Source organism: Aquarana catesbeiana, linkage group LG09 (genome assembly GCF_042186555.1).
Source record: "Aquarana catesbeiana isolate 2022-GZ linkage group LG09, ASM4218655v1, whole genome shotgun sequence".
In the NCBI taxonomy this organism is placed as follows: domain Eukaryota; kingdom Metazoa; phylum Chordata; class Amphibia; order Anura; family Ranidae; genus Aquarana; species Aquarana catesbeiana.
The window spans coordinates 42,004,090-42,225,505 of NC_133332.1; the positions used below are offsets into that span (position 1 = coordinate 42,004,090).

Below are 221,416 nucleotides of genomic sequence, written 5' to 3' on the forward strand. Positions count from 1 at the left end.
TTATTGTTGAGCCTCTGCATAAACCGTTCAAGACCAGATTTTTCACCATTCTAAATCATTATGAGATCGTCAATATATCTTTGGTAGCAGACAAGTTCCGGGGGTCTATTTTTAAAAATAGCTTCTTCCTCCCAGTATGCCATAAATAAATTGGCAACACTAGGAGCAAAGCGTGCCCCCATCGCTACACCCCTTGTTTAGAGATATAATTGTTTGTTATACCAAAAGTAATTCTTGGATAAACAAAACCTCAAACAGTCAAGCAAGAAATTTTTATGTCTTCTAGTAAGATCAGATGTAGTAAAAGCCCACTGTACTGAGGTGAGGGCATCTTCATCACTAATTATGGTGTACAGAGCGCTCACGTCAGCCGTGATCAGAAAACAAGAAGGTGTAATAGTTAGAGTTTCAAGGATCTGAATGATGTGTTTTGTATCCTTGAGAAAAGATTTGGTCTCAGTGACAATGGGTTGAAGGAAGAAATCAATATATAGACCCAGTCTTGATGAGACTGAGTTGATCCCATTGACTATTGGCCTTCCTGGTGGATTAGTACTATACTTATGGATTTTTAAAAGAAAATATATTATTGGTGTTCTACAATACAGTGGATCTAAATATAATGCTTCCTTTTTATTTAGGGCCCTTATGTGTTTTCCTCTTTCAATTAGGAAATGTAATTCTTCCTTAAACTGGAACATAGGGTCTTTGGTTAGCACCATATATGTATTTCCATCACTGAGTATATTCTCTATTTCGTTTTTATAATATGCTTTACCTAGTACTACAAGACCACCTCCCTTGTCCGCTGGTCATATCACAAGGTCTTTCCTCTTCATGAGTGATTCAATACCCTTCTTGATATGTGCAGGATCATTCACCTTATGTATCTTAAGTGATTATAGATCTTTAACAAACATATTTTTAAAGACATCAAGATACTTGGTGTCTAAATTTGGAGGGTTAAAAACCGACTTGTTACGGAGATTTGAATGATGATTAGACGGTCCCACTAAAATAGGTTCTGTCCATATGGTAGTATTGGAAAGATGGTATTTTTTAATATTTAAATTTCTAATATATTTTTGCAGACTGATGTAAGTTTGAAATTTATTCAGATTACAGGTAGGGGCATATTTTAAACCTTTGTCCAACACCCTGATTTCCTCTTCATTCAGGGATGTTCCACTAAGGTTATAGATTCCGGCTCCTATTGGGGTTTTACCCTTTTGTATTTGTCTGCCTCCTCTACATCCTCTCTGCTTTTTCTTTTCCTTACTTGTACTATTGGAAGGCCAATAGTCAATGGGATCGACCCAGTCTCATCAAGACTGGGTCAATATATTGATTTCTTCCTTCAACCCATTGTCACTGAGACCAAATCTTTTCTCAAGGATACAAAACACATAATTCAGATCCTTGAAACTCTAACTATTACGCCGTCTTGTTTTCTGATCACGGCTGACGTGAGCTCTCTGTACACCATAATTAGTGATGAGGATGCCCTCACCTCAGTACAGTGGGCTTTTACTACATCTGATCTTACTAGAAGACATAAAAATTTCTTGCTTGACTGTTTGTGGTTTTGTTTATCCAAGAATTACTTTTGGTATAGCAGACAAATCTATCTCCAAACAAGGGGTGTAGCAATGGGGGCACGCTTTGCTCCTAGTGTTGCCAATTTATTTATGGTACACTGGGAGGAAGAAGCTATTTTTAAAAATAGACCCCCAGAACTTGTCTGCTACCAAAGGTATATTGACGATCATAATGATTTGGAATGGTGAAAAATCTGGTCTTGAACAGTTTATGCAGAGGCTCAACAATAATAATCATAGGCGTGCGCACAGTGGTTGTGCAACATTCCCAGGGGACAATTTGTTCGCATAGGACGCAACTGCACACATGAAAAAGATTATCTCTCTCAATCCCAGGTCCTGTCTACCCGCTTTTTACAAAAGGGGTATGATAGGTCTTTGATAGAAAGAGAAATAGAGACAGTTCGCAAACTGGATAGAAATACATTGGTGTCTGATGTCCGTAAGGAGAAACCGAATCAGTCTATAAATATTAGAATTATCTTGGACTATAATGTCCAAAAAGTTTGAAAAGATTGTTCGTAAATACTGGCCTATTCTTAAACAGGATAGAGTTCTAGGTCCGGTACTTTCCGAACATCCCCCATTTGTATATAGGAGGGCCTCTTCTTTGAGAGACAAATTGGCCCCAGGAGTGATTGACCCTCCTGTTATGTCTGAAAACAGAATATTCAATTTCCTAACAGGGTTCTATGCCTGTGGCCGTTGCCCTCCATGTAGACAAGCTAGGGGTAATGTTAAGAAAAGAAAGGAGTTTGTTGCCACCGCCACCAAGAAATCATATCCAATCAAAGATTTGATAACATGCACCACCTCAGTAGTAGTGTACATTCTAGAATGTGAATGCGGTCTTCGGTACATGGGGTGAACATCCAGACCCCTACATGTACGAATTGGAGAACATGTGAGTAACATTAAAAAGGGCCTGGTTACTCACAATCAATATGATATTCCAGTCGCACACATTCCCGGACAAATGGCAATAGAACATTAATGGGTGCTGTAACGATTACCAGTTGGGTTCTGGAAGCATCAAACAGAAGTACATCTTCACCAGCACACCATGGATCAGCAAAAACGGTATACATTTCGGGGCCGCGCAGGACCCCTTCGTCAGACATCACTTGCCTGACGAAGGGGTCCTGCGCGGCCCCGAAACGTTGCACCTCCCTTGTGATGTGACCGTTTTCGATTAAAAAACCTTTTTTGGACAATCTTGTTTGCTGATCCATGGTGTGCTGGCGAAGATGTACTCCTGGTTACTCACAATGTCCCCAAACATTTTAGATTGTTCCACAATCGTGACCCTGCCAAATTAAAATTTTGGGGGGTGGAGAAAGTGATCCAACATTGGAGGGGGGGCAACTTCATATGACAACTGAGTCGTCGTGAGTCGTTCTGGATCTATGAAACAAAAGTGGGGGTACCCATGGGGCTCAATGTCGAATTCGACTTACATTGTTTTATTTCAGATAGTTAAGTAGGATTTCTTTTATATGGTAGATTTACATTTAGGCAAATTTAGTGTTGAAGGCATAAAGTGGTAATTTTTATCAATCATTTGTTTTCTTTTTGCTGTTGTGATGGGTGGTGGGCTAATGAGGCCATTGAGGTTTTTGTCTTTTGTTTTGTTACTAATCCATTATGAGAAGTAACTATATTTTTGCTGTTATGTCAAGGGTGGCTGCGATGACGTTACGTTTTTTTATTTTTTTGCATATTATATATATTTATATATATATATATATATATATATATATATATATATATATATATATGTGTGTTTTTTAATATTAATAAAATATTTTTTTACTATTTACAAGTCGGATATTCATACAAGCTGCCTGCCTTTACAGTTGCCCAGCCTTTGAGTGCTGACTGTCCATAGTTCTTATACGCTGTCCGGCGCTGGTGTCCCCTGCCGTTTAAGCCGGATGCGCACTTATTCTGTGTATGGCTGTGGCGTCCCGTTCTCTTGGCAACGCTCTATACGAGTGGGTGGGTTCTGTGTGATGGAGCACATCCCGTTGCATCCTGGCTGGTGGTTTCAAGTCATGTGCCTATAGTCACGTGACTGGGCGTCATGCCGTCATTGATGTCTTTGTTACCACGGCAACAGACGGAAGCAACAGGAAGCGAGACATTCAAACTTAATTGGGCGGTGTACGCACCAGTGGGCGTTCCGTTTTGGTACAAACAATTAGGTGGCTTAATATATATAAGAAACAGGCGTATGAGCCTCCGTTAACGCTGAGGAAGTCCTGTCAAGGGATGATACTCGTGCGAGAGGACCTTGTCACATCACCGCAGCCACCTATCTACTGTTTTGACGATAATATGGATGTTTGAAAAATGATCTTATCTCATTTCTCTGTTATTCATCCTAGCACTGGGACATTAGTTCTAGTTTTGTGAGTACCTATCTTTTAATAAAGCTTATGCATTTTAGCCATACAGTGTGCACTATATTTATTTATTTTATTTATTTCAGGTACTTATATAGCGCCGTCAATTTACGCAGCGCTTTACATTGTACATTCACATCAGTCCCTACCCTCAAGGGGCTTACAATCTAAGGTCCCTAACTCACATTCATATATACATACTAGGGCCAATTTAGACAGGATCCAATTAACCTACCAGCATGTCTTTGGAGTGTGGGAGGAAACCGGAGTACCCGGAGGAAACCCACGCAGGCACAGGGAGAACATGCAAACTCCAAGCAGGTAGTGTCGTGGTTGGGATTCGAACCAGTGACCCTTCTTACTGCTAGGCGAGAGTGCTACCACTACACCACTGTGCCATTATATATTTTTATTGATTTTTTTAGGGTATAACGGTCTGGCTTATCGGATTTAAAAATGACAATGTGCGGTTGTTTGAAGTGGTCGGCCATAGTATTCCAATCACCTGGTGATTCAAGTGTCATCTGTGATCACCCTAGTGGTGAATGCCTGTTAGACCTTTCTGTTAATTCAGGGGTCCAGAGATTGAGGTGAGCGGTTTGACTAACTGGTTAAGGAGGCACTGACGACGCACTTTTTGAATGCTTATGTACACCCTTATCACCACCGAGGATTATAACACCTGTCAGTTTTGCTTGATGCTAGTACACCCTCTCTATTTGCCCTATTTACCATAATCATGGAAAGTAAGAGATAAACCAAATAATGTCTTCCAATGGGGATACTAGTTCTGAGGACCCTGGTGGCACACCAAGATTCCCTCACTTCGGAGGGATTTCCTTCCACTTCCTGTTTTGGGACACAAATGGCAAAAACAGGGTTATAAGCCTCCCTTTCTCTATCCAAAAAAAAAAGAAAAAAAGTTATCCATGGAGTTGAAGACTTGGGCCATAACAGGAGACAAAAGGGCTAAAAAAGCTTTAAAAAAAACGGGAGTGTAAAACCATCAGGGCTGGAAAATTTCCCAGACTTTAGGCCTTACTCGTAAAGATAAAGTCCAAAGCCTCCAAAGAAAAAGAAAGTCGAGGATCTATAGTTGGTAGTGCCGTGTCATAAATATATAAGTGAAGGGAGCCCACTGAATACTGCCAACCAGCAAGGCCAGAAGGTGAGGGTAACTTATAGAGAGAGAAAGAAGCCTTGCGGCTTCACTTCTTGGTTCCCTACTGCGCATGCGCGAGTCACGCTGCGCAATCCGAATGGTCCCTGCTGTCTCTGGGACCCGTGTGTGTCCCAGAAGACAGCACGGTGGGACAGGAAGAGGCGTAGACTCCCACAGGAATCTATTCCAGGAAGTGGGTGCAAATACCTTTCTCAGACAGGTATCTGCACCCCTCTCCCCCCTGAAAGGTGCCAAATGTGACATCGGAGGGGGGGAGGGTTCCATAAAGCGGAAGTTCCATTTTTGTGTGGAACTCCACTTTAACCACTTGCCTACCAGGCACTTACACCCCCTCCTGCTCAAGCCATTTTTCAGCTTTCAGCGCTGTCGCACTTTGAATGACAATTATGTGGTCCTGCTACACTGTACCCAAACTAATTTTTTATCATTCTTTTGGTGGTATTTAATCACTGGTGGGTTCATTTTTTACAAAAAAAAGACCAAAAATTAAAAAAAAAATGTTTTCACTTTTTTTCTATCAGTAAATTTTGTAACTAAGTAATTTTTCACCTTCACTGATGTGCGCTGATGAGGCAGCACTGATGGGCACTGATAGGCTGAACTGGTGGGCATTGATGAGGTGGCACTTATGGGCACTGATTAGGTGGCACTGATGAGGAGGCACTAATATGCCGCACTTATGGGCACTGATAGGTGGCACTGATATGTGGCACTGATGAGCACTGTTAGGTGGCACTGATGGGCACTGTTAGGCGGCACTGGGGGGCACTGATAGGCAGCACTGGTGGGCACTAATAAGCGGCACTAGTGGGCTCTGATAGGCGGCATGGATAGACGGTACTGATGGGCACTGATGGGCATTGATGGGTGGCACTGATGCCCGACACTAATGGGCATTGATTGACAGCAGTGATGGGCATTGATGGGCAGCACTGATAGGCGGAACTGATTGCCAGCACTGACTGGCATCGCTACTGGGCACTGATTGGTGGCACTTGTGGGCAGTGGTGGGCACTGATTGCTGCCACTGGCGGGCAGTGATCGCTGGCATTGGTGGGCAATGGTGGGCACTGTATGGTGACCCTATTTTTCACTACTGATCGTCAGTGCCCTGATTACATTCCTAAATGTCCCCCTGCGTGGAGATGCCGCTGATCGGCTCTCCTCGCCACACACTCTGTCAGTGTGAGGCGAGGAGAGCCGATTACCGGCACTTCCTTGTTTACATGTGACACAGCCAATCACATGTTTAAAGAGCCGCGTACGCGCCTCTTTCCACAGATCGGGGTCGCTCCATGTCCTAGCAACATGGCACGGCTGCGATCGACCGCACTGCGTGCCCCCGCTGGCAGGGTAGGACTTAGTGTGGTGGAGGCCCCTGGGTTTGAGTCACTACCCTTCTATACATATGCACAGCTCTATAAAACAGAAATAGAAAAGGACAAGGTACGCCAGACTCAGTGCAGTATTAAAGGACTTCTGTTTAATTGGACAAGACAAAACAGCCAAATGGCTACTCACAAAAGTACATAATATATAAGCGTATAAGTGGGGGATACTGTACTGGTATTCGTCCTGGGTCCACGATTAATAAAAGCAATAAGAATGGATAAAATGATAATTACCGTATTAATCGGCGTATAACACGCACCCCAAGTTTAGGAGGGAATTTTAAGGAAAAAAACTTTTAGGAGGGAAGTTTAAGGAAAAAAACTTACATTTAAATGCCCATCAATGCAGCCTCATCAGTGTTCATCTGCAGCCTTGTCAGTGTCATTGCAGCCTTGTCAGTGTCAGTGTAGCCTTGCCCCAGTGTCATTTGCAGACTTGTCAGTGTAGCCTTGCTCCAGTGTAATTGCTGCCTTGTCATTGCAGCCTTTCAGTTTAAAAATGGTGCCACCGAGATACAGAGTCGGATGTCCTGTGTATCTCGGCGGCTTTCGGCTGCTCACGGTGGCTTTCGGCGGCTTTCGGCCGCTCATGGCGGCTTTTGAAATGGCAGGGGCCGGTGGGGCCCGCAGAGCCCCTGTTGGCCGGGGCCCATGGGCTTGAGCCCAGTCAAGCCCAATAGTAAGTCCGGCCCTGCCCGCGAGAGCGACCGTTCTGGGATGCCGTCATATGATGGCATCCCAGAACAAGAGCCGCACCGCAGCCGCACAGCAGAATGTCAGTCTGTGGGGAGGGGAGTGTTTAGGGTTGCCACCTTTTCTTCAAGTCAAACTCGAACACTTTTGCGGTGCACAGCAATCTTTTTTTATAGTATGAACTATACATATATTTTGCAATTAAATAACATTTCTAATCAAATTACGTTAATAACAAGTGTTTCCCTTTACATCAGTCCACAGAGTTCCCCTTTTACTTCTGAACTCGCAGTGTTCCCTTACACTGTAGGGGGGGACTCTGCAGACTCTGATGTAAGGGAGAGCCATGGGGAGTCTAACTTAAGGGATTCTCTGGGAAACCTGATCTAAGGGGGAACACTGAGAACTCTGATGTACGGAGAGGGCTCTGATGTAAGGGGGTACACTGTGGCCTCTGGTGTAAAGGGGAACTCTGATGTAAGGGGTGCTCTGAGAACCCTGATTTGCCTTAATGTACTTACTCAGAGGCAGGAGAGAGAAGGGGGGAGACTTCAGTTACAGACAGGGATGGATGGTGAGCTCACTCACACCTTGGCAGTCAGCACCTCTTATCCAGATGTAGCTGAGGCTGCTGGATTGTGGGCAGACACAGTTGTAGGGGCGGGAGGAAGAGGAGCAGATCAAACCCTTTCTCCTCTCCTGTCTGTGTGGGGGGGAGGTGTAATTATTAGTGCTGGCTTTGGGCAGTGTGAGAGTGTAACAGACACTCTCAGCTTACAAAATTGCAGCCAGCAACCCTGCTGGAAAGCCATAGTCCAGTCTGAATAATGTGTCTGGGAAACCTGAACACTTGCTTCCAAACCTGAACTGTCCGGGTGAATCCCGGACAGGTGGCAACCCTAGGAGTGTTAGATGGACTAGCAGATTTAGATACATTAACAAATTGAAGCCAAACTCCAGCTCACATTTTATAAGCAGGTACAGCAACAGTTTTTTCTCCATTTGGGATAAATAATTTACATAAACAAATAAAAGTTAATCATTGTAAACACCCCTGCCAGTGTTAAATGGTTTGTCTCATCTCTGTAAACTGATACATCTGCAAGAGAGCTTTTTTTTTTTTTTAAAGAACACCCTGCAAACAGACATGGTATAAAGTAAATGCCATAATTTTACAGTTTGACATTGGTAAGAAAAAGACATGCACTTATCAGGGTATCGTCTGTATCTGAAAGGCTGAGAATGGGACATAGAGTCTGTGACGGACCACCTGTCACCCAGTCTGGGTGCCTCTGGCAAGATACAGCTTTCTCCACTCTGGAACCAGGAACCAGGTATTATACAGTATCTCACAAAAGTGAGTACACCCCTCACATTTTTGTAAATATTTTATTATCATTTTCATGTGACAACACTGAAGAAATGACACTTTGCTACTATGTAAAGTAGTGAGTGTACAGCTTGTATAACAGTGTACATTTGTTGTCCCCTCAAAATAACTCAACACACAGCCATTAATGTCTAAACTGCTGCCAAGAAAAGTGAGTACACCCCTAAGTGAAAATGTCCAAATTGGGCCCAACATGGGATGACAGCCATGAAGACCAATTTATTGCAGTGTGTGGTGTATGGTCTGAGCACTGACAGGCTGACCCCCCACCCCTTCAACCTCTGCAGCAATGCTGGCAGCACTCATACGTCTATTTCCCAAAGACAACCTCTGGATATGACGTTGATCATGTGAGCTCAACTTCTTTGGTCGACCAGGGCGAGGCCTGTCCTGAGTGGAACCTGTCCTGTTAAACCGCTGTATGGTCTTGGCCACCATGCTGCAGCTCAGTTTTAGGGTCTTGGCAATCTTCTTATAGCCTAGGCCATCTTTATGTAGAGCAACAATTCTTTTTTTTCAGATCCTCAGAGAGTTCTTTGCCATGAGGTGCCATGTTGAACTTCCAGTGACCAGTATGAGAGAGTGAGAGCGATTAACACCAAATTTAACACACCTGCTCCCCATTCACACCTGAGACCTTGTAACACTAACAAGTCACATGACACCGGGGAGGGAAAATGGCTAACTGGGCCCAATTTGGACATTTTCATTTAGGGGGGTGTACTCACTTTTGTTGCCAGCGGTTTAGACATTAATGGCTTTAGACTAATGGCTGTGTAAGTTATTTTGAGGGGGCAGCAAATTTACACTGTTATACAAGCTGTACACTCACTACTTTACATTGTAGCAAAGTGTCATTTCTTCAGTGTTGTCACATGAAAAGATATAATAAAATACTTACAAAAATGTGAGGGGTGTACTCACTTTTGTGAGATACTGTAGCCGACTATTGCACCCAAGAACTAGATGACAATAGCTCAGGTGCAAACTGGAACTGATTGTATTGTAAATTCACACAGAATATATATCACACAAGATCAGGTAAGAGCTTGATCACATTATCCTAAACAATGTAAACTGTAAACAGTAACATCACATCTAAGGAACAGCCAACATAACCATAAAAAGTAATCTAATTAAACAGTAAGCTAATTAACAACTACCAATGTTCCTGTAACGTCCTGTCTACATCCTTTGGCACTTTGGCAATTTACTGTGGCAATAAATTAAATATTCTACAGAAGTTCTTCCTTGCATGGTGTGCGACCAATTTTCCTTTTCTTCAATAGTCACCTAGTCAAGCCTAGGTGATTCAGGTCAGTGCCCACCCAGACAGTTCGGCATCAGTACTCAAGAAGACCCAAGGATGTCCAAATCAAATTAACCAGCTTTCTTTTCACATACACCTTCTTGCTGAGTTTCAAGTAGGCAGAGACCGGGGGGCGTGGCCGGGATGTGATCGAGGCAGGTCGTGTGTGCTCTGAGCTCCTGCATATCTCCGGCATTTTATCCTGATTGCAGCCGATTTTGTGGACTATAACCCTGCTGACGGTGCCCCAAGGTGAGCGGAGACGTCTGGGTCAATTACTATGCCGTCCTCGGCATCAAAACATCAGAGAACGTCCCGTTCTCAGCCGCCGAAAACACAGCAAAATCTCCGTTCTAGGAGCAGCATGGCGACTAGCCCCGCCCACTCCTCCTCAGATGCAGCTCATGTGAAATCAGCACAGCGCGCCACGACAGGCAAGGTAAAGATGGCGCAGCAAGATGTATCCTCTGCACCGCACTCCGAGGATAATCCTCTCACATCGGCAGAGATTGAGCCGGACACGGCAGCCATAACTGGCCCAATCATAGAGGCTATAGCGGCCTCTAAATCTGAGCTAATGGGGCGCATTGACCTACTGGCCTCGGAATGTAATCTTATCCGCCATGATTTAGATAAGATTAGGGGCAGACTAACCACCGCGGAAGACCGTATTTCTGAAGTGGAGGATACTTTTCACAGTCATGGATCGCAACTGCGGGAGCTGAAGGAGATGGTGGCGGCCCTACAACGCCGTGCAGATGATTCAGAAGACCGCCAAAGACGAAACAACGTACGTGTGGTCGGCCTACCGGAAGGAGCTGAGGGCACAGACACGACAGCGTTCACTGAGCGATTTTTCAAAATATTGCTGTCTCTGGGTGATCTTCCCCCCACTTATGTGGCTGAAAGGGCCCACAGAGTCCTCACGGGAGCCAGACCCTCAGGTGCCCCACCCAGGCCATTTCTGGTACGGTTCCTTAATTATAGGGACCGCGACATGCTGCTAGCGGAGGCCAGGAAGCACAAGGAGCTAAAATTTGAGAATGCCCGTATTATGCTATTCCCAGACTTCTCGGCAGAAACCCAGAAAAGACGTTGCTCATTTACAGATGTCAAGAGGCGGCTCAGGGAGAGAGAGTTAAAATACAGCATGCTATACCCCAGTCGTCTCCGGGTACAACATAAAGGTACTGTGAAATTTTTTGAAACCCTGCAAGATGCTAACGATTGGTTGGATCAAAATCTGTGACGATGTTTTACATTGAAGGCTTTATTTTTGTTCATTTTGTTTTCCTTCAACATATAATTCCTGGTTCTATGCTCTGGCCTGCTCCATTTTTTTTTTTTTTTTTTTCCTTTTTCCCTTATGTTATACAGCAAGACTTTCCATCTGCTTGCCCTGGTCATTTAAAGAAGGAGGTCCCCTGGAGGGTGTAGAGGAGTAAATGATAACACAGGCCTGCAAATGCTTTAGGGAGTCATCCTCCTGTTGTATAACTCTCAGCCTGTGAGGCCTCATCCGCCACACGGTAATCACTAGTTGGAGCAGAGAGGCCTACATGAAGATGCTTGTGTAACACCAATATGATTTCCATCAATTTTGCACCATCCACGGCAAAGTCAGATGTAATCGGCTGTACTTCTACATGGAACTAACAAGGAGTCTTCAGAAGCACAAGAAAGAAAAGATTTTTTCTAGTCTTTTTTATGCCGAACTATCGACACTTTTGGTTGAGCTCTTTTGGAGCTTTTTGTTACAGGGTAAAAGCTGCATACCGGACTTTTTTGGGTTTTTTTTAGTTTTTGTTTTGTTCTAAGGTTACTAGTTTCTGGTATAACAGCAGGGGGGGGAAGGTTAAACAACAGTCATATAAGTAGCATAACGATTGCATCAGTGGTCCCTTACTTAATTACATTCCCAGATGTATTTTGCTTAGCTATCACTGTGTTATTGTGGGGGAACTGGGGTACATTGGATATGTTTTTTAATATTGATGGAGAATAAGATAAAAATCATCTCATGGAATGTTAGGGGTCTGAACAACAAATTTAAACGAGCGGCTGTGTTTCAATATCTTAAACAAGTGAAGCCGCATGTCGTTCTCCTCCTGGAGACACATTTGGATGGTAATAAATCGCTTGCACTGCACAGACCCTGGATACAGAGGTCCTTTCACTCCTCATACTCAACATACGCTAGAGGCACATCCATTTTGATCAGTAAAGCGGTTGCGTGCAACATCCATCAGGTGTTTACTGATCCGGGAGGGCGATATGTGGCATTGGTGTTAGATCTGGCATATCAAAAAATACTGCTTGTGAATGTTTACATACCTCCGCCATTTAAAGTACAGTTGTTATATGATATGTTAACTATGCTAGCTCCGTACTTACATCTACCTACGTTATTTATGGGTGACTTTAATAGTATAATGGATTCTACACTAGATACCTCTAATGTTGCTAGGACAGCCTCGGCAGATCTCTGCACGTGGGCTTCGGTGGCGGGTTTGACAGAGGTATGGAGGTGGAAAAACCCGGGGGTCGTGTCGTATTCACATTTGTCTACCACTCACAAATCATCAGCTAGAATAGACTTAGCATTTGGGAATGCCCAACTCTTGCATAATATATGTGCATCTGATTGCTTAGCTGGAAGGACCTCAGATCATAATCCCCTGTTGGTCACATTGACTTATCCCACCAGAGGTCACAAGGGGGGTTGGAGATTGGCACCGGGTTGGTTGCAGGAGGAGCTAGTAACTACGCCTATTCAGGTTGCCATGGAAACTTTTTGGGTGACAAATGTGGATACGGCTGACCCACCTATTGTATGGGATGCTTTGAAAGCGGTCACAAGGGGTGAATTTATATCAGCAATTAAAGCAGCTAGGATTGAACATAATCAGGTAAAGGAAACACTTATAGCTAGGGAGAGGGAATGTGCACAACTTCAGACGAACTCCCCTTCGGAGGCTAACTATGCCTCCATGCTGCATAGTAGAAGGGCAATAGAAGTTCATTTCACAGAATTGGCTCATACTGAGGCAAGGAGAAGGGCCGAAAATATTTTTGCTGAGGGGGACAAAAATGGCAAGTTGCTGGCAAATCTGGTGGCGGACAAAAAAATTCCTGTCAGTATACCGGTAATAAAAAATAGTGCAGGGACCTTGTTGTCGGATCCGGGGGAAATTTTGGAAGAATTTGTAAGATTTTACAAGGCCCTATACTCCCCAATTCAGTCATATGATGTGGCAGAGCTGGAAGACCTTCTTCAGAGCCTTTCCATGCCTAAATTAACTGATACTGATGCCACTCAGTTGGAGGCAGATATCTCTGTGCTGGAGGTTGAAGCAGCCATACTTTCCTTCCCCCCAAATAAAGCCCTGGGCCCAGATGGCTTTCCCGCGGACTTCTACAAGGCACACATGTCGCAACTGGCCTCCAGATTAACTCTACTGTTCAAGTACTGTTGGGAAAAGGGTTCCTTGCCGGCCTCAATGATGGAGGCCTATATGATACTTCTTCTGAAGCCAGGCAGGGACCCGCAGTTGTGCTCGTCTTATCGCCCAATAGCTTTACTCAACGCGGATATAAAAATCCTTGCTAAAATTTTAGCCACAAGGCTGGCCACGGTCATTTCGACCCTGGTTGACATTGGTCAAACAGGTTTTATACCTGGTATGTCTACAGATACAAATTTAAGAAGGCTATTTACACATACTCAATTAGATAATGCTGAATACCCGGCAAAGGTGGTTGTCTCCATAGACATCGAAAAAGCTTTCGATTCTGTGGATTGGCAATATATGCACAAAGTTTTGGAGGGCATGGGATTCGGTCCTGGCTTTCGTCGCTGGGTCGGCTTACTTTACAGTGCGCCGAGGACGGCGGTGAGGCTGGGTTCCATGGTTTCTGACTTTTTTTGTATAGGTAGGGGCACTAGGCAAGGTTGCCCGCTCTCTCCTTTCCTTTTTGCCTTGATGATGGAGCCCTTAGCTAGAGCCCTCCGGCGGTCAGATGGGGTGCGGGCAATTCGGGTGGGATCAATAAGCGAGTGTATTGCATTATATGCTGATGATTTGCTTCTTTTTCTTAGAGACCCAGGTCCGTCCCTCAGAGTGGCGCTGCAGATTTTGGATAGATTCGCAACTTTTTCGGGGTTACGTGTAAATTGGAGTAAGTCATCAATATTACCATTGGGGAAAGAGGCAAAAAAATTGGCTGACGATTCACTGCCGTTGCAGTGGGTCTCCTCAATCACGTACTTGGGGGTTAAAGTCACAGCCAATGTCCACGATTATTTGTCCCTGAATCTCCTGCCCTTGATTAATAGACTTAAACAAAAAACGGCGGTATGGAAGACCCTTCCCCTTTCCTTGATTGGGCGGGTCAGCCTAATAAAAATGAAATTTCTGTCAGTGATCCTATATTTTCTACGGCACTTCCCGGTGTGGATTCCCAAGGGATATTTTAAAACATTAAATAGTATCATTGGATCGTTTATATGGTCCCCAAACTCCCCACGTATAAGTATCAAAGTATTACAGGAACCATGGGGTCAGGGGGGGTTGGCTCTGCCTGATTGGCAAAAATATTTTCTTGCCGGACAGATGGTATTCGCTAGGAGATGGTTGACGGCGGACTCTGGTGACTCTGCCACAGTAGTGGGGGCTGCACATCTGGGGTCGTATGAAAGTTTAAAGCTGGCGTTGTATAGAGGCCCAAAATCCTGTCTTCCCCTGACAGAGTCTATGAAAACGACAATTAAGGCCTGGGAAGTAGCCACTACATTAATGTCTCCCAGTTACATAGGAATTACGCCCTCCGCCCCACTATGGATGAACCCGAGGCTTCCACACTTTTTCTCCCTTCCTGACCCTATGATTTGGGCATGCAAAGGCATAAAGACTGTGCAGGACATTACCTGTGAGGGGGAACTTTGCACGTTCGATCAGTTAAAGGCCAGGCATGATCTTCCGAACTCCTTCTTTTTTCGTTATCTACAACTGAGGCATGCCTTTAGGGAACAAACTAGAGAGCAAAGGGTCGAATATCTACCTTCATCAATGGAGTCCATGTTAACAGAGGAGGACCTGGCCAAACCGTTATCCTCGGTATACAAATCCCTTTTTAATAAAACTCCTCCAGGAATTACTAAATGTAGGGAGAGATGGGAAGGAGAGATTACAGATATCCAGGGGGAAGACTGGGATGACATGTGGGACCATCCATTCAAACACCTAGTTTCAGCCAGGGATCGTTTAATTCATTTCAAATTCCTGCACAGGATATACCTCACCCCGGCTAGGTTGTCCCGTATTTATCCATCAGTGAGTAGTCAATGCTGGCGATGTTCGCATGCCCCAGCGGACGCAGAACACGTCTTCTGGGGCTGTGCACACGTTCAAAGATTCTGGACAGAAGTAACAGAGTGTCTGGCAGAGGTGTTGAGTATACCGATTCCATTAACACCTAGAGTATGTTTGATAGGACTGGTAGAGGAAGTGGTCCCTTCTCGAGCGCATCGCACCCTACTTAATATTGGGTTATTTTATGGTAGGAAAGCTATATTACTGAACTGGAAAAAATCTAATGCCCCTACTGTATTATTTTGGAAAAAATTGATAAATTCGGTTATCCCCTTATACAGGGCAGCCTATCACGCCAGAGGTTGTCCTAAGAAATTCTCAAAGGTATGGCAGGCGTGGCTGGACTCTACAGCTACAGTGAGTTAGAGGGGTATGTGTTGTAAGAAGTGGTAAGAAGTGATATAAATAAAGTTCCATGCTGATTGTTGGTCGCTAATATGTATAAGAACTATCTAGTGTCTTCTGTCCTATAATGCACAATAATAATATGTACGGGGAGCTAAGAGAGGATGTTCTGATTGATCTAAAACTCATGATGCACAATTTTCTTTTTATTATATGCTACTATATGGCTGTTGTCAGGGTGGAAATGGGAGGGGGGAGGGGTAAGGGGAGGGGGGAGAGTTTAAGTCTGGTTAGTTGTTCCTATCGGCCCTGCGTGGTCGGTTCGATTGGTATGTTGCCAATCAAAGTATGTCTGTGACTGTATGTTTGTCTATAAAATTAATAAAAAGAATTTAAAAAAAAAAAAAAGTAGGCAGAGACCATCATGGCTTCCTTGACTGTTAAATGTAGTAGTGTCATCTTGCACTATAAAACAGGACATCTTCCTGCATGTTTATACCTCCATCAAATGGCAGGGCCCATAGTCAGTAGATAAGAGGCTACCCTACAGTCCCCTACAAAAGCCCCAGTGCCTGGTTGGGTCTGTCTAGCTGCAATGTAGGACTATTGGTGAGCTACAAATGAAAATAAATAAAAAAAACTCAAATTCCAACAACAGGTAAGTCAGACAAAAGCAACAGAATTTGTAAAACCTGTTAAGCCAAAAGTAAAATAGCAAGAGTGGTTCCTGAGAACATGAAGAGGTAAGTTAATTGAGGATTTTTGAGAAGCATTTGGGGCCTCTTTATTTTAGACTGATATTGCCACCATGTGGTGAAGGGTAGACCTGGTGTGGGAGGCTTCAAGGGCAAATCCAGGAGAGTAATATTTGGTAGTTCAAAGGTACCCAAAAAATGTAGACAAGTCCCCCAAATTGTGAAAAACACAGTGGATTTCCCTTTTTGTGAAACTCTGAGCTGAAAAGGAAATCCCTTTCTATCAAAAGACTCAAACCAATATAAGACTGCACCACGTGAACCACTAAATGACTGTAGTTGCAACCACTAAAAAAACATAATCCTATAGAATATAAATAATTGTAATTGCGCTCCCAAATAAAATAAATCAAATAAATAAGTGAATTAATAAAATTAATAAATTAAATCAGTCACAACGTGCAAACGTGCAATATACAAAAGAATCACTCATTTACTAAATATTGTGTGAAAATAAATCAAAACCTTATTAAATATATAAAAAACGTTCATAGCAAAGTTCATAAACCATAAAAAAAGTGTCCGTATAAATAAGTCCAAGGTATTCAATCCACCACTTCAAAGTGCAAAAAGTGATGTGCAAAATATAATATATATAATGTTCTTTGCTGTGACCTTGACGAAACTGATTTCTCACCCTCAGTGATGGCTGGTACTCAAAAATTTGGGGGGACGCAGACAAACTGAAAAATTAAACTGTTAGTAATGAAGGCCAGTAAATAGCCATTTATCAGGTGATTATGTATCATTACTGCTAGATAAAATTTAGAAAATGTTAATGTTTAAGTCAACTGTTAAGGAATGCAATAAATGTACCATGAATCAGGGATTTTTTTTTTAAAACAGTAAACAAACTTTATTGTACAACAAATAACAAAAAAACTCTGAATCAGAGTAAAGGTGACTGAATACAAATGAACACCACATTCACATTTGTGCCAGTAGTACTATTTGAAATGAAATTTTGCTCTACTTTCTTTCTGGTTTGCAAATTTCTCAATGACCTTATGGTTGAAGTCAGTCATCTCAGTCACCACTCTCTTTTCCATTGACATCATGGCAAATGCATTCAGCCTCTCCTGGGTCATGCTATTTCTCAGAAAAGTCTTAAAGCTTTTTAAGGTTGAGAAGCACCTCTCAGCTTCTGCTGTGGTCATGGGTGTGGTGATGAGGATCTTTAGCAGAGTGACAGTCTCTCTAAATACTTTATCAAGATTGTTCTCCATAAACATCTGGAATAGGTCCACAGCATCACAACAGTTTCTAAACTCTTCTTTGCGGTAGATGAGACTAAAGCCTCATACACACGATCGTTTTTTCCGCAGACAAAACCTCAGACTTTTGTCCAAAGAGCGTTGGCCAGGAACTTGTCTTGCATACAAACGGCAAGGAATTGTCGGCCAACAAACATGAACGCAGTGTCGTAATATGTGTTTTTTCAACACACAACTTTAGCGCCACCCTTTGGGCTCCTTCTGGTAATTTCGTGTTAGTAGAAGTTTGGTGAGTGTTGATTCGCACTTTTCATTTTGTGCTTTTTATTTTGCGCTTTTCAGTTTGCGCTTTTCAGTTCGTTCCCGAACGGCCGTTCGTCAACCAGACATGTTGCGGAATCGGAGGAGTTAACGTGTTATTTATTATTGGCCTTGGAGTTATTACTTTGGCCCAAGTCCAGTCCAGAAACAGGAGGAGGAGGATTTCTTGGACCAAAAATTGGTTGCTATTAATCGTGACCAGTTATGTCATATGCCTTTGCTGCAGGAGCTCCAGGAGAATAATGGCTTTTATTTTATATTTTGGTTGAATAATGATTTGATTTGGTATATCTTCTATATTTTTGGATGCATAGAATGCACTTTTTGGTTAAGTTCTATTGGCAGATAGCATGTCTAATTTTATTTGTTTTCTTTTTGTAATGCACAATAAAAAAAATGTGTAGAATAATACTTGGCTATGTGTTTTACTTCAAATGACAGTTTGGGAGTAGCCAGTTACATTTAAAAAAATACAATGTAACATTAACAAGGGACACCAACATAGTTGTATCTTTGATGTTAAAAACAATGGGATAATGGTGTTGTGGTAACTTGCATCAAAAAAAAAAAAAAAAAAAATAACAAGCATAATAATATTTTTTTTATATCACTAGAAAAAAAAAGCCTTTGAAAATGTGTTTGCAATAACTCCATCAGTATCACCAGCAAAGCAGCTTCATTATTATCACAATTAAAAAGAGAATTTGCATTTTGAGATTTCATAATTTGCAGCGTCACAAATGTTAATTCTCCATTACGAATGCTAGTTTACAGGACCAACCGCTTCTGGCTCGTCCTTGCTTCCGAGCATGCGTGTTTGTACTTTAGAATTTTGTCCGACGGACTTGTGTACACACGTTCGGAAAATCCAACAACAGACATTTGTCAGCGGAAAGTTTTAAAGCCTGCCATCCAACATTTGTCTGTGGAAAATCGACAAAAATTGTCCGATGGAGCGTACAAACGGTCGGATTTTTCACCAACAGCCTGTCATCACACATTTCCCGTTGGAAAATCCGATCGTGTGTACGAGGCTTAACCTCTGTCTTCAACTTACTCTTATTGAACAGTGGATAAGCCTTCAAAGTCTTACTCAGTGCATTCTAAGGAAACACCATTTCATACTGTTCAAACCTGTATGCTTGAAGCAAGGTGGTACTAACAAGGTGGTTTGTGAAGGAGAAAAGTTGCATGGTGTGTAATAGGGATGGGCCGAACACCCCCGGTTCGGTTCGCATCAGAATATGCGAACAGGCAAAAAATTAGTTCTAATGCGCAAACACATTTAAAGTCTATGGGACACGAACATGAATAATCAAAAGTGCTAATTTTAAAGGCTTATATGCAAGTTATTGTCATAAAAAGTATTTGGGGACCTGGGTCCTGCCCCAGGGGACATGTATCAATGCAAAAAGAAGTTTTAAAAACGGACGTTTTTTCGGGAGCAGTGATTTTAATAACGCTTAAAGTGAAACAATAAAAGTGTAATATTCCTTTAACCACTTGCTTACTGGGCACTTAAACCCCCCTCCTCTCCAGACCAATTTTCAGCTTTCAGCGCTGACGCATTTTGAATTACAATTGCGCGGTCATACAACACCGTACCCAAATGAAATTTTTATCATTTTTTTCCCCACAAATAGAGCTTTCTTTTGGTGGTATTTGATCACCTCTGAAGTTTTTATTTTTTGTTAAAACTGAATTTAAAAAAAAATTTTTATATTTTGTTATAAAAAATTTAAAACAGGTAATTTTTCTCCTTCATTAATATACGCTGATGAGGCGGCACTGATGGGCACCGATAGGCGGCAGTGATGGGCACTGATGGGTGGCAGTGATGGGCACTGATGGGTGGCAATAATGGGCACTATCACCACACTGTAAAAGTGAAAAACTCCTGCGCTGTCGGGGGGGGGGGGGGAGCCTACGTTAAAGGACACTGCTGCAACACCTAAGTACTGATCCAAAGCAGGACAAATGAAACAAAAGTAAGGGAGGATGGTAGTTGCGCTGTGATAAGGGGGGAGGGAGGGGGAGAGCTGCAATGCTGACTAAAAGTGGCGAAGTGAGCTATAAAACGAAAATAAAGAAGGATCCTCCATGCTACAAAGACATGGTAAGGATAAAGTGCAGTGCAAAATAGCTGATCAGCGTAACTGATAAGTTACGAGCAGACAAAGCCTGATGTATGAATGGTATATGTGAAACAGTGACTGCTTAAATAAAACAAAGCAAAAATACATATACAAATAAATATAAAGTGGTGACACAGTGCAAGCATATATACTGCCAAAATGTATATGATGAGTCCAAAAAATTCATGTGGGCTAGTGCCCCATCAGTGAAAAAAAACGTGCCAAATCCTGGTGGACTACAAGTGACAAATCCCCAGGGAAAACAGTTCTATCATCCAGTCCAAAACACATGATAAAAAATATACAAAACGATTCCAATAGTGGGGGGAAAGGGGATCTTCAGTGAGGACACCTCTGTGTTTTCAAGCCGCTTACCTTACAGCTGTAAGGTATACAGCCTGTGTTGCAAATGACCCGCAGGTGTAGACGTTCCATGTATACAGGTAGTAGTAATGATGAACATACCAAGCAAAATATATGAAATATAGAAAAAATATACAGCATGTAAAATAACTCTGCGACGACCACAGTGGAGGGGAGGATGTAAAACACACAGGGAGGGGAAGGTTGCACTCACTTTCATAAAGTGAGCGTAGGCATATATCCACGAGCGCCGAGCTCGTATACCTCCTGGGGTAACATCAATCTGGCATCTGTCCTCGTGCCTGGAAACTGGAGTATGTCCCCGTGCCTCTCTCCTATTTAAAAGCGTCCTGCAGTATGTAGTAACCACGAGCTCCGAGCTCGTCTCCTGTTGACTGTCTGTGGCAGCGTCCCGTGCTCCAATCCTAATGCGTATTGTCACGTGACTTCTTCAGAGGAGGAAGTCACGTGACGTGAGGATATGCGTTAGGATTGGAGCACGGGACACTGCCACAGTTAATTTCGTACCTGGGGGGTGTCTATAGTATGCATGTAAAAGGGCGCATGTTTCCCGTATTTAGAACAGTCTGACAGCAAAATGACATTTCAAAGGAAAAAAAGTCATTTAAAACTACTCGCGGCTACAATGAATTGTCGGTCCGACAATACACATAAAAGTTCATTGATAAAAACGGCATAGGATTTCCCCACAGGGGAACCATGAACCAAAATTTAAAAAAATGCGTGGGGGTCCCCCTAAATTCCATACCAGGCCCTTCAGGCCCTGCCTCCTCACAAACAAACTGGGCTTTTTGAAGGAAAACACACATAGGCAAGTCTAATTGAAACCAAAAAACCTCTATTAAGGGCTCACAACCAAACAAAGAAGGAGGCAACGCTGGAGAAACAGCAGAAATTGGTGAAGCCTTTGACCCCCAGGGCACACATCAATTATTTTACTGCAAAACTGGTGGCCTGAGGAGTCCATATCTAAGGGAGTGCAGTCTGGTTCAGAAGTCCCAGAGATCATGAAAGCAGCAGATGACATGTATGTCCCCAGGTTGTGGTACTACAAGAGACTGCATCTTTTGCCAGACCAGACTGAACCCAGGTCATCACTCTCTGGTCTTCCTTCCACGCTTCCTTCCACGCTGTGGCTCTGGTGGTGGAGTTGTGGCAGGAGGAGGAGGAGGATGTTCCAACTCAATCACGTGGGTATTGGGTGTGATTTCGTCCCTCACCCCCTTAGTTAAGACTTTATAAATAAGGTCCTCACACAGGAGGGGTTGGCCCTCCTGCATGCCCTGCAGTTTGGTGGCAGCCATGCAGGCAAAGGCCTCTTCAGGAGTGGGGGTGGCGCTGAGGGACGCAGAAGCCTCCTGAATGAGCCTGAGAGCTGAATCCTGCACATGACTCCCCTTCCTGGGTCTTTTGTTTGGAAGGCGGAGGGGAGGAACCTGTGATTCGGTCAGGCTCCTACTGGTCCCAGGCTTCTCCTGGCTGCCACTTAGCCCCGCCTCCTCCTGGCTGCCACATTCCACAGCCTCCTCCTGTGTGCCACATTACAGAGCCTCGTCCTAGCTGAGGTCTTCCTGTGTATGAAAAAGGGACATAGTTTTAGTTTTTACTTCATCAATCACACACAATTTTCATCTCATGACTGTTGAAAATTGAATGTTAACAAATATAAAAGACTATCATTCTAAGCCCAGCATTTTTCATTCTTGTCCCAAATATTTTTGCCCACTACTGTCTATTGATATGTAAAACACTTTATTAAATCAGCAATTAGTGATCAATAATAACATCTAGTAAAGATCATTTCTTTATTGACCAGAAATCTGTAGAAGAATTCTATACCTGGCTCAAGCTGGGCTCCTCCACTTCTTCCTGGCTGGAAGTCCCAGGTTGGACATCGGAAGCCTCAGCTGGAGTGGAAGGAAGAGTGGAAGGTAGGGTTGAGAGGGATTCCCTGACTTCAGTCTAGTCTGACAGAAATCGCAGTCTCTCATAGTACCACAGCCTGGGGACATAAACGTCATCTGCTGCAGCTCCGGATCTCTGGGAATCCGTGACCTTCTTGCGCTCCCTACGATAAGTGCTCCTCAGGCCACCAATTTTGGCTTTTAAATAAGGGATGGTTGCTGTGGGGACCACCGGCTTCACCAACTCCAGCAGTTTCTCCAGCGCTGTCTGCCTCTTTTGTTTATGATTATAATGTGGATGTTTCACCTGCCACAGACAGGGCAGCTCCCTGTACTTGTCTATAAACAGGGGAGGAAGTTGTGGTCATTGAAGCCATCCATTTTCTCTGCAAGACACAACACAAGACAAACCCTAATGTCAGGCAAAACTCTCCTAATCTTGTTACAATATAGGCCTCAATCTAGAAGCAGTATAGGCCCAGGTTTAGATCTTACCTTCGTTATCACAATCGGCGCCTCCAATAATCCTTCCTCCACTCACAGATCGTACATACTACGCGCGCGTGTTACGCTTTATACACACTGCGCATGCGTGAAACTCTGCCTGCCCCTGATGTTCTTTCTATTCTATTCCCCTCCCCTTCTCGTTGGGCACAGTGGGGGAAGAGCACATGGCGGAGACACAGCAGGTGCGTGCTAATTACAGCAACGAGGAGGAGGGGGAGGAGGAGGAGGAAAGCCTGGAGCCAGAAACATCCCGATCCAGAAGGAGACGATTTAAGGCCTCAAATATGTCCTTTGGGGAGATGTTGGAGATGGTCGACATCCTGAAGAAGGCCCACTATGATGGGAAGTATGGACCTTACCCCAACCCCAATGTCAGAAAGGCCAAGATCATGGCGAAAGTGGTCAAGAGTCAAGACCCGGAATTTCGAGGTACGACGATCAAAAAATCAGCTCAGGAAGCGGTGGTCGGACCTAAAAATTAAGAGAGCACGAGCAGTACAGAAAGATCCTGAGAGTGCTGCAAAAAAGTACGTAATTGTCCTGTGTTCCTATTCTTTATGTTTATTACGTTTTTGCTGCTCCATGTGCTTTTCTTAACTGTTATCCAGTTTAAAATGGCAACTTTCATGTTCATGGGCACATTATTCGTTCATATAAAACATTGTTCGTTCGGCCTAGAACACACCATTGTTTTGGCCATATGCATTTGCCCACATTTTTTATGGCCCACTTGTCTGCAAATAATTTGGTTGGGTAGATGGGTTTGTAACTAGAATGAAATGCAAACTAGATTCTGTGTAAGGAGAGGACACTCAGCAGCAGTTTTCACATCTGGACACTGGAGCACTAGTGTGGGACACATGAACACCCTTTTTATTAGGGGGCCCATGCAGGTGCTCCAGTGTATACTATAGGGGTGTCTCCATCTGTGAAGCTTGTACAAAACAGGTAAAGTATTCAAGCTTGACAAAGGACACTAAAAATTCTACATCTTGGAACTCTGCCAAAATAGACAATTGTACCCCACTTCCAAGCAATGTTTCATATTCCTATTTCTGCCATCTAATATCTGTGTGCTAAGTATACTTTTTTTTTTTTTATATAGGGGATAAAAGACTCGGACGACACCCCTCATCCGAGGAGACCACAGACCCCCCACCTCTGGAAGAAGGTGAAATCCACCCAAGCCAAGCAGAGCAGGAGGAGGAAGACGTGGTGGAAATTGGCACCACAACAGGTGAGTGTCTGCGACCACAGGCTCAGGTACGAGATGGATGCCGGCATATTTATAATACACGGTGTGTTTTTGTTTCTATCTTTTTAGGTGATCGTGATGTTGTGGATCCAGATCCTTTCACCTTGGAAAGTGCACAGATCCTGATCGGGGAGATCATGGGGTGTAATAGGGACTTGGAAAACATCCTTAAAAACATCAATGATGTTCAACAAAAAATGAAGAACATCATTGATGTTTTAGGGAGAGTTTAAAACGCCTCAAAATCCCTTTTTTTTGCATTTTTTGTGAGCTAAAAATTTTTAGCATTTTTTGACATATTTACGAAAAGCCAAATTTTGAAGAGGCACACAGTGTGTCAACATGTGCTATCTGCCATCACGGGAGATCAATGGACGTGTTTTGGGGGTGCAACCCCTTCCTCAATAATAAAGTAGCTGTGAGGAAGGGGTTGCACCCCAAAAACACGTCCCTTGATCCCCCATGATGGCACCTAGCGCATGTTGACATTCGGCAATTGGTGTTCATCTTCAAAATTTGGCTTTTCTAGGGGTGACTTCACCCCATCTGAACGCAATATCAGACACAGTTTGTAAATACTCACGTCTGATATTGCCTTCAAGTTCTACCAAATGTGAACTTTGTAAGTTCAAGATTTATGTCTTTCTTGTTGGTTTTAAACATGCCTGTTTTATCTTAAATGGACATTTCTACTTTTTCTAATGTGACCCCAAAAATTGTTATACAACAAACATGTTGGTTTGTTTTAAAAACCTTTGATAAATGCACATGTGATTGTGCTGGTATTCAAAAGATTGTTAATCAAGAATGTGTGGATTATTGTTTCAAAGCTCCAACACTTTTGTTGTGTTCTAATTGGTGTTTTCAGTGACAATGGGGGTTATTTCCTAAGGGAAAATCCACTTTGCACTCCAAGTGCAGTTTCAAGTGCACTTGGAGTTCAAAGTGTCTTTGCCTTTAATAAATAACACCCAACAATGCTTTGTAATGTTACACAATCACACCATTTTCAGGACTCACCACATTTCTGTCAGGGTCAGCTAAAAGAAACACAAGCAGTAAATGTCACCAAAGATTTTAGTAGGTAATTTTTTTTTATTTGCAAAAGGTTTCAGACATTGTCTGACATATTGATAGACCCCCTACCCGCAAAGTATTCAAGGTATCTTAGACGGACATCACGGGCACTTGGGGGGGCAAGCCAGGACGGCCACTTTCAAGCGCCGTCAGGGTTGGTTCATTTTGAATTCCAGCCTCAGGCCCAATTGAGCCAGCATAGTTGGCAGAATGTTGCCGTAAAAAGTTGTGGAGAACACAGCACGCCAGGATGATATGATTCAGTTTATACTCCTCCATGTGTATGGGTGTAAGAAATAGGCAGAACCGGCTGACCATGATTCCATGATTCCAATGATTCCACCACTCTTCTGGCTCTGGCCAGCTGGTGACTAAAAACCCTCTGGTCCGGGGTGAGGGTCCTCATCGGGAATGGCCGCATAAGATGGTCCCCCAGCGCAAACGCTTCATCTGCAACGAAGACTAATGGGGGTCCTTCCACATTGTCTTCTGGAGGTGGCAAGTCCAAGCTGCCATTCTGGAGACGCCTGTAGAACTCCGTCTGGGCGATGACTCCACCATCAGACATCCGGCCATTCTTCCCCATGTCCACATACAGGAACTCGTAAGTAGCCGACACCACCGCCAACATCACAATACTATTGAACCCCTTATAGTTGAAATAGTATGACCCCAAGTTGGGTGGTGGGACGATGTGAACGTGTTTCCCATCAATTGCCCCTCCGCAGTTAGGAAAGCCCCACCGCTGGGCAAAGTGGGAGGCCACAGTCTGCCATTCCTGTGGCGTGGAAGGAAACTGTGGAGTCAAACAAGAAAAAAAAAATAGTCTTTTTGCACATAAACAGGGAAAGCAGATTAGACACAAACATTCTTGGCCAAAATCAAGATAACATTTATTTGAGGGTGTTTTTAAAGACCAAAGTATAAGGTACACCTATCAGATTCCCCCACCCCCTCTCATGGGCCATTTCTAACATTATGGGGGGGGGGAACTCTAGGACAGGTAACCCTCTCCACTTCATTGAGAGATGAATGCCTAAACAATGGGTATTACTTTGGCCAGCCCCTCCTTAGGTACACTATTGGCAGCCCACTGGACAGGTAAGAAGTGTCATAATACAAAGATATAAATATACATTGTACACATTTGAGCACATTTGTACATTCTGCTATTACCTATCAAGATAATACAGAAACTTTTAACAGTACCATTTGAAAGTATACAGGCAGGCCCTTGCACTACATGCTTTGGGGAATTCATCCATAAATCTGACCACAAAAGAGATGGGTATAGTGTGTATGGGTTTGGCAAAGTCAGCAGATAGATGATTGAGGATAGATAGAGAATTGGTATCAGCTGACTTAGCAGTTGGGGGGAGGGAGGGTTCCAAATGATTTGGGGACCCCCAAAAAGAAGCCTCTGGCACTCTGCCTGAATTTAAAGCACAAATCACATTTAAAAACATTTTAGGGGGTGTTTGGGGTAAAGCACTACTATGGAGCTGATAAAAAACATTGTTAAGTGACTACATGAGGTGAATATAGGGCCAGGAGACCATGCTGGGGAGGTTTGTGAAGGCAAATATGTATGAAGGACAAAAAAATTAAATAAAAATCCAGAATGCATGAGGACAAAGGGGACATTCACAGTATATTACAATCATGGTAATTAGGGAATGAGGAAAGAAATACAATACATTAGCAAACATTATATACAATAAAATGTGATATTAAAGGATAAAAATCTTACCTTAATATACTCCTTCTGCAGGACCTGGATGATGGCAGAACAGGTCTCTGGGATGATGATACCCAGAGCCTGGGGGGAGATGCCTGTTGAGAACTTGAGGTCCTGCAGGCTTTTCCCCGTCGCCAAGTACCGCAGGGTACCGCAGGTGATGGCTTGCCTCATGCAGGTATCCTGCCTGCTAATATAAGGGGTCAGCAAAGCCAACAAACGGCGAAATACGGGGTCCGTCATCCGGAGAAAGTTTCTGAAATCATCAGGATTATTCTCACGGATCTCACGGAGCAAAGGCATATGACAAAACTGGTCACACTGAAGCAACCAATTCTTGGTCCATGAACTCCTCCCCACCCTGTTCATAGACTGGACTTGTGTCAAGGTCAGGACCCCAACACCAAGCCCCCGCACAGCACGAACTCTACGAGGAGTACGTATACACAACATAGCTAGAAAACGGTCGGCTGCTCAGAACGGAGTAACAGAACGCACTGAAGAACAGCAAGGCCTGTGAAGAGCGACCTGAAAAACAGCAACGAATGAACAAGAACAGAATGACAAGAGTCACGCGTCACTCGCTGCACGCACTGAAGAGCAGATACAAACCCACAAGCACAAACTGAACAGCAGAAAACGATCTGAAAACCACAAGTCTGAAAAAGCGCGAATCATCTCTCACCAAACTTTTACTAATGAGATTAGCAAAAGGAGCCCAAAGGGTGCCGCGCTTGGTTCTGAACTGGCCTTTTCTAGTCTCGTCGTACGTGGTGTACGTCACCACGTTCTTGGCGATCGGAAATTCCGACAACTTTGTGCGACCGTGTGTACGCAAAACAAGTTTGAGCCAACATCCATCGGAAAAAATCCATGGATTTTGTTGTCGGTCAATGTCCGATCGTGTGTACAGGGCATATAAGTATTTTATCGCCAAGCAAAAGTAGCACATTTAAGTTTAGAAGTGTCAAACCCAACACTAAGGATGACAATGCATAATCACTACCCACCCCTGACCATTCTGAGTACTCCCCATTTATCACCACCCTCTGAACTCGCCCTTGTAGCCAGTTTTCAATCCATGTACTCACCCTATGGTCCATGCCAACGGACCTTATTTTGTACAGTAAACGTTTATGGGGAACTGTGTCAAATGCTTTTGCAAAATCCAGATACACCACGTCTACGGGCCTTCCTTTATCTAAATGGCAACTCACCTCCTCATAGAAGGTTAATAGATTGGTTTGGCAAGAACGATTCTTCATGAATCCATGCTGATTACTGCTAATGATACCGTTCTTATTACTAAAATCTTGTATATAGTCCCTTATCATCCCCTCCAAGAGTTTACATACTATTGATGTTAGGCTAACTGGTCTGTAATTCCCAGGGATGTATTTTGGGCCCTTTTTAAATATTGGTGCTACATTGGCTTTTCTCCAATTAGCTGGTACCATTCCAGTCAGTAGACTATCTGTAAAAATTAGGAACAACGGTCTGGCAATCACTTGACTGAGTTCCCCAAGTACCCTCGGATGCAAGCCATCTGGTCCTGGTGATTTATTAATCTTAAGTTTCTCAAGTCATATTATAAACAAGCTCTGTCGGTTCCAGCTGAAAACTGGCGGACAGGCCCTCTACATAAAGTTTGGCACGAGAGGTCAGACAGGAGTTTCATTGAAAAGTAAGGTATTCTCAGTTCTCGCAGCTTGCAAAATCTCCTCCTTAAAGTCTCTCCTACCCACATCATAAAAAAATATTCATAAATGGTGTATTACATGCTATTCATACTCACTCAGTCACTATGAGATTAGTTTTCTGTATCCTGCAAAAAACCTGGTTGATCCTGCTGCTCTCTATTTCCACCTTCTGTCCATGACCCCAGTTCAGTTAGAGATTTTTCAGCTGTGGTGGCAACTGTGCACATGCTTAGTTTTCACTGAGATTCTTAGCTGAGCATTTCCTCCCTATCACATCTGAGCAGCCCATGTAACCATAGAGTCACACATGTGGGCTTATACACAGTGGTGAATGACAGCCCACTCCCTCCTTCCTCCTCCATGCCCACTAACCAGCTAAACACAATGGGGGCGGGATATTACATGTAGAAACATGGTGGCTTCACCTCCTTCTTAGTCTAATGCCGTGTACACACGACCAGACTTTGACAGCAAAGGTCCGACGGAACAAATCCGCTGGACAATCCGATCGTATGTGGTCTTCATCAGACCTTTGCTGTCAAAAAAATCAGACGGACTTTAGATTTGGAACATGTTTCAAATCTTTCCGACGGACTCGAATCTGGTCAAAAAATCCATTCGTCTGTATGCTAGTCTGACAGACTAAAACCGACGCTAGGGCAGCTATTGGCTACTGGCTATGAACTTCCTTATTTTAGTCCAGTCGTACGTCATCACGTTTGAAACGATCGGACTGTGGTGTGATCGTGTGTAGGCAAGTCCGTTGCGTCGGAACTCCGTCAGAACTCCGTCGAAAGTCCGTCAAAAAGTCCTTTGGAGTTCAGTCCGTCGAAAGTCTGCTCGTGTGTATACGGCATATGTCACTGGCTGGAGTGGCATGACGCAGCCTGTGACTGGCAGAAATTTACCCACACCAAGTTAGTCATCATTCATTTCTTAAATGTCTTACAGGGAAACTTCATGTCCCAATTGGTGGATTCCCCGACTAGAAAGAATGCATAAAGTATTTTAGTGGGAGGGCTGATAGGGTTAGGGGACTTCCCCCCCCAGGGGGGTTAGCAGACGCACATTGTATTTTTGTTATACTGTTTATGTCCAGTAAAAATAATCTGCATTTAGTAGCCTTTGAGGTGCTCTATCCTTGTGATGTTTTGTTTTTGTGTAATGGTATTTTTGGACGCACCTCCCGTCTAGTTGGGTTTAGCACTTTGCAGAGTTACCGCTCCCATGATTCCTTTTTTGGTGGGATTTTTTTGCAGAACTCTACCTGTCTAAATGCAATCTATGCAATCTATGTAATTTTTTTGTTTTTTTTAGATAAACCTTAGGGCATGTGGGGTCTTTTGCATGTTCCTGAGAGAAATAGTAACCAGCCAGTAGGTTGCTCACAGTTTAACCGCAAGAGCTTGTACCCCCACAGTACAGTCATAAGAAGAATCATTATTCTACTGCTGAACACAAATGCACAAGTCTATTTCCTCTTTACCACAATATTTTAGTCAATCTCTTTTTTCATAGCAGTTTTAAAGAAGCAAGATGAAGGCTCTTATCTCTTCCTTTATTGTATCCCTTCTCATACTTCTGAGCATTACAGCTGCAGGTAAGTGTTTTTTTTCACGTTTTTGGGGTTGTATTCGATATGTGCAAAGAGAGATCACACAGATACTTAAAATTTAATATTTATTAAAAGTAATGACAGATACAGATAATATTAGAAAATCTAATAAGAATACTTAACTAAAGATGCTGTTTCCACTATGGGTCCTGTTTGCTGTTTTTACGCAACATGTCCGACCAGTTTAGGACGATTGCATGTTACATGAAGCTTTGGATACGACAAACCTATTCCAGTTTGGGCAGTGGTAGATACAGGCTGGTATGTGAGTAAATGATCAAACAAAGTTGTTTGGACAGTGATATTACCTTTTAAGGGGGATAGTGGGCCTGACCATCCTGCACTCCTCAAGCTTTACATCAGTAAGGAGAAACAATACTTATGACCCTTTATGGCTCCTTGACCAAGATTATTAGAGGTTTTATTAGATATTTGTGAGGCCAACCTTAATAAATGAATTTCAAATATGCAATTTCCCTATCAGTAAGAAATTAACATGGATCTGTTTTAGATTATATTAATGTACATTAATTTCATTATGGAATAGACTTCGTGTTTCCACTACTGCCCATCAAAATACAAGTAAAAAAATAAACAGTAGAGGGCCTTACACAATTGCATATGTTACTTATAGGGAACACAAACGTAATTTGCAGAAAATGCAATTTTTACATTTTAGTTAATAAGAATTTAAAAATGAGACAATACTATAGCTAAAAGAAAACTCAACTTAATGATCAAATATTTCACTGTGGCTTTACTATGCTTTTTATTTTTATTTATTAATAATTTTTTTTTGTAACTGTTTGACCCAGCCATCTCCTCTTCATATTATGCCAAATTAAAGGTGTACTGAAGGAAATTTGTTTATACTTTTTCTTGTTGTTATATTTAAGGCTGAACTTCACTGCATCTTAGCATCACAAACAAAAAATGCAGTTTCATTTATTTTTAATATTCAAAGCAAACTCACCCATCCATCCATGTTTACTTTATTTTGTTCTCCCTTTTTTTCTTCTTGCTCTCTCCTTCCACTAATCCCCCCCCACTTTCTTTTTCTTTTTGTGTTCCGTGTTCAGTTTGGTTTTGTTTACCCTATGTTAGTGGACAGGTCCGCTCCCTTTACCCACCTTAACCCCAGGCTCAGGTATTCAACGTTGCCCCTGGCCTTGGTCGGAGGGTCATTGTTAGATCATAGTTTACACTCTATGGCACATTCTGCTTCTGTGTTCTTGCGTGAAATCCTTCATTGTGTCTAAAGTTCACTTCCCCCTGCATGGGAAATTTGCATCTGTTCTCTCTCTGAATTTCAGTAAAATCATTGTACCAGAAAAATAGCGTTGAGAGGGTGATGTTCCACTTTAAAGACTTTTGATAATTTAACCACTTGCACTCCAGATTTCCCCCCCCCTACGTGACCAGGCCATTTTTGTGTTACAGCACTGCATTATTTTAACTGACAATTGCGCGGTCGTGCGATGCTGCACCCAAATAAAATTGATGTCCTTTTTTTCCCCACAAATAGAGCTTTCTTTTGGTGGTTTTTGATCACCTCTGCGGTTTTTATTTTTTGCGCTATAAACAAACAAAAACGAGAATTGTGAAAAAAAAAAAAACAATATTTTTTACTTTCTGCTATAAAACATATCCAATTAAAAAAATGGAAAAAAAAATCTAATTTCTTAATCAATTTAGGTCAATACGTATTTTGCTACATGTTTTTGGAAAAAAAAATCCCAATAAGCGTATATTAATTGGTTTGAGCAAAAGTTATAGCGTCTACAAACTATGAGATATATTTATGCAATTTTTATTTCTTTCATTTTTTTTTTACTAGTAATGATAGTGATCAGCGACTTATAGCAGGACTGGGACATTGTGGCAGACAAATCGAACACTAAGTGACACTTTTTGGGGACTTGGACTTTTTGTCACTGTACTAATGACACTGGCAGGGAAGGAAAATGTGTTTTTAAGGAGTCCTTACTAACTGTGTGGGGGAGGTGATTGTACTGTGGGAAGACAGAGATACGTGTTCCTGCTTAGCAAAAAACACAGGATCACTACCTCCCCTTCTCACAGAACGGCGATCTGCCTTGTTTGCATAGGCAAACCGCTATTTTGTCTCTCTCGGGAATGATCGTCAGGTCCCGGCGGACATTGCATCTGCAGGACCCACTGATTGGCTCCCGCTGTGTCTAATCAAAGCAAGAGCTGGTCGCTAGTGCACCCCAGACCCGGAAGTGCAGGATCTTGTACAGGTAAGTGATCCTGCGCAGAGAAGCCACTTTGCCGCCGTATATATACTGTATAGGGTTGGCAAGTGGTTAAACAAATTTAGGCTTGGATTTTGATTTACATTGTAGAAAAATGTAAAAAGAAAAATGTAGAAAAATACAATATATGTAAACCCTAACAATTTAAGTATTTTATTTGCTTCCTTTTTGATCAGTTAAATCGTATAGTAATTAAAAGCCACATATAGGAAGTAAAATTAAATTTCAGTTCCCCTTTAGTTCCAATCTTATGTAAAAACTGCGGTTTTAAAACAATACTATACATGTAAAAATGGTGGAAGTGGGCTGAGTGAGATGCTTTGGAAGCAAAGGATTTGAAAAATTAGCCTCCAAAGTTAAAGAGGCCCTGTTACTTGACCTTAAGTATTCTACACACCAGGAAGAATATTTGTAACAGCTGGGCAGCAGCGATGCGGCTCACTTTCAATGTGTTAGCATATAAACCAATCGTGGATCTCGATCGATCGATCACAGCGCGATCCTCTCACACTAAAGCCACCCCCGTGGCTCTAAAATCGATCACAGCAGCGATCCTCTTGCACTAAAGCCACCCCCCTCCCCACACAATCAGTGGCCTTACCTTAAACTGCAGTAGAGGTGCGGGGAGGAGTACGAGGTGGCGGTGCACTGCTAAACCTGGGGTAGGCTGCTGCCAAGGTCGATGCTTCTTCTCCCGGGCAAACAGGAGCAGGGTCCTGAGACCCATCCTAAGACTCCCAGACAATCGGATCTCAGGAGCTGCTTCCTGATTGGCCGGGAGGAGAGCAATCAGTGCTCTGCACCCCAAGCCCACTCTTTTTTAAGCCAATTAGAGCCTCAGGCTCTAATCACGAGCTTAAAAAAACCCCCAAAAAACCCACATTTAAATCCATGCATCCGGCGCCCTGCATGTAGATTAGGTGCTGGGCGCATGGATTGGGGGGGACGCCCCTAACGGACGAGCCACCACTGATATAAACTCTTCTTTTGTAGATGCCTTGTTTTGTAAAATTGGTCCTGTGTTGTCACCTTGAGGAAAATTCATTAACTAGCTTAAAACAGATTTTTACAATACGGTACTGTGAATGAGTATGCCCAACTTGATTTTTCCATCACAACGTTGGCCTTTTCTTTAAAAGGAAGATGGTTGTAGCTTGGATTTGTATGTAGGCAGCAGGCATGAGTTGTTTAGAAAATGGCAGCAAGACTCACTTTTCTATAGAGCTGAAACCACACCACCTTGTCTGGTCTTTAGCCACTAGCTGCACGGGGCAATTTTGACATTTTTCACATACATGATAAAGTGGTTGTAAACCCTTACAGACCACTTTTACCTACAGGTAAGCCTAGATTAAGGCTTGCCTGTAGGTGCAAGAAATATCTCCTAAATGTACATGGTTTAGGAGATATTTGCAAAAGACAGGCACGCATGCACGGGAGTGACGTCATCACGGCTCCGGCCAATCACAGCGCTGTAGCTGTGATACCTGGAAGGAAGATGGACGCTTTGTGGAAGAGGGGACAGCGGTGATATCGCAGGCTCCTGTGTCAGGTAAGTGACACATAATGGGCTACTATGCGATGCATAGTAGCCCATTATGCTTTACCTTTGCAGGGAAACAAAGGGGAAGTAAAACCCATCAGGGTTTACTTCCTCTTTAACCGGTTCCCGACCGGCTCTTGTACTTATACATCGGCAGAATGGCACGGTTGCGCAAAGTAACGTACCCGTACGTTACTTAGAATTTGCCGCCGTGTGCACGCGCGCGCCTGCCGCAATCTCTGTGAGTCGGGTCCCGCGGACTCAATCGCTGCGGGCATTCCCGCGATCGCCTCACGGAGAGGACAAATGGGGAGATGCCGTTGTAAACAGCATCTCCCCGTTCTGCCTAGTGACAAGTGTCACTCGATCTCTGCTCCCTGTCATCGGAGCAGAGATCAGTGACGTCACACACAGAGCCCATCCCCCTACAGTTAGAAATCACTCCCCTAGGACATACTTAACCCCTCCCCGCCCCCTAGTGGTTAACCCCTTCACTGCCAGTGTGCATTTTTATAGCACTGATTGCTGTATAAATGACAATGGTCCCAAAAATTTGTAAAAAATGTCCGCCATAACGTCGCAGTCACAATAAAAATCGCTGATCGCCGCCATTACTAGTAAAAAAAAATGATTAATAAAAATGCCATAAAACTAACCCCTATTTTGTAAACGCTATAACTTTTGCACAAACAAATCAATAAACGCTTATTGCAATTTTTTTTTACCAAAAATATGTAGAAGAATATGTATCGGCCTAAACTGAGGAAAAAACATGTTTTTTTATATATTTTTGGGGGATAATTATTATAGCAAAATGTAAAAAATAATGCGTTTTTTTCAAAATTGTCGCTCTTATTTTGTTTATGGCGCAAAAAAAAATCGCAGAGATGATCAAATACCACCAAAAGAAAGCTCTATTTGTGAGAAAAAAAGGACGTCATATTTGTTTCGGAGCCACGTCGCAAGACCGCGCAATTGTCAATTAAAACGACGCAGTGCCGAATCACAAAAAAAGTTCTGGTCAGGAAGGGGGTAAATCCTTCCGGGGCTGAAGTGGTTAAAATCAGCTTTTTTTTTTGCTAGAAAAACCCCCAAATATTAAATATTTTCTGAAAACAAAGGCCCTGTGAAATAAAATGGCTGTTGTTGCAATTTTTATGTCACACGATATTTTCACACACGGTGCCTCTCCTCTGCTACCACTTCCAGCAATGTCTCCTCTCAACCAAAGGGTTGGGAGGAAGTAGAGAGGAGACATTGCTGGAAGTGGTAGCAGAGGAGAGGCTAGTCACAAGGAGATCACTTATACCGTAAACACAGAAGCAAACAGCTGATTTAGGACAACAGGCTTTTTTCCAGTATGCTACCCAGTGGCTCATATTTTAAAGGTGAAATACCTCCTTGTGGGGTGAATAATAGCGGTGAGTGCGTTTCTTATGGGGCATCTTTTAAAGAAGCACTGAATAACAGTTTTGAAGAGCACTTTGTCACTTTATTATCTGTATGATATTTGGACTTTTTAGTGCACCAGCATGGTTTAACCCCCCCGGCGGTTTTCCCGAGTGTGGCTCGGGGTTAAATTTCAGTCCCATTAGCGGTAACCCAGAGCAACACTCGGGATTACATTGCAGGATCCTGGTGCGGTGTTACTTACCTTGTCCCCAGGATCCTGTGATGTCCCCCTGCTGTGTTCGCGGGCTCTGTCCTCCGCCTGAAACCTCTCTGTGCCGGGCTCCGTTCCCTGCGAGCGTCACGGGGGCAGAGCCCGGCAGCAAATTAAAAAAATTGAAAAATCATAATACATACAGTACACTGTAATCTTAAAGATTACATTACTGTATGAAATTATTTCACATCCCTTTTATCCCCAGTGCTTTGTCCAGTGCCCTGCATGTAGTTTTATATGATATATACTGTTCTTTCTGCCTGGAAACTGGAGATTGTCCATAGCAACCAAAAAGTGTCCCTTTACGTCAAAAGTGGTTTTAGACCAGCTAGAAAACAGCGATAGCAAATTAGAACACTTGCCGAATTGAGCGATAGTGAATCGTGGGGAAATTCATTTTATTATTATTATATTATTATTTTTTATAATTATTTATATTTATTTATGATATTATAATTTATGATTTTGTGTTTCAAACTTTTATCATACCCGGGATATCTACTAGACTCTTGTTTGGACAGATTTAAGTGTGTTATTGCTAAGAATTTCAGGCCTACAATATAAAACGCCAAATTTCTATGCAAAATAATTGTACCGCTTTGAGACGCAAAAATCTGACATAATCAGGGAGGCTATGGACTTTACATACATGCTGAGCCTAGTGCAATATAATATTGGTTTCACTTGCGATTATTGCACAGGAACATATCTACCTATTTTTTAGTGCACTATTATGGTTTTTTGATTTATGTTTTTCATGTTATTGGACAATTTAATTCAGATTGTGGTCCTCTGTTTAGGAGGCTCACATCATTGCACGGGCACTAATTTGCTGCAAAGGATCAGCACATGAGAGTGTGGGCATTTTATATTGCTGTTTTTTTTGCATTCTTGTTTATTTTTCAGTTACCACAGTAATAGCATATGAGGCTGTCATATTATTTAGACATTTGCCCTATTAGCCCTTTTTGCATATTTGCACTTGTTACGCACTTGTTGCACCTTGTTACAGCTTTTATTTGCACAGGATTTATACTAGAAATCTGCCACATTAATAGAGGGTTCAGAGAACCCCAAATCCAGAACAGCACCATTTCTATACTTTTTTCCCTTTACTCTTTCTATTTTCACCTGAGGGTGGATTTATTAATAGAGGCTGCAGTTCTCTTCATTTATCTCACACAATAAGCACTGGAGTCCATATATTTTTTTGAAACACAATATAATACCCAATTTTTGGTAAAATATACAAGATGATGTTGCATTGAGTAAATAGATATCAAACACATGGAGATTTAAAATTGCACTCGCCTGTGAAATGGCGACAAACTACAGTACCTAAAATTATCCATAGGCGAAAAAAAGCCTTTATAATTTACCAGTTTAGAGTTAAACATGAGCTCTGGTACTAAAATGATTGCTTTCACTCTGGCATTTGCGGCAATAACTCACATGTGCGGTTCAATCATTGTGTTCATATGTGGGTGGGACACACATGCGTGTTTGCATTTGCACGTGAGCACAGGGGAGTGGGGGTGCTTTTTTTTTTATTTACATTTTTTATTCAAATTTATTACTATCACAAGAGGTGAACACCACCCCTTGTGATGGCTTTGGCAGTGACCATCTCTTTATTTAGAGATAGGGAGTCTCTAAGGCAGCTGATCAAATGGGGATCTGTTTGATCAGCTGTTTGACTGGCCATAGCAGCCAGGGATACACCCAGCTGAAACTGGAAGTGATGAAATCCTAAATGTTTCCAGCTTCATTTGTCACAGAGGAGAGGGAGGAATGGATGTTCCTCCTTTTCCTCTGTGCACAGCCGACCTGAGCGCTTACAGTGGTCCTGGGCTCCCTGGTAGAATTGGAGAGCCCTGAAAAGGCAACGGGCATCCATGCACCTTTACTCCTACCGCCCAGCCTATAGCAAAATGACGGCCGGGCGCAGGTTCCATTATCCTGACGTCCAGCAGGATAAGCCACTCGCACGCGCCCCCAGGGGTCTGCAGCATGGCGATCGTTGATGCGGTGTGTCGATCTGACCAATCATAGCTGATCACATCGTAACCAGGAAGTGCCGGCTTTTGGTTTTCCACTATTAGTGCTCGACAGGGTGTGAGGACAGGAGTACTGCAAAACAAGTACCCTTGGGATAATGGCTTTCACCCCTACTGGAAGGCTGCCCTGAATGTGGACTTTACACATTACTCCTGCCCCCTCCATTTACAGTGTCACATCATGGACTCATTCTTTTGTCAATGATATATATTGTTAATACTCATCCTTGTACAGTACTGTTAATTTGGATACAGCTGTCAATATTTGCGCCGATTACTTGTTACATGTGAGGACAGGAGAGCTGATAAGGCTCTCCTGACGGGGGGGCATTGATTTTCAGTGCAAGCCTTTCAGGGATGCCTGCCAGTGATGCCCAGCAGTGCCTGACTGTAATGCCAATCAGTGCCCACCAGATATGCCAATCAGTGTCCACCAGATATGCCAATCAGTGCCCATCAGGGATGCCAATCAGTGCCCAGTGATGCATGTCAGTGCCTAATCATTAGTGCTGCCTATTAGTGCCATCTTTCAGTGCCGCCTATCAATGCCCATCAGCACTACCTATCAAATCCCATCAGTGCTATCAGTGCCAGTGCCATCTTAAGAGCATTATAGGCCCCCGGGCAATACAGTGCACTTGGGCCCTGTCTACACAATCACGCATGATTACCCTGCAAATGCAGCTTTACTGTGTCTGTGAATGCAGCCTCACTGTGCCCATGAATGCAGCCTCACCGTGCCCATCAAATGCAGCCTCACTGTGCCCGTGAATGCAGCCTCACTGTGCCCACCATTGCAGCCTTACTGTGCCCGTGAATGCAGCCTCACTATACCCACTATTGCAGCCTCACTGTGCCCATGAATGCAGCCTCACTGTGCCCACCATTGCAGCCTCACTGTGCCCACCATTGCAGCCTCACTGTGCCCATGAATGCAGCCTCACTGTGCCCACCATTGCAGCCTCACTGCACTCGTGAATGCAGCCTCACTGTGCCTGTGAATGCAGCCTCACTGTGCCCATGAATGCAGCTTCACGGTGCCCACCATTGCAGCCTCACTGTGCCCATGAATGCAGCCTCACTGTGCCCACCATTGCAGCTTCACTGTACCCACCATTGCAGCCTCACTGTGCCCATTGTGCCCATTAATGCAGCCTCACTGTGCCCACCATTGCAGCCTCAATGTGCACGTGAATGCAGTCTCACTGTGCACACCATTGCAACCTCACTGTGCCCACCATTGCACCTTCACTGTGCACACCATTGCACCCTCACTGTGCCCATGAATGCAGCCTCACTGTGGCCACCACAGCAGCTTGGAGCCCCGCTCCTTTCGCCCCCCGCCCCGCTGCCTTCTGGGACATGTGTGTGTCCCAGAAGGCAAGGTGGCCATTCATAAAGCGCCGAGCGACTTGCACATGTGTAGTAGGAAAGCGGCTGTGGTTTCTCTTAGTTGCAATTGCAGCGCCTGAACCCGAGTAGGAATGAATCAGCTTGGGGGGGGCGACATCATGGGCTCCCTGGACAGGTATGTGTCCTTATTAAACGTCAGCAGCTACAGTATTTGTAGCTGCTGACTTTTAGAAAAAACTTTTGAGACTTGAACTCCGCTTTAAGGACTAATTTACAAAAATCAAATGTGTGACTGCTCTCTAATAGCTGCACCATATATCACATCTATATCATCATGTGCAAAATACATAGATAACTAAAACCATCAGAAATTCATCTGTAAATCACCATATGCAAATACCTCAATAAATAAATGAATAATATAAGAAATTTATGTACAGCACACTTACATTTTCAGAGTATCAGCCCGACATTAGCATTGTTGGAATGACTCCGCCTCTGAAGACGGTAATATGCCGAATTACATAGAGTGGGGCTTCCTTGAGTGGTCCCGTATAGCCTGTCTGCTCGCGGTTTGGTCTGACAGCTGGAGCCAACATTTTGTCCTCGAGACATGTGCAGTTTGTTTTGGACTGAATTGAAACTTGGACACATTTTTCATTATTCGGAAATTTGGATGTATGTAACAGCAACGAATTTCAACTAATCCAAATGAAATATTAATGAAAGTCTGTGACATGCCATTGCGTCCTTACCAACCATGACTCAACTGCTTCAACTGCTGTCAGCGGAATTCCTGCTGTCAGCAGAATATAAATAAAATAGGGACGACTTTTAAGAATAAAAAAAGGGCTTCAGGTAGCCATATTGAGGAGGACAGCAATCCTGTTGGATATAAAAATCCCACGAGATTCAGGCAACCATCTTGAGCGCTGAATAGCGCTCGCATGATGACCTGCAATCAATTAAATAAAAAGGTATTCATGGTGCATTTTTTTTCTCTTTAGTAAAACATACATCCCTATTGCTCGTTGTATAATGATATATTATGATGTTTTTAAAGAAAGACTCCACATACACTGCCTGCATACAAATGTATGAAGGACTCACTCATCAATGTAGATATTTTTGTGGAGGATATCATATGGGGGTAGCTTCAGGAATGGCACAGAGAATGGTCATTAACATGCAAAAAAAATTATTTTATAGCCTGCCCTGGACATTACTGAAGAATATAGGCTTCCACTAAAATGAATAGACATATAAGGAATTGGGATAACTGGAAATTAACTGTGGGGTATACACTAATTTGGTGAAAAAAACTCATACACGTATTCAGTGAAAACCTGCTGAAGCAGACAGTAGCCACAAAGAATTTAAAAGTGACTATGAGACACTAGTATGGGCCATAGCTCTTTGTGGGTGATGTTATAACACCCTGCTACTCAGTGACAGCTGCTCCATTAGGGGCACAGGGTGTTACAACCCCAATTCATGCGCCCAGCCCCTAATCTACATGCAGGGCGCTGGACGCATGGCTTTCAATGGTTTTTTTTTTTAAGCACATGATTAGAGCCTGAGGCTCTTTTTGGCTTCAAAAAAGGGTGGGCTCGGGGCGCAGTGCTCTGAGCCCACCCAGTTGTGTGACATTAGTGAATTAGCATTCATTAATTGTGACAGACTCACCCGGGACAGAGGCTATTGAAGGGGACTGAACGCAAGCCTCTTGCCCACCGATAATGGGCCCTGGCATTTGGGGGAATGGTGCTCTCTGTGAGCTGTATGCCTGGGGACCCTGGGGTTGGTGTTACTTTGGATTCAGCTCCATGTCCCCCCAAAACACACAGACTCTGGGAACTCTTTATATGCCATATTAGAATGGAGACTGATTCATACCGTTGGGACTCGTACTGTTAAATGCTAATGTCATCAATTCCAGCTACCTGTCTGTTGTCTGCTATAATGTGTTTATTGTAAATAAGTCTAGTGTGGCTCTAAGAGTCTTTTCACCCATTGTTGTTTGTGTTAATTAACTCTGCTATTGTGATAATGTTGATTGGGTTTTCTGAGCTACAAGACGGCCAGTCTGGCCTAAAGGTCATGTCTGAGTCACCTAGGCTGTATAAAGGATTAGATAATTAGCTCATGTTAATTAGGTTACAGTTGTATTGCTAGAGGAGGTTCCAACGACATATAAAGTCTTGTCATTTTGATTCTAAATAAAATATAGTCCATGTTAGCAGTGAAGCAAGTCTCGCCTTGTTTTATGCTTGAGAGCGGTTGGAATATCTGATATCTGAGTTCAGACTACAAGGAAGTGGTATACTGACGGAAGCACTCAAGTGGAGTGAGGGACATTCCGTAACATTGGGGGCAAGCAGCGGGAAGCTTCCTGCAATCTGGGAAATCTAAACCTCCACCTTGATCCAAGATCAGCATAGCAGACTTCAGTCACCCCAGCGGAGATATGGACCTGGCATCAGAGTTCCCAGGGCTGCTGCGGATCATCCTTTCAACATACACCAGGACTGTGTCTGAGGATGAATACCTGGAGCTCAGGCAGCAAATTCGGGTGGAGCTTTGGATTGGAGCCCTCCAGCTCGCTGGTAAATACAGGGCAAGTGCTATCCAATCCAAGAGCAACGGCCAGTGACCAACGGGCATTGCGGATGGCATTCCTGGGAGAGCGGCCCCAGGAGCAATGGGTGACTGAGTTGGACAGGCTGGTCCAGCAGGAGATAGAGCTGGACAATCATTATTGGGCTCTGCAATGGCACGCAGAGGAGGGATATTTAGGGGAGACAACAGAATGCTCTCCGGAGGGATATGACTTTGGAGGCCCTGGATTGCTGTGGGAGAGCCTTACAGATCATTTTGTGTTTGGCGATGAAGGGGAACCTGCCCTTGAGGACCTGCGAGAATATAGAGAGGCTATGCTCGGTCTTGCAGGGGTCTCAGAGCTCAAACCTGATCTGGACCATTTGCTAAGGAAGGAACAGCATCTGGAAAGGGCATACAGGAAACTGCTAGAACACGTTCAGCAGCATGCCAGAGAATCGGCAGTGGAAAATCTGAAGATTGCCGTCCCCAAACCTGAAGTGCTGACCACAGGGCAGAGCTCTGATAACCTCTGCCCAGCACTGATAACATATTCTGGGTTCCATGGACAGGAGATGGTGAACCTCTATCCCCAGACACCAATTATAGAGGTAGGGGATTTAATAGACTTTTCTGCTGAGGAAGAACAACCTGATGAGCCTCCAGCTGAAGATCTGGTAACTGAACAGAGGGTCCAAGACCTCTGCTCCACACTTTTAGCAATTCCAGAGACTGGGGATTTAATAGACGTTTCTGTAGAGGAGGAACCACCTAGCAAACCCCCAGCAGAAGTGCTGGCAACGGGACAGAGGGTCCAAGACCTCTGCCCCACACCTGTGGCAGTTTCGGAGGCTCAGGGTGAGAAGGTGGCAATCACTTCCCAGCAGCAGATACAGGGGGAGAAGGGAGAGGAGGTGTTTGTTGTCCCTCCCCAACAGTTGGCCAGGGTGGAGGAAGCGGCCTTTCCTCCCCAGCAAAGATCCGTGCACCTGGGAGACAGTACCATAGACATGTTGTCCCAGCAGCCAGATGAGGGAATGGAAAAGGAAGCAGCCGGCTCCCCTTTCCAATGGCAGCTACAGTTTGGGAGTGGAGGAAGCCAGCCTCCTGCCCCAACGGTTAGAAGTGGAAAGTGAAGTCAGAAGTGCTGGCAACAGAGCAGAGTGCTACCAACCTCTGCCCAGCACTGGCAACAACCGTGGAGTTCCAGGGAGCCGGGGAAGTTGGCCCCTTTCTCCGACAACAAGCTGATGTAGTGGAGCTGCTACTCCCAACTGAATAGCTGGCAACAGGGCAGAGCACCGCTGGCCTCTGCCTAGCACCTAGTGTCTCTCTAAAGCTTCAGGAAGCAGGGGTCCCTCTGCCCAGCAGCAGACCGAGCCCAGGAATGTTAAAAACAATCCAGCTGAAGCCCTGGCAGCCAGACTGTGTTGCGTTTGTTACAATATGATTTTTTTTATTAATCAGACTTGATACATGGGACATAACATTACACAATAGTGGTTGGTCATAGAGATATTGTCAGTTTTTGGTTTGAGTAGATTTCTCAAACAAATGCTGTTTTATACAATGGGGGTAGATATCATTGTTGTATTTAATTGACAGTTCAATTAACAGGCTATTGTCTTTATAGCTACAGTACACAAGAAAGAGATCTACTCGTTTGAGGGTTTTTTCAGCTCTCAAACTGAAAGAATGACTGTTAGATTACTGTCAGGTGTTGGCCTGATTAGACAATAGGTATGTAGATGCAGTTATCAACAGTCCATTGTTTCTACAGCTACAGTAAACAGGCATGTTTTCTGTTTGGTAACTATGGCAAACAGCCTAACACATAAAAGGGGGTGAGTAGGGACACACACACACACACCATCATGCTTTGAAGATCAGAAGCCACCACTCATGATACAAGAACACTGCCTGATGCTCCAGGAGATTTGTTGCCAATGGAGATCACGAACATACAGTAACAGAAGATAAGTAACCTTTAAGTGTATTTGTACTATTATAGACCATAGGCTGCTTAGTTTGCTTGGCATTTTGCTTGTTATTGATATCTGTCAGTCTTGTATTGTATTCCTAATATTGTTATAGTTTTGTATGTACAGCATCTTTGTATAGTAAAAGCACATTTACACATTGCAGAAATCTCAGCATCCTTGCTTATACCACAGAGTAACCTTGCTAGATAGACGCAAGCAAAACATTTGGGGGCTCGTCCGGGATCTGTGCTATAGTTCAATTGAAGCAGACCTGTTTTTTCTGTAGTGTGATGTGTAGCTTGTGCTAGGTAAAATGCTGCATAAGCTGTTTAGGAAAAGCAAGGCTGCAGAGGGTTCTGGTGACCAGAAGGAAGTGTGCAGCTTACCTATCTGGGCCAGAGACAATGAGTGGGAGCCTCTTGCCAAAGAATTTGTGAAGTATGCTTCTCCCTTGAACCTGACTTGGGGTGATAAAGTCTCAGATCATTTTGTAGATTTTAGCCTTAAGGGGTTGGATTTAAGTAAAAAAGAGAAGCGGACAGTGTCCACAGTGGGCTTGTATTTCCTTAATGCTATTTACACTGAATCACAGAGAAGGGAGAAGGCAGAGGCAGAAGTTAAGGTATTAAAAGACCAGCTAGCAGTTGCTTCAGAGTGTGTGCGTTCAACTGCTTTTGTCTATCTAGCAAGGTTACTCTGTGGTATAAGCAAGGAAGCTGAGATTTCTGCAGTGTGTAAATTGTGCTTTTACTATACAAAGATGCTATACATACAAAACTATTACAATCTTAGGAATACAATACAAGACTGACAGATCTCTATAACAAGCAAATGAACAGCCTATAGTCTATATCAGTACAAATACACTTAAAAGTTACTTATCTTCTGTTACTGTATGTTCGTAATCTCCATTGGCAACGATTTTTTTGGGAGCATCAGGCACTGTTCTTCTATCATGGGTGGCTTGCTTCTGATGTTACAGCATGATGGTGTGTGTGTGTGTGTGTGTCTAGCTTATGCCTGAATCCCCCTTTTATGTGCCAGGCTGTTTACCATAGTTATCAAACAACAGAAAACATAAGTGTTTGCTGTAGCTGTGTAGACAATGGACTTTTGAAAACTGCAGCTACGTACCCATTGTCTAATCAGGCCAACACCTGACAGTAATCTAACAGTCATTCTTCAGTTTGAAAACCTCAAACAACTAAATCTCTTTCTTGTGTACTGTAGCAATAGAGACAATAGCCTGTTAATTGAACTGTCAATTAAATACAACAATGATATTTACCCCCATTGTATAAAACCCACATTTGTTTGAGAAATCTACTCAAGCCAAAAAACTGACAATATCTCTATGACCAACCACTATTGTAATGTTATGTCCCATGTATCTTCTGTCTGATTAATAAAAAAAAATCATATTGTAACAAACGCAACACACAACAGAGAGTAAATGACCTCTGCCCCACACCTACTGAGGTCAACTATTCCTTGCAGCCAAGAAAGGAGATCATGCGGGAAGACTATGTGAGTTCATTCTGCCTGACTAATGCATGTCCAGACCAAGTTGAGGTTTGGGACTTTGTTAGTCAACCTTTGATGGGGGAGAAATGTGACAGACTCACCCAGGACAGAGGCTATTGGAGGGGACTGAACGCAAGCCTCTTGCCCACCGATTATGGGCCCTGGCATTTGGGGGAATGGTGCTCTCTGTGAGCTGTATGCCTGGGAACCCTGGGGTTGGTGTTACTTTGGATTCAGCTCCATGTCCCCCCAAAACACACAGACTCTGGGAACCCTTTATATGCCATATTAGAATGGTGACTGATTCATACCGTTGGGACTCCTACTGTTAAATGCTAATGTCATCAATTCCAGCTACCTATCTGTTGTCTGCTATAATGTGTTTATTGTAAATAAGTCTAGTGTGGCTCTAAGAGTCTTTTCACCCATTGTTGTTTGTGTTAATTAACTCTGCTATTGTGATAATGTTAATTGGGTTTTCTGAGCTACAAGACGGCCAGTCTGGCCTAAAGGTCATGTCTGAGTCACCTAGGCTGTATAAATGATTAGATAATTAGCTCATGTTAATTAGGTTACAGTTGTATTGTTAGAGGAGGTTCCAACGACATATAAAGTCTTGTAATTTTGATTCTAAATAAAATATAGTCCATGTTAGCAGTGAAGCAAGTCTCGCCTTGTTTTATGCTTGAGAGAGGTTGGAATATCTAATATCTGAGTCCAGACTACAAGGAAGTGGTATACTGACGGAAGCACTCAAGTGGAGTGAGGGACGTTCCATGACACTAATGTCTTCCTGACACTCCTCCCGGCCAATCAGGAAGCGTCTTAGGACTTCCTTCCAATTGGGTCTCAGGACCCACTTCCTGTTTGGCTGGGAGGAGAAGCAACGACCCCAGCTCTTCCCTTAGCAAGCTGGAGTGAGGAGCAGCAGGTGGAGGGGCGGAGGGGCAGCAACAGCCGCTTCCAGCATCCAGGAGCCCTACCCCAGCACCACCTCATCATCGGCCTCCTAAGGTAAGGCCACAGATCGCCACCTTCCCATCTGACCCGCCGGGGGGGTAGTGCAAGTGAGGGGGCCAGGTTTGTTTGCTGCCCCCCAAAATATTTAGCACCAGCCGCCACAGCTTCTACTGTGCTGCTGGTGCTTGCCACTTCACCACGATGTACTGCACTACTGGTGCTTTGCTGCTGCAATTCAATAGGATGTTCAGCGCTTGGTGACATAGTACAACTAATGCTTTAAACAGGGCTGGCCATCAATGAACTGCTACTTTCCATAGGTTCATATTTTGAATCTGAATGTGAGGTCTCCCTGCTGGTCTAATCAGCCATACTCAGAATTTGAATGAAATTAGAGATGTTCTGGCACATGGAGGGTTAATGCCCAGCAAGCATTCAATTACAGCATCACAAAAGTGAGTACACCCCTCACATTTTTGGAAATATTTTATTATATCTTTTCATTTGACAACACTAAAGAAATGACACTTTGCTACAATGTAAAGTAGTGAGTGTACAGCTTGTATAACAGTGTAAATTTGCTGTCTCCACAAAATAACTCAACACACAGCCATTAATGTCTAAACCGCTGGCAACAAAAGCGAGTACACCCCTAAGAGAAAATGTCCTATTTGGGCCCAAAGTGTCAATATTTTGTGTGGCCACCATAATTTTCCAGCACTGCCTTAACCCTCTTGGGCATGTAGTTCACCAGAGCTTCACAGGTTGCCACTGGAGTCCTCTTTCACTCCTTAATGACAACATCATGGAGCTGGTGGATGTTAGAGACCTTGCGCTCCTCCACCTTCCGTTTGAGGATGCCCCACAAATGCTCAATAGGGTTTAGGTCTGGAGACATGCTTGGCCAGTCCATCACCTTTACCCTCAGCTTCTTTAGCAAGGCAGTGGTTGTCTTGGATTTGTGTTTGGGGTTGTTATCATGTTGGAATACTGCCCTGCAGCCAAGTTACATAGTTACATAGTAGGTGAGGTTGAAAAAAGACACAAGTCCATCAAGTCCAACCTATGTGTGTGATTATGTGTCAGTATTACATTACATATCCCTGTATATTGCGGTCATTCAGGTGATTATCTAATAGTTTCTTGAAGCTATCAATGCTCCCCGCTGAGACCACCGCCTGTGGAAGGGAATTCCACATCCTTGCCGCTCTTACAGTAAAGAACCCTCTACGTAGTTTAAGGTTAAACCTCTTTTCTTCTAATTGTAATGAGTGGCCACGAGTCTTATTAAACTCTCTTCTGCGAAAAAGTTTTATCCCTATTGTGGGGTCACCAGTACAGCATTTGTAAATTGAAATCATATCCCCTCTCAAGCGTCTCTTCTCCAGAGAGAATAAGTTCAGTGCTCGCAACCTTTCCTCATAACTAAGATCCTCCAGACCCTTTATTAGCTTTGTTGCCCTTCTTTGTACTCGCTCCATTTCCAGTACGTCCCTCCTGAGGACTGGTGCCCAGAACTGGACAGCATACTCCAGGTGCGGGCGGACCAGAGTCTTGTAGAGCGGGAGAATTATCGTTTTATCTCTGCAGTTGATCCCCCTTTTAATGCATGCCAATATTCTGTTTGCTTTATTAGCAGCAGCTTGGCATTGCATGCCATTGCTGAGCCTATCATCCACTAGGACCCCCAGGTCCTTTTCCATCCTAGATTCCCCCAGAGGTTCTCCCCCCAGTGTATAGATTGCATTCATATTTTTGCCACCCAAATGCATTATTTTACATTTTTCTACATTGAACCTCATTTGCCATGTAGTCGCCCACCCCATTAATTTGTTCAGGTCTTTTTGCAAGATTTCCACATCCTGCGGAGAAGTTATTGCCCCGCTTAGCTTAGTATCGTCTGCAAATACAGAGATTGAACTGTTTATCCCATCCTCCAGGTCGTTTATGAACAAATTAAATAGGATTGGTCCCAGCACAGAACCCTGGGGAACCCCACTACCCACCCCTGACCATTCTCAGTACTCCCCATTTATCACCACCCTCTGAACACGCCCTTGTAGCCAGTTTTCAATCCATGTACTCACCCTATGGTCCATGCCAACGCACCTTATTTTGTACAGTAAACGTTTATGGGGAACTGTGTCAAATGCTTTTGCAAAATCCAGATACACCACGTCTACGGGCCTTCCTTTATCTAGATGGCAACTCCCCTCCTCATAGAAGGTTAATAGATTGGTTTGGCAAGAACGATTCTTCATGAATCCATGCTGATTACTGCTAATGATATCATTCTTATTACTAAAATCTTGTATATAGTCCCTTATCATCCCCTCCAAGAGTTTACATACTATTGATGTTAGGCTAACTGGTCTGTAATTCCCAGGGATGTTTTTTGGGCCCTTTTTAAATATTGGTGCTACATTGGCTTTTCTCCAATCAGCTGGTACCATTCCAGTCAATAGACTGTCTGTAAAAATTAGGAACAATGGTCTGGCAATCACCTGACTGAGTTCCCTAAGTACCCTCGGATGCAAGCCATCTGGTCCCGGTGATTTATTAATGTTAAGTTTCTCAAGTCTAATTTTAATTCCGTCCTCTGTTAACCATGTAGGTGCTTCCTGTGTTGTGTCATGAGGATAAACACTGCAGTTTTGGTTATTGAAGCCCCCCGATTCACTCGTGAAGACTGAGGAGAAGAATAAATTCAATACCTTTGCCATCTCCCCATCCTTTGTAACCAGATGTCCTTGCTCATTCTTTATGGGGCCAATATGGTCTGTCCTCCCTTTTTTACTGTTTACATACTTAAAGAATTTCTTGGGATTTTTTTTGCTCTCCTCCGCTATGTGTCTTTCATGTTCTATCTTAGCCATCCTAATTGCACCCTTACATTTCTTATTGCATTCTTTATAAATTCTGAATGCTGTGGATGATCCCTCAACCCTGTATTTTTTGAAGGCCTTCTCCTTTGCTTTTATATGCATTTTTACATTGGAGTTAAGCCATCCAGGATGTTTGTTTGCTCTTTTAAATTTATTCCCCAATGGGATACATTGGCTAATGCCCTTATTTAATATGCTCTTAAAGCAAACCCATCTCGCCTCCGTATTCTTTGTTCCTAATATTTTATCCCAATTTATGCCTTTTAGCAAGGTTTGTCCTGCAAGACACTAAGGAACTGGTGAGCCTTAAATGAATGCGCGGTTCCCTCTGCCCAGTCTATGTCTGGATAATTAAAATCCCCCATTATGATAACACTTCCCATCCTTGCTGCTAATCCAATTTGTGATAGGAGATCCGTCTCCACTTCCTCCCTCAGGTTAGGGGGCCTATAGCATACTCCCAGTATTATTTTCCCCTTAGCTTCATCCCTTTGGAGCTCTACCCATAAAGATTCCACCTCCTCCCTAGCCCCCTCAGTGATGTCATCTCTCACATTCACTTGTACATTATTCTTGATATATAGGCATACCCCTCCCCCTTTTTTACCCTCTCTGTCCTTGTGGTATAGGGTATACCCTTGAATGTTTGCCAGCCAATCATGAGAGCTGTTGAACCAGGTCTCTGAAATTCCCACAAAATCCAAATCCTCCTTGTACAACAGTATCTCTAGTTCACCCATCTTGTCCGCCAGGCTCCTGGCATTGGTGAACATGCCACATAGTTTAGACCGGTCGCATATTGTCCTCGTATTGGGTGTTTCAAGATTGCAACTTGGACTTGTTACTATACTCACCTTGTGTTTTTGTGCTTTGGTTAACCTACCACTAATGCCCCCAATACTACCCTCTGGAATATCTTCCGCGCTGGCTATCACTGTCTCTGGACCCTCCCCCCCATCGCCTAGTTTAAAAACCCCTCTAACTTTTTGGCCATCTTCATTCCCAGCAGATCTGCACCCTCCTCATTTAGGTGCAGTCCGTCCCTTCTATAGTACCGGTTACCGACTGAGAAGTCGGCCCAGTCCTCCAGGAACCCAAACCCCTCCTTACTACACCAGCTCTTCAGCCACTTGTTTACTTCCCTAATCTCCCTCTGCCTCTCTGGTGTGGCTCGATGTACTGGTAGTATTCCTGAGAACACTACCTTGGAGGTCCTTTTCCTCAGTTTAGCTCCTAAGTCCCTAAAATCGTTCTTTAGGACACTCCATCTGCCTCTGACTTTGTCATTGGTGCCAACGTGCACCATGACAGCCGGGTCTTCCCCAGCCCCTCCCAGTAATCTGTCCACAAGATCCGTGATGTGCCGAACCCGAGCGCCCGGTAGACAACATACTGTTCGGCGCTTCAGGTCTTGGTTACAGATTGCCCTCTCTGTCCTTCTAAGAATTGAGTCCCCTACCACCAGAATCTGTCTTTCCTTTCCCTTTGCTGCCCCCCCACTCTCACTGGAGGAGTTCTTCCCCTGGCAGCTAGGAGAGTCCCTCATCTCCAGCAGTGCTGGTCCCTGACTGGTTACACCAATGTCACTCAATGGAGCGTACTTATTGGGATGCTCCAGTCCTGGATCGGCCTCCCTGGCACTTCCCCCTCTACCCCTCCTGACTGTCACCCATCTACTCTTTGCTAGTGCCTGCACCTCTTTGTCTCCACCCGCCTCTGTGCTGGCCCCTGCCGGCACCTGCCGTGTACGTTCCTGGCTCACCTTTAGTATGGAGGGACTTCTCAGTGCTGACAGTTGCTTCCCCAGATTCAGAACCTGGGCTTCCAGGGAAACAATGTGCTTACATTTTGCACAGCAGTATTCGCCCTCGATCGGATGATCAAGGAACGCATACATGCGGCAAGATGTACAAAGAGTCGCCTCTCCACACCCGCCGGGCATCGTACCTATTAAATTTGGTGAGGATTTGGGGATTTTACCCTGTCCAAATTACCTAACAACTAGCTTCCTGGCACTAATACTCAAGACAATACACAGGTACACGACAAGACAATACACAAGTACTAACGATCCACACACACTACTCAGACAACACTCAGATACTCACACTACACAGGTACTATGACCCCTGTTATAACCTCCTGTTTTAAACTCTTGTTTTTAACTCCCACTTAATCCAGCTCCACTTACACCAAGCTCCACAGCTTCAAACTGAGCACGCTCAGACTGAGTCCTACAACAAGTTAAATAGGCACCTGCGAGCAATTAACCACACCCCTTAATTGATAGACTGATAAAACAAGAAAAAAAAAAAAAAAAAAAAAAAAAGCTATTTAAAAAGTGACAGCAAAAGGCAAATTAAAAACTAAAAGGAAAAGTCCCCAAAATGCAACCCAGCAAACACCAACAGACAGCAAACACACACCAACAGACAGCAACACACACCAACAGACAGCAACACACACCAACAGATAGCAAGACTTGTATACTCTAACACTTGTTTTTAACTCCCACTTAATCCAGCTCCACTTACACCAAGCTCCACAGCTTCAAACTGAGCACGCCAAGTCACTGAAGGGAGGGGATGATGCTCTGCTTCAGTATGTCACAGTACAGGAATACCCCACTTTAAATACACAATGGGGTTTATTTACTAAAGCTGGAAAGTGCAAAATCAGGCACACTTCTGCATAGAGACCAATGAGTTTCTATCCCCAGTTTGTTCAATTAAGTTTTGGTAATACACCCTGGAAGCTCATTGGTTTCTATGCAGAAGTGAGCCTGATTTTGCACTTTACAGCTTTAGTAAATAAACCCCATTGTGTACTTAAAAGTGGGGTATGCCTGTACATGTTGGCATTCATGGTTCCCTCAGTGACCTGTAGCCCCCAGTGCCGACAGCACTCATGCAGCCCCAGACCACGACACTCCCACCACCATGCTTGACTGTAGGCAAGACACACTTGTCTTTGTACTCCTCACCTGGTTTCCGCCACACACGCTTGACACCATCTGAACCAAATACGTTTATCTTGGTTTCATCAGACCACAGGACATGGTTCCAGTAACCTAAGTCCTTAGTCTGCTTGTCTTCAGCAAACTGTTTGCAGACTTTATTGTTCATCTTCTTTAGAAGAGGCTTCCTTCTGGGATGACAGCCATGAAGACCAATTTGATGCAGTGTGCGGCATATGGACTGAGCACTGACAGGCTGACCCCCCACCCCTTCTACCTCTGCAGCAATGCTGGCAGCACTCATACGTCTATTTCCCAAAGACAACCTCTGTATATGACGCTGAGTATGTGCACTCAAATTCTTCCATGGTCATCCATGGCAAGGCCTGTTCTGAGTGGAACCTGTTCTGTTAAACTGCTGTATGGTCTTGGCCACCATGCTGCAGCTCAGTTTCAGGGTCTTCTTGGCAATCTCCTTATAGCCTAGGCCATCTTTATGTAGAGCAACAATTATTTTTTTCGGATCCTCAGAGAGTTCTTTGCCATGAGGTCCCATGTTGAACTTCCAGTGACCAGTACTGTATGAGAGAGTGAGAGTGATAACACCAAATTTAACACACCTGCTCCCCATTCGCACCTGAGACCTTGTAACACTAATGAGTCACATGAAACTGAGGAGGGAAAATGGCTAATTTGGCCCAACTTGGACATTTTTACTTAGGGGTAGGGATGAGCTTCGAGTTCGAGTCGAACTCATGTTCGACTCGAACATTAGCTGTTCGCAAGTTCGCCGAACACCGAACAATTTGGGGTGTTCGCGGCAAATTCGAATGCCGCGGAACACCCTTTAAAAGTCTATGGGAGAAATCAAAAGTGCTAATTTTAAAGGCTTATATGCAAGTTATTGTCATAAAAAGTGTTTGGGGACCCGGGTCCTGCCCCAGGGGACATGTATCAATGCAAAAAAAAGTTTTAAAAACGGACGTTTTTTCAGGAGCAGTGATTTTAATAATGCTTAAAGTCAAACAATAAAAGTGTAATATCCCTTTAAATTTCGTACCTGGGGGGTGTCTATAGTATGCCTGTAAGAGGGGGGGCATGTTTCCCGTGTTTAGAACAGTCTGACAGCAAAATGACATTTGGAAGGAAAAAACACATTTAAAACTACCCGCGGCTATTGCATTGCCGACAATACACATAGAAGTTCATTGATAAAAACGGCATGGGAATTCCCCCCAGGGAAACCCCGAACCAAAATTAAAAAAAAAAAAAATGACGTGGGGGGGTCCCCCTAAATTCCATACCAGGCCCTTCAGGTCTGGTATGGATATTAAGGGGAACCCCGGCCAAAATTAAAAAAAAAAAATGACGTGGGGTTCCCCCTAAATTCCATACCAGACCCTTCAGGTCTGGTATGGATTTTAAGGGGAACCCCGCGCCCAAAAAAAAAAAAAAAACGGCGTGGGGTTCCCCCAAAAATCCATACCAGACCCTTATCCGAGCACGCAACCTGGCAGGCCGCAGGAAAAGAGGGGGGGACGAGAGTGCGGCCCCCCCCTCCTGAACCATACCAGGCCACATGCCCTCAACATTGGGAGGGTGCTTTGGGGTAGCCCCCCAAAACACCTTGTCCCCATGTTGATGAGGACAAGGGCCTCATCCCCACAACCGTGGCCGGTGGTTGTGGGGGTCTGCGGGCGGGGGGCTTATCGGAATCTGGAAGCCCCCTTTAACAAGGGGACCCCCAGATCCCGGCCCCCCCCCTGTGTGAAATGGTAAGGGGGTACTTACCCCTACCATTTCACTAAAAAACTGTCAAAATAGTTAAAAATGACAAGAGACAGTTTTTGACAATTCCTTTATTTAAATGCTTCTTCTATCTTCCTTCATCTTCTTCTGGTTCTTCTGGCTCTTCTGGTTCTTCCTCCGGCGTTCTCGTCCAGCATCTTCTCCGCGGCGTCTTCTATCTTCTTCTCCTCGGGCCGCTCCGCACCCATGGCATGAGGGGAGGCTCCCGCTCTTCTCTTCATCTTCTTCTTCATCCTCTTCTCTTCTTCATCTTCTTCATCTTCATCTTCTCTTCTTTTCTTCTGCGGGCCGCTCCGCATCCATGCATGGAGGGAGGCTCCCGCTGTGTGACGGCGTCTCCTCGTCTGACGGTTCTTAAATAACGGGGGGCGGGGCCACCCGGTGACCCCGCCCCCCTCTGACGCACGGGACATGACGGGACTTCCCTGTGGCATTCCCCGTGACGTCACAGGGAAGTCCCGTCAAGTCACCGTGCGTCAGAGCCCCCCGTTATTTAAGAACCGTCAGACGAGGAGACGCCGTCACACAGCGGGAGCCTCCCTCCATGCATGGATGCGGAGCGGCCCGCAGAAGAAAAGAAGAGAAGATGAAGATGAAGAAGATGAAGAAGAGAAGAGGATGAAGAAGAAGATGAAGAGAAGAGCGGGAGCCTCCCCTCATGCCATGGGTGCGGAGCGGCCCGAGGAGAAGAAGATAGAAGACGCCGCGGAGAAGATGCTGGACGAGAACGCCGGAGGAAGAACCAGAAGAGTCAGAAGAACCAGAAGAAGAAGAAGATGAAGGAAGAAGCATTTAAATAAAGGAATTGTCAAAAACTGTCTCTTGTCATTTTTAACTATTTTGACAGTTTTTTAGTGAAATGGTAGGGGTAAGTACCCCCTTACCATTTCACACAGGGGGGGGGCCGGGATCTGGGGGTCCCCTTGTTAAAGGGGGCTTCCAGATTCCGATAAGCCCCCCGCCCGCAGACCCCCACAACCACCGGCCACGGTTGTGGGGATGAGGCCCTTGTCCTCATCAACATGGGGACAAGGTGTTTTGGGGGGCTACCCCAAAGCACCCTCCCAATGTTGAGGGCATGTGGCCTGGTACGGTTCAGGAGGGGGGGGGCCGCACTCTCGTCCCCCCCTCTTTTCCTGCGGCCTGCCAGGTTGCGTGCTCGGATAAGGGTCTGGTATGGATTTTTGGGGGAACCCCACGCCGTTTTTTTTTTTTTTTTTGGCGCGGGGTTCCCCTTAAAATCCATACCAGACCTGAAGGGTCTGGTATGGAATTTAGGGGGAACCCCACATCATTTTTTTTTTAAATTTTGGCCGGAGTTCCCCTTAATATCCATACCAGACCTGAAGGGCCTGGTATGGAATTTAGGGGGACCCCCCCACGTCATTTTTTTTTTTTTTAATTTTGGTTCGGGGTTTCCCTGGGGGGAATTCCCATGCCGTTTTTATCAATGAACTTCTATGTGTATTGTCGGCAATGCAATAGCCGCGGGTAGTTTTAAATGTGTTTTTTCCTTCCAAATGTCATTTTGCTGTCAGACTGTTCTAAACACAGGAAACATGCGCCCCTTTACAGGCATACTATAGACACCCCCCAGGTACGAAATTTAAAGGGATATTACACTTTTATTGTTTGACTTTAAGCATTATTAAAATCACTGCTCCTGAAAAAACGGCCGTTTTTAAAACTTTTTTTTGCATTGATCCATGTCCCCTGGGGCAGGACTCAAGGTCCCCAAACACTTTTTATGACAATAACTTGCATATAAGCCTTTAAAATTAGCACTTTTGATTATTCATGTTCGTGTCCCATAGACTTTAACGGTGTTCGCGTGTTCGAGCAAACTTTTTTCCTGTTCGCATGTTCTGGTGCGAACCGAACAGGGGGGTGTTCGGCTCATCCCTACTTAGGGGTGTACTCACTTTTGTTGCCAGCGGTTTAGACATTAATGGCTATGTGTTGAGTTATTTTGAGGGGACAGCAAATTTACACTGTTATACAAGCTGTACACTCACTACTTTACATTGTAGCAAAGTGTCATTTCTTCAGTGTTGTCACATGAAAAGATATAATAAAATATTTACAAAAATGTGAGGGGTGTACAGCCATACCCCACTTTTAAGTACACAATGGGGTTTATTTACTAAAGCTGGAAAGTGCAAAATCAGGCTCACTTCTGCATAGAAACCAATCAGCTTCCAGTTTTCAGAGATTAAGCCAGCTCTGTAAAGAAACCAAGGAAAAAACAGGGGGGAAGCTCCACCTAAGTGAAGTATTGTAAAAGGCTCAATTAATACATAAGGTTGAAAACACTCACTCATCACAGCTTGTCATTTGCTCAGTCCTCCTACTCTTCTGGTGATGTCACTTTCACCCTTGAGTTCCACGCTGGTTGGCATGGACTCCCTGGTCTTCTCTTGGCTTTACAGCTCAGCCTACACATCTATAGCTGCCGGGACTTCCATTGGCAGTACCTACGAGACAGAGAGGAGGAATCTGCACCATACTAACTACAGATGAGCGTATTTTTATTCACTATCTTGTGAGTGTTTTTAATCCTATGTAATAAATCAGCCTCTTACAATACTACACTTAGGTGGCGCTTTCACCCTGTTTTTTCCTCAGAATTTGAAAGGCCTACTCACTAAAGTACATTTTTTGAACATCTTTGACAATAGTTTTACTGGTACTGGTACTGGTGCTGGTTTAGTTTTGTCTAACAAGGGTGCTAGATGACATTGTACTGGTGTGGTCAAGTTACTAGTGATGCCTTACGCTGGCACTATTGACATTGACACTGGGGTGGCTAGCAATCAGAACACTGTTGCTTTTTTCACTGGCATTGGTATGGCTAGTGATCAAGACACTGTTGCTGGCTTACACTAACACTGGTGACACTGGCACTGGTATGGCTAGCAATCAGGACACTGTCGCTGGCTGCACTGGATGTGGTTACACTGGCACTGATGTGGCTAGCAATCAAAAACACTGTTGCTGGCTGCTTTGATCTGGTGACACTGGCACTGGTGTAGCAGCAATCAGGAACCCTGTTGTTGGCTACACTGGTCCAGTGACGCTGTGACTGGTGTGGCAGCAATCTGGAACACTGTTGCTGGCTGCAGTGGTCTGACAACCATGGCAGTTTTTAAGGCAGGGAAAAAGGGGCAGCTGCTCAGGGCCCTGTCATTGTTGTGGGGCCCAAAGAAGTTGCCTCATACTTGGCAACTATCCCAGTTTAAATTCCCTTGTCCCTTGAGGTTTTAGTCCCGTTCTGTGTCCTGATAACTCAGTATGAAGTTCTGTTACTTATGCTGCCCAGCTTGCCCTATTGTTGTGCACAGATGACTCACCTGTAGACCCTGTGCTTATATGTAAATACTGACATTGATATGTAAATAGTGACAGCATTCATATGTAAATAGAGGCAGGCTGGCAGGATTCATATGTAAATGGAGGCTGTATTCATATGTATATCATGCCCCCCTGAGGTCATATCCACCATCACCTATACTGAATGCTGCTCACTGGGGAGGTAAAGGGGCATGCTTGAAAGTCCTCCCTACAACTGTGGTCATTAAGTCTATCATCAGCCTGTTTTGCAAAGGTAAGCAAATTAGTAGGGGGAAGGTAGTGTGGGGTGTGCAGAGGTAGGCAGAGAAGGAATTACAGTTTGCGGTGAACAGGTGAGCAAGGAGGGGATGTATGGAGGTAAGTAAGGTGGGTGCAAAGATGAGCAGATGAGGCAGGTAGAGTTAAAGGGGAGTGGAGAGGATGGGGAGGTTTGGGGTGCAGAGGTTACCATGGGTTTAATGATGCAAAGGTGTACTGACAGGGTGGATAAAGATGTAGGCCATGTGTAGGGCAGCCCATTCATTTCAATGGGCTGCTCTATGCGCTACAAATGTGGAAGAAACTCCCAAACCCTTTTCCAAAATCACATGGTGCCAAGACACATGTCAGCAGATGCCTGAGGGTGTCATTAACAATTAATTGCACTGCTGTGTATCTACTAAAGGCCAGTAGTTTCTGTGGTGTCAGGAAAGCGATTTTGCATGCTTTCCCAACGCACACAAATGTGAACACAGGCTAAATGTCTCAGTTACATTAGCGGTCAGTGTAAATCTTCTCATTACATTGGTGCTTGTGTAGAATCCTTTCATTCTCACTAGTGGCCAGTGTAAATGTCGCCCTTACATTGGTGGTCAGTGTAAATCCCTCCTTTCATTGGTGGTTACTGTGAATGCTTCTATTACATTAGTGGTCAATGTAAACCCCTATTACATTGGTGGCCAGTGTTGAAACTCCCCTTTATATTGGTAGTTAGTATAAAAAAAAATCAGCATTGCCATTGGTCACACCCTTCCCTCTCCCCCAGCACTGCCACTGAGCCCAGGAGTCCTAGGATCCCTAGGAGTTTTCTGTCTTGTAATGGGCCCCCTCACCACTCCAGTCCATAGTGTGCAGGCAGTGAGGAGATCATGTGCTATAACCTCTAGCAACCAGTCAGTAAGCAGTAATGATGTGCAGTAACCTATAGCAACCAATCAGTGGGCAGTATTGATGTACAGTAATCTTTAGCAACCAATCAACAAGCAGAAATTATGTGCTATAACCTCTAGCAACCAGTCAGTGAGTGGCAACGATACACTGTAACCTCTGGTAACCAATCGCAATCGCTGTCTGATCTGATTCAGTAAACTGATTTTGACTCTAGCTGCTTTTTATTGTATGTCTCAAAGCAGGTGGAGAGCGAAACTGCATGGGGGGGCAAACATTTTTTTTGCCCAGGGTCTAATCAATATTAACCGCTTGCCGACTGCCTCACGCAGATATACTGCGGCAGAAAGGCTCGTACAGGCAAAACCACGTACCTGTACGTTGCCCTTTAAGAGGCGTCCAGCGGGCACGCGCGCCCGTGGCAAGCTCTGTGAGTCGGGTCGCGGGTCCCACGGACTCGATCCCCACAGGGATACCCACGATCGCCTCCCGGGGGGAAGAACGGGAGATGTTGATGTAAACAGCATCTCCCCGTTCTGCCTAGTGACAGTGTCACTCCATCTCTGCTCCCTGTCATTGGAGCAGAGATCAGTAATATCACACACACAGCCCATCCCCCTGACAGTTAGAAACACGCACCTAGGACACACTTAACTCCTACACTGCCACCTAGTGGTTAAACCCTTCACTGCCAGTGTCATTTACACAGGAATCAGTGCATTTTTATAGCACTGATTGCTGTATAAATGACAATGGTCCCAAAAATGTGTCAAAAATGTCCGATGTGTCTGCCATAATGTCACAGTCATGATAAAAATCGCTGATCACCGCCATTTAAAAAAAAAAAATATTAATAAAAATGCCATAAAACTATCCCCTATTTTGTAAATGCTATAACTTTTACGCAAACCGATCAATAATCGCTTATTGCAATTTTTTTTACCAAAAATATGTAGAAGAATACGTATCGGCCTAAAGTGAGGAACAAAATAGTTTTTTAATATATTTTTGGAGGATATTTATTATATCAAAAAGTAAAAAATAATGCTTTTTTTTTCAAAATTGTCGCTCTATTTATGTTTATAGCGCAAAAAATTAAAACCGCATAGGCGATCAAATACCACCAAAAAATAAGCTCTATTTGTGGGAAAAAAAGGACGTCAACTTTGTTTGGGAGCCACGTCGCACGACCGCGCAATTGTCAGTTAAAGCAACGCAGTGCCGAATCGCAAAAAGTGCTCTGGTCAGAAAGGGGCTAAATTCTTCCGGGGCTGAAGTGGTTAAGAACGGCCCTGCTGAAAACACTTGGACTTGTGTGGAGCATGGTTGCTGACTTACACTGGTCTTGTGACATTGGGACTGGTGTGGCAGTAATTGTAAATGTTGCTGTCTACACTGGTCTGGGGACACTGGCACTAGGGTGGCAGTGATCAGGAACACTGTTGCTGGCTTACAATGGTCTGATTTGGTATCTGGACCAGATGGCTTACACCCAAATGAACTTAAGGAGTTGAGCGTTTTTATTTCAAAGCCATTGTTTCTAATTTGTAGAGACTCTATAATAACTGGCCTGCAAAAAAAAGTTTTAAAAACGGCCGTTTTTTCAGGAGCAGTGATTTTAATAATGCTTAAAGTCAAACAATAAAAGTGTAATATCCCTATAAATTTCGTACCTGGGGGGTGTCTATAGTATGCCTGTAAAGGGGCGCATGTTTCCCGTGTTTAAAACAGTCTGACAGCAAAATGACATTTCGAAGGAAAAACCCATTTAAAACTACCCGCGGCTATTGCATTGCCGACAATACACATAGAAGTTCATTGATAAAAATGGCATGGGAATTCCCCACAGGGGAACCCCGAACCAAAATTGAAAAAAAAAAATGACGTGGGAGTCCCCCTAAATTCCATACCAGGCCCTTCAGGTCTGGTATGGATATTAAGGGGAACCCCAGCCAAAATTTAAAAAAAAAATGACGTGGGGTTCCCACTAAATTCCATACCAGACCCTTCAGGTGTGGTATGGATTTTAAGGGGAACCCCGCACCAAAAAAAAAAAAAAAACGGCGTGGGGTCCCCCCAAATATCCATACCAGACCCTTATCCGAGCACGCAACCTGACAGGCCGCAGGAAAAGAGGGGGGGACGAGAGTGCGGCCCCCCCTCCTGAACCGTACCAGGCCACATGCCCTCAACATTGGGAGGGTGCTTTAGGGTAGCCCCCCAAAACACCTTGTCCCCATGTTGATGAGGACAAGGGCCTCATCCCCACAACCCTGGCCGGTGGTTGTGGGGGTCTGCGGGCGGGGGGCTTATCGGAATCTGGAAGCCCCCTTTAACAAGGGGACCCCCAGATCCCGGCCCCCCCTGTGTGAAATTGTAAGGGGGTACTTACCAGAGACAGTTTTTGACAATTCCTTTATTTAAATGCTTCTTGGTGCGGGGTTCCCCTTAAAATCCATACCACACCTGAAGGGTCTGGTATGGAATTTAGTGGGAACCCAACGTCATTTTTTTTTTAAAATTTTGGCTGGGGTTCCCCTTAATATCCATACCAGACCTGAAGGGCCTGGTATGGAATTTAGGGGGACTCCCACGTCATTTTTTTTTTCAATTTTGGTTCGGGGTTCCCTTGTCGGAAATTCCCATGCCGTTTTTATCAATGAACTTCATGTGTATTGTCGGCAATGCAATAGCCGCGGGTAGTTTTAAATGGGTTTTTTCCTTCTAAATGTCATTTTGCTGTCAGACTGTTTTAAACACGGGAAACATGCGCCCCTTTACAGGCATACTATAGACACCCCCCAGGTACGAAATTTACAGGGATATTACACTTTTATTGTTTGACTTTAAGCATTATTAAAATCACTGCTCCTGAAAAAACAGACATTTTTAAAACTTTTTTTTGCATTGATCCATGTCCCCTGGGGCAGGACCCAGGTCCCCAAACACTTTTTATGACAATAACTTCCCTATAAGCCTTTAAAATTAGCACTTTTTATTAATCATGTTCGTGTCCCATAGACTTTAACGGTGTTTGCGCGTTCGAACGAACTTTTTTCCTGTTCGCATGTTCTGGTGCGAACCGAACAGGGGGGTGTTCAGCTCATCCCTATTCTCCACACGGCTAATGTATAAGTTAAAGTCTATAGGCTTAGAACGTTTTGTTTGTAAAGGGATAGAAAACTGGCTATAAAAACATATACAGGGCAATGATTTCTACACTGAATGGTCCAAAGTTATTGTTGGTGTACCCAAGGTTTAGTGTTGGGAACCTTACTTTTTAAAATATTTACTAATGTTGCACTACCCCTGCAGGAGCCACTTGGTACATTGGGCTCTCTGCTCTTCTTGACTCTGAGAACAACCTCAACCCCACTGACACACCAGGTTAAGCAAATGGATACTGCTACTGGGAGCACTAATGTATATACCCTGCATGCACCTAAGGTTCAGCATCAAAAAGAAAACATCAGACTGGGGCTGCAGTAAATATTAGTATGCACATAAAAGAGTAAGTAAAGGATTAGGTCAATCACAGTTCACTAGACAATATGTTCACTAGGCTATAGCAGTATAGAATGGAGTTCTATGCAGCAAAATTAGAGTGAACCTGGTAATCCACAAAATCAGCAATAAGTATTGACATTAGAAAATGGTAAGAGCAATGATAATCAATACTGCGATAGCTCCTCTGTTAACAGCAGGCTATATTTACTTTGGAGTGCACCCTTTATGAAAGATAGTAGTGGAATTTAAAACACCCCACAAAGAGGTACCTCTTACTATGGACAACAAAGTACTTGTTAAGAAGCTATCTGAGCGAGCAGTCTTTAGCCCTGGTTCTTCAGTCGGCTAGTATTGGGGCCCAGTCTTTACAGTGGGGCACATGAGTACAGTCCCAGTAAAGTCTGCATTTTGTAAATAATGCTGCTAGTTAGATGGCCAGTCCCTATGTGCTCATTCTCTGCTAGCAGCAAGAGGTTAATGGCAGCTGTGCCCTCTCACCAGTCCTAGTGATACAGCAACAGGGGTCTCACTGTTACATGTCAACTCACTTCTGGATCTGCCTGGAGCGACTCCAGTGCTCAGCACACAGCCACAGGCTTGTGACAGGTTGATGTGCACACAGGAGCAGCGATGTACACACCTCAGTCTCCTCCCAGCAAAGAGGACATTTCTTGGTATTCAGCCTGTGAACATACAGGCCTCTTTGTCTTTATACCTGGCTCAGATTAGGAATTGTAGTTCTACTGTATAGTCCATTGACTCCCATAGCATGATCCTTCCTCTGCACTACATCTCCCATGATTCAGTGCTGCCCACCATCAAGTCTCTTGAGCTTCTTCTGCTTGTCATCTCCCCCTGATGGATAAAGGCGAGGTAGTGTTAACCCATTTATCTGAAGTCCATTGGGAGCATAGAGTACTGCAACACAGTGTCCTAAATCACTCTCTGTTTCTAGCAAGGCACCTGGCTACATAAATGATATAAAGTTTTGGATTAAAAGTACCATTTCAGAGAAGCCCGGAGTGGGACGCAGGCTTAATGCAGGGCTTACATGACATGGGAGCTGAGGAAACCGGCAAGGATATGGGTTAATAGAATGGGAGGGGATAGACTAGAGGAAAGGGGGGTGGTTAGGTTTAGTGTTCCCGGAGGGGGTAGGAGGAGCTAAGGGCCTTTGCTCAGTCTCTTGCCACCGGATGAGGAAGCAGCTCCCACCCTCCTGCCCTTTCTTTAAGTTTTTTGTGTTTTGGTGGGTTGTTCTTTTATATTTGCAATATGTGTGTGTGGTGGTTGGGGATCTTTGGAGGCATTGGAAATTAAGAATAAAGTGATGGAAGTGGGGAACCATTATCGGTATGGTATCCTTTGTTGATGCCAGTTAGCTAAGGTTTAGCTGCCATTGGGAGATGGGTATCAGCGTAGGTTTGAGTAATGTCATTTGAGTCGGAGCGGCCGTGTTTGGACACACTGATACGGTGATATGTGGTCGGTGCCTCCAGGGATCCCTGACAATGGTTTAAAATGTTTCTGATGGTATATGGTGTTTTTTACCTAAGAAAAGTTATGGTTAAAAAAAAAAATATTTAATAAAGTAGCCAAGTGTGGCCAATTTACTCCAAAATGGGTGGTCTGGTTATTTTAGAGGTTAAGTATGGTATTGGGTATTTAGAAGTTTAAGATAGGTTTGGTATAGGCCATACCATAGTTAAGTGTTTGCAGATGGCACTAAGCTATGCAGTGGAGTAAATTCCTTACAGGATGTCTCCAACTTACAAGCCGACCTCAATGCACTGTTTCATTGGGCAAATACAGTATGTGGCAAATGAGGTTTATCTACTTCAGCTCTGGAAGGTTTTACCCTCTTAATGACCAGGCCATTTTTTGCGATATGGCACTGCAATCTTTAACTGACAATTGCGCAGCCGTGCGACGCTGTATAAAATGTATGTTTTTTTATCCTCAAATAGAGCTTTCTTTTGGTGGTATTTGATCACCTCTGCGTTTTTTTGTGGGGTTTTTTTTTTTGTGCTATAAACAAAAAAAGAGCGGCAATTTAAAAAATATATAGATATTTTTTACTTACTGCTATAAAACATATCCAATAAAAAAATTTAAAAAATATAATTTCTTCATCAGTTTAGGCCAATATGTATTCAGCTACATATTTTTGGTAAAAAAATCCCAATACGTGTATATTGATTATGTGACGGGGTAGGGGTTGACCTCTGCACCTCGACGTCATGCTCGCACACCCTCTCGCACGGCCCTCTTTTGCGTGCCGATCGAGGGGTGTGTATGCTTGTCTTCTCACGCTGCGGCGACCACGGAGCGTATCTCTCCTCCTCGCCGCTCAGCGTGCACGCATGACGTTGGCGGGGTCCCGCCCTTCTTGGCGGGTATTTCAGCCGGGAGGGAGCTTTGCGCCATTCACATATCATTACCACCTGGTTGTGACAATTATATTCATCTCCATTTTGACCCAGGTATGTAAGGGCTTCTCCAGGACTTGACACTTACTCCTTTTTGTATATATATTTATTTAATACATGAAATTACATCTACTTAGCCCCCTTTTTTGTATGCATTATAGGACTCCTATGGACACTCCATTCCTGGATATGCCCATTATATAGTCAGTATATCTGATCCTGGGCCCCTTATTTCCCTATGTATGGTCTATCCTCCTATCCTTGGCTGGCTGGTCCCTCCACCCCCCACCTAGCCTGCTTGTCCATCTGGGCGCCAGGATGGAGGGAGTGTACTGGACTGAATTTCCCCGCCTCAACCCCGGGGGAGACAAACATATCTAGGCTATGTTCATCCTAATTTAGTAGCAATGGGTATATACCCATTGGATACCCTACAGGTTAGTACTATCATTACCTTTGTTTATTCTAACTAGAGAGCCTAATACATTATATAGGTATCTGACGTAGGTAAAATTACTTAATTATTTTCCATTTTTACTTATTTTTTAGCATCCTACTCCTGATGATTGGCTTTAAACGCCATGAAACGCGTTGAGTCTATACTCAAGGGTGCCAGGTTTACAGCGTGTTTCAACATTATGAATTAATTATATCATGTTGTTTATAATTATTTATTATTACCAATTTTGTACATTATTCTTCATTATTGTTGTCTGTACCAATCATGTCCTTCTATGTATAAATATTAAATATGTGACTATTGTGCATTGAATATGTCTATATCGTGCCTATATTGTACACAAGAAATATTTGGTTTTGTTCATTATAGGGACTACCCTTAGGGGATTGGTTACTACCAATAAGTTGACATTCCATATTTGCAGAGACATACACCTCATTTAAAGTCCCATAAATTGTTTCTTTTAATGCTTTTATAATGTCCCAGGGATGGAGGTGAGTCTCTGTTCTTCTATGTTTGGGTGTATGTGGGTCACATTCCAGTTTCTTTTATTTAATTCTTTTCGTGTATATTGATTGGTTTTCACAAAAGTTATAGCGTATACAAACTATGGAATATTTTTATGGAATTTTTTTTTTGATTACTAATAATGGCTGCGATTTTTAGTGGGACTGCAACATTGTGACAGAGAAATTTAACACCTAACTGACACTTTTGACACTTTTTTGGGGACCAGTGACACAAATACAGTGATCAGTGCAGCCCTGCAAAATTTGGCTGCTCACCTACCAGGACATTTTTTGTGATTCGGCACTGCATCGATTTAACTGACAATTGCGCTGTTGTGCGACGTTGTACCCAAACAAAATTGACATTTTTTTTCCCACAAATAGAGCTTTCTTTTGGAGGTATTTGATCGCCTCTGCGGAAGAGCAACAATTTTGAAAAAAACACAATGGGGGTTATGTACGAAAGACAAATCCACTTTGCACTGCAAGTGCACTTGGAAGTGCAGTCGCTCTAAATCTAAGGAGTAGATCTGAAATGAGTGGAAGCTCTGCTGATTTTATCATCCAATTGTGTGCAAGCTAAAATGCTGTTTTTTATTTTCCTTGCATGTCCCCCTCGGATCTACAGCGACTGCACTTTCAAGTGCACTTGCAGTGCAAAGTGGATTTTCCTTTAGTAAATAGCCCCCAGTATCTTTAAGGGCTCCTTCACACAGACGTGTCCGTGTATGGAGCCTGCTCTGCTCAGCGGGGGATCGCTCCGTTGATCCCCGCTGAGCAGGCAGATGACAGGTCCGTGGCTTAACACTGTGCAGCAACGGACCTGTCTGAGCGCCGCTCTCCTCTATGGGGGATCGGATGATGACAGACCGTAGAGTCCGTCATCACCCGATCCAATCCACAGACGGATGGAAAAGTAGGTTTTTCCTCCGTCACACTTTTTCGGATCAGAGCGGTTCGGATGTCAGCGGACATGTCACCACTGACATCCGACGCTCCATAGAGGTCTATGGAGCTTCCATTCAGGTCCACCTAAAAAACTGACAGGCGGACCTGAACGGATTGGCCGTGTGAAAGAGGCCTTACTTTTTGCTTTAATAAATATCCCACGTATCCCCAATATGTATTCTTCTATTCTTCTTCTTCTAAAAATCGCAATAAGCGTATATTGTTTGGTTTGCGTAAAAGTTATAGCGTCTACAAAATAGGGGATAGCTTTATGGCATTTTTATTATTATTATTATTTTTTTTTACTAAAAATGGCGGCAATCTGTGATTTTTATCAGGACTGTGACATTATGGCGGACACATCGGACACTTTTGACACATTTTTGAAACCATTGACATTTATACAGTGATCAGTGCTATAAAAATGCACTGATTACTGTGGAAATGTCACTGGCAGGAAAGGGGTTAACACTAGGGGGCGATCAAGGAGTTAACTGTGTTCCCTAGGTGTGTTTCTAACTGTGGGGGGATGGGACTGTCTAGGAGGAGAGAGAGATCGGTGTTCATACATAGTATGAACACATGATCTGTCTCCTCTCCCCGGAAAGGAGCGGGATCTGTGTGTTTACACACACAGATCCTGGTTCATGCTCTGTCACAAGTGATCGTAGGAACCCAGTGGTCATCGCGCCCGCCGGGCACTCGCATCGGGGTTGGGCACGCGCTGCAGTCGCGTGCCCCTAGTGGCCAAAAGGCAAAGCGACATAACATAACGTCGTTTTGCCCAGCCATGCCATTCTGCCACAGTAAAATTGCGGCGGCTAGTCGGCAAGTGGTTAATGACACTGGCAAGGAAGAGCTTAACACCAGGGGCGAACAAAGGGTTAAGTGTGTCCCTAGGGGGTGCTTGCTAACAGTGTGGGGTTGCTCTGACTGGGTGAAGACAGAGATCGGTGTTCCTGCTTAGCAGGAATACAAGATGTCCATCTTCTCCCCTGTCAGAACGGTGATCTGCCTTTTTTACATAGGCAGATCGCCATTCTGCCTCTCCTGGGAACGATCGCGGGTGGCAGAGGACATTGGGTCCGCCGGACCCGCTGATTGGCATCCCGCAGTGGCTATTGCACAAAATGACGTACAGGTACGTGATTTCGCACAATAGAGCCGACCTGCCACAGTAAATATGTGATAGGCGGTCGGCAAGTGGTTAAAGGCTAAGTTCACCTTTGGGAACATGTTACATGCTCCACTCATTTTTGGGGTGGAAAAGGTAACACGATCCCAATGCTGCAGCCGGTGCCCAAACCCTGAACTCCCTGTGACAGTAGTACAGGGAGAAGCTCCCCATACTAGCTGTCAGTTTTTGAAATTAGTGTGGCCGCGTGGGGCTCCGCCCACATAGCCGCATCATTCATTCACAGAGTTCTGTGAATGAATGAACTACAAGTATCGACATTTTTTGCGGATGTCGGCTTGTAGTTCTCAGTATGCTACCATGGCACTGTGGAACAGTGTGGTAGTTCATTGATTTCTCCTGTCAGTGTATCTGCTTACCCGTACTGGATGTACAGCTACACAGATACACTGATAGGTCTGCAGGAGACCTGCATGGGCACGGCACCAGCAATCTGTTGATCACTGGTGCAATGCCTCACAGGCTCCAAAAACAAATGTGAATTCATTTTTTTTTTTATAAGTGAACTTGTCCTTTAATATTGATAAATGTAAAATGATGCACTTGGTGGCTTAAACATGCATGCATCATACATACTAGGAAGAGTACAACTGGTACAACTGGTCAATGGTGGAGAAGGATCTGGGTGTTCTGGTAGATCACAGACTTAATAAAAGCATTCAATGCCAAGTTGCAGTTTTTAAAGCACGCAAATACTTTCTTGCATTTAAACAGGTATAGACTCCAGAGAGAGAGATATCATTATGCCCCTGTACAAATCATTAGTAAGACCTCATCTGGAATATGCAGTTCAGTTTTGGGCACCGGTTCTCAAAAAGGGATATCGGAGAATTGGAGAAAGTGCAGAGAAGGGCAACCAAACTGATAAGAGGCATGGAGGAGCTCAGCTACAGTATAAGGAATGAATAGCTGAATGAAAAATGTTTTGTCTCGAGAAGAGGCAATTAGGCTTGATTCACATGTATGCATTTTTAATGCTTTTTGCATTTTGCAGATTTTCACTACAGTCCATTTACCATTGTTTCCTATGGAACACATTCTGTAGTGCAAACCTGCAAAATGCAAAGAGCACTAAAAATGCATAAGTGTGAATCAGGGCTTAAGGGGGTATGATCACTATATATATATATATATATATATATATATATATATATATATACACACAGTGGGGACGGAAAGAATTCAGACCCTCTTAAATTTTTCACTCTGTTATATTGCATCCATTGGCTGAAATCATTTAAGTTAATTTTTTTCCTCATTCCACACAGCACCCCATATCGACAGAAAAACACAGAATTGTTGACATTTTTGTAGATTTATTAAAAAAGAAAAACTGAAATATCACATGGTCCTAAGTATTCAGACCCTTTGCTGTGACACTCATATATTTAACTCAGGTGCTGTCCATTTCTTCTGATCATCCTTCGGATGGTTCTATGCCTTCATTTGAGTCCAGCTGTGTTTGATTATACTGATTGGACTTGATTAGGAAAGCCACACCCCTGTCTATATAAGACCTTACAGCTCACAGTGCATGTCAGAGCAAAATGAGAATCATGAGGTCAAAGGAACTGCCTGAAGAGCTCAGAGACAGAATTGTGGCAAGGCACAGATCTGGCCAAGGTTATAAAAAAGTTTCTACTGCACTTAAAGCGGGGGTCCACCTATCTATCGTTTTTTTTTTTTTTAGTTCATTCACAAACTTTTCTTCTCAGCATTACATGCTCACATATTGTGTGTAATATGTCCGCCTGTGTCAGATTTAGTTGGAAAGAATAACTTATATTATTCACTGCAGGCGGTTTCCATCTTCATTGTGGGCATTTGAAGCCCACAAGCATTTATTTCCTGGATGCGGTGAATGCTGTGCTCCCAGCATTCACCGCTCGTTCCTGCACATGCTCAGTGGCATCCTGGGAAGCCTGAGACTAGCTCCCAGGAGTCTGGGAGAGGCTAGAAACACACCTACTCCCACGGGAGGAGAACCAGGAAGTGCAAAGAAGAATAGAAAAATAAAAGGTAATTACGGGGATTTAAATTTTTTTAAACGGCATGTCAGCATCTAGGCAAGGAAGAGAATACATACAGATATTGTTCAAAATTTGGGTGAAACCCCGCTTTAATGTTCCTAAGAGCACAGTGGCCTCTATATATATATATATATATATATATATATATATATATATATATATATATATATATATTGTAACCTGGGGGACAGGTAGCAGGTACAAAATCTTCCTGGGACAAGCAGGCTTTCAGGCACAGATACCAGAACAAGTGAAGTGGTGACAAAGTGAAGTGTTTAATGGTGATATTTACAAGTCTTCAGAGGTGCTGTACAGTGTTAAAAAAAAACAAACAGAACAAAATAGCCAAACAAAAACCTAGCCGTGTCTCGGCTCTAACTATACATTATGCAGGTCCTAACTACTAGGCTGAGCAAATCTACCACTTGTCAGTTTCCACATAAACTGCATAACAGTTTTTAGCCAACCTTTTTGCTCTCACAGACCAGCATTGTCTGTGTTTCCCAGGCAGAGAACAATGGCTGTCTGCTCAGGTGAGCTTAAATTAGCCTGGGGAAGAGGACCAAGACCTGAACTGGATCATGGATCAGAGATTCCTGAATGTGTAGGAGAGGAGCCTGGGAGATGTATAAACCCCAAACAGGACTTTTCCTGGCTCTCTGGGACGCTCTGCTACATATCCCCCCCTTGTTTCAACCCCAGGGTTGGAACAACTGTGGCCCAACTGGAGTGAATACGGGACAGGGCATCTACATTCCCCATCTCAACACCTGGCTTGTGTTTTACAGTGAAGGTGTAATCCTGTAGAGCCAAAAACCACCGTTTCACCCGTCTATTAGTCTCCTTCTTTTGGGCCATCCATTTCAGGGGAGCATGGTCAGTTATTAACTCAAACTGGCGTCCTAACAAATAGTACCTGAGCGTGTCCACGGCCCACTTTATGGCTAAACATCCCTTTTCAATGACTGCATACTTTTTTTCATGGTCATTGAGCTTTCTGCTTAGGTACACCACAGGGTGTTCTTCCCCACTGTGTACCTGTGATAGTACTGCCCTGATACCAAAATCAGACGCATCCATCTGAACCAAAAAATCTTTGGAGAAATTGGGGGAGTAAAGTACTGGCTGTGCACAAAGAGCCTTCTTCAGGACTTGGAAAGATTCCTCTGCTACTGAGGACCATTTCACCATTACAGAGTCTTTCCCTTTTCGTGAGGTCTGTCAGTGGGGCAGCTATAGTTGCAAAATTTGGGATAAATCTTCTATAACACCCCCCAATGCCAAGAAAGGCCCTGACCTGCTTCTTGCTTGCAGGACGTGGCCACTCCTGGATGGTTTCTATTTTACTCACTTGAGGTTTTATGACACCACGGCCAATAGTGTAGCCCAAATACTTGGCTTCCTCTAGACCAATGGCACATTTTTTTGGATTTGCCGTAAAACCTTCTTTGAAGAGGGAATCAAGGACAGCCTGGACACGGGGCAAGTGAGACTCCCAGTCAGTGCTATGTCCCACTATGTCATCTAGATAAATGGACAAACACGCAGCGCTCAATGGGGGCCAGTAATAAGAGATTGTTATAAGGAGTGTAAACAATCAAGGTAATTTATTGGACGCATATGAAAGTAAAAAGTCTGACATTGTAGACAAACATTAAAATTAAAATCAACCTTGGTTAAAAGTCAATGTACACAATCAAAATCAGGAATGAAGTACTCTGAAATGGTAGTAACAGCGATCCACCATGACTCCAGTAAGCAAGGGGTTAATGTCAGCAAGTAGCTGTGTTTGCCTCAAACCTCAACGGCAGACTCTGTGGCTATGATGCAAGTGAATGATGGAATAAGAGGGTGACAGTTTGCTCGAATGCAATGGAGGGGGCAGCTAGGACTGCCAGACTCACTGTGACCAGAGGTGTAGTGTGGGCTGCGTTGAAAGATGACGCTTGTCACGCTGGCTGGCTAAACACACTGGCCAGCCAGGACCTGGCTTGTAAACAGCGCTTGAGCTCACATGCTTGTATCCAAGGACCGGGAAAGCCCGAGTAAAGCCCACCAGAGCCGATGATTGCCGGAATGGAGGGGAAACTAGACATGTGCACACTGAAATATTTTGTTTCGGAATTTCGTTTTCGTCCGAAAAATAAATTTTTTTAGTTACTCCCGAAATTCATTTTTATATATTTAGTTTTTTGTTAAAAATTGCATTAGTCCGAAAATCCAAATTAATTAAGGTCAAATCTGTCATTGAAGGCTTATGGTGTCTGTCGAATGTTCAAAGAAGATTCGACGGAGCAGCTAAACTGTACGTGTACATTTCCGGTCGAATTTTCCGCCTACAAGCTAGCTGTAGTAGAATTCTAATGTTGTATGACTAGTAATAATTATATTTTTTAATTATTTTACTAGTCAACCAACATTAGAATTTTTCTATAGCCTATGGGCAGATGCATTTGACCGGAAATGTACGATTGCAGCACCGTACAGTTTAGCTGCTCCGTCAAATCTTCTTAGAACTTTCAACAGATACCATAAGCCAAAGATTTGACGTTTGTATGTTTTTCGTTGCTTTGTCGAATCTTCGTCGTTCATGTTGAATGGTCTACTCTACCCCAACAGTCAGCCAACTTTCACATTTGTTTCTCAATCTCCAAGTGCAATGGCGGGCGCGGCATCCGACTTTGTGTCAGATATTGATATGGCATTATAATATAGAATCTATAATAATAAATCCCCCCCACAACACGGGCAGCCTCTGAGGCTATCACAACACTAGCAACACTAGAATCACTATCAAGTTCACAACACTAACACAATAGCTAAGTTAAGTTGAACTGTAGCTTGCTTCACTATTGTTCTGCTGCTGTGCTTATGCTTAATTGATAAATAATTCAGGTTCTCTGACAAACGGACCAGCTAAGATTGACTGCCTTCTGAAATGATTCAGTGTGTGTGTGTCTCTCTCTGCTAGCAAATCGTAAGTGAAAGTAAGTTGGCTGTACGTTTGTACTTAGTTCTAGCTATTTTACTGCCACTCCTCTTTGGTTACAATCGGCCAATAACATTCATCATCATCATTATTATTTTTATTTTACTTCCCCCACCCAATTCCAGCAGCGATCTTTTCTCTCTATGTCAAATCTTTTCTCTCTATGTAGAATAATCTTGGACTAATAGAGTTAAGGTTAGGCACATTTGACCACAGGTTCGATAGACACAGATTGTTATTGTCAGCGTCATGTCGAATCTCCTATCTATATCGAACTGTTGTTGCAACGAAAATGAAAATAAAGCATTTGTTTATGTCGGATCTTTCGGTTTTCGTATTCTGCACTTTCGTTATCGTTTGTTAAAACGACAACGTAAATACCTGAAATTTGGACGAAAACAAATGCACATGTCTAGGGGAAACCAATACTGTATGGAGACGAGTACTGGGCGGATCACAAGCTCCATTAGGTTACCATAACGACCGGGACTGACATGTTTTGTGCACCTGCGCTTTGTCAAAGTCTCGGGCGCGGTCGGCAAAGTGAGATCCCACTCTGAGATCTCACCTTGTGGATCGCTGTCACTACCATTTCAGAGTACTTCATTCTTGATTTTGATTGTGTACATTGACTTTTAACCAAGGTTGATTTTAATTTTAATGTTTGTCTACAATGTCAGACTTTTTACTTTCATATACATCCAATAAATTAACTTGATTGTTTACACTCCTTATAACAATCTTTTATTACTGGCCCCCATTGAGCGCTGCGTGTTTGTCCATTTGCTTTACACTTCCCTCCAGGAGTTGGCAGCTGCACTGGGAACCAGCCTTATGATGAACTATAGCAAGACAAGACAATGGTTTTACAATGATACCAGTTTTTAGTGCTTAAGGATCCATACTGTTGTTTTTTTTATGTCATCTAGGCTGCTGCATATCATCGGTGGGGTCTTAGGGTCCTGTCCATGGCCCTCTGAAATGTTGCGGGGGCATTTTGCAACCCAAAAGGCATTTTTTTTATATTGAAAAGAACCCTCCGGAGTCACAAATGCAGTCTTCTCTTTGGCGCTACCAGTCAGGGGTATTTGCCAATAACCTTTTGTCAAGTTCAAAGTGGTCAGATAGCGAGCCTTGCCAAGATGGTCTATAAGTTTGGCTACTCTGAGCATTGAGTACATGTCAAACTTTGTCACTGCATTAAGCTTCCTGAAGTCGTTACAGAACCTCCAAGTGCAATCTGATTTTGGGACTAACATGATGGGGCTAGACCAGTCACTATTGGATTCCTCAATGACATCTAGCTCCAACATTCTTTTAACTTCATCGCTGATGTCCTTTCTCCTTGCTTCAGGAATTCAGTGCGGTTTGAGCTTGACACGGACCCCAGGTTCAGTAACAACATCATGCTGAACTGCTGAAGGCATGCCAGGTAACTCTGAAAGTTTCTCTCTATTCCCTATCAGGAACTCTATAGCTTCCTGTTATTGGGAATATGACAGGGTGTCTGGAATCGTGACCTCAGGGATCAGAGGGGACTCAGTACCCTTAGGTGTTACCGGGAGGGACCTCGCAGTTAACGCCAGTCTATCCCTCCAGGGCTTTAACAGGTTTATGTGGTAAATCTGTTCGGGCTTCCGTTTTCCTGGTTGATATACCTTGTAATTGACCTCCTAACTCTTTCAATTACTTCAAAGGGACCCTGTCACTTAGCCAGGAACTTGCTCTCAGCAGTGGGAACTAACACCAGGTGAGAAAACACGGAGTTGGGCCCCCCTGTTGTATATCCTCTGTTAGGCTGCTTGGGCCTGTAGTAAATGTTCTTTTACCATTAGCATGACTGCTGCAATCCTCTCCTGCATTTGAGCGATATGCTCAATGACACTTTTATGGGGTGTCTGCTCCCCCTCCCAAGTTTCTTTGGCTATGTCTAAGAGTCCCCGAGGGTGTCTCCCATAAAGCAACTCAAATGGAGAGTACCCCAGACTGGGGAACCTCCCTGATGGCAAACATCAAGTATGGTATCAGGAAGTCCCAGTTTTTTCCATCCTTGTCAACAACCTTTTTTAACATGCTCTTTAATGTCTTATTGAAGCGTTCCACCAAGCCATCCGTTTGAGGATGGTACAACGAGGTTCGCAACTGCGTCACCTTAAATAACTTGCACGGCTCCCTAGTTATTTGTGACATAAATGGGGTGCCCTGGTCCGTAAGGACTTCTTTAGGGATGCCAACACGACTGAACACCATAAACAGCTCTTTGGCAATGTTTTTAGCAGATGCTGTGCATAAGGGAACTGCCTCGGGGTACCGGGTAGCATAATCCATGATTACAAGGATATGCTGATGACCCCGGGCAGACTTGAGGAGTGGACCTACAAGGTCCATGGCAATCCTCTCAAAGGGCACTTCAATAATGGTCAAGGGCATTAAAGGACTTCAGAAGTGGGGTAGTGGGGCTGACATCAGACACACAGGACAGGATTGACAATAATTCTCAATATCTTTCTGTATCCCGGCCCAGTAAAACCTGCACAACACCCTTTCGGAAGTCTTCTCAACCCCTAAATGGCCTCCTAGCAAGTGCCCATGGGCAAGTTCCAACACCACCCGTCTGTATGGCTTAGGGACCACCAACTGTTCAACCACTTCATCATTCTTTTTACATACACGATACAGTAAATCCTCATTGCTGCTGAAATAAGGAAAACAGGGCCTGTCCCCTGGTTCGACAGGTACATTATTAATCGCTATTACATTTTCCCAGGCCCTGACAAGGGTATGGTCTTTTCTCTGCTCGGTACAAAAATTTTCCATGTGCGCATTAAGGTCAGCAAACTCCAACATAGGCTCAGATTTAGCAGACGGCTGTCCAGCTCTAGTGATTGTAGGGACATCCTCAGGCTCCTCCAGCTCTCCTGCCATAACTGAGAAAGGACAACCCAGTTTCCAAAACTTAGGGAAGTCCCTACCAACGATGGCCTAGTGCACCAAGTAGGGCACAAGTCCAACCGGATGGGTCACCGTACCTAAGCCAGTTTTAAACTGAACAGTGGCTATAGGATACTCCCGTGTATCCCCATGTACACAGATCACAGCAACTTTTTTAGCATAAAAATTCACAGTTTCAACTATCTCAGCGGTAGGGATGAGCTTCGAGTTTGAGTCGAACTCATGTTCGACTCAAACATTGGCTGTTCGCAAGTTCGCCGAACAGCGAACAATCTGGGGTGTTTGCAGCAAATTCAAATGCCGCGGAACACCCTTTAAAAGTCTATGGGAGAAATGAAAAGTGCTAATTTTAAAGGCTTATATGAAAGTTATTGTCATAAAAAGTGTTTGGGGACCTGGGTCCTGCCCCGGGGGACAAGGATCAATGCAAAAAAAAGTTTTAAAAACGGCCGTTTTTTCAGGAGCAGTGATTTTAATAATGCTTAAAGTCAAACAATAAAAGTGTAATATCCCTTTAAATTTCGTAGCTGGGGGGTGTCTATAGTATGCCTGTAAAGGGGCGCATGTTTCCCGTGTTTAGAACAGTCTGACAGCAAAATGACATTTCGAAGGAAAAAACCCATTTAAAACTACCCGCGGCTATTGCATTTCCGACAATACACATAGAAGTTCATTGATAAAAACGGCATGGGAATTCCCCACAGGGCAACCCCGAACCAAAATTTAAAAAAAAAATGACGTGGGAGTCCCCCTAAATTCCATACAAGGCCCTTCAGGTCTGATATGGATATTAAGGGGAACCCCGGCCAAAATGAAAAAAAAAAATGACGTGGGGTTCCCCCTAAATTCCATACCAGACCCTTCAGGTCTGGTATGGATTTTAAGGGGAAACCCGTGCCAAAAAAAACCAAACCGGCGTGGGGTCCCCCCAAAAATCCATACCAGACCTTTATCCGAGCACGCAACCTGGCAGGCCGCAGGAAAATAGGGGGGACGAGAGTGCGGCCCCCCCCTCCTGAACCGTACCAGGCCACATGCCCTCAACATTGGGAGGATGCTTTGGGGTAGCCCCCAAAACACCTTGTCCCCATGTTGATGAGGACAAGGGCCTCATCCCCACAACCCTGGCCGGTGGTTGTGGGGGTCTGCGGGCGGGGGGCTTATCAGAATCTGGAAGTCCCCTTTAACAAGGGGACCCCCAGATCCCGGCCCCCCCTCTGTGTGAAATGGTAAGGGGGTACTTACCCCTACCATTTCACTAAAAAACTGTAAAAAATGTTAAAAATAACAAGAGACAGTTTTTGACAATTCCTTTATTTAAATGCTTCTTCTTCCTTCATCTTCTGGTTCTTCTGGTTCTTCCTCTGGCATTCTCATCCAGCATCTCCTCCGTGGCGTCTTCTATCTTCTTCTACTCGGGCCGCTCCGCACCCATGGCATGGGGGGAGGCTCCCGGTCTTCTCTTCATCTTCTTCTTCTTCTCTTCTTCCTTCTTCTCTTCTTCATTTTCTTCTCCGGGCCGCTCCGCACCCATGCTGGCATGGAGGGAGGCTCCTGCTGTGTGACGGCGTCTCCTCGTCTGACGGTTCTTAAATAATGGGGGGCGGGGCCACCCGGTGACCCCACCCCCCTCTGACGCACGGACATGACGGGACTTCCCTGTGGCATTCCCCTGTGACGTCACAGGGAAGTCCCGTCAAGTCACCGTGCGTCAGAGGAGGGCGGCGTCACCGGGTGGCCCCGCCCCCCATTATTTAAGAACCGTCAGACGAAGAGATGCCGTCACACAGCGGGAGCCTCCCTCCATGCCAGCATGGGTGCGGAGCGGCCCGGAGAAGAAAATGAAGAAGAGAAGAAGGAAGAAGAGAAGAGGATGAAGAAGAAGATGAAGAGAAGAGCGGGAGCCTCCCCCCATGCCATGGGAGCGGAGCGGCCCGAGGAGAAGAAGATAGAAGACGCCGCGGAGGAGATGCTGGACGAGAACGCCGGAGGAAGAACCAGAAGAGCCAGAAGAACCAGAAGAAGAAGATGAAGGAAGATAGAAGAAAGAAGAAGCATTTAAATAAAGGAATTGTCAAAAACTGTCTCTTGTCATTTTTAACATTCTTGACAGTTTTTTAGTGAAATGGTAGGGGTAAGTTCCCCCTTACCATTTCACACAGGGGGGGGCAGGATCTGGGGGTCCCCTTGTTAAAGGGGGCTTCCAGATTCCGATAAGCCCCCCACCCGCAGACCCCCACAACCACCGGCCAGGGTTGTGGGGATGAGGCCCTTGTCCTCATCAACATGGGGACAAGGTGTTTTGGGGGGCTACCCCAAAGCCCCTCCCAATGTTGAGGGCATGTGGCCTGATATGGTTCAGGAGGGGGGGCTGCACTCTCGTAACCACCCTCTTTTCCTGCGGCCTGCCAGGTTGCGTGCTCGGATAAGCCTCTGGTATGGATTTTTGGGGGGACCCCACGTTTTTTTTTTTTTTTTTTGGCGCGGGGTTCCCCTTAAAATCCATACCAGACCTGAAGGGTCTGGTATGGAATTTAAGGGGAACCCCACGTGATTTTTTAAAAAATTTTGGCCGGGGTTCCCCTTAATATCCATACCAGACCTAAAGGGCCTGGTATGAAATTTAGGGGGACTCCCACATCATTTTTTTTTTTAAATTTTGGTTTGGGGTTTCCCTGTGGGGAATTCCCATGCCGCTTTTATCAATGAACTTCTATGTGTATTGTCGGCAATGCAATAGCCGCGAGTAGTTTTAAATGGGTTTTTTCCTTCGAAATGTCATTTTGCTATCAGACGGTTCTAAACACGGGAAACATGCGCCCCTTTACAGGCATACTATAGACACCCCCCAGCTACGAAATTTAAAGGGATATTACACTTTTATTGTTTGACTTTAAGCATTATTAAAATCACTGCTCCTGAAAAAACGTCCGTTTTTAAAACTTTTTTTGCATTGATCCATGTCCCCTGGGGCAGGACCCAGGTCCCCAAACACTTTTTATGACAATAACTTGCATATAAGCCTTTAAAATTAGCACTTTTGATTATTCATGTTCGTGTCCCATAGACTTTAACAGTGTTCGCGTGTTCGAACAAACTTTTTTCCTGTTTGCATGTTCTGGTGCGAACCGAACAGGGGGGTGTTCGGCTCATCCCTACTCAGCGGTAACCAAAGTCACTAGACTTCCAGAGTCCAGCTAGGCTTATTATTAACAGTCATTTGGCACATGTGTTTTCCCATATTTGGCACTGCAGCACATGAAACAGCCGCAAACATAGACTGCCTTCTAATAGATAGATCACACTGCATTGGTTCATCTGTCAATGGACAGTTTGCTGCAACATGTCCCAGTTCTTGGCAACGAAAACACCTGATGTTTCCCCAGTTTGGTTTGAAGACAAGCACTGTCTTCCCTTGTTTGGGACGCCAAACTTCAGTCCTGGCACCAAAATCCTCCCCCCTATTTCCTTACCATGCTTACCACCCACTTCCACGGAATAGTCTTACCGGTTGCCTGGGGAGACCGTGGCTTTGGGTGGAAAGTCCATGCGGCTGTAAGGGTGGTGACCAGGCTCTCTGCAGCAAAGTATCTCTCCACAAGCTCCACCAGGTTGTTTGCCGACTTGGGGTCTCCTTGACTCACCCACTTCTGCAGGGGAACTGGTAGTGACCTCAGAATTTGGTCCATGACCACACGTGCCACTATTTGTGGCCCAGACATTAGCCATTTCCGCACCAGGTGGATTAGGTCAAACATCTGCGACCTTGGGGGCTTCTCGTCTCGGAAGAACCGGCTGTGGATCCGCTATGCTCAAACTGCCAAGGTGACACTGAGTCGCGCCAAGATTTCCTGCTTGACCTTTTCATAGTCTCCTGCTTCTGCTGACTCCAGATCATAGTAGGCCTTTTGCGATTCTCCAGAAAGCAAGGGGGCGATCAGTCCTGCCCACTGGGTTTTAGGCCAACCTTCCCTCTCAGCGGTGCGTTCAAACGTTAGCAGGCCTCTGGATCATCATCTGCAGTCATTTTGGAAAGAAATCGACCCACATGGATGATTGAGGGCTTGTCTCCAACATCATTAATTTTAGCAGGTGACCACTGTGTCATAGTTGCCAACAGTCCCAATTTTCCCAGGACAATCCCGATTTTGGGACCCTCGTCTCGATCGAAGGCCGCCCCGATTCGGGATTTTGCCTTTTTTCCCAGGGAAATCGGGAATGTTTGCTTTTGCACTTTTGCAGCAGCTGGCTTCAACAAAATGGCCGCCGTTGCCGCCGCTAGATCATTCCCCTTGTGTTCAGTGGAGAGAGGAAGGGGGCTCGATCCGTGCAGCCAATGAATCGGCTTCTCTCTTCACACTAATGCCGGGGTTAGCTGCACGGATCGGCCTCTCCCCTCTCCACTGAACACACGGCGCTGGCCGCTCATGTTCCTTCTGCTCTTGTCCCTGTCTCTCAGTGTAAAGCCCAGGCAGCAATTTAACTTTAATGTACAGGAGGAGGGTTAACTATATACAGGGGGGTTAACTATATACAGGAGGGGGTTAACTATACACAGGAGGGGGGCTTAACTATATACAGGAGGGGGGTTAACTATTTACAGGAGGGGGGTTAACTATATACAGGAAGGGGGTTAACTATATACAGGAGGGGGGCTTAACTATATACAGGAGGGGGGTAACTATTTACAGGAGGGGGAGTTAACTATATACAGGAGAGGGATAACTATATACAGGGGGGTAACTATTTACAGGAGGGGGAGTTAACTATATACAGGAGGGGGGTTAACTATATACAGTAGGGGAGAGTTAACTATATACAGGAGGGGGGAGTTAACTATTTACTGTGAGGGGGGTTAACTATATACAGGAGGGGGGTTATATATACAGGAGGGGGGAGTTAACTATATACAGGAGGGGGTTAACCATATACAGGAGGGGGGGTTAACTATTTACAGGGGGGTTAACTATATACAGGAGGGGGTGTTAACTATTTACAGGAGGGGGGGTTAACTATATACAGGAGGGGGGTTAACTATATACAGGTGGGGGGAGTTAACTATATACAGGAGGGGGGTTAACTATATACAGGAGGGGGGTTAACTATGTACAGGAGGGGGGTTAACTATGTACAGGAGGGGGGTTAACTATGTACAGGAGGGGGGTTAACTATGTACAGGTGGGGGGTTAACTATGTACAGGGAGGGTAACTATGCACAGGGGGGTAACTATGTACAGGGGGTAACTAGGGGGAGAGGGGTAACTATGTACAGGGGGAGGGTGTAGGGGGGGTAACTATGGCTTTGCCTGGGACACTGATGTAAGGACTGAGGCTGGGAACACTGGTGTAAGGACTGATTCTGCTGGGGGTACTTGATGCAAGGACGGACTCTGTTGGGGGCTCCTGATGCAAGGACGGACTCTGCTGGTGGCAGGCGACGTGGCAGGTGACACGCTCAGGGATCCCACTGATTCAGCATTATGGTGAGTTGAAGGATTTCATTTTATATTACAATGTAATAATAGAAATAACGCACTTCAATCATCCTGACACCATAACAACCATGGTGACGGGATGATTAAAGCGCTAACACCAGGTGTTTGGAGTATCTGTTCTATTTGTTTTTCCCTATGCCACGCCTGCAAACACATGCCGCGCCCCCTAATTATAATACAACTCTGCCTACAGTCATAAAAGTGTCCCAGAAATTTTTATTACAATGTTGGTAACTATGCTGTGCTAGCGTCTCCGCAACCTTAGTCAAGGTTTTCCTATCCGCTTTTGCCTCAGTGGCTAGCTGTTCAAACAGCCTCTGCGATTGCTCCTGTATAATAGCATTAGTTGGCTGTTGTGCAGCGTTGGATAACACCATTTGTTTGAGGATTTCCTCCATGTTTAGTCACTTTAGGTACTGGCCTTTTAAATAGTAACTTACTACTGCTGGGTGCAGCCTCCACCATATGTAACCTGGGGGACAGGTAGCAGGTACAAAAGCTTCCTGGGATAAGCAGGTTTTCAGGCACAGATACCAGAACAGGTGAAGTAGTGACAAACAGTGAAGTGGTTAATGGTGATATTTACAAGTCTTCAGAGGTGCTGTACAGTGTTAAAAAAACAAACAAACAGAACAAAATAGCCAAACAAAAACCAGCCGTGTCTCGGCTCTAACTATACTGTGGTGTCCTTTTATGAAAGTGCGGTAAAATACCGCTTTTCAGTTCTCAGGCATTCTCAGAGGAGATCGCTCTCCTCTGAGTGCCTGTTTATGAAAGTGTGTAGATCGCTTCTCATGTTGAGTTGAGGAGCGATCTACAAACGCCGGGAACTCCTGAGAATGGCTCCTCTCACTATAATCTCGTGTGATATAGCGGGATTACAGTATGAGGAACCATAAAATACAAAGTGTAACACAAATCAGCACACATTATTCCCCAACATATTAATAAAATAATAAAGATAAATTCCCCCTACACAATATACATTAACCTAATTATAAAAAAAACATTGTTTTTATCAATATTTAAAGATCATACATGTTCCTATTTAAATGTGAATGGTGTATAGTAAATGAATGTAATGCACATATGTAATGCAGCTATACACCATTCATATAAATGCAAAATACATTTATAATCATTAAAAAAATAATTTTAATAAAGTATACAAGTATAAATATTTATTAATACATTAAAATAAAATATATTTCATTATAGATAAACATAAAAATTGATAAACTGGTGCGATGCGAGAACACTGCGAATCCACTGCGGGTTCCCGCATCGCACCGACTCGCATGTCAGTTCACACTTCCATATGCGAATCGCTGGGGAGTGTCAATACATTGTTAAGGACACCCCCAGATCAGCTTGCATATCGCACTGCGAACTGACAGTTCGGACATGAATCGGATCGCATCTGTGTGAACACACATGCGATCCGATTCTGGTCCGAACAGAAAAAAGGGTCCTGTGCGTGTTTGCACCGAATGCGGTGCGATATCAGCCATACTATCTGTACAGCTGATATCGCACCGCACAGACATCGCATGTAATGTGAATGGCAGTGTGCTGCGAATGACAAGCGATGCCTGTGCGATGTCCGGCATCGCACAAGTGTGAACTGGGCCTAAAAGTTAACACCCCCAAATCAGTTCGCATATCGCAGTGCGATCTGCAAACTCGGACAGTAATCGAATCGCATGGGTGTGAACACCCATGCAATCCGATTCTGCTGTGGACCAAAAAAAGGGTCCTGTAAGAGTTTGGTCTGAGGGCAATGCAAATTTAGCAATACTATCTGTATGGCTGAAATCGCATCGCACAGAGATCGGATGTGATTTTGCACTGCGGTGCGAATCACATCCGATCTCGGACACCGCAGCAGTGGGAACTGGCCCTAAATCATATTGCATTTGCACCAAAATGGTACAGGACCCTTTATTTGGTCCGCACTGGAATCGGATCGCATGGGTGTGAACACCCATGCGATCCGATTCCTGCACCATTACATAGTTCGCACTGCGATCTGTGAAATGATCTGGGGGTGTCATTAACTTTACATTGACACCCGCAGTGGTGCGCAGATGTCAATGTAGGTGCGATGTGAAAACCCGCACAGGAATCACGCTGGTTCACGCATCGCACAAGTGTGAACCCAGCCAGAGACGTGAACATCTAAAAAAAAATATATATATATATATATATGTATCTATATATAGATACATATATATATATATATATATATATATATATATATGTATCTATCTATATATATATATATATATACATATATATATATATATATATATATATATATATATATATATATATATATATATATATATATATATATATATATATATATATGTATATTTATATATATATATATATATATATATATATATATATATACATATATATACATATATATATATATATATATATATATATATATATATATATACACTATAAATTCCTATCCTGCTGGTTTTGGGGTGTGTAATGGTGGGGAAGGTGTGCTCTGACTGTTTGGTGAAAGAAAGAAGTCAAAAGACTTCTTTCTTTCTCCAGAATATCAGCCAGTTTCAGGCTTCTCACTCTGATTCTCCACTTCTGAAATGGTGAATCAGAAAGTGAGAATTCTGTCACAGATCGCCAGTGAGGTGTGGAGATCGCACCTTCATAAACTGGCCGTTTCTGTGAATTCTCACTGTGCTGCGATGATCATTGGAGAACATGTTCTCCGCTGATTATCTCAGTTTCATAAACTGGTAAAGCGCTGAGATCAGCGGTGAGACTCGGGATCGCCGCTGATCTCAGTTTCATAAAAGGACACCATTATGCAGGTCCTAACTACTAGGCTGAGCAAATCTACCACTTGTCAGTTTCCGCATAAACTGCTTAACAGCTTTTCACAACCTTTTTACTCTCACAGACCAGCGTTGTCTGTGTTTCCCAGGCAGAGAACAAAGGCTGTCAGCTCAGGTGAGCTTAAATTAGCCTGGGGAAGAGGACCAAGACCTGAACTGGATCATGGATCAGAGATTCCTGAATGTGTACGAAAGGAGCCTGGGAGACGTATAATACCCTGAACAGGACTTTTCCTGGCTCTCTCTGGGACATTCTGCTACAATATATATATATATATATATATATATATATATATATATATATACAGTATCTCACAAAAGTGAGTACACCCTTTCCATTTTTGTAAATATTTTATTATATTTTTTCATGTGACAACACAGAAGAAAGGACACTTTGCTACAATGTAAAGTAGTGTACAGCTTGTATAACAGTGTAAATTTACTGTCCCCTCAAAATAACTCAACACACAGCCATTATTGTCTAAACCGCTGGCAACAAAAGTGAAAGTGAAAATGTCCAAATTGGGCCTAGAGTGTCAATATTTTGTGTGGCCACCATTATTTTCCAACACGGTCTTAACCCTTTTGGGCATGGAGTTCCCCAGAGCTTCACAGGTCGTCACTGGAGTCCTCTTCCACTACTCCGTGACAACATCACGGAGCTGGTGGATGTTAGAGACCTTGCACTCCTCCACCTTCTGTTTCAGGATGCCCCATAGATGCTCAATAGGGTTTAGGTCTGGAGACATGCTTGGCCAGTCCATCACTTTTACCCTCAGCTTCTTTAGCAAGGCAGTGGTCCCCTTGGAGGTGTGTTTGGGGTCGTTATGTTGGAATACTGCCCTGCGGCCCAGTCTCCGAAGGGAGGGGATCATGCTCTGCTTCAGTATGTCACAGTACATGTTGGCATTCATGGTTCCCTCAATGAACTGTAGCTCCCCAGTGCTGGCAGCACTCATGCAGCCCCAGACCATGACACTTCCACCAATATGCTTGACTGTAGGCAAGACACACTTGTCTCTGTACTCCTCAACTGGTTGGCGCCACACACGCTTGACACCATCTGAACCAAATACGTTTATCTTGGTCTCATCAGATCACAGGATATGGTTCCAGTAATGCATGCCCTAAGTCTGCTTGTCTTCAGCAAACTGTTTGCCCATGCTTTCTTGTGCATCATCTTTAGAAGAGGCTTCCTTCTGGGAGACAGACATGCAGACCAATTTGATGCAGTGTGCGGCGTATGGTCTGAGCACTGACAGGCTGATCTCCCACCCCTTCAACCTCTGCAGCAATACTGGCAGCACTCATACATCTAAAGACAACCTCTGGATAGGACGCTTTTGTTGCCAGCGGTTTAGACATTAATGGCTGTGTGTTGAGCTATTTTGAAGGGACAGCAAATTTACACTGTAATGCCCTGTACACACGATAGGATTTTCCAAAAATTTTTTTTCCGACGGATGTTGGCTCAAACTTGTCTTGCACGCACATGGTCACACAAATCTTGTTGGAAATTCTGAACGTCAAGAACGCGGTGACGTACAACATGTACAACGAGCTGAGAAAAATGAAGTTCAATAGCCAGTGCGGCTCTTCTGCTTGATTCCGAGCATGCGTGGAACTTTGTGCATCGGAATTGTGTACACACGATCGGAATTTACGAGAATGGATTTTGTTGTCGGAAAATTTGAAATCCAGATCTAAAATTTTGTGTGTCGGAAATTCCGATGGAAAATGTCTGATGGAGCCTACACATGGTCGGAATTTCCGACAACAAGCTCCCATCGAACATTTTCCGTTGGAAAATCCTATTGTGCGTACGGGGCATTATACAAGCTGTACACTCACTACTTTACATTCTAGCAAAGTGTAATTTCTTCAGTGTTGTCACATGAAAAGATAGAATAAAATATTTACAAAAATGTGAGGGGTGTTCTCACTTTTGTGAGATACTGTATATATAGATGGTCCATATACTTGGTGAAAAGTTATTTATTTTCAGGCCATAACAGAGGACAAGGGGGTCGCACTATACGTTTGGAGGAAGAAAGATGTAACCTTTACATACAGAAAGGTCTTCTTATACCACATACACACGATCGGAAATTCGGCCAGCAAAAGACCGATGAGAGCTTTTGGTCAGAAAATGCGACCGTGTGTATGCTCCATCGGACTTTTGCTGGCCGAATTCCAGCCAGCAAAAGATTGAGAGCATGTTCTCAATTTTTCAGTCGGAAAAAGTTCCTATCCGAAAATGCGATTGTCTGTAGCAATTCCGCCGTGCAAAATTCCTACGCGTGCTCGGAAACAATTCGACGCATGTTCAGAAGCATTGAACTTCATTTTATCGGCTGATCGTAGTGTTGTACGTCACAGCGTTCTTGACGGTCGAAAGTTCAGTGAACTTTTGTGTGACCGTGTGTATGCAAGGCAAGCTTGAGTGGAATCCCGTCGGAAAAGCCATCATATCTTTTTCCGACCAAAATTCCGATCGTGTGTACGTGGAATAAGAGTAAAAGCTGTGAAAATGTGGAGGACTCCCTAAAAACTAGTTTTGGCCAGCTCAGTAGATTGTTTTAAAAAAGAGCTGAATACATTCTTTATCACCTCAATATTGGGCACTTTCACCCCCTTCCTGCCCAGGCCAATTTTTTTCATGCAACGCTGTACCCAGATTAAATTTTGATCATTTTTTCACAAATATTTTTGATAAATTTCACAAAATTTATTTTGGTGGTATTTAATCACCGCTGTTTTTTTAATTGTTTGCTAAAAAAACAAAAAAAGACCAAAAAAAAAAAAAGTTTTTCATAGTTACTGTCAGAAAATGTTGTAAATAAATTATTTTTCTCCTTCACTGATATGCACTGATGAGGCGGCACTGATAGGTTGCACTGATGGGCACTGAAGAGGCGGCACTGATGAGGCAGCACTGAAGGACACTGATTAGGTGGCACTGAGGAGTCACTAATATGCCACACTGATAGGTGGCACTGATATGCAGTGCTGGGACAAGGTCATCCAGCGCCCAAGGCAAGGATGCCAAACTGTGCCCCACCTTTCAAGATGTGCAAGCTTTGGGGATCCTACACCCAGCAGTCAATCACTTGTTAAAATCACTGCCTCTGTCCCCATTGCCCCCATCCCTACAGTAAACCATTGCGCCCAGGGAAACCATCCCTCCTGCCCTGCTGATATGCGGCACTGATGAGCACTGATAGGTGGCACTAATGGGCACTGATAGATGGCACTGATGGGCACTGAAATGCAACACTGATTGGCGTCACTGATGGGCACTGATTGGTGTCTCTCCTGGGAACTGCTGGGACTGCACTGATCATCAGGGCACTGATTATCCATACAGGTCTCCCCTGCGAGGAGATACCACTGATCGGCTCTCCTCACCTAACACTCTGTCAGGGTTCCTCTCTCTCTCCCTCTCTCTCCCCCCCCTCTCAATTCAATTCAATTCAATTAAGCTTTATTGGCAGGACCACATACATGTTAGCATTGCCAAAGCAGTTGAGTTTCTGTAAGAAAAAGAAGGGGGGTGTAATATAGAGGGGAATGGGCATAAGTCTATGTAAAGGATTTTTCCTTGTCAAAAGAAGTTTATTGAGTATACAATGTTATAAAGATACATAAAGTAAGTTTACAAGGATCTATAAAGTAAGCTCATTGTTTTACAGTAGGGTTTATATAGGTAAATATCATGAAATTTCAAATATTAAACATTGGGTTCACGTAAACCTAAATTAAAGATATATATCATTTCCTTAGTTACTTTTGTAGGTATTTAAATGATTTATACCTACTATACATATTGTTTACAAGTAGAGTGTATATAGGTCAAATAAATTCTGATAATGAGCTTTAATCGTAAGGTGGAGAAAAGGAAAGAGAAAGAAGAAAAAGGGTTGAAAGGTAGAGGTATGGTCCACAAGGTTGTCCCGCTCGTCAGTTTATTATTCTTTTTAGTTCTCTTTGAAGCCTTAGAATGGGTTTCTCTGTAAGTCATTTAATCTGTTACCATGGCAACAGGACAGAGTCATTGAAGTTTGACAGGAACTGTTGTTTTATTCAAGGATGCCAAAGTTTTTCAAATTTTGGAATTTGATTTTGATTGATGGCTACCATCTTAGCATGGGACATTGTATTATTCATTCTATGAATTGTTTCTGCTAGTTCCAATGTAGGAGATTTCCATGCCTTGGTCACTGTTTGTTTTGCAGCCGTTATTAGTTGGATCATAAGTTTGAATTGAGAGAGTGTTAACCATTCCGGTTTTAGATTAAGTAAAGTTAAATATGGATCTGGTTGTATTATTTTTTTAAATATTTTAGATGCAATCACGAAGACTTCCTTCCAGAAGGTTTGGATTACTGGGCACGTCCACCATATGTGTAAATATGTGCCTATTTCTGGGCATCCTCGAAAACAAAGAGCTGAGGTATTAGGTGAATATTTTGCCACTCTAGCGGGTACAAGGTACCAGCGAGTTAGGACTTTATAATTTGTCTCCAGTGCTAAGATGTTGGGTGAAGATGACTTAGATGTGAGCCATATGTTAGACCAGTCCGTGTCTTCTAAAGTTCGTCCCAGGTCCTCCTCCCACCTCTGAATGTAAGAGGGTCTATTAAGATTTGCTACTCCATATAATTGATTATAAAGTGATGAAATTGTACCTTTAGCAAATGGATCTTTTGTACAGATTGATTCGAAAATGGATAATTGGGATAATGGTGTATCCCCCTTTAGGAATGGTGTATAGAAATTTTTGATTTGGAGATATCTAAATATCTCAGAGTTTGGTAGATCATATTTTTCTCTAAGCGATGGGAATGAAAGGAATGATTTAGATGCTATGAAGTCATTTAGTGTCTGAATGCCTGATGTTGTCCAAGCTTTAAAAGAATTTGGGTAGATCCATGCCGGATAAAAGGCCGGATTTCTGATAAAAGAAAGGAGAGGATTGTGTGGAGATTGTAACTGATATTTGGTTTTTAGTTTATCCCAGAGAGATAAGAAGTGTTTAGTTATGGGATTATGAATTTTAAAGCGGTCTTTAGGATCAAGCCATAATAAATTTGATATTGATAGAGGGTCATTTTCTGAAGCCTCTATAAATACCCATAATGGGATTTCCTGTTTTGCATGGTATTTGGACAGACTGGCCAAATGTGCTGCTCTGTAGTAGTTAGTAAAATTAGGGTATCCCAGGCCTCCTTTATTTTTGGGAAGATGTAGTGTGTGTATAGGTATACGTGGTTTAGAAGAGCCCCATATAAACGAAGTTGCTCTTTTTTGTACTATTCTCAAAAAATAGGAAGGAATTGGAATAGGGAGGACTCTGAATAGATAAAGCAATTTGGGTAGAATAGTCATTTTGATTGCATTAATCTTCCCTATCCAGGATAAAGGAAGTTGCGACCATTGTTTTATTAGATTTGTGATCTGTCTTAATACAGGAGGATAATTGGTTGAGAATAAGTCAGAATGAGATGCTGTTAAATGAATTCCAAGATATGGGATTGATTTTTCTGCCCATGTGAATGGGAGTGCAGCCCTAGCCGGGATCAATTCCATGTTTGTGAGTGAAATATTAAGCACTAGGCATTTCTTAGGATTAATCATAAGGCCGGATAGGGCTGCAAACCCATCAAGAGCTGGTATTAAGTTAGGACCAGAGACCTGTGGTGATGATAGAAAAAGTAATATATCGTCTGCAAATATACATAATTTGTGTGTAATACCTCCTACTTCAATGCCAGTTATAGTTTGGTTTGTTCTGATGTATTGGGCCATGGGTTCGAGTATAAGGGCAAATAATAAGGGAGATAATGGGCAACCCTGTCGGGTACCTCTTTCGATATTAAAGGCTTCAGATTTGTATCCAGCATATTTTATATAGGCTTTGGGTTTATTATATAATGCTTTGATCCATGTTAAAAAGTGGGGTCCAAAACCCCATTTTTGTAATGAATATTGCATATATTGCCAGGATACTGTGTCAAATGCCCTCTTAATATCGAGAGATAGAAAACATAAAGGGATTTTCCGTTTTTTAGCAATATGTGCCAATAACACTGCCCTGCGTATATTATCGCCTGCCTGTCTATTTGGCATGAAGCCTACTTGATCTCTATGTATTAATTTTCCTATAATGCTATTGAGGCGTTTTGCTATTATTTTTGCTAATAATTTAATATCGAGGTTTAACAGAGAGATAGGCCGATAATTCACACAGGAAGTATCATCAGAAAGGGGTTTTGGGATCATACAAACAATTGCCATTAGTGTTTCTTGCCGAAAAGAATGTCCATCTAGAAGTTTGTTAAAAGTTTCAGTGAGAATGGGAGAGAGTATTTCTGAGAAGGTTTTATAGTATAAAGCCGAGTAGCCGTCTGGGCCTGGTCTTTTGTTAAGTTTTAGGTCTTTTATGGCGTTAGCAACTTCATCTATAGTTATAGGCTCATCCAAACTGCTTTTTTGATTCTGAGATAACTCAGGTAAGGTTATTTTTGAGAAGAAGGATTCAGCCTCTGTAGGATTAAATTCATTGTTTGTCTTGTATAAAGTTGCGAGATGTGAGTGAAATTTATGGACTATTTTAACTGGATTACAAGTGTAAACATTTTTTGATAATTTCAAACGTATTGGTTTGAAAGATTTGTTAGTTGAATTTAATGCCCGAGCCAAATATGTACCTGGTTTGTTTGTATTCATGTAGAAATTGTGTTTGGAGCGTTTGAGGGATTTATCAACTGACTCAGTGAGAAATAGATCGTATTCCAATCTAGATTTTTCCAGATGAGATTTTGTACTCTGAGATGGATTATCTTGAAATGATATGTAGGCTGCATTAAAATTGAGTTCTAGTTTTTTTGCTAGATTTTTGCGTTCCCGTTTAAATAGTGCCATTTGTCTTTGTATTGTACCACGCAAGACAGGCTTATGAGCTTCCCACAGTGTTATTGGGGAGATGTCTGTTGTATTATTAATTGATATATATTCCTTTAAAGCTTGTTCAATGGCCATCTGATGTAGTGGGTGTTTGAGCATTATGTCCGGTAAGTACCACGTTGGGTCATGCGCTTTTGGTATGGCTGAGGCTATAGTAGTGTATACTGCATTATGGTCAGACCACGGAATCGGAATTATATCTGATGCAATAATTTCTGGTATCATTCCTATTGTTAGAAAAATATGATCTATTCTGGTGAAGGTTTGATGAGGGTGCGAGAAATAAGTGAATTTCTTTTTCATTGGGTTACTTTCTCTCCATGAATCTACCAGATTGTATTTGGAAAGAAGTTGAGAAAAAGGTAATCTAGAGTTTATTTTGGATGGTGTAAAAGGTGATTTATCTAGAAATGGGAGGAGGACCTGGTTCGAATCCCCACACATTATCACTGTTCCTATTTTGTGTGTATTAATCACTTGTAATATATGTGAGAGGAATGGTGTAGGTTGTTTGTTAGGAGCGTAGTAGGAAATCACCGTGATTGCTGTATCCATTATATGACCCATGAGTATCAGGTATCTACCTTCTGGGTCTTTAATTTCTGATGATAAGGTGAATGGTGTGGATCGGTGAAATGCAATTAGAGTTCCCCTTTGCTTGGTACAGGCAGAAGCCGTGTAAATTTGTTGATAAAAAGGAGAAATATATTTTGGAGTAGAATCTTTGGTGAAGTGTTTTTCTTGGAGGCATACTATGTGAGCCTTCTTGTTATGGAAAGTACGGAAGGCTTTGGTCCTTTTTTGAGGGATATTTATTCCCTGAACATTCAGGGAAAGTATATTCAGTGGTGCCATGGCAATAGATCAAATAGTTTTGACTTACTTTTTGTTATGCAGAGCTGACTGCGCAGATCAACCTGTGTGGACTGAAGAGATGAATAGATAGAAAAGAAACCAGTGAATTCTGGAGTAAAGAGTAAACAAAAAACATATGAGATTAGATGATACATTGTATAAATTATTTTTTGCAAGTAATCACAATTTACCCGTGAAAGAGAATAAATATCTCTCTCAGGGGAATAAGTGCCTTCGTCACACTCCCACATAATATGGTTGGGAGAATGAGGAGGGCGAATGGGGGTACACGGATCTTCCGCTTACAGGAGAGAAGTGCTATGTCAAAAGACATCAAAATGATGTTTCATTAATTGGAGTGCAGAATATAGTTTTTGTTGAAATTATTTATTCCAGGGTGGTTGTATATGGTTAGTCTTGCCCTAGGCTAAATAATTCAGTTAGAAAGGTACTGTTAATAACTTTGGTATTGATGAAGATAGTTTGAATTATTTTGGGATTTTAACCCTTTTAGAGTAAACAATAACATATTTTATTCATACGTAACTGTTTAGATATGTTAACTCATAAAATTGAGGTTGTATTGCTTCAGATTAGAATAAACAAAAACATAATTCTAGGAACTAGTTAGGTAATAATATATTTGTTTTAAGAAAAGAAAGAAAAAGCTTCCATTACTTCTGGATTATTGAACATATTTGTCCTAAAAAGTAATACATCTATTGTTATTACCTGATAATATATAACTGAACAAGAATTTCTTTATTTCACTTATATATTCTAAGGCTATATGAATCAGAAGTAATAAGAAATATAACTGGAATGTAACATGATCCCACACAGTGTGTGACTATCAGAATGCAGTTACATTCAGTTATAAATACAGGTTTTTTATAGAGAACCATCTCTTAGTATAATAAATGAAGAGATATCAGGAATTAGGATGTCAGTCCATTGAATCTTCTTGGTCCATGGATGATGTGGCATAACGGCCTCTTTTGTGAGAATGATGATTCCCATTTTGTTCTGAAATTTTCTGGGTGCTGCCTGAAGGTGAAGATGATGCCATTCTTCTGCATGTGGGAGTGTTGCTGCTTGTGGGTTCTGTCAGATTTAATTTTAAAAGGGTTTGTTGTAGTTCATCTGCTGATCTGCTTCTGTAAATTGTACCTTGGTAATAGAAAGTTGGGATAGGTCAGCAAAAATTTGATAATTGTGTCCTTGAAAATTAAGTTCCTTTTTTTCTCTTGCAGCAATTAGTATTTGTTCTTTCGTTCTGTAATAATGAAATTTTGTGATTATATCACGTGGGGGTCCATCTTTCTTTTTGGCTGTGAGGGCTCTGTGTACTCTGTCCAGTTCTAAACATTCAATAGGGATATCTGGCTTTAGTTCTTGTAATAGAGCAGTAATAGTAGATTGCAGGTCTGTCACAGTTTCAGGTATTCCCCTTATGCGTAAGTTTGAACGTCTGGCTCTATTTTCGTAATCTTCGAGCTTAGTTTGAAGTATTAAATTCTCTTTTTTTAATTGTTCCAATTCTGTTATATTTTCTTGGGTTGTAATTTCAATTTCATCCATTTTTATTTCTAAGGCTGCGGTGCGGTTTCCCAGCTCTCTTATTTCTTTGGTTAGGCTTTTTGTTATTTGGTCTGAGGTTTGTTTTAAAGCCTTATGAAGCATCTTTTCAAATTGTAATAATATTACTGGGGATGCTGAGGAGGCTTGTGGAGAAGTTTGTGAGAGGATTTGTTCTGTATCTGACTCAAATGGAGAGTCTTGCTGTGACATTTTCTGTCTGTGAGAGCGCCCTGATGCTGTATCTTGTGAGGTGACTGGAGCTGCTTCAGCTGCAGTGAGTGCCTGTGAGCTCTTTGTGAGGTGATTTTTATTTCTGCCACGGTTTCCTCCCAGTACCATATTTCCTGCCCAAACTTTCACAGTTTGTTCCCTGGGGCAAAAAGGTTCAAATGGATACCTTTTGAGCCTGCAGGCTCCGCTTTGTCCTTCTCTTCTCTCCTCAGCAGTGTGGAACTCTAACAATGCATGTCTGCTCCGCTAGGCTCCGCCTCCTGCCCCTCCTATGTAAAGGATTTTTAAGTCTTCAGTCTTTCATGTCCCTCTCAGTCGGTGACACGCTGTCACATATTGGGCAGCAATTTTTACCGTTGGCTCCTCTTCTCCCAGTAGATATTGGAGTTTCTCTTCTCTTCTATAGAATTGAAGTCTGGGATGAGAGTGGAGAATCTCTGGAAGTGAGTGTCCCTCACTGATGAGTACTTTAGGCAGTGTAGCAAGAAGTGGTCCTCATCCTCCAGGACCCCCTGGTCACATTGCTGGCACAGTCTACTCTCCCTGGGCTTGTAGGTCAGTTAGTTTTTTGGAGTTTGTTGGCTCATTTCTCCATTCTCCAACATGTTTTTCTTTGGAGTCATTGATTATGTTTTTTATTTGAGATTTTGTCAGGCCGCATTGTTGAGAGTTTGGGATAGACAAGGTGTTAAGGAAATGTTGCAGGCCACACGGCTTGGACTGGTCTTTACTGTTCAGTAAGGCTTTATGGTGGTATGAGTTGGGACTGCTGTTTTGTAGGTGGTCCCAGTATGATAGCGCCCTCTTCTGTACTGCGAGAAGTAAGGGAAATCTGCCCAACTCAGACCGGCAAGCACTGTTGGAGGTGCTCCGATGGACTTGGAGGAGGTGCTTGCAGAATTCCAGATGGAATATTTCTGTTGGGCTCTCTCTCTCTTTCACTTCTCTCTTCCTTCTCTCTCTCTCTCCCTCACCCCTCTCTCTCCTCTCCCCCTCTCTCTCTCACTCTCTCTCCTCTCTCTCTCCCTCCTCTCTCTCTCCTCCCTCCCTCACTTCTCCCTCTCCTCTCTCTCTCTCACCCCCTCTCTCTTTCCATATCTTCTCTCTCTCTCTCTCTCTCCCCCCTCTCTCTCACTTCTCTCCCTCTCCCCTCTCTTTCTTGCCCCCGCTCTCTCTCCATCTCCCCCCTCTCTCTCTCTTTCCCTCTCTCCCCCCCCCTCTCTCTCTCTCTCTCTCTCTCTCCCCCCCTCCTTCTTGTATTATCAAGTACACTCAAACGTCAAAATCCAAGGTAAGTTTGTTCTGAGTGATTCTTGTTAGATATTTTATAGTACTGGCATTTTTTATGTTAAGTTTTCTTCATATGAGATATACTGTACATCATGAGAGCTTCTTTTTCTTTTCCCAGGCTCTGTCAGAATGACATGCATGCAGAACATCTATTTCTCAAATGAACAAATACGGAATGCCTGGGCCTCCCTGGAAATGGAAGACATTGAGATAGGGGCAATGTACAATGATACACAAATATTTGAATTCAAGCAAAGCTGGGCAAAAGCAAACTTGACTTTTTTTGACCAGAAGTTTCTTGAAATATTCATAAGACGTTATATGGATAATGCCCAAATACTCTTCAGAAAATTTGATAAGGAGCTTGGAATTAAAGGTGAGTGATTGTAATAGGGAGCTTAAGGCTGGGTTCACACTATTGCGAATCGTCCGCATTCATTTTGCATTTCAGGAGATTGTGACTGGCTCTCTATGGAGCAGGTTCACACATCTCCGATGCGAACAGCACAGAAGTCCTGTAAGTCTTGTGGTCCGTTTTAGGTCTGAATTCAGCCAAAAACTCAGGCTGAAATTGCACCTGAAAAGGTGAATGGAGACACACCGGACTCCTGCTGTGAGCCGCTCTGTGCTGTGATGTGAACCCAGCCTTAATCTTCCACTTCAGCAGAAGTCACATGATTAAAGTTACATTGTCATTTGCTGGACAGAGTGACAGTACCCCCTGATAGACCCCCCCAGCAAGACACAACCATCTTTCAGTGCTCACTCACTCTATCCTAGTTAATCCAGGCCCTCACTCTCCTGCTGTAATGGAGCAGGGATTCCAGGTATGGGGGAGCATGTGACCTCCCTCACGTGACCGTACACTACCCTGCAGAGGGGACAGAGAGTTTATCCACCTAGATAAGATCCAAAATCAGAGCTGACCCAGCAAGTAAGTGCTAGATATGTGAGTATATCTTGCTGATGCAGGGAGGTGACAGAATTGCTTAGGAATCAGTAGAGTAGCTTTAAATTATGGTTTAGAATGGTGCTGATCTCACTCAAGGGGATGACACATTTTATTTGATCACATAACATCTCAGAGCCACAAAGGAAGTTAGTGCTGGAAAACTAACTACAGACATAGTGGTTGCAGGTCGGAATGGGGAGCAGATAGATATATTACTATATTACTAAAAGTATTGGGACGCCAGCCTTTACACACACATGAACTTTTATGGTATCCCAGTCTTAGTCCGTAGGGTTCAATATTGAGTTGGCCCACCCTTTGCATCTATAACAGCTTCAATTCTTCTGGGAAGGCTGTTCACAAGGTTTAGGAGGGTGTCTATGGGAATGTTTGACCATTCTTCCAGAAGCGCATTTGTGAGGTCAGGCACTGATTTTGGACAAGAAGGGCTGGTTCGCAGTCTGTGCTCTATTTCATCTCAAAGGTGTTCTGTCTGGTTGAGGTCAGGACTCTGTGCAGGCCAGTCAAGTTTTTACACTCCAAACTCACTCATCCATGTTTTTATGGACCTTGCTTTGTGCACTGGTCCAAATCATTTGGTGGAGGGGAGATTATGGTGTGGGGTTGTTTTTCAGGGGTTGGGCTTGGCCCCTTCATAGCAGTGAAAGGAACTCATAAGACATCAGCATACCAAGACACGTTGGACAATTTCAAGCTTCCACCTTTGTGGGAAAAGTTTGTGGTTGGCCCTTTCTGTTCCAACATGATTGTGCACCAGTGCACAAGCAAGGTCCATAAAGAAATGGAAGAGCGAGTTTGGGGTGGAGGAACTTGACTGGCCTGCACAGAGTCCTGACCTCAACCCGATAGAACACCTTTGGGATGAATTAGAGTAGAGGCTGTGGGCCAGGCCTTCTCTCCAACATCAGTGCCTGACCTCACAAATACACTTCTGGCAGGATGGTCAAGCATTCCCATAGACACACTCCTAAACCTTGTGGACAGCCTTCCCAGAAGAGTTGAAGCTGTTATAGCTGCAAAGGGTGGGCCAACTCAATATTGAACCCTATGGACTAAGACTGGGATGCCATTAAAATTTATGTGCGTGTAAATGCATTTGGTAATATAGTGTATACTGCACAGTGGCAAGAAGAAGCACACCCGGTTTTCTGCAGAAATTTGCCATAAAATGTGATCTATTCCTCATCTAAGTCACAACAATAGACAAATACGATGTGGTTAATCTGATAACAAACAATTTTAATTTTTCATGTTTTTATTGAAGACATTCACAGTGCGGAAGGAAAATAAGTGAATCCTTAGACTAATTACTTCAGTGAAAAGCTGGTGGAGTAAGTAGTTTGTCCAGGTAATGAAATTATTTTGGAGGTGTGGTTTAGAGCTACTTTGATTGATAAAAGACACTCAATCATTTTAAGGTTGCTGTTCAAGGGCAAAGGAGGCAGAGCCTCTGAAAGGCGTTGGGTACCCGCCCACTTCTGATATCACCCTTCGTATCTGACATCTCAGCTGCCTCTGTGGTCTGCCCCCCTTCTGGCTCATCTTGGCGGTATCCCACTCCATTGTTAACCACTTAAAGACCAGGCCTCTTTTTCAGGCTCGGTGTTTACAAGTTAAAAACAAGTTTGTTTGCTAGAAATTTACTTAGAACCCCCAAACATTATACATTTTTTTCCTAACACCCTAGAGAATAAAATGGTGGTCGTTGCAATACTTTTTGTCACACCGTATTTGCGCAGCGGTCTTACAAGCGCACTTTTTTTGGAAAAAAAATTCACTTTTTTGAATAAAAAAATAAGACAACAGTAAAGTTAGCCAAATTTTTTTTATATATTGTGAAAGATAATGTTATGCTGAATAAATTAATACCCAACATGTCACGCTTCAAAATTGCGCCCGCTCTTGGAGTGGCGTGAAACTTTTACCCTTAAAAATCTCCATAAAAAAATTAAAAATAAAAATTCTACCGGTTACATGTTTTGAGTTACAAAGGAGGTCTAGGGCTAGAATTATTGCTCTCACTCTAACGATTGCCGTGATACCTCACATGTGTGGTTTGACCACCATTTTCATATGCGGGCGCTACTCACATATGTGTTCGCTTCTGCGCGCGAGCTCGTCGGGACGGGGCACTTTAAATAATTTTTTTTATTATTATTTATTTTACTTGATTTTATTTATTTTTTCACTGTTTTTTTAAAAAAAAAAATGGGTCACTTTTATTCCTATTACAAGGAATGTAAACATCCCTTGTAATAGAAAAAAAAGCATGACAGGTCCTCTTAAATATGAGATCTGGGGTCAAAAAGTCTTCAGATCTCATATTTTGACTTAAATTAAAAAAAAAAAAATTGTCATTTAAAAAAATGACAACAGAAAAATGTGCCTTTAAGACGTATGGGTGGAAGTGACGATTTGACGTGGCTTCCGCCCTGCTATAGTATGGAGATGGGTGGGGGCCATCTTCCTCTCACTCTTCTCCATACCCGGCCACGGACAGGTCCCGATCGCCTTCGCCGCTGCCGACGGCTCCGATAAGCGGCAGAGGGCGCGGGAGAGCGGCGGGGGTGGCACTTCTCCCGCCGCTGATAACGGTGATCTCGCAGTGAATCTAAAGATGGATACCTCGGTTATGGCAGCAGCTGCTGCTGTTACCGAGATACCCATCTTCAAACTGCCGACGTATATGTACAGGAGGGGGTCGGCAAGTGGTTAATGCATGATTGTTCATGGTACATTGCATCCACACTGCATGATGTATCTTTCCTGTTGCATCTCAGTCTGGACACAGTGATTTTAAGATGTAAGTGTGCTATTTTGAATAAATAGCAATTGTTGTTATTCTACTGTACTATTCTACTGCATTTGCTTTCTTTGATAACTTGTGAGTGCATCCATCTCAGATCTGCAATGGGGGCTGCAGGAGTTTCTGAATCCTCTGCCCTCCACTTTTCTCACTGGAATTGCCATTTATTGACTTATGGACATTTATCACAATATGAGTACTGTGTAAGCAGTGCACATTGTATGTTCATATTCTGGTATATTGCAAACCACAATACTAGTGGGAAAATGTTTTGTGGACTGGTGAAACAAAAGTTGAATTGTTTGAGAAGAATACTCAGCACTATGTATGATGCAAACAGGACACTGCTTACCAACATCACAACATCATCCCAATGGGGAAGTATGATGGATGGAACATCATGATTTGTACTCAGGGCCTGGACCACTTGCCATCAAGGGGAAAATTAATTCCCAAGGTTACCAAAATATCCCACAGGATCATGTCAGGTTGGCTGTCGACTAACTGAAGCATAGTAGAAGTTGGGTGATGCAGCGGGACAATGACCCTAAGCATTGAAGTAAATCCACCAGAGACTGGCTTTGGAAATAAGGAAAATACACCTTTTGGAGTTGCCCAGTCAGAGCCCAGATCTTAACTCCATAGAGATTCTGTGGAATGACCTCAAGAGAGCCGATCACACCAGACATCTTACAAATGTGTCTGAACTGAAACAGTTTTGTAACGAGGAATGGTCACAAATTCCTCCTGTACGTTGGCAGGCCTGATCCAGAGCTACCAAAAGTGCTTGCTTGAAGTCATTGCTGCCAAAGGAGGTGCGACCAGCTATTAACTCAAAGGGTTCACTCACTTTTACCTCCAACACTGTGAATGTGTTAAAGGGTGTGCTCAATAAAGACATGAGAAATTAGAATGGCTTGTGTCATCAGCCTAAGCACATTGGGGCTGATTTACTAAGAACAGTGCGTTGCGCCGGTTCATACCTTAATTGTTGCGCCGGATAAATCATTGATTGAGCATGCGAACCGACGCACGCGATAATAAATATGAAAATGCCAACTTTCATTGATAATAGCGTACGCCCATCGCATTGGTGTGTCTTGTTAGGCAATTAGTAGGTGTTCTCACTTAATTAACCCTTTTGATGCTAATCGCATTCCTATTACTTCTAATATATCTTTGAAATGTTTTTTTTTTCTATTTTAACACAAATATTTCAATACATTACAAAAAACAGAGAAGAACAAAGAACAAATATTTCAATACATTACAAAGAACAGAGAAGTGTTTCTAAACCCCAAAAATTTATATTTTCAGATCTTGATCTTTAACCACTTCAATACTGGGCACTTTCGCCCCTTCCTGCCCAGGACAATTTTCAGCTTTCAGCGCTGTCACACTTTGAATGACAATTGCGCGGTCATGTAACACTGTTTTATCATTTTCTTCCCACGTATAGAGCTTTCTTTTGGTGGTATTTGATCACCTCTGCGGTTTTGATTTTTTGATAAACTAACTAAAAAAGACCAACATTTTTGAAAAAAAAAAGTTTTCCTTAGTTTTTGTCATAAAATTTTGTTTTCCCCTTCACTGACGGGCACTAATGAGGCGGCACTGATGGGCACTGATGAGGTGGCACTGATGGGCACTGATGAGACAGCATTGATAAGGTGGCACTGTTGGACACTGATGAGGAGGCACTGATATGTAGAATTGATGGGCACTGATAGGCAGCACTGATATGCAGCACTGATGGGCACCAATAGGTGGCACTGATATGCAGCACTGATGGACACTGATAGGTGGCACTGATAGGCGGCTGTGATGGGCTCTGACAGGCTGTACTGATTGGCACTGACAGGTGGCACTGATGGGCAGCACTGATGACGAGGTACTGATGTGTTACTGACAGGTGTTACTGCTGGGCACTGATTGGCACTGTGGTGGGCACTAATTGGCACTGTGGTGGGCACTTGAAGGGTTTTTTATTGGAGGAATGCTGACACTGATTGGTAGTGTTTTTTGCACATCTAAGGGGGTTGTGCTGATAATCAATGTGCTGATTATCAGCACAGACCCCCCCTCTGACAGGGAGAGCCACCGATCGTCTCCAATTGGCTCTCCCTGTCAGCGTGAACCGAGGAATGCCGTTTACCGGCTCTTCCTAGTTCACGCTGTGATCAGCTGTGATTGGTCACAGCTGATCTCGTGGTAAGAAGCCTCCGACAGAGGCTTTTTATCACGATGGGAGATGCGGGGTGTCAGACTGACACACCGCACTCGCGATTGCCAATTTGCGCGCCCCCGCGGGCGTGCACCAGCATATTATCCTGCTGGACATCATATGACGCCCAGTTAGGATAATAGAACCACTTCCCTGCCATCAATCTGCTATAGTCGGGACGGGAAGTGGTTAAAGGTGACCATACACTGCAATCTTAGAAAAATTAGATTAGGCAAGAGCCTGTTTGATTTCCAAAAATTTGAATTAATTGTTCAAGTGCGTATTCCTATTACTTATTTTGCAGAAATATCGAGTTGTACAGAGATTAAACAATAAGATTGCATAGTGCATGACCATCTTAAGTCCCAAATTTGGAATGTAGATGTGCCATGACCCACTTGTATTTTCACAAGTGGACACAAGAACCTACATCTATAGTTACATATTTGTGTAGCACAGTGGTGTAGTGGTTAGCACTTTCACCTAGCAGCAAAAAGAGTCGCTGGTTTGAATCCCGCTCGTGATACTATCTGTCTGGAGTTTGCGTGTTCTCCCTGTGCCTGCGTGGGTTTCCTCCAGGTACTCTGGTTTCCTCCCACAGTCTAAAAATATGCTGTAAATTGGATCCTGTCTAAATTGGCCCTAAAATGTATGAATGTGTGATAGGCACCCACACAAACACCACCCCATGTTAAAAAAAAAACATTTTCTTAATTTGCAAATAAGGATCATTTCTTTCTCAGAGAACTTAGCAGCAGTACAAGCAACTTCCTGGAGGGGCGTGATGTCATTCTGGCCACCGCTTTCAGAACCACATATGTGCATACCTGTGCGCACATAGCAATTGCTCATCTAGCTGCAGAAACCCAAATTTTATGGAAATTAATAGTAAAGCAAATGCAGATTTCCAGGACTGGAAATGTTTCTAGTGAAAGGCAACTGATGTTTTCTATTAAACAAAGTCTAAATGGGCAATTGACATGCATTACAATGGTACTTAGGAATGTGTCTTTGCAAAGTTAAACTAAATGAAACTCTCTAATTTTTGCTTGGAGATAGAGTGCAGAGACATTAGAAATCTTGTCAGTTTTTGGGGGTGTCTGCACCCCTGATAGAGTGAAGACACCTCCCAAATGTTGCTACTTTCTCCTTCAAATTTATTCACTTCGTGCCACATAGCCAAACAGGAAGTGAAGGTAAAACCCTACCAATGTCTTTCCTTGGGGACACACAAGTCAATATAAATAGTTTCCCCGTTAGGTAAATTGGACTCTAGCATTACGCTCTGTACACCCCAAATTATTAAGTATCTTGGACTTTGGGGTTTATTTACTAAAGGCAAATCCACTTTGCACTACAAGTGCAGTTGGTGGAGATCCGAGGGGGACATGCAAGGAAAATAAAAACCACCATCTTTGCTTCTACATGATTGGATGTTAAAATCACCAGTGCTTCCCCTCAGATTTTCAGCAACTACGCTTCTATTGCAGAGTGGATTTGCCTTTAATAAACCCAAAAATACCTAAGAATTTGGGGTGTACACAACAAAATGCTAGAGTGCAATTTGCCTAATGGGAACACTAGTTAGATTGACCTGTGTGTCCCCAAGGAAAGGCATTGGTAGGGTTTTACCCTCACTTCCCGTTTGGCTATGTGACAGGAAGTAATGCCAATTTTAAGAAAAGGGACACAAAGCCCAACCTAAAAAAGTCAAGCAGGGGTTCTAACACTCGGTTTCCCTCAAATGCCCACAAATAGAATAGGATTGTCTTGAGCTAGATTTTAGCTCTGTGCTCTAAATCAGTGCTTCTCAACCCTGTCCTCAAGTACCCCCAACAGGCCATGTTTGCAGGTTTTCCTTCATCTTGCACAGGTGCATTAAATCATTCAATGGCTTGGTATTTTGGACAGCTATTTTAGCTAAGATAAAATTCCCAAAACATGTCCTGTCTGGGTCACTTGAGAACTGAGGCTGAGAACCACTGCACTAAAATGGATAAATGAATACTACTCTGTAATTTCTTTCCTGGTGCCTATCCATGGCAGCATATACACAATCCATGCATATGCTACCATGAAGGCACCAGCAAAGTAACTTAGACAAATCACACATTTTTGGGATTTGCCATGCCAGTCAGCCTAGTTAACCACTTGCCTACCCGCCTATGGTCAAATGATGTCCACAGATGGGATCTCCCATCCTAGGTGGATGTCATATGACGGCCTCGGGTTCCCTGGTTCGGGACCCGGTGCGTGTGCCCGTTAACCGGGCCAGACCGTGGATCTGTGTGTGTAAACACACAGATCCACGTCCTGTCAGTTCAGAGGAGAGCTATCTGTGTTCCCAGAACAGCGGAACACTGATCGGTCTCCTCCCCTTGTGCGTCCCCTCCCCCTACAGTTAGAAGCATTCCCTAGGAAACACATTTAACCCCTCCCCGCCCCCTAGTGGTTAACCCCTTCATTGCCTGTCACATTTACACAGTAATCAATGCAATTTTATAGCATTGATCGCTGTATAAATGTGAATGGTCCCAAAAATGTGTCAAAAGTGTCCGATGTGTCCGCCATAATGTTGCAGGCACAAAAAAAAAATCACTGATCGCCGCTATTACTAGTAAAAAAATTAATAAATATTTTTTTTTTTTAAATGCCATAAATCTATCCCGTATTTTATAGACGCTATAACTTTTGCGCAAACCAATCAATATACGCTTATTGCGATTTTTTTTTACCAAAAATATGTAGAAGAATACATATCGGCCGAAACTGAGGAACAACATTTTTTTTTTTTTTTTTTTTAAATTGGGATATTTATTATAGCAAAAAGTAAAAAAATATTGTGTTTTTTTTCAAAATTGTTGCTCTTCTTTTGTTTATAGCGCAAAAAATAAAAACCGCAGAGGTGATCAAATACCACCAAAAGAAAGCTCTATCTGTGGGGAAAAAAAGGACATCAATTTTTTTTGGGTACAACGTCGCACGACCGCGCAATTGTTGTTTAAAGTGCGACAGCGCAGAAAACTAAAAATTGGTCTGGGAAGGAAGGGGGTGAAAATGCCCTGTATTGAACCGGTTAAGCTGCAGCTGGGAAATGTGTTGCATGAAAAGTAACAAAAAACACATAAAACATAAAAATTTGCTACAAGTTTTATTGGTCAACAAAACAGGACTTGGAAAAGAGCAAGAAAAGCAAAAAAAAACACATGTATGTTAATTTGAGACACTAACAGAATATGGTTAACATGAGTTAAACTTGCTCAAAAACACATCTGTTTTGCAAAGACATAACAAACAAAATACAAAGAGAAAATACATGTGTTACAAACTCAACAAGGACACCCAAATGTACTCTCTCTTTTTTTATTCCACTTCAGAAAACTCTCGAGAGACTATTCAGCTCGACGCTCATTCACTATCTCCAACAAGGTCTTACATTATCGTGGTAGAGATTTAATTTTTAATCAACATCCGCCATTTTTTAACCACTTGCTGCCCGCCCTATTACCAAATGACGGCGGCAAAGTGATTTGATATTCCTGACCGGACGTCATATGACGTGATCAGGATATCGAGCTGCTGCGCCCCCGGGGGCGCGCATCGCGGCGATCGTTGTTGCGGGGTGTCAGTCTGACACCCTGAAACACCGATCTAGGTAAAGAGTCTCTGATGGAGACTCTTTACCACTTGATCAGCCGTTTCCAATCACGGCTGATCAAGATGTAAATAGGAAGAGCAGGTGATCGGCTTTTCCTCACTCGCGTCGGACAGACGCCAGTAGAGGAGAGCTGATCGGCTGCTCTCCTGACAGGGGGGGTTTGTGCTGATTGTTTATCAGCACAGCCCCCCTTGGATCCTGCCCAGGACCACCAGGGAAGCTGCCCAGGACCACCAGGGAAGCCATCCACACTGGACCACCAGGTATGCCCCTAGACCCCCAGGGAAATACCACTATGTGCCCAGGCAGCTGCCAATCTGTGCCCAGGCAGCTGCCAATCAGTGCCCACTCCAATGCCTACCACTGCCACCAGGGATGCCTATCAGTGCCTCATATCAGTGCCACGTATCAGTGCCCATCAGTGCCGCCTATCAGTGCCCATCAGTGTCCATCAGTGCCGCCTATCAGTGCCACCCTATCAGTGCCCACCAGTGCCCAGCAGTGCCACCTTTCAGTGCCCATCAGTGTCACCTATAAGTGCCCATCAGTGCCAACCAGTGCCACCCATGAGTGCCCATCAGTGCCGCCTATCAATGTCCATCAGTGCTGCATATTAGTGCCACCCATCAGTGCCGCCTACCAGTGCCCATCAGTGCCGCATATCAGTGCCCATCGTCAGTGCCCGCTCATTGGTGCCACCTCATCGGTGCCGCCATATCAGTGCCTGTCAGTGCCCATCAGTGAAAGAGAAAACGTATTTATTTTCAAATTTTTTTAACAGAAACAAAAGCAAAACTTTTATTTTTTTCAAAATTTTCGGTCCTTTTTTATTTGTTTAGCAAAAAATAAAAACCGCAGAGGTGATCAAATACCACCAAAAGAAAGCTCTATTTGTGGCAACGAAATTATAAAAATTTAGTTTGGGTACAGTGTAGCATGACCGCTGAATTGTCATTCAAACTGCGACAGAGCTGAAAGCTGAAAATTGGTCTGGGCAGGAAGGTGTCTATGTGCCCTGTATTGAAGTGGTTAAACTTCCAGATGCCTTTGGAATCCACACACTTCTTTTTATCTAACACAAAAAAAAGTATAGCTTGCTTAGCCATAATCCTATACATTGTTTACTGTCTAACAAAACATTTTTATATACATACAAGTTGAATGCATCCCACAACACTTCCTTTAATGCACATAACACTAACCACAATACTCTCTGTTTATCTTTTTCCAGTTTCCCCAAGCCATACAACATCATTTTCCACTCACTCACCTTCACTCCTGCGTATAACACGCACCCCAAGTTTAGGAGGGAATTTTAAGGAAAATAACTTAAAGGAGGGAAGTTTAAGGAAAAAAACTTACATTTAAATGCCCATCAATGCAGCCTTATCAGTGTCCATCTGCAGCCTTCCCCAGTGTCTTTGCAGCCTTGTGTCATTATTGCAGCCTTCCCAGTGTCTTTGCAGCTTTCCCTGTGTCAAAGCAGTCTGTCTTTGCAGCCTTCCCTGTGTCAAAGCAGTCTGTGCCTTTGCAGCCTTGCGTCTTTTTTTAAAATTGGCGCCGATTGGAGGAGAGAAACGAGCGCTGCACAAAGCCGTGTGTACTTCGGCTAGACTCGGCTCTGCTCAGAGTCAGGGGCGGACTGCGAGAGGAGCCGAGTCCAGCCGAAGTACACTCGGCTTTGTGTATGTCGGCGCTCGCTTCTCTCCTCTCGCAGTCCCGCCCCTGACTGTGAGCAGAGCCGAGTCTAGCCGAAGTACACTCAGCTTTGTGTATTTCGGCGCTCGCTTCTCTCCTCTCGCAATCAGTGGAGATGAGCGGGACTGCGAGAGGAGCCGAGTCCAGCCGAAGTACAGTCGGCTTTGTGCATGTCAGCTCTGTTCGCTCCTCTCCTCACAATCAGCGGAGATCGGCGGGGATCGGCGTATAACACGCACCCATGATTTTCCCCTGATTTTAAGGGGAAAAAAGTGCGTGTTATACGCTGATAAATACGGTATTCATTTTCTTCCATACTTCCCCATCCACAGATGCATTAACTCCCCTAAGGTTACACACATACTCCTTCTCTATCAACCACTTTTTCACCTTCACTTTATTCCTCTCCCCTTCTCCTAAATCTGCCAACTTAAACTCTATCCTAAACTTTTCCAATACCCAGTAGTCGTGTGCCACCAGGTAAGCCACCGTTATCCTTGAATCCCTTCCCAACCACCCCCATCTCCTAAACAACCACTCACACGAAAAAGCTATCATCCTAGCACACACTCCACCATTCCTCAAAACTTTCACCACGCAAAACCAATAATGCATTAACAAAAACACTCTCACATTCGGAAAACCCAACCCACCATTATATTCACGTCTACACACATATTCTCTCTTGACTCTTTCCATTTTCAACCCCCATAAAAAGGTAAACAATAAATTATTAATTTTCCTCAATCTTATTTCCCCAGGAGGGAAGATATTACTTGCATACAAAATTAAAGGTAAGATTACTGCCTTGACTACTAAAACTTTCCCATAAATCAACAGTTTTTTTAGACACCAAAACCTCAACTTCTTGGCTATCTTTTCTCCCACTTCATTCCAGCACACTTCCCCTTTCATTCCATAGTCAAACACAATACCCAAAATCCTCACTCCATCCTCAACCTTCCCAATCTGATCATCCACACATTCCACTTGTCTTCCATACACACCCAAACTACACTTATTCCAATTCACACTCATTCCCGCACATACACAAAAAATAGACAAGTAAGAAGGCTGGCCGTAGGCTAGCCTGCATTTGTGGGAGGAGTCTGAGGGGTACATTTACATCTGAAGGGTACATTTACCTCCTCCTCTGCCTGATTCAAGTCGGCTTGTGTTCAGGGTTCCAAGGTTACGGCAAGCATCATTTCTGGTGCGCCAGCTGATGGCACGTCCGCATTGGAATCGTCAGTCGGGCAGCATCTCTTCTCCCTGCACTTATCGCAGTGCTCCAGGTTTTGGTCGAGGGGGTCTATGGGCGGGGGGGCTCGTGGACATGCATGCTGTTATTGGCGTTGCCATGTGGGGGGGATGTCATGCTGCAGGGGGAGTCCTGTGGGGGAGGGGGAGTCTTCTGCTGGGCTGATCGCTCCTCAGTGCTGGTGGAAGGACAGCTGCTGTCAGGCCAGTGAGCGGGGTGGCTGTGGGTCCCAACAGGTTAATTATTCGAAGCAGAGGGTTCTCTATTCATCTGCTGGTTGTATGTGTGGGTGGGGGGGAGGACTTGATATCTTGCAGCCATTGTTGTCAGGTGTCCTGGTTAGGCTGCTGGTGCTTCAGTCCTCAGGGTGGTCAGGACCTCGGCTCAGGTGGTTACCCTGCTTGTTTACATATGGCTCTGTCTGTTTCCATTTTGTGTCCCTGCTCCTGCACAGGCTGCCGAGCCTCGCTCCTGCTGGTCGGGTTTCATCTGACACTAGGGCGCATACTTGTCTGTGCTTTTCTTTCTAGTGACAGGATAGCTATCGAGCTCTCCACATGATGTCACTTGTTGTCCATCAAGACACTAGGCTACACTGGTAGGTGTTTCCTTTCATCATTGTAGGGTGCAAGTTTCATCAGCAGTTTTCATTTTGGGGTTTGGCTAGTGCTCAGTGTTCATGCAGGAGCTTCCTTCACTCAGGATGGGTTTGGCAGGGACTTGTAGTTTCACAGCATTTTCAGTTTCTGTCAGACCATGTTTAGCCACAGTGGTTCAGTTTTAGCTTCTCAGTCTCAGTATTTGAGTCGCAGCGGTTCTCATAGCGTTCAGTCACAGCGGTTCTCATAGCATTCAGTCACAGCATTTTCAGTCACAGTGGTTCTGTCACAGCGTTGTCAGTTTCAGCGTTTTTCAGTCATAGCGGTTCTGTCACAGCGTTGTTAGGTTCAGCGTTTTTCATTCATAGCGGTTCTGTCATAGCGTTGTCAGGTTCAGCGTTTTTCAGTCATAGTGGTTCTGTCACAGCGTTGTCAGGTTCAGCGTTTTTCAGTCATAGCGGTTCTGTCACAGCGTTGTCAGGTTTAGCGTTTTTCAGTCATAGCAGTTCTGTCACAGCATTTTCAGTCACAGCGTTTTTCAGTCATAGCATTTTCAGTCACAGCGGTTCTATCATAGCATTTTCAGTCACAGCGGTTCTGTAATTGCGTTGTCAGTTTCAGCATTTTTCAGTCATAGCATTTTCAGTTACAGCATTTTTCAGTCATAGTGGTTCTGTCACAGCGTTGTCAGTGTTAGTGTTTTCGGTCATAGCGGTTCTCTCGAACATTCATCCATAGTGTTTTAGTTTAGCGGTTCAATCATAGCATTTTAGTCATAGTGTTGCAGTCATAATGGTTCTGTCACAAGGTTTCAGCCACAGCAGTTCTGTCATAGGGTGTGCAGTTGCAACGTCCAGTCACTACATTTCAGTCGCAACATTTCCAGTCGCAGCGGATGCTGTCATGTGTTCAGCCATAGCATTCCAGTCTAGCAGGTTTAGTCATAGCGGGTGCTGTCCTAGCATGGTCGGTCAGCATGTTCAGCCTCAGCCTCTTGGTCACATGTGTTCACTCACAGCATTCCTGTCCAGCGTGTTCTGTCTGAAGGGAGCTGTCACAGCGGGTCAGTCACATCAGGCACTGTCATAGTAGGCTCTGTCATCAGGCGTTCAGTCATGGTGTTCCAGTCACAGCGGTTCCTGTCTCAGTGGTTCTATTATCTCATGTTGCTGGCATAGCAGATCGGTCACAGTATTTCTTTTCAGTGTGGTCTGCGTTCTGTCATAGCGATTCTGTCATAGCCGTCATGTCCTGCATGTTCTGTCGTTTGCTGGTGCCATACAGCTACAGCATACACCAATATCGGTTTCATTTTTGTTTCCATGTCTCATCGTACCTTCGTTCTGTGTTCTTCGCATACCTGGGTTTAGTTAGCAGCGCTCACATCTCAGGATCTGTCATGTCTACAGATCCATATGGGCTGAGGTTTTGTTTTTTAAAAGTGATTGATGACCACAATCTTCTCGCCCATATAACATACGTCATACGAAGCACATTCATTTCATTACACCTGTACGACTACCCACCACAGTCTGTGGGTACACTAGCCCTGGGTGTTTCAGTTTAACTGCCAGTCTCTGCACTGCAGGTTACTCAGGCTCACTTACCACATACACTGGGGGGGGAACCATCATCAGGTTCATTCATGCGCTGTGGTCTTGCCATTCTGGTCACGTCATCATACTTAGGTAGGCATAGAGGGGTGGTGTTCTCATGTCTGGTTGTCTGTTGCCACTTCCATAGTTTGTTTTCCTTGGGTTGGTCATGCTGCATTTTTTCGGAAGCAACTATTCATGTTCATCCCTTCAACCTCACGTGGACGTTTGGAGCATGGTAGCACTCTGTCATCAAGGAGTTGGTCCATACACATGCACAGGGGAGCTTTGTCACAGGGGTTTTTCCTTTCCAAGCCACAGCCGGGAAGGTGGTTCACTTTAGATTGTTTCTAATGCCATCCCAGCACTCCCATCCACCAGCATGGTACAGGTTCTGGGCATTATTCTTTAATGCAGGTTCATGTGGGCTAATATGCTCTTCACGGTCTGTTTCGGTTCCATGACAGGATGGAGGTGTTCAAAGCTTGCTTGGCCAGGAACAGGTCGTCAGCTCTCCCCCAGCTTCTGCTCTTCCTAGTTCCCCTCAGTTCACCAGGTTTGTTATGCCTTCTAGTTTAGGATGTTCCTTGTCAGGAGCAGTGTTGGGATCTCCCATTCCCGGTCTTCAGACAGGCCTTCCGTAAGTATTGCCAGGCCTGCGCGTGGGCCTCATCACCATATTGTCAGATTCTGTTGTCATAGTATCTTGGCTTCAGCAGACAGTCAAGTGAAATATGGATCCACCAAACCCAGAACAGTATGAGCATCATTGAGGTGCAAGTCCTGAATTACCCCATTCAGCATAGTGCTACCTACATCTAACTTAGTCTCCGCTACTCCTATCCGATCTTTCACAAATCGGATCATATTAAAATCACCCATGATCACACTAGGTCTCCTTCCCACTGCATGTAACTTCAAAACTTCAAAAAACTCAAGACGTTTCTGGCTATTCACAGGAGCATAGAAATGAAAAAGCCTAAACTTCTGGTTAAACAAAACTAAATCTGCCATAATTAATCTTCCTGGCACTAACACAACATGAGACATAATGCGGATATTTCTATTTGTAATGATAATGCCTACCCCAGCATTCATATTTTCCCCAACTGCCGACTATATGTAATCCACCACCCACTCCGGAGGCTTGGGCGGTCGATTAAAAAAAACACAAAAAAAACAAAACAGACACCTCTTAGTAAGACTGTATAGATTTAATGACAAGTTGCATTAAAACACTCACATTTAAGAAACCGTTGTCAGGTGCAGGGGAATTCAGTAGAGCCACATGCGATCTCAGCAGTCCGGATTGAATGGAGCTTTGTATCTCCCTATGCAGCCGGCGTCCTGGTCCACAAGTTACTTCCGGGATTAGAATCCACGAGGCCTGGAACACGGCCGGACAGTCAGAAGGAGGGCTGAAGTGCAGAGTATAATGTGGTGGCTGTACTGCCATAAAGTGACGCGTTTCCGAGCATGCGCAGTAAGCACGCTCCTTTATCAAGCTATGGGTCATTGGCTGTATGTGGTCTATTTATATGCTGCAGTAGCACTGCCACCTAGTGGTGAAATTTTATATCACAGGCTGTGTGATCACAGGAGTGATATTATGTTAGCAAATCATTATGACAATGGGATAATGTGTGCATACATACATATACTTCACAACGGCGTTCTCTTTATGTAATAACGTTATATAGGTAATTGGTGCAATGATACAAATACAGAATATATACTGATTTAACATATAATATAAAAATAGAAATAAAAACATACTACTTTAATTATTATAAAAATCCATTGTTAAAAACAAGTAAAATATTGATTGGAGAAAAAGAGGGGAAGAGATTTGGAATTTTTTAAATATATTATATTGATGGCATTATTCTATATCTACACATATATCATAATTTTCACCATAACAGATATGTAGAATTACCGGGATATAATATATATATATATATATATATATATATAGATACATATATAGATGATTAATAAATTGGAATATATTCAGATGTATTGATATATATTATTTTAAAGGTATTTTGAATGAGTTGATGATTAATGTTTTATTGGCATTATATCTGGAGTTTCGGAGGGGAAAGGGAATTGGAAAGAGTAAATAATGGAGAGGAGGCGGGAAAAGGGGGAAAAGGAAAGTGTGTGGGGGGGGTTTGGGAAAAAAAGAAGAGGGGAGGAGAGGGGGGGGGAGGGGGGAAAGGGTTTTTGAGGGGAGAAGGGGAAGGGAAAGTAGATGTGATTACTTACAAACTCCCGGAGGGCCACCCACCCCAAGGATTCTTAAAGCAAGAATGTATTGCTTTTTAAAGAAAAAGGGAAGCAACATGTAACATCACCTAGAGTGAAACAAAGCAAAATTTAAAAAATATGTTCAATAATATAGAATCAATATCTTACAGAATTGTGGAAATTTCTAGCTCCTCATTAATTCCACCAGGATTTAAAGTATCTAAGGAATAAATCCAATAGGTTTCTCGTTCACATAATTTATAACATCTCTCAGCCTGAGAAAGGTTTTTTGGCATTTGTTCTAAGATCAATACTTCGAGGCCTTCAGTGGATTTATTGTGGTGTTCTGCAAAGTGACGTGGAACGCTATGCTCATCCTTGCCCCCCTCTATTTTTCTACAATGTTCACCATATCTTTCTCTCAGTGGGTGTATAGTACGTCCCACGTACATTAAATTGCAGGGACAGATCAAACCATAGACAACGAAGTCAGAGCTACAATTGTAGAAGTCTCCTAGAACATATGTTTTTCCTTTTGTTGAGAATTGTTTCTTGCCATGTTTGACATAACTGCAAGTTTTGCACAATGGCTTTTTGCAATGGAACATGCCTCTTAAAGGAATCAAGCAGACATGTGCCTGTGTGATGCTCATATGTGACTTTAATTTGCTAGGCGCAATTTTATTTTTTATGTTGGGGCTTTCCTATAGGTGATTCTCGGGTGATCAGGTAAAACGGGTCTGAGGTGTGGGTCTTCAAGAAGAATTGGCCAGTGCTTTTTGAAGATTGTCTCCATTTTGGAAAAGTCATTGTGGAATGACGTAATAAAACGGCCTGATTGATCAAAACTTTTTTTTGTGTATGACTGGGGGAGTGTGTTGTAGATAATATCTTTGGGCCTGATCTACCAATGATGTAGGATAGCCTTTAGCCTTGAGTTTCTTTCTTAGAAGGCAACTTTGCTCAATGTATTCTGATGTTTCAGTACAATTTCTGCGTAATCTGCAAAATTGCCCTTTCGGTATGTTATCTTTCCATTTTCGGTAATGACAGCTCTTATAGTGCAGCAGTGAATTTCCTGCTGTCGGCTTAAAATAATTCTTGGCATGTATTTTGTTGTTTTTGTGATAAAGATCAAGATCTAGAAATGCCAGTTTATCTCGATCCGTAACACTGGTAAAACTAAGGCCATATGGATTGTCATTACAATGGGAAACAAAATCATCGATGACATCACCAGCACCATCCCAGATGATGATGATGTCATCAATAAATCGTCCATAAAAAATAAGGTGTTTGAGGTAGGGGTTGTTTTGCCAAATGTGTCTATGTTCCCACAGTCTCATAGCTAGATTAGCGTAGGAGCGTAGGAGGGTGCAAAATTGGCTGTTCCTTGGACTTGCAAGTAGTACTGGTCATCAAAACTAAAGTAGTAGTGTGTTAGACAGTACCTTGCACAGTCTAGGATAAAGGCAGCTTGTCCATTGCTCATATATGGATTTTCAGACAAAAAATTATTTAATGCTATTAGTCCGAAGGTATGAGGGATAGATGTATACAAAGAAATGATATCTAGAGATATCCAAGTATATCCATCTTCCATCTTCCCACTCATATGATTTCAACAAATCCAACAGGTGGGTTCCATCCCGGATATACGACTGTAATCCTTGTGCCAACGGTTGCAAGTGATGATCTATGTATTTGGATAGTCCAGAAGTGATACTGTCCATAGCAGCAATGATGTGTCTCCCTGGAGGGTTTGTTTGGTTCTTGTGAATTTTTGGAATATGATAAAAATACGGAGTTCGATAGAAGTCTCGCCGTAGAAAAGAGACTTAATTTTTATTGATAATGTTTTGTTGGATGGCGGTTTCTTTTTGTGCTACACACCTTGAAATTTTGAAAGCTGAGTCCAAAATTTTCCCCCAATCCAACAATGAGATTGGTCTATTTAGTATTCTAGACCATTTTGTCATGTAATTATGTGTGGAGTTAGTTAGGGGGATACTGCATGGAGTATTTTATATATAGATGACTTGATGATGATTTGTTTTGTTTCATATGGGCCATTTGCACACAGTATTTCAAAGTCTGTAGGTTTTTCTAAGGATAACGAAGGGGAGTTGGATTGGAAAAAATGTTTAATTTGTAAATAAAAGTATTCTATAGGGGTTGGTAAATCATGTTTTTTGGAGGTCTGAAAATGATAGAAATTTACGTGTAACCGGATGAACCAGGTGTTGCAGCTGAAATATACCTGCATGAGTCCATGAGAGTGTTCACAGATAAGATAGTCCATCTGGGATGTCTGGATTAAAAAGGACATTCTGGAGAGGGGAGCATGGTGAGGAAAGAGAAAATTTATCTTTACATCTCTTCCAAATGGATAAAAGCATCGGGGACAGACATAGAGACCTCAATTGAGGCATGAATTTCCTTGAGGATGGCCATAACATGTAGCAAGGATGTACTGGAGCAGTAATCCCCAATTCGATTTCAGCCCATCTAATTGTGGCTTTCCTCGAGGTCCAGGTGGTCAGCACCCTAAGATGGGAAGCGTAATTATACTTAATGAGATCAGGGGCAGCCAATCCACCTTTAGCTCTAGGGGAGAAGACTACTGATTGAGCAATTCTATGAGATGCATTGTTCCAAATAAAATTAAGGCACTTTCTCTGGAGGTTTTTCAACTGCGACAGTGGGACTGAGATTGGTAATGTTTCAACTAAATACAATAATTTGGGTAGTACCGACATTTTGAGGACCTTAATTCTGCCAAAGAGAGAGAGTGGGATGGAAGACCAGAGTTGCGGGAGTCTAGAGATTTCTGAGAACAAAGGAGGGAAGTTGGCTTGGAAAAGTGAGTGATATGAGGGGGTAAGATGAATTCCTAAATACTTCAGTGAGTTCTGGCACCATCTATATTTGAATCTGTTTTGTAAAGAGCTAAGCATGTCTGAGGGTATATTGATGGGGAGGGCTTCTGTTTTGGTCTGGTTAATTCGAAAACCTGATAAGGTTCCAAAAATGGATAGAATATTGTGTAAAAAGGGTAGGGAGGTGTCGGGATGGGTGATGGTTAATAAGATGTCGTCTGCGAATAGGGAGGGTTTGTAGTCTTGTTGTCGCAATGGGACTCCCCTGATATTAGGATGAGATCTGATGGCTGCTGCTAAAGGTTCAAGACTTAGTATGAATAATAAGGGTGACAAAGGACACCCTTGTCTGGTGCCATTACTAAGGGTAAACTGTTGTGACAAGTAGGAAGACATCTGGACTTGAGATGTGGGGAGGTTGTATAGGGTTCGTAGAGCCTGTATAAAGGGACCTGAGAATCCGAATTTGGCTAAGACTGAAAAACATGAAAAGCCAGCTTAAACGATCAAATGCTTTTTGAGCATCTAAGCTCAAAACTATGGTGGGACATTTGGTTCTGGTTATTAGGTCAATCAGATCTATGGTTCGTCTTGTGTTGTCTCCGAGGGTACTTAGGGAACTCAGTCAAGTGATTGCCAGACCATTGTTCCTAATTTTTACAGACAGTCTACTGACTGGAATGGTACCAGCTGATTGGAGAAAAGCCAATGTAGCACCAATATTTAAAAAGGGCCCAAAATACATCCCTGGGAATTACAGACCAGTTAGCCTAACATCAATAGTATGCAAACTCTTGGAGGGGATGATAAGGGACTATATACAAGATTTTAGTAATAAGAACGGTATCATTAGCAGTAATCAGCATGGATTCATGAAGAATCGTTCTTGCCAAACCAATCTATTAACCTTCTATGAGGAGGTGAGTTGCCATCTAGATAAAGGAAGGCCCGTAGACGTGGTGTATCTGGATTTTGCAAAAGCATTTGACACAGTTCCCCATAAATGTTTACTGTACAAAATAAGGTCAGTTGGCATGGACCATAGGGTGAGTACATGGATTGAAAACTGGCTGCAAGGGCGAGTTCAGAGGGTGGTGATAAATGGGAAGTATTCGGAATAGTCAGGAGTGGGTAGTGGGGTTCCCCAGGGTTCTGTGCTGGGACCAATCCTATTTAATTTGTTCATAAACAACCTGGAGGATGGGCTAAACAGTTCAATCTCTGTATTTGCAGACGATACTAAGCTAAGCAGGGCAATAACTTCTCCGCAGGATGTGGAAACCTTGCAAAAAGATCTGAACAAATTAATGGGGTGGGCAAATGAGGTTCAATGTAGAAAAATGTAAAATAATGCATTTGGGTGGCAAAAATATGAATACAATCTATACACTAGGGGGAGAACCTCTGGGAGAATCTAGGATGGAAAAGGACCTGGGGGTCCTAGTAGATGATAGGCTCAGCAATGGCATGCAATGCCAAGCTGCTGCTAACAAAGAAAACAGAATATTGGCATGCATTAAAAAGGGGATCAATTCCAGGGATAAAACGATTATTCTCCCACTCTACAAGACTCTGGCCGCACCTGGAGTATGCTGTCCAGTTCTGGGCACCGGTCCTCAGGAAGGATGTACTGGAAATGGAGCGAGTACAAAGAAGGGCAACAAAGCTAATAAAGGGTCTGGAGGATGTTAGTTATGAGGAAAGGTTGCGAGCACTGAACTTATTTTCTGTGGAGAAGAGACGCTTGAGAGGGGATATGATTTCAATATACAAATACCATACTGGTGACCCTACAATAGAAATAAAACTTTTTCGCAGAAGAGAGTTTAACAAGACTCGCGGCCACTCATTAAAATTAGAAGAAAAGAGGTTTAACCTTAAACTACGTAGAGGGTTCTTTACTGCAAGAGCAGCAAGGATGTGGAATTCCCTTCCACAGGCTGTGGTCTCAGCGGGGAGCATTGATAGCTTCCAGAAACTATTAGATAAGCACCTGAATGACCGCAACATACAGGGATATATAATGTAATACTGACACATAATCACACACATAGGTTGGACTTGATAAACTTGTGTCTTTTTTTCAACCTCACCTACTATGTAACTATGTCTCCAGCATGTCTCATGGGGACGAATCATACTCTATCCCTATGAATCAAGATGGGTAATAGGGGGGATAATCTATTGGCTAATATCTTGGTAAAAATTTTATAATCTGAATTTAATAAAGCAATAGGGCGGTAATTGTCAGGTAATGCGGGATCTTTACCCGGTTTGGGAATTACTGTTATGTTAGCATGTAGGAACTGTGAATGCGGGATGGATCCTCCGAAGAGAGAGGACTATAGGGATCATAGATAGGGGATTAAAGTCTGTGAAAAAGTTTTATAATAGATGTAAGGGAGACCGTCAGGACCTGGGGATTTGTGGGCTGGTAGATTTTTAATCACTTCTCCTATTTCCTCTACAGTGATCGGGGAATTGAGAGAGGATATATGGTCAGCGGAAAGTTTTGGTAGGGGTAGGGAAGCTATGAATTCATCAAACTTAGGTTGTGAGAATTGACGGTGTGAATCAGGGCTTAAGCAGTTATATAACCGACTATAAAAATCTCCAAAGACTTTTGACATAGCTTTAGGGCAATATGTGGGGGTACCATCAGATTGCATCAAATGATCAGGGATAGATAAAAAGGGCCGTGGTTTTAATTTGTTAACCAGCATTCTGTGTGGTTTGTTTGCAAAATTGTAAAATTTTTGCTTGGCCCATAACATAGATTTATAACTTTTGTTCAAGTCAAAAGATTTTATCTGATCCCGGATTGAGGTGACAATTCTCAATTTTTCCACCGTGCGGGAGGCTAGCAAGTGCTTCAGCTGTCCTTCAGTGTCTGCAGTTGAGTAATTAGGTCATTTTTGAGTTGTACAGAATCCTTTTTTAGGCGAGAGCCTGCAGATATACATTCACTTCTAAAAAAGGCCTTGTGGGCCTCCCACAGGGTAGAAATCTCCGAAAACCAAACCATCGTTAATCTGGAAAAATTCAGTTAGTTTCTGTTGTAATTGGGTTTGAGAGAATGGGTTTTTAAGCAACGATTCATTAAGACGCCAGTGGCAGGTTTTAGTAAAAGACTTTGTCAACAGGATATTGAGTTCAATAGGTGCGTGGTCCGACCAGGTAATAGGATTTATCTCAGAAGAAACTACATAGGGGAGTAAAGGGCCAGTAACAAGAAAATAATCTAATCTAGAATATGACTTGTGATGGTGAGAATAGAGTGTGTAATTTTTTTGGATTGGGTGTTTTATTCTCCAAGTGTCAAAAAGATTATGGGATCTAATTAATTTATGAAAAGAGGTAGATATTTTCTTGGAGGCATATTGTGGAGCAGTTTGGAATAAGGTTTTACTATCTTTGGTCGGAGACATGCATACATTGAAGTCGCCTCCTATAATCATAAAAGGCTGCGAAAAGGGTTGTAATTTTTCAAAAACCTTTGTAAGAAAACCAATTTGTCCTACATTTGGAGCATATATATTTCCAGAGAAAAATGAGTATTTAGGTGACTACATTTCAGGAATATGAACCGACCTTGGGGGTCTAAGTAGGAGGAGAGTATCCTAATTGGGCATGAGCATTTAATAAGAATTACCACCCCTGCTTTTCCAGAAGGGTCAGAGGCCGTATAAGCTTCGGGAAAGTATCTGGAAGCGAATTTAAAGGAACCCCCAGATTTAAAATGAGTTTCCTGAATCATAATCACCTCTGCTCTGGATGATCTAAATTCTTTCAAAGCCTGCCATCGTTTACCGATGGAATTCAATCCTTTAACATTACATGAATAAACCTTAAGAGCCATATTTGGTCAGAGAGAGGAACGCTAGTGTTGTATATATACTGTAAACATAAATGAGCATCCTTAGAATAGAACATATGAAGACATACATATATTGAAGTTGGTACAATATTGTAGATATAGCATTGAAAAATCATATAGAGGTCAAAAAGGAAAAAAAAGACCTGCAAATTGAAACATCAAAAGAAACCAAAAAAAAAAAAACAAGGAAAAACTGAGTGAAAAAAAAAATAACAAAAAAAAAAAAAAAAAAGAGGAAAAAATATTTTTGAAAAGCCTGAGAAAAAAATTTCAGGCTGCCCAGGCAGAAGCCTAGGGTCATAGTGGGGGGCATGTTAGCCTGCAGGAACTTGCGGAGGGGGGGAGGTCCCCGTCTCTGCTTTAAAAAAAAAAAAAAACAGACAGACAGGAGGAAAATGATACTTGGTAGATTATAACAAACAAGGAGAATAAAAAATTCTTAGAAAAGCGAATAAAAAAAGGGGATGAAAATGACTTCCAAAATGGCAACAAGTGGAGCCAATATTAAGAGGTGTGCCTCTCTGTACGAGAGAGAGTGACTTAGTTACAGTGAGGTCACTGAGGTAACCATGACATGTATTATCTGGTCATGGGAAAAAAAGGAAAAAAGACAAAAATTGAAAGGGAATAGGTCACTTCAGGATGGAAATCTGTAGGTCCCTTTTATCCTTTCACCTCAAGGCCAGCACTTCGTTGCATCTCAATGATGCTCTTCCCCCCCTTCGCAGTTTTTGCAATGTATAAGTGTTTGAAAAGGGGCAGGCTGGTGTAGAAATTGTCAAGATATATGTGATATCCTTTGTTCAGAAGTGGGTATGCCGGGTCCCATACAATCTTTCCAGTTTTGCCCATGTAGACCGGGCATTCAGGGGGCTGGAGCTGGGAATCTCTTCCTTCATATATGCGGAACGCATACAGATGTCCCGTGGCTCTCACAGAGCTTGTATAATTTTACTCCGTATCTGGCCCTTTTGCTAGGAATATATTGCTTTATTCCTAGCTGGCCTGAAAAGGGTACCAGGGACTCATCGACACATATATTCTGATCGGGGACATAGAGTTCTGCAAATTGTTGGGAAAAGAAATTTATCAGTGGGCGAATCTTATATAACTTGTCGTAATTTGGATGATTGTGGGGAGGGCACTGGGTGTTGTCGCTGAAGTGAAGAAAGCGCATTATCATCTTGTACCTGGACATTACGGCAGAATAAATGGGCATGTTGTGGATAGGGTTGGTGGACCAATAGGCATGTCCTTAATTTTTTTGTAATCCCCATGTTTAGGGTTAGGCCCATAAACAATTTGAACTCCTCCAAATTTAGATCTCTCCACTCAAATGGACGGGCATAGGATGATTGGGGGTTGTTAGCAATATACTGCTGGGCATATAAATTTGTCTGGTCCACAATAAATTGCAGCATAGTGTCGGGCAAAAACATATGAAAGAAATCAAGGGGGAATAATTGGTGATGCCGAGTTGGAAGGCAACCATGTTGGGTTGGCAAGACCATCTGGCATGTATGTAGAGGCCCTGGCTCTTGGGGGATGTGACACTCTAGTTGGATTGGAATCTCCTGTGCTGGTACTCAGGCATGATGTGGCAGAACTGGTACTGGGTCTGGGCATTTGTTCTTGGGGCCTATCGCCGGCGGAAGCGCTGGTACTGGGCATTTGTTCCCGGGGCCTAACGCCGGTACTGGGCCTGGGAATTTGTTCTTGGGGCCTATTGCTGGTGGCAGCGCTGGTACTGGGCCTGGGAATATAATCCTGGTTTTCAGAGTGCCATGCCCTTTTAGGAGGGGCCCATTCTTCCTCCAAATCATTTGTCGATTCACTATTCGGTTCAAATGCCGAATTTGATTCGGAATCAGAATTGGAATCTGATGAGAACTTCCCATTGCTCTCATCAGTCATGGAGAGGATCTGGAATGCCTCCTCACTGGTGTATACTCTTTTGGACATGACGCTGATGGCTGTGTGACAGGTGGCAGGTGACGGTCACTCATGGGCTGTGCGATGGGTGGCAGGTGGCGTTCACTGATAGGTGATGACGGTGTGACAGGCAAAGGTCACTGATGGGTGTTGGTCACTGATGGGTGATAGTCACAGACGGGTGACAGGCCACGGTCACTGATGGGTGACGGGTGATGGCTGGCGGTCACTGATGGGTGACAGGTGATGGCAGATGGGTGATGGCTGACAGTCACTGATGGGTGACGGGTGATGGCTGGCGGTCACTGATGGGTGATGGGTAATGGCTGATGGTCACTGCTGGGTGACGGGTGATGGCTGGTGGTCACTGCTGGGTGATGGCTGGTGGTCACTGATGGGTGACGGGTGATGGCTGGCAGTCATTAATGGGTGACGGCTGGTGGTCACTGATGGGTGACAGGTGATGGCTGGCGGTCACTGATGGGTGAAAGGTGATGGCTGGCGGTCACTGATGGGTGAAAGGTGATGGCTGGCGGTCACTGATGGGTGACGGGTGATGGCTCGCGGTCACTGATGGGTGATAGTCACTGATGGGTGACGGGTGATGGCTGACAATCACTGATGGGTGACGGGTGATGGCTAACGGTCACTGATGGGTGACGGGTGACAGGTGCACCGCTGACGGTCACTGATGGCAGTCTTATGTGACAGGTGCACTTTATTGGGTGACTGTGATGACTGTTGGGTGACGGATGACAATTGGGGGGGGGCGATGGGACAGGTGTGGTGTTGGTGCAGACACTACAGAACACAGATCGGTAACTCACTGATTCTGGCTCTTCTCTCCTCACACTGGAAGTGGTGTGTGAGGAGAGAAGAGCTGGTAACAGCAAGTTACCACTCTGTGTTTACATTTAGTGATCGTCAGTGACGAGCAGTGTTCCCGGGAACACGCCGCCACCGATGTGTACACGCAGCGCGCTTGCAATCGCGCGCATGTGCTGTGCACATTGGGGTGGAACCATCTGTGATCGGCCATGACTTCATCACGGCCGATCACATGGTAAACAGCCATGTCCAATGGCTGTTCACCCCCCTCGGTGGCGAGCAGTGTATCCGTAACACGCCGCCACCAAAGAAACAGTGATGCAAGCGCACGATTGTGTGCATTCCCTGTTTAAATGGGAGGCCGTCATATGACGCCCTCCCGCAACAAGAGCCGTGCCTGGCCTTCATATGACAGCCGGCGGTCGGCAAGCAGTTAAAGTCACAAAAGAGCATCACACGGGCACATGTCTGCTTGATTCCTTTAAGAGGCATGGTCCAGTGCAAAAAGCCATTGTGCAAAACTTGCAGTTATGTCAAACATGCAAGAAACAATTCTCAACAAAAGGAAAAACATATGTTCTAGGAGACTTCTACAATTGTAGCTCTGATTTCGTTGTCTATGGTTTGATCTGTCCCTGCAATTTAATGTACGTGGGACGTACTATACGCCCATTGAGAGAAAGATTCAGTGAGCATCGTAGAAAAATAGAGGCGGGCAAGGATAAGCATAGCGTTCCACGTCACTTTGCAGAACACCACAATAAATCCACTGAAGGCCTCGAAGTATTGATCTTAGAACAAATGCCAAAAAACCTTTCTCAGGCTGAGAGATGTTATAAATTATGTGAACGAGAAACCTATTGGATTTATTCCTTAGATGCTTTAAATCCTGGTGGAATTAATGAGGAGTTAGAAATTTCCACAATTCTGTAAGATATTGATTCTATATTATTGAACATATTTTTTAAATTTTGCTTTGTTTCACTCTAGGTAATGTTACACGTTGCTTCCCTTTTTCTTTAAAAAGCAATATATTCTTGGTTTAAGAATCCTTGGAGTGGGTGGCCCCCCTGGCAGTTTGTAAGTAATCACATCTACTTTCCTTTCCCCTTCTCCCTTCTTCCCTCAAAAACCCTTTCCCCCCTCCCCCCACTTCTCCTCCCCTCTTCTTTTTTCCCACCCCCCCACTCCCCCCCCCCCCTTCCCCTCCATTATTTACTCTTTCCCATTCCCTTTGCCCTCCGAAACTCCTGATATAATGCCAATAAACAATCATCAAAAAAAAATCATCAATTCATTCAAAATACCTTTAAAATAATATATATCAATCCATCTGAATATATTCCAATTTATTAATCATGTGTATATATATATATATATATATATATATATATATATATATATATATATATATAAATATATATATATAGTGTGAAGTATATGTATGTATGCACACATTATCCCATTGTCATAATGATTTGCTAACATAATATTACTCCTGTGATCACACAGCCTGTGATATAAAATTTGACCACTAGGTGGCAGTGCTATTGCAGCATATAAATAGACCACATACAGCCAATGACCCATAGCTTGATAAAGGAGCGTGCTTACTGCGCATGCTTGGAAACGCGTCGCTTTACGGCAGTACAGCCACCACATTATACTCTGCACTCCAGCCCTCCTTCTGACTGTCCGGCCATGTTCCAGGCCTCGTTGTGGATTCTAATCCCGGAAGTAACCTGTGGACCAGGACGCCGGCTGCATAGGGAGATACAAGGCTCCATTTAATCCGGACTGCTGAGATCGCATGTGGCTCTACTGAATTTCCCTGCACCTGACAACGTTTTTTTAAATGTGAGTGTTTTAATGCAACTTGTCATTAAATCTATACAGTCTTACTAAGAGGCGCCTGTTTTGTTTTTCTGTCTTCCATATCTGGAGTGGCTTCAACTCCCCACACAAGGCTGCCCTATCAAAAAGACTGTAAAACTTCACAAAGAGCTGTTTTTGCTCAAAGGACTCTTTTATGAACTTGAAGATGTGCATCATTTACCTCCAGTCCTATCACTTAAGCCAGAAATCTGACATACATTTCTCAGGGCCATAACACTTTCATCATCCAAAAACTCCAGACTAGGCGATGATGTGGCAGGCTGAAAAAATTCTGGAATCCCCGGACTTAGTGCTGGCGATTCTACCTCCACTCTAACATCCCCCAGGACCTCAAAGGGGTTACTTGTTTCAATTCCAGCTGTCTCTACTTTCAATTTCTTATCCCTTCTCTTCTTAGGGCTCTCCACAGCATCCACCTTGGTCTTGGCACCCAGTGTCTCCATCTTTTCCATCTCCTGCATCTCCTTCCTGCACCTCCGGCTCCCACTGTAAGGCTGCTGCCAAGTCCTACATAGCTTCTTCCACTGCCCTCTCCACCTCTGCTCCACTCTCCGCTGTTAATGGCTCCACACTGGTGGGTGGCACTTCTACTCTTTCCTTCACTCTCTCCTCCACACCCTGGTGCCCACTTTCTTCCTCTTCCACCACCTTCTTCCTGTCTTTCAGGAGAGTCAGACAGCACTTGTATGGACACTGGTCGTCCACTCTCAGCGGTGCGCCTGACAGCTTCAGCATAAGAGACATAGGCCCTTCTTACTTTTGGACAATTCTTCACTGTATGATCACGCTGTTCACATATATCACAGGCCTGCTTAATCAAGCAAGCCCTTCAGCTTGACTAAAAACTTTAATTTGCCATTAAACATCCCCAGACAATTAGTCAGCCTGAAGCCTCCCTTCACTGCAGAGCAGTATCTCTTTAAAAAGGCCACTACCAAGGCAATGTCCATGAAGGGGTTAAACAGGTGAACAACCAATGGTTTCTCCTCCATAGCATACAAGGGTTCCTCTATGAAAGGCCTTATAGACTCATGGTTAGCTTTCTACCTTTCCTTACACTTCTCAATAACTCCAATGCAAAAATTGCTTTGCACAAAAGAAACATCATAGTACCTTGGTGCTGCATGGTCCTGGATACAATAGATGTGACGTGGTTCCACTCCAAACGATTTCTCCAGCAAATCCTGAACAAGGAACTCCAAACTCACTTTATGCAAATGACCAGGCATAACCTGAAACCACAGGGTGTTCTGAATCCCCTTTTGCTCCATTGAGCTCAGCAAAGAAAAATTCAGCCCATCACACAATCTTGGCTCTTTTCAGGGCAAGGTAAAGAATGCTATCTGCAAGTTTTATATAACATAGGTTTGTGTGCTAATGAGGCAATTGAAAACACATGCACAGTCCATGAAACACACAAAATTAAGGTCACCCAATGTAGAGACAGAACTTCAAAGTGGGTACACCTGTTAAGGATGTACTTAAATTACTAACCAAAAAAACACACTCTCTGAGCATGCCCAGAATCATCCAAGTGCTGTTCACACAAAAATCACAAAAAAACTAAAGTCCCTGAGCATGTCCAGACCAACCCAAATGCATTTCACACACCAAAAGGCACAGGAAAAAAGCAAAGTACCTGAGAATGCCCAGAACAACCCAAATGCAGCTAGCACAAAAATAAGCCACCACCCCCCCCCCCGTCCAAAATTAAACACATCATCCAGCATGTCCTTAATTACAGTTAAGAAAAAAGAAGGTGGAAAAAAGTACTGGACTGCATCAAAAACGCACCAATAATGTATCATAAATGCACTGGATCGCATTAAAAATGCCCATGCAGAAAAGTATCTGGAATGCACCTGGACTGTGTTTCTATGGAGTGAACTAGCCCTAAAGCTAGTAAATTGGGGGGGGGGGGGGGGTTACTCTGCCTGTAAAGTGGTGCATCTGTAGCATGTATTCAAAATGCTGATGTACAGCTTTAGAGAAAACGTACAAATCTACATTGCAGCTGCAAGATTTTAACACAAAACCAAAAATAGCCCCCCCCCCAAATACATATAAGGCCATTTGGGGCTATAAAGGCTTAAAATGAGAACCCCCACATAAAAAATACCACCCCAAAATCTAAAAATATTGTGCCCCTCCCACACACTAACAAACCCCTAGCCAAATACACAGAAAGCCAGCCCATGAAAGGGGGTGGATGCTTGGGAGGAGAAGGGGCTCAGGCACCCCAAAAGTCAACCACCTTGTTCCCATATTAGGGGGACAAGGGCCTCTTCCACACAAACCTAGACTGGGATTGTTGGGGGCTGAAGACAGGGAGGCTTTACAGTAGGAAGCCCCTTTAAACTTGTGTGTACAAGGTGCTTTGTGGTTGGTATTGGGCTAAGTCCAACATGCCCCAAAGGCAGCCAGCTATGTTGAGTGCATGTGGCCTTGAATGGTTCGGGAGGGAGTTGGGCGATCGCTCTTCTCATCCCTTTCCTAGCTGGCCCTGTTGTTTGCTCTGAAAAAGGATGTGGTTTGGATTGGTGAAGGCAGCTCACAGCCTTTGGAGATTGGAGAATGGAGTGTGGAGTTCCCCTTTAAAAGCAAAAGCTAGCCCCAAAGAATTATATGCATTAGAAGGGGGAGACCAGAGCATTGGAATGCAGAGTTCCCCTTTAAAAGCAAAAACTAGCCCAAATGAAACATATGCATTAGAAGGGGAAGACAAGAGCATTGGAGAATGGAGTGTAGAGTTCCCCTTTAAAAGAAAAAACTAGCCCAAGGAAATCGTATTAATTAGAGGGGGAAGGTTAAATGCCCTTTTAGGAGGAGCTAGAGTAGCGACATTCTTTTTACATAATTTTAACAAGGTACATGTCACATGTTGGCAACGTAACATGCTAACATGACCTGTGTGCAAATATCCAATATAAAAAAGTGAAGTTTAGAGGTGCGCCCGTTCAACCCACGCAAATGCATTTACGTTGCTTGACCTTTACTAAGATTTTACCAGCGCAGTGAACCAACTCATTTGAATGTGCGCAAATGCCGCTTGCACATGCGCAGTGCATAAACTGACCTCACGCACTTGCAGGCTAAACTAAACGTACTTGCAGGCACAGCAGGCTTTTTCAGAAAAAGTTACTTTCTCATTCTATTTTGGGCATATTTGTTACTTGGGCAGTTATTACTATACTTCCTCACATCACCCCACATCACCCCCATAATATTCGCACTTCAAGCTTCTTTTAATTTTGAGTTGAAGATGCCGTGCACCATGTCCATAGTGGCACACTGATCGCCTCCTCCCATGCGCCGAGATTACTATAGTAAATGGGGAATAGTGCTGTGTTACCGCCGCAAACGTTTCGTAAATACCAAAACGTACGTTGCGCCTCGGCGTGCGCCTCAACTCATGGCGCTAATGGTTCATAAATCAGCCCCATTGTGTCTGTCTATTGTTGTGATTTAGATGAGGAATAGAACACATTTTATGACAAATTACTGCAGAAAACCAATTAATGCCAGTTAATGTTCACATACTTTTTCTTGCAACTGTATAGCCTCAAACTAAAATGCAGCGCAAACACATCTGTGCTCACAATAACATGAGTTAACCAATCTGTGCAAACAATAATAATAATAATAATATACCTCACACAGAAATATATGTATCTTAAAGCATGATATTTTCAGGTGCATGTCATAAAATTAGAATATCATCAAAAAGTTAATTTATTTCAGTAATTCAATTCAAAAAGTAAAACTCACATATTATATAGATGCGTTACACAAAGAGTGATATATTTCAGGCATTTCTTTCTTTTAATTTTGATGACTATGGCTTACAGCTAGTGAAAACCCAAAATTCAGTATTTTAGAAGATTAGAATATTACATAAGATCAATAAAAAAAGGATTTTAATATAGAAATTTGGCTTATTGAAAAGTATGTCCATATACAGTATAGTAAGCACTCAGTACTTGGTCGGGGCTCCTTTTGCTTGAATTACTGCATCAATGTGGCGTGGCATGGAGGCGATCAGCCTGTGGAACTGCTGAGATGTTATGGAAGCTCAGGTTGCTTTGATAGCGGCCTTCAGCTCGTCTGCATTGTTGGGTCTGGTGTCTCTCATCTTCCTTTTCCTTTCCTTTTGACAATACCCTACAGATTCTCTATGGCCGGTGTCGGCAACCCATCGATCCTGGGCTGCCTGACGACCACGAGTAGGTGACAGGTACACTGGAAACGGGTCTGCTTCGCTGACCCCACTACTGCTAGCTGCCAGTCCTTCTCTTTCTGCCCTCAGGCTCCTCCACCGTGACTTTAGTTCTTCTCTCTCCCTCCTCTCCAGCCTACTCCGGTGCTGTGACCAGCAGAAGGCAAGAGGCAGCACAGCCCAGGAGCCCAGGATGGAGGGCAGGGGAGGAACTGGCCAAGTTAACTTTTTTGCTAGGTCCCAAGCAACCAACCACCAGCTTGTTAAAAAGTTACTCTGTCAGCTCCCGAACCCTGTACCGAACTGTGCTGCTTCTCGGTCAGGTAGGATGCTATGGGAGGGAAGGGGGGAAGAGGACACTACTGTGTGTGTGTGTGTGTGTGTGTGTGTGAGGGGGGGGTGATGTGAAGGGGGCAGTGGACACAGCTATGGGCAGGGCCACCCCCATAGCAGTGTCCTCTACCACCCTTCATATCACCCCCACCCCCAACCCACAATCCCTGCATTCTGAGCATAATGCAGTCCTGATCCCTGCATTCTGAGTGTAACACAATCCTGATCCCTGCATTCTGAGTGCAGCGCATTCCTGATCCCTGCATTCTTAGCGCAGAGCACTCCTGAACCCTGCATTCTATGCATAATGCAATCCTGATTCCTCCATTCTTAGCGCGTGCACTCCTGAACCCTGCATTCTGAGCATAATTCACTCCTGACCCCTTCATTCTGAACATAATTCACTCCTGATCCCTGCATTCTGAGCGCAACACACTCCTGATCCCTGATCCTGGATTCTGAGCGCAACACACTTCTGATCCCTGCATTCTGAACATAATGCAATCCTGATCCCTTCATTCAGAGTGCAACGCAATCCTGATCCCTCAATTCTGAGTGTAATGCACTCCTAATCCCTGCATTCTGAGCGTAATGCACTCTTGAACCCTGCATTCTGAGCGCAACGCACTCCTGATCCCTGCATTCTGAGAGCAACCCACTCCTGGGCCCTACATTCTTAGCGCAACGCACTCCTGAACTCTGCACTCTTTTTGAGTCCACTGTATTTGAGATTTATTTTGGGGTTAATAATGTATAATCACCCGCAGTAGATCACAAAGGCAGTGCGTTTTGAACACTATGCAGAAAACACATATGGAACATGCCTTTCTGGCATCACATTCTGGTGTGAACCTGCCCTAACAACAGTTCACTGTGCCGGTGATCTTTGACTTCAACATTGTTGTTCAAGTAGATCTCCATCTCTCAATAACAGTCTCGCCCGGGAGCCAAGGAGGCAGAGCCAGACAGAACCCAACCAGGAGACAACTGGAGGGCAGACATGGCGAGGATGAAGGATGTGTATCCCTTATGCCGCGTACACACGGTCGGACTTTTCGTCTACAAAAGTCCAACGGACGCCGACGGACTAAAGCTGGCTGGTAATCCGATCGTGTGTGGGCTTCTCCGGACTTTCAGCAGACTTTTTCAGCCTCAAATCCGACGGACTTTAGATTTGAAACATGCTTCAAATCTTTACGTCGTAACTACGACGGACCCCGAAATCCGCTCGTCTGTGTGCTAGTCCGACGGACAAAAACCCATGCTAGGGCAGCTATTGGCTACTGGCTATGAACTTCCTTATTTTAGTCCGGTGTACGTCATCACGTACGAATCCGTCGGACTTTTGTGTGGTCGTGTGTAGGCAAGTCCGTTCGTTAGAAAGTCTGCTGCAAGTCCGCCGAAAGTCCGCCGGAAGTCTGTCGGACAGGCTGTCGGACTTTTGTAGACGAAAAGTCCGACCGTGTGTACGCGGCATAAGAGTTTCACTGTGTCCATTGTGAATAACAGCTGTAAATATAAATATGTGTGTCAGGGGTTGCTGTAGTGGTATCCTTATAACCATTGGACTAGGCTGTTTCATCTACTTATATATATGTATATCAACACACAAACTATAATACTTTGCCACTACAGCAACCCCTGACTAGGGATGAGCTTTATGTTCGGGTTGAACATGAGTTCGACTTGAACATTGGGTGTTCGATCGTTTGTCGGAATACGAACATTTTGGGAATTTGTGCCAAATTCGAGCGGCGAGTCATGCCCCATAATGCACTGCGACATCGCAATGCATTGCTGTCTGATGATTGGCCAAGCATGCACTATGACCCGCATGCTTTGGCCAAGCACAGCGCCATCAGCAAAGAGAGCCATAATTGGCCAAAGGCACGGTGCTTTTGGCCAATTATGGCTCAGGGGTTTAAGTCCACGCCCCACACTATATAAGGCCGCCTGCACATCGGCCCTGTGTAGTGTGTTGCTGGCGTTGACCGAGAGTGTCATTTCATTAAGATTGAGCAGACAGGCGATTCAGTTAGCTGCAGTGTATTTAGCATATATATACACTGTATCCAGTTTAGCTAGATCTGACTGCAGGCCATTCCTGGTGTACTGTTTCTAATATACTTCAGGCAGGCAGGTGATTCAGTGAGCTGCAGTGTATTTAGTATATATATACATCCCGGCTTGTATATTTATATATATATATATATACACACTGTGTCCAGTGTAGTGAGATCTGACTGCAGGCTGTACCTGGTGTACTGTTTCTAATTTACTTCAGGCAGGCAGGCAGGTGATTCAGCTAGCTGCAGTGCATTATATACTGTATATATATACAGTCTCGTATATATATACACATCCACTGTATCCAGTGTAGCTAGATCTGACTGCAGGCTGTTCCTGGTGTACTTTATTTAATATACGGTACGGTTCAGGAGGGGGGGCGCTCTCTGGTGTACTTTATCTAATATACGGTACGGTTCAGGAGGGTGGGGTCCCCCCTTTTCCTGCGGCCTGCCAGGTTGCGTGCTCGGATAAGGGTCTGGTATGGATTTTTGGGGGGACCCCACGCCGTTTTTTTTATTTTATTTTGGCGCGGGTTCCCCTTAAAATCCATACCAGACCTGAAGGGTCTGGTATGGAATTTAGGGGGACCCCCACGTCATTTTTTTTTTAAATTTTGGCCGGGGTTCCACTTAATATCCATACCAGACCTGAAGGGCCTGGTATTAAATTTAGGGGGACCCCCACGTCATTTTTTTTTTTTAAATTTTGGTTCGGGGTTCCCCTGTGCAGAATTTCCATGCCGCTTTTATCAATGAACTTTTATGTGTATTGTCGGACCGGCAATGCAATAGCCGCGAGTAGTTTTAAATTACTTTTTTCCTTTGAAATGTCATTTTGCTGTCAGACTGTTCTAAACATGGGAAACATGCGCCCCTTTACAGACATACTATAGACACCCCCCAGCTACGAAATTTAAAGGGATATTACACTTTTATTGTTTGACTTTAAGCATTATTAAAATCACTGCTTCTGAAAAAACGGCCGTTTTTAAAACTTTTTTTTGCATTGATCCATGTCCCCTGGGGCAGGACCCAGGTCCCCAAACACTTTTTATGACAATAACTTGCATATAAGCCTTTAAAATTAGCACTTTTGATTATTCATGTTCGTGTCCCATAGACTTTAATGGTGTTCGCGTGTTCGAACAAACTTTTTTCCTGTTCGCATGTTCTGCTTCGAACCGAACAGGGGGGTGTTCGGCTCATTCCTAACCAGAAATGTATGATGGCAGCATCGTACAGTTTAGCTGCTCCGTCGAATCTTCTTAGAACTTTCGACAGACACCATAAGCCAAAGATTTGACGTTTGTATGTTTTTCGTTGCTTTGTCGAATCTGCGTCGTTTATGTTGAATGGTCTACTCTACCCCAACAGTCAGCCAACTTTCACATTCATTTCTCAATCTCCAAGTGCAATGGTGGGCGCAGCATCCGACGTTGTGTCAGATATTGATATGGCATTGTAATATAGAATCTATAATAATAAATCCCCCCCCCACAACACAGGCAGCCTCTGAGGCTATGACAACACTAGCAACACTAGTATCACTATCAAGTTCACAACACTAACACAATAGCAGCAGATTATTATGAAAAAGTTAAGTTGAACTGTAGCTTGCTTCACTATTGTTCTGCTGCTGGGCTTATGCTTAATTGCTAAATAATTCAGGTTCTCTGACAAATGGACCAGCTAAGATTGACTGTCTCCTGAAATGATTCAGTGTGTGTGCTCTCTCTACTAACAAATCGTAAGTGAAAGTAAGTTGGCTGTACGTGTGTACTTAGTTCTAGCTATTTTACTGCCCCTCCTCTTTGGTTACAATCGGCCAATAACATTCATCATCATCATTATTTTTATTTCACTTCCCCCATCCAATTCCAGCAGCGATCTTTTCTCTCTATGTCGAATCTTTTATCTCTACGTTGAATCTTTTCTCTCTATGTCGAATAATCTTGGATTCGACCACAGGTTCGATAGACACAGATTGTTACTGTCAGCGTCATGTTGAATCTCCTATCTATATCGAACTGTTGTCACAACGAAAACTAAAATAAAGCATTTGTTTATGTCAGATCTTTTTGGTTTTCGTATTCTGCACTTAAACGATAACGAAAATACCTGAAATTTGGACGAAAATGCATTCGGACGAAAACGAATGCACATGTCTAATCTGCAGCATATTAAATATATATACAGTCGCCTACATATATATATCCACTGCATTCTAGTCTAGCCAAGCCTATATTTGACTGCAGGCCATTCCTGGTGTACTTTTTCTAGTAAACTTCAGGAGGTGTTTTGCTAATAAAATTTTACAGGATGTCTGGAAGGCCGCCAAGGAGAGGCAGACGCTCACAGGCCACTAAAAGAGGGCAAGCAGGATCTGTGTCTACAGCCAACAGTGCTGGTCGTGGACACGGTGCATCCTCAGCACATGGCTGTGGGGCACGCTTGTCCTTTTTTTCGGCAGCTGGCCGCGTTGATCCACAACATGCAGAAGTTGGTAGAGTGGATAACTAAGCCGTCCTCATCCTCCTCATCCACTGTCACCCAGGCTCAGAGTAGTTTGCCTGCCAATGCAGCTGCCAAAGCAGCCTATTCTATCGGCTCAATGTCATCAGTCACTCCTTCCCTAGCCACACCATCATGCATGGAGGAGTCCCCCGAACTGTTCGACCACAGTGTCAGGTACATGCTGCAGGAGGATGTGCAGCGTTTTGAAGCCTCCGATGATGGTACCCAGGTTGAGGAAGGCAGTAACATGAACCCAGAGAGAGGGGGTGCCCAAGAAGGACAAGAAACTGGCAGTCATGTTCCCCCAGCTGCAGCATACTGCCAGGTTTGCTCCAGTGATGAGGAGGGGATGATGAGGTCACTGACTCTACGTGGGTGCCTGATAGAAGGAGGAGGAGGCACATCTCCAAAGAGGCAGTATGCCCTCCAGGGGCCAGTTTAAGGGCAGCCACCCGACTGCATCACACCGCAGAGCTCCGCATGTGCAGGGCACTGCTAACCCCCCCTCGTATTTTGAAAAGTTCTTTGGTGTGGGGCTTTTGTTGATATGTGTGCAGCAGATCACACTTTTGCTGTTTGCAACATATGTCTGAAGCGTATTAAGCGTGGCCAAAACAGCAGCCACTTGGGCACCACATGCTTGACCAGACATATGTCCAGCTCCCATGCAGTCCGTTGGCAACAGTACTTAAAACACCCACACCAAAGAATAAGGTGGATCTCTCCTTGTTCCTCATCAGCTGGGATCTCCAACTGATACCACTGATACCACTACACCTTCAGTCCTCTCAGAAATTCTGAGAGGAATGAAGGTGTAGAATTAGGTGTGCCAAGTACTTGCAGGCAATCTGCTATCGCTACACCAACATCCGATTGTAGCAGACACATTTCCCTACCCCAGTTGCTAAACCATCGAAAGAAATTCAGTCCTAGCCATCCACATGCTCAGCAGCTGAATGCTAGCTGGGCTAAATTGCTAGCACTCCAACTGCTGCCTTTTCAGCTGGTAGACTCTGTCCCCTTTCATGAATTTGTGGAATGTGCGATACCTCAGTGGCAGGTTCCCAAATGCCATTTCTTTTCACGGAAAAGGCATGGACAGGGACTTTACCTTTCTTTCACGGTGCACTGGGTAACTCTGCTGGCAGCTGGGAAGGATGCAGGACAGGGTGCAGTATTGTTGGAGCTTGTTCCACCACCACGCCTCCAAAATTTGGATTTGCCCTCGGAACCAGCGGTGGTATTCAAGGGGCTACGCAAGCAAAAAGATGCCATGTGGTGCTTGAATTGGTCTGCTTAGGGGACAGGAGTCACACTGGGGCAGAGATTCTGTCAGCTTTGCAGGGGCAGACTCAGAGGTGGTTGACGCCACACCAGCTTCAGCTAGGAATGGTGGTTTGCGACAATGGCACCAACCTCCTCTACGCACATTCAGTGCTGCTGGAGGCTTTGTAACCAATCACAGAGTGTGCCTGTCCACAGACTCAGTTGATCGGCTCACCTTCATAAAAATGAATCAGTCTTGGATCACCAGCTACCAAGCACCTGATGCTGATGTAGCCGATTAATTTTTCTATGAATGTGAGATCCCTTGAAGATTGCCTATGCTGAGTGACTATCCTGTTATGCTGAGTGACTATCCTATTCCTCCTCAATGTTCATGTTGATAGAGCTTCTAAGAACATTTTTGTTTGTGGGCACCACCACCAGTGGCTAAGGTCCAATTTTTCTGCCCCTGTTTAACAGGGGCATATAATTATAGTTTTTGCTGTAATATTTTGCAGCAGGGCTCGTTCTTGCGCTCAACCAGAGTATCTGTGAGGAGTTGCAGTGTTGCGGCACCACCACCAGTGCCTAAGGCCCAATTTTATTGCCCCTGTATAACAGGGGCGTATAATTATAATTTCTGCTGTAATAATTCCCAGCAGGGTTCGTTCCTGCGCTCAACTAAAGTATCTGTGAGGGGTTGCAGTGTTGTGGCACCACCACCAATGCCTAAGGCCCAATTTTTCTGCCCCTGTTTAACAGGGGCATGTAATTACAATATTTGCTCTAATATTTCACAGCAGGGCCCGTTCCTGTGCTCAACAAGAGTATCTGTTAGGCTTTGTGCCACCACCACCACCACCGTACAAGGCCCAATTTTCTGCCCCTGTTTAACAGGGGCATGTAATTACAATATTTGCTCTAATATTTCACAGCTGGGCTCATTTCTGTGCTCAACAACAGAATCTGTGTGGGGTTACAGTGTTGTGGCACCACCACCACTGCCTAAGACCCAATTTTTCTGCATCTGTTTAACAGGGGCGTGCAATTACAATTTTTGATCTAATATTCACTGCAGGGCCCATTCCAGCGCCCAACAAGAGTAACTGTGAGGGCTTACAGTGTTCTGGTACCACCAACACCTAAGGCCCAATTTTCTGCAGAGTATATAGGGCAGGCAAGATAGTATAGACAGGCGGTCCCCTACTTTCAAACATCCGACTTACAAACAGCTCCTACTTACAAACAGAGGGAGACAACAGGAAGTGACAGGAAATCTACCCCTAGGAAGGGAAATTCTCTCCTGTAAGTGTTAATATGGGAAAAGGGTGTCTCTACTGATGCTTTATCACCAATCCTTGTTTCCCTAATAACCCCAAATTTTCAAAATCCAATTGTCATTGGGACAGAAAGTAAGGTGAAATCTTCTAAACAGGGGCACAGACAGCAAAACAGATGTTGCAGGGGTGATGACCCTTACCTATGTTGTCCAAAAAGCTTAAAAATAGATTTTTTGGCTGAAGCTACACTTACAAAATGTACCTGTTCCAAATTACAAACAGATTCAACTTAAGAACAAACCTACAGTCCCTGTCTTGTTTGGACCACTGCAAGCAGTTTTAAATGACTTTTATTCCTTTAGAAATGTCATTTTGTGCAGGGACTGTTCTAAACACGGGAAACATGCGCCACTTTACAGGCATACTATAGTCACCCCCCAGGTATGATATTTAAAGGAATATTTCACTTTTATTTTTTCACTTTAAGCATTATTAAAATCACTGCTCTGAAAAAAACGCCTGTTTTTAAAACTTTTTTCCATTAATACATGTCCCCTGGGGCAGGACCCGGGTCCCCAAACACTTTTTAGGACAATAACTTGCATATTAGCCTTTAATATTTGCACTTTTGATTTTTCACGTTCGGGTCCCATAGGCTTTAATGGTGTTCAAATGTTCGCGCAAACTTTCGGTCTGTTCGCATGTTCTGCCGCGAACCGGGGTGTTCGGCTCATCCCTACCCTCACACACATATTTATATTTAAAGCTTTACAGCTGTTATTCACAATGGACACAGTGAGACTCTTAGGGATACACATCTTTCATCCTCACCATGTCTGCCCTCTGGTTGTCTCCTGGTGGGGCTCTGACTGGCTCCGCCTTCTCGGCTCCTGGGCGAGACTGTTATTGCTGCCGCCTTCTGGGAATTGTGCATCCAGCATTCTGGTTTTGCCGCATGGTGAGTATGGAGTCCCTTATTTCAAGGCCCCTTTACCTTGTGTTAATACAACTGATATTGTGTTATACATTCTTTCTGTTCTTTTTTTAGATACATCACACACGCATTCACCCCTGAGAAAGCGAGCTGTGCCTCGCAAAACATGTCGGATTTACTTAATGCTTGTTCTTTGAATACATTTCAGATTGTACTTACCTCTGTCATGTTTATTGGCTAAATTGTGCTCACCTCACTCAAAGTCCCAGGGCGAATTTCTGTTGTTTTTACACAAAGGTAAGGTCTAAAATCGCCAGTCTCAATACTGGGTATATATCCACAGATGTCTTCAGCCCCACTAGTATGGTATGTACAATCTCTTTAAATGGCAAGACTCCCATCAACACATATACATGAAAAGAATGGGTAGAGCATCATGGTGCAGTACCAAAAGTATCATAATTTATTTTAAAAAAGGTTATAATACACATATAGTGCACTAGTGACATCCAGTACACTAGAGGGTAAACATACAGAAGCAATGTTAAATCCTGCCCTGGATAAATGCTAGCGTTAGCTGACATGCAGACAAACAGGTGCAATGGCGTCACATGGTCCCGCCTGCTGACGCATTTTGTCACGTGACTTAATCATAAGTAAGAAAGCCTAGTTTTTCCCATTCTTTCCATGTATATGTGCTGATGGCAGTCTTACCATTTAAAGAGATTGTACATATCAGTGGGGCTGATTACATCTGTGGATATATACCCAATATTGGGACTGGCGATTTTAGACCCTACCTTTGTGTTGGCCTAAGTGTGAGAAACACACAAGGAACTAGAGTGTGAGGTGGTGATACACTGTGGTGCAAGACATTAGGTGTAGCACTTTCTTCAAGCAAGATTGCTTTAAAGTTTTTGAAACACTACTGTATGCAAGATTTTTCTCCCCATTTATCACTTTGAAGATTACTGCACTTTTTATATTTATTTACATATATCATTACATTATCATTTACATTACATATAATTTGTTTTTGATTTTTGTTTTCAGTATTTCTAAACCGCTGGCAACAAAAGGGAGTACACCCCTAAGTGAACATGTCCAAATTGGGCCCAATTAGCCATTTTCCCTCCCCGGTGTCATGTGACTCATTAGTGACACATCAAGGCCTCAGGTGTGAACGGGGAGCAGGTGTGTTAAATTTGGTGTTATCGCTCTCACTCTTTCATACTGGTCACTGGAAGTATAACATGGCACCTCATGGCAAAGAACTCTCTGAGGATCTGAAAAAAAGAATTGTTGCTCTACATAAAGATGGCCTAGGCTATAAGAAGATTGCCAAGACCCTGAAACTGAGATGCAGCACAGTGGCCAAGACCATACAGTGGTTTAATAGGTCAGGTTACATTCAGAGCAGGCCTCGCCATGGTCATCCAAAGAAGTTGAGTGCACGTGCTAAGCATCATATCCAGAAGTTGTCTTTGGGAAATAGACGTATGAGTGCTGCCAGCATTGCTGCAGAGGTTGAAGGGGTGGGGGATCAGCCTGTCAGTGCTCAGAGCATACGCCGCACACTGCATCAAATTGGTCTGCATGGCTGTCGTCCCAGAAGGAAGCCTCTTCTAAAGATGATGCACAAGAAAGTCCATAAACAGTTTTCTGAAGACTAGGGATGAGCCGAACAACCCCCCGGTTCGGTTCGCAGCAGAACATGCGAACAGGCAAAAAATTTGTTCGAACACGCGAACACCATTAAAGTCTATGGGACACAAACATGCATAATCAAAAGTGCTCATTTTAAAGTCTTATATGCAAGTTATTATCATAAAAAGTGTTTGAGGACCTGGGTCCTGCCCCAGGAGACATGTATCAATGCAAAAAAAGTTTTAAAAACTGCAGTTTTTTTTGGGAGCAGTGATTTTAATAATGCTTAAAGTGAAACAATAAAAGTAAAATATTCCTTTAAATTTCGTACCTGGGGGGGTGTCTATAGTATGCCTGTAAAGTGGCGCAGTTTTCCCGTGTTTAGAACAGTCCCTGCACAAAATGACATTTCTAAAGGAAAAAAAGTCAAACTACTTGCGGCTATAATAAATTGTCTGTCCCGGCAATACAGATAAAATAAGTCATTGAAAAAAACGGCATGGGATCCCTCCAGTCCATTACCAGTCCCTTTGGGTCTGGTATGAATATTATAGGGAACCCCGAACCAAAAAAAAAAAATTGCGTGGGGGTCCCCCATATTCCATACCAGGCCCTTCAGGTCTGGTATGGATATTAAGGGGAACCCCGCGCCAAAATTTAAAAAATATGGCGTGGGGGTCCCCCTCAAAATCCATACCAGACCCTTCATGTCTGGTATGGATTTTAAGGGGAATTCCACGCCAAAATTAAAAACAAAAAAAAGGCATGGGGGTCCCCCCAAAAATCCATACCAGACCTATATCCGAGCACGCAACCTGACAGGCTGCGGGAAAAGAAAGGGGGATGAGAGAGCGCCCCCCCTCCTGAACCGTACCAGGCCACATGCACTCAACATGGGGAGGGTGCTTTGGAGTAGCCCCCCCAAAATGTTTTTTTGCATCGATTCATGTCCCCTGGGGCAGGACCCAGGTCCCCACACACTTTTTATGACAATACCATGCATATAAACCTTTAACATTTGCACTTTTCATTTCTCCCATAGACTTTTAAAAGGTGTTTCGAATTTGCAGCGAACACCCCAAATTTTTCGCTATTCGGCGAACAGGCGAACACCCGATGTTCGAGTCGAACATCGGGCTCATCCCTACTAAGGACATGGATTACTGGAACCATGTCCTGTGGTCTGATGAGACCAAGATAAACGTATTTGGTTCAGATGGTGTCAAGCATGTGTGGCGGCAAACAGGTGAGGAGTAAAAAGACAAGTGTGTCTTGCGTACAGTCAAGCATGGTGGTGGGAGTGTCATGGTCTGGGGCTGCATGAGTGCTGCCGAAGTTCTATTGGATAGTGCCCACCGTTGAAAAGTGCCCATGCGTGCGCAGTATGGAAGGGAACTCCAGCTGATTTCCTGATCATCGTAGGAGGTATCTCTTGATGGGAGATACCATTTCATGGGCACAATTGAAAGCTATGCAAACAATGGAGGGAGACCGTAGTTGTCAGATTGTGCCTTGCTATTGCGGGGTGGCTTTACAGTGTTCTGAAGGTCCAGTTTTGTGTGTGTTGTAGGGCAGGTTTAGTGTGTTGAAGGGCGGGTTTTGCCTGTGTCAAAGTGCGGGTTGCAACACAGACAAAATCCGCCCTTCAACACACCCACAACCCGCCCTGCAACAGCGAGGCACAATCTGACAACTACGGTCTCCCTCTGCTGTTTGCATAGGTTTCAATTGTGCCCCTGAAATGGTATCTCCCATCGAAAAATGCTTCCTACGATGTGTGCATGCGCCATGGTGAAGTCACGCCAGCTGGTCGGGAAATCAGCTGGAGTGCCCTTCCATACTGCGCATGCGTGGGCACTTTTCAACGGCGGGCACTATCCAATAGAACGTCGGCACTGGGGGGACCATGAATGCCAACAAGCACTGTGACATATTGAAGCAGAGCATTATCCCCTCCCTTCGGAGACTGGGCCACAGGGCAGTATTCCAACATAACGACCCCAAACACACTTCCAAGATGACCACTGCCTTGCTAAAGAAGCTGAGGGTAAAGGTGATGGACTGGCCAAGCATGTCTCCAGACCTAAGCCCTATTGAGCATCTGTGGGGCATCCTCAAACAGAAGGTGGAGGTGCACAAGGTCTCTAACATCCACCAGCTCTGTGATGTCATTATGGAGGAGTGGAAGAGGACTGCAGTGGCAAACTATGAAGGTCTGGTGAACTCCATGCCCAAGAGGGTTAAGGCAGTGCTGGAAAATAATGGTGGCCACACAAAATAATGACACTTTGGGCCCAATTTGGACATTTTCACTTAGGGGTGTACTCACATTTGTTGCCAGCGGTTTAGACATTGATGGCTGTGTGTTGAGTTATTTTGAGGGGACAGCAAATTTACACTGTTATACAAGCTGTACACTCACTACTTTACATTGTAGCAAAGTGTCATTTCTTCAGTGTTGTCACATAAAAAGATATAAGATATAAGATATAATATAAAATATTTACAAAAATGTGAGGGGTGTACTCAATTTTGTGAGATACTATATACATATATATATACATATATATATATATATATATATATATATATATATATATATATATATATATATATATATATATATATATATATATATATATATATATATATGTTAAAACATACTGAGAACATAAATCAAAAGCAAATGTGATATATGTAAATAAATATAAAAGTGAGTGCTTATGTGCAGAAATCTTCAAAGTGATAAATGAGTTTAAAAATCTTGCATACAGTAGTGTTCCAAAAACTTCAAAGCAATCTTGCTTGAAAAAAGTGCTATACCTAATGTCTTGCACCACAGTGTATCACCACCTCACACTCTGGTTCCTTGCCTCACACGTAGGCCTACACAAAGGTAAGGTCTAAAATCGCCAGTCCCAATATTGGGTATATATCTACAGATGTCTTCGGCCCCACTGATATGTACAATCTCTTTAAATGGTGAGACTCCTATCAGCACATATACATGGAAAGAATGGGAAAAACTAGGCTTTCTTTCCTATGATTAAGTTACGTGACAAAACGCGCCAGTATGCGGGACCATGTGACGTCATTGCGCCTGTTTGTCTGCATGTCGGCCAACTCTAGCATTTATCCAGGATAGAGTTTAACATTGCTGCTGTATGTTTACCCTCTAGTGTACTGGATGTCACTAGTGCACTATATTTGTGAATATTCCAACCTTTTTTTAAATAAATTATGATACTTTTGGTACTGCACCATGATGCTCTATTCATTCTTTTCATGTATATGTGTTGATGGGAGTCTTGCCATTTAAAGAGATTGTACATACCATACTAGTGGGGCTAGAGACATCTGTGGATATATGCCCAATATTGGGACTGGCGATTTTAGACCTTACCTTTGTGTAGGTCTAAGAGTGAGGTAAGGGGCCAAAGTGTGAGGTGGTGATACACTGTGGTGCAAGACTAAGAGGCAGGGTTGATGTTAGAAATTGTGGGGCCCCTACAGCCTACCTTATGGGGCCCCTCTTCCACCCCGCCCCTGGCCCCTCCATGAAGCAAATTGCATTGTCCACCTAGCAGCGCTTATGGGCATTAAAGCCCAGCTTTTTGCTGTCAAACATTTGGGTTTTTGAAAGCGGGGTTAAAGGAGAGTGGTTGGGGGCAGTAAAAACACTGCTCAGCTGCACGCTTTACTGCCTCACCAAACACAAGTGTAACATAGCATCTCACTGTGCTGCTCTAAACAGATACTAGTGCCACTCATATTGCAGCCACGCCACCCACCGCCACTGCCAGGATTACACTTGCTGCTCCCTGTCAGTCTCAGCACCTCTCTGAAGGAAAGGAACATGTTTACTGAGATCCCCCGCCAGGACAGGCAGTGGGCAGCCTACAATTGAGCAGTGCAACTTGCAGCGCTGTATTGTGTACCTCCGCCCTGAAAAAGAAGAAAAAGTCCCTCCTTTGCTCTCACCTCTTGGGCCCCTCTGACAACCTCATGGGGCCCATGAGAATGTAATTATACACCCCCCAAAACAAGTAGGAAGAGGGGTGTAGTTTAGTAAGCACAATTTTTTAAATGGCAGGACTGAACTATAAAGCTGTCCGGGCCCGCCTGTTGAGCTGATGGGGTCAGAGCCTAGTACACCAGGGGTAGTTGTACTGCCTTATCAGTGGCCCTGATATTAGGTGTAGCACCATTGGTGTGTGCAGCCTATTGCACCAGGGTGTGCACCCCAGGACACATGCATGTATATCATCAGAGCAGTGGATGATGTCTCACTTTTGAGACAGAGAGACTGAGGACAGAGCTTCCCTAGTCCTTTTCTCTGCAGCATCAGCTGCACTGGACAGTGAAGGAATAGGATGTGCTCTGTGCTGCGCGGCTTCCTGTTCATTCACAAACTGAAACATAGTAAACATACAATGCTTCAGTTAAGAATGAACACAGGAGTGATCGGTACAAAACACTCCCTGTATTCATTCAGAAAAGGAAGGGGGGGTGGTAAATTAAATATTTTAAATAGGAAAGCTGGCAGCACTGCAGTGGGGAGACAGGGGGTACGAGGAAGCAGGGGAAATCGGCCCCACACGTGGTGATTAGTGTGTGCCCAGGCACACCCGGCACATCCTGTGCACACGTCTATATGTAGCACTTTCTTCACGCAAGATAACTTTGAAGTCTTTGAACACTATTGTATGCAAGATTTTTCTCCTTATATATTACGTTGAAGGATTCTGCACATAATGACACTTATTGTGGATTTCAGATTTACTTCTAGATTTATTTACATATATCATATTTGTTTTTTTTTTGTGTTCTCAGTTTTAACGTATATACTGTATATATCATGCTCTAGGGCCTTTCACACTGGTGCAATACCAGACATCGCATGTAATTCGCACCGCATTGCTGTGCAGATCTCATGCCCCGAAAAAGGCCAATAGTGATGAAACTGGTCGGGCATGGAAACACTAACCTGTCACCATGATTTTTTAGCTTTTCAACCTTTTTAAACTTTTGTTTTTGCTACAGCTGTTTTATATTTGTGATGCACCTTTAGTGACTTCTTGTCTTAAGTGCATTTACTTCAAATAAATACCTAAGAAGGTTTTACACTATTGGAGGCCCCTTGTTTATTTTTTGGGTACTGCTGGGTTGCCATGACAGTTCAGTCTTTGGCTACTTTCACACTGAGGCGCTTTACAGGAGCTACAGCACAAAAAATAGCGCCTGCATAGCGCCTGTAAAGAGCCTCACCCGTCTCTCCAGTGTGAAAGCCCAAGGGCTTTCACACTGGAGCGGTGCGCTTGCAGGATGGTCAAAAAAGTCCTGCAAGCCACATCTTTGCAGCGCTATAGGAGCGGTGTATACACCGCTCCTAAAGCGCCCCTGCCATTGAAAAAAATGGGGCAGCGCAGCCAAACCGCCGGCAAAGCTCTGCTTTGCGGTGCTTTGCGGTGGGTTTAACCCTTTTTCGGCTGCTAGCGGGGGTAAAAACCGCCCCGCTAGTGGCCAAATAGCGCCGCTAAAACGACGGTAAAGCGCCGATTTACCGCCCACGCCTGCCCGCCCCAGTGTGAAAGTAGCCTTAGTGTGGGAGTAGGGTTCAATACTGAGTTGGCCCACCCTTTGCAGCTATAACAGCTTCAACTCTTCTGGGCAGGCTGTCCACAAGGTTTAGGAGTGTGTCTATGGGGAGGATTGATCTTTCCTCCAGAAGCGCATTTGAGAGGTCAGGCACTGATGTGGATGAGAAGGCCTGTCTCGCAGTCTCCACTCTAATTCATCCCAAAGGTGTTCTATCGGGTTGAGGTCAGGACTCTGTGCTGGCAAGTCAAATTCCTCCACCCCAAACTCACTCATCCATGTCTATATGGAGCTTGCTTTGTGCACTGGTATGCAGTCATGTCTGAACAGGAAGGGGCCATCCCCAAACTGTTCCCACAAAGATGGGAGAATGAAATTGTCCAAAATGTCTTGGTATGCTGATGCCTCAGGAGTTCCCTTCACTGGAACAAAGGGGCCAAGCCCAACCCCTGAAAAACAACCCCACACCATAATCCCCCCTCCAAATGATTTGTACCAGTGCACAAAGCAAGGTCCATAAAGGCATGGATGAGCGAGTTTAGGGTGGAGGAACTTGACTGGCCTGCATAGAGTCCTGACCTCAATATGATAGAACACCTTTGGGATGAATTAGAGCGGAGACTGTAAGCCAGGTCTTCTCATCCAAAATCAGAGCCTGACCTCACAAATGTGCTTCTGGAAGAATGGTCAAGCATTCCCATAGACACACTCCTAAACCTTGTGGACAGCCTTCCCAGAAGAGTTGAATCTGCTATAGCTGCAAAGGGTGGGCCAACTCAATATTGGACCCTACGGACTTAGGCTCTATTCACACTAATGCATTTTTTGATGCATTTTGCATTTTGCAGAAATGCATGGGAATTTGTTAACCACTTGCCGACCGCCTCATGCCTATATACGTGTGGCACAATGGCACGGGCAGGCAAAATCACCTACCTGGTATGTGATTGAGATCCCGCGGGTGGGGGGTCCGATCGGACCCCCCCTGGTGCCAGTGGCGGTCGCCATTTGTCTGGGAGCGTTGAGAGGCGAGGGTGAGGCCATCTGATCGTGGCCCCCCCCCTCGCGATCGCTCCCAGCCAATGAGAAACATCCCCTGCCTCTGTATAGTACACAGAGGCAGAGGATGTGATGTCATCTCTCCTCGGCTCGGCAGTTTCCGTTCCGGCGCCGAGGAGAGAAGACATCTGAGTAAGTGTAAAACACAACACAGTAGAACATGCCAGGCACACATTACACCCCCGATCGCCCCCCGATCCCCCCCCAATCACCCCTCCCACACTGACACCAAGCAGGTTTTTTTTTTTTTTTACCTGATTACTGCATGGTGTCAGTTTGTGACAGTTAGAAGTGGTAGGGCAGTTAGTATTAGCCCCCTTTAGGTCTAGGGTACCCCCTAACCCCCCTAATAAAGTTTTAACCCCTTGATCACCCCCCGTCACCAGTGTCACTAAGCGATCATTTTTCTGATCGCTGTTTAGTGTCACTGGTGACGCTAGTTAGGGAGGTAAATATTTAGGTTCGCCGTCAGCGTTTTATAGCGTCAGGGACCCCCATATACTACCTAATAAATGTTTTAACCCCTTGATTGCCCCCTAGTTAACCCTTTCACCACTGATCACCGTATAACCGTTACGAGTGACGCTGGTTAGTTTGTTTATTTTTTATAGTGTCAGGGCACCCGCCGTTTATTACCGAATAAAGGTTTAGCCCCCTGATCGCCCAGCGGTGATATGCGTCACCCCAGGCAGCGTCAGATTAACGCCAGTACCGCTAACACCCACGCACGCAGCTTACGCCTCCCTTAGTGGTATAGTATCTGAACGGATCAATATCTGATCCGATCAGATCTATACTAGCGTCCCCAGCAGTTTAGGGTTCCCAAAAACGCAGTGTTAGCGGGATCAGCCCAGATACCTGCTAGCACCTGCGTTTTGCCCCTCCGCCCGGCCCAGCCCAGCCCACCCAAGTGCAGTATCGATCGATCACTGTCACTTACAAAACACTAAGCGCATAACTGCAGCGTTCACAGAGTCAGGCCTGATCCCTGCGATCGCTAACAGTTTTTTTGGTAGCGTTTTGGTGAACTGGCAAGAACCAGCCCCAGGCAGCGTCAGGTTAGTGCCAGTAGCGCTAACACCCACGCACGCACCGTACACCTCTCTTAGTGGTATAGTATCTGATCGGATCAATATCTGATCCGATCAGATCTATACTAGCGTCCCCAGCAATTTAGGGTTCCCAAAAAGGCAGTGTTAGCGGGATCAGCCCAGATACCTGCTAGCACCTGCGTTTTGCCCCTCCGCCCGGCCCAGCCCACCCAAGTGCAGTATCGATCGATCACTGTCACTTACAAAACACTAAACGCATAACTGCAGTGTTCGCAGAGTCAGGCCTGATCCCTGCGATCGCTACCAGTTTTTTTGGTAGCGTTTTGGTGAACTGGCAAGCACCAGCGGCCTAGTACACCCCGGTCGTAGTCAAATCAGCACTGCAGTAACACTTGGTGACGTGGCGAGTCCCATAAGTGCAGTTCAAGCTGGTGAGGTGGCAAGCACAAGTAGTGTCCCGCTGCCACCAAGAAGACAAACACAGGCCCGTCGTGCCCATAATGCCCTTCCTGCTGCATTCGCCAATCCTAATTGGGAACCCACCGCTTCTGCAGTGCCCGTACTTCCCCCATTCACATCCCCAACCAAATGCAGTCGGCTGCATGAGAGGCATTTTCTTTATGTCCTCCCGAGTACCCCTACCCAACGAACCCCCCCAAAAAAGATGTTGTGTTCAGCAAGCGCGGATATAGGCGTGACACCCGCTATTATTGTCCCTCCTGTCCTGACAATCCTGGTCTTTGCATTGGTGAATGTTTTGAACGCTACCATTCACTAGTTGAGTATTAGCGTAGGGTACAGCATTGCACAGACTAGGCACACTTTCACAGGGTCTCCCAAGATGCCATCGCATTTTGAGAGACCCGAACCTGGAACCGGTTATAGTTATAAAAGTTACAGTTACAAAAAAAGTGTAAAAAAAAAAAAAAAAAAACACAAACAAAAATATAAAATCTAAAAAAATAGTTGTTGTTTTATTGTTCTTTCTCTCTCTCTCTATTCTCTCTATTGTTCTGCTCTTTTTTACGGTATTCTATTCTGCAATGTTTTATTGTTATTATGTTTTATCATGCTTGCTTTTCAGGTATGTAATTTTTTATACTTTACCGTTTACTGTGCTTTATTGTTAACCATTTTTTTGTCTTCAGGTACGCCATTCACGTCTTTGAGTGGTTATACCAGAATGATGCCTGCAGGTTTAGTTATCATCTTGGTATCATTCTTTTCAGCCAGCGGTCTGCTTTCATGTAAAAGCAATCCTAGCGGCTAATTAGCTCTAGACTGCTTTTACAAGCAGTGGGAGGGAATGCCCCCCCACCGTCTTCCGTGTTCTTCTCTGGCTCTCCTGTCTCAACAGGGAACCTGAGAAAGCAGACAGTGATTCAGCCAGCTGACCATAGAGCTGATCAGAGACCAGAGTGGCTCCAAACATCTCTATGGCCTAAGAAACCGGAAGCTACGAGCATTTTATGACTTAGATTTCGCCGGATGTACACAGCGCCATTGGGAAATTGGGGAAGCATTTTATCACACCGATCTTGGTGTGGTCAGATGCTTTGAGGGCAGAGGAGAAATCTAGGGTCTAATAGACCCCAATTTTTTCAAAAAAGAGTACCTGTCACTACCTATTGCTATCATAGAGGATATTTACATTTCCTGAGATAACAATAAAAATTATTTAAAAAAAAAAAAAAATGAAAGGAACAGCAAAAAAATAATAAAGAAAAAAAAAAAAAAAAAAAAGCACCCCTGTCCCCCCTGCTCTCACGCTAAGGCGAACGCAAGCGTCGGTCCGGCGTCAAATGTAAACAGCAATTGCACCATGCATGTGAGGTATCACCACGAAGGTCAGATCGAGGGCAGTAATTTTAGCAGTAGAGGCGTAAATTTTTGATTTCACTCTTCACTGCCTATCACAGTTTCGGAGGCCATGGAATGCCCAGGTGGCACAAAACCCCCCCAAATGACCCCGTTTTGGAAAGTAGACACCCCAAGCTATTTGCTGAGAGGTATAGTGAGTATTTTGCAGACCTCACTTTTTGTCACAAAGTTTTGAAAATTGAAAAAAGAAAAAAAAAATTTTTTTTCTGGTCTTTCTTCATTTTCAAAAACAAATGAGAGCTGCAAAATACTCACCATGCCTCTCAGCAAATAGCTTGGGGTGTCTACTTTCCAAAATGGGGTCATTTGGGGGGGTTTTGTGCCATCTTGGCATTTTATGGCCTTCAAAACTGTGATTGGTAGTGAGGAGTGAAATCAAAAATTTATGCCCTTAGAAATCCTGAAGGCGGTGCTTGGTTTTTCGGGGCCCCGTACGCGGCTAGGCTTCCAAAAAGTCCCACACATGTGGTATCCCCGTACTCAGGAGAAGCAGCTGAATGTATTTTGGGGTGCAATTCCACATATGCCCATGGCCTGTGTGAGCAATATATCATTTAGTGACAACTTTTTGTAATTTTTTTTTTTTTTTGTCATTATTCAATCACTTGGGACAAAAAAAATAAATATTCAATGGGCTCAAAGTGCCTCTCAGCAATTTCCTTGGGGTGTCTACTTTCCAAAATGGGGTAATTTGGGGGGTTTTGTACTGCCCTGCCATTTTAGCACCTCAAGAAATGACATAGGCAGTCATAAACTAAAAGCTGTGTAGATTCCAGAAAATGTACCCTAGTTTGTAGACGCTATAACTTTTGTGCAAACCAATAAATATACGCTTATTGACATTTTTTTTACCAAAGACATGTGGCCGAGTACATTTTGGCCTAAATGTATGACTAAATTTGAGTTTATTGGATTTTTTTTATAACAAAAATTAGAAAATATCATTTTTTTTCAAAATTTTTGGTCTTTTTCTGTTTATAGCGCAAAAAATAAAAACGGCAGAGGTGATTAAATACCATCAAAAGAAAGCTCTATTTGTGGGAAGAAAAGGCCGCAAATTTCGTTTGGGTACAGCATTGCATGACCGCGCAATTAGCAGTTAAAGCAACACAGTGCCGAATTGTAAAAAGTGCTCTGGTCAGGAAAGGGGTAAATCCTTCCGGGGCTGAAGTGGTTAACATGGGTTCCTATGGAACATGTTCACATTAATGCATTTTCTGCCTCTGCGTTTTTGGAAAGGGTCGGGGACTTTTTTCATGCAAAATGCAGCGTTTTGCATGTAATAGAATTCAATGGACCCGCACCCAAAACGCAAGTACCACGTTTTTACCGCGTTTTAGCGCGTTTTAGCCGCGTTTTGCTTTTTTTTTCTTTCTTTTTTTACACTGTATACAGTATAAAAAACACTGTAAAAAAAAATGCAAAACGCGGCAAAAATGTGGTAAAAACGCTGCAAAAAACGCATGTTCAAAAACGTGGCAAGCACCGCAAAAAGCACTGCAGAAACGCTCAAAAGCAACATGCATAGATGTGAATTGAGCCTAAGACTGGAATACCAATAAAGTTCATGTGTGTGTAAAGGCAGGTGTCCAAATACTTTTGGTAATGTAGTGTATATTTAACCACTTGACAACTGGGCACTTAAACCCCCTTCCTAACCAGACCAATTTTCAGCTTTTGGTGCTCTCACATTTTGAATGACAATTACTCAGTCATGCAACACTGTATCTATATGAAATTTTTGTCCTTTTTTTCACACAAATGGAGCTTTCTTTTGGTGGTATTTAATCACCGCTGGGTTCTTTATTTTTTGCGCCGTAAAAGAAAAAAGACCGAAAAATCTGTAAAAAAATACATTTTTCTTCATTTCTGTTATAATATTTTGCAAATTAGTAGTTTCTCTTCATATATTTTGGCCAAAATTTATACCGCTACATATCTTTGGTAAAATTAACCCAAATCGGTGGATATTATTTGGTCTTTGTGAAAGTTATAGAGTCCAAAAGCTATGGTGCGAATATCTGAAAATTGATCACACCTGAAGTACTGACGGCCTATCTAATTTCTTGAGACCCTAACATTCCAGAAAAGTACAAATACCCCCCAAATGACCCCTTTTTGGAAAGGAGACATTCCAAGGTATTTAGAAAGATGCATGGTGAGTTTTTTGAAGTTGTCATTTTTTCCCACAATTCTTTGAAAAATCAAGGTTTTATTTTTACTTTTTTTCTTTCCCACAAAATTGTCATATTAGCAGGTTATTTCTCACACACAGCATATGCATACCACAAATTACACCCCAAAACACATTCTGCTATTACTCCCGAGTACGGCGATACCACATGTGTGAGACTTTTACACAGCGTGGCCACATACAGAGGCCCAACATGCAGGGGAGCACCTTCAGGCGTTCTGGAGCACCCAGGCCAATTCTGACATTTCTCTCCTACATGTAAAAATCATCATTTATTAGCTAGAAAATTACATAGAACCCCAAAATATTATATATGTTTTTTTAGCAAAGACCCTAGAGAATACAATGGCGGTTGTTGCAACTTTTTATCTCGCACGGTATTTGTGCAGCAATTTTTTTAACGTGTTTTTTTTGGAAAAAAAAATGTTTTGTGCTTTACAAAAACCAAACCAGTAAAGTTAGCCCAATGTTTTTGCATAATGTGAAAGATAAAGTTACGCCGAGTAAATAGATACCCAACATGTCACCTTTCAAAATTGCACGTGCTTGTGGAATGGCGCCAAACTTTGCTACTCAAAATTCCCCATAGGCGACGCTTTAAAATTTTTTACTGGTTACATGTTTTGAGTTACAGAGGAGGTCTAGGGCCAAAATTATTGGTCTCGCTCTACCGATCGCAGCGATACCTCACATGTGTGGTTTGAACACCGTTTTCATATGTGGGTGGGACTTACGTATGCGTTCGCTTCTGCATGCGAGCACACAGGGACAGGGGCGCTTTAAAATTTTTTTTTTTTTTTTTATTGTTCATTTTACTTTATTTATTTTAGTTTGATGCTTTTTTCCCCAAAAAAATATTTTTGACCACTTTTATTCCTATTACAAGGAATATAAACATCCTTGTAATAGGAATATGGCATGACAGGTCCTCTTTACAGTGAGATATGGGGTCAATAAGACCCCACATCTCTCCTCTAGGCTGGGAAGCCTGAAATTAAAAAAAAAAAAAACGATCCTGGCTTCGATCGTAGCGGTGAGTCGGTAGAAGCGCGGGAGGAGGGGACATCCCCTCTCGCCTCCCGTAAGAACGATCAAGCAGTGGAACAGCTGCTATGATCATTCTCATGGTGTAGGGAATGGCTGGCTGAAAAAGCTGATATCTGAATGATGCCTGTAGCTGCAACCATCATTCAGATATCTCCGCACAAAATCAAGGACGTTGTATGACGGCCGGCGGGCGGGAAGTGGTTAAAATGATTTTTTTTTTTTAACACAAAGTTGTCCATTTATACAATATTTCTACCACATAACATGTACATACCAAAAATTAAACCCCAAAATAGATTCTCCTGCTCCTCCTGAGTACGGCGATACCACATGTGTGAGACTTCCACAGCCTGGCCACATACAGAGGGCGAGTACAGCTGAGCATGGCTCAGCATGGCAGGGTATGGCGGGGTATTGCGGAGTATGGCGGGGTATTGCAGGGTATTGCGTAGTATGGCGGGGTATGGCGGAGTATGGCGGGGTATGGCGGAGTATGGCGGAGTATGGCGGGTATTGTGGAGTATGGCGGGGCATGGCAGAGTATGGCGGGGGCATTGCAGAGTATGGTGGGGGCATGGCAGAGTATTGTGGGGGCATTGCAGAGTATTGCACAGCATTGCAGAGTATTGTGGGGGCATTGCAGAGTATTGCACAGCATTGCAGAGTATTGTGGGGGCATTGCAGAGTATTGTGGGGGCATTGCAGAGTATTGCACAGCATTGCAGAGTATTGCACAGCATTGCAGAGTATTGTGGGGGTATTGCAGAGTATTGCACAACATTGCAGAGTATTGTGGGGATATTGCAGAGTATTGCACAGCATTGCAGAGTATTGTGGGGGTATTGCAGAGTATTGTGGGGGCATTGCAGAGTATTGCACAGCATTGCAGAGTATTGTGGGGGCATTGCAGAGTATTGTGGGGGCATTGCAGAGTATTGCACAGCATTGCAGAGTATTGCACAGCATTGCAGAGTATCGTGGGGGTATTGCAGAGTATTACACAGCATTGCAGAGTATTGTGGGGGTATTGCAGAGTATTGCACAGCATTGCAGAGTATTGCACAGCATTGCATAGTAGTGAGGGATGGCTGAGCATGGATGGATGGATGGCTGGATGTCTCTGTGCAGCGCTGTGGGCACTACACATACAGCCCACAGCGCTGCAGACATCCATCCATCCCCCTCCCCGCTCACTGTGTACCGATCGGTACACAGGAGGGAGGAGAGGAGATGACGCCGGTCTATTTACATGTGAACAAGAGGGCGGTCTGGATGCTGCCTCTTAATATAACACAACTCCATCCCTAATAAACATACAAAACAAGAGAAAATTCGCCCATGGGACTTTAAATGAGTTGGTCATATAGGTCATGATGAGTAGTATAAAGATTTATTGAAGTTCCAAAAACATAATTTATGATGAGCATAAAAACATCATAGGGCAGGATTAGACCATTGACATATTGGTTACAGTATAAAAATACATGGTATACATATACAACTTAGTACTCGACGCGTTTCGCGAGCTCTGCTCGCTTCCTCAGGAGTTGGTGTATATTCAGGATATCTACAAAATAATAGGTATCGATAAGATATAACATTCAATAATGATAAAAGTCAAAAAAGAAGTACGTAGCCTAAAAGAAATACCCCATACTTGCATTATGGTCAATGAGTCCATAGGACTGATCTACAAAGGCAACAGCGGAAAGTACTCCAACCGGGAGCTGAAGGTGCGTAGCCCGCAGTAAGCCGAGCGGGGGTCCAGTAGGAGGCGGACATGGCGAGGAAAAGGAAGAAAAGGAATGTTGTATCTCCTAAGATGTCCCAGAGGCCACATATGTCATGACAACTGTAATAAAAATTATATATATGTATGTATCTTCTAGAGTAATATAAGGGTATAAATAGTATGATATCGCTCTTATATAGAGAAATACATGACATAATAGGTGTGGGTGCAAACAGGAGAGAGAGGAAAATGATAATAAGGGAGTGTAAAGGATGCATGGTGTGAAAGAAAAAGAAAAGAATTGTGTTCCTTGGTGTGTCTCAATAGCCATATATAGTATGTTCACAATGTTGACAGTAAAATGTATGTAGATCTAATGGTAAACACCAAAGAGGTGAGATAAATATATAGAAATATAGGTATCTTTGGATGTCCATTTCTTTTAGGCTACATACTTCTTTTTTGACTTTTATCATTATTGAATGTTATATCTTATCGATACCTATTATTTTGTAGATATCCTGCATATACACCAACTCCTGAGGAAGCGAGCAGAGCTTGCGAAACGCGTCGAGTACTAAGTTGTATATGTATACCATGTATTTTTATACTGTAACCAATATGTCAATGGTCTAATCCTGCCCTATGATGTTTTTATGCTCATCATAAATTATGTTTTTGGAACTTCAATAAATCTTTATACTACTCATCATGACCTATATGACCAACTCATTTAAAGTCCCATGGGCAAATTTTCTCTTGTTTTGTATGTTTATTAGGGATGGAGTTGTGTTATATTAAGAGGCAGCATCCAGACCGCCCTCTTGTTCTCTTGAATTATTAAGGTGGAAGACACCTACTAGCCCACTTGGTCCGTTTGCTGCTCTCGTGGTCATATTTACTATTACCAATTGCCATTATACATTATATATGAGTACTATATCATTCATTTATGCCACTCTGGGTGGTTTATGGTAGTGTCTCCTATGTGCTGTGTCCATCGGTGGCCGCGGTTTCGTTTCTCTTTTCCGGGAGCTGCGATGTATAAATGGGGGGCTATCCTCTCCCCTGCTGTCCCCTCCCCTCCTAATTTGTATGGGTGGGGCCACCTTTACATCGGCGCCATACACTTACACCCATCGTTTGACTTCCGCATCCTTGCGGCTCCACGATTTGGCGTGCAGTGCGTCATCACACTGGCTGGAGGAGCTCGCGCATGCGCAGCGCGGGCATCCACCTCAGCCACGTTCGTATGGCGTTAGGGGCGTAGCCCAATGCTCCCGCTCGGGGGTTTAAGTTTGGAGGCTGTGACATGGCGAACTTTCCTCTCTCCCCTCACTTGGCTTGTTCCCTCGTATCTGAGAGGTCCTACACATGGGTAAGCACATCACTATTATATAATATGTCATTTTATTTTTACTCAACCTCACTTGTACACACTATGTGTGAAATGCTATACTCATTACTTATTACTAAGACACATCTCTCTGGTTTTTCTTCCTACATCTTGGTTTGTCTTTATCTTACTCCTCGTATTGTGTTCATATTCACCCTTGCTTGTTTGTGCCCTCTTTTCATTCTAGTATACTACATGGACATCCAAAGATACCTATATTTCTATATATTTATCTCACCTCTTTGGTGTTTACCATTAGATCTACATACATTTTACTGTCAACATTGTGAACATACTATATATGGCTATTGAGACACACCAAGGAACACAATTCTTTTCTTTTTCTTTCACACCATGCATCCTTTACACTCCCTTATTATCATTTTCCTCTCTCTCCTGTTTGCACCCACACCTATTATGTCATGTATTTCTCTATATAAGAGCGATATCATACTATTTATACCCTTATATTACTCTAGAAGATACATACATATATATAATTTTTATTACAGTTGTCATGACATATGTGGCCTCTGGGACATCTTAGGAGATACAACATTCCTTTTCTTCCTTTTCCTCGCCATGTCCGCCTCCTACTGGACCCCCGCTCGGCTTACTGCGGGCTACGCACCTTCAGCTCCCGGTTGGAGTACTTTCCGCTGTTGCCTTTGTAGATCAGTCCTATGGACTCATTGACCATAATGCAAGTATGGGGTATTTCTTTTAGGCTATGTACTTCTTTTTTGACTTTTATCATTATTGAATGTTATATCTTATCGATACCTATTATTTTGTAGATATCCTGCATATACACCAACTCCTGAGGAAGCGAGCAGAGCTCGCGAAACGTGTCGAGTACTAAGTTGTATATGTATACCATGTATTTTTATACTGTAACCAATATGTCAATGGTCTAATCCTGCCCTATGATGTTTTTATGCTCATCATAAATTATGTTTTTGGAACTTCAATAAATCTTTATACTACTCATCATGACCTATATGACCAACTCATTTAAAGTCCCATGGGCGAATTTTCTCTTGTTTTGTCTATTTACATGTGATCGCGCCGTCATTTGACGGCGCAATCACATGGTAAACGGCCGCGATCAGCGGCCATTTACCGGGATCCGTGATGCGCCGGGTCCTCTGGACCCGGCGGTCACGCATGTGTTCGGGTGCGCGCCCCAGGGGGCGCGCGAGAGGGGAATTCTGGGAGGATGTCATAGTACATCCTCCCAGAGTTATCCAACCACCCTGCAGCCGTCATTCGGCTATGGGCCGGTTGGTAAGTGGTTAAAATCAAATCTTTATTGTTTTTTGGCAATGACATGGTGTGGACAAATTTCTGCCAGTCACAGGCGGTGTCAATCCCCCTCCGGCCTGTGTCTTATAATAACAAGGGGGTAAAGCCTCAGCAAGATGTAATATCCTGTCCCCATTGTGTTTAGCTGATTAGTGGGCATGGAAGAGGAGGGATGGAGTGGGCTGTCATTTACCACTGTGTATACACCCACATGTAGTAGGGTTGCCACCTCATCCCTTTAAACCCAAACACATATGAATTACACAGGTTCTGAGGCTAATTTAATGCAGATAGGGCACAAAGTGAGTTAAATTACCACCTTAATCAGCCACAGAACCTGTGTAATTAATATGTGTTCAGTTTTAAATGAGGTGTCAACTCTACTCTGTAGTCACATGGGCTGCTCAGATGTGATAGGGAGATAGGGTAAAAAATGCACTGAAAAATGAGCATTTGCACTAGCTGTCAACACTGCTCTGCAAAATCCCCAACTGCAATGGGGACATGGACAGAAGGAAAGGACAGTGACCATCAGAATTAAGCAGGTTTTTTCAGAATACAGCATCCCATAGTGACTGATTGAGTATGAACAGCATGTAATACAGCATTTAAAGATAGCTTTTGATGTGTGTTTAATGACATTTTAAATTAACTGAGAACTCATCCCTCTCAGGTTCTTATCTAATCCAGGGCTTGGCAAGATGCTCCTCTTTGTTGGATGACATTGAGGGTTTCACTTACAGACTGGCTAAGGAAGGAGAAGATCTGGTGTCCTTTAATGTCACCAATGGAGTGTGGGAGGCTGGGAATGCCCCTCACTCTCAGATTATTCTGATGATCCTGAAGAAGGACAGAGCCGCAGCAGAGAGCATTACAAGTGTGATGATGGACTATTGCCCTATGCTGGCCGCCCTGTATTCAACTGTGGGCAAGGAAACTTTTTCAAGAAAGAGTAAGTATCAATAGTGAATGCTTAGAACTGATGTCCTGGGAAAATACTAAACATATTTGAGATCACATCAGTTTTTAATCTATCCACTGGATCCCCTATGTAGCTCTGCTCTCATAGGGGCCACTTGAATGATGCCCATGGTTATTTTCCCAGTGGTTGCCCCGCAGCCAGGCACATGGTCACAGTCACTCTTTGGCTCAGTAAACAGTCCAGGGGTATTCTTTTTATTTTTGGGTAACTTGGATGGGGAATAGTGTCAATTAGGAGGTTTTCTTTCTCTTTTGTATAACTATGAGCCAAGTACTTGCCCAAGTAAAAGAATGGACTAAGTGTTGTAGCAGTAGCTTCGAGAGATTAATCTTCCTCTCTAGACTGTCCAAAGTCCTTTCACTAAGAATTAAATAGACAAAGCTCTTCAGGACATTGGACATTTTGTCCCTTTTAAACACACAGCTGACTCTCTAACACCAGAGGGGTGGCAACAGCACACAACCTCTAGGATCTCTCACAACTTTCTGTGCTCACAATGCCTTCAGACAAGCGGCTGACTTCTTCCAGTGCCTTTCAGATACTTTCTCCCTGTGATACCAGACTGCATCCACAGATGACAGACCCCTTTAGTTTAGCTTTAGCTTGCCCAGCTGGGACCATGATGATCAGCAAACATATAGCAGGTGGCCGGGGGGGGGGGGCAATCAGCCCCTCCCCTAGGCTGTGATCTCCTCCCCAAAGACAAGACCCTTCTGTTCCAGGTCTCAAACTATTTATACAGTTTCAAAGCAACCATTTGTGTAGTCTTCCCACAGGGATTGGCTGAGACAGTATAAATATTCTGTCAGGAAAGGACTCACCTGCTGGTGGCACTGTGGCACCCAGATCCATGCTCATTAGTCATCACCTGATGCTCGTTGCAGGAAGTATATTTAAATCCTGTCTGTCCTGGCTTGTTACGATTACGCTTTGCATTCCACACTTGTATATATTTGGTTTAGGCAGTCATTTATTGTGTGTCACTGTTGTTTGGTTCTCAGGTTTGCTTACACAGTTTGCAATATTGGAGGTGCATTTACTTTTGTGTTATTCACTTATCTTTTAAATAAATTATATTATTTTACACTACCTGGTATTCTCTGTGGCAGTCCACACATTTCTGGTCATATGGATTACTGACATATTCATACTACTCATTTGCCTTACTCCGCGCCTATGTGCCAGAACCATCGAGAGGGTTCTAGAAGGCAGGATCAGTAACCAATCCTGCAGCCTGTGAAACACAGAACCGACCTAAACAATCACACATAGACACACTGATTACAGTAAACCAAACTAAATCTATCTAATCTAGCACCTACAGTATCTCACAAAAGTGAGTACACCCCTCACATTTTTGTAAATATTTTATTATATCTTTTCATGTGACAACACTGAAGAAATGACACGTTGCTACAATATAAATTAGTGAGTGTACAGCTTGTATAACAGTGTAAATTTGCTGTCCCCTCAAAATAACTCAACACACAGCCATTAATGTCTAAACTGTTGGCAACAAAAGTGAGCACACCCCTAAGTGAAAATGTCCAAATTGGGCCCAATTAGCCATTTTCCCTTCCGATGTCATGTGACTCATTTGTGTTACAAAGTCTCAGGTGTGAATGGGGAGCAGGTGTGTTAAATTTAGTGAATAATTAATAATGGGCACGGCGCCAAAAAACAAACGTGCACTCTACCAACCTGATGCTGCTCCTAAATTAGTAAATTACTAATGAACAATGAACAGACAGTATAGGACGCATCAATAGTGCAATATGATTAAATGTGAACCTGTTGATTCTATCATATATTAAAGTGTTCCAGTGCATATACAATATATAATCCTTTCTTACCAATAAAGTGAATATAGTGCAACAAATCAAATGTCCTCAAATAATTATGAAACAAAACACAATCTTCTTAGTAGATCCAATCACCACATAATAATAAAGTGCACATGCTTTCTTATTGGTGTTTCACCCAAAGTGGTATATCAAAGCCCTCACCAGACAGTAGTGGCCACAAAGTGACCCTCAGGCATGGAAAAGTTCGGATAATATATACCATCAAAGGTAACTTTCCGGATATCCTGGTAGAAAGACTCCAATCACCAGTCAGCAGGAGTGTATTAAATATAACTTCTTATACCTGAGCCTCGGTGCATCAATACATCAACTAAATTTGCAAAGAGTGGCTCCCCATGAAAGCCACAGAAGCTTCGATAGTGTAAAAATGTCTTTATTCCAGATTAAAACTGTGCAGCCAAACAAATGTGCAAGGTACAGGACGAAAACCAGACTGGGCTACAGCTGAGGAGGAGAAGCAGAGACCAAGCAGTACCTTATATTCTGTGGGTACTCGATAGCGTCTCGGGATACGTTCCAGGTGATCCAGGAATGGAGAACTCGTTAGTGTATGTTAAATTTGGTGTTATCGCTCTCACTCTCTTATACTGGTCACTGGAAGTTCAACATGGCACCTCATGGCAAAGAACTCTCTGAGGATCTGAAAAAAAGAATTGTTGCTCTACATAAAGATGGCCTAGCTATAAGAAGATTGCCAAGACCCTGAAACTGAGCTGCAGCACAGTGGCCAAGACCATACAGCGGTGTTGTCACATGAAAAGATTATGAGAGTTCCAATATCCCTAAAATAGGAACCATTATGATTCCATTTCAACCAGAGTATTTTAACATGCTAAAAAAAGAAGTATATTTGTTTATAATTTTTGTACAAAAATTACACATTAAATACAGTTGAATTTCAATTCATAAGCCTCTGGGTGTTTTGTCAGCTCTTTTTGTCACCATCTTTGTCACACCCTTTTTATATTGTGTTCAATTTAAATATTTCTTAACCATAAAAGGACAATCTTTTTAAGATGTACTTGCACCACCATTTAGGCTACTTTGACTGAACCTTTTTCAGTAAAGAAGTAGTGCGTCTGAAACAGTTGATGGAGCTCATTATAAAGGTATCACTTGGTTCACATCCTTGGGAAATGGAAAGGTCAAAAGAAAAGTATGGGGTTTCCAAGTACTACATGACTAGTTGTGTCTAGTTTCAACATTCTTAAAGCGTATCAAGGCCACCATCAAGGGGGGGACAGCCGATACACATATGGGGCCTGGGCATCCCGAGGGGACCGGGAGCAGGGTTGCCAACTGTCTGTCCGGGGGGGGGCAGGCCAAGCGCGCAGCCAGTGATGTCATGAGGTAGTTCGGCTGCCCCATGTTATCCTGCTGGTCCTCTCTGCATCTCCGCTCAGGTCATGGTCTTTGGCTGGCGGTGCGTCCCGTGTCGGTTCCTCGAGGACACTCTCCACCTCTGTTGCCTCCAACAGTGCTTGGTCTCCTTCCTGTGTGCCTGGTGAATCTTTTAGGATCAGTAATCTGCTTCCAGATGCTGTCCCGCTATCCCCAGCCACTACCCTGCCGAGCTCTGCAGTCAAGACTGGAGAATGACACATGTATTAACCCTTTCACGATGTGAGTGCAATTTACTTTTTTTGACCCAGTTTTGTTGAACGTCTACACTTAGGAGGTGGCGCTCCTTTCTTTCTTTTATCTTATAGAATCAGAGTACCTATCCTCAACTCTCCAAGGAAGCTACAGCCTTCCCAGTGACTATTATTAATACTATGGTCCCTGTTGTTCCCCTACAGACTTTCCCTGAGACTCTTTTACCCTTATTTGTTCACTCACCCTAGGCCCAATTTGCGCCATATATACTTACTCTAATGGCGCCGCTTGGCCATCTCCTGTAGTATGTCCGCAGTCTCTGACCTTCTCCTGTAGTATGTTTCCAGTCTCTGACTCCTGTAGTATGTCTGCAGTCTCTGAACTTCTCCTGTAGTATGTGCGCAGTCCCTGACCATCTCCTGTAGTATGTCCACAGTCTCTGACCATCTCTTGTAGTAGTTCTGTGGCCTCTGACCATCTCTTGTAGTAGTTCCGCGGTCTCTGACCATCTCTGGTATGTCGACAGTCTCTGACCATTTTTTTTAGTATGCCTTTAGTCTCTGACCATCTTCTTAGTATGTCAGCAGTCTCTGGTCATCTCTTGTAGTACCCTGTTTCTCCGAAAATAAGACCTAGCGACCTTGTAGGCCTTATTTTCAGGGTAGGGCTTATTTTCGGGGAAACAGGGTAGGGCTTATTTGGGGGGTAGACTTATATTGCAGCCATCACTGACAATCACGCTAGGTCTTATTTTCGGGGAAACAGGGTATGTCACAGTCTCTGACCATCTCTTGTAGTATGCCTGAAGTCTCTGACCATCTCTTGTAGTATGTCTGCAGTCTCTGACCATTTCTTGTAGTTTGTTGCAGTTTCTGACCATCTCTTGTAGTATGCCGCAGTCTCTGATCATATCCTGTAGTATGTTGCAGTTTCTGACCATCTCTTGTAGTATGTCACAGTTTCTGACCATCTCTTTTAGTATGCCTGAAGTCTCTGACCATCTCCTGTAGTATGCCCGCAGTCTCTGACCATCTCTGGTATTTCCACAGTCTCTGACCATTTTTTGTAGTATGCCTGTAGTCTATGACCCTCTTCTGTAGTATGTCAGCAGTCTCTGACCATCTCTTGTAGTATGTCGCAGTCTCTGACCATTTCTTGTAGTATGTCTGCAGTCTCTGACCATATCTTGTAGCATGTTGCAATTTCTGACCATCTCTTGTAGTATGTCCATAGTCTCTGACCATCTCTTGTAGTATGTCTGCAGTTTCTGACCATCTCTTGTAGTAAGCCTGCAGTCTACGACCATCTCTTGTGCCATTTCTGCATTTTCCAACCATCTCTTGTGCCATGTCTGCAGTCTCTGACCATGTCTTGCGCTATGTCTGCAGTCTCTGACCGTCTCCTGTAGTGTGTCTGATGGGAGAGTGGCAACCCTCCTCAGACAGGGCGAGGAAAAGTTCTGTCAGGGGAGAGGAGGCTGAGGGGATGAAGGTTGTCTTTGAGAAGATATGAGGGACAGGGACTGTCTGAGAGGAGATGGAGACTTCTCTGTGATGATATGGGGATTGAGGCTCCTCTGAGGTGATAGAGATTTTATAAGACAAGGTGTCCTCCTCACAATGTCCTCCCCTCTCTGAGGTGTGTGTGTGTCCTCCCTCACAGGATCCTCCAACTGACAGCAAAAATTCTCTGGAGCCCTAGGTGTCTGGGGGTCTTATGTAGAGGTTGGTAGGTGCCCTGTGGTCTTAAATAGAGGTCAGTAGGTGTGAGGGGGTCTTATATATAGACATTGGTAGGTGCCCAGGGGTCTTATATAGAGGTAGGTAGGTGTCCGGTGGTCTTATATAGAGGTTGGTAGGTGTCCAGGGGTCTTATATAGAGGTAATAGGTGTCCAAGGGTCTTATATAGAGGTTGGTAGGTGTCCAGGGGTCTAATACGGAGGTCGGTAGGTATCCAGGGGTCTAATATGGAGGTTGGTAGGTGCACTGATGACTTCAAATACACTTTTCATTTTCATATATTAAGTTGTAAGAGTATTAAAATAAAAGTGGGTGCACTGAACGACTCGGTGGGATGGCCAGTGGACAGATTTGGTGGGACGGCAGTGGACGGGCCCTGGGGAATGTTGGTGGTCAGGCTCGGGGGGCCCAGGCCTAAAGCTGTGTAAGAGACTTCAAAATTTCTGATGGCTGCCTTGTCCAAAAGATGAGATTAAAATCATATATTCATATCCTCATTGTATTTCAGTTATTTCTACTCCAATTATTCTGAATGATCTTGAAGTTTGTAAACTTGCTTTGTGAAGATCCCCACACATTTAATTCCTTGAATTCTGTGACATGTAGTCACTATGTCCTGTGAGTAGGCTGTGTCACACATTTCACAGAGCCTATCTTCTGAACTACAGAGGTGCTGAGAGGAGGAGTTTCAATCAGTCAGTACAGGAATCACCGTTTGCAGCCAGTAAAGTACTATGGGATGTGTATTCCTTAGAAATTGAAAGTAAACAACAGAGGAGAAGCTGCAAAGCATACAGGGAATTTTGGAAGTTGTGGGAAGAGATGGCCAGCAGACAGGCAGCACTCACAATATGAAAGGAGATTTTATATTAAATTGTCAAAAATAACTATTGTTTGCATTGCTGTTATAATTCTGATGTTATAAAAATCAAGGCCTATGCCGTGACCATAAAAATCTTTTAAATCACGAAATAAGCATGCTGTAAATGAGTGTCAGAAATATGTCAGAATTTCTTATGTAGCGCTGGTAGATTTATGATCTACCATCTGATAGGTAAATTTAGTGAATTGCTTGTTATAGGAAGTTAGATTTGCCTCTGTTCCAGCTTGGCTCACGTTGCGTGTGGTTCCGCATTGTGCCGATGGGTGTCATTGTCACCATCGGCGGGTGTTGGAAAAGCAACGCGTTGAAGCGGATGAGTGCTCCTCTGTCCCGGAGACAACTCGGTGGAGGTGGTCCTCCGAGTTGCATTCTGGGAGAGGGTATTTATGGGACAGACGCCATGTTTAGGGGTTCGTTTTCAGCCACCTGCTGGCCCTCCTGGCTGACAGGTATGTTTTAGAGTACTACCTCGTGGTCCTCCGTTCCGGAGGCCCGCGTCGCTGCGGCGCATGGGTGGGCCCAGAAGTCTGTCTGGGGCCTACCACAGCAGCCGAGGAAGGGTCCTGAGCTGTCTATCCAGAGTGAAGAAGCTGGACAACCGAGAAGATCCCAGGGGAGGACCCATCATGGAAGGATCATGCAGAGTGCTGGTCTGGAGAGGGGCTTGGTGACTCGGTTGGAGGACGTATCCTGAAGTAATCTTATTGCATGGTACTGCCGGGTTGACTTAGAGGTCCAAGTACTGTGTCTGACATTCATCGTGAACCAATACATCCTGTGGCAGAGGATCGTACGGGTTTATTCCAAGCAAGTCTGTGGCAGAGACTTTTGTTCGTGCTACGTACTGGCTGCTAGGCAAGTGAGAGAGGCCTATCCAGGCGAGCAAAGATCGTGTCCCGCAAAAAGGGGATTGCATTCAATTACAGTATTCAACTTTAAAGGATGTTCTAAAGAAACCTAAAGAAAGGTATTTGAGCTTCCCTGCAGTTTTCCTCCTGCCTCTTTCCTGCTACTTCCTTTGTTGCTTGGTTCAATAAAGCGAAAACGTACTCAAGTGTTGGTGCTTATATCGTCCAGAGGTAAACTCAACGGAACCCTAGACCCGGTGCCAGTGAAACAGGGGTATCGAGAGTGAAGGTAACAGCCCGCTTAAACCAGTAGCTCCACCGAGAGTTAGTGCTACACTTATAGAGACACTGTTACCTTGCCCATGCAAGGCAACATGACAGTGTCTCTGCAAAGGCACCTCTCTGACTTACAGTTCTCATTAATGACTTTACACCCTTAGGACGTTCCTATATAAAGTGGTTATACTTGCGGCTGCAGCCATTATCCTGGTGTTATTTTTTTCAGCTGTCAATTTTCCTGCAAAAGTGATCCGAGTGTTTATACGGTTTCACGTCTACCCCAATGCAGGTGGTCAGACACTATAGCTGGCTACTGTGTTCTTCGCCTATAGCAGCCCCCTTTCCCATAAGGCAAACAGGCCTACCGGTATTCGGTTGCCCCCAAGTCTTATACACAATACTATAGTGCCTGCACACCACACCAGGGCAGGCGCGAACTGAGCAAACAGGTACTTGCGGTAAGCAGACAGTCAGTATGATTCTATGTCAGTCCAGGTAAAAGGCAGGCTGAGTTCAGGGAATAGGCCAAAATCCGGTCCAAGGTCATACACAGAGAAATCCAATCTAGCAGAGCAGGGCAGACAGACAAGGGCTAGATCAGGAATAACGCATGTATCACTCTCTATCACAAGCATATGAGTGAGGGTTTGGCTTGCTTATAACAGGTTTGGTTCCTACCCAGAGACTGAACACATGAATTACCTTGTAGGTGGACAGACAGACAAGGAGAGTCCCATAGCCAAAACCCCAGATGCTGGAATGTGGAGCAGGAGCACTAGATGCTCCTGACATACGGCCTCCCAATTACTCAGGAGTGGAAGGGGGCCACCCACCGCCGTTCCCAGATTCATCTATCCAACAGGGAAGCCCAGAGCAGCTGTGGGTGATTGGGTCAGCTTACCATACAGAAGAAGGAGAAACATCCATTCCACAATCTTCTGTATGGTGTATTAAACCAAAGGCAACATCCAGTTTCAGATGTTTGTTCACTAGCCAAAATCAGGATCCTGCGATGTCCCCCCTGCTGTGTCCTCCGCTGGATCATCCACCCAATTCATTACTGTTCCCTGCGAGTGTCGCAAAGCATGGGGGCGGTGCCCAGTGGCAAATTCAAAAATGTACACAAAACATAACACACTGTAATCTGTAAGATTACATTACTATATCAAATCATTTCACATCCCTTTTGTCCCTAGTGCTTTGGCCAGTGCCCTGCATGCACTTTTATATTATATATACTGTTCTTTCTGCCTGGAAACTTGAGAATGTCCATGGCATCCAAAAAGCATCCCTTTTACGTCAAAAGCAGTTTTAGACCAGCTAGAAAACAGTGATAGTAAATTGGAATCACTTGCAGGATGGAGCAATAGTGATTTGTGGGGAAATTGATCATCAGACACTGAAGGTGATGACAGTGAAGATTCTGCGACTGAGCAAATTTCAGTGTTTTTGATTTGATTACATTATTGAATATATTTTATTATTATTATTATTATTATTATATTATTATTTTTTATAATTATTTATAGTTATTTAATATATTATAATTTATGATTTTGTGTTTCAAAATTTATGATACCTGGGATGTCTACTAGACTCTTGTTTGGACAGAGTTATTCCTAAGAATTACAGGTCTACAATATAAAACACCAAATTTCTATACAAAACAATTTACCGCTTTGACGTTTAAAAATCTGACATGATCATACTGCCATGGAGGTTAATAAACTAAAGTTCATCTCAATCGGTTATAACACTCTCCTAGAGCATTGGGTATGTATGGCTAGAGGTACTGAAGTGGCCAATTTCACCAGCAAATGATGCTGCTAGTGAGACAAATGTCATCCACTGGAGAGAACAAGGCACTATAGCAATGTTTCTTAAACTATAGGTCAGGACCCAAGTTATGTTGTGAGTGTGTGGGATGGGTGGCTGCTTGACTTTGTGTCCAACACTACCCTCTCTCCAGATTGCCAATGCTGTTGTCCAAGAGTGCCTCCATTACTCCTCAATAGAGTGACGACACCCTAATTCAAGCCATACCACCAGTGGGCCAGAAAGAAAAATACAGATTCCACATGTAGCACCATCCAAGGTAGGTGCTAGGATGAGTGTATTAAAGTTTTTGGTTTCTCTGCTTAACAGAGAGACAGCTAGGTAAATGTATGTGCTTAACAGAGAGCTGTGATTGGTTGCTGTAGGTTGCTCAGTGTGCTCTGGTGCTGCTTATGCTGTTTGAGTATCCCTGTGCCTAGCAACATAGGAACGTTCTGGGCTATAGGTTGGGACTAGGCAGATGAGCAGCATGAGAATGCATACAGCCCTGGCCAATTGTAAGGGGAGGAGCCCCTATGCATAATGGGTGCTGGTATTTATGTTTAGGGAGCACATAGGATCGTGGTCATTCCTAGGAGAAGATTGCATCTGGCTGGAGGAGAGATGTTGCCTCCCCTGGCACTTGCTGCCATGTGGCCTCAGGTGGGCGACCTAAGGGCCTAAAGTCTGTGTGGCTTACCCTGGTCCTACCATAACTGACAGAGGGAGAGTCTACTGTGCATCTGGTCTGGTATCACAGAGCGATAAGGCTGCCAGTGGTGCTTCAGGAGCCTTCTGGGTACAGACACCCTAAGGAACCTTAGACAGTTATCCACTCTTTTGCTCTTAGTCAGCTGAGGGTCCACACGAAGAACACTGGCTAGTGTTCTTAGAGCTTTGTCCAGAATGGTCCAATACTTTACTGGCTATTGTTCTTAGAGCTTAGTACAGCAATCAGCTTGCTGCTGCTGTGAAGAAGTCTTTATCTGCCTTCTGCAAGGAATTCAGTCAAGTTTCACTAGGAAAATAAGTTAGAGTGCTTGGTGTGAATAGTTCAGTTTGAAAGTATCCCACTATATCCCTTCTCTATCCAAGTTCTCCAATAAAACAACAATAACAAAACCCCTAGACTGGTCATTGGAATAACGAGCGAAAGTGAGTATGCACATGGCTATGGGGGGAAATACCTTGTCCCTGGCTGTGGGGCAAGAAGCAGGGAAGGCCTGAATAAATATACCAGCTGCTCCTGCAAGGGTATTGCTACACACATAAATCTAACTATGGAACACTTGCAGTGGAGAAGGGACTCACTTCAAGGGTATTTTTTGGGTCCTTGGGTTCAACGTTCAAGCAAGGAAGCCAACAGTTGAAGTGTCTGTATTTTTCTCATGATAGGTGTTCTTTTAAGAGAATCAGATGACAAACCTTTTTTTATTTAGATTTGGACACAGTAGGTTTTTCCTTTGCCCTCTGTATCCAAGATTTCCCTTGGAGACACAACAGGAAGTGAGTGGAAATGACAACAAACTGAATGGAAATTCCCTCTTAGACAGTTGACAGACATCCTCCTCTACTCATCACCTGTTAAAATGACAACATTTTGGATTTCCCATCACTATCTGTACCAGTGACAATAGTCACCAAAATAAATAGACATGGTGAATCACAGACAGCACTCAAAAGCCTAACAAAAAAAAGTTCTAACCTTTCTACATTCTATCCAAAGGTGTCTGTAGATAAACTTTATTAATAAATGAAATAACACATACCAAAAACATGTCCTATTTCTTGGCTCTACATGTCCTTCCTGTTTTATGTTAGATGGAAATACTGTAGCTATTCTCAAACAGATCACGTACTGTATAAGTCTTTACCAGTGTTGTTTTTTTATTGACTCTCCTCCATATATCCCAGTCCAACCACAGGTCTACATTACCAAGAAAACTTACAAATTTGAAACAGAGCTTATCTGTATGGTAACTGGCTTCTATCCAAAACCAATCAATGTAAGTTTGTGGAAGGAGGACAAAAAGGAGGATGTGATGTCAACTGTGACTCTACCCAATGGAGACGGGACTTACCAGATAACAGTGTTGATCATTGTAAATTTTCAATCATGGCAAAGTGTCTACTGCCAAGTGGAGCACAGTAGTTTGAACGAACCGCTCATAGTACATCTGGGTACGTAATCCATTAAGTACTGGAATGTAAAAGATTTACTAGAATTTTTTTAATAGAAATGACATTGGCTAAGTATGGGTGTAAAGAATAACATCAATAAGAAAAATCAATCAATTTAGAAATTTTCAAAAAAAAAATATAAAAAATCCATAAATAATAGTCCTTATAAGCTCCAACCACCATGCTTTCTGAGACAATGTGCTTAAATGTTGACTTCCATTCATGCTCCACCACTAGTGTATACAGATTGGACCCTTACCAGCAATATATAATGCGTGCGCCTTTGATAACTTTTAATGGCTGTAGAGAAGAGAAGACTGCAGATAACTTGTACAACGTATGTAGAAGAATTTGTTTCATCTCGGTGTATCACCTGAGGACAGTCACTTCACTGGATATACGTAAGGGTTTACAACCACTTTAAGTGGACTTCATGTAAAACAGTGGCATACCAAGTGGGGGGCGGGCCGCCCGTGTGCCACACACTGGAGAGGTGTCAGGCTGGCGCCCCCCCTCCGTGACTGAAGTGGTGACAGCGCTGCGGGGAGGGTTTAGAGCAGGGAGAGAAGCGAGCTGCAGTGGTGTTGCAAGGGGGTGGGCGGGGTGACAACACTGCACCTGACCAACCATCCCCTTCTCTCACAGCCACAGGCTGTCTAAGTGTTCCCGGATGTCACACAGGCATAGCCGAGCAGTGTGAAGCCACCTCCCCCCTGTTTATGTGTACATGGGGGGGGACCTGCTGTGCATGTGTCGAGCTGATCTGAGGTACTGAATGGGGGGGTCTGCACTGAAGGAGGGTCTGCACTGAAGGGCGGGTCTGCACTGAAGCTTGGTCTGTGCTGAAGAGGGTCTGCACTGAAAGGGAGGTCTGTACTGAAAGGGGGGTGTGCACTTAAGGGGGAATGCACTGAAGGGGGGTCTGCACTGAAAGGGGGGGTCTGCACTGAAAGGAGGGGGTCTGCACTGAAGGGAGGGGTCTGTACTGAATGGGGGGTCTGTACTGAATGGGGGTCTCCACTAAAGGGGGGTCTGCACTGAATAGAGGGGGGGTCTGTGTAACATGCAGGGGGTCCAAAGCTATGGGGGGCGTATAATGTAAAGGGGTCCAGAGGTGTAGGGTGCTATGTAATAAAAAGGGGTCCAGACGTGCAGAGGGCTGTGTAATGTAAAGGGGTCCAGAGGTTCAGGGTGCTGTGTAATGTAAAGGGGTACAGAGATGTAGGGTGGTGTGTAATGTAAATGGGTCCAGAGGTGCAGGGCATTGTGTAATGTAAAGGGGTCCAGAGGTGCAGGGTGCTGTGTAATGTAAAGGGGTACAGAGGTGCAGGGTGATGTGTAATGTAAAGGGGTCCAGAGATGCAGGGTGCTGTGTAATGTAAAGGGGTCCAGTGATGCAGGGGGCTGTTTAATGTAAAGGGGTCTGGAGGTGCAGGGTGCTGTGTAATATAAAGGGGCCCAGAGATGCAGGGTGCTGTGTAATGTAAAGGGGTCCAGTGATGCAGGGGGCTGTTTAATGTAAAGGGGTCTGGAGGTGCAGGGTGCTGTTTAATTTAAAGGGGTCCAGAGGGGCAGGGTGCTGTGTAATTTAAAGGGGTCCAGAGGTGCAGGATGCTGTGTAATGTAACGGGGTCCAGAGGTACAGGGTGCTGTGTAATGTAAAGAGGTCCAGAGGTGCAGTTGTGGAGAGGGGGTACGCAGTAGTGACAAAGAGATATTGTGGGATGCAGAGGTATGCAGGGGGCACAGTGGGGTGTTTTTACATTTTAACATGGGGGGTGCCAGATATTGGATCCGCCAAATGCTCTAGGTATGCCCCTGATGTAATATTTCTTTATTTCTTTATTTATTTGAATGTAGTAGTAGTTCTTATTTAACCTAGCATTACATTTTAAATTTTTTGATCTAATTTCATCACCTCTGCAGATAAGGAACATCACACCCCGATTGGACTGGTCATAGGAATAACAGTTGCTGTGGTGTGTGTGGTTGGACTGGTGTGCTTTTTGAAGTTGTATAAACAGCGCAGGTAAGAAATCATCATCAAGAGATATAAATGTATTATGGTACAAAACATCCCTTGAAATTCATTATTACCAAACACTAGAAGTTGATTTTAGTTATCCACACAAAAAAAAATTCTAAATGTAATTTTATGTGCAAATTACAATTTTCATGCATAATGTTTTTTTCTTTCCTTTTAATAAGAATATTGTCTTTGTCTACGTTGTTTTTTTTTCCTTCTTTATCTTCTACATTGTTAGGCTGCTTTCACACTGATCAGTTTTTCTTCCGTTTTTGCGTAAAAAAAAAGCAGAAGAAAAACTCATGACCATTAAATCCTATGGAACTCTTCACTCAGCTGTGGGTTCGTTGAATTTTTAGTTGAGTCCTGAAAGCTGCATTTTTGGTGCATGTTTGGTGAGGTAAAAAAGCAGCATCAAAACACACCTTTTAATTGAAATAAATGGAAAACACGAGGTTGCATTTTGGTGAGTTTTTTGTGTCACGTGTCCTTATTTCACAGGTGCGAAAAAAATGTGGCAAAAATGCACCAAAAACTCATATACCTTTTTACCATGTTTTTGCAATGGAGCAGTGTGAAAGCAGCTTTACTGGAGATGATGTACAAATGTTGCATTGCTTGCAAAAAATCGTCAGGTACGGCAACAGATGAGAGAAAATCAGTGAAAAGTTATGCAGTTGCAGTATAACTATATTTTTTAGTTTGGATAGAGTGGAGAGGGAATAGGACACCTGTCTGTATTTTTTAATGGAAGGCCATAATTCTACTTTAAACTGGTTGTAAAGTCAGAAGATTTTTTATCATAAAGCGGAGTTCCACCCAAAAGTGGAACTTCCACTCATTGTACTCCTCCCCCCCTTCGGTGACACATTTGGCACCTTTCAGGGGGGAAGGGGGACAGCATACCTGTCTTTCACAGTTATGCTTTCCCCACTTCCGGGAGCCTCAGCCGCGGGTATTGACATCACGGCTGGGGCTCCCTCCTACCCCTGTCGCAGGGCCAGTAGAAGAGAGGAGCGGCGATGCGCAGTAGGGTTTCCGGTGTTTCCGAAGGGCTACACTGCCAGGTTCCCTTACTCGCAATGGAGGCGGTATGCACCCGACAGCTGACGGAAACATCAGCTGCGGTGCCGACATCGCTGGACTCCAGGACAGGTAAGTGTCCTATTATTAAAAGTCAGCAGCTGCAGTATGTGCAGCTGCTGGCTTTTAATTTTTGCAGCGGTGGGCGGATCTCCGCTTTAATGCATTCTTTTCATTAAGATAAGCAACCTTCTGTGTGCAGCAGCCCCCCTCAGCCCCCCTAATAATTACCCCTCTAATTATCCCTCTAGATGCAGCGATGTTGTAGGAAAGTTTCAGCTGCCCAGGACTCTCTATCCTCTTTGGCTGAGACAGCAGAGTGGCGCCATTGGCTGTTGCTGCTGTCAAAGTCAGTGAGCCAATAAGGAGAGAGAGGAGGCAGGGCCAAACCACAGCTCTGTGTCTGAATGGACACACAGAGCAGCTGCTCGGTGTGGGGGCACTCAACAGGAGGGAGGGGCCAGGAGCACTGAAGAAGGACCAGAGAAAAGGAGGATCTGGGCTGCTCTATGCAAAACCACTACACAGAGGAGGTAAGTATAACATATTTGTTATTTATTAAATGAAAAAAAATAGACTTTAGTATCACTTTAAGTTGTAGGGAAATGCATATTTTGTGAACTTTGTCATTAGCTTCCTCAGAAAAGTATAGGGATAATTTGTATTGATTATTATGCTTGTGTGCCACATTGCAAAACTAGCGGGGGCCACAGGGAGAGACTGATACGCGGGCAGCCAGAGTCTGGATTATTGTGGAATATATTTGTATTGTCATTTCCAAGTAAAAAAGCAGTATAAGAAATGCTGTTAAATGTCAGTGCAATATAAGCCAAAACAAAAGGAACATAGTTATGCAGCGCTACCCCCACAGGAGCCGCTGGTGAAACAGGATCCACCACCCTGCACAACCAGGCACACCAAATTTTACACAGCACACTTGAGTCAAGAAACCATCCAGCAACTTTGTTTTTTTTGTTTTATTAGGGATATTAAATGGGATGGGGATATAGGTATTATGGGATGCCCACTTGACTTCAAAACTTCAGCAAACTTCCTCAGGGTCACTTCTCCTACAGTATGAACAGCTATATACACTCCTCTGTCTCCAGCACATATCTTGCTTGCAGAACACTCAGGCCAAGCTGGCACAATGTTAGGTGATCTGACAAAAAAGCTCATTCAGATAAAGCAAAGGCCCATTATAGGCAGGGATCTCGGGCCCCTTTGGTTGGGTAGCAAAGTCCCAGTTCCCTGCTGTCCTCCTGTGGCTACTTATCCCAGCACCACCTCTTCAGGCATTGCCAGCTCACCTTGCTGCAGCTGCCACTTTAACTAGCACTCCTGGCTAATCTTCCTCAGTCCTCCCACACTGACTCTGCAACCATCACAGACTGCACTCCCCAGTTCCCCAGGCTGCCTCTCAGTCCTCCCCGACTGTCACCCGGCTGTCTTTTCCCTGGAGATCGCCTGGATGTGCTCACTGGCTCCCGCTGTCCTCACATCTGCTCCCAAGCCACTGGACAGGATTCCTCCTTATGTTATCAGAGGATTCCTTCTTCACCCAAGTCCTAGGCCCGAAGTTACCCCCCTTAGACTAGGGGGCCACTGACAGCCTCCTCAGCACTCCATCTCCAGCTTCCATTCAAGCTCTCCTGCCCTGCTGTGCTGACCCTGAGAAATTGAGGTGGCCTGCCCCCTGCCAACCCATCTGTTGGGGATTGGTCAGGGCCCTCCATGAATACCCCAGGCAGCTCCTCCTAACCTCCCTCCCATTCTTCTGGAAACTTCTCAAAAGTTCCAGCAAGTAGGGGGAGGTACCAGACATGCTGCCTGATGAGTCATTCCAGTCTCCCTGAGTCACTCAAACCCTGACCCAAAATAAACCCAGGCTTGGCTGCCAACCAAGCCAAAACATTTTACCTACACTAACAAAAACCTAACACTTCTAGCACTCTACACTAGAGGGTGCTACATTTATAAAAAGTAGAAAAAACATAATCAGCATAACCATGTCACATTACTGAGATTTCGAAGGCATCGAAACTGAGAACTATGATTAATGACCTCTAATATAGGGTAACATTGTGATGAAAGCAACACCAGAAAATAAACTCTTGGAAGAAAGAAAAGAAAAAGAAAAGGGAGGAAAAAAATATAGAATACCTAGATATTATTATTATTTATTATACAGGATTTATATAGTGCAAACAGTTTGTGCTGCACTTTACAACATGAGGGCAGACAGTACAGTTACAATACAATTCAATACAGGAAGAATCTGAGAGGACCCTGCTTGTTAGAGCTTATAATTTAGGAGCGATAAGTGTACAGAAATAGAGGTAAAGGATATAAATAGAAGTCATGGACTGGGAATCTAATGTGAAAAAGAAAAACCATGGCAAAAAAAAATCAGCATATAAAATGATCAATAATAGTTGAACATCTGGCCACTATAGCCAAAGCCAAATTGTAGAGCTGGTGGAATCCAGCCAAAAAAGGGAAAAAAAAATCACAAAGAGGTCGTTTAAAGTCCATTCTTCAATGTATCTGATGCAGAGAAAATAATCCATATTTTCCATATTTTTGTATGAATGTAGAATTAGTATCAATCGTGAAAGCCAGTAATTCCTCCATTCTCATAATGTCATTCACTAGGTTAACCCATTTTGTCAAAGGAGGTGTTAATGTCATTTTCCAATAAGAAGTGATCAATTTCCTCCCAGCAGAAAGAAAATGTCTCAAAAAATGTTTTTTTGAGGGAGGCTACAGGACCATAGATAATAGAGCCATTTTAGGCGATGTAGATATAGATTCACCATAGAGTTCATTGTAGATGTTGAAAATTGAATGCCAGAAGTGAAGGATCTTACTGCATTCCCACGGTATGTGGATATAGGTACCTCTAGCACTGTTGTGTTTCCAACATACTGTACGTCAGATATGGAAGGAAAAATTCATGCGTAAACATAAAGGATTTAAGCCATTGTCAGGAAAAGCCTTCTCGCAAGCGTTCCAGTAATTTGAAGTGTAAAAGAGTGCCTGTGCACAGAAGCGCCATCCGGCGCACCCGCATGCGCAATAGCGCCAATAGCGGGTGTGCGGGTGCGCGCACGCTCCCTGTGACAGCACTTGGCGCCAAGACATGCTATTTAAAGGGGACTGTTCCATTGCTGCCTTGCTGTCCGATCTACAGCGTTCCTGAAGACCCCTACTGCCTTGTTACCCTGTGTTTGCTATCTGATACCTGTTGGACTGTTCCTGACTACCCTGTTTGCTGCCTGCCCTGATCTCGGCTTTGGAATTTGACTATTCTCCTGGATTTACCTTCTGTACCTGATCTCCCGCCTGTGTTTGACCCGACCTGCCTGTACCCTGCTGTTTGCATCCTGCTGCTGGACTACAAGACACCTTCTTGCTGTCTACATCCTGCTCCTGGACTACAAGACATCTCTCTGCTGTCTTCATCCTGGTGCTGGACTACAAGACACCTCCTTGCTGTCTACATCTTGCTGCTGGACTATAAGACACCTCCCTGCTGTCTTCATCCTGCTGCTGGACTACAAGTCACCTTCCTGCTGTCTGCATCCTGCTGTCGGACTACAGGACACCTTCCTGCTGACTACCAGATCCAGCCCTCTGCTCCAGCCTTCCAGTCAGGCACTTGTGCCCCTTCGCACTCCCGATCTCCTGTCATCACTACCAGGGGTTCCCGAGTCGGAGGTATACGAGAGGCCGTTCCCTGCATTCCGGGCTCTACCTACCAGGTACGTGACAGTACCGGACAGCCATGTCCGAGCCTACGCAGGGGACGTCGCCCATGGAGGACTTATGCCGTCATCTAGGTTTTAGGAGCCAAATCAAGAAGTGACTGAGAAAGCATAAAATAGCCAATCCTGCTATAAAGTTTGTGTGAATGGGAGCAATAGCTATAGAATCTCTTGGAAAAAAACATGGCAATCATCTACTAGTTGTAAATTTTGAAAAAATGTGTTTGATTTTGTGCAAGTAATCAAAAGATAGATTGGATTTACCAAAAATGTATTCAGTGGTGGAACCAGAGCTAGACTGAAGTCACCTCCTAGAATGAGGTTATGCATTCCAATTCTATAGAGGTTGGAGGCAACAGATGAAAAGAAATGCAATTGATCCTGATTGGGAGAAGCCACGGTAAATATGAAGTCATCAAGTTTAAGTTTAGGAAAGATATAACGGCCTGGCTTATCTGGCTTATCTGTGCGTGAATCAATAATTTCTGGTTTAAAAGAATTATGAAGGGCAACAGAAACCCCCTTTGATTTATTTAATGGGCCTGTGCTATGGAACCATATAGGGAAATACTGACAATTTTTGGTAAACTACTGTATTACAAAACTACATACACACAGTGGAGTTGATTTACTGATTAACTGAAAAGTGTAAAATCTGGTACAACTGTGCATGGTAGCCCACCAGCTTCTAATATCAGCTTGTTCAAATAAGCTTTGACAATAAAACCTGAAAACAGATTGGTTTGTATACAGAGCTGCACCAGATTTTGCACTCTCTAGTTTTAATAAATCAACCCCAGTGTGTTTTATGGCACTAAAAGGCCTAAGGGGGGAAAGTGGGGAAGTACAGAGTGACCAGCTGTCACAGGTTATAACGATAAAAAGGAGAAAACCGTATGCAAAGGAATAACTAAGGTCATCAATCTAATGAAGAGGCAGCTATATGAAAGACACATATACTGTACATTGCATAAAAGTATTAAACATCAATATAGTCATTTCAGATTAGAAAGAAGCAAATAGAGATAACACCATCAAGTTAATTTAGGAACATTACAGTCTGATATTGGTATGAAATAAATAAATAAATCACAGAAATGTACTTATCAGGGTATCCTCTGCATCTGAAAGATTGAGAATCAGGCATATAGTCCAGAACTGTAGAACTATATGATAAGCTAGAACTGAAAAAAAAAAGTCAGTCATTTAAAGATTTCTGAGCATTGGGGGGCATCTCCTTAATAGACTGATGTTGCCATTGTGTGGTGAAGAGTAGACGTGGTGTCAGAGGCTTCAAGGGCCAATCCGGGAGAGCAATATTTAGTAATTCAAAAAGGTACCCAGAAATGTAGTAAAATCACCAAAAATTGCAGATTTCTCTTGGTGAGAATCTCTGAGCTGAAAAGGAAATCTCCATCTATTGTTTCTATTGTTTAAAACACCCATGAGAGGTTTCAGCATGTGTCTCACTGACATAGTTTGGCACAAGAGGTCATGCAGTTACATGACAGGAGTTTTATTGAAAAAGAATGATATCTTTGGCACTCGCAGTTTGCAATATCTCCTCCTTAAAGCAGAAGTAAACCCATCCATTTACCAGTTTCAAAAAACAGTTTCATTCCCGGCACGTGCCGGAAATGTAACACTCCCATTGGTTGTGCTCTCAACCACACTGTCAAACCATCCAATGGCTGGTGTCATAACTGATCACATGTGCAGCATCATGACAGTTGTAGATTAAACAGAGGCAAAGATGGCAGCTTCCTTGACTGAAAACGATAGGGGGGTTTACTTACACTTGAACTTTATAGAAATGAATCCTGAAGATAGTGTCCCTGGGCAGGGAAAGATTCATATTTCCTGGAGCTGTGTATGTGGTTAATATTGATATAAGGGCCTTTAGATTTTTGCAATAATTGACTAAAAATGCCTGTGGCAGCAGACACCCAATGTATGATATTGACTGACTCAGGCAAAACACAAATTCTTATATGGTTACACCTGTTCTGTTTTCTATATCATCCTGTTGGTATATTAACTGATATATTAGTACAGTGCTGTCAAGAAAGGTAGAATATGCTCAGACACATATTTATGCATGAGCGCAGAACTCCTGTTAGTCATATCCATGTGCATGCATACGTGCACACATCGGCACACGTGCCTGCAGCTAAGACAGGTGCCAAGCAGGCTATTTAAACAGCACTGATGCACTAAGACCTTGCCTTATGAGCACAAGCATTTCCTGCATATCTGCTACCCATTCCTGTATCTGACCTTCTCTTGCCAACCTGATCCACCTTGACCTCGCTTGAACTCTGCCTGTACCAACTCCTGGCTTGTCTTTGGACCACGTCTCTGCCTGCTCCCTCTGCCTCCCTGCCTCATCTTTGCTGACACTGGCCTGGACTCTGACTATTCTCCTGTCTGCTGTTTTGCCTCTGACCTGCCTGCCAGTTATGGACCCAGCTTGTCTGACTCTGCTCTGTGTCCTGAGCCTGTGGCTATCATCTGCACTCAGCCATCCTGCAACCTGCCAAGTGCCTGCTGTCTGCCTGCCAGTGACCTGCCAGCCTGCCATCTCTACTGCTAGGCATCAATGGTCCAACCTGCATCTGGGTGCACACAGATGACTCATCTGCATCTGTCATTGCAAGAGTTCTCATGCCTCCAAGAGTGTGTATTTTGGTCCATGTACTGTATGTTCAAAACCCATTTGGGGCAATATCATAACAATTGTTTCGCCACTTGTCCATAAAGGTAAGGTGGCTCATTCCCTATCAGGGACACACGGCACTGTATGTAAGGGTACCCCCCATAGGGGCTGCTGAATGTAGTAGTACATCTGTCACCCTGCCCAGCCAGGCATACACTTTTCACTCGCTTAGAGACATGAAAGCAGTTCTTGTACTTGTTTTTATGTTTTATTGAGGGGAATTCAACTTGGATAGGGTTGGGGAACTTATGAGATGCCCAGGTAGTCAAAAAGTCAGTATGAACTATATACACCCCGGTATATACAATCTCCTCTTCTCCTCCTGCACTTTCTTGCTTGCAGAGTATCCTCCTCCAGCACATTACTTCCTTGCACTCTCCGGATTAGCTAGCACTGTAGGCCTGACACTGGCTTAACCAGGCCTAAAGCAACTAACCTTTACAGGCAGGGACCGCGGGCCCCTATGGTGTAGCAAAATAGAAAGTTCCAGTGCTAGCTGTCCCTGTGGCTACTGCTCCCAATACCACCTCTTCAGGCACTGCCAGCCCTTCTGGCTTCAGCTGCCCATTTCCACTGTCCATGTCACCACCATCCTGCAGACTGGCTCTGCACCCATCCCAGACTGCTGCATCTCAGTCCTTTCAGGCATGCCTCCCAGTCCTCCCGATGGTGTGTACACTCACCAACCCTCTTGGCTGCCTTTGTGAAACTCCTGGAGACTTGCCCGGCAGTGTTCTCCCGCTGTCCTCTCTTGCTCTTTCTGTGCCTCCTTGTTAAGATGCCTCTGTGGGTTGTAAGAGGCTCCCGTCTGCACCCAAGCCCAGGCCTAAGGTGACCCCCCCAGACTAGTGAGCTCCCTCAAAGGCCCTGACAGCCTAACACTCCATCTCCATCTTCCACCCGATCAACTCCTCCCCAGCTAGGCTGACCCTGGGTATTTAAGGAGGCCTGCTCCCTGCCAATCCAGACTGGGGATTGGTTAGGGATCCTCAGAATACCCCAGGTGGGTCCACCTCCACGATCCTGGGCTGTAGCATCCCAATAAGTACGCTCCATTGAGTAACATTGGTGATACGGGTCAGGGACCAGCACTGCTGGAGCTGAGGGACTCTCCTAGCTGCCAGAGGAAAAACTCCTCCAGTGAGAGTGGGGGAAGCGAAGGTAAAGGATAGACAGATTCTATTGGTAGGGGACTCAATTCTTAGAAGGACAGATAGGGCAATCTGTGACAAAGACCTGAAGTGCCAAACTGTATGCTGTCTAATGGGTGCTCAGGCTCGGCACATCACAGATCTGGTGGACAGATTACTGGGAGGGGCTGGGGAAGACTCTGTTGTCATGGTGCATCTTGGCACAAATGACAAAGTCAGAGGCAGATGGAGTGTCCTAAAGAATGATTTTAGGGACTTAGGAGCTAAATTGAGGAAAAGGACCTCCAAGGTAGTATTCTCTGGAATACTACCAGTACCTCAAGCCACACCAGAAAGGCAGAAGGAGATTAGGGAAATAAACAAGTGGCTGAGGAGCTGGTGTAGTAAGGAGGGGTTTAGGTTCCTGGAGAACTGGGCCAACTTTAGAGGAGATTTTAAACTAGGTGACGGGGGGAAGGTCCAAAGGTAGAGATAGTCAGCAATGAACATATTCCAGAGGGTAGTATTAGGGGCATTGGTCGTAGGTTGACCAAAGCACATAAATCTGAGGTAAGTATAGTAACAAGTCCTATTTGCAATCTCAGAACACCCAATAAGAGGACAGTATGCGACCGGTCTAAACTACGTGGCATGTTCACCAATGCCAGGAGCCTGGCAGACAAGATGGGTGAACTAGAGATACTGTTGAACGAGGGGGATTTTAATTTTGTGGGCATTTCAGAGACCTGGTTCAACAGCTTTCATGATTGGCTGGCAACCATTCAAGGGTATTTCCTTTATCGCAGGGGTAGAGAGGGTAAAAAAGGGGGAGCGGTATGCCTATATATCAAGAATAATGTACAAGTGAATGTGAGAGATGACATCAATAAGGGAGCTAGGGAGGAGGTGGAATCCTTATGGGTAGAGTTTAAAAGGGATGAAGCTAAGGGGAAAATAATACTGGAAGTATGCTATAGCCCCCCTAACCTGAGGGAGGAGGGGGAGATGGACCTCCTATCACAATTTGGATTAGCAACAAGGATGGGAAGTGTTATCATGATGGGGGATTTTAATTATCCAGACATAGACTGGGCGGAGGGAACTACGCATTAGTCTAAGGCTCGCCAGTTCCTAAATGTCTTTCAGGACAATTTCATGGGTCAGATGGTAGATGCACCAGCTAGAAATAAAGCATTACTAGATCTACTGATTACCAACAATACAGACCTGATCATGGATGTGGAAATACGGGCAATTTAGGAACCAGCGATCACAGGTCAATTGGCTTCAGTATAAATCACACAAATAGGAAACATAAGGGGAATACAAAGACACTGAATTTCAAAAGAGCCAACTTCTCTAAACTATGAACCTTGCTAGAAGATATAAATTGGGATAAAATCTTAGAAACAAAGAACACGGAGGAGAGATGGGTTTGCTTTAAGAGCATATTAAAAAAGGACATTAGCCAGCGCATCCCATTGGGAACATTTTTTTAAAAAGAGCGAACAAAAGTCCTGGATGGCTTAACTCCAATGTAAAAATGCATATAAAAGCAAAAGAGAAGGCCTTCAAAAAATACAAGGCTCATCATCAGCAGTCAGACTTTACAAAGAATGCAACAAGATATGTAAGGGTGCAATTAGGGTGGCTAAGATGGAACACAAAAGACACATAGTGGAGGAGAGCAAAAAAAATCCCAAGAAATTCTTTAAGTATAAATGCAGTAAAAAAGGGAGGACAGATCATATTGGCCCCATAAAGAATGAAGAAGGACATCTGGTTATAAAGGATGGGGACATGGCGAAGGTATTGAATTTATTCTTCTCCTCAGTAACTTCAGTATAGTCAGTAACCAAAACTGCAGTGTTTGTCCTCATGACACATCACAGGAAGCACCCTCATGGCTATCAGAGAACAGAATTAGAAATAGACTTTGGAAACTTAACATTAACCACTTAAGGACCGAGCCTCTTTTTGAGATTTGTTGTTTACAAGTTAAAAAGAGTTTTTTTTTTCTAGAAAATTACCCCCAAACATTATACATTTTTTTTCTAACACCCTAGAGAATAAAAAGCCAGTCGTTGCAGTACTTTATGTTACACCGTATTTGCGCAGCGGTCTTACAAGCACACCTTTTTTGGAAAAAATACACTTTTTTGAATTAAAAAATAAGGCAACAGTAAAGTTAGCCCAATTTTTTTTTATATTGTGAAAGATAATATTATGCTAAGTAAATTGATACCCAACATGTCACGCTTCAAAATTGCGTCCGCCAGTGGAATGGCGACAAACTTTTACCCTTAAAAAATCTCCATAGGTGACATTTAAAAAAATCCTACAGGTTGCATGTTTTGCATTACAGAGGAGGTCTAGGGCTAGAATTATTGCTCTCGCTCTACCGATTGTGGCAATACCTCACATGTGTGGTTTGAACACCGTTTAGTATGCTGGCACTACTCACATATGAATTTGCTTCTGCACGCAAGCTTGGTGGGACGGGGCGCATTTAAAAATTATTTTATTTATTTTACCTTTTATTTTTTATTTTTACACTTTTTTTTTTTTTTTTTAATGTGTCACTTTTATTCCTATTACAAGGAATGTAAACATCCCTTGTAATAGAAAAAAAGCATGACAGATCCTCTTAAATATGAGATCTGGGGTCAAAAAGACCTCAGATCTCATATTTACACTAAAATGCAATAAAAAAAAAATTGTCATTTAAAAGAAACATTTTTAAAAAATGGCCCTTTAACTGCTTCCGGACCAGCCGCCCCAGTTTTACTGCGGCAGGCTGGCTCCCCTGTGTGAAATCACATTACTGTATGTGATCTCGCGAGGTCTGGATAGCAGGCGCGCGCCTGCTGCACAGCGGGGGTGCCAAAACTCGTGGCCGATGGTCGCGATGACCTCCGGCCACGAGCGATCATGATCAGGAGAGACAGAACAGGAATGAGTGTGTGTAAACACTTCCTTGTTCTGTTCTGACAGGAGGGACAGATCGTGTTTTCCTATTAGCTAGGAACCATGATCTGTCACTTCCTGTAGTTAGTCCCTCCCCCTTCAGTTAGAATCACTCCCAGTGAACACTGTTAACCCCTTCACTGCCCCCTAGTGTTAACCCCTTCACTGCCAGTAATCAATGGATTTTAAGGTAATTGACGCATTTTTAATCGCACTGATCGCTGTATTAATGTCAATGGTTCCAAAAATGTGTCAAAATTGTCCGATGTGTCCGCCATAAAGTCGCAGTCACCATAAAAATCGCAGATCACCGCCATTACTAGTAAAAAAAATAATAATAATAAAAATGCTATAAATCTATCCCCTATTATGTATACGCTATAACTTTTGCGCAAACCAATCAATATACGCTTATTGCGATTTTCTTTTCACCAAAAATATGTAGTAGAAGAATACATATCGGCCTAAACTGAGGAAAAAATAAAAACTGCAGAGGCGATCAAATACCACCAAAAGAAAGCTCTATTTGTGGGGAAAAAAAGGAATTCAATTTTGTTCGGGTACAACGTCGCACGACTGCGCAATTGTCAGTTAAAGCGACGCAGTGCCGAATCGCAAAAAGTGCTCTCGTCAGGAAGAGAGTGAATTCTTCCGGGGCTGAAGCGGTTAAGAGCTATGGGCGGAAGTGACGTTTTGACCTCGCTTCCACCCTGCAATGTTATGGAGACGGATGGGGGTCATCTTACCCTCACTCATCTCCATACCCAGCAAGGGTGAAGATCTGATCACCTCCGCCACTGCCGACGGCTCCGGTAGGCAGCGGAGGGCACCGGAGCGCGGTGGGAGAGGGTGGGCTTCTCCCGCCACTGATAAAAGTGATCTTGTGGCGAATCCACCACAGGCACCACTCTTATTGGAAAGCGGACATCTGCTGCCATAACAACAATATTCCTCTTCAGACTTAGAACGTATATCTGCGTGCGGCGGTATGTAAGTGGTTAATAAATCACTGGAACCATATGGTTTGCACCCAAGGGTACTTAGGGAACTCAGTCAAGTAATTGCCAGACCATTGTTCCTAATTTTTACTGACAGTCTACTGACTGGAATGATACCAGCTGATTGGAGAAAAGCCAATGTAGCACCAATATTTTAAAAAGGGCCAAAATACATCCCTGGGAATTACAGACCATTTAGCCTAACATCAATAGTATGCAAGCTCTTGGAGGGGATGAAAGGGACTATATAAAAGATTTTAGTATGGAGAATGGTATCATTAGAAGCAGTCAGCATGGATTCATGAAAAATCGTTTTTTGCAAAACCAATCTATTAACCATCTATGAGGAGGTGAGTTGCCATCTAGATAAAGGAAGGCTCGTAGACATGGTGTATCTGGATTTTGCAAAAGCATTTGACACAGTTCCCCATAAATGTTTACAGTACAAAGTAAGGTCCGTTGGCATGGACCATAGAGTGAGTACATGGATTGAAAACTGGTGACAAGGGCGAGTTCAGAGTGTGGTTGCAATGCCAAGCTGCTGCTACCAAAGCATACATAATATTGGTATGCATTAAAAAGGGGATTAACTCCAGGGATAAAGCGATAATTCTCCCGCTCTACAAGACTCTGGTCCGGCCGCACCTAGAGTATGCTGTCCAGTTCTGGGCACCAGTCCTCAGGAAGGATGTACTGGAAATGGAGCGAGTACAAAGAAGGGCAGCAAAGCTAATAAAGGGTCTGGAGGATATTAGTTATGAGTAGGGATGAGCTTCGAGTTCGAGTCGAACCCATGTTCGACTCGAACATCGCATGTTCGACCGTTCGTCAAATTACGAACGTTATGGGCTGTTCACGCCAAATTCGAGTTGCGCGTCATGGCCCATAATTCACTAGGGCATCGCAATGCATTGCTGGCTGATGATTGGCCAAGCATGCACTATGACCCTCATGCTAACAGCGCCGTCTGTACAGAGAGCCGTAACTGGCCAAAGCCAGTGTGGCTTTGGCCAATTATGGCTCAGGGGGTTTAGTACACGCCCCACACTATATAAGGCCGCCTGCATGTCGGCCCTGTGTAGTGTATTCTGGGGTTGAGAGAGAGATAGAGAGAAAGAGACAGTGTCATCTGATTTAAGTTAGATAGAGTAGGCAGGCGAGTCAGTTACCTGCACTTACAGTGTATTATGTATATATATATATATATATATATATATATATATATATATATATATACATCCTAGGTGTTATATATATATATATATATATATATATATATATATATATATATATATATATACACTGTATTCAGTTTAGCTAGATCCATTCCTGTTATTCTCTTCCTACTGACAGGCAGGTAGGTGTTTTTACAGTATTTACAGCTACCTAAAGAAAATTGCTGGTGTTCTTCTGATCCTATTAGTCCTCTTAGCTACAGTAGTTATAGTTAGTGTAGTGCGTCCTCTGCACAGTGTGCACCTAAAGCTACCTGAAGTAAATTGGTGGTGTTCTTTGGATCCTATTAGTACCGCAGGCAGCTACAGTATTTACAAGTTAGTGTAGTGCGTCCTCTGCACAGTGTGCACCTAAAGCTACCTGAAGAAAATCGGTGGTGTTCTTCTGATCCTATTAGTACCGCAGGCAGCTGCAGTATTTACAAGTTAGTGTAGTGCGTCCTTTGCACGGTGTGCACCTAAATCTATCTGAAGAAAATTGATGGTGTTCTTCTGATCCTATTAGTACCGCAGGCAGCCTCAGTATTTACAAGTTAGTGTAGTGCGTCCTCTGCACAGTGTGCACCTAAAGCTACCTGAAGACAATTACTGTTGTTCTGCTCCTAATAATACCACAGGCAGGCAGCTACAGTATTTACAGTTAGTGTACTGTGCCGTCTGCACAGTGTGCACCTAAAGCTACCTGAAGACAATTACTGTTGTTCTGCTCCTAATAATACCACAGGCAGGCAGCTACAGTATTTACAGTTAGTGTACTGTGCCGTCTGCACAGTGTGCGCCTAAAGCTACCTGAAGAAAATTGGTGGTGTTCTTCTGATCCTATTAATTCCACAGGCAGGCAGCTACAGTATTTACAGTTAGTGTACTGTGTCCTCTGCACAGTGTGCACCTAAAGCTACCTGAAGACAATTGCTGTTGTTCTGCTCCTATTAATACCACAGGCAGCCAGCTACAGTATTTACAGTTAGTGTACTGTGTCCTCTGCACAGTGTGCACCTAAAGCTACCTAAAGAAAATTGGTGGTGTTCTTCTGATCCTATTAATACCACAGACGGGCAGCTACAGTGTTTACAGTTAGTGTACTGTGTCCTCTGCACAGTGTGCACCTAAAGCTACCTGAATAAAATTGGTGGTGTTCTTCTGATCCTATTAATACCACAGGCAGGCAGCTACAGTATTTACAGTTATGAAAAAATTAAATTATATGAGAATATAATAGTGTGCAAACCTGCCATCATCCTATTTAGTGTTAGAAAAAATTGTATGCAACAAAGTGCATATGGGGGACGCCCCTTTGGACTTTAAAGGCAGGGAAGAAAAAATAGTGAAGAAAGTACTTAGGGATAAAAGGCAAACATATGCCAACTTTATTGGTTTACAAAAATAAAAAAGGTATCTAAAAGACAAAAAAAATATATGCAGTGAACAAGGTGAATATATTCAAGATGAGTTGATCGAGGACATACAGAGCATTAATAAATATTGTCACCCAACGCCATCAAACCCAAAAGACTGACCCAATCCAAATGGGTGAAATGAGGGTAGGTGGCTAATGTGTGTATCCCAATATGTTTCGGAGAAGACCGTAGTCGGACTTATATGTTCCTTCTTCAGGGTAGTTTTACACAGATGGGTAGAGATTTTTCTTGTCTCTAGAACATAAATATATAGATGAGTAATCAACAGTGACATAGCAAAAAAAGAGACCTCAAAGACTGGTCTGTTTATTGCCACGATATGAGGTAACCAAAGTTATAGTACTTACATAATCAAACTCATGTGAGGGATAAAAACATACAAATAAGGAGGTCACATGCTGGCTGCAGAGGTCCACACCTGACAAGGGAAGTCCATGTGTCAAAGCGCAAAGTCGCCAGAGCGCATTCACCAGAGATGCCAAATCTTCCCTGTAGCAAACAAATGTCGCCACTGTGGGGAGAAATTTGCACCAAAAAGGGGCAAGAAGGTATATTAAAAGAGTATGGAAGGTTTTACAAAATGTACAATAAAAGGACTTAAGAAAAATATATGACAGGCATGTGAGGTGAGCAGCCATGTCTGTGTGTGACATACATAGAGCATGATTCTTACCTTGGATTGAAGAGTGGACATCTAATGCTGACAGCCCTAGCCCCACCACATCCTCCTGAGGAGTCCCTCGAACTGTTTGACCACAGTGTTGGGTACATGCTCCAGGAGGATGCCCGGCGTTTTGAAGGCTCTGATGATGGTACCCAACTAGAACAAGGCAGTAACGTGAGCCCAGAGAGAGGGAGAGCCCAAGAAGGACAGCAATATGGCAGTCATATTCCCTCAGCTGCAGCATACTGCCAGGTTTGCTCCAGTGATGAGGAGGGAGGGGATGATGAGGTCACTGACTCCACGTAGGTGCCTGATAGGAGAGAGGAGGAGGAGGCACATCACCAACAAGGCAGGATGCCCTCCAGGGGCCAGCTTAAGGGCAGCACGTCGACTGCATCACACCGTAGAGCATGTGCAGGGTGCTGCTGTATCTGCACGTAATTCCAAAAGTTCTTTGGTGTGGTCCTTTTTTGAGATTAGTGCATTAGATCCCACCGCTGCTATTTGCAACATATGTCTCAAGCGTATCTCGTGTGGCCAAAACATCACCCGCTTGGGCACCACATGCTTGACCAGACATATGTCGACCTGCCATGCAGTTCGCTGGCAAGCGTACCTAAAAGACCCACACCAAAGAACAAAGAGGACCCCTCCTTGCTCCTCATCAGCTGGAATCTCCAACCCCACTATACCTTCAGTCCTCTCTGAGATCTGCACTGAGAGGAATGAAGGTGTAGAATTATGTGTGTCACAGCCAAGTACTTGGGGGCAATCTGCTATTGGTACACCAACATCAGATTGTACCAGGCAAATTTCCCCGCCCCAGCTGCTGCACCGCTGAAAGAAGTTTGCTGCCAGCCATCCACATGCCCAGCGGTTGAATGCTAGCTTGGCTACATTGCTAGCACTTCAACTGCTGCCTTTTCAGTTGGTAGACTCTGCCCCCTTCCGTGAGTTTGTGGAATGTGTGGTTTCTCAGTGGCAGGTTCCCAAACGCCACTTTTTCTCACGGAAGGCGATTCTGGCTTTTTACCGGCATGTGGAAGGCAATGTCTTGGCATCGCTGGACAGGGCGGTCAGCGGTAAGGTGCATATTACCACTGACTCATGGTCCAGCAAGCATGGACAGGGACATTACCTATCTTTCACCGTGCACTGGGTGACTCTTCTGGCAGCTGGAAAGGATGCAGGACAGGGTGCAGTAGTGTTGGAGGTTGTTCCGCCACCACGCCTCCAAAATTCTACTAGTGGTGATTCTGTCACACCTCTCTCCTCCGCCCCCTCCTCTTCTTCTTCCTCCATGGCCTCTTCCTGTGCTGATTTGTCCTCGGAACCAGCGGTGCTCCGTAGGCGTTCAAAGGGCTACGCAAGCACGCAGGCAAAAAGATGCCATGCGGTGCTTGAGCTGGTGTGCTTGGGGGACAGGAGCCACACTGGGGCAGAGATTCTATCAGCTCTGCAGGGGCAGGTTCAGAGGTGGTTGAAGCCATGCCAGCTCAAGGCAGGTATGGTGGTTTGCGACAATGGCACCAACCTCCTTTCCGCCCTTCGACAGGGACAACTGACCCATGTGCCCTGTATGGCTCACGTCCTTAACTTGGTGGTGCAGCGGTTCTTGGGCACGTACCTGGGCTTACAGGATGTCCTGAGGCAGGCCAGGAAAGTCTGTGTGCATTTCCGCAGGTCATATAATGCCAGTGCTCGGCTGGCTTACCTCCAAAAGGAATTTAACCTGCCCAAGAACCTCCTAATCTGTGACATGCCCACCAGGTGGAACTCAATGTTGGCCATGCTGCAGCAGCTGCACATGCAGCAGAGGGCCATCAATGAGTACCTATGCGACTATGGCACCAGGACAGGGTCAGGGAACCTTGTTTTTTTTCCCCACGCCAGTGGGCTATGATCAGGGATGCATGTACTGTCCTGTCACCATTTGAGGAGGCCAAGAGGATGGTGAGAAGTGACAGTGCATGCATCAGTGAAACTGTACCTCTTGTCCACCTGTTGGAGCACACGCTGTGTGGCAATAATGGACAGGACACTTGAGGCAGAACAGAGGGAGGAAGAGGACTACCTCTCAAGGCCCCCTATATCCAGACAGTGTTCCTGCGTGCCTGCTGATCACACAGGAAGAGGAGGAGGAAGAGGAGGAGGATTGTGTCAGCATGGAGGTGGAGCCTGGCACTCGGCATCAGCAGCAGTCTTCAAGGGATCATTTACAGTCCCAAGAAACCCATGGACTTGTACGTGGCTGGGAGGGGGTGGCTGCAGATCATGTCATCCTTAGTGAACCAGAGGACTCCGGACCGAATGCCTCAGCAAACCTACGCTGCATGGCCTCCCTGATCCTGCAAAGCCTGCGGAAGGATCCACGTATTTGTGGTATCAAGGAGAGGGATCATTACTGGCTGGCAACCCTCCTTGATCCACGTTACAAGGGTAAGGTTGCGGACCTCATCTTTCCGTTGCAGAGGGAGCAGAGCATGAAACATCTTCGGGAGGCCTTGCAGAAAGGTCTGTGCAGCGCGTTCCCAGAGACTGGGAGGTGACAAACTCCTGTTCCTGGACAGCGTGTTGCTGAGGCTTCGGTCAGTCAAAGAAAGAGTGGTGGAGAAGGTGGCCGTCTGACCGATGCGTTCAGACAATTTTTTAGTCCGCAGCCCCAAGGTATGATCGGTTCCAGCAACCATCGCCAGCGTATTTTATATGGTACAGGAATACCTGGGGCAAGATCTGACTTGGACACCTTTCCCATCGAAAATCCTCTGGGTTACAGGGTCTTGAGGATGGATCACTGGCCAGAGCTTGCACAGTATGCAGTTGAGTAGGGATGAGCCGAACACCCCCCCTGTTCGGTTCGCACCAGAACATGCGAACAGGCAAAAAATTTGTTCGAACACGCGAACACCGTTAAAGTCTATGGGACTCGAACATGAATAATCAAAAGTGCTAATTTTAAAAACTTATATGCAAGTTATTGTCATAAAAAGTGTTTGGGGACCTGGGTCCTGCCCCAGGGGACATGCATCAATGCAAAAAAATTTTTAAAAAGGGCCGTTTTTTCGGGAGAAGTGATTTTAATAATGGTTATGTAACCGGGGGACCCCGCCCCCTCTGACGACACGGGGAAAGCCATAGGGAAGTCCCCGTCAAGTCCCCCTGCATCAGAGGGGGGCGGGGTCACCGGGTGGCCCCGCTCTCCGTTATTTAAGAAGTGTCAGAAGAAGAGAAGCGTCACACAGCGGGAGCCTCCCATGGATGCGGAGCGGCCCAAGAACGAAGCGGGGAAGAAGATGCCGGACGAGAACACCGGAGCAAGAAGCAGGGGATCAGAGGAAGAAACAGAGGAAGAAGAAGATGAAGGAAGAAACCTAAGGAAGAAGGAAGGAAGAAGAAAGAAGACCCGAAGAAGATGGAAAGGAGAAGACTTTAAATAAAGGAATTGTCAAAAAACTCTTGTCATTTTCAACATTTTTGATACTTTTTTTGTGAAATGGTAGGGGTACTTTTGTACCCCATTACCATTTCACAAAGGGGGGCGGGATCTGGGGGACCCCTTGTTAAAGGGAGCTTCCAGATTCCGATAAGCCCCCCGCCCGCAGAACCCCACAACCACAGGCCCAGGGTTGTGGGGATGAGGCCCTTGTCCTCATCAACATGGGAAAAGGTGCTTTGGGGGGGCTACCTCAAAGCACCCTCCCAATGTTGAGGGCATGTGGCCTGGTATGGTCCAGAAGGGGGGGCGCTCTCTTATCCCCCCTCTTTTCCTGCGGCCTGCCAGGTTGCGTGCTCGGATAAGGGTCTGGTATGGATTTTTGGGGGGACCCCATGCCATTTTTTTTTTTATTTTTGACGCGGGGTTCCCCTTAAAATCCATACCAGACCTAAAGGGTCCGACAATTCATTATAGCCGCGAGTAGTTTTAAATGACTTTTTTTCCTTTGAAATGTCATTTTGCTGTCAGACTGTTCTAAACACGGGAAACATGCGCCCCTTTACAAGAATACTATAGACACCCCCCAGGTACGAAATTTAAAGGAACATTACACTTTTATTGTTTCACTTTAAGCATTATTAAAATCACTTCTCTCAAAAAAAACGGCCATTTTTAAAACTTCTTTTTGCATTGATATATGTCCCCTGGGGCAGGACCCAGGTCCCCAAACACTTTTTATGACAATACCATGCATATAAGCCTTTAAAATTAGCACTTTTGATTTCTCCATAGACTTTTAAAGGGTGTTCCGCGGCTTTCGAATTTGCCGCAAACACCCCAAATTGTTCGCTGTTCGGCGAACTGGCGAACAGCCGATGTTCGAGTCAAACATGAGTTTGACTCGAACTTGAAGCTCATCCCTACAATTGAGCTACTGGCCTGTCCTGCATCCAGCGTTCTTTCGGAACGCACATTCAGTGCTGCTGGAGGCTTTGTAACTGATCACAGGGTGCACCTGTCACCGACTCGATCGATCGACTGACCTTCATAAAAATGAATCAGTCTTGGATCACCACCATCTACCAGGCACCTGATGCTGATGTAACTGAATAATTATTTTTAAATGTCAGATCCCTTCAAGACTGCCTATGCTGATGCTGAGTGACTATCCTGTTATGCTGAATGATTACCCTCTTCCTCTCAATTATCATGCTGATAGCTTGTAAGAACATTTTTGGTTCTGGGCGCCGCCACCAGTGGCTAAGGCCCAATTTTCAGCCCTTGTTTAACAGGGGCGTGTAATTACAATTTTTGATGCAATATTTTGCAGGAGGGTTTGTTGCTGCCCTCAACTAGAGTATCTGTGATTGGTTGCAGTGTTGTGGTACCAGCACCAGTGCCTAAGGCCCAATTTTTCAGCCCCTGTTTAACAGGGGCGTGTAATTACAATTTTTGATGCAATATTTTGCAGGAGGGTTCGTTGCTGCGCTCAACTAGAGTATCTGTGAGGGGTTGCAGTGTTGTGGCACCAGCACCAGTGCCCAAGGCCCAATTTTTCAGCCCCTGTTTAACAGGGGCGTGTAATTACAATTTTTGATGCAATACTATGCAGCAGGGCTTGTTCCTGCACTCAACAAGAGAATCTGTGAGGGGTTGCAGTGTTGTGGCACCAGCACCAATTCCCAAGGCCCAATTTTTCTGCCCCTGTTCAACAGGGACATGTAATTACAATTCTTGATATAATATTTCACAGCAGGGCCCGTTCCAGTGCCCACCAAGAGTAATTGTGAGGACTTACAGTGTTGTGGCACCAGCACCACCACCAAAGGCCCAATTTTTCTGCCCCTGTTCAACAATGGCATGTAATTACAATTCTTGATCTAATATTTCACAGCAGGGCCCATTCCTGTGCCCACCAAGAGTAACTGTGAGGGCTTATGCCCCGTACACACGGTCGGATTTTCCGATGGAAAATGTCCGATCGGAGCGTGTTGTCGGAAATTCCGACCGTGTGTGGGCTCCATCGGACATTTTCCATCGGATTTTACGACACACAAAGTTTGAGAGCAGGCTATAAAATTTTTCCGACAACAAAGTCAAATCGCGTCAATTCCGACCGTGTGTGGCCTGTTCCGACACACAAAGTACCACACATGCTCAGAAGAAATTCCGAGACGGAACAGCTCGGTCTGGTAAAATTAGCGTTCTCAATGGATACAGCACTTTCGTCACGGTGAAATGTAAAAAATGGTTTAATACAGCGCACTCTCTTCTTCTTTATAATGTGAGAAGAATGAAGTAGTTTTGCTGCTCATATTCACACAGACTTCTCACAAACTTCTTTCTTTATTCTTTATCGGGGCTCCCTCAATATATTTGGATTTGTCACATCAGACAAAATTATTTTTGGGTTGTTTTGTTTTTGTTTTTTTTTTAAAGGCTGTTTTTCTTTCTTTTTTTTTTTTAGGTTTATATTTTTTTCAAGGCTGATCTTTGTTCTATTTTATTTTTAGTTTTACTCCATAATATTTTTGTGTGTGTTTTGTGCGTCAAGTTACCACAACACCATTGATATCTTATATTATTTAATCTCAAGGAGATTGTTTGGTGTTGGTGTACCTTGTTAATTTCACATTGTACTTTAGAAATGTACCTGAATCCTCACAAACAAACTGTCCTTTTTGAAGGAAAAAAATCACATAGGAGAGTATAATTGAAACAAAAAATCCTTTATTAAGGGCTCACAACCAAACAAAGAGGGAGGCAACACTGGAGAAACAGCAGAAATTAGCGAAGCCTTGGACCCCCAGGGCAGACATCAATTATTTAACATCAAAATTGGTGGCCTGAGGAGTCCTTATCTAAGGGAGTGCAGTCTGATCCAGAAGTCCCAGAGATCCGGAAAGCAGCAGATAACATCTGTGTCCCCAGGCTGTGGTACTACAAGAGGCTACATCTTTTGCCAGACCAGACTGGACCCAGGGTCATCACTTCTTTCCACGCTTCCTTCCTGGCTGTGGCTCAGGTGTTGGAGATGTGGCAGGAGGAGGACTAGGACCTGGAGGAGGAGGACTAGTAGGACCTGGAGGAGGAGGAGGAGTAGGACCTGGAGGAGGAGGAGGACCATGTGTGAGGTCACAAATGTGGGTATCAGATGTTATTTGGCCCCTCAACCCCTTATTGAGAGCTTCCAAAATTAAGGACTCACAAAGGAGTCGTTGGCCCTCCTCCATCTGCCTCATTTTGCAGGCAGTTATGCAAGCAAAGTCCTCCTCCACAGTGTGTGGGCTTCTCAGGGCCTCTGTAGCCTTCCAAAAGAGACCTATGGCAGCCTCCTCCAGGGTACTCCTCTTCCTGCCACTTTGTTTTTGCGGGTGTAGGGGAGGGACCTGCATATCGGGCAGCCTGCTTGGCCCGGCCACCTCCTAGCTGAGACTTCCCTGTGTATGAAAAAGGGCCATGGTTTTAGTTTTTGCTTCATCAATCACAATCATAAATTAGTACTCCAAACTAACATCTAGTTAACATCATTGATTGGACAAGCAGAAATATTTAGAAGAATGCTATACCTGGCTCAATCTGGGCTCCTCCACATGTTGCTGCCTGGAAGGCCCAGGTTGGGCGTCAGAAGCCTCAGCTGGGGGGGAAGGAAGCGTGGAAGGAAGAGTGGAGAGTGATGACCTGGGTTCAGTCTGACCTGCCAGAAAATGTAGCCTGTCATAGTACCACATCCTGGGGACATAGATGTCATCTGCAGCTCCGGATCTCTGGGAATCCTGGACCTTCTTGCGCTCCCTTAGATAAGTGCTCCTCAGGCCACCAATTAGGATCTTCAAATAGGTGATGTCTGCCGCGGGGATCACCGTCTTCACAAATTCCAGCAATTGATCCAGTGCTGCCTTCCTCTTTCTTTGGTTCTTATAATGTGGGTGGTTTATCTGCCACAGACAGGGCAGCTCCCTGAACATATCAATGAAGATTGCCATAAAGTCGTTATCTTTCAAGATATCCATTTTCACTGCAAGACACAACACAAGACAAACCCTAATGTCAGGCAAAACTCTCCTAATCTTGTTACAATATAGGCCTCAATCTAGAAGCAGTATAGGCCCAAGTTTGGCTCTTACCTTCATTATCACGATCGGCGCCTCCGATACTCCTTCCTCCGATCACAGATCGTACGTACTATGCACGCGTGGTACACTTTATACACTGCGCATGCGTGTAACTCCGCCCGCCCCTGACGTTCTTTCTAGTCTATTCCCCGCCACTTTTCGTTCGGCACAGTGGGGGAAGAGCACATGGCGGAGACACAACAGGTGTGTGCTAATTATAGCAATGAGGAGGAGGAAAGACCGGGTCTGGATCCAGAAGGAGAAGATTTAAGGCCTCAAATATATCCTTTGGGGAGATGTTGGAGATGGTGGACATCCTGAAGAGGGCTGACTATGATGGAAAGTATGGACCTTACCCCAACCCCAATGTCCGAAAGGCCAAGATCATGGTGAAAGTGGTCAAAAGTCTGCCCCGGAATTTCGGGGTACGACGATCGAAAGATCAGCTCAGAAAGCGATGGTCAGACTTCAAACTAAGAGAACACGAGCAGTACAGAAAGATCCGGAGAGTGCTGCAAAAAAGTAAGTAGTTGTGCTGTGTTCCTATTCTTTTTGTGTTTATTACGTTCGTGTTGCTCCATGTGCTTTTAGGAACTGTTGTACAGTTTAAAATGGCAACTTTCATGTTCATGGGCACATTATTCGTTCGTATCAAACATTTTTCTTTTGGCCTTTAAAACACCATTGTTTTTGCCATATGCATTGGACCACATTTTTTATGGCCTTTATTAAACTAATTTGGTTGTGTAGATGTGTTTGTTACTAGAATGAAATGCAAACTAGATTCTGTGTAAGGAGAGGACACTCAGCAGTAGGGATGAGCTTCGAGTTCGAGTTGAACTCATGTTCGACTCGAACATTGGCTGTTCGCAAGTTCGCCGAACAGCGAACAATTTGGGGTGTTCGCGGCAAATTCGAATGCCGCGGAACACCCTTTAAAAGTCTATGGGAGAAATCAAAAGTGCTCATTTTAAAGGCTAATATGCAAGTTATTGTCATAAAAAGTGTTTGGGGACCCAGGTCCTGCCCCAGGGGACATGGATCAATGCAAAAAAAAGTTTTAAAAACGTCCGTTTTTTCAGGAGCAGTGATTTTAATAATGCTTAAAGTCAAACAATAAAAGTGTAATATCCCTTTAAATTTCGTACCTGGGGGGTGTCTATAGTATGCCTGTAAAGGGGCGCATGTTTCCTGTGTTTAGAACAGTCTGACAGCAAAATGACATTTTGAAGGAAAAAACTCATTTAAAACTACCCGCGGCTATTGCATTGCCGACAATACACATAGAAGTTCATTGATAAAAACGGCATGGGAATTCCCCAAAGGGGAACCCCGAACCAAAATAAAAAAAAAAAAATGACGTGGGAGTCCCCCTAAATTCCATACCAGGCCCTTCAGGTCTGATATGGATATTAAGGGGAACCCCGGCCAAAATTAAAAAAAAAAAAATGACGTGGGGTTCCCCCTAAATTCCATACCAGACCCTTCAGGTCTGGTATGGATTTTAAGGGGAACCCCGCGCCAAAAAAAAAAAAAAAAAAACGGCGTGGGGTCCCCCCAAAAATCCATACAAGACCCTTATCCGAGCACGCAACCTGGCAGGCCGCAGGAAAAGAGGGGGGATGAGAGTGCGGCCCCCCCCTCCTGAACCGTACCAGGCCACATGCCCTCAACATTGGGAGGGTGCTTTGGGGTAGCCCCCCAAAACACCTTGTCCCCATGTTGATGAGGACAAGGGCCTCATCCCCACAACCCTGGCCGGTGGTTGTGGGGGTCTGCGGGCGGGGGGCCTATCGGAATCTGGAAGCCCCCTTTAACAAGGGGACCCCCAGATCCCGGCCCCCCCCCTGTGTGAAATGGTAAGGGGGTACAAAAGTACCCCTACCATTTCACTAAAAAACTGTCAAAAATGTTAAAAATGACAAGAAACAGTTTTTGACAATTCCTTTATTTAAATACTTCTTCTTTCTTCTATCTTCCTTCATCTTCTGGTTCTTCTGGTTCTTCTGGCTCTTCTGGTTCTTCCTCCGGCGTTCTCGTCCAGCATCTCCTCCGCGGCGTCTTCTATCTTCTTCTCCTCGGGCCGCTCCGCACCCATGGCATGGGGGGGAGGCTCCCGCTCTTCTTCTCTTCTTCTTTTCTTCTCTTCTTCATTTTCTTCTCCGGGCCGCTCCTCACACATGCTAGCATGGAGGGAGACTCCCGCTGTGTGACGGCGCTCCTCGTCTGACAGTTCTTAAATAACAGGGGGCGGGGCCACCCGGTGACCCCGCCTCCCTCTGACGCACGGTGACTTGACGGGACTTCCCTGTGACGTCACGGGGAATGCCACAGGGAAGTCCCGTCATGTCCCGTGCGTCAGAGGGGGGCGGGGTCACCGGGTGGCCCCGCCCCCCTTTTTATTTAATAACTGTCAGACGAAGAGCGCCGTCACACAGCGGGAGCCTCCTTCCATGCCAGCATGGGTGCGGAGCGGCCCGGAGAAGAAAATGAAGAAGAGAAGAAGAGAAGAAGAGAAGAAGATGAAGAAGAAGAGAAGAGCGGGAGCCTCCCCCCATGCCATGGGTGCGGAGCGGCCCGAGGAGAAGAAGATAGAAGACGCCGCGGAGGAGATGCTGGACGAGAACGCCGGAGGAAGAACCAGAAGAGCCAGAAGAACCGGAAGAACCAGAAGATGAAGGAAGATAGAAGAAAGAAGAAGTATTTAAATAAAGGAATTGTCAAAAACTGTCTCTTGTCATTTTTAACATTTTTGACAGTTTTTTAGTGAAATGGTAGGGGTACTTTTGTACCCCCTTACCATTTCACACAGGGGGGGGGGGCGGGATCTGGGGGTCCCCTTGTTAAAGGGGGCTTCCAGATTCCGATAAGCCCCCCGCCCACAGACCCCCACAACCACCGGCCAGGGTTGTGGGGATGAGGCCCTTGTCCTCATCAACATGGGGACAAGGTGTTTTGGGGGGCTACCCCAAAGCACCCTCCCAATGTTGAGGGCATGTGGCCTGGTACGGTTCAGGAGGGAGGGGGGCCGCACTCTCGTCCCCCCCTCTTTTCCTGCGGCCTGCCAGGTTGCGTGCTCGGATAAGGGTCTGGTATGGATTTTGGGGGGGACCCCACGCCGTTTTTTTTTTTTTTTTTGGCGCGGGGTTCCCCTTAAAATCCATACCAGACCTGAAGGGTCTGGTATGGAATTTAGGGGGAACCCCACGTCATTTTTTTTTTTTAATTTTGGCCGGGGTTCCCCTTAATATCCATACCAGACCTGAAGGGCCTGGTATGGAATTTAGGGGGACTCCCACGTCATTTTTTTTTTTTTAATTTTGGTTCGGGGTTCCCCTTTGGGGAATTCCCATGCCGTTTTTATCAATAAACTTCTATGTGTATTGTCGGCAATGCAATAGCCGCGGGTAGTTTTAAATGAGTTTTTTCCTTCAAAATGTCATTTTGCTGTCAGACTGTTCTAAACACAGGAAACATGCGCCCCTTTACAGGCATACTATAGACACCCCCCAGGTACGAAATTTAAAGGGATATTACACTTTTATTGTTTGACTTTAAGCATTATTAAAATCACTGCTCCTGAAAAAACGTCCGTTTTTAAAACTTTTTTTTGCATTGATCCATGTCCCCTGGGGCAGGACCCAGGTCCCCAAACACTTTTTATGACAATAACTTGCATATTAGCCTTTAAAATTAGCACTTTTGATTATTCATGTTCGTGTCCCATAGACTTTAACGGTGTTCGCGTGTTCGAACGAACTTTTTTCCTGTTCGCATGTTCTGGTGCGAACCGAACAGGGGGGTGTTCGGCTCATCCCTACTCAGCAGCAGTTTTCACATCTGGACGCTGAAGCACTAGTGTGGGGACACAAGAACACTCTTTTGATTAGGGAGCCACACAGGTGCTCCAGTGTAAACTATAGGGGGGTCTCCATCTGTGAAGCTTGTACAAGACAGGTAAAGTATTGTAATTGTACCCCACTTCTAAGCAATGTTTCATATTTATAGTTCTGCCACCAAATATCTGTGTGCTAAGTATACCTTTTTTTTTTTACATAGGGGAGAAAAGACTCGGAGGACACCCCTCATCCGAGGAGACCAGAGATCCCCCACCTCTGGAAGAAGGGGAAATACCCCAAACACAAGAAGAGCAGGAGGAGGAAGACGTGGTGGAAATTGGCACCACAACAGGTGAGTGTCTGCAGCTACAGGCTCAGGTAAGAGATGGATGCCGGCATATTTATAATACCTGTTTTTTTTTGGTTTCTCTCTTTTTAGGTGATCGTGATGTTGTGGATCCAGATCCTTTCACCTCAGAAAGTGCCCAGATCCTGATCGGGGAGATCATGGGGTGTAATGTTGCATTGGAAAACATCAAGAAAAACATCAATGATGTTATTCAAAAAAATAAGAACATCATTGATGTTTTGGGAAAAGTTTAAAACCCCTACAAAGCCCTTTCGAATTGTAGGAAAGCCAAATTTTGAGGATGCACACAGTGTGCCAACATGTGCTATCTGCCATCACGGGAGATCAATGGACGCGTTTTGGGGGTGCAACCCCTTCCTCAATAATAAAGTAGCTGAGAGGAAGGGGTTGCTCCCCCAAAACACATCCCTTGATCCCTCGTGATGGCAGCTAGCACATGTTGACATTCGTAAATTGGTGTGTGTAAAAATGTGGAGAGGGTGTAAAAACCTTCTCCTCTCAGACACGTGTTATGTCAACAGTGTCTTAGTTTTGTTCAAAAGTTCAGTAGCCAGGCTGTCTTAAAACAAAGTGTGAGTTTATTTGGTCACACTTGGCAACAACTTGAAAATATATACAAAGTTAAATTCTTCTTACAGCTTGATGTAGTAAAACAAAAGATAATAGGAACAAAAACTTGAAATCAAGAAAGTTCAAGAGATGTTTCAGCTCCGTCTGTGCTCTTCTATGTCAGAGAGGTGTCTGCTCTAGCAGCTGTTTGTGAGGTAGGTTGTATTTAGGCCTAATGTAAACAAAACGTCTTCTTCAATGTAAGGATGCGTGTGTCCTTCTTTAGGGATGAGCCGAACACCCCCCGGTTCGGTTCGCACCAGAACCCGCGAACGGACCGAAAGTTCGCACGAACGTTAGAACCCCATTGACGTCTATGGGACTCGAACGTTCGAAATCAAAAGTGCTCATTTTAAAGGCTAATTTGCATGGTATTGTCCTAAAAAGGGTTTGGGGACCCGGGTCCTACCCCAGGGGACATGTATCAATGCAAAAAAAACTTTTAAAAACGGCCGTTTTTTCGGGAGCAGTGATTTTAATGATGCTTAAAGTAAAAAAAAAAAAGTGAAATATTCCTTTAAATATCGTACCTGGGGGGTGTCTATAGTATGCCTGTAAAGTGACGCGTGTTTCCCATGTTTAGAACAGTCCCTGCACCAAATGTCATTTTTAAAGGAAAAAATCTCATTTAAAACTGCTTGCGGGTTTAATGTCATGTCGGGTCATGGCAATATGGATGAAAATCAGTGAGACAAACGGCATGGGTACCCCCCCAGTCCATTACCAGGCCCTTTGGGTCTTGTATGGATATTAAGGGGAACCCCGCACCCAAATTAAAATAAGGAAAGGTGTGGGGCCACCAGGCCCTATTTACTCTGAACAGCAGTATACAGGCGGTGCAAACAAGACAGGGACTGTAGGTTTGTTGTTAAGTAGAATCTGTTTGTAATTTTGAACATTTTTAACGTGTTTAGCTCCAGCCAAAAAATCTTTTCTAAGCTTTTTGGAAAACATAGGGAAGGGTTATCACCCCTGTGACATTTGTTTTGCTGTCTTTCCTCCTCTTCAGAAGATTTCACCTCACTTTTTTGTCCCAATGAAAAATGTTTTTTGAAAATTTGGGTTTTTTTGTGGAACAAGGATTGGAAAGCATCAGTGGAAAGGAGAAATTGTTTTCCCATATTAACTCTTACAGGAGAGAATTTCCCTTCCTAGGGGTAGATTTCATCTCACTTCCTGTTGTCTCCTTCCGTTTGCAAGTAGGAGTCGTTTGTAAGTTAGATGTTTGAAAGTAGGGTCCTGCCCTATATACTCAGCAGAAATTTGGGCCTTAGGTGTTGCTGTGGCCACAACACTGTAAGCCCTCACAGGGCCCTGCTGTGAAATATTAGATCAAGAATTGTAATTACATGCCCCTGTTGAACAGGAGCTGAAAAATTAGGCCTTAGGCACTGGTGCTGGTGCCACAACACTGCAACCCCTCACAGACACTCTAGTTGGAACGCAGGAACGAGCCCTGCTGCAAATTATTGCTTCAAAAATTGTAATTACACGCCCCTGTTAAACAGGGGCTGAAAAATTGTGCCTTAGGCACTGGTGGTGGCGCCCAGAACCAAAAATGTTCTTACAAGCTATCAGCGTGATGATTGAGGAGGAAGAGGATAATTACTCAGGGATAGTCACTCAGCATCAGCATAGGCAGTCTTTGAAGGGATCTGAGATTTCAAAAAAAATTATTCGGTTACATCAGCATCAGGTGCTTGGTAGCTGGTGGTGATCCAAGACTCATTCATTTTTATGAAGGTCAGCCGATCGACCGAGTCGGTGGACAGACGCACCCTGTGATCGGTTACCACGCCTCCAGCAGCACTGAATGTGCGTTCCGAAAGAACGCTGGATGCAGGACAGGCCAGTAGCTCAATTGCATACTGTGCAAGCTCTGGCCAGTGATCCATCCTCAAGACCCAGTAACCCAGAGGATTTTCGGTGGGAAAGGTGTCCAAGTCTGATCTTGCCCCTAGGTATTCCTGCACCATGTAAAACAGACGCTGGCGATGGTTGCTGGAACCGATCATACCTTGGGGCTGCGGACCAAAAAATTGTCTGAACGCATCGGTCAGACGGCCACCTTCTCCACCGCTCCTTCTTTGACTGACCGAAGCCTCAGCAACACGTTGTCCAGAAACAGGAGTTTGTAACCTCCCAGTCTCTGGGAACGCGTTGCACAGACCTTTCTGCAAGGCCTCCCGAAGATGTTTCATCCTCTGCTCCCTCTGCGATGGCAAGATAAGGTCCGCAACCTTACCCTTGTAACGTGGATCAAGGAGGGTTGCCAGCCAGTATTGGTCCTTCTCCTTGATACCACGAATACGAGGATCCTTACGCAGGCTTTGCAGGATCAGGGAGGCCATGCAGCGTAGGTTTGCTGAGGCATTCGGTCCGGAGTCCTCTGGGTCACTAAGAACGACATGGTCCGCAGCCACCTCCTCCCAGCCACGTACAAGTCCATGTGTTTCTTGGGACTGATCCCTTAAAGACTGCTGCTGATGCTGAGTGCCAGGCTCCACCTCCATACTGACACAATCTTCCTCCTCCTCCTCTTCCTCCTCGTCCTCTTCCTGTGTGATCGGCGGGCACGCAGGAACACTGTCTGGATAAAGGGGGCCTTGAGAGCTAAGGAAGTCCTCCTCTTCCTGCCTCTGTTCTGCCTCAAGTGCCCTGTCCATTATTCCACGCAGCGTGTGCTCCAACAGGTGGACAAGGGGGACAGTGTCACTGATGCATGCACTGTCACTGCTCACCATCCTCGTGGCCTCCTCGAATGGTGACAGGACAGTGCATGCATCCCTGATCATGGCCCACTGGCGTGGGGAAAAAAAACCAAGCTCCCCTGACCCTGTCCTGGTGCCATAGTCGCACAGGTACTCATTGATGGCCCTCTGCTGCGTGTGCAGCCGCTGCAGCATGGCCAACGTTGAGTTCCACCTGGTGGGCATGTCACAGATTAGGCGGTTCTTGGGCAGGTTAAACTCCTTTTGGAGGTCCGTCAGCCGAGCACTGGCATTATATGACCGGCGGAAATGCACACAGACTTTCCTGGCCTGCCTCAGGACATCCTGTAAGCCCGGGTACCTGCCCAAGAACCGCTGCACCACCAAGTTAAGGACGTGAGCCAAACAGGGCACATGGGTCATTTGTCCCTGTCGGAGGGCAGAGAGGAGGTTGGTGCCATTGTCGCAAACCACCATTCCTGCCTTAAGTTGGCGTGGCGTCAACCACCTCTGAACCTGCCCCTGCAGAGCTGACAGAACCTCTGCCCCAGTGTGGCTCCTGTCCCCCAAGCACACCAGCTCAAGCACCGCATGGCATCTTTTGGCCTGCGTACTTGCGTAGCCCCTTGAACGCCTACGGAGCACCGCTGGTTCCGAGGAAGAGGCCATGGAGGAAGAAGAAGAGGAGGGGGTGGAGGAGAGAGGTGTGTCACAATCAGCATTTTGGAGGCGTGGTGGCGGAACAACCTCCAACACTACTGCACCTTGTCCTGCATCCTTCCCAGCTGCCAGCAGAGTCACCCAATGCGCCGTGAAACTTAGGTAACGTCCCTGTCCATGCCTGCTGGACCATGAGTCAGCGGTAATATGCACCTTACCGCTGACCGCCCTGTCCAGCGAGGCATGGACATTGCCTTCCACATGCCGGTAGAGAGCCGGAATCGCCTTCCGTGAGAAAAAGTGGCGTTTGGGTACCTGCCACTGAGGAACCGCACATTCCACAAACTCACGGAAGGGGGCAGAGTCTACCAACTGAAAAGGCAGCAGTTGAAGTGCTAGCAATTTTGCCAAGCTAGCATTCAACCGCTGGGCATGTGGATGGCTGGGAGCAAACTTCTTTCGGCGGTGCAGCAGCTGGGGCAGGGAAATTTGCCTGGTACAATCTGACGTCGGTGTACCAAAAGCAGATTGCCCACAAGTACTTGGCTGTGACACACCTAATTCTACACCTTCATTCCTCTCACTGCAGGTCTCAGAGAGGACTGAAGGTCTAGTGGGGTTGGAAATCTCAGCTGATGAGGAGCAAGGAGAGATCCACTTTGTTCTTTGGTGTGGGTCTTTTAGATACGCTTGCCAACGAACTGCATGGCAGGTCAACATATGTCTGGTCAAGCATGTGGTACCCAAGCGGGAGATGTTTTGGCCACGCGAGATACGCTTGAGACATATGTTGCAAATAGCAGCGGTGCGATCTGATGCACTCGTCTCAAAAAAGGCCCACACCAAAGAACTTTTTGAATAACGCGCAGAGACTGCAGCACCCTGCACATGTGGAGCTTTGGGGTGTGATGCAGTCAATGTGCTGCCCTTAGGCTGGCCCCTGGAGGGCATCCTGCCTCGTTGGTGATGTGCTGCCGCCTCCTCCTCCTCCTCCTCCTCCTCCTCTCTCCTATCAGGCACCCACGTTGAGTCAGTGACCTCATCATCCCCTCCCTCCTCATCACTGGAGCAAACCTGGCAGTATGCTGCAGCAGGGGGAGCATGACTGCCAGATTGCTGTCCTTCTTGGGCACCCCCTCTGTCCGCGCTCATGTTACTGCCTTCATCGAGCTCAGTATCGTCATCAGAGCCTTCCAAACGCTGGGCATCCTCCTGGAGCATGTACCCAACACTGTGGTCAAACAGTTCGAGGGAATCCTCATGAGGACATGGTGGAGCTAGGGAAGGAGTCACTGATGACATTGAGCTGAGGGAAGAGGCCGCTGCTTTGCCAGACAAAGCACCCTGGGCATGGGTGAGAGAGGATGAGGAGGATGAGGACGGCTTGGTCATCCACTCGACCAAGTCTTCCGCATGTTGCGGCTCAACACGGCCAGCTGCCGAAAAAAAGGCCAAGCGTGTCCCATGGCCACGTGCTGATGAGGATGCACCGTCTCCACGACCAGCACTAGACACAGAGCCTGCTTGCCCTCTCTTATTGGCTTGTGACTGTCTGCCTCTCCTTCTTGGCCTTCCAGACATACTAATGGCCTGTAGCTGCACTAAGCTGGGATAGAACACCTGTAATTTTCTTCAAGTAGCTTTATATACTGTAACCAGACAAGCCTGCCTGTCAGTAGGAAGATAACAGGAACGGATCTAGCTGAACACTGTGAGCAGGACGCACTGTACTAAATGTAAATAGTCTAGCTGCCTGACCGTGGTACTAATAGGATCAAATAGAACACCTGTAATTTTCTTCAGGTAGCTTTATATACTGTAACCAGACAAGCCTGCCTGTCAGTAGGAAGATAACAGGAACGGATCTAGCTGTACACTGTGAGCAGGACGCACTGTACTAAATGTAAATAGTCTAGCTGCCTGACCGTGGTACTAATAGGATCAAATAGAACACCTGTAATTTTCTTCAGGTAGCTTTATATACTGTAACCAGACAAGCCTGCCTGTCAGTAGGAAGATAACAGGAACGGATCTAGCTGTACACTGTGAGCAGGACGCACTGTACTAAATGTAAATAGTCTAGCTGCCTGACCGTGGTACTAATAGGATCAAATAGAACACCTGTAATTTTCTTCAGGTAGCTTTATATACTGTAACCAGACAAGCCTGCCTGTCAGTAGGAAGATAACAGGAACGGATCTAGCTGAACACTGTGAGCAGGACGCACTGTACTAAATGTAAATAGTCTAGCTGCCTGACCGTGGTACTAATAGGATCAAATAGAACACCTGTAATTTTCTTCAGGTAGCTTTATATACTGTAACCAGACAAGCCTGCCTGTCAGTAGGAATTTAACAGGAACGGATCTAGCTGAACACTGTGAGCAGGACGCACTGCACTAAATGTAAATAGTCTAGAAGATAACAGGAACGGATCTAGCTGAACACTGTGAGCAGGACGCACTGCACTAAATGTAAATAGTCTAGAAGATAACAGGAACGGATCTAGCTGAACACTGTGAGCAGGACGCACTGCACTAAATGTAAATAGCAGGAACGGATCTAGCTGAACACTGTGAGCAGGACGCACTGCACTAAATGTAAATAATCTAGAAGATAACAGGAACGGATCTAGCTGAACACTGTGAGCAGGACGCACTGCACTAAATGTAAATAGCAGGAACGGATCTAGCTGAACACTGTGAGCAGGACGCACTGCACTAAATGTAAATAGTCTAGAAGATAACAGGAACGGATCTAGCTGAACACTGTGAGCAGGACGCACTGCACTAAATGTAAATAGCAGGAACGGATCTAGCTGAACACTGTGAGCAGGACGCACTGCACTAAATGTAAATAGTCTAGAAGATAACAGGAACGGATCTAGCTGAACACTGTGAGCAGGACGCACTGCACTAAATGTAAATAGCAGGAACGGATCTAGCTGAACACTGTGAGCAGGACGCACTGCACTAAATGTAAATAGTCTAGAAGATAACAGGAACGGATCTAGCTGAACACTGTGAGCAGGACGCACTGCACTAAATGTAAATAGCAGGAACGGCTCTAGCTGAACACTGTGAGCAGGACGCACTGCACTAAATGTAAATAGCAGGAACGGATCTAGCTGAACACTGTGAGCAGGACGCACTGCACTAAATGTAAATAGCAGGAACGGATCTAGCTGAACACTGTGAGCAGGACGCACTGCACTAAATGTAAATAGCAGGAACGGATCTAGCTGAACACTGTGAGCAGGACGCACTGCACTAAATGTAAATAGCAGGAACGGATCTAGCTGAACACTGTGAGCAGGACGCACTGCACTAAATGTAAATAACAGGAACGGATCTAGCTGAACACTGTGAGCAGGACGCACTGCACTAAATGTAAATAGCAGGAACGGATCTAGCTGAACACTGTGAGCAGGACGCACTGCACTAAATGTAAATTGCAGGAACGGATCTAGCTGAACACTGTGAGCAGGACGCACTGCACTAAATGTAAATAGTCTAGAAGATAACAGGAACGGATCTAGCTGAACACTGTGAGCAGGACGCACTGCACTAAATGTAAATAGCAGGAACGGATCTAGCTGAACACTGTGAGCAGGACGCACTGCATTAAATGTAAATAGTCTAGATAGAAGATAACAGGAACGGATCTAGCTAAACTGAATACAGTGTATATATATATATGCAACACCTGGGATGCATATATATACACAATACACTGTAAGTGCAGCTAACTGACTGACTGTTCTGCCTAATCTATCTAACTCAAATCAAATGACACTGTCTCTCTCTCTCTCTATCTCTCAGCACACCGGAACACACACTACACAGGGCCGCCGTGCAGGCGGCCTTATATAGTGTGGGGTGTGTACTAAATCCCCTGAGCCATAATTGGCCAAAGCCACCCTGGCTTTGGCCAATTACAGCTCTCTCTACTGACGGCGCTGTGATTGGCCAAGCATGCGGGTCATAGTGCATGCTTGGCCAATCATCAGCCAGCAATGCACTGCGATGCCGCAGTGAATTATGGGCCGTGACGCGCCACACGAATTTAGCGCGAACGGCCCATAACGTTCGCAATTCGGCGAACGATCGAACAGCCAATGTTCGAGTCGAACATGGGTTCGACTCGAACACGAAGCTCATCCCTATCCTTCTTCTTTATATGTGTGAAAAAGTAGTGAAGTCCTTCTGTGTGTGAGTAAAGGACATGTGTTGTGTTGTGTCGTGTAGTGAAGTGTAGTGAAGTGTGTGGTGCGTCCTGAAGTGAAGTGTCACTCTGTTTTTATACTATTTCAAATCAACTAGTCAGCAGACTAAAGCCATAGCCATATACGGCTAGAACTAAAAATGAAATGATCATATTTGTGATTCTTCTAAATATTCTCTTTGCCAACAGCTGACACGTCTCTTAAACTTCTTTGATTGTCAGTAACACACAACAGATTCTTATAAAAAACTAAAGGTGAATGACCTTTCCAAATGGCCAAATTCTTGTAATGGATATTCTTTAAGCTACAGAAATGCAATTCTGTACCAAAACTTACAAATGCATATTAAACTATAATTGGAAACATATAAACATATATTACTTCACACAAACTCAATCTAGCTAACTAATTAAATAACTATATCAAATAACTAACTATATTATAGATAATATATGTTTTTACTTTTAAAAAGATCTTTGCAATAAAGTCTATGACAGACACAGTATATTCTTATCTGTGACACCACTGACCTACTGACCTTAGTCATTAACTTTGCACATGAAGAACAACTGTTACAAAAATGACATGCACACAACCTAGCTATTTCAAGATTTGTCTTATGCTGAGCTGAGTGAGCTTTTTCAAAGTCAAAGCATAAAAGGGAACCCAGACTGCATACTTACAGATCTTGATTATAAAGCCAAATTAATATAATTATTCTACAATTCCCCCTGAATATAATTTATTATATTAACTAAATTACGCACACTCCATTTGTGGCCCTTTCATACACATTTTGAATCAGTTGCTCCAGATGTACCACAGCTCATCATAGGATCAGATAAGCCTGAAGTAATTTTCCGACTAAAAATACCTGTCATAATTTTTCACCTTTTTTCATTTCTTCCTTAATCAATTTATAAAATTGTTTCATTCTAACCATAATACAGATTTGAAATAAAATACATAATATCATGATAATAAATATAATAACTATAGGATGCAATAATATATTTCCGGCAGCAGTTGTCACTGAGGTATTTCCTCAAACTAAAAAATTACTGCTGATTACATCCTACCCATTTAGTTCTTATTTTTACCAATTATTTTATCTATTTTATTACCAATTCTTTAGAAACAAAAAGTATAATTCCAATGTACCTTAAAAATAACAAAATAATCTTTCCAATTGGCATCCCAATTGACATAAAAATAAAGTAAAGGAAAAAGCTGCTGCGCCCACCAAACAAACCAAATATATATATGGAATACAAAGTGTAGTGAAAACTATAAGCTGCCAACACCACCAATTAGACTAATTGTGACAACAAATATAAGAAAAAAAGTGTAGCGCTATAGTATGTCAGTCAAAAACATTAAGGTGTACTGATTGACCAGTAGTGTATATCCCAAAAGTTAAATGGTATTGGATCACATATACAAAAGTAATAAAACAGTGAAAATTCCAAAATTTACAAAGAAAACCACTCTTATTAAAACCTTTAAGATATAACAATATAAAGAGTGTGTATCACACAGATTAAACCCAAACCCTTATAGCTGACCACAAGCATATAGGGATGGGAGCAAGTGATAAGTCCCTGAAGTGAGAGAAGTTCTTTTAATCAGGTAGAGACCTCTTAGAACATGGATCCAGATCTCATAGAAATGGTTGTTAATGGTGGACTCCTCCACTGATCAGCCTGATGCAAAGAATAACATAAAATGCCCTTACCAGACGCGGTGGACTCACAAGCCATACAGCGGTGAGTCGTACGAGCTTGAACCGTGTAGCACGGTAGGGTTATAGCTGTTCCTGGTCTGCACCCCGATGGTCTTGAGAAGGACTCCAGTCCTGAGCAGTCTCTCGATTCGTCCTCCAGCACTCTCTTGGGTCTCAGGTAGTTAGAGGTAGGGAAAAAGTGGACGAAAAGAAGCTCCACATAGTGTAAATCCAATCAATCAGGAGATTTATTGTATAAAAAATTTCCAACGAAAAAGTTCCAAATAAAAACAAACATTCATAAAAACGTAATTAGCGCAGTAGACAGATGGTATAAGGTAGCGTCCTACACCCGACGCGTTTCGTCTGAAAAGACATCAACTGGGGTTTTTTATACAATAAATCTCCTGATTGATTGGATTTACACTATGTGGAGCTTCTTTTCGTCCACTTTTTCCCTACCTCTAACTACCTGAGACCCAAGAGAGTGCTGGAGGACGAATCGAGAGACTGCTCAGGACTGGAGTCCTTCTCAAGACCATCGGGGTGCAGACCAGGAACAGCTATAACCCTACCGTGCTACACGGTTCAAGCTCGTACGACTCACCGCTGTATGGCTTGTGAGTCCACCGCGTCTGGTAAGGGCATTTTATGTTATTCTTTGCATCAGGCTGATCAGTGGAGGAGTCCACCATTAACAACCATTTCTATGAGATCTGGATCCATGTTTTAAGAGGTCTCTACCTGATTAAAAGAACTTCTCTCACTTCAGGGACTTATCACTTGCTCCCATCCCTATATGCTTGTGGTCAGCTATAAGGGTTTGGGTTTAATCTGTGTGATACACACTCTTTATATTGTTATATCTTAAAGGTTTTAATAAGAGTGGTTTTCTTTGTAAATTTTGGAATTTTCACTGTTTTATTACTTTTGTATATGTGATCCAATACCATTTAACTTTTGGGATATACACTACTGGTCAATCAGTACACCTTAATGTTTTTGACTGACATACTATAGCGCTACACTTTTTTTCTTATATCCCAATTGACATCTCTGTTGGCATCCCTGGTACCTTCAGATCTTTAATTCTTAACCATAACTTTAGCTACTGGAATAAATTACTAAACATACTCATTAGAAGTAGAAATCTCATTCAAGACATGATTTCTATTCAAATTTAGCAAAGGCCTAGCCATGTTTTGTGAACAACTTCTGAAATACCTGCACCTGTTGTTTGCAAAGTTTACAACCACACTTCTTTCTATACAACAGATTATATCAAAATAACAGAGTATGCTAATCTCAAAAGACATCCTGTCATTAACTCAAAAAGTTAACAAACCCTATGTTTAGAAAATAATAAAGTTTTTAAACTAAGACTATAACAGGTAAATAAGTCACCCAATCTTTACCTTATTCTTGAATCATCTTACCCTATTTAGACTTTATAATACTATTCATATGTTCTACAATACCTAAGTACTTAAGATGATAAGAAACAAAAACTTTACTAAATACCTAAAATTGCATACATGTCCTGCAAAATTTTAAATCATAATCTGATTCCATGGTTTGAAATCCAACCCCAATGGAATATGACATAAGTTCACAACAACTTAGCTTTTGTTAAATATATTATTTTTCCTAGAATAACCTCAATTAATTTATCAAAAAGAAACATTAACTAAAAAAACAACATCCTTGTATCCTCCTTAAGCAGGAAAAAACTAATATAATCTATATGGATTTGCCAAATTCCTCAATACTTTGTAGTATTAGGTTACTTTTTCCTATTGGATTGTTTAAATAAAACATTATTCAGAAGTTTGATGACAAAGTGTTCTAAAATGAGCAGTTCAGAATTCCTTTCATTAGCTTAAACAAAAAAAAATCAATCAGTCAGTCAGTCAGGTACCTGGATATGCAAAAAGAAATATTTTCATTTAAAAATAACTCTATTCATTATTGTTGGAATTATTTTTTTACAATAAATATTATCTTCATCAGTCTGTACTGATTCTAACTAAAACAAAATGTCATAGTCCCACTCTTTATCCTGTGACTAATATTAAATCTTGTAAAAGAATAATCTTACCAGATTGTTGTATTTTTTTCTTTTACACTGACAATTTAGGTTGGGCTTTCCCAAATATTCTATTTCTGAAAGAAATGTGATCATGTTGAAATTTCTTTTCAGAACCAAAAACATTCCTCTCATACAATATGATTGAATGAACCACACATGCTCTGTCACTCTGACTGCTAAACACATGGCAGTCTAAAGTTCAGCTTTTAATGCAGACACTTACAGAAAGTTTAATATTGTCATTCCATTGTGCCAATATTTGGATCCATCTATAGAAGCACAAGAAATTCTTTCCCAATAAATGTCCACTAAAAGTTGACAAAGTGACTTTTTCCTTCATTTATACAACTGTGGTTCTATCCCTCACACTGCATCTATTTAATCCCCATGTATTTTTATATACCACTACAACTGATCTTTTTAACATCCAATTGCCACTAGACAAAGCTGTGTGTATTGACACCTCCTGTTTTCCTTGTAATAACACCTTTAGTGTAACGTAAGATGCTTTTCAAAACAAATGGTGCAAAACTCACAATGTCTCAGATCTGTAGCACTGAACAATGCTCTCCTAACACATTTTTTTTATAAATACCAATGAAATTGTCTCATCATCCACATACACTTGAATATAAAATGGCTGAGAGAGATCTCTATATTAATCAAAAATACTAAATTAATAAGGGCTTTCTTTAGATCTTCAAATTATTGTATACAAGTTCTCTCTTGTAATTAAAAATATTTGCCCTACAGTAAGCCTATATAATTCATTAAAATTTACTCAAATACTTTGTCTAGAAAAATCTCAATGAACTCTTGAGAAAAGTTATTAAGACCCAAAAAATCTTATTTTTTTAAAAACAATTACTTTAATAAGTAATAATACCTTTTAAAAATGTATTTTTTCTCATCCATGAACCCTCTTCCAGATATTTGGAAGACTTTGATCCACAGAAGTGAAAACTGTCATGACATGATGACTAGTCTGTGTAACTTGATCTGCATTTCTCTGTTGGCAATACACTCCTCGCATGTCACAAACTCTTCAGAGAATGATCTGTTACAATCAGTTTAGCTATCATGCTTTGTATACAATACACTGTACAATTCGGTAACAATCTAGTTTTTCGTTTTTAAAATGTTTAACCTTTTTACCACTTTTTAAACATATTTTGTTTGTACATCTGCCAAAAATCATGTACACTACGTTATATGACTTTCCTGATTATAGTAATGACAAAAAAATTGTTTAGAGGAAAATCTCGTGAAACTCACAGATTGGGTCCTGCCCAAAAACTGCGATAGGCCTTTTCCCCGAGAAAACTCCTCCATCAATCAAAGTCCTTACTTTTACCAGAAATACTAATTTACAAAGACTATTAACAATTGCTATTTTTTACAATTTTTTTAGATTGAACAAAACTTTCATATTTTAATATTTTCTCTGGGTAGTCTTGAATAAATTAGAACAATGTACTACTTTTAATTTAATAACCAAATCTAAGTTTGGAATTTTTTTTTTTTAAAAATTGTTCAATCCTTAACTTATTATTTCTTACAACCAAATCTGTAGGATTTTTGTAAGGCACTAAACACCATGTTTTTTCCATTATCTCAATTTCATACAGTTCTTTCCACAATCTTAATCTATACTTTTTTCTCTGAAAACTTTTTTCTTGCCCCCTATTTATGTGTTTTAAAATGACCACGTGTAATAACACACATTTTCTGTTTTTCAGGGCTAAAATATTCATAAACATTTACATGCAGCATTAAACTTAGTTTCCTTGTTAAATAACTTCTTTACACTCTGGCATTAATTAATTACCTTACTACTGCATGTATTCCTGTATTCCATATATATGGAATGTATCAATTTCCCGATGGTACAGGAAAATACTTCTGAGCCTTGAGATGTTAACCATCCCATGTTACCCTTTTTATATAAACAAACACACTCACCCCTTGTTAGTATGATAGTCCTTGTGTGCACTTAAAAAAACAAGAGATGAATAATGTCCTTTAACTTTGTTGTTCGTTGCCTTTTCTTTAGTTTTTTTGCGTTTTCTTTCTTTCGTTGCTTCTTCTTTCCTTTGTTGCCTTTTCTTGGAAGAATCATTTTCTTGTAGCTTTTTGCCTTGTTCCTTGTATTGTGTGCTGTAGTGTGCTTTAGTGTGCTTTAGTGTTCTTGCCTGTTGATTTTTCTTTGCCTGCTTCTTGGACTTTCCATCTTCAAACATTAAAATCCGACTTTCATCTTAGCTTACCAAATAGTACATACATTACATACATCTGCCTGTTGTACCTCAATGGTAGCTTTTTCAAATAACGTGAAGTCTCAGTTCTTAGGAACTAACCTTGGCAGAAATCTTCACGTACGTAACGTTACGTTTTCACAAAGTCTTGGATTTCCAACCATAGCTTGAAGCATACCGTCCAAATGGCCTTGTCAATCAACTTCATAGGCTGGGTCTTCCTTTTTTTTTTTTTCTTCAAAGTTACAAACTTTGGCTAGAGGTGAGAAAACAGACATAGAAAAACTCACCCGCGACTTTTATTGAACTGTTGTCCACATCTGACGCAAACGCCTCCGTCTAGGTTCTTTACTTAGTTTCTTCTTGGAGCTGCTTGTTCCTCCATATTTGATTATCAGATGCCATATCTTATTTAGAAGAATTTCTCGTCTTTAGCTGGCTCAGTTCCTTGGACCTTGCATCCTTGTCTGATGGAACACAAACGCCGCTTTCTAGGTTCTTTGATCGTTTTTTCCCGAGACTTGATCAATCATGAAAATGTGTGAGTCTCCCCCCTTTGTCGAGGAGCAGGGAAAAAAAACTGGACTGGCTGGCAATCGCCAATGTAAAAATGTGGAGAGGGTGTAAAAACCTTCTCCTCTCAGACACGTGTTATGTCAACAGTGTCTTAGGCGTTTTGTTCAAAAGTTCAGTAGCCAGGCTGTCTTAAAACAAAGTGTGAGTTTATTTGGTCACACTTGGCAACAACTTGAAAATATATACAAAGTTAAATTCTTCTTACAGCTTGATGTAGTAAAACAAAAGATAATAGGAACAAAAACTTGAAATCAAGAAAGTTCAAGAGATGTTTCAGCTCCGTCTGTGCTCTTCTATGTCAGAGAGGTGTCTGCTCTAGCAGCTGTTTGTGAGGTAGGCTGTATTTAGGCCTAATGTAAACAAAACGTCTTCTTCAATGTAAGGATGCGTGTGTCCTTCTTCTTTATGTGTGTGAAAAAGTAGTGAAGTCCTTCTGTGTGTGAGTAAAGGACATGTGTTGTGTTGTGTCGTGTAGTGAAGTGTAGTGAAGTGTGTGGTGCGTCCTGAAGTGAAGTGTCACTCTGTTTTTATACTATTTCAAATCAACTAGTCAGCAGACTAAAGCCATAGCCATATACGGCTAGAACTAAAAATGAAATGATCATATTTGTGATTCTTCTAAATATTCTCTTTGCCAACAGCTGACACGTCTCTTAAACTTCTTTGATTGTCAGTAACACACAACAGATTCTTATAAAAAACTAAAGGTGAATGACCTTTCCAAATGGCCAAATTCTTGTAATGGATATTCTTTAAGCTACAGAAATGCAATTCTGTACCAAAACTTACAAATGCATATTAAACTATAATTGGAAACATATAAACATATATTACTTCACACAAACTCAATCTAGCTAACTAATTAAATAACTATATCAAATAACTAACTATATTATAGATAATATATGTTTTTACTTTTAAAAAGATCTTTGCAATAAAGTCTATGACAGACACAGTATATTCTTATCTGTGACACCACTGACCTACTGACCTTAGTCATTAACTTTGCACATGAAGAACAACTGTTACAAAAATGACATGCACACAACCTAGCTATTTCAAGATTTGTCTTATGCTGAGCTGAGTGAGCTTTTTCAAAGTCAAAGCATAAAAGGGAACCCAGACTGCATACTTACAGATCTTGATTATAAAGCCAAATTAATATAATTATTCTACAGTGTGCATCTTCAAAATTTGGCTTTTCTTGGGGTGACTTCACCCCATCTGAACGCAATATCAAACACAGTTCCTAAATACTCATGTCTGATATTGCCTTCAAGTTCTACCAAATGTGAACTTTGTAAGTTCAAGATTTGTGTCTTTCTTGTTGGTTTTACACATGCCAGTTTTATGTTAAAAGGACATTTCTACTTTTTCTAATGCCACCCCAAAAATTGTTATACAACAAACATGTTGGTTTGTTTTAAAAACCTTTTCTAAATGCACATGTGATTGTGCAGGTATTAAAAAGATTGTTATTAATGAAGAATGTGTGGATAATTGTCTCAACGCTACTACACTTTTGGGGTGCTCTAATTGCTGTTTTCTGTGACAATGGGTGTTATTTCATAAGGGCAAATCCACTTTGCACTACAAGTGCAGTTTCAAGTGCACTTGTAGTGCAAAGTGTCTTTGCCTTTAGTAAATAACACCCAACAGTGCTTTGTAAGGTTACACAATCACGCCATTTTCAGGACTCACCACATTTCTGTCAGGGTCAGCTAAAACAAACACAAGCAGTAAATGTCACCAAAGATTTGCTTATTTTTTTTTAATTGATAAAGGTTTCACACATTGTCTGACATATTGATGGCCCCCCTACCCGCAAAGAACTCAAGGTATCTTAGACGGACATCACAGACACTCAGGGCAAGCCAGGACGGTCACATTCAAGCGCCGTCAGGGTTGTTTCATTTATAATTCCAGCCTCAGGCCCAACTGAGCCAGCATAGTTGGCAGAATGTTGACGTAAAAAGTTATGTAGAACACAGCACGCCAGGATAATATGATTCAGTTTATACTCCACCATATGTATGGGTGTAAGAAATAGGCGGAACCGGCTGGCCATGATTCCAAATGTGTTCTCCACCACTCTTCTGGCTCTGGCCAGCCGGTAATTAAAATCCCTCTGGTCCGGGGTGATGGCCACATAAGATGGTCCCCCAGCGCAAATGCTTCATCCGCAACGAAGGCGAATGGGAGTCCTTCCACATTGTCTTCTGGAGGTGGCAAGTCCAAGCTGCCATTCTGGAGACGCCTGTAAAACTCCATGTGGGTGATGACTCCACCATCAGACATCCGGCCATTCTTCCCCATGTCCACATACAGGAACTCGTAGTTAGCTGACACCACCGTCAACATCACAATACTATTGAACCCCTTATAATTATAATAGTACGACCCCGAGTTGGGTGGTGGGACGATGTGTACGTGTTTCCCATCAATTGCCCCTCCGTAAGTTAGGAAAGGTCCACCGCTGGGCAAAGTGGGAGGCCACAGTCTGCCATTCCTGTGGCGTGGAAGGAAACTGTTGAGGAAAACAAAAAAAATTAGTCTTTTTGCACATAAACATGGAAAGCAGATTAGACACAAACATTCTTGCCCAACATCAAGATAACATTTATTAATGGGAATTTTTAAAGACCAAAGTATAAGGTACACCTATCAGATTCCCCCTCCCCCTCTCATGGGCCATTTCTAACATTATGGGGGGGAGCTCTTGGACAGGAAACCCTCTCCACTTCATTGAGAGATGAATGACTAAATAATGGGTATTACTTGGAACAGCCCCTCCTTAGTTACACTATTGGCAGCCCACTGGACAGGTAAGAAGTGTCATAAAACAAAGATATAAATACACACTGTACACATTTTAGCACATTTGGACATTCTGCTATTACCTATCTAGATAATAATAGTATAAAAAACTTTAAACAGTACCATTTGAAAGTATAGAGGCAGGCCCTTGCACTACATGCTTTGGGGAATTCATCCATAAATATGACCACAAAAGAGATGGGTATAGTGTGTATGGGTTTGGCAGCAGATATATGATTGAGGATAGATAGAGAATTGTTATCAGCTGACTTAGCAGTTGGGGGGAGGGAGGGTTCCAAATGATTTGGGGACCCCCCAAAAAAAGCCTCTGGCACTCTGCATGAATTTAAAGCACAAATCACATTTAAAAAAATTTTAGGGGGTGTTTGGGGTAAAGCACTACTATGGAGCTGATAAAATACATTGTTAAGTGACTACATGAGGTGAATATAGGGGCAGGAGAGCATGCTGGGGAGGTAAGTGAAGGCAAATATGTATGAAGGACAAAAAAATAATTGCATAAAAAACCAGCATGCATGAGGACAAAGGGGACAGCATATTACAATCATGGTAATTAGGGAATGAGGAAAGAAATACAACATATTATCAAACATTAAATACAATAAAATGTGATATTAAAGGATAAAAATCTTACCTTAATATACTCCTTCTGCAGGACCTGAATGATGGCAGAACAGGTCTCTGGGATAATGATCCCCAGAGCCTGCGGGGAGATGCCTGTCGAAAACTTCAAGTCCTGCAAGTTTCTCCCCGTTGCCAAGTACCGCAGGGTGGCGATGAGCCTCTGCTCTGGAGTGATGGCTTGCCTCATGCAGGTATCCTGCATGCTAATATAAGGGGTCAGCAAAGCCAACAAACGGTGAAATACGGGGTTCGTCATCCGGAAAAAGTTCCTGAAATCATCAGGATTATTCTCACGGATCTCATGGAGCAAAGGCATATGACAGAACTGGTTACGCTGAAGCAACCAATTCTTGGTCCATGAACTCCTCCCCACCCTGTTCATGGACTGGACTTGTGTCAAGGTCAGGACCCCAACACCAAGCCCCCGCACAGCCCCAAATCTACGAGGAGTACGTATACGCAACATGGCTAGAAAATGGTCGGCTGCTCAGAACGAACTAACAGAACGCACTGAAGAACAGCAAGGCCTGTGAAGAGCGACCTGAAAAACAGTAACGAACGAACAAGAACACAATGACTAATCAAAGTCACGCGTAGCTTGCTTGGACGCACTGAAGAGCAGATACAAACCCACAAGCACAAACTGAACAGCAGAAAACGATCTGAAAGCCACGAGTCTGAAAAAGCGCGAATCGTCTCTCACCAAACTTTTACTAACACGAGATTAGCAAAAGGAGCCCAAAGGGTGCCGCGCTTGGTTCTGAACTGGCCTTTTCTACTCTCGTCGTACGTGTTTGACGTCACCGCGTTCTTGGTGATCGGGTCCTGAAGGGACCTGAAGGGTCTGGGATAGATTTTGAGGGGGACCCCACACCATTTTTAAAAAAAATTTTGTCCGGGGTTCCCCTTCCTATCCATACCAGACCTGAAGGGCCTAGTATGGAATTTAGGGGGACCCCCCACGTCATTTTTTTTTTTTTTAATTTTGGTTTGGGGTTCCCCTGTGGGGAATTCCCATGCCGTTTTTTATCAATGAACTTTTATGTGTATTGTCGGACCGGCTATTAATTCATTAATAGCCGCAAGTAGTTTTAAATGACTTTTTTTCCTTTGAAATGTCATTTTGCTGTCACGCTGTTCTAAGAACGGGAAACATGCGCCCCTTTACAGGCATACTATAGACACCCCCCAGGTACGAAATTTAAAGGAATATTACACTTTTATTGTTTCACTTTAAGCATTATTAAAATCACTGCTCCCGAAAAAACGGCTGTTTTTAAAACTTTTTTTGCATTGATCCATGTCCCCTGGGGCAGGACCCAGGTCCCCAAACACTTTTTATGACAATACCATGCATATAAGCCTTTTAAATTATCACTTTTGATTTCTCCCATAGACTTTTAAAAGGTGTTCCGCGGGTTTCGAATTTGCCGCGAACACCCCAAATTGTTCGGAGAACTGGTGAACAGCCGATGTTCGAGTCGAACATGAGTTCAACTCGAACTCGAAGCTCATCCCTAGTTGTCAATCAGCATTTGGTCACACCTAGTCAGACCCACTGCTTTCTGTATTGACTGCACTGCCCCTGTTATTTAACCACTTCAGCTCCGGAAGGTTCACCCCCTTCCTTTTTTGTGATATGGCACTGCTTTACTTTAACTGACAATTGTGCAGTCTTGCGACGCTGTACCCAAATAAAATGTATGTCCTTTTTCTCCCACAAATAAAGCTTTCTTTTGGTGGTATTTGATTACCTCTGCCGTTTTTATTCGTTGCCCTATAAATAAAGGCAGACAATTTTGAAACAAAAACAATATTTTTTACTTTCTGCTATAAAACATTCCCAATAAAAAAATTTAAAAAATCAAATTTCTTTATCAATTTAGGGCAATATGTATTCTGCTACATGTTTTTGGTAATAAAAATTCCAATAAGAGTATATTGATTGGTTTGCATAAAACTTATGACGTCTACAAACTATGGGATATTTTTATGGAATTTTAATTTCAATTATTTATTTTTACTAGTAATGGCAATGATCAGCGACTTATAGCAGGACTGTGACATTGCGGCGGACAAATCGGACACCAAGTGACACTTTTTTGGGGACCAGTGACACCAATACAGTGATTAGTGCTAAAAAATATGCACTGTCACTGTACTAATGACACTGGCAGAGAAGGGGTTAACATCAGGGGTGCTCAAAGGGTCATCAGGGGCAATTAAATGTGTCCCTAGGGAGTGCTTGTACTGTGTGTGTGTGTGTGTGGGGGTGCTAGTACTGTGAGCAAGCAGAGATCCGTGTTCCTGCTTAGCAGAAACACAGGATCTCCGTCTACCTTTGTCACAGAACGACAATCTGCCGACCACCTTTCTGCCTCTGTCAGGAACGATCGGTGGGTCCCGATGGACATCGGGTCCGCCAGACCCGCTAATTGGCTCCAGCTGTGTCCAATCAAAACACGAAACTAAAAATGACGTACACGTACATGATTCTGCCTGTAGGAGCCACCACTCCACAGTACATGCATGTGTGGGGGTCGGCAAGTTGTTAAAACTCCCACTGTGAGTTGCAGTGCCTGGGAGGGAAAGCATGTGATACACAAATAAAGGATGATTTGGTTTACTCAGGGAAGGTAAAGTATTTTCTGTTTACCTTATGGGGCTTGAACATCACATAGTAACTGAATTTGGTACTTGTTTAAACAGTCTTTAGTTGTAAAGTAAGGGGAAGTCACATTCTTTTCAGGACAGAGAAGTGCACAACGTGGGCAGAGAAGACAACTGGTTTGCAAGATGTGTTAAAGAGGACATTTACATCCAACTGGAACAACCTTCCCTAAAGAGGGGTGGGGGCACTCTACACCACTTATCACCTACATTCTGTATCATCTCTCCCCTGGCATTTTGACAACAGTTCACACCTTCAGCCATGCAGCTTCAATTTTGTGTTACCAACTTTCACACTTACAATAATTTTCAGCATCTGCTTGATGCATTACATCAGTGGTTCTCAACTCGGTCCTCAAGTACCCCCAACAGGCCATGTTTTGGGAATTTCTCTTGGATAAAAATACCCAGCTATTGACTCTGATTTAAAGCACCTGTGCAAGATCAAGGAAAAACCTGAAAACATGGCCTGTTGGGGGATACTTGAGGGCTGAGGTTGAGAACCACTGTAATGCCTGGACTAAGCTAACTGAGCATTAATAGAAATGCTGGGGTATGTTCCTGACACTCATTTGAACTGAAGAAAATGAGACTATTTACAGACAACCTATTTACTTGTTCACTAAGCAGGCCAGGTTGATTGCAAATATGAGCTCAGCACAGCAAATCTCAGCTTCTCTTCTGGCAGACTGAAAGCAGAGCAGATTAACATATTTAGTCATCATTACACATACTATTTTGCAATCAGTTTACAGAAAAGTGTATTTGCTTTTTAGCATTACTTGAGCACCAATGTGATGTGTTTGTTTTGTTTTATAATGATTCCTTTAACTGCAAAATTACAGGTACTAACCAAAGTTATTTTTAAAATTAAACAGCAGATATACATCCATCATTGGACTAACTATGGATCGACTCTCCAGGAGAAGAGATGAGAACTATTAGTGAACTGTTACTGGAAAACAGACAAGAACTATACATAATTTCATCACAGCTTATACCTCTACCAAGTGTTAATTAATGAATTAAGCATTGTATGACAATATAATCAGTATCAAATACAAAACCAGTCTAGGGGATGTTGTTTTTATTTTTGAAGAGCTTAGATAAGAATGAAGGTATTGGTGGGATACTCCAAGAATGAGAACTATGTACATTGAGGACTTAATTTTCCTTTCTGCTTTAAGTAGTAGTAGAACAAGTAGAGCAAAGTCCTTTCTTTAGTGGACAATATCTAGACAGAACTCTTCAGGACATCAGTTGGTGTCCCCTTTAACAGACCCACACCCGACTAGCACTAGCCACCAGAGGAGTACCTACAGCACAAGGTCCCCAACATCCAGTAATATTGGTACTCATAAGGCCCAAGGACAGACGGATGCCCCCCAGTGATACCAGACAGATGTATGACAGACAGCTCCCCTCAGTCAGCTTCTTCTCAGCACCCGGGTCTCTGAATTCCTCCCTCTGGTCACCTACCTGAGACCTCCACATGGTAGCTTGTGCCAGAGAGGGAAGCATGCCCCTCTTAGGCTGCACACCTCCACTCTGGTACAAGAGCCAGAGCTCAGTGTTCACTGAATAAATACAGTCTCCCAGCTCGCCTTCAGAGCTTGCCTCTCTGGAATAAGCCAGGGCTGTATAAATATTAATGCTGCCATCTGCATAGCTTCACACCTATTATTCAGAAACTTCTGGATACAGAGGAAGCTAAAGACCAGACTGGCAGCAGCTGAACACACTTAGCAGACCTAACTAGACCTAACTAGCAGATTACAGCGTCACTAGATACGTTGAGCAGAATAAGTCTACCAAATAATTGCAGCCACATTGCCTAACTATTTTAACTATCCTAGCAGCTACTGTACCTAGGAGGGTGCAACATCTAATAAACAAATTATCAAATAATAATATGTGGAGGATATGGAGATGAGCGATGGATGGGGTAAGGGGAACTTATAAGCAGTGCTTTAACAAGGTGAAGGGGCAGTCTGTGTTTCAATATACAGCAGTGTGGCTGTGAAGGCACAACACCCCTTCTCTCCTATACATAGTGCTCATTTGTCATACCCTCCACACTCCTCTCCTGTACATACTGCTCACTGTCATATCCTAACCACACTTCTCTCCTATACATAGTGCTCACTTGTCATACCCTCCACACTCCTTTCCTGTACATACTGCTCACTGTGATACCCTAACCACACTTCTCTCCTATACATAGTGCTCACTTGTCATACCCTCCACACACCTATGTACATAGTGCAGGCTGTCATACCCTCCACACTCCTCTCCTGTACATACTGCTCACTAGGGATGAGCCGAACACCCCCCTGTTCGGTTCGCACCAGAACATGCGAACAGGAAAAATGTTCGTTCGAACACGCGAACACTGTTAAAGTCTATGGGACACGAACATGAATAATCAAAAGTGCTAATTTTAAAGGCTAATATGCAAGTTATTGTCATAAAAAGTGTTTGGGGACCTGGGTCCTGCCCCAGGGGACATGGATCAATGCAAAAAAAAGTTTTAAAAACGGCCGTTTTTTCAGGAGCAGTGATTTTAATAATGCTTAAAGTCAAACAATAAAAGTGTAATATCCCTTTAAATTTCGTACCTGGGGGGTGTCTATAGTATGCCTGTAAAGGGGCGCATGTTTCCCGTGTTTAGAACAGTCTGACAGCAAAATGACATTTTGAAGGAAAAAACTCATTTAAAACTACCCGCGGCTATTGCATTGCCGACAATACACATAGAAGTTCACTGATAAAAACGGCATGGGAATTCCCCAAAGGGGAACCCCGAACCAAAATAAAAAAAAAAAAAATGACGTGGGAGTCCTCCTAAATTCCATACCAGGCCCTTCAGGTCTGGTATGGATATTAAGGGGAACCCCGGCCAAAATAAAAAAAAAAAAAATGACGTGGGGTTCCCCCTAAATACCATACCAGACCCTTCAGGTCTGGTATGGATTTTAAGGGGAACCCCGCGCCAAAAAAAAAAAAAAAACGGCGTGGGGTCCCCCCAAAAATCCATACCAGACCCTTATCCGAGCACGCAACCTGGCAGGCCGCAGGAAAAGAGGGGGGGACGAGAGTGCGGCCCCCCCTCCCTCCTGAACCGTACCAGGCCACATGCCCTCAACATTGGGAGGGTGCTTTGGGGTAGCCCCCCAAAACATGTTGATGAGGACAAGGGCCTCATCCCCACAACCCTGGCCGGTGGTTGTGGGGGTCTGCGGGTGGGGGGCTTATCGGAATCTGGAAGCCCCCTTTAACAAGGTGACCCCCAGATCCCGGCCCCCCCCTGTGTGAAATGGTAAGGGGGTACTTATGTACCCCTACCATTTCACGAAAAAAGCGTCAAAAATGTTAAAAATGACAAGAGACAGTTTTTGACAATTCCTTTATTTAAATGCTTCTTCTTTCTTCTATCTTCCTTCATCTTCTGGTTCTTCTGGTTCTTCTGGCTCTTCTGGTTCTTCCTCCGGCGTTCTCGTCCAGCATCTCGTCCGCGGCGTCTTCTATCTTCTTCTCCTCGGGCCGCTCCGCACCCATGGCATGGGGGGAGGCTCCCGCTCTTCTCTTCTTCTTTTCTTCTCTTCTTCTCTTCTTCATTTTCTTCTCCGGGCCGCTCCGCAATCCATGCTGGCATGGAGGGAGGCTCCCGCTGTGTGACGGCGCTCCTCTTCTGACAGTTCTTAAATAACTGGGGGGCGGGGCCACCCGGTGACCCCGCCCCCTCTGACGCACGGTGACTTGACGGGACTTCCCT

General features: G+C 43.8%; 1 protein-coding gene across 1 annotated transcript; it reads left to right on the top strand.

Annotated features, from left to right (window-relative positions):
- Positions 1 to 30,108: 30,108 nt before the first annotated feature.
- LOC141107547 (T-cell surface glycoprotein CD1b1-like) lies at positions 30,109 to 218,720 on the top strand. Its single transcript, XM_073598361.1, has 6 exons — positions 30,109 to 30,276; positions 94,826 to 95,083; positions 155,383 to 155,661; positions 166,632 to 166,898; positions 168,825 to 168,927; positions 218,520 to 218,720. The coding sequence occupies exons 1-6, from the start codon at positions 30,213 to 30,215 to the stop codon at positions 218,584 to 218,586; spliced, it is 1,038 nt and encodes a 345-aa protein (XP_073454462.1). The 5' UTR covers positions 30,109 to 30,212; the 3' UTR covers positions 218,587 to 218,720.
- The last annotated feature ends 2,696 nt before the right edge of the window (positions 218,721 to 221,416 follow it).

Excerpts from the sequence above, each read along its gene's own strand:
- LOC141107547 (XM_073598361.1), top strand. The coding sequence starts at position 30,213 with ATGAAGGCTCTTATCTCTTCCTTTATTGTATCCCTTCTCATACTTCTG. Across the intron at positions 95,084-155,382 it reads TAAGGAGCTTGGAATTAAAG|GTTCTTATCTAATCCAGGGC; the intron begins GTGAGTGATTGT and ends CATCCCTCTCAG. Across the intron at positions 155,662-166,631 it reads GGAAACTTTTTCAAGAAAGA|TCCAACCACAGGTCTACATT; the intron begins GTAAGTATCAAT and ends CATATATCCCAG.